The 288,358-nt window shown below is 43.6% G+C and overlaps 4 protein-coding genes and 2 pseudogenes across 4 annotated transcripts; 3 read left to right on the top strand and 3 right to left on the bottom strand.

Moving 5' to 3' along the window:
* The first annotated feature begins 15,413 nt into the window (after positions 1 to 15,413).
* LOC135543467 (xin actin-binding repeat-containing protein 2-like) lies at positions 15,414 to 78,046 on the top strand. The gene is given in 13 exon segments (XM_064970751.1): positions 15,414 to 15,644; positions 15,901 to 16,380; positions 17,455 to 17,646; positions 18,277 to 18,737; positions 47,305 to 47,425; positions 58,648 to 58,832; positions 60,195 to 60,335; positions 61,279 to 61,371; positions 62,363 to 62,432; positions 62,788 to 62,891; positions 63,222 to 73,104; positions 73,107 to 73,421; positions 77,913 to 78,046. Coding segments are annotated over 12 exon segments (11,727 nt in total). The 5' UTR covers positions 15,414 to 15,644; positions 15,901 to 16,313; the 3' UTR covers positions 78,008 to 78,046.
* Positions 78,047 to 83,775: 5,729 nt separating this feature from the next.
* On the top strand, positions 83,776 to 214,730 carry LOC135543466 (beta-1,3-galactosyltransferase 1-like). The gene is made up of 3 exons (XM_064970750.1): positions 83,776 to 83,853; positions 156,211 to 156,265; positions 212,244 to 214,730. The coding sequence occupies exon 3, from the start codon at positions 212,514 to 212,516 to the stop codon at positions 213,501 to 213,503; it is 990 nt and encodes a 329-aa protein (XP_064826822.1). The 5' UTR covers positions 83,776 to 83,853; positions 156,211 to 156,265; positions 212,244 to 212,513; the 3' UTR covers positions 213,504 to 214,730.
* Positions 214,731 to 227,228: 12,498 nt separating this feature from the next.
* LOC135543079 (cystein proteinase inhibitor protein salarin-like) lies at positions 227,229 to 249,417 on the bottom strand (annotated as a pseudogene).
* A 541-nt stretch (positions 249,418 to 249,958) lies between these two features.
* LOC135543078 (bile salt export pump-like) lies at positions 249,959 to 266,774 on the bottom strand (annotated as a pseudogene).
* A 3,075-nt stretch (positions 266,775 to 269,849) lies between these two features.
* On the top strand, positions 269,850 to 274,603 carry LOC135543465 (retinol dehydrogenase 7-like). The gene is made up of 5 exons (XM_064970749.1): positions 269,850 to 269,940; positions 272,343 to 272,657; positions 273,331 to 273,589; positions 273,799 to 273,962; positions 274,186 to 274,603. The coding sequence occupies exons 2-5, from the start codon at positions 272,345 to 272,347 to the stop codon at positions 274,407 to 274,409; spliced, it is 960 nt and encodes a 319-aa protein (XP_064826821.1). The 5' UTR covers positions 269,850 to 269,940; positions 272,343 to 272,344; the 3' UTR covers positions 274,410 to 274,603.
* Positions 274,604 to 277,071: 2,468 nt separating this feature from the next.
* On the bottom strand, positions 277,072 to 282,855 carry LOC135543464 (ATP synthase subunit beta, mitochondrial). The gene is made up of 9 exons (XM_064970748.1): positions 282,703 to 282,855; positions 280,491 to 280,664; positions 280,125 to 280,299; positions 279,819 to 279,940; positions 279,547 to 279,731; positions 278,714 to 278,995; positions 278,369 to 278,581; positions 277,807 to 278,008; positions 277,072 to 277,496 (listed from the first exon to the last, which is right to left on the bottom strand). Exons 1-9 carry the CDS (start codon positions 282,803 to 282,805, stop codon positions 277,399 to 277,401), a joined length of 1,554 nt encoding a protein of 517 aa, XP_064826820.1. The 5' UTR covers positions 282,806 to 282,855; the 3' UTR covers positions 277,072 to 277,398.
* Positions 282,856 to 288,358: the final 5,503 nt, after the last annotated feature.

Genomic DNA, 288,358 nt, shown 5'->3' with positions numbered 1-288,358 from the left:
AGAGCTGTATCTCCCTTATTCAGAGGGCTATATCTCCCTTATTCAGAGAGCTGTATCTCCCTTATCCAGAGCGCTGTATCTCCCTTATTCAGAGAGCTGTATCTCCCTTATTCAGAGAGCTGTATCTCCCTTATTCAGAGAGCTGTATCTCCCTTATTCAGAGAGCTGTATCTCCCTTATTCAGAGAGCTGTATCTCCCTTATTCAGAGGGCTGTATCTCCCTTATTCAGAGAGCTGTATCTCCCTTATTCAGAGAGCTGTATCTCCCTTATTCAGAGTGCTGTATCTCCCTTATTCAGAGAGCTGTATCTCCCTTATTCAGAGAGCTGTATCTCCCTTATTCAGAGGGCTATATCTCCCTTATTCAGAGAGCTGTATCTCCCTTATCCAGAGCGCTGTATCTCCCTTATTCAGAGAGCTGTATCTCCCTTATTCAGAGAGCTGTATCTCCCTTATTCAGAGAGCTGTATCTCCCTTATTCAGAGAGCTGTATCTCCCTTATTCAGAGAGCTGTATCTCCCTTATTCAGAGAGCTGTATCTCCCTTATTCAGAGAGCTGTATCTCCCTTATTCAGAGAGCTGTATCTCCCTTATTCAGAGAGCTGTATCTCCCTTATTCAGAGAGCTGTATCTCCCTTATTCAGAGAGCTGTATCTCCCTTATTCAGAGCACTGTATCTCCCTTATTCAGAGAGCTGTATCTCCCTTATTCAGAGGGCTGTATCTCTCTTATTCAGAGAGCTGTATCTCCCTTATTCAGAGAGCTGTATCTCCCTTATTCAGAGAGCTGTATCTCCCTTATTCAGAGAGCTGTATCTCCCTTATTCAGAGAGCTGTATCTCCCTTATTCAGAGCGCTGTATCTCCCTTATTCAGAGAGCTGTATCTCCCTTATTCAGAGCTCTTCAGAGTCACTATGGTCTTGTAATGTTGCCATGGGTGAAAATAACAAGAGAAACATCTGCTTTAAAATGGAAGGTGACAGAAAGGTGTTACAACATCAGTACCTCTAGGACTATTCTGTGTGTGTGTGTGTGTGTGTGTGTGTGTGTGTGTGTGTGTGTGTGTGTGTGTGTGTGTGTGTGTGTGTGTGTGTGTGTGTGTGTGTGTGTGTGTGTGTGTGTGTGTGTGTGTGTATATTAGAGGTCGACCAATTATGATTTTTCAACGCCGATACTGATACCGATTATTGGAGGACCTTACCGATTAAATCGGTCTATTTTTATTTATTTATTTGTAATAATGACAATTACAACAATACTGAATGAACACTTATTTTAATCTAATATAATACATCAATAAAATCAATTTAGCCTCAAGTAAATAATGAAACATGTTCAATTTGGTTTAAATAATGCAAAAACAAAGTGTTGGAGAAGAAAGTAAAAGTGCAATATGTGTCATGTAAGAAAGCTAACGTTTCAGTTCCTTGCTCAGAACATGAGAACATATGAAAGCTGCTGGTTCCTTTTAGCATGAGTCTTCAATATTCCCAGCTAAGAAGTTTTAGGTTGTAGTTATAGGACTATTTCCCTCTCTACCAGTTGTATTTCATTAACCTTTGACTATTGGATGTTCTTATAGGCACTTTAGTATTGCCAGTGTAACAGTATAGCTTCCGTCCCTCTCCTCGCTCCTCCCTGGGCTCGAACCAGCAACACAATGACAACAGCCACCATTGAAGCAGCGTTACCCATGCAGAGCAAGGGAAACAACCACTGCAAGGCTCAGAGCGAGTGACGTTTGAAACGCTATTAGCGAGCGCTAACTCGCTAGCCATTTCATTTCGGTTACACCAGCCTCATCTCGGGAGTTGATAGGCTTGAAGTCATAAACAGCGCAATGCTTGACGAACAACGAAGAGCTGCTGGCAAAACCCACGAAAGTGCTGTTTGAATGAATGTTTACGCGCCTGCTTCTGCCTACCACCACTCAGTCAGATACTTAGATACTTGTATGCTCAGTCAGATTATATGCAACGCAGGACACGCTAGATAATATCTAGTAAAATCGTCAACCACGTGTAGTTAACTAGTGATTACGATTGATTGTTTTTTATAAGATACGTTTAATGCTAGCTAGCAACTTACCTTGGCTTACTGCATTCGCGTAACAGGCAGTCTCCTTGTGGAGTGCAACGAGAGAGAGGCAGGTCGTAATTGCGTTGGACTAGTTAACTGTAAGGTCGCAAGATTGGATCCCCCGAGCTGACAAGGTGAAAATCTGTCGTTCTGCCCCTGAACAAGGCAGTTAACCTACCATTCCTAGGCTGTCATTGAAAATAAGAATGTGTTCTTAACTGACTTGCCTAGTTATTTATTTATTTATTTTTAATTTCACCTTTATTTAACCAGGTAGGCAAGTTGAGAACAAGTTCTCATTTACAATTGCGATCTGGCCAAGATAAAGCAAAGCAGTTCGACACATACAACGACACAGAGTTACACATGGAGTAAAACAAACATACAGTCAATAATACAGTATAAACAAGTCTATATACGATGTGAGCAAATGAGCTGAGATAAGGGAGGTAAAGGCAAAAAAAGGCCTTGGTGGCAAAGTAAATACAATATAGCAAGTAAAACACTGGAATGGTAGATTTGCAATGGAAGAATGTGCAAAGTAGAAATAAAAATAATGGGGTGCAAAGGAGGAAAATTAATTAATTAATTAAATACAGTAGGGAAAGAGGTAGTTGTTTGGGCTAAATTATAGGTGGGCTATGTACAGGTGCAGTAATCTGTGGGCTGCTCTGACAGTTGGTGCTTAAAGCTAGTGAGGGAGATAAGTGTTTCCAGTTTCAGATATTTTTGTAGTTCGTTCCAGTCATTGGCAGCAGAGAACTGGAAGGAGAGGCGGCCAAAGAAAGAATTGGTTTTGGGGGTGACTAGAGAGATATACCTGCTGGAACGTGTGCTACAGGTGGGAGATGCTATGGTGACCAGCGAGCTGAGATGAGGGGGGACTTTACCTAGCAGGGTCTTGTAGATGACATGGAGCCAGTGGGTTTGGCGACGAGTATGAAGCGAGGGCCAGCCAACGAGAGCGTACAGGTCGCAATGGTGGGTAGTATATGGGGCTTTGGTGACAAAACGGATTGCACTGTGATAGACTGCATCCAATTTGTTGAGTAGGGTATGGGAGGCTATTTTGTAAATGACATCGCCAAAGTCGAGGATTGGAAGGATGGTCAGTTTTAGAAGGGTATGTTTGGCAGCATGAGTGAAGGATGCTTTGTTGCGAAATAGGAAGCCAATTCTAGATTTAACTTTGGATTGGAGATGTTTGATATGGGTCTGGAAGGAGAGTTTACAGTCTAACCAGACACCTAAGTATTTGTAGTTGTCCACGTATTCTAAGTCAGAGCCATCCAGAGTAGTGATGTTGGACAGGTGGGTAGGTGCAGGTAGCGATCGGTTGAAGAGCATGCATTTAGTTTTACTTGTATTTAAGAGCAATTGGAGGCCACGGAAGGAGAGTTGTATGGCATTGAAGCTTGCCTGGAGGATTGTTAACACAGTGTCCAAAGAAGGGTCAGAAGTATACAGAATGGTGTCATCTGCGTAGAGGTGGATCAGAGACTCACCAGCAGCAAGAGCGACCTCATTGATATATACAGAGAAGAGAGTCAGTCCAAGAATTGAACCCTGTGGCACCCCCATAGAGACTGCCAGAGGCCCGGACAGCAGACCGTCCGATTTGACACACTGAACTCTATCAGAGAAGTAGTTGGTGAACCAGGCGAGGCAATCATTTGAGAAACCAAGGCTGTCGAGTCTGCCGATGAGGATGTGGTGATTGACAGAGTCAAAAGCCTTGGCCAGATCAATGAATACGGCTGCACAGTAATGTTTCTTATCGATGGCGGTTAAGATATCATTTAGGACCTTGAGCGTGGCTGAGGTGCACCCATAGCAGAGAAGGTATGGTGAGATTCGAAATGGTCGGTAAGCTGTTTGTTGACTTGGCTTTCGAAGACCTTAGAAAGGCATGGTAGGATAGATATAGGTCTGTAGCAGTTTGGGTCAAGAGTGTCCCCCCCTTTGAAGAGGGGGATGACCGCAGCTGCTTTCCAATCTTTGGGAATCTCAGACGACACGAAAGAGAGGTTGAACAGGCTAGTAATAGGGGTGGCAACAATTTCGGCAGATAATTTTAGAAAGAAAGGGTCCAGATTGTCTAGCCCGGCTGATTTGTAGGTATCCAGATTTTGCAGCTCTTTCAGAACATCAGCTGAACGGATTTGGGAGAAGGAGAAATGGGGAAGGCTTGGGTGAGTTGCTGTGGGGGTGCAGTGCTGTTGACCGGGGTAGGAGTAGCCAGGTGGAAAGCATGGCCAGCCGTAGAAAAATGCTTATTGAAATTCTCAATTATGGTGGATTTATCCATGGTGACAGTGTTTCCTATCTTCAGTGCAGTGGGCAGCTGGGAGGAGGTGTTCTTATTCTCCATGGACTTTACAGTGTCCCAGAACTTTTTTGAGTTAGTGTTGCAGGAAGCAAATTTCTGCTTTCTAGCTTCCCTGAACAGCTGCATATCACGGGGGCTGTTCGATGCTAATGCAGAATGCCATAGGATGTTTTTGTGTTGGTTAAGGGCAGTCAGGTCTGGGGAGAACCAAGGGCTATATCTGTTCCTGGTTCTAAATTTCTTGAATGGGGCATGTTTATTTAAGATGGTTAGGAAGGCATTTAAAAAAAATATCCAGGCATCCTCTATTGACGGGATGAGATCAATATCCTTCCAGGATACCCCAGCCAGGTCGATTAGAAAGGCCTGCTCGCTGAAGTGTTTCAGGGGGCGTTTTACAGTGATGAGTGGAGGTCATTTGACTGCTGACCCATTACGGATGCAGGCAATGAGGCAGTGATCGCTGAGATCTTGGTTGAAGACAGCAGAGGTGTATTTAGAGGGCAAGTTGGTTAGGATGATATCTATGAGGGTGCCCGTGTTTAAGGCTTTGGGGAGGTACCTGGTAGGTTCATTGATAATTTGTGTGAGATTGAGGGCATCAAGTTTAGATTGTAGGATAGCTGGGGTGTTAAGTATGTTCCAGTTTAGGTCGCCTAGCAGCACGAGCTCTGAAGATAGATGGGGGGCAATCAGTTCACATATGGTGTCCAGAGCACACCTGGGGGCAGAGGGTGGTCTATAGCAGGCGGCAACGGTGAGAGACTTGTTTTTAGAGAGGTGGATTTTTAAAAGTAGAATTTCAAATTGTTTGGGTACAGACCTGGATAGTAGGACAGAACTCTGCAGGCTATCTTTGCAGTAGATTGCAACACCGCCCCCTTTGGCAGTTCTATCTTGTCTGAAAATGTTGTAGTTTGGAATTAAAATTTCAGAATTTTTGGTGGTCTTCCTAAGCCAGGATTCAGACACAGCTAGAACATCCGGGTTGGCAGAGTGTGCTAAAGCAGTGAATAGAACAAACTTAGGGAGGAGGCTTCTAATGTTAACATGCATGAAACCAAGGCTATTACGGTTACAGAAGTCGTCAAAAGAGAGCACCTGGGGAATAGGAGTGGAGCTAGGCACTTTAGGGCCTGGATTCACCTCTACATCGCCAGAGGGACAGAGGAGGAGTAGAACAAGGGTGCGGCTAAAAGCAATAAGAATTGGTCGTCTAGAACGTCTGGAACAGAGAGTAAAAGGAGGTTTCTGGGGGCGATAAAATAGCATCAAGGTATAATGTACAGACAAAGGTATGGTAGGATGTGAATACAGTGGAGGTAAACCTAGGTATTAAGTGATGAAGAGAGAGATATTGTCTCTAGAAACATCATTGAAATCAGGAGATGTCATTGCATGTGTGGGTGGTGGAACTAATATGTTGGATAAGGTATAGTGAGCAGGACTAGAGGCTCTACAGTGAAATAAGCCAATAAACACTAACCAGAACAGCAATGGACAAGGCATATTGACATTAAGGAGAGGCATGCTTAGTCGAGTGATCAAAAGGGTCCGGTGAGTGGAGTGGTTGGTTGGGGGTCACGGTGATTTAGACAGCTAGCCAGGCCATCGGTAGCAAGCTAGCATAGGATAGAGGTATGTTATTAGCCACCTCTTGCGTTCCGTCAGTAGATTAGTGGGGTTCCGTGTGGTAGAGGGGATTAATCCAAATCACACAACAACAACAAAAATAAAAACAATAGATATAGCTATAGAGGCCCAAGAAGAAAAATAATAATAATAATAATAATAAAAATAAATAAATTGTCCGATTGTCTATTCAAATAGCAGCCGATAAGACAGCTAACGGTTAGCAGGCCGCAGATGGGCGTTCAGGTAACGTCGCGACGGAGGAACCAGCCGGATAACTCCTTCGGGTAGATAACGTCGGCAGTCCAGTTGTGAAGGCCCGGTGGGGCTCCGCGTAGGCAGTAAAACGGGTCCGGATAGGTGATTGTAGCCCAGGAATGATTGATGGAACTCTTCAGCTGGCTAGCTCCGGAATAATTGATGTTTGCTCCGGAATCGACGAAAGCCGATAGTCACACGGATAGCAGCTAGCTAGCTGTGAGATCCAGGTATGAATGTCCAGAGTTAGCGGTTGAAATCCCGGGACATGGAGAGGAAAATTGGTCCGTTAAATCAAGGTATTACAAAAATGTTTGTTTTTTTAACCTCTCTGAACCACCCATACCGGATCCAGGATAATTGTCATCAGCAACGCTGAATAGCATAGCGCCACAGTCAAATAATATTACTAGAAAATATTCATATTCATGAAATCACAAGTGCAATATTGCAAAACACAGCTTAGCCTTTTGTTAATCCACCTGTCGTCTCAGATTTTGAAATTATGCTTTACAGCGAAAGCAATACAAGCGTTTGTGTAAGTTTATAGATCACTCGACAAAACAATAAGTACACTTAGCATCAGGTAACTTGGTCACGAAAATCAAAAAGCAATCAAATGAATTGTTTACCTTTAATGATCTTCGGATATTTTCACTCACGAGACTCCCAGTTAGACAACAAATGTTCCTTTTGTTCCATAAAGATATTTTTTATATCCAAATACCTCCGTTAGTTTGGTGCGTTATGCCCAGGAATCCACCGGAAAGAGCGGTCACGACAACGCAGACAAAAATTCCAAATGATATCCATAAATGTCCACAGAAACATGTCAGACGTTTTTTATAATCAATCCTCAGGGTCTTTTTCAAATATCTATTTGATAATATAGTTAACCGGGACAGTTGGCTTTTCACTAGGACCGGGAGTAACAATGGCCGCCTTTCTCTTTTGAGCAAAACTCACTCTGAGAGCCCACACCTATCCACTTACGCAATGTGGTCGTTCACGCTCATTCATGAGCTATTTGCAAAGTTGATCTATGGACACTTGTCTCATGAGCTAACACGTCACTGGAAATCAATTCAGTCTCTATAAAACGTTAAGCAAATGCACTCTAATGAGAGGTATAACATGTATTTATTTCCCACTGACTGAATAAACAGTAGCCTTTACCACTGCACAAAATATTTTTTTATTAGGCAAGTCATTTAAGAACAACTTCTTATTTTCACTGACGGCCTAGGAACAGTGGGTTAACTGCCTGTCGGGGGCAGAACGACAGATTTGTATTTTGTCAGCTCAGGGATTTGAACTTGTAACCTTCTGTTTACTAGTCCAATGCTCTAACCACTAGGCTACCCTGCCGACCTTGCTGTTAGAAGCACGATAAGAGGAAATAGTGGAGAAGTCCAATTACTACTGTATGTGTCCTAGAGCGATTTAGTGAGCCCTTTTTCGTTGCTCTCCTCTCCCTCTCTTCTCCTAGTGACTGGTGAAACTAATTGTGCTGCATTTAAAATCGGCCACTAATTTCTCTCCCAGCCACTGCTCTCTCTTTCTCTCTCTCTCTCTCTCTCTCACCCACACTCCCGCTTTCTGTCTATTTCTCTCTCTCTTTCTCATTTCAACTTCTCTCTCCCTTTCCCTCTCTCTCTCTCTCTCTCTCTCTCTCTCTCTCTCTCTCTCTCTCTCTCTCTCTCTCTCTCTCTCTCTCTCTCTCTCTCTCTCTCTCTCTCTCTCTCTCTCTCTCTCTCTCTCTATATATATATATATATATATATATTTCTCTCTATCTGTTTCTCTGTCTCTGTTTCTACATCTGATTCTCTCTCTACATCTGATTCTCTCTATATATCTGTTTCTCTCTTTATATCTGTTTCTCTTTATATCTGTTTCTCTCTATATATCCGTTTCTCTCTCTATATCTGTTTCTCTCTATATATCTGTTTCTCTCTCTATATCTGTTTCTCTCTTTATATCTGTTTCTCTCTTTATATCTGATTCTCTATATATCTGTTTCTCTCTATATATCTGATTCTCTCTCTATATCTGTTTCTCTATATATCTGTTTCTCTCTCTATATCTGTTTCTCTCTATATATCTGTTTCTCTCTATATATCTGTTTCTCTCTATATATCTGTTTCTCTCTCTATATCTGTTTCTCTCTATATCTGTTTCTCTCTATATATCTGTTTCTCTCTATATATCTGATTCTCTATATATCTGTTTCTCTTTCTATCTGTTTCTCTCTCTATATCTGTTTCTCTCTATATATATGTTCTCTCTCTGTTTCTCTCTCAATCAACATCCACATCTCTCTGTCTGTTTCTCTCTCTGTCTGTTTCTCTCTCTATATATATATATATGTTCTCTCTCTCTTTCTCTCTATTTCTATCTCTGTCTGTTTCTCTCTCTCTCTGTCTGTTTCTCTCTCTATATCTGTTTCTCTCTATATATCTGTTTCTCTCTATATATCTGATTCTCTATATATCTGTTTCTCTATATATATATGTTCTCTCTCTGTTTCTCTCTCAATCAACATCCACATCTCTCTCTGTCTGTTTCTCTCTCTCTCTCTCTCTCTCTCTCTCTCTCTCTCTCTCTCTCTCTCTCTATATATATATATATTCTCTCTCTCTTTCTCTCTATTTCTATCTCTGTCTGTTTCTCTCTCTCTCTGTCTGTTTCTCTCTCTATATATCTGTTTCTCTTTCTATCTGTTTCTCTATATATATATGTTCTCTCTCTGTTTCTCTCTCAATCAACATCCACATCTCTCTCTGTTTCTCTCTCTCTGTCTGTTTCTCTCTCTCTCTCTATATATATACATATATATATATATATTCTCTCTCTCTTTCTCTCTATTTCTATCTCTGTCTGTTTCTCTCTCTCTCTGTCTGTTTCTCTCTCTGTCTGTTTCTCTCTCTATATATATATATATATGTTCTCTCTCTTTCTCTCTATTTCTATCTCTGTCTGTTTCTCTCTCTCTCTGTCTGTTTCTCTCTCTATATCTGTTTCTCTATATATCTGTTTCTCTCTATATATCTGTTTCTCTATATATCTGTTTCTCTTTCTATCTGTTTCTCTATATATATATATATATATATGTTCTCTCTCTGTTTCTCTCTCAATCAACATCCACATCTCTCTCTGTTTCTCTCTCTCTGTCTGTTTCTATCTCTCTCTATATATATATATGTTCTCTCTCTATTTCTATCTCTGTCTGTTTCTCTCTCTCTCTGTCTGTTTCTCTCTGTCTGTTTCTCTCTCTATATCTGTTTCTCTCTCTATATCTGTTTCTCTATATATCTGTTTCTCTCTATATATCTGTTTCTCTCTATATATCTGATTCTCTATATATCTGTTTCTCTTTCTATCTGTTTCTCTATATATATATGTTCTCTCTCTGTTTCTCTCTCAATCAACATCCACATCTCTCTCTGTTTCTCTCTCTCTGTCTGTTTCTATCTCTCTCTATATATATATATGTTCTCTCTCTATTTCTATCTCTGTCTGTTTCTCTCTCTCTCTGTCTGTTTCTCTCTGTCTGTTTCTCTCTCTATATCTGTTTCTCTCTATATATCTGTTTCTCTCTATATATCTGATTCTCTATATATCTGTTTCTCTTTCTATCTGTTTCTCTATATATATATGTTCTCTCTCTGTTTCTCTCTCAATCAACATCCACATCTCTCTCTGTTTCTCTCTCTCTGTCTGTTTCTCTCTCTCTCTATATATATATATATTCTCTCTCTCTTTCTCTCTATTTATATCTCTGTCTGTTTCTCTCTCTCTGTTTCTCTCTCTGTCTGTTTCTCTCTCTATATATATATATATATATATATGTTCTCTCTCTCTCTGTCTGTTTCTCTCTGTCTGTTTCTCTCTCTCTCTGTCTGTTTCTCTCTCTCTCTCTCTATATATATATATATATATATATATGTTCTCTCTTTCTCTCTGTTTCTCTCTCTCTCTGTCTGTTTCTCTCTCTCTGTCTGTTTCTCTCTATATATATATATATGTTCTCTATCTATCTCTGTCAACATTCCTCTCTCTCTTTCTGTGTTTCTCTCTCTCTTTCTCTCTCTCGACATCCCCCTCAAATACAACACTGATGAAAAAGAGTCCACTAAACCCAGGCAAATACAAAGAATACAATACATTTACAATGGTTTGCTAGGTCATAATATATATATTTTTTATAATACTAAATAATCCCAAATAATGACCATCTCTTACAAGTAATGAACATGTGAAATGAATGAATCACACTTTCAGCGGACGTCAGCCCCCTGGTTAATTCCCCAATGTTACCTTTTGTAAGCGGCTTGTCCTCTCCTAGGGGGTGAACAGCAATATGCTGCTGGAGACTGAGTGAACATTCCAATCAGCTGCCATGGCAACCAGCCATGAAGAGGAGGGGGAGTGAGGAGAGGGGGGCGGAGGCGAGGGGAGAGCACTATGCTGAAGCAGGAGTTGGACAGGGAAGTATACCACACCTCACAAAGAACTGTTACGTATGCTAGACAGGAAAGGAGAGGACTATAGATACAGTATACAGTGTGGCTGCACACAATTAAGGATGCACCGATATTACATTTTTGGCCGATACAGATATCCAATATTTTCCTTGCCAAAGAAACAGATACCGATACCGAGAACCGATATTTAACATTTTAGCAGACTTTTAAGCATTCTAGTACAGTTAAATAGTTTAAACAAAGTGTCATATGTTCATTTGTTCAGTTAGGAACAGATTGTTTAAGTGTGTGTGTGTGTGTGTGTGTGTGTGTGTGTGTGTGTGTGTGTGTGTGTGTGTGTGTGTGTGTGTGTGTGTGTGTGTGTGTGTGTGTGTGTGTGTGTAAATTAGAAAAATGACACATCTATGAATGCATTTTATCGACACAACAGATATTCATGACACAAATATTTTAGCTGCCCCGCATTACAAAGATGGTTAAGTTGCTGGTGGCTCTTCTTACTATCCCATCTTGACCGTATGAGGAAACTTAAATGCTTTGAAAGAAATATTGGTTCAAATTAAAATGCAGTTAATCATTTTAGGTTTAACTGCTTGAAAAAAATGACTGTCTCAAGGCGGTCATAAACTGCTATAAATGGCACAACTTAAACTTTTCAAATGTGCTGAACTGACTTGACTAGTAAAATGAGAGCAAATTTACAACACATCACCTCATCTTTAATTGAGGAAATACAAAAATGATCAAGAGGACATGTGCATTAGAGTGTCTTGTTTGAGAAACAGACGCCTCACAAGTCCTCAACTGGCAGCTTCAGTAAATAGTACCCGGAAAAACACCCGTCTCAACGTCAACAGTGAAGAGGCGACTACGGGATACAGGCCTTCTAGGTAGTGGTCGCTGAACGTCTGGGGGAGATGCACTTTCAAATGAGTCATTCGGTTTGTGGTATTGAACAATTTCACTTTCTCCCCTCCTCGGGAAATAACAGCAGCACAAACGTTGCAGATGGCCTTTCTGTTATCTTCCTTTGAAACTTGAAAATAGATCCACACAGCAGACATTGTGGGCCAGGTTAGGAATGCTGTGTTGCACATGCAGCGCTGTGTTGTTCGGGACGTCCTTACGTCACCTACCTACGTTATGTAGGTATGCACTTCAGCTTTGACATTGGTTTTCGACATTGCCGTTAAACTACAGATGTTGGCATTTTTGGCTCATATCGTCCGATTGCGATATTCTCGCCGATATATCGTGCATCCCTCCTACACACAATAGTTATGGAGCTGTATCAATGACAATACAGAATGATCCATTGAAATATAGAATAGTAGTACAATTCTACACGTAAACTACATTATAGACGATCATATTATTACTATGCATTATGAAGCATTCATTGGAAGTGTGACTCTCTCTCTCCCCCTCGCTATGAAATTGTAACAATTTATCCTTCACCTTAATAATATACAGTCAAAGCCTGATGAAAACATGGCATGTAATATAGTTTACGCATTGGCAATTGCTTAATGATGGATTTGATAGACAGATGTTGACAGCCGGAGAATCAGGGTGACCTTTACAGAGTGTGTGTGTGTGTGGGTGGGTGTGCGTGTACCAGACAAGCACTCCCTCAAAGCTGGCCAACACATGCAGTCTGGAGATGCATAAACAAATGCCTGTTTTTGTATTTGTGTGTATGTGTCTGTCTTGGCATTGTATTGTGTAATAACACCCCATACTTCTCCAGCTCTATTTTCTCTCCCCTGCTATCTCCTGTAGAGATAATAACCATGGGGTGGTGGACAAAGAGAGGCTCTACCCAGATATATCAAGCATCATTCAGCCTGCACGGACACTTAGCTGCCCCACTCACTACATGATGACTTCTCCCATCAGGAACCTTTAAAGAAACACCAGTCATCTAACAGGGCTGCTAGTTGGACAGACCTTATACGGAGTTTATGTTTAAAATCAGTCTATACAAACTGGAATAACAATGCTTGGACAAGTTAAAGCCAACCGACCTTAGATGCTGAGAGATCAAGTTAGGTTGTTGGCATGAGAAGTTGCTGGCCTGTAAGGAAATGCGCACAGGTGAGGACTGATGAGCTCATGTATTCTTATTTGACATTGGCCGAAATATAGCGAGACACAATTCACTGATAGCGTGGATTGGGTTCTCATAGAAACTACTCATGCAGTGAGACAAAGCTTATAGTGAGAGTTTGGCTCGGGGAAGTGGAAAGCAGGTGTTGCTGCCTCCCACCCCCTCCTCCCTCGCTTTCTCCCCCTTCTCTTCTGGTGATGAATAATTGGTTCCCAGGGGACTCAGGAGTGGGGCACTACACACACAGATGCCCTTTCTCAACAGACTGACTGGGGCTGTAGCCTCCTCTCTGCAGCACTGAAGTGTAAGTGTAAGTGTAAGTGTGTGTGTGTGTGTGTGTGTGTGTGTGTGTGTGTGTGTGTGTGTGTGTGTGTGTGTGTGTGTGTGTGTGTGTGTGTGTTTACAAAAGCATAGATTGTTTTATGACAAGACATGCAAATACAATTTTATCAATCTGTTACAACGAGAATAAGTTCAACAGAAAAGGTTAAACTATGACGTCATTAATTATACATGTTTTGGGGGTACTAGCATATGAACTACAGCTTATATAAAACCAATGTCAAATCGTTCTAATAATAAAACACAGTGGTGAAACCTATTGAGTGAAAACGTAATGTAGTTATGCCTGTGACAAAGCAAGAAAACCTGAAGGCTATAAGGCCTCTATCACAAACCACTTATCCTACAACAAAATGTACAATTCTATTCCATAACACTGTATATGTGCATAATATGTGCATTGTTAGTGTAACATCTCTCAAATCATGCACTCACTCAGCTTGTTTAATGTTCAGACAGTGAAAAAGCACAGTAATGCGCTCAGGGTATCGCGGTATACAGTGCAATATAGGATTTGAAAAGGCTAGCGGGAAGGACCAATACAGAGGTATCAAAAACAGTGACTTACCAATCATGTTGTCAAACCATCACGAAAAACGGGCAACTGTATAAGATGACGTCCCGTATTGGCTAAAATAAACAAATGAGAAGCCTAAATGACAACTGTTAAATGAAAGGCTAATTATCAATGCAGCTGAAACGATATTTGCGCACCATTCACACAAACGCATAACAGAGTGACATGGTGCTGTAATTGATTTATGTCGTAAATGAATTAGTAGGTTTTGCAGCACAACGAACGCGTGGAGGATTCTTCGGCTGCGCGCGCTGACAATGGTGGAGAGAAAGGAGTTGACACGAGCCCTACAGGCAACGTGACTAATGTTAGCCAATCATTCCCAGGTGAATTAAATTATACCGAGACGACCAAAGTGTCCGCTACTCCAGCAAAGAATTATACGTATTTTTGCAACATTGTAACCTTATCTTTGAAAACATAAAACAACATTTTTGCCAACTCCAACAAAAAATAATTGTGGTCATTGGTCTTCAGTTAAGAAGCTGTGTTTTTGTGTGTGTGTGTGTGTGTGTGTGTGTGTGTGTGTGTGTGTGTGTGTGTGTGTGTGTGTGTGTGTGTGTGTGTGTGTGTGTGTGTGTGGCTCAGCTATGGATTTGTTGCGGTGGAAATGTTTTGCTGCCATCCAGTGGAAAGCTTGGCTAGAGTGTTAAAATACTTAATGTATTGTTTTATGTATTGAGCTGTCAAGAACAAGTATTATATTTGAATGTCGTAGCTGAGGTACAGAAACACCCTGCCGGGATGTGTCCACAAGTTGTTATAGTTGTATAATAACTCATATATATAGTATATTCTGTATGATTATCATTTGATATTTAATTGAATCTGTTTAATTCAAGTGTTGGATTTGGGTATAGCACACCGTGTATTTGAATAGATTACTTAATAGCAACTACTTGGGGACATTTGCAGCATTGGCCTAAAAATCGTATTATCAATGGGTACAGGGTACTGGTGAGCGTGATGTTAGAGCCAGGAGACGGTAGAGGGCGCTCACAGCCCACATGCTGCACTAGGTCCGTTCTGTTCCATTTCCATTCTCTGTGGTTTTACAGATGTATTTGATCATTCTTCTGTTGCTGAGAATTTTCCTGCACGGCAGGAAATGCAAACTTGTTGTGTGATTTAGTTTTTAAAAAGCTTCTAAAGGATGTAATTTCCACTTTGAAATGTCAAACTTGATTTACCCTAATGAAAAAATGTATCAACCCCTACAAAAATATGAATTCATTGTAATTCACATAATAATAATAATTCAAATGTCCTGTCCTGCTGTAGCAAACCGGCTCAAATTAATATCCTACATCTGTATGAATGCAGTCTACATGCTCAAAAGTAACTAATGTTGATTGTCTTGCACATTCATCATCTTCAATATGTTTTTGTAACCGAAAGTCTTGCTTAGTACATGAGAAACATAGGATCTATGAGACCCTTATCCCCTGTTGACTCTCTAGCTGCATTGTAATGAGAGCTAAATGAGATGGAGTCACTTTTTCCAGCAGCAGCAGCAGTAGAGAGAGAGAGAGAGAGGTGGCTGAGAAATGTCCAGATACCATCTGGGTTTGTGTTTAAAGAACGGCCTGGTCTGGGCGGAGTACCAAGACAAACAAGCTAACTATGGCCTAAAGCGTAAGATAAGTTTAATAGCTCTTTGCTTGTAACCTAGTCGTTCCCCTCCAAAAACTTCAAGATGAAGCTTTCCCTCACTAAAATGTTGAACTCTCAACTGTCTATGTTGCAATCTGTCTCTTCAGTCTGGTTTCTGGGAAGTCCTTCGTTAAACTATTCCATCCGGCTGTCAAGAGAACATGACGAAAGATTGGGGTAAGCAGTGTAATGGTTGGGAAAAAATCTCCAATAACAGTTTATGCATTGCTCATTTGGTCAAGCATTGTTAGAAGTTAAATCAAATGGGTGTTTGTTTAAAGATGTATAGTCAATTTAAAAAAAAAATCAATACACTGTTTAACAATTATAAATGTCAACTATAAACAAACACAACTAAATAATATAAAAGGAAATGTTTGATGATGTCACATAATATCCAAAGCATTGAGTGCCATGTGCATCTCTGTTGCAGCTGTTGAACTACTTGAACACCCTACTATTCACTAGGTAGAGTGTCCCTTCTCACCTGCCGTATCGGCGACGTGTGAAAACCAAGCTCGGAAGTAAACCTCAGTAACTGGAGTATGTGAGACAGACATCTGATACTGAATGACTATGTGTGACTAGAAAGCCACGAATGGCTCATACCTACCCACATGTCTAGTACTGCATGCAACAATTCTCCATCTGCTGGGAAAAGCTCATCATAATCTAATGAACGCTTAGAAAGAAGAGCTTTTATTTGGATACAACATAAACAATACAGTATTTTATTTTTTATTTTTATGGAGAACTTCTCTGTAGAGAAACACACCCCCATCCTACTTTTTGCATTCCATGATAACAAATGATATTCCTACTTGTCATGACATGGCTGGTATGTAGATGTTGAGTTATGTCTTTGTATTTGAAGGGTTTTCCATGGGAATGAAGAGGACTTTCGGACTGGAGAGTATGAGGCCCATTTTTGAAAACTTCTGATCCGCTTTGAGTGGGAGAGGGCAGTGTGTGTGTGTGCGTACGTATGTGCACGTGTTTGTCGTGAGCGTTGTAACTCCTGTAAGAGGAGTGTGCCAGGCGGATACAGGATCCATCTGAAAGTGACACACGTTGGCCTCCACTAAATAATGTATGTGCCACAGGTTCAAATGTAGCTGCATACTACATGTATATCCCCACAGTGCTGTCAGATGCATCTGTCATGGCCTCACGCTCATGAAGTTGATCTGATCTCTAGCTCAATCTGTATCCCACTCTCTATCCCTTTGTATCCCTCTCTTTACTCCCTGAGCTGAACGACATTTTGGGATTTGACTATTTTCTAATAATGTTGGCCCGAATCAACTACTTCTATCGGAAGTCATTTGCTATAATAATTTGCTATGCTAAGAATAGCCTAATATTTTTTCAAATGCATGGGAGTGTGTTTGAGTCAGTGTATTTTAGTATTTTCCAATACTTTCTAAGTGTTTTTTAAAACACATTCCAATATTCAACTATTCAACTACTACCCGAGACTGTTGCCAAGGTACTCTTTGAAATCCTATTGTCTTAAAAAAGTCCTTTTGACATACCTGAGAGGACCACAGAGTTGACTTGGCAGATTTCAGAATCTATGCATAAGTAATTCATTTCATTTCACATGGTTGACGATTCAGTGCTTTAAACTCATTCAGAAAACCCAGCAAAACCTTACAGTACAGTGAGCATATCCTCACACTGCACAAAGTCCCCACACTGAAAGGCTCTTGACACAAAAAAAACAACATTCAACGCAAAGCAAAGATACCATTACTGTTACAGGGGGACAAAGTAAAACAGTAGAACAGTTGTGCTCAAATGGTGTAAGTAGAGGGAAAAAATGTGTTTAAACCGTCAAACAAACCTTTAGCCGTGCCCAGTGCAGTTACACCCTCCCAAGGAGAGGAAGGGCAAGAAGTGTTAAAGAAATGAACAATAAAACAACCATCACACTGGTGGCTGGGGTGGGAGGTTAATTGTGACCGAGCTTCCTTGATTTGTTCAGGAATAATAGGATTGGAGCCAGACAAGGATAGGGCTGGGGTTGGGCGGTGTGAGGTTGGTGACGTTGTCAACCCTGGGTCTCAACTGTTTCCTGTCAGCCTGGCCTGGGTGGTACTGACAGAGGGAGGGAGAAAGGAGTCGGTTCAGTCTAAACTGGGTTCTGGAGTTCCTTGCTTCAGGATTAAGCTGAAAGGTAGGCTATGATACTTCTATTAGTGTAATATTACATTTATAAAGTAGTCTGCCTGTCTGCCTGTCTGCCTGTCTGCCTGTCTGCCTGTCTGTCTGTCTGTCTGTCTGTCTGTCTGTCTGTCTGTCTGTCTGTCTGTCTGTCTGTCTGTCTGTCTGCCTGCCTGTCTGTCTGTCTGTCTGTCTGTCTGTCTGTCTGTCTGTCTGTCTGTCTGTCTGCCTGTCTGTCTGTCTGTCTGTCTGTCTGTCTGTCTGTCTGTCTGTCTGCCTGTCTGCCTGTCTGCCTGTCTGTCTGTCTGTCTGTCTGTCTGTCTGTCTGTCTGTCTGTCTGTCTGCCTGCCTGCCTGTCTGTCTGTCTGTCTGTCTGTCTGTCTGTCTGTCTGTCTGTCTGTCTGTCTGTCTGTCTGTCTGTCTTTCTCTCTCTTGCTCTCTCTCTCTCTCTCTCTATCTCTCTCTCTCTCTCTCTCTCTGTGTGTGTCTCCCTTTGTCTCCCTCTGTCTCTCTCTCTTTAAAGTGAATATTTATTTCTCATAGCTATGTTGCTGACGTTACTGTGAGCTGCGTCCAAGACCCAAAACGGTGTGTCACTGGGAAAATCTTTTCCTCTCTCCTCTTCCTCTCTCCTCCTCTGAAGGCCAGCCTCTCTGTGCCGTCTATCAGCTTGGTGTGTCTAGAGCAGTCACAGGGTCCGAACAGAGCAGTGGAAGGCACCGGAGCCCCATCTACTCCTCTTTCTCTCACTCACAATACTCCCTCTTTTTCTCTCTCTTCCTTTCTCCCCCCTTTACCTCCCAGTCTTACAGTAGACTTCCCCTGTACACTCCTGCCCAGAGGAAAGAACAGGGGGATACGGTTTCCACAACAATGGAAATTCAATCAGGAAATGGAGAGGAGTTGGAGGTGGTGAGTGGCGAGTCAATAGTGACCCCGGGGTCCGTTTCCTCCTCGCCATATCTCTCTGGGCCTCAGGCAGACGGCACGGACGACCAAGTACTCCGGGAGGACCTCCAGGCTGCCAAGACAATTGAGAGATTTGACATCCCTCTGAGTAGCTTGAAGAGGATGTTTGAGAAGCCCCCAGGAGCAACAAACACCGTAAGCAAACTTCTTTGTTTATTATGCAGTACAGCTTTATGTGAATTGAATGTTTTAGCCAAACAGTGCCCAAACTTATTGTGGCCCAAAGTGCTCTGTCCATGGACTGTTTGGGAGGGAACCAACTGATGGGCAATCATGTGCTACATTTACTGTGAGAAACGGAATAAAACTTTTGTGGAAGGTTCAAAAAGTAAGTTGAGTGAAGTAGGTTCATTGCAGATTTTGTCACAGTTGTAATGTATCCGTCTCTAGTGTCTGAACGACGGTGAGCAGAGTATCCGTGTAGATAGAGGGAGGTCCGGTGACCAATGTCATCACACTTTCAAAAAAAACATCAGCTCTGCTGCTCGTTTTTGTGTTCTTGTTGTGTCTCTCACTTAATTCCACAAATACGCCTATTCCAGTTTCAGGGTGGCTATGTGGGATCCTGTGAAAGACGTCCATGTGATCACTGACCAATAGAAAACCCCTGATGCAGCACCTGGTTTCAGTATTCTGGCCCCTTTTTTATTGCATCTGGTTTTTACACAGTTAGAAAATGCTCTGTTTAGGAAGATTGATGGTTTAAATGTCAAGATAGAACAAGATGACCAGGGATAGAAAGCATGTTTCAAAGAGCAGTGGATACTACGGTCTAGGGGTTAGGAGTATTGTTACAAAGAGCAGTGGATACTACGGTCTAGGGGTTAGGAGTATTGTTACAAAGAGCAGAGGATACTACGGTCTAGGGGTTAGGAGTATTGTTACAAAGAGCAGAGGATACTACGGTCTAGGGGTTAGGAGTGTTGTTACAAAGAGCAGAGGATACTACGGTCTAGGGGTTAGGAGTATTGTTACAAAGAGCAGAGGATACTACGGTCTAGGGGTTAGGAGTATTGTTACAAAGAGCAGAGGATACTACGGTCTAGGGGTTAGGAGTATTGTTACAAAGAGCAGTGGATACTACGGTCTAGGGGTTAGGAGTATTGTTACAAAGAGCAGAGGATACTACGGTCTAGGGGTTAGGAGTATTGTTACAAAGAGCAGAGGATACTACGGTCTAGGGGTTAGGAGTATTGTTACAAAGAGCAGAGGATACTACGGTCTAGGGGTTAGGAGTATTGTTACAAAGAGCAGTGGACACCAGTGCACAGTCTAGGGTTTAGGAGATTTGTTACAAAGAGCAGTGGACACCAGTGCACAGTCTAGGGTTTAGGAGATTTGTTACAAAGATCAGTGGACACCAGTGCACAGTCTAGGGTTTAGGAGATTTGTTACAAAGAGCAGTGGACACCAGTGCACAGTCTAGGGTTTAGGAGATTTGTTACAAAGAGCTGTGGATATCAGTGCACAGTCTAGGGTTTAGGAGATTTGTTGCAAAGAGCTGTGGATATCAGTGCACAGTCTAGGGTTTAGGATATTTGTTGCAAAGAGCTGTGGATACCAGTGCACAGTCTAGGGTTTAGGAGATTTGTTGCAAAGAGCTGTGGATATCAGTGCACAGTCTAGGGTTTAGGAGATTTGTTACAAAGAGCTGTGGATATCAGTGCACAGTCTAGGGTTTAGGAGATTTGTTGCAAAGAGCTGTGGATACCAGTGCACAGTCTAGGGTTTAGGAGTATTGTTATAAAGACATGAACAGGAATGACGATGCTCTGATACTTGGAGCGTCTTCTCTCTAGACAAATAGTTTTTTTTTTAAATATACCGAAAAGCCAGAGGCAAAGGGTTTACCCAAAGTTTTTTGACTCTGGTACAAGTGCTTACGTCAATTTTTTCTCTCTCGCTGAAGTCGAAGTGCGATTGTTTCAACGCCTGGTTTTCCATCACATTACAGCTGGCTGCTCTCAGAGGAAAATCTAAGACACTTGGAAGCAAAGTGGGTCATTTTTGGGGAAAGCATCCCACTGCCAAGTGTCTACCGTAGAGTAATGAATGGTTCATCTGACCTAGTTATTCTCTTAGTTGCTTTTAACACCGTTGTGATGTCCAACCATATTCTTCTCAAATCTGGCCATGATGTGCTCGTAATGCTAAAGATCCACCGCAGAGTCTATTGGTTTAATCAAAACTAGAATACAAATAGTATCATAATATCCTTAGTGAATCTATAAGGTGCCAGCCAGCGAAAGGGAAAGAAATGAGGGAACTCTCCCCATTAGCTGCACCAAGAAATCTGTATTGATCTCTAGTCCATCCTCCTGTCTATGGCGTTTGGCGTAAACACACAGCTGATGTTTCTCAGCCCCCGGCCATGTTATTACTGTCCTCTTGAGAGTTGTAAACGGAACATAATCATGCTGTAAACAAAGGGCATGGCCATGTCTCAGTGTCAACCACCTGAAGGCAGCTTTAGTTATTTATAAACTAGATCAATACACCGACGGAGTTTATTGGTTTATTCGGATCCCCTTTAGCTTTTGCCGAAGCAGCAGCTACTCTTCCTGAAGTCCACACAAAACAGAAAACATGACCAGTAACAAAGCACTGATAGACAAGAAGTGTCACACAGATGTAGAATACAACGACATACAAGCAATACAACTAAAGAATAATGTGTGTGTAGGTTGTGTGTGCTAGAGTGTGTCTGTGCGTGCACGTGTCCTTATTTTGCCATGGGACGTTGTTTTATCCACTTTTTTTAAGGTCATTTTTGCTGTTCGCTTGAGTAATTGAAGATGGAAGGGAGATCCGTGCGATCATGGCTCTGTATAATACTGTGTGTTGTCGTGAATTCGTTTTGGACTTGAGGGAATGTGAAGAGACCCCTGGTGGCATGTCTTGTGAGGTATGTATGGCTGTCTGTGAGGTATGTATGGCTGTCTGTGATGAATGTTATTGGATTATGAGAGACAATCTGGAATTTTCTTTACAGTAATACTTCTTGTGAAAACAAGACGAGAAGCAGTTCATCTCTCATCAACCCACAACCATGAAAGACTATGATGCATGTTGATGATGTTAGTTCTGTATGTGCAGTTAAGGGCAAGGTGTGCTGATCTGTTTTGAGCCAGCTTCAACTTTGCTATGTCTTTCTTTGCTGCACTTGACCATATTACCGGACAGTAATCAAGATGGGACGAGATCAGAGCCTGAACAACTTGTACAGTTGATTTTTGGGTCAAAAACGCATGACATATTTTCAGAACAGACATCTTCACAACACATTTTTCAATATGACTTGACCATGATAATTGACCATCCAATGTTATACCTTGGAGCTTAGCTTCCTCAACTTGCTCAATGGTCACACGCTTTATACACAACTCTAGTTGAGTTTTTTTATTTTTTTTATTTACCCAATACAATGCTTTTAGTTGCATATGTATTTAAGACCAGTGTGTTATCAATCTACTGACTAACTTCTTACTTACCAATTCAGTGAGCTCACTGGCTTTGATTGCTTAGTTGTGGGACTCATAGTAGCTCTGACTAGTCCATAACTAGGTTCTAGATTTGTTCCTGACCATATGGCCTGAACTGGGTCACAAAGTTGTTCATAATTAGCTCATGGTCAGGAAAAACTCTGAGCCCTACTCATAAGAAACATACAGTAGTCCCAGCTCTGTAGGTTTTAGAGGTCTTGAGGCGGCAGCACAGCTGCAGTATGGTGTCTCTCTAGTCTGCCGACTGTGGGCTGAAACCTGTTGGTGGCACATGCTCTCTGTGCAGTGCCATGCACAGACGACGGGGCTTATTCCACACTGTGTTATTTAAGGCCTATTCCTGGGGTTTTATGGTTAAGCTGTATTTTAAAAATAACCCTGTAATTGGTATGTCGGCTGTGGCTGACAGCGCGGGAGTGGAGGGCCTTTAGGTACTGCCAGCCTGCCTCAGATCGGATGGGAACACAGGCAGAGTGGAGACGTGGATCTATAGAGAGCTGGATCATGCCTGTCGTAGTCAGAGTTCTGGACTGGGTCCTGCTGTCTGTCTGTCTTCTTATGTGGATCTGTGGGTTCTGGTGTTGCTTCAGATCACAAAGAGGAAGGTGAAGTCAGCTAAACTGATTAAAGGCCAGCTGAGAAGCTTCATTCTTAGTAGTTTTAACCACAAGAGCAGAAGTGTAAAAAACGAAATAATTGTTGTTTTTCTGAGGGGGTTGTGGTTTTTCTGAGGAGGTTGTTTTTTTGTGAGGGTTTATATCTTTAATGTTCTTTAATTCACTGACAAGATTACATTATGAAAGAGAGCGCGAGAGAGAGAGAGGGAGAGAGAGAGACAGAGAGAGAGAGAGAGAGAGAGAGAGAGAGAGGAAATGAGAGGTGATGAGGTGGGAAGGAAGAGGAGGTTGTGTTTGGGGAGAGGAGAATGACTAAAGATGTGAAAGGAAATATGAGAAGTTTCTCAGATGACTGTAATGTAGTTTGCTGCGACCACAACACTGAACCACTGATGCCAAAGGTTCAAAAGATGCAATCTTTCACAGACATTCTTTGGCTCAGAATGACCGGCCATGTCTCAAATACACAGTAAAAACTTCATCTGGTACTGAGTGAAATGTAATATTTTAGGAAAAGTTAAGCCTTGTTAAGTATATTTAGACTAGTGTGGCGAGACAGAGTGGAATGAAGCCATAATAAACCAAACATATCCTGATAAGAACAGAGTTTGGCTATTCCCCAATGGACCTTGTCCTATTATACATTTAGGATACATTTGCTTCTAACACAGTTTGCTTCAAAGATGAATTATTTTATTCCCTTGACATGAGCTGACTGACATTCACGATGAGACTGAGAGGATGTAGGTTAGGCTAAGAGGCTAACTTTCATTTCCCATTTGTGTCATTTAGCAGATGCTCTTACCCAGAGCAACTTACAAGAGCAATTCGGGTTAAGTGCCTTGCTCAAGGGCACATTGACAGATTTTTCACTCAGTCAGCTCGAGGATTTGAAACAGCAACTTTTCGGTTACTGGCCCAATGCTCTTAACCGCATAGGCTACCTGCCGCCCCCAATCACCATACAATGGTGGTTCATCTACTGTACCGTTGTGATATACTAACGCTGAACTGCTTTCTATAGGGATCCAATATGATGACTCTCAATCCTTCTTCTATTTCATCATTCAAGTCAAGGAAAGAGGGGATAAAGCCTTACTTTTACTCTACGACGCCCATTTGTAATACATCCTTCATTTTGCGCGACCGAAATTTGTAAAGAGACCGATCTTTCTGTCATTATGTTGAATCTTAATTAGTGAGAACACGGATACTTGTCACTGTCTAATTCTTCCTTTGAATCATACATAACCTGACCCTTCTGTTTCACGTTTGATTCTTAGTGAATGTTAATCCGATTTGCCGTTTCCTTTCAATTTCCTCTGCTGAAGATTTCATTCTCGTTTGTCATTTTCGTTCTGTGTGCCCTTGGTGTTGAAGTGCTTTTTGTTCCCCCAAATCAGATTCATTCTGTCCCCTTTTGGGACAAGGTGACCTGAGAAATAATAAAGCAGAATGTTAATAATTGATTAATACCCCTTTAGAACACTTAACTAATAAAGGAGACCTTGAATGAAGCACAATAATCTGACTGTTCATTTGTCTCTGTTTCACTCTGGTTTCTAATAACATTCTCAGCCACACAGTATTCGCAACGGGAAGGTCACCTTCTTCTCTCTGATTTAGTCGTCTAACCAAAGCCTGTGTCAGTTCGACACAGAGCCAGTGTTCACAGATCACAGAAAGGAAAGGTTTGCAGCTCACTATAAAACATGACTCTGTCTCTAGCCTTATCTGTAGGGTTGCGATGCATATTTAATAAAACGTCAGCTTTGGTGGGATATTTTATTATTTATACAGTGGAATGCCTGGGATGTCATTGAGAGGTTAGACATAACAATGGAGGATGGATCATTGCCGGGTGGGTTTATAAGTAGTGCCATACCTCCACTGATTCCACTGTAGAGAAGGACAGGTTATGCTTCCATTATCCACAGATGTGGAGTGATGCAATAGTTTATGTTCAGAGCGAAGAGCTCCTTTTTTGCTCGAGTGGACTAGCTGACTAGCCGACCCCCTTCTGCTTATGTTTACGTGGTCTGTCTGACCCTGGTTGTGTAACACTCTTGCGCACGCCCGCACACACACATGCACACACTTACATACACACAGGTTCCCTGTACTGGTTGACAGTGGAATGAGATGTCGTTACCAGTCCCAACCAGAGGGGGGCAAACAAATGTCTGGGAGACACCAATTACTCATGCATCAGCTTAATCATCATGCTATCCTAATGAGATGACCTCAGGGATTGACGTGTGAATATATATATATATATATATATATATATATATATATATATATATATATATATATATATATATAAATAAATAATATATATATATATATACAGTGCCAGTCAAAAGTTTTGACACAAGGGTTTTTCTTTGTTTTTACTATTTTCTACATTGTAGAATAATAGTGAAGACATCAAAACTATTAAATAATACATATGGAATCATGTAGTAACCAAAAAAGTGTTAAACAAGTCAAAATATATATATTTATATTTGAGATTCTTCAAAGTAGCCACCCTTTGCCTTGATGACAGCTTTGCACACTCTTGGCATTCTCTGAACCAGCTTCATGAGGTAGTCACCTGGAATGCACTTCAACTAACAGGTCTGCCTTGTTAAAAGTGAATTTGTGTAATTTCTGTCCTTCTTAATGCATATGAGCCAATCAGTTGTGTTTTGACAAGATAGGGATGGTATACAAAATATAGCCCTATTTGGTAAAAGACCAAGTCCATATTATGGCAAGAACAGCTCAAATAAGTAAAGAGAAACGACAGTCCATCATTATTTTAAAACATGAAGGTCAGTCAATCCGGAACATTTAAGTAACTTTTAAAGTTGCTTCAAGTGCAGTCGCAAAAACCATCAAGCGCTATGATGAAACTGGCTCTTATGAGGATCGCCACAGGAAAGGACGACCCAGATTTACCTCTGCTGCAGAGGATCAGTTTATTAGATTTACCAGCCTCAGAAATTGCAGCCCAAATAAATGCTTCACAGAGGTCAAGTAACTGACACATCTCAACATCAACTGTTTAGAGGAGACTGGGTGAATCAGGCCATCATGGTCAAATTGCTGCAAAGAAAGCACTACTAAATGACACCAATAAGAAGAAGAGACTTGCTTGGGTCAAGAAACATGAGCAATGGACATTAGACCGGTGGAAATTGGTCCTTTGGTCTGATGAGTGCAAATTTGAGATTTTTGGTTCCAACCGCCGTGTCTGTGAGATGCAGAGTAGGTGAAGGGATGATCTCCAGCAGGGGCGGCAAGTAGCCTAGTGGTTAGCGCATTGGGCCAGTAACCGAAAGATTGCTGGATTGATTCCCCGAGCTGACAGGGTAAAAATCTGTCGTTCTGCCCCTGAACAAGGCAGTTAACCCACTGTTCCCCAGTAGGCCGTCATTGTAAATAAGAATTTGTTCTTAACTGACTGGTCTAGTTAAATAAAATACAAATCTCTGCATGTGGTTCCCACTGTGAATCCTGGTGGAGGAGGTGCGATGGGGTGCTTTGCTGGTGACACTGTCAGTGATTTATTTAGAATTCAAGGCACAGTTAACCAGCATGGCTACCACAACATTCTGCAGCGAAACGCCATCCCGTCTGGTTTGTGCTTAATGGGACTATCACTTGTTTTTCAACAGGACAATGACCCAACACACCTCCAGGCTGTGTAAGGACTATTTGTATTATTGACTGTACGCTTGTTTATTCCATGTGTAACTCTGTGTTGTTGTTTGTGTCACACTGCTTTGCTTTATCTTGGCCAGGTCGCAGTTGTAAATGAGAACTTGTTCTCAACTAGCCTACCTGGTTAAATAAAGGTGAAATAAAAATGTCAATAAAATAAAAATGGCTATTTGACCAAGAAGGAGAGTGATGGAGTGCTGCATCAGATGACCTGGCCTCCACAATCAGCCGACCTCAACCCAATTGAGATGGCTTGGGATGAGTTGGACCGCAGAGTGAAAGAAAAGCAGCCAACAAGTGCTCAGCATGTGTGGGAACTCCTTCAAGACTGTTGGACAAGCATTCCAGGTGAAGCTGGTTGAGAAAATACCAAGAGTGTGTAAAAGCTGGCATCACTGCGAAGGGTCGCTACTATTTTGGTTACTACATGATTCCTGATGTGTTTTTTCATAGTTTGATGTCTTCACTATTATTCTACAATGTAGAAAAAAGTACAAATAAATAAAAACCCTTGAATGAGTAGGTGTGCCCAAACTTTTGACTGGTACTGTATATGTGTATTCACAAGTCATATACACATTTAATGTGAATATAGAGACATCTCCATATTGCTTCTTCTTAATAATTAGTGCTGTTGTAATGTGTTGTTTTAATGCACATCATAGAGGAGCAATATCAACGTTTTCATTATCATCTGATATTTAGATTTTAATTAAACATGACATTTGTTATAGATGAGAAACAATAGCGCTAAACACTAAAGTCTTTATAAATGTCATAGCTGTCTAATCAAATCAAATTTATTGGTCACGTACTGTACATAGTTTAGCAAATGTTATAGCGGGTTCAGCAAAAGGCTTGTGTTACAAGCTCCTAACAGCGCAGCAAAAATGTCAAATAATAATCAAAAACCAGAAATCACGAATGTCAGAACGAATCCAGTTAACAACCCAGATAACACTGGAATCCAAATGCAATCTAAAGCCATCCTTAAAATGTGCATACCTAAACAGGTAGGTCTATAATGACCAAAGTCATACAGCATGTATCACTCCACAGAGATAGGATCCATGTCACCACAGCATGTATCACTCCACAGAGATAGGATCCATGTCACCACAGCATGTATCACTCCACAGAGATAGGATCCATGTCACCACACCATGGCACAGAGATAGGATACATGTCACCACAGAATGGCACAGAGATAGGATCCATGTCACCACAGCATGGCACAGAGATAGGATCCATGTCACCACAGAATGGCACAGAGATAGGATCTATGTCACCACAGCATGGCACAGAGATAGGATCCATGTCACCACACCATGGCACAGAGATAGGATACATGTCACCACAGAATGGCACAGAGATAGGATCCATGTCACCACAGCATGGCACAGAGATAGAATCCAAGTCACCACACCATGGCACAGAGATAGGATGCATGTCACCACAGAATGGCACAGAGATTGAATCTATGTCACCACAGCATGGCACAGAGATAGAATCTGTCACCACACCATAGCACAGAGATAGGATACATGTCACCACAGAATGGCACAGAGATTGAATCTATGTCACCACAGCATGGCACAGAGATAGGATCTATGTCACCACAGCATGCCACAGAGATATAATCTATGTCACCACAGCATGGCACTAAGATAGGATCTATGTCACCACACCATGGCACAGAGATAGAATCTATGTCACTACACCATGGCACAGAGATAGGATCTGTCACCACAGCATGCCACAGAGATATAATCTATGTCACCACAGCATGGCACAAAGATAGGACCTATGTCACCACACCATGGCACAAAGATAGAATCTATGTCACTACACCATGGCACGTTCTGTGTAATTGTCCTGTTATTTAATCAGGGAGTTCATCTCGGGTAGTTTGTTTTTGGAGGTTCTAGGGGGCTTCCGAGATAGATAGCCCACTCCCCATCCTCACTTCACCACTTCAAGGGACACCCAGTCTCTAAATATACAGCCCACTGTGACTTATGAAGCTTGATGTTACGGGTGGCTTTAAATGTGACATGTCCTGAAGGCCCGCTGGACACGTAAATGTGAGGCATCTGCACACATTCAGATGGTGGCACGTGCGGTTGGGAATGTACATGGGAGCTTGGGTTGATTTTCACAGCTTGAGTAGCTACCGTACCTCTGTACTGTTGGATGTATAAAAGCATTTATTTCATTTAACCAGGCAAGTCAGTTAAGAACAAATTCTTATATACAATGACGGCCTACCCCGGCCAAACCCGGACGACACTGGGCCAATTGTGCGCTGCCCAAGTGACTCCCAATCATGGTGATACAGCCTGGAATCGAACCAGGGTCTGTAGTAACGCCTCTAGCACTGAGATGCAGTGCCTTAGACCGCTGCGCCACTCGGGAGCATGATTGTCCTTTCATTTCTATGGAGGCTTTGGACATGATGTAATGTGTCCCATATGCAGGATCTTCAGCTAAGTAACTTGACACTTGACACAACATCATGTGTATGCTTGCGTGTTATATTTAGGGGTTAGTCAATTGTGATTACTGTCATTTCATTGGCTGCCCCGGTTGACAGGAAGTGGTATTTGGCAAACAGGTTTGAGAGCCTCTTTTAAAGCTCCAAATGGTTAATGTTATGTTGACATTGAGGCTACAGTTTACTAACACCCAAATCAAAACCCCTTCATTCTGACCCATTCTTCCAGCCCTCTCTTGTCCAGCCTGGCCCAAAGTGTCTCAACGGCTCACTCGTAAGATTCCATTAGCTCTATGAGACACTTCCACCTCATCTCAGTTTCACTGATTCAAATCATTTAATGGAGTCACGGCTGTATGAGTTCAACCACACGGCCCAATGACAAAGGAGTGTGTCTCTGAACGCTAGACATTCCAATTATTACCAGCACTTATCTGTTGTACAGTTAAACCAATGGCCAGGCCACGTCATCACCTGGCTTTTCATTTCAATTGACTTGACCTAAAACAGGTTCTATTCTAGATACTCTACAGGTAGGGAGTTTGATTGGGGGGGGGGTCCCTTTCTAAAGCATTCATCTTGAACTTATCTGTTATGTGCATGTAATGAGCATTCCTTTCCTATTGTTTACGAATCATCTTCCTTATCTTCATGACCCATCTTCACCACCAGCATGATTCTGTGTTTCAGGGCCCTTTTCTTTTTTCCAACGGTATTGTGATGACACCCAGAACGCCACCGGAGCGTGCACGCTAACGGATTACCACCCGACCCACAGGGCTTACAGTTTAATCATTTATGTAGATATTGCTCTGAGACAAAGACAGCACTGTAATTCATAACGTCCCCTCACACAGACCTGGCTGCTACTGTGATGGTTGCCATGGTGAAATAGATTAAATGTTTGTTTTTTTCAAACCTGTTAAAGCTTTATTTATAACTTACTGGATGACGAACGGTATTCGGAGTGACGGCTTAATCATTAACAGCAACACTGTTGGTCAAACTGAGCACACACTCGCAGCTAGTTTATTTTGCTTCCACCTGTCTATATCCATATAAACAAAGATAGACTAGGCCTATATCCCAGAACATTGTATCAGCATTGATGAACAAGGGGCCCCCTGATTATGTCCAAATTCACTGTCTGGACATGGAGAAGGTTCTGGATATACCGGTTTAGATCCGTCACTCGTACGTATAAATAGCGTCGGGTGGAGTTAGTGTTTGGCAGCGATCAGCAAACATTAAGAGGCAGAGGAGCCTGATAAAAGGGAGTGAAACATGATTTGCATTCATTAAGCATAGCTCCAGTGGGATGAGATAGAGAGAATGGCCTAGTCAGAGAGAGGGAGAGAGAGAGTGAACGAGAGAGAATGAGAGAGAGAGAGAGAGAGAGAGACACATTGGAAAGAATTAACAAAAAAACAGAGCAAACTAGAATGCTATTTGGTCCTTAACAGAGAGTACACAGTAGCAGAATGCCTGACCACTGTAACTGACCCAAACGTAAGGAAAGCGTTTGACTATGTACAGACTCAGTGAGCATAGTCTTGCTATTGAGAAAGGTCGCCGTAGGCAGACCTGGCTCTCAAGAGAAGACAGGCTATGTGCACACTGCCCACAAAATTAGGTGAGAACTGAGCTGCACTTCCTAAACTGCCCAATGTATGATATTAGAGACATATTTTCCTCAGATTACACAGATACAAAATGAATTAGAAAACAAACCCGAGTTTGTTAAACTCCCATATCTATTGGGTGAAATACCAGTGTGCCATCACAGCAGCAAACTTTGTGACCTGTTGCCATAAGAAAAGGGCAACCTGTCACGCCCTGACCTTAGATATCTCTGTTTTTCTATATAATTTGGTTAGGTCAGGGTGTGACTAGGGTGGGTACTCTAGTTTTTGTATGTCTAGGGATTTTTGTATGTCTATGTTGGCCTCATATGGTTCCAATCAGAGACAGCTGTTTATCATTGTCTCTGATTGGGGATCATATTTAGGTAGCCATTTTCCTCATTTGTGTTGTGGGATCTTGTCTATGTTTAGTTGCCTGTCTGCACTATTCATATAGCTTCACGTTTCATTCGTTGGTTTTGTTAAGTGGTTCATTCATTAAAAGAGAATGTACGCATACCACGCTGCGCCTTGGTCCGATCGTTATGACGAACATGACAGAAGATCCGACAACAAAATGGACGAAACAGCATGGACTTGGACTTGGAAAAGGACCCTGGACGCAGGCCGGGGAGTATCGCCATCCGAAGGAGGAGATAGAGGCAGCGAGAGAGGAACGGCGTCGATACGAGGAGTTAAGTCCATTTTTGGGGGGAGGCACATGGAGCAGTCGGCGGAGCTGAGGAGTGAACCAGAGCCAGTCTGGGAGAAGAAGGAGTACTCGGAGGAGAGAGAAATGGGGGAGTTGTTGAGTTGGTGGAGGACGCACGGATTTGGAATAAAGGAACGTGTTGTCAGTTTGGTGCCCCCTGAGTCAACTCCCCGTACTCATCCTGAAACGCGTGTTAAAGTTCCGGAGCAATTGATGCCGGCTATACACACCAGGTCTCCATTGTTCCTTCACAACCCAGTGCGTCCTGTGCCAACTCTCCCTCAAGTGCGCCTTCCCAGTCAGGTGTGTCCTGTTCCTGCTCCTCGCAATCTCCATCAAGTGCGTGTCCACAATCCAGTATGTCCTGTGCCTCCTCTCCGCACTCACCCTGAGGTGCGTGTCATCGGCCCGGTGCCCACTTGCCGGGCTGGAGTGAGCATCCAGTGAGGAAGGGTTGTGCCAGCTCTGCGCTCTAGACCTCCAGTGCGCCTCCATAGTCCAGTACGTCCTGTGCCTTTTCCCCGCACTTGCCTTAAGGTGCGTGTCATCAGCCCAGTACCACATGTAACGGTCCCACGCATCAGGTCTCCAGTGCACATCCACAGTCCAGTACGTCCTGTGCCTCCTCCCCGCACTCGCCCTGAGGTGCGTGTCACCAGCCTGGTACCACCATTGCCGGCACCACGCATCAGGCCTCCACTGTGCCTCCACAATCCAGAGCTTCCGGCAACAGTTCCCAGATCAGAGCTTCCGGCGACAGTTCCCAGTTCGGGGCCTCCAGCGACGAGCTGCAGTCTAGAGTCTTCAGTGGCGAGCTGCAGTCCAGAGTCTCCGGCGATGATCCACGGTCCGGTTCAACAGAAGCGGAGGGATCAGCATAAGGAGGGGGGGCTGCATCCAGAACCGGAGCCGCCACCGAGGGTGAATGCTCACCCGGACCCTCCCCTATAGGTTCAGGTTTGCAGCCGGGAGTCCGCACCTTTGGGGGGGTACTGTCATGCCCTGACCTTAGATATCTCTGTTTTTCTATATATTTTGGTTAGGTCAGGGTGTGACTAGGGTGGGTACTCTAGTTTGTGTATGTCTAGGGTTTTTGTATGTCTAGGGGGTTTTGTATGTCTATGTTGGCCTGATATGGTTCCAATCAGAGACAGCTGTTTATCGTTGTCTCTGATTGGGGATCATATTTAGGTAGCCATTTCCTCACTTGTGTTGTGGGATCTTGTCTATGTTTAGTTGCCTGTATACACTATTCGTATAGCTTCACGTTTCGTTCATTGGTTTTGGTTGTTTTTGTTAAGTGGTTCATTCATTAAAAGAGAATGTACGCATACCACGCTGCGCGTTGGTCCGATCCTTATGACGAATGTGACACAACTAGTGAAGAACAAAAACCATTGTAAATACAACTCATATTTATGTTTATTTATTTTTTCTTTTGTACTTTAACTATTTGCACATAATATTACATTTGTAATGTCTTTATTCTTTTGGAACTTTTGTGAGTGTAATGTTAACTGTTAAAACCTCTTTGGGATAAGGGGCAGCATTTTCACTTTTGGATGAAAAGCATGCCCAGAGTAAACTGCCCCCTACTCAGTCCCAGATGCTAATATACAGTATGCATATTATTATTAGTATTGGATAGAAAACACGCTGAAGTTTCTAAAACTGTTTGAATGATGTCTGTGAGCATAACAGAACTCATATGGCAGGCCAAAACCTGAGAAGAAATCTAAACAGGAAGTGGGAAATCTGAAGTTTGTAGTTTTTGAACTCAGCACCTATTGAATACACAGTGGGATATGGATCATTTTGCACTTCCTACGGCTTCCACTAGATTTCAACCGTCTTTAGAACATTGTTTCAGGCTTCTACTGTGAAGGAGGGCCGAATGACAGCTGATTGATTCAGAGGTCTGGCAGCAGCCTCGATCTCAGTCACGCGCATTTCACATGAGAGGTAGCTCTCGTTCCATTGCTTTTCTACAGACAATGGAATTCTCCGGTTGGAACATTATTGAACATTTATGATAAAAACATCCTAAAGATTGATTCTATACTTAGTTTGACAAGTTTGTACGACCTATAAAATAACTTTTTTAACTTTTCGTCCGACGTTCGGCTGGAACTGAACGCGCTTTTGGATTTGTTTACCAAACGCACTAACAAACGAAGCTATTTGGACATAAATTATGAACTTCATTGAACAAATCTAACATTTATTGTGGAACTGGGATTCCTGGGAGTGCATTCTGATGAAGATCATCAAAGGTAAGTTAATATTTATAATGCTATTTCTGACTAATGTTGACTGCGCAACATGGCGAATATTTCTTTGGGCTGTTCTGGACTCTGAGCGCCGTACTCAGATTATAATTTTTCCGTAAAGTTTTTTTGAAATCTGACACAGCTGTTGCATTAAGGAGAAGTTTATCTATGTTTCCATGTATAACACATGTATTGTCATCAACTGTATTTCTGTAAATTGATGTGGCTCTCTGCAAAAGCACTACATGTTTTGGAACTACTGAACATAACACACCAATGTAAAATGAGATTTTTGGACATAAATATGAACTTTATCGAACAAACATGCATTGTGTAACATGAAGTCCTATGAGTGTCATCTGATAAAGATCATCAAAGGTTAGTGATTCATTTTATCTCTATTTGTGCTTTGCTATTTGGCGCCCTGCAATTTCATTGGCTGTTGGCGAGGTTTTCTGCTAGCCGAATGGGGTTTTGTTCATTATCTAGATCCCTTGCTTTGGAAATGTTAACATATGTTTCCCAATTGAAATTGAGACAGTGAGAGAGAGAGAATTAGCGAGAGAGAGAGTGAGCGAGAGAGAGAGCGAGAGTGGGTGAGAGAGAAAGAGAGAAAGAAAGAGAGAGAGAGAGAGAGAGAGAGAGAGAGAGAGAGAGATGTTGGTTCTGGGGAGTTAACAAGCAGGCCACTGTACGTCAAAAACAAGTTCCATCTATGGTGAGGCATGATGAGCACATTTCAGAACCACACTCTTTTTTTCATGTTGACTCTCTGTAGTTTCCAACTCTCTGTCTCTCTCAGAAATGTTCAGTGGAAAAAATGATTATGCATGTTATATCAACATTGACATTTTTTTTCAGAGTACTTCCTACACCCTCCATAAATCCAGTGCAAAGTAGCCTACACTCAGAGGAGTGTTACATCATCACTAACCCCCCAACTGTAGCTGTGGCTTTTCTGGGTTTTATGTACTGTGTTGTGATGAGTGTGTTAGAGTGAGGGGTGTTTACAACAATAAAGCCTGGTGCCTAGAATGTCCTCTCCACCCATACAACATATGACACTTCTGCAGCCTGTCTGTCTGGCCGTCTGGCCATCTGGCACACAGTACTGTTTAGCTCCTCTGTGTGTGTCAGCTGGCCCAGCGAGACAGAGGCTCCTAATCATCTCAAACCTGCTTGGAAACGCTACAGCCAAGCTGGGCCCACTCCATCACAACACTTTCTCTCTACTCAGCATCTCTCTTTCTCTCCACTATGTGCCTGTCTGCATGTTTCCTCTCTCACTCTCTGTTTTCTCTCTCTTGCTCCCTTTCTGTCTCTCTCTGTATCCCTCTCTCTCCATCTCTCTCAGTTCAATTCAAATGGCTTTATTGGCTTGGGAAACATGCAGTGCCTTGCGAAAGTATTCGGCCCCCTTGAACTTTGCGACCTTTTGCCACATTTCAGGCTTCAAACATAAAGATATAAAACTGTATTTTTTTGTGAAGAATCAACAACAAGTGGGACACAATCATGAAGTGGAACGACATTTATTGGATATTTCAAACTTTTTTAACAAATCAAAAACTGAAAAATTGGGCGTGCAAAATTATTCAGCCCCTTTACTTTCAGTGCAGCAAACTCTCTCCAGAAGTTCAGTGAGGATCTCTGAATGATCCAATGTTGACCTAAATGACTAATGATGATAAATACAATCCACCTGTGTGTAATCAAGTCTCCGTATAAATGCACCTGCACTGTGATAGTCTCAGAGGTCCGTTAAATGCGCAGAGAGCATCATGAAGAACAAGGAACACACCAGGCAGGTCCGAGATACTGTTGTGAAGAAGTTTAAAGCCGGATTTGCATACAAAAAGATTTCCGAAGCTTTAAACATCCCAAGGAGCACTGTGCAAGCGATAATATTGAAATGGAAGGAGTATCTACCAAGACCTGGCCGTCCCTCTAAACTTTCAGCTCATACAAGGAGAAGACTGATCAGAGATGCAGCCAAGAGGCCCATGATCACTCTGGATGAACTGCAGAGATCTACAGCTGAGGTGGGAGACTCTGTCCATAGGACAACAATCAGTCGTATATTGCACAAATCTGGCCTTTATGGAAGTGGCAAGAAGAAAGCCATTTCTTAAAGATATCCATAAAAAGTGTCGTTTAAAGTTTGCCACAAGCCACCTGGGAGACACACCAAACATGTGGAAGAAGGTGCTCTGGTCAGATGAAACCAAAATTGAACTTTTTGGCAACAATGCAAAACGTTATGTTTGGCGTAAAAGCAACACAGCTCATCACAATGAACACACCATCCCCACTGTCAAACATGGTGGTGGCAGCATCATGGTTTGGGCCTGCTTTTCTTCAGCAGGGACAGGGAAGATGGTTAAAATTGATGGGAAGATGGATGGAGCCAAATACAGGACCATTCTGGAAGAAACCCTGTTGGAGTCTGCAAAAGACCTGAGACTGGGATGGAGATTTGTCTTCCAACAAGACAATGATCCAAAACATAAAGCAAAATCTACAATGGAATGGTTCAAAAATAAATATATCCAGGTGTTAGAATGGCCAAGTCAAAGTCCAGACCTGAATCCAATCGAGAATCTGTGGAAAGAACTGAAAACTGCTGTTCACAAATGCTCTCCATCCAACCTCACTGAGCTCAAGCTGTTTTGCAAGGAGGAATGAGAAAAAAGTCTCTCGATGTGCAAAACTGATAGAGACATACCCCAAGCGACTTACAGCTGTAATCGCAGCAAAAGGTGGCGCTACAAAGTATTAACTTAAGGGGGCTGAATAATTTTGCACGCCCAATATTTCAGTTTTTGATATGTTAAAAAAGTTTGAAATATCCAATAAATGTCGTTCCACTTCATGATTGTGTCCCACTTGTTGTTGATTCTTCACAAAAAAATACAGTTTTATATCTTTATGTTTGAAGCCTGAAATGTGGCAAAAGGTCGCAAAGTTCAAGGGGTGCGAATACTTTCGCAAGGCACTATATGTTAAATAGACAATGAACAAAAGTTGAATGCGATCAGAAATTAACAGTAAATATTACACTCACAAAGGTTTCAAAAGAATAGAGATCTCAAAAATCATATTATGCCTACGTACAGTGTTATAACGATGTGCCAATAGTTAAAGTACAAAAGGGAAAATAAATGAACAAACACCATTGTGAATACAACCCATATTTATGTTTTTCACTGGTCACCCTTTTCTTGTGGCAACAGGTCACAAATATTGCTGCTGTGACGGCACACTGTCGTATTTCACCCAATAGATGTGTGAGTTTATCAGAATTGGATTTCTTTTCAAATTCTTTGTGGATCTGTGTAATCTGAGAGAAAAGTGTGTCTCACACATTTGGCAGGAGGTTAGGAAATGCAGCTCAGTTTCCACCACATTTTGGGGCAGTCTGCACATAGCCCGTATTCTCTTGAGAGCCAGCTCTTCCTATGGGAGTTCCTGTCTCAATAGCAAGGGTGTGTTCACTGAGTCTATACATAGTCAAAATAGCATTCCAGTTTGCTTTGTTTGTTTTTTGTTAATTCTTTCAAATGTATCAAGTAATTATGTTTTTGTTTTCTTGTGATTTGGTAGGGTCTAATTGTGTTGCTGTTGATGTCCTGGGGCTCTGTTGGTCTGTTTATGTTTGTGAAGGAGCCCCAGGACCAGCTTGCTTAGGGAACTCTTCTCTATGTTAATCCTTTTGTAGGTGATGTCTTTGTTATGGAAGGTTTGGGAATCGCTTCCTTTTAGAAGGTTGCAGAAGTCTCTTTTCTGGATTTTGATAATTAGCTAGTTTTGGCCTAATTCTGCTGTGCAAGCGTTATTTTATGTTTTACATTGTACACAGATTATAATTGTATAGAATTCTGCATGCAGAGTCTTAATTTGGTGTTTGGGGACAGAAGCACTAGATCATCAGCAAACAGTAGACATTTGACTTCAGATTCTAGTAGGGTGAGGCGGGGTGCTCCAGTCTGTTCTAGTGCCCTTGCCAATTCGTTGATATATATATATATATATATATATATATATATGTGGACATCTATAAGTACCTAGGTGTCTGGCTAGACTGTAAACTCTCCTTCCAGACACATATCAAACATCTCCAATCTAAAATCAAATCTAGAGTTGGCTTTCTATTCCGCAACAAAGCCTCCTTCACTCACGCCGCCAAACTTACCCTAGTAAAACTGACTATCCCACCGATCCTCGACTTCGGCGATGTCATCTAGAAAATAGCTTCCAATACTCTACTCAGCAAACTGGATGCAGTTTATCACAGTGCCATCCGTTTTGTTACTAAAGCACCTTATACCACCCACCACTGCGACCTGTATGCTCTAGTCGGCTGGCCCTCGCTACATATTCGTTGCCAGACCCACTGGCTCCAGGTCATCTACAAGTCCATGCTAGGTAAAGCTCCAACGTATCTCAGTTCACTGGTCACGATGGCAACACCCACCCGTAGCACACGCTCCAGCAGGTGTATCTCACTGATCATCCCTAAAGCCAACACCTCATTTGGCCGCCTTTCATTCCAGTTCTCTGCTGCCTGTGACTGGAACGAATTGCAAAAATCGCTAAAGTTGGAGACTTTTATCTCCCTCACCAACTTTAAACATCTGCTATCTGAGCAGCTAACCGATCCCTGCAGCTGTACATGTTCTATCGGTAAATAGCCAACCCAATTTTACCTACCTCATCCCCATACTGTTTATATTTATTTACTTTTCTGCTCTTTTGCACACCAATATCTCTACCTGTACATGACCATCTGATCATTTATCACTCCAGTGTTAATCTGCAAAATTGTAATTATTCGCCTACCTCCTCATGCCTTTTGCACACAATGTATATACCTCTTACATCTATGGGGGCGCTATTTCATTATTGGATAAAAAAAAACGTTTTAAGAGCAATATTTTGTCACAAAAAGATGCTCGACTATGCATATAATTGACAGCTTTGGAAAGAAAACACTCTGACGTTTCCAAAACTGCAAAGATATTGTTTGTGAGTGCCCCAGAACTGATGCTACAGGCGAAACCAAGATGAAACTTCAAACAGGAAATTAGCAGGATTTTTGAGGCTCTGTTTTTCATTGTCTCCTTACAGCCATTGTGAATGCGCAAGGAATGAGCTGCCCGATCTATCGTTTCCCCAAGGTGTCTGCAGCATTGTGACGTATTTGTAGGCATATCATTGGAAGATTGACCATAAGAGACTACATTTGCCAGGTGTCCGCCCGGTGTCCTCCGTCGAAATTGGTGCGTCATCTTCAGCTGCATGTCTTTTTCCAAGGGATTCAGAGGAGAAAGTAGACATCCACAAACGATATATCAATGAAGAGATATGTGAAAAACACCTTGAGGATTGATTCTAAACAGCGTTTGCCGTGTTTCAGTCGATATTATGGAGTTAATTTGGAAAACAGTTCGCCATTTTGATGACTGAATTTTCGGGTTTTTTTGGTACCCAAACGTGATGTACAAAAATGGAGCGATTTCTCCTACACAAAGAATCTTTCAGGAAAAACTGAACATTTGCTATGTAACTGAGAGTCTCCTCATTGAAAACATCCGAAGTTCTTCAAAGGTAAATGATTTTATTTGAATCCTTTTCTGGTTTTTGTGCAAATGCTGCCCGCTAAATGCTACGCTAAATGCTACGCTAGCTATCAATACTCTTACACAAATGCTTGTTTTGCTATGGTTCAAAAGCATATTTTGAAAATCTGAGATGACAGTGTTGTTAAGAAAAGGCTAAGCTTGAGAGCTAGCACATTCATTTCATTTCATTTGCGATTTTCATAAATCGTTAATGTTGCGTTATGGTAATAAGCCTGAGGCTGTATTCACGATCCCGGATCCGGGATGGGTAAGTTCAAGAAGATATAGACTCTCTTTTTTTCTACTGTGTTATTGACTTGTTAATTGTTTACTTCATGTGTAACTTTGTGTTGTCTGTTCACACTGCTATGCTTTATCTTGGCCAGGTCGCAGTTGCAAATGAGAACTTGTTTTCAACTAGCCTACCTGGTTAAATAAAGGTGAAATAAAAAAATAAAAAAAATGAATGTGTGTGTGTGTGTGTGTGTGTTGAAGACGGAGGGGCTGAAGTTGCATCCCTGTCTCACCTCACGGCCCTTTGGAAAGAAATTGTAAGGGAGTGCGTAACAGGTGGCAGGGAAGTCAGGCGCAGGAGAGCAAAACTCGGTAATCAATGGAGCAGTTTAATAATAAAACCACCGGAAACCAGAACAACAAAAAAATGGGTACAAAACCCTTCACGCACCAGAGAAAATGTGCACATGCACTTACAATAAACAATTCCGCACAAAGACATTGGGGAAATAGAGGGTTAAATACACAACATGTAATGAGGGAAATGAGACCAGGTGTGTGGGAAGACAAGACAAAACAAAAGGAAAATGTAAAGTGGATCGATGATGGCTGGAAGACATGCGACGCCAACCGCCGAGCGACGCCCGAACAAGGAGAGGAACCGACTTCGGCAGAAGTCGTGATAGAAATGTGTGTTTTTTTGGACATTTGTTGTTTGTGTACACAGATTTTATGTTTTCCCCCCAACACTGTTATTATTATATATCAGATTTTTTGTAACTGTATAGCAGATCTTCATGCCAAATTGAGTCAAACAATTTTTGGACTTTGTCTTTGTTTTGTTTTGTTTGTTTGTCAATCAGGGTGCGCAGGGTGAATACATGGTCTGTCGTACGGTCATTTAGTAAAAAGCCCATTCGACATTTGCTCAGTACATTGTTTACACTGAGGAAATGTACGAGTCTGCTGTTAATGACAATGCATAGGATTTTCCCAAGGTTGCTGTTGACGCATTTCCCATGGTAGTTATTGGGGTTGAATTTGTCTCCACTTTTGTGGATTGAGGCGATCAGTCCTTGGTTCCAAATATATTGTGGAAAATGCCAGAGGTGAGGATGATGTTAACAAGTTGAAGTATTTGAATTTGTGGTCTGTATATTTTATCACTTAATTTAGGATAACATCAACACCTCAGGCCTTTTTGGATTGGAGGATTTGTATTTTGTCCTATAGATAATGTAATTGGAGAATCCAGTGGCTTCTAGTAGTCTTTAATAGCTGATTCAAATATTTTTAATTGATGTTTGTTCTTTGTTATGGCATCAAAAAGATTGGATAAGTGGTTTATCCATACATCTCCGTTTGCATAGATAACTATTTGTGATGTTGTTTGTTTAGTGTGTTCCAATTTTAACAGAAGTGGTTAGATTCTATTGATTCTTCAATTACATTGAGCTGAATTCTGATGTGCTGTTCCTTCTTTTTACATAGTGTATTTCTGCATTGTTTTGGTGATTCACCATAGTGAAAGTGTAGGCTCTGGTTTTCTGGATCTCTATGTTTTTGGTTGGACAGGTTTCCCAATTTCTTTCTTAGGTTTTTGCCTCAAACCATTTGTCATTGTTGTTAATTGTCTGCTTGAAATGTTTAGATTTGATAGGGAAACTGAAAGGTCAAATATACTATTTAGGCGTTTGTCGTGTCTTTGGCTATGCCGGATTAAGTGATAATTTCTCCGTAATTAATATTACTTGATTGAGCTAATCATGTAAATGTAATTAACTAGAGAGTCGGGGCAACACAAAATAATATTTATAGAGCTGTTATCTTCCGAATAAACTCTTAAAGACCGAGTAATATTTTACATCAATAGCAGTCAAAATTAATCGTCCTCTTAATTCAGTCTCATCTGAATGTTGAAAATGTTTGGTTATCTGCACGAACTCTGCCTAACAAGTTGAATCAGCAATGCAAAATTGGGTTTAATTATTTATTTACTAAATACCTAACTAATCACACACAATTACACATACACATAATTAAATCATAACTTGATTACAAATTACGTCATAAAGGAAAACGTTCCTAGCGGGCGGAACAGATAGGACAGCTTGTTACACAAAAAAAGGGCTGGGTTTGAGTGAAAGAGCGGGAAGACTGAAGAACAAAGAGTGAAGCTGTGCTATCGTAAATATAGTATCTTATGCATTCTAAATTACCGCACATTTGGAAAAGGTAAATGCAATAAATATTTACTCTGAGCTGCGCTTCGGTAGGTTCAAATCAAATCAAATTTCAAATCAAATTTTATTTGTCACATACACATGGTTAGCAGATGTTAATGCGAGTGTAGCGAAATGCTTGTGCTTCTAGTTCCGACAATGCAGTAATAACCAACAAGTAATCTAACTAACAATTCCTAAACTACTGTCTTATACACAGTGTAAGGGGATAAAGAATATATACATAAGGATATATGAATGAGTGATGGTACAGAGCAGCATAGGCAAGATACAGTAGATGGTATCGAGTACAGTATATACATATGAGATGAGTATGTAAACAAAGTGGCATAGTTAAAGTGGCTAGTGATACATGTATTACATAAGGATGCAGTCGATGATATAGAGTACAGTATATACGTATGCATATGAGGTGAATAATGTAGGGTAAGTAACATTATATAAGGTAGCATTGTTTAAAGTGGCATCAAGTCCCATCAATTCCCATTATTAAAGTGGCTGGAGTTGAGTCAGTGTGTTGGCAGCAGCCACTCAATGTTAGTGGTGGCTGTTTAACAGGTTGGTGGTAGATGGAAGGCCGTGTTGCCCAACCGAGTCCTTTGAAGAATGTCTCTCAATTGATACGTTGTAGTAACGTTGTTGTGTGATAGACGGGATACTCTGTCTGTTCCTTCCTAACCCTCGTTTGCAGCGGCTGTTGCTAACTCAACGGCTAGGAGGTATCACTTCTGTAGTGAATAAGAGTACAAAGTTCATACCATTCGCAACCAAAGCTCATGCTGATGTTGGCTTCGTTCTGTAGTTATTATCTGAACCATTCTGACATCGGACCGTTGTCCCCACATCCTCGGAACAGGAGGTTATATTGTCGTCAAGGCTTTATATAGGAAGGGAGAGGAGGGCGTGTCTGAAAGGTTTTATAGCCCATGTCCCTTCACAGGGGCGGGCCACTGATAGAGCAGAGCCCTACCTTATGAAAACCCAAATCACACATTTTAGAAGCTAAAATCACATTTCATCCCATCACGAATAATTTCCTATTCAAACATTTAAATTGAACAACAATTCCATGTGAATCCGATAACTCTGATGTGTAGACTTTCCACTGTAGAGTTTATGTCATCTTATCATTGATGAGAATATCTCAGATGACAACCGAACCTGACATCATATTCATTAACCTGTTGATGCTCTGGGGGCGCAATTTCATTTTTGGATGAAAAACGTTCCCGTTTTAAACAAGATATTTTGTCACAAAAAGATGCTCGACTATGCATATAATTGATAGCTTTCGAAAGAAAACACTCTGACGTGTCCAGAACTACCAAGATATTTTCTGTGCATGCCCTAGAACGTGAGCTTCAGGCAAAACCAAGATGAGACGGCATCCAGGAAATGAGCAGGATTTTTGAGGCTCTGTTTTCCATTGTCTCCTTATATGGCTGTGAATGCGAGAGAGGAATGAGCCTGCCCTTTCTGTCGTTTACCCAAGGTGTCTGCAGCATTGTGACGTATTTGTAGGCAGATCATTGGAAGATTGACCATAAGAGACCACATTTACCAGGTGTCCGCCCGGTGTCCTGCGCCGAAATTGGTGCGCAAAAGACAGCTGCCAGTATTTTTCCATGGGATACAGAGAGGAAAGCAAGCTTCCATGAACTGCATATCAATGAAGAGATATGTGAAAAAACACCTTGAGGATTGATTCCAAACAACGTTTGCCATGTTTCGGTCGATATTATGTAGTTAATCCGGAAAAAGTTCTACGTTGTAGGTGACTGAATTTTCGGTTCGTTTCGGTAGCCAGACGCAATGTAGAAAACGGAACGATTTCTCCTACACACAGACGCTTTCAGGAAAAACTGCGCATTTGGTATGTAACTGAGAGTCTCCTCATTGAAAACATCAGAAGCTCTTCAAAGGTAAATGATTTTATTTATTTGGTTATCTGGTTTTTGTGAAAATGTTGCGTGCTAAATGCTACTCAAAATGCTATGCTAGCTTTGCATACTCTTACACAAATTAGTCAATTTCTATGGTTCAAAAGCATATTTTGAAAATCTGAGATGACAGTGTTGTTAAGAAAAGGTTAAGCTTGAGAGCAGACGCATTATTTTCATTTTATTTGCGTTTTTCAGAAATCGTTAACGTTGCGTTATGCTAATGAGCCTGAGGCTTCAGTCACGATCCCGGATCCAGAATGGGGAGTTCCAAGAGGGTATTAAGTACCACCGCATATGTTCCATTTGTCAGATTACCAGAATATAGTTAATTTCCCCCCACCTTCTGATGTTCCCAGAATCTCTATGTTAACCAAGGGTTTTGCAAATGCAACATCAGTAGGGTAGAGAGAGGAAAAAGGGGGGAAGAGGTATTTATGACTGTCATTAACCTACCCCCAGCCCAACGTCATGACACTTTCTACTGCCAGCTATCTTCACTATCTCTTACAGTTGAATGCATTCAGTTGTAAAACTGGCTAAGTATCGCCCTTTATCTCTTCCTCTCATCTCTATCTTTCTATCCTCGCTGCAACTCTTTTGTGACTGTGTTGGATTGAGAGTGCTTGAAATATAAGTGGGTGGATCTCAGTGGCCTGTGTTTCCTAATAATGGGGAGTCAACAAAGAATTGTACTGTACAATATTTTTCACAGCAAACGTTTTGGACTGTGAGGAGAGCTAATGGCATTGGATGCAAACAACTCTGATGGAAAGAGAAGCTCTTGCCAAGGTTTGGATGAGACACTCTGGAGTCTGTTAAGTGCTTCTGGGTGACCTTCAAAGACAGAAAGTATCTGCTGTTTCAGCAAAAGCTTCCAAACCAGAAACTAAAGCTGTTATTTCACTAAAAAGGAGGAGAACGTGAAATCAAACTTGTTCAGGTACAGTGCATGCTCAGGTGAAGCAAGTTTTGTGACGCTGTAACTCAGAACATTGGATTGATTAACAAAGTATTGGATTGATTTAAGGCGAGTGAAGAAACATTAGATGTTCTCCACCAGCAGCAAGGCAGATGCCTCCTACAGCCTACTGGTATGTCTCTGTCCTGACTATCAACTGTGGATCCTGATGAGTCATCTTCATGTCACTTCATGTTGTGCCAGGAAAGCAATAAGGCAGCTTTCACAACATTAGACCTCCTAGCCAGGAGCAATCAGGCTTGGTGGTGTGTATATGTGTGTCTGTGTGTGCATCATTAGAAACAAAGCATCCATCCAAGTGGTGAGTCAGTCACATATAAGCTGCCATTTCCCTCAGCAAACCCTTTCTAGTCTGTCATCTCAGCCAGAACTCCCTTTTCTATGCGGACACAGAGCGCCGCGCGAGAGAGGAATCACCTATAGTTACTGTATGATGTACTTTACTAGGTTTTAATAGGCATGGTTGTGTATGAGTGCACCCCCAGGTGACAGAAAACAACAGGTCGCGATGTCACTTCCTAATCTGCAGCTCCATATAATAAACTAATGTCATCACCATGGTTTCCCCTGACACGTGTCCGACCGGCATTTTATTGTGCACGCTGTCACATCAGCATTAATGTCATGGACGGGTGGCATTGATTTCATTACTGAGACACCCTTAAAAGGGCAATTTATTTTCCCTGCGTATTGTCTCTGAGGCTGGTAGATTTCCTGAAGCACGTACCTTATTAATGATGTCAGTCTGTCAAGGGGAGCGTAAGGGGAAGTAATTCCCCAGGCTGGATGGGAAGGCTGACGGGGAAGCTGACGGGGAAGCTGTGGCAGGGCCAACGGGAACATATGGAGGATAGGATCTGGCTAACTAGTATCCCTGGGAAATGGCCTCCTGTCTGTGTCTTCTCTGACCCCATTCCTCTTCAGAAATGGAAATGCTGTGGCATGATAGCGGAGAAAAGCAGAAAACATTTGATCTATTTTAATGGGAATGGGTGAGGAAATACATGAATACTGCTGAATGAACTTATGTGTATATATGTATACACAGTAGAGATATGACATGTTTTGTATAGAAATGTGTCATATAATTGCTGCCTATATTATGTGATATAAATGCTCACTCCACTAGTAAAGATGTTCTACCTCCTGCTCTGTTTGTTGACATCTGACCTCAGAGCTGAATAGACATAGAGGGGATCGAGCCCAGTCTGCCCGGTAACATGACTGCGGGCCATATCCAATGAAATCAATTAGAATACACCACGTGCTTGCTGTGATACAATGTGCAACTGGATTCTTTTAAACAGTGAAATAAACTGTGCCAACATGTTTGCAGTGGAGCATTATTATTTGCAGGTGATTTAACTCTAAAATCCCCTTGTGGATTAGATTGAACGGAACCCTCGTCTCGAGATCAGCACACAGTCTTCTCTATACCGTCAATCCCTACTTCACAGACACAAATGCTGTTCAAACATCAGTTCTATTGCCGCTAACGACGCTTTTAAACATCTCCGGAGCAACTCACAAGCGCTGCCATAGACTTACTGTTATTAAAAGACGGGAGACGTCAACAGAAATGGCATCACGATCCAGTGGGAGGCTGGGAGCTCGTTCCTGAGGAGAGGAGTGGTTCGAGATTTACAGAATGGAGTGTTCAGCTACATGGTGTTTACTGCTGTACTGCTGTTGACAAAGCTTGAAGTGTGAGGGACCAAATCCCACATTCAGTCAATCGAAGAACCCAGACCACAGGTTAACTCTGTTTAGGGACCTGTGACCTCCACACACCGCACAAGCTGTTCCTCTCATGGGCATGCCCTTCAAATACATTGTGTCTTTGTGTGTGTGTGTCCTAGATTTGTCTCGGGCGTGTTTCTCTGATTGTGGCAGGTGTTTTGGGAGCATTGTCTGTTGTGTCCATGTGTTGTTGTTTCCTTGTTGTCACTCTTCCCCAGGTCCCGCTGGGAAGCTGTAGATTAAATACCACAGGAAACACATTTGATTTGCAAATAGTTCTTGGAAAACAGCACACAGGTGTGTTTGTTCCAGACAGTAATGATTTGTAAGGAAACGAGGCGTGCTTCGTCTACTAGTTTCTACATTTGACCAACAAAAAAAAACACTTCAGGAAACACAAGATCATATGCCTCGAGGATATGCCACTAACAACGTTTGGCATGATAACATTGCATTTTGTCTAACACAGTAGTTGTGTAACCTACAGTTCTATTGAAGGGTGGAGCCTTAAGCTGCTACACACACCAAGAGTTTGACAATTAAAATTCACTGGAGTGTTTAGTCTGCTGTAACTTTCCAGTCGATGCCTGTTTTGCACATTCCAGTCAAGGTCGTCAGTGTTTGCGCTGTAAGTTCAGAGGTTTGTTTGCCATCCAGTCAACAGACACAGACATCCTCGCTACCATCGATAATGTTCCACTGGTGTCCAGGGGTTCAATGACACCTAACACTCACTGGGTGGATAATTTTTCAGACTGGTACTATGTCTGTGTGTGTGTGTGTGTGTGTGTGTGTGTGTGTGTGTGTGTGTGTGTGTGTGTGTGTGTGTGTGTGTGTGTTGTGCGTGTGTGCTTGCGTGTGTGTGTATGGGCATGTGTGTGTGTGCCGATTGAGCTATGACCTGTACCTCAATCTCCACCCCCTTCTGGGAAAGTACAGGTGCTTCCTCTGATAATACACTCACCTCCCCCTCCTCTCTCTCCCTTCCTCCCTCCCTCTCTTTCCCTAACCAGGAAGTGAGAGCCGTACAGTCCAGCACATCTAGAAGAGCCCCAGCCAGTAGCTACCAGCTGGACCAGAAGAGTGACCCATCACCTGGTGAGAACATGGCCTCAACTCAAGAACCCAGCCTCTGTAAGTAGTCCATGACTGTAGTATTACGCACTGCCTTACCGCCTCCTCCAAGACTTTTATTCCATCAGAAATCAGGTTTCACAACTTTCAAAGAATTTCTTCAAATCCACGTAGTAGCTACAGAATGTGATATTGATTGTTACCAGTGTTTGAGAGAGAAATCTAAAGATGAGCTTGTGTGTTGAGAATGTACTGTATTGTCCTGTGTGGGATCAAATCAACTCTGGGAATTGAGTACAATCCTAGGTAGAAAATGAACAACCCTAGATACACAAACAGTGTTTCGATTACTGTGATAGGAGAAGTTGCTGAGTGGCTGCATTGTGGGGTTTCCCTTTTCCACTGAAACTGATAACACTGTCTGTACAGAGTAGTCGTGGGGAATGTGCAGTATTCTCCATCCAAAAAGGTGCCGTATTTAAAAAGGTTCTCAGATGTATGTTTCTGTAATGGTAAATCATCCACAAATGCACATTTCCCTGTTTCGCTCCATTTAAATTATTTACACGTGTGAAGGCAGAGGACATGACCTGAGTGAGATAATGCTTGAGTGTGTGACATTGGGGTCATGTTGAGGTTCTTCTGTGTGTGTGTGTGTGTGCATGTGAATGAGGGAGGGAGGGAGGGAGGGAGGGAGGGAGGGAGGGAGGGAGGGAGGGAGGGAGGGAGGGAGGGACAGAAAGTGAGAGAGAGACAGTGGGTGGGGAAAGGCTCAGTGGAATGATGATGTTGAAAGCTCACTGTGTGTCTCACTCACTCACTCACTCACCCACTCACTCACACACACACTCCCCCACACACACACGTCATTACTCCAAGTTGTTGTTGTGGTTTAAGTAACAACCTATATACAGCAGTTGAATTTCCAGATTATTTTATTTATTCTCAAATGTCACGTCGGTCATGTGAAATGGTTAACCTCTCTGGTACCAGTGGGACGCTAGCATCCCACCTCGACAACAGTCAGTGAAATTGCAGGGTGCCAAATTCAAAACAACAGAAATCCCATAAAATTCCTCAAACATAAAAGTATTATAAACCATTTCAAAGATAAACTTCTTGTAAATCCAACCACAGTGTCCAATATCAAAAAGGCTTTACTGCGAAAGCACACCATGCGATTATGTTAGGTCAGCACCTAGTCACAGAAAACCATACAGCCATTTTCCAGCCAAGGAGAGGGCTTGCAAGAGTCAGAAATAGCAATTAAATGAATCACTAACCGTTGATGATCTTCATCAGATGGCACTCATAGGACTTCACATGTATGTTTTGTTCGATAAAGTTCATATTTATATCCAAAAATCGCTGTTTACATTGGCGCGTTATGTTCAGAAATGCATTGTCTCAAACAAACATCTGGTGAAGTGTAGAGAGCCACATCAAATTACAGAAATACTCATCATAAACATTGATAAACGACACAAGTGTTAAACATACAAATAAAGATAAACTTCTCCTTAACATCTTGATGCTATGGGGGCGCTATTTCATTTTTGGATGAAAAACGTTCCCGTTTTAAACAAGATATTTTGTCACAAAAAGATGCTCGACTATGCATATAATTGACAGCTTTCGAAAGAAAACACTCTGACGTGTCCAGAACTACAAAGATATTTTCTGTGCGTGCCCTAGAACGTGAGCTTCAGGCAAAACCAAGATGAGACGGCATCCAGGAAATGAGCAGGAATTTTGAGGCTCTGTTTTCCATTGTCTCCTTATATGGCTGTGAATGCGAGAGGAGTAAGTCTGCCCTTTCTGTCGTTTCCCCAAGGTGTCTGCAGCATTGTGACGTATTTGTAGGCATATCATTGGAAGATTGACCATAAGAGACCACATTTACCAGGTGTCCGCCCGGTGTCCTGCACCGAAATTGGTGCGCAAAAGTCAGCTGCAAGTATTTTTCCATGGAATTTAGAGAAGAATGCAAGCTTCCACGAACGATATATCAATGAAGAGATATGTGAAAAAACACCTTGAGGATTGATTCCAAACAACGTTTGCCATGTTTCGGTCGATATTATGGAGTTAATTCGGAAAAGGTTTGACGTTGTAGGTGACTGAATTTTCGGTTCGTTTCGGTAGCCAAATGCGATGTACAAAACGGAACGATTTCTCCTACACACAGACGCTTTCAGGAAAAACTGCGCATTTGGATTTGTAACTGAGAGTCTCCTCATTGAAAACATCCGAAGCTCTTCAAAGGTAAATGATTTTATTTATTTGGTTATCTGGTTTTTGTGAAAATGTTGCGTGCTAAATGCTACTCAAAATGCTAAGCTAGCTTAGCATACTCTTACACAAATTAGTCAATGTCTATGGTTCAAAAGCATATTTTGAAAATCTGAGATGACAGTGTTGTTAAGAAAAGGCTAAGCTTGAGAGCAGGCGCATTATTTTCATTTTATTTGCGATTTTCAGAAATCGTTAACGTTGCGTTATGCTAATGAGCCTGAGGCTTTAGTCAAGATCCCGGATCCGGGATGGGGAGTTTCAACAGGTTAATGCAACCGCTGTGTCAGATTTCAAAGATGCTTTACAACGAAAGCACACTTTGCGATTATGTTAGGTCTGCACAGAAAAACATACAGCTATTTTCCTACCAAGGAGAGGTGTCACAAAAGTCAGAAATAGCATTCAAATTAATCACTTACCTTTGATGATCTTCATCTGGTGGCACTCCCAGGTCTCCATGTTAGACAATAAATGTTTGTTTTGTTTGATAATGTCCCTCTTTATGACCAAAAACCTCCTTTTTGTTCGAGTGTTTTGTCCAGTAATCCGAATGCTCAAGGTGCGTGCACTAAGTCCAGGCGAAATGTTTAAAAAAGTACAATAAAAGTTAGTAGAAACATGCCAAACGATGTTTAAAATCAATCCTCCGACATCCCGAGTGGAGCAGTGGTTTAGGGCACTGCATTGCAACGCTAGCTGTGCCACCAGAGACTCTGGGTTCGCAACCAGGCTCTGTCGCAGCCGGCCGCAACCAGGAGGTCCGTGGGGCGATGCACAATTGGCCTAGCGTCGTCCGGGTTAGGGAGGGTTTGGCCAGTAGGGATATCCTTGTCTCATTGTGCACCAGCGACTCCTGTGGTGGAACGGGCGCAGTGCATGCTAACCAAGGCAGCCAGGTGCACGGCGTTTCCTCAGACACATTGGTGTGGCTGGATGCGCACTTTCGGAGGACGCATGGTTTTTGACCTTCGTCTCTCCCGAGCCCATACGGGAGTTGTAGCGATGAGACAAATAGTAATTACTAACAATTGGATACCACGAAAATTGGGGAGAAAAGGGGGTCAAATTTAATTTTAAAAAATCAATAATATTTCAACCGGACAAAATCTTCGTCAATAGAAATGGGGAAACAAGAAACACGCATTACCGATCAGGCGCAGGACTCATGGCTGGAAATTTCCACTGGCCCCTGATTGAAAGTGCTGTATCTCCCTCATTTTCAGAGTAAAAGCCTGAAACAATGCCTAAAGACTGGCCACATGTAGAAGAAGCCATAGAGCTGGGTCCTAAGTCTTTGTATGTTGGATAGGCTTTCAATGGAAAAACAGCCTTTCAAAATAATAGTACTTCCTGGTTGGATTTTCACCGGCCATAACAGTTCTGTTATACTCACAATCATTATTTTAACAGTTTTGGAAACTTTGGAGTGTTTTCTAACCAAATGTACTAATTATATGCATATCCTATCTTCTGGGCCTGAGTAGCAGGCAGTTTAATTTGGGCACGCTTTTCATCCAAAATTCTGAATGCTGCCACCTACCCTAGTGAAGTTAACCAGCCCTAAATCACTGTGGTAGCTAAAGTTGGAAGACACTGTGGCCTTTGCGGACCGGTGTCGGTGTGAGTGATGGGGGTTTGTGAGAGCTGACCGATTGACAGTGTCATGTCTGTGACATCATCATGTGATTTCCAGCTCACAGTGAGTGACAGAGGAGGTAAAGGAGCTGTTTGTCTAAAGCCACCGTGTTAAATAAAGACCTGTGAACGACACACTGCACTTTGTGCTTTAAACAAGCACTCACCTCACCACCGAACCAGCATGCCTTTGTCTTTTAAATAGACAACCTTGGTTACAGTATCTCCCTTTTGTTATATCCCACTGGATTCTGGGTCTGGTTTATATAGTCCACACCTGTGGGTCCAAACAACACAATATTTTTTAAATGGGATGTCATTTTCACAGTTGTAGTGATATTATTTTATAATATCAGGGGATACGCTTCGTTGAGAGAAGCACCACTTAATTTTTGTTAAACGAGGCAATTTATTCGGGGGATTTTACCCATGAAGGTTATTGGAGGAGATTTTAGCCTCAGGAAAATCGAAGCTGCAGTCACTCAGATAGACACGTAACGATCCACAGTGTTTCTCTTAGGGCTTCTCTAAATGGCAAAAGTTAACTTCCTCCCATTAACTTCCATTAAGCACAATACTCAAACAGAACCAGAGGGCTAGGGTGCTTTGAGGGACAACAGTCTCTACCTAGACAGGCAGCACACACAATAAACTGTGATTATCTATTGTCTAAACAGTGACCTGAAAATAAGCCTTGCCAGAGAATTTGCATACACATCTACTATGATTTATCAAAAAAAGTTTCCAGAATTTATGAAATGCGTTCATTATTAACCCTTTGAAAGCCTGCAGGCCTTCGCTCGCTGATAAAGCGCCAGGGGATGTTGTCTATGACATCAGATATTCTGGGAGAATTTGTTTACACTCCAGGAACAGGAAATCCATGTGCAATTTCAGAGGGATTATCAGCACGGAACAGGTTCCTACAGCAGAGATAAGCAGGCTTTTCTTTAGTTGATGCACTGCTATGTCTGACTCTGGGGGTACATGTTGCACCAGAGGAGGCTGGTGGGAGGAGCTATAGGAGGAAGGGATCATTGTAATGACTGGAATGGAATTTATGGAATGGAGTCAAGCATGTGTTTTCCATGTGTTTGATACTGTTCCATTAATTCCATTCCAGCCATTACAATGAGCCCGCCCTCCTATAGCTCCTCCCAATAGCCCCCTATGGTACACACTGCAGGGCAGAAAACAACAATGACTGCTATCTATTTGAATTTAGTGAGCTATACAATACCTGGAGGTTTCCTGAACAGAACCAGGAGTACCCTGGGTAGAATGTCAAGATACGTCAGGGTCTGCACAGTGGTGCCTTGAGCGAGCTAATGCTAATCAGTCTTTGATAAATGGCCCGAATGAGAGAAGTTAGCGTGGTGAAGCTACTCTCACAAGGTCAATGGCTTAACCGGGGGGGCTAGCTCTTGTTGGGCAAAGTTTACTCTCCTCTTTCATGCCGTCTCCATTTCTCTTTCTGCAGGTTAGTGAGAACGTTACAGAGGGTTAAAGACCATATCCCCAAGACATGCTAACCTCTTCGCCATTACCAATAACAGCGAAGGTTAGCATGTCTTGGAGGTATGACCTTTGACACTCTGTAACTGTCTCACTCATCATTATTAATCATTCGTTCAGGATTATCTGAGATCATTGCAGCATCCACATTAATGCAGTCGTGTTTAGAAACATACTATATTCGTATTTACAATAAAAGGGACTTCAAAATGAAACAATACATTATTGACCATGCATTTCTATTAGACACAAAATAATCTGAAACGCAAACCAAAATGAAATGCAAATGCGTCCAACGGGCGTGTAGTCATTGCCTGCTAGGAACACGGGACCAAATACAACACCTTTGAATTTATCGATAAGAACCTTCAATGGTGTCAATCATTTTGACCTCAACCTCCATTTTTTTAGAGCACACCATATAGCTCAGTGTTTGAATGGTTTATTTTATACAGTCATTTTTGCTCATCTTTATCAAGGGTGTCAATCATTTTGGACCCCACTATATTTAAACACTGGTTTGGTGCTGGAGATGATGAATATGAGGTTGAAAAGTGGCGGAATTGCCTTTGAACTGCGACATGATGTCAGTTCAATGATGAATTATTGAATGACACTTCTTGTATGTCACGTAAAGGGCCAAGTTTCCAGTCACCAAATGTATGTGTGCTCTTAAGATAGTGTCCTTAATTGAAACAATAACAAAACACACTCCCCATCACTGTTTAGCTAAAAAGCTAAGTAATGGGTCTGGAGAAATTTAACCACTCAAATTCATGATATCAAATATTTAGATTTAACCATGTTTTGAATCTCTACAGTGTTTGTTCACATTTATGTTGTTTTCTAAACATTGGAGTAAAGCAAGCTATTTTGAGTTCTGATGGAGTGTGACAGTTGAAAATTAGCTCATGAGGCATTTATAAGATATTCTTCAAGAACCAATGGGAATCATTAAGTCCAAAAATGGATCTAGCAACAAAGGACTCAAGCTTCAAGGCATGCACTTATGTAACTGTTCCTGGAAATGTTTTCAATGATTCCCAGAACACAAGTGGCTTTAATAATAATAATAATAATAATAATAATATAATAGATGTATTTTATATAGCGCTTTTCATTACAAAGAGAATCTCAAACACGCTGTAAAAACAAACAAAACGTATGTAGAGATCTGGCAGGTCATGGGCAATGTTCTTCCATCTTCAGGTGATAAGGTGCTGGTCAGCCAGGCAGTTCAGAAAGGCTGGGCAGTAACTTAAGGGGAGGGAGCTTTGATGGCACAAAGAGGGAGCAGCGTCACTCAGTTACTTAGAGAGGCCCGGTACCACACACACACACACACACACACACACACACATACACACACACACACACACACACACACACACACACACACACACACACACACACACACACACACACACACACACACACACACACACACACACACACACACACACACAAAGATATGAGAGGGATTGTTGTAAATGCCATGATCAGGGCGAGCTATGACAGGCGGCTCTGTTGTGGTCTCATAGGGGACTCCTGCCCATCTGGTATCCCTGTTCCCCATCTGGGCCTGGGCAGCCAAGGGAGATCCCTGAACCTCAGGTATCTGCCCTTTACTCAGTCCCCTTCACTTTCTACCTTTCATTTCTGGCATGTAAAAAGTCCTGCTGTCTGTGGCTCTTAAAAGGGAGCCTTGGGTGGTTTCACACATTTCATCATCAGAGATATTAAAAGAATGGTGAATCATCATTGTCAATATGTCTGGATTTGGGGACCTGTATGAGGTTATTTGGGTTGGTCCTTTCATTGGGTTGATTAGCCCCCACCCCTTCGTCTTTTCCCCTCCTCTCGGAGAAATTAGGGATGCGGGTCTGGTTTCGAGGTCTCAGTGCAGGACGTCCGTTAGGTCCGTGTGACTTAAGGTAAAAGGCATGTAGGGTACCTCATCTAAAAAAAGCCCCCCTACCCCTCCTGAGCTCTGTCTTTTAGGAAGGGGGGCATCTAAAATAAAATCAGCTGTCACTGTCCACTAGGCCCCACAGAGCTGAGCTGATCGCAACACTGCTGGAGCCGGTCTCCAACCCTCACTGAATCACCTCCCAGGTTTTTTTTTTCGTTTCCTCTGGTAACGGCTGGGCAAAAGGACCCTGCTGCTGGCTCCCAGGGGATTTCAAGGCTCTTCAACATTATCTGTGGGATTGTATTGTCGAGGTACACGATCGTGCTCAAGGCATAGAGATCATTACAGTAAGTAAGCCTGTCTTTACAACCTTCATAGCCTTTCAGTGTGTTACAATACTCTGCATGTAAAGGTGAACTGACATTCATTGTCACGTGATTGATTTGAGTGAGAACACAAAGACACTTAGAGATACGTGGAGAGAGAGAGCTACTATATGTACTGGATGAATGAGAGGCTGAATGGTAAATTGACTGTGTTGACAGTAGATTGCCTTTTCAGCTTTATACAGCTTTTGGTTGCGTGTACTGTATGACTAGGTTGTTTTACCATGTAAAACAGGCTGAGATTAAGCTGATTGTGCTGGTGACCGAGGTGTCGATTGTTCAAATCCCCGAGGTATCTAGGTGAGGGATCTGTTGATGTGCCTTTAAGCAAGGCACTTGACCCTAGTTGACGCTCTGGATAAGAGCATCTGCTAAATTAATAAAATGTAAAACTGCGAAAGGAAGCATGATTCCACGAGGATGTGGGATTAGGTATGCATGAAGTCAGCTTGGTTTTTCCGATCTGATATGACTTAGTTATTTCGCCTGGAATGCTCTCCGACTGTGAGCGTACTCAGTAGAAACATTGTGACCAAGTGCTTGAGGCTGATCCAGTGGTCTCTTTGATCCATTTGCGGCCCTGGCTCAGCTCAATATAGCCACTGAGCCATGCATACCCACACATACTGTCTCCCACATAGACTTTTCCTGACACCCACCGGCCACCTTCAACCACCCACCCACCCGCCGCCTCAAACCCCCCCCACCACCCCATCCCTAGAGCCAGATGAAGGCACCGCTGCCCCACATATCAGAGATTAAGATTTAACACTCAAGGAAGAGAACAGGAGCCACCCATCTCTGCCATGTGGAGTTGGTGAAGACACACTGCTGACTAATCATACAGTAGGTGGCCTTCCGTGGAAGGGGAATGAATATAGGAAAATGAAATGAGTGAAAGCACCTCTGCTTTTAAGATAGCAATGTTGAAACGCAAATAGATGGTAATCTGCTGGAAGTTTATGGCATGTTACAGTAAGCCATTTGTAAACGTTATAATCATTGAAATCGGTTGATATCGCTAATTAAACAGAGGAACGCGCCAGTGATGTAGAGGAAAAAGCTTTTAGGCTTCTGGAGAAATGTTGCTCTTTTGAGATGTCCTTGTGTTTGACCTCTCTCTCTCTCCTTACCTTCATCCCTATTTCTCTAACTGGGATACAAAAAAAGGAGGATTTATTTTGCGACTCTCATGGAGCTTGGTTTAGTCCGCGTTTTTATGGCATCAGAACGCTTGTATGTCTTTCTGTCTTACTGACAGCCCAGGGCCCAGTTTCCCGATAGCATTGTAATTTAGGATTAGGATTGTTTAAAATATGCATCTTTCCTACAACGTCCGAAGATGTAACACGCGTTTCCCTACAACGGCTACATATGTAGCACACGTTTACCAAAACACCACGCAGAGAGAACGGTCACTAAGTGCGTCGTTAGCGCATGTGCCAATACTTATAGGATCAAAAGAAAGGGAGCGCTGCTCTCAGATCAGCTTTCTACATTAAAATCTTTCCTTAACCTTAGAATTAGTTCACAATACTGACGGCCGATCAGCTCCTAGAGAGATATTACCACCTACGGCTACAAATATTAAGGTGGCTTATTCTAATTACCGGAGATCTGCTCTGGGTGTGGTGATGTGGGAATGCAAAAAAGCCTCTAACAATGCACTTTGCTGTTCTACGAGTGGTCCGAGGCAGGCGTTAGATTACAAACATTTTCAAGTCCAACATTAATAATGGTTTTGGAAAACAGCTCTGAGATTTAACGATGCTCCTACGAAGGTTCTAACGATTAATTTAGCCTTACGCGTGGTACGCACCTATCCCCAGTGATAAATGAGGACATTATCCCACGTTCGCTGTGTTAAACGAGTGTCAGGTTTCAGGTGATCTCAGGTGTAGGGTATCTGACCTGTATTTATAGTCAAGAGCGGGTAAAACCCACATTTATTTTTGGACATTGCTGTGCTGGTGTGTCATCCTCTAGCTGTCTCTCTCGGCAGCGCAGGGTGATTGGTTAACACTAACACGCCCGCCATAGCAGGAGGATCTAAAAATGGTGGTTTAAGGGAACGTGCTTTCATCACATGGCAGCCAATTCAAGTGATTGGCTCCTGTGAGAAATCATGTGCGTTTATGAGACGAATATATACTTTGGCCCTGTTTCAATAGACTTGAAGTAGGGAGCATGTTTGACTTGTGTCATCCGGTCAGACAACCAGTCAATTCCAGGAATAGGAAATCAAACCGGCAGATAGTAACACATGTATTCATAGGACTTTTCTAAAAGTGGTCTGACAGCCATTAGGGCGACTAGCTCTTCTCCATAGGGGTATATGCGCACGGTATGTACCAGGCAAAGAATAGCTTTATATCGCTAATAGTACTAGCTGAGATACCATTGGAACAGTTCCTTAAAATATACCAGTGTTCTATCCATGTGCTTCTGTTTTGGCTACGATCCCGCCCCAGTATGTAGAACAGCAGAGTAAATCCACAACATAGGAATGTCAACGTGTACTACATAACACAATTACCATTTCCATCCGTGTCCTCTTTGATCTCAATGCATTATAACCCCGGCAGAATCAACATGCTAAAAGCCTTGAGGTCCAGTGTGGGTGTTAGAGAGATCCTCAGTGGAGTCATCTCACTGGCTTAATGATGCCATATAGCGTAGCGGAGTCAACCATAAATCAATACTTGACACTAATTGGACGTCTATAGGGATGTACCGTACTAACCGCTAATCCGTGTGTGCGTCCATTTGTGTGTGTGTGCGTGTGTGTGCGTGTGTGTGTGATGTTAGAGCAGTCCTGTTTGATTGATGAGTGTGACTCGCTTCAGTTTCATGACAACATCCTTTGTGAATCCCCATTGTCATGTCTATGGCTATATGTGTAGAGGGGTCATGTACGAAACATGTGAGGGGACGTGGTCCTGGAACAAGCCAGACGGAGGAGTGAAGTTAACTTGGATGGCAGAAGAGATGAGTGGAGATTGTTGAGGGGAGGAAGGCTCACAGTAATCACTGGATGGAATGGTATAACCTACATGGAAACCACGTTTGTGTTTGGTACCATTCCATTGACTTCGTTCCAGCCATTATTATGAGCCGTCCTCCCCACAGCAGCCTCCACTGGTAGAGGTTTTCACTGTTGTCTCTGTGTCGCAGTTACATCATGGCCCTGTCCTTAATAATAGGATATAGCTAGCACTATTCTTTTCCAATACGTCCTGTTAAAATGTCATCCATTGTCATTTCAACAAGTATCTCTTGAAAGTATCTATTCTGTTTGTACATGTTTTATTTTATTTGACCATAAGTCTATTGGCACCACAAAATGGTGGACATCAATGGGAAAAGTTGAAAAGTTGACTCATAACTGATCTGACTTTTACGTAAACCATGGATTCACCTTAAATCAATTGTAAGAGCGAATGCAGCAATTCGCGTGACAAACGGATTCGTCTCGTTCCGTGCATAAACTGCATTCTTATGTCCTGGAGAGTAAACTCAATGTCTGTTGCGTTTTGCAGCTGCGGGCAGCGCGGGTGGAACCAGGTCAGGACGTCCTGAGGAAAGGGAAGGGGTGGTGAGTCAGAGGAAAGGAGACGGAGGAGCGCCCACCAGCGAGGAGTCGGAGTCCGTGTCACTAAAGGAACGCATGGCCATGTATCAAGCTGCCGTGTCCAAGAAGGAGGCCAGCAGCTCATCCGCCACGGTAAGGGGACACTTCCACAAGGACGTAAAGAGAGATGGAGGGAAAGACACTCCAAGGATAATAACTAGACAGGCTGATAAGCAGGCAGGACAGGCAGACAGACACTATACCTTCAAACACACACATTGAAATGCGCGTGGTATAATTGCCAGTGCATCCCATTTTAATGGACATTATTAACAGAACATTTTCACATAGCTCCAAATATGACGCATTCTCAAAACGTTTCGACACAGACATCCATGACCACGCAAATCTGCTGTGTAAAAAAAGAAAAACACAACAAAAAAGAGCTTTACGTGCCTGGTTCATCAGAGTAAAGAAACACCTCTCCGAAAGCAGCTTAGACTTTGTCCAACCTGTAATTGAAAACGAGGGCATGTATTAAGCCGAGGCCATTAATTCAACTCAGTCTGTGGACTGAAGCCATCGGAGCCGCAACCTTTTAGCCCTTTACTATTCTCAGCGGTTCACTATTATTCACTATTATACGGCTTCTCTTCCCTGGTCTGTTGCATTCCATTCAGCTTCTCTATACCCAGGTCACTGTTATCTGATTGGAACTGAAAGGGACGTCAGGAAGACTTTTTTGTATTTCTAAGCCCTTTTATACTGAGAAGCCTCACGGATAGAAATAATTCCTCTTTTGTCATAAAGAAACCCAGTGTTGACTATTCCTGGACACTACAAAGATCTTCCAGCAACCACATATTCCAGGAACCTCAGTCCACACAGTAACGTGTACAAGTAGACAAGTAGTGGGATATCAACATTCATCATGTATCATTTACTTTTACATTCAGTACTGAATAATGATACCAATGTTGATTTGCATTGAGGCCATCAGTGTCATTTGTCGGTGCCACTGCGGTGACCTCCGTTGATCCCAGTGTCACGGCCCATGGGGATTCTGCTGACAGCTGGCGGTGGGAGGCTGGGCTGTAGTGTTACTGAACACTACGAGGGGTAACAGACAGAATCTGGACCAGAATTATCCATCCATACCTTTACATCTACTGTCTGCATGCGCCACTAAAACATAGCTTGATACTGTTATGCCGTGTTGTACTAGTTAGTTTGATTTGACTTGATGTCACAGATGTTTGGGATCTCCAATCGTGTGGGGAGACTGGGGACATCCTGCTCTTGCAAACGTCATGAGGTCCAAGTCATAACTCCCTACTGTATTTAGGGAAAGTAGTCCAGTCCTGTGGAATATGCTGCTCACTTATGCCCCCTTCAGGACGTCCCAGGAACTATCACTTCTGCATTAACTACCACTGTACCCCTGAAGATACTCTTTTGAGAGCCCTTTGGATGGAGAGGACTCGAACAAATGATGCCTATATCTTCTCTTCATAGGTTATGGAGGAGTCTGAAGCCTGTTCTCTGCCAGGGGGTCTGGCCAGCGTGAAGAAACAGTTTGAGAGCCAGGAGTACGCCTCATCCTCCCAGTCCCAGACCAGCGTTACTCAGGTCCACGTAGAAAAGAGATCTGTGCAGGTACTGGCAACTAAACAGGCAAGGCATAAGCCACACATAGAAATCCTTCATTCTTATTTATTTATATTGCACTGGGGCTGTGGGCAGATGTGGAGCAGTGGGTTTTGTTGTGTCGTTGTTACTGATGCGTCAAGAGCCTTTTTACGTGTCTCTGCGGCTCAGGTAATGGGTCCACATGCTGTTTTGTTTTGCTGTATGGCAAGTTGTAAAGCAACAACATATGTTATACCAGACCTGGTCTCAGGGAGCCAGTACTATTCTGACATGTATGCCTCTACGCTCTACATTTTTGAAAACATTTATTTGATTTAACCTTCATTTAACTAGGCAAGTCAGTTAAGAACAAATTCTTATTTACAATGACGGCCGAGGTACAATGCCAGGGAAAGAAAGTCCAATTACAAGTAATTCCATTTCTAAAAACCTATTTGAGGTGCATTTAGTGTATTTTCATTTTACTTCAGAGATGTTCCACCTCTATTTGTCACTCACTCTCTCCTTAAGTTTCTGTCTAATAGAATTCTGGCATTACTATTCTCACGGGGCTCTGCAATTGACAGGAAATAATGTATTATATACAACAGATGGATTTTCCAGTAAGCTTTGCTCTCTGAACATTCATATTTTTCCCCTCCTGCTGCTAAATATGATCTGCTGTCTTGGGGAACGCAATACTGCTGTGTGTTTGTGACTGCTAGCTACAATGTGTGTGTGTTAAAGTGTTTGTGTGCGAATGTGTTGCTTTGCAACCTGTCAGCGACAGGAACAGACGCCAGTCGAGCGGGTTTGTGACAAAATACTGTATGCCACCGTCATCTAAAGTACCCATGTAAAGCAGAACCGGCGTAAACCACACCCACCGGCATCTGGAGACATTTATGTTTGTGAATCATAAATATGTAGGCCTAGTGTGTGAACGGTCTGTGTGTGGTCTTTCTGACAGGAGGTGTCCAGCTCACAGGAGGTGACAGTGAGGAGCAGTGTCAGAGAGGTCATTCCCACCACTCAGCAAGTGGCCTACTTCCATGACCAGGAGGTATTATACTCATGCTTTATTACAATTTATTACAATTTTTTTTTTTTTTTTATATATACATATATATATTTTTTTTTAAATATATATATTTTATTTTTAAATATATATATATTTTTTAAATATATATATATATATTTATATATCTATCTATATATATATATTTTTTTTTTTAATTAGTCTTTATATTCAGTTGGACCCTTAACCCTGCAACTGTGCAGTCTCAAACTAAGCCTATTTCTCACAAACGCATATTGAGCCCATCCCGGGGCCTGCTAGGCCGCTTCCCATCATGTTAGTGCACATCTACTCAATATGTTAGCTGTCCCCGCACCTGCCCCAACATCTATAATTATGTGTACGTTAATAATTGTGTAACGGGTGTCGTCGGAAGGATGAGACCAAGGCGCAGTGTTCTTTGAGTTCCACATAATTGAATAATGAAGTGACACTTTTAGGAAAAACAAAACAAAGAATACAACGACCGAACAGCTTCGTTGTGCCAACTACCTGCACACAACCGAAAGAACAAGATCCCACACTGAAGGAGGGGAAAAAAAGCTATCTAAGTATGATTCCCAATCAGAGACAACGATAGACAGCTGTCCCTGATTGAGAACCATACCTGGCCAAACACAAAGAAATAGAAAACATAGAAACATGAACATAGAATGCCCACTCGAGTCACACCCCGGCCTAACCAAAATAGAGAATAAAAACCTCTCTATGGCCAGGGCGTGACAAATTGTAACACTTTTTGTTTCTCATGTCACTTTATTTGTTTTCCAAAGTTTTCCTACACAGAGTATAGTAAACAATAATAATAATAACAAATAAAAATGCAGGGCTAAATTAACCTTACGTGGTAAGACAAATACTGTTTTCATTGTGAATTTATTCCACTTACACACACCCTTTCTGTTGTCTGTGTGTGAAGGAAATCAATTTGAAGAATTGCCTATTGTGCTCACCACTTGCCTCCATCTCATTACAGGTGACTCATGATCAAAGAGTTCAACAAAGCAACGTGGCCTCCAGTTATGAAAACCATTATGATGAAACAGGTAGCTTATAATACTATTCATATTTGAATTTTGAGCTTTTTTGATCACAGCCTAGAGTGTATGCTGTATAGTAATGACTTTTGAAAAGGATTATTCTCCAAACCAAAATTACAGATGAGGTGCGGAATTTAATTGTGTTGCAGATGATTTTCTATCAGAAATTCAGTGCATGGCTGCAAATTAAATCAAGGCATAGGAAGGTAAAAAAATATTGCAACTGGGAATAGGGTAATCAATGCCACTTTCGGAATTGGAAATGGTAGGTTTTTAAGACACAATTTAGTTTCCTCCAAACCAACTGGGCTTCAAACTGAGACTCGATTAATGAGACAACTGCTTCCTGTTTCTATTTCAGTTAAGGTCATAGGAGGAGAGGACTTACCAAAGGTCTCCACTCAGGCTTTGAAGCAGCAGTATGAGAAGACGATCGAACAGGCCACGCCGGGCAAGCAAATTAAGGTAATGATGCAGTCTGTTTATCTACGTGGCCATTATAGTGTGTCTATAGACGATGCCATGATATCAACATCAAAGCAGGGGAATTCACTTTGAGGGTAGTGAGTAGTGAGTACATTGGATGACATGAGAATGGGATGAGCTTAAAAAGCACAAACTTATGATAGTTGTTATTATTTTGTGTAAAAACAAACATATTCAGAGATGTCATTATCTGCTTAAATCTACTCTATGGCTTATTCTGCTATACTGTCCTCTTTTCCATTTCTCTATCACTTCATATTCTGACTGCAACTACCACTGTCCTTCTTTCCATCAATCATAAAACCATAGATTGATCTGGATTATAACCAGTTTCAATGGGCACCGGTAAACCAGTCCTCCTCAGCAGCAGCTATCTATGAAAGTTTGTCCACTGTGAAACAGTCATCCAGGGCTTCAGCAGCAACGAGCTATGAAACCTCATCCACTATGAGGACAGGGGTTGTCTCTTCCTCTACCCCTGCCTTAGCCTCATCCAATATGAAGACAGGGGCTGTCTCTTCCTCTACCGCTGCCTCAGCCTCATCCAATATCAGGACAGGGGCTGTCTCCTCCTCTACCGCTGCCTCAGCCTCATCCATGGGTTATGAGACCATGGAGCACTTCCCTCCTCCACCCACTGAATTACTGCCCCAGGAGGTCCCCGAGTGCTGTGACTCTCTCCCGACTCAGGAGCAGGCTGGCCAACAGAGATACATCTTCAACAAAGAGCAGTACTCCAAGCAGAGGAACCTCAATGAGCTGAAGCGCCTGTACAAGCACATGCACCCAGAGGTTCGGAGGACCATGGAGAAGGATTACTTCACCGACGTCACGGAGATCGAGCAGTCACAGCTGGATAGTGAAGATGAGATGACCGGGGAAGTCCAGCAGGCTTGCTATGTGTTTGAGAACAGTGGTGGGGATGAATGTATGAGCCCTGAGGGAGATTACCTGGAGTGGGATGAGATCCTTAAAGGGGAGGTGCAGTCCATGCGCTGGATGTTTGAGAATAAGCCGCTGGATACCATTAAAGATGACACCCCAGATGAGGATGAAGAAGTGAAGAACATTGCTGAGCAGGAAATCATTGCAGGAAGTGATGTCAAATACACAGCATGGATGTTTGAGACCCAGCCCATGGATGCGCTGCGTGCAGACACCCCAGAATCCACTGTACAGACAGGGAAATTGACCGAGCTAGCGAGAGGAGATGTACGAACAGCCACCTATCTTTTCGAGACCCAGCCACTGGATTGTCTGAATAAATTCTACCAGGAGGATGAGCAAGCCTTGGAGGTTGTCTTCACTAAAGATATTACAGGAGGGGATGTGAAAACGGCCAGGTATCTGTTTGAAACTCAACACTTGGATTCCCTCAGCCACACAGAGACCATTGAGGAGAGCCACTTCTTGAACCTGAAGTCAGAGCTTGAGGAGATCAAAGGGGAAGTGAAGACAACCACACGGATGTTTGAGACCCAGCCCATGTGTGTCATCAGGGGTGACTCTGGAAATATACTGGAGATCACTGCCATCCGCAGGGAGGAGATGGAGAAAGGAGACGTAAAGACCTCCCGCTGGCTTTTTGAGACCCAGCCTCTGGACATGATCAACAAAGACCCTGCCAAGGTGAAGCTGATCTGTGGAGTCTCCATGGAGGACAACTCCCAGGGAGGCGTGAACCGGGGGAGGTGGCTGTTCGAGACAAAGACACTGGACTCCATTAAAGACGAGGAATGGCAAAACATCAGGCAAAAGGAGGAGATTATTGGAGCAGATGTGCGGAAGCACTGCTTGGTTTTCGAGACACAGCAGATGGATACTCTGAAAGACAATGCCAATGCCAGACCTTTACCCTCAGAGGAGATTGTAGGAGGTGATGTGCGATCAGCAAAACATCTGTTTGAGACAGTGCCAATGGAGAACCTGAAGGATCTGGCTGAAGTAGGGAAACTTCAGAAGATGGTTGCGTCCGAGGAGGAGAAGGGTGATGTTAGACATCAGAAGTGGGTTTTTGAAAGTCAACCACTTGAAAACATTAGGGAGGAGAAGAAGGAAATGACACGCACTATAAACCTTGAAGAACTTGATAAGGGCGACGTCACAAATCACAAGGAAAGATTTGAAACCTTGGATTTAAGCAGATGTGAGGGGGCACAGAGAATCCAAGTTGAAGGTGTTACCAGTGGGTCTGTGAAATCAAACAAAGTTATTTTTGAATCCACCCCGATGTATGCCATGCAAGACAGCGAGGGACACTACCACGAGGTGAAAACCGTGCGACGTGAGGAGATAGTAAAAGGAGATGTTCGCAGCTGCAGGTGGATGTTTGAAACACATCCTATCGATGAGTTTGAGGAAAGTATCAATAAATTCCAGATTATAAAAGGTATATCAAAGGAGGAGATTGAATCGGGCGATGTCAAGACTGCCAAGTGGTTATTTGAAACTCAACCCCTCGATGGTATTAAACATTTTAGCAACACTGAAGAAGATGAAACTAAGACAAAGGAGAGTGTTGAAATTGAGAAGGGTGATGTGAAAACCTGCAGGTGGCTGTTTGAGACTCAACCCATGGATAATCTGTATGAGAAAGCAGATAAGGTGAGGAATGAGACTGAGGTTGAGGAGGTCAACAAAGGGGACGTCAAAACATGCACATGGCTCTTTGAGACTCAGAACCTGGATAACATCTGTGACCATTCAGAGTCCGAATCGGAGACCGTTCTCAAAACCTGCACTGTCAAACAAGAGGACGTCCAAGGCAAAGATGTGCATCACGCTCGCTTCCTCTTTGAGACAGAGAACCTGGAGAACCTCACAGGGGAGGAGAGTGGTGCCTTCAGGAGAGTGACTAAGATTGATGTCCAGTCTGGAGATGTGTCTAGGATGAAGTTTCTCTTCCAGAATAGGTCTTCAGACATCATGACCTCAACCTCAGCTGAAACGATGCATAAGCTGAAGACCCTTACGGCGGAGGAAATTCAGAAAGGAAATGTAGTGAACAACATGTGGCTTTTTGAAAACCAACCTATAGACACTATCTGTGAGGATACAGAGGGAGCCAAGGACACTCGCACCGTAACCGATGTGCTGGGAGGAAACGTTGGTCAAGGACGCTTCGTTTTTGAGACTTACTCTCTCGATAAAATCCAAGAGGAGTCCACCGAGACTGAGATGTCAAAACTCCAGAGCATCATCAGGGATGATATAGAGAAAGGGGATGTGAAAAGCTACACCATGATGTTTGAAAATCAGCCACTGTATGCAATCTGTGACAAAGAGGGCCACTACCATGAAGTTACCACTATGACAAAGGAAGAAATCATGAGTGGAGACGTGGTGGGGGCACGGTGGTTATTTGAGACAAAACCTCTGGATTCAATAAGGGACACAGACGACGTCTATGTCATCAAATCTGTCACTGAGGAGGACGTCCAGAAAGGTGATGTCAGCACGGCCAGGTGGAGGTTCGAAACACAACCTCTTGATGAAATCGCTGAGGACATGAAAGTGTTGACTAAAACAGTTGAAGATATCCAGGGTGGTGATGTGAAGACAAACAAACACCTTTTTGAGACAGATGAACTGTCCCAGAAGTATGTTAGAACTGTTAGCGTGAGTGAGATCCAAAAAGGGGACGTCAGGACTGCCTCGTGGATGTTTGAAACACACAGCATCGATAAGATCCATGGCGAGGTCTCAGAATATGATGAAATGGAGACCGTGACAAAAGAAGAAGTGATGAAAGGAGATGTCAAACAGTCTGTGTGGCTCTTTGAAAAACAGCCGCTTGACAGCATTAAAGAGTCAGACGGAACAGAGATTGTTGTCACCCGGGAGGAGATCCCACAAGCAGATGTAAAGACAACAACATGGCTTTTTGAAACCACTCCTTTAACCAAATTTAATGAGAACAGTGTAGAAAGAACTGAAATAATGGGGAAGAGCATCAAAGAGACCCTTGAAGAGCTGTATTGTCAGAAAATGGTTGACTCACAAGGGATTCTCATTGAGACAGATGAGATAGGAGATGTCAGAATGGCAAAATATAGACTCTTGAACCAAGATGCTCCAGAAATCCAGAAGGAGGAGGTGATCAGAGGGGATCTGAACAACATCATGATGAACCTCCTAAACAGACGAGAAATGACAGAGACAGGGATAGTCATAGACCAGGACGAGAGAGGCAACATCAACACAACAGTAAAACAGCTATTCAACCAAGGAAAGGGATTCAATGTTGAGAAGGAGGAAATCCTCAGAGGCGACATTCAAGAGGCCATCAACAACCTACTGAAGGAGGAGGGCTCCTCAAAACGTGGAATTCTGATTCAAGAAGATGAAAAGGGAGATGTGCGAATGACTATATACTCCCTCCTCAATAAGGAAGATGGTGGTGGCATTGAGAAGGAGGATATCATCAAAGGCAATGTCAGTAGGACCCTTCACAGTCTCTTGTCCAACCCAGGGTCAGAGGAATCTAAAAGGATAAGGGTGGAAGACACGGAGAGGGGTAACGTTAGCTTTTACTCCACCTGTATTGAATCTGGGGCACTGGATTACCTCAAACAACTCCAGTTTGAACCTAATGAGGAACAAGAACAGGCGCAGAAGGAGCGTATCATTGGCGGCGACGTTATGGAAACCAAAATGACACTAAGGAAGAATCAACAGCAGATTGAACGCACAGTAGCTAAGGACGATATTGTCCCTGGTGATGTCAACAACACAGTGAAGGTGTTCATGATGGAACCTGCTCTCTTGCTGGACAACCTGCAGAAGGAGGAAATTGTCAAGGGAGATCTGAGGGCGGCCCTGGACTCACTGACCAAAACTATTAGCAAGAGAGTAGTGATAGAGAAAGAGGAAGTGGTGAAAGGGGACCTGCACACCACTCTGAGGTCTTTGGAGGAGGCTCAAAACCAAGCCAAGGAAATGGAAAAGCCAGAAATTGTCCGAGGTGATATCCGAGGAGCCCTCCAATCATTAGAGAAATCGGCGACCACCAAGACTGAGGTAATTGTTGAGGATTTAGTGCCCGGCGATATAAAAGGCACCTTGAAATCACTAGAAGAGGCTAAGCAGGCAGTGAAAGAGATGGAAAAGGAGGAGATTGTAAAGGGAGACATTCATACTGCGCTGAAGGGTTTGCATGAGGCCTCGAGTGAGAAAAAGCTATACCAGCACCAAGTGAGTGAACAGGGGGACGTGAGAGGCACAATACAGCTGTTACTAGAACCATCCACATCCCCCCGAATGCAACGCAGGGGAAGCACTGAGGGAGATGTGAAGACCTCCATAAAATGCCTCTACGAAGGGCAGGGGCAGGACCAGGATGAGGAGCAATCACAGATGGAGAAGGAGGAGGTGATAAAGGGAGATGTTAAAGGAGCCATAAAGAATCTGATGCAGCGAAAAGAATATTCAAATCGGAAAGTACGAAAGTATCCTCCCAGGAAAGCTCCTAGAGCTCATGTGAAAAATCCATTACCCACACAGCAAGTGATGGACCATGAATACTCAGATGTGGCTAAGAATGAGAACGTCACAATTAATCTAGCTCCTACTGTGAAAAACCTCTCTCAGAGTCAGAGCAGTAAATCACAGGATACCACACAAAAGCACACTGAGACGTACACCGAGGACAAATCAGTGAAGAGCAGCAAGACCCTCACCCAAGAGGAACACTCTATGACAACACAGGTCCAAACAGTAAATATTTTGGAGGACTCACAGCAGGAACATGTAAAAGAACAGACTGAAGTTCAAGAACAGACACAGAGTGTAAAACAGAAAATGCAACCCCCTCCTAAACACATGATCATAAAGAAGAAAAACCTGACCAATCAGATGAGCGATAATACATCAATTAATCAGATGACAGAGATTAAAGCAGCCAATCAGAGGACTGTGAATAAAGCAGCCAATCAGATGACTGAGAATAAAGCAGGCAATCAGATGATTGTGAATAAATCAGCCAATCACATGACTGAGAATAAAGCAGCCAATCAGATGATTGTAAATAAATCAGCCAATCACATGAGTGAGAATAAAGCATCCAATCAGATGATTGTGAATAAATCAGCCAATCATATGACTGAGAATAAAGCAGCCAATCATATGACTGAGAATAAAGCAGTCTCAGACATAAATGCGACGAAAGAAACACAGAGAGAAACACAAGTCTCAGACATGAACGTGACAACACAGGTCAAAACAGTCAATATGTCTGAGTCCTCACAGCAGACACATGTTAAAAAACAGGCTGTGAAACAGAGAATACCACCACCCCCTAAACCCATCTTCATAAAGAAGAAAAACATGACCAATCAGATGACTGACAATACATCAACGAATCAGATAACTGAGAATGAAGCAGCCTCAGACATACATGTGATGAAAGAAACACAAAGCACATCTCAAACTAATATTGTTTCAAAGCAAACACAGGAAACAAAAACAATGAAACGGTTGCAAACAACCGTGACAGAACATAAGACTGTTACACAAAAACACAACGTCAAAAATCTGAATACAAATTTCCGGAACCTGGACGTGAAGAGAAAAGGTATGATAAAGAAAGGGACGCCTGAGATGAATTTCCCTCCTCCTCCCACGTCCCCGCCTCCACCCTCTGAGTCTGAGATGTCTCTTCTTCCCCCGCCCTCACCAGTGGCAGGCAGCCCAATGTCCCTGTCAAGCCGTAGCCCAATGTTTCCCACATCCCGTCCCCTGATTATGAGACAGGACAGTGACCTTCCGCCTCCACCTCCTCCACCCCCAGCAGAATGCGGGGAGCCTGACTTTTTCCCTTCTCCCCCACCCCCACCCTCCGAGGCAGGGCAAGACTTTCTTCCTCCACCGCCCTCACAGCAAGAGCTAAACTCAATGCCACACCAAGTGCCTACACCACCACCTGGAAAGCCATTTAAAGCTAGGCCTTTAATCAAAATCCCAAAATCTGACCCACCCAAGAAACCAATACTGGTCAAACCAAAATGGCAGAAAAAGCAAGCAGTACCACCACCGCCTCCTCCACCTCCTCAGCCAATGACAGTTCAGACAGAACATAAAGAGGAAGCAGTAGTCAAGGAAGTCAAGAGTGAAATCAGTTGTAAACAGGTGGAAACTACAAATACTACCAAGACACAGGTTCAATCTGATTTTACAGTGTCCATGACTAAAATCACTTCACCAATCCCAGTGGCAAAACCACCACAGGAAGAGTTGCCACGACCACCTAAAAAGGTATTCATCCCTCCAATCAAAATACCCCCACCTGCAGAGCCTGCCCCAGTCGCAAAACCTAAACTGTATGCCAGTAAATTCAAAACCCCACTGATGCTTGCAGAGGAAAGGTATCGTGTGCAGAGAGAGGAGGCTGAGAGAAACAAGTCACAAGACACAACTCCCGCCACTTCACGAGTCACATCTCCCACCTCTCCTCCAACTAGTATGATGCAAATGATGGGCTCAACCAATGTTGCAAGTGAACAACACTCAGTTGCACACAAAACAGAGCAGTCAAAAGTGACCTCAGATGTAACACAGGCTGAGGAAACTCAGTTTAAAAGCAAAGTATGCATTTCATCACAAGAGCCGCCCATGAAGAAAGCTCCATCACATATCCCCCTGAGCAAACCTTTGCTCTCAGTGGGGGAAAAGAAATCAACCTCTGGATCTGGAAATATTTCCTCAGATAAGAAACATATTACCACTGATCAGTCCTCTATGGTCTCTTCTGGGAAAGAACTCGCCTCATCTGTTGTCTCCAGAAAACATCAGTCTGTTTCCTCTGGCGAGCATCAGTCTGTTTCCACTGGCGAGCATCAGTCTGTTTCAGTCCCTGCTGCTCACCCTCACCATGAGTCCCACATTAAAGTCCATTCTGGCGCTAATTTGATTTCATCCTCAGTAGCTGAGCAGCAGAGTGGTATGAATGCTAGCTCACGGTCTATCATCTCCACTCAGAGCATTGTCCAGGAAAATGTACATCTTCAATCCCAATCCGCCGTCACATACGAAGCAGAGGAGGAAAATAATACTGACGCCTCTCTCACACAGAAAGTTAAAAAGATTCCATCTCAGCCCACCAAAATCAAAATTCCAAAAGTGACCTCAAATTTCAAGGTGAGAACTGTAAAGTTGCCGACAGAGAAGAAGGAGGAGAAGAGCGAGGTGGTGGAAAAAGATCAACGAGCAGTGAAAAACGAATTACATGTACATCAAATGGGTATGGAAACTATTTCTAAGAGTGAGACCAGAGTAGTTCAGGAGAGCACGCAGATGGCCACCAGTAGCTCAGCAAAAAATCAAGTAAAGGTGGCGACGAATGTGATACAGGAGAAAGCTGAGGAGGTTGAAAAAACTGCAGCTGCCAAGGAAACAAAGCCGGAGATCCAAATGACGACAAAGGCAAAGCAGAAAGGCATTAAAGTCCCTTTTCCCAAAGAGCCAAAGCTAGTTCCCATGCCAGTAGCTCAAGCTCCAGGGCACTGCCACATATCTGTCTCCCATAGTCAACAGAGCATGCAGGAACAGCACATTCAGAAGCAGGAGCAAGTGATTGTTAATGAGAGAGTAGTTCAACAGAGCTTCCAGAAACAGGAACAGCAGGTTCGCACACAGAAGCAGCAGGTCAAGTCTTTCCAACAACAAGGAGAAGTAAGCAAAATGCAGCAGCATCAGGAGAGGTCGAAGGCAGAGTCTACAGCTGTCTCCATTAACATTGCAGGGAAGGCAGCAGCACAGACAGAAGCAGCTCAATCAATGGCGGAAAGCTCAGCTCAATCAGTGGAGAGCACAGATTCAGAGAAATGTGTAATGGTACAGAAGCTGCTATTTAACATTAAGCAGCTTCATCCAGGGAAAATGGATTCAAACTCAGTGAGGACAATACTTAGTGAGGTCCCTGTCTGGTTGATGAGGGCGGAGGAAAAGTGTGATTTAACACAGGTTGCTGTTCAGCAGAATAAGAAGAAGCTCACAGAGATCATTTTCCATGTGAGAAACCTAGCACAAGCAAAACTTGTGAACTTAGAAGGACAAATGGCAGCCATGGCAAAACAGGATAGAGAACCGGCACCTGCATCATCACCTGCACAACCACCTGCACCACAACCTGCACCACCACCTGCATCATCACCTGCACCACCACCTGCACCAGCATCTGAGAATAAAGGATTTGGAGGAGCAACAGCCAAGATATCTAAAACAAGCATTGGCTCATCAAGAGTCGAAACCCATAAGAAAGTGGTTGAGGAGAAGAAGATCTCTCGTGAGAGCAAAAAGCCGGAGCTGACTGAAGTAAAAGGTCCTGATCCCAGAGTTCCCTCTCCTATGCTTGCAACGCGAACACCTTCACCTACCTTCATCAGCATTGAATCAGTGAGGAGAACAGACTCACCCCTCATGGTGACCCCCTCACCTCCTCCATCATACAGGTCTGGTGCCACCCCAACCCCACCACCTCCCCCTCCACGCACCCCTACCTCTCGGTTCTGTAGGGCCACACCCTCTCCCACCTTGAGCAGCTCAGAGAAGCTAGCCAAGTTGAAGGACACCACTGCGAAGCTCTCTAGGGGCATGTCCCCTCCCCCACCCATGCCTGAGTTTCTGACCACAGAGCAAGCCTCTGACAGAGAGGATTCCCCAGCGCTGATTGAACCTGAGATCCACATGCAGACACAGGAGATGGAGACTGGGACGACAACTCCGGATGTGGCTGATATGGTTGACTCCATGATGACTGTCAGAGACAAGAAGTTCTTCTTTGAGGAAGCTCAGAAGGCAGAGGTTAGCAGGACATACATGCGGAAGGACCCCATTGAAATCCCGGAGCGCCTGGGTCCAGAGGATCTAGAGGAAGTTCCTGAGGGTGTGAATATAGACATAATGAAAGAGGATCTCCCTAGGCTTGACCTGTCAAAGCTGGTCAATCAATTTGAATCACCACAACCAAAGCTGTTCATCAGAAAAGATCCCATGATCATCACAGATAGACTGGGAAGTGACACTGAAGATCCAGAGGCAGACCCCAAAATGCCAAAAACTGATGAAACACCTGCCTTCAACATCAAGGCCATCAAGAATGCCTTTGACTTGGGTGATCATAATGCTCTCAAAGAAGTGAGAGAGAAACAAGAGGAGAGAGAGAGGAGAGAATCAGAGTCTGCCGAACCGACGGGGCATTCGAAACAAAGTCCGTCACTGAGGAGTTCTCTGGCATGGATGAATTTGGCAACATAACAAGCGGGGTGAGGAGCGAGACCAGCATGCACTCTGAGAGCCACATGTCCCGCCCCCTCCCTCCCTCCTATGCCGACGTGGTGAAAGGGACGGTTGAAGAGATGGCAGTTCCTGTGAAGGCCGCCACAGAGGACGTACTGAAGAGCTTCAACCACTCCTGGGCTGAAACAGAGAGTGTGTTCCAGAATCTGGGATTCAGTGTCTCAGAACAGAGGACATCACAGATTGTAACACACCAGCAGGAGACTGTCGTGACGGGTAAACCAACACATGGAGCATGAGGGGAGACTAATAGAGAGTGATGGTGTGTTTAACATATTTTTTGTGTGAAAGTAAAAAATATTAACAGTGCCTTCAAATTCAGCATTAACGTTTTGCATTGGCACTGTTTTTAATTATGCATTTCCCCTTTGTTGTTCTTCGTCTTTATTCTTATCTGACAGACACTAACACTTCTAAAGCATAATGAATCTAATGGGTACTGGCAGCCTGTTTAGAATGCATTAAAACACAGCAAGAGCGTGCCTCATGATATGCTTGTCTACGGGGGGGGGGGGTGGTTTTGTTGATGCCTAAGATACTGTATAGAGCTATTTTTGCAAAAAGGAGCGATGGGAAGTTATGGATTAATGTTTTCATGCTTGTGTGAGGATGTGGTTGCATATTTCTAATTATAAACTGGGTGGTTCGAGCCCTGAATGCTGATTGGTTAATACCTATGGTATATCAGACAGTATACCACGGGTATGACAAAACATTTATTTTAACTGCTCTAATGAAGTTGGTAATCAGTTTATAATAGCAATAAGGCACCTCGGGGTTTGTAATATATGGCCAATATACCACGGGTAAGGGCTGTGTCCAGGCACTCCATGTTGTGTCATGCTTAAGAACAGCCCTTAGCCGTGGTATATTGGCCATATACCACACCTCCTCAGGCCTTATTTGCTTAAGTATACACTACTGTTCAAAAGTTTGGGGTCAATTAGAAATGTCCTTGTTTTTGAAAGAAAAGCAAATTTTTTGTCCATTCAAATAACATCTTTTTAAAAATGTTACTCGGCAAGTCAGTTAATAACAAATTCTTATTTTCAAAGACGGCCTAAGAACAGTAGGTTAACTGGGCAGAACAACAGATTTTTAACTTGTCAGCTCGGGATTTGAGTCCAACACTCTAACCACTAGGCTACCTGCCGCCCCGAAATTGATCAGAAATACAGTGCAGACATTGTTAATGTTGTAAATGACTATAGTAGCTGGAAACGGCAGATTGTTTTTATGGAATATCTACATAGGCACGTTGTGTTAGCTAATCCAAGTTTATAATTTTAAAGGGCTAATTGATCATTAGAAACCTCTTTTGCAATCATGTTAGCACAGCTGAAAACTGTTGGTCTGATTAAAGAAGCAATACAACTGGCCTTCTTTAGACTAGTTGAGTATTTTGAGCATCAGTGTTTGTGGGTTAGATTACAGGCTCAAAACAAAGAACTTTCTTTTGAAACTCGTCAGTCTATTCTTGTTCTGAGAAATGAAGGCTATTCCATGTGAGAAATTGCCAAGAAACTGAAGATCTCGTACAACGCTGTGTACTACTCCCTTCAGAGAACAGCGCAAACTGTCTCTAACCAGAATAGAAAGACGAGTGGGAGGCCCCGGTGCACAACTGAGCAAGAGGACAAGTACATTAGAGTGTCTAGTTTGAGAAACAGATGCCTCACAAGTCCTGAACTGGCAGCTTCATTAAATAGTACCTAAGCTACAGGACTGTTGCTAAGCTACATGACTGTTTTGCTAAGCACAGGACTGTTTTGCTAGCACAGACTGGATTATGTTCCGGGATTCCTCTGATGGCATTGAGGAGTACACCACATCAGTCATTGGCTTCATCAATAAGTGCATCGATGACGTCGTCCCCACAGTGACCGTACGTACATACCCCAAACAGAAGCCATGGATTACAGGCAGCATCCGCACTGAGCTAAAGGCTAGGCCTGCTGCTTTCAAGAAGCGGGACTCTAACCCGGAAGCTTATAAGTAATCCAGCTATGTCCTCTGACAAACCATCAAACAGGCAAAGCGTTAATACAGGACTAAGATTGATTCGTACTACACCGGCTCTGACACTTGTTGGATGTGGCAGGGCTTGCAAACCATTACAGACTACAAAGGGAAACACAGCTGAGAGCTTGCCAGTGACACAAGCCTACCAGACGAGCTAAACTACTTCTATGCTCGCTTCGAGGCAAATAACACTGACACATGCAAGAGAGCACCAGCTGTTCTTAAAGACTGTGTAATCACGCTCTCCACAGTCGATTTGAGTAAGACCTTTAAAAAGGTCAACATTCAAAAGGCCGCAAGGCCAAACGGATTACCAGGACGTGTATTCGAGCATGCGCTGACCAACTGGCAAGTGTCAACCTCTCCCTGTCTGAGTCTGTGTCTGTAATACATGTTTCAAGCAGAACACAATAGTGCCTGTGCCCAAGAACACTAAGGTAACCTGCCAAAATGACTACCGACCCATAGCACTCACGTCTGTAGCCATGAAGTTCTTTGAAAGGCTGGTCATGGCTCACATCAACACTATCATCCCAGAAACCCTAGACCCACTCCAATTTGCACTCCACAGATGATGCAATCTCTATTGCAATGTGAGAACGCCTATGTGAGAACGCTATACATTCACTACAGCTCAGCGTTCCACCCCATAGTGCCCTCAAAGCTCATCAATAAGCTAAGGACCCGGGGACTCAACACCTCCTTCTGCATCTGGATCCTGGACTTCCTGACAGGCCGCCCCCAGGTGGCAAGGGTAGGTAACAACACATCCACCACGCTGATCCTCAACACAGGGGCCTCTCAAGGGTGCATGGTCAGTCCACTGCTGTACTTCCTGTTCACTCATAACTGCACAGCCAGGCACGACTCTAAAACCATCATTAAATTTGCTGATGACACAACAGTGGTAGGCCTGATCACCGACCACGACGAGACAGCCTATAGGGAGGAGGTCAGAGACCTGGCTGTGTGGTGCCAGGACCACAAACTGTCCCTCAACATGATCAAGACAAAGGAGATGATTGTGGACTACAGGAAAAAGAGGACAGAGCACACCCCAATTCTCATAGATGGGGCTGCAGTAGAGCAGGTTGAGAGCTTCAAGTTCCTTGGTGTCCACATCACCAACAAACTAACATGGTCCAAGCACACCAAGACAGTCGTGAAGAGGGCATGACAAAACCTATTCCCCCTCAGGAGACTGAAAAGATTTGGCATGGGTCCTCAGATCCTCAAAAGCTTCTACAGCTGCACCATCGAGAGCATCCTGACTAGTTGCATCACTGCCTGGTATGGCAACTGCTCGGCCTCCGACCACAAGGCACTACAGGGTAGTGCGAACCGCCCAGTACATCACTGGGTCCAAGTATCCTGCAATCCAAGAACTCGATACCAGGTGGTGTCAGAGAAAGGCCCCAAAAATTGTCAAAGACTCCAGCCACCCTAGTCATAGACTGTTCTCTATGCTGCCGCACGGCAAGCGGTACCGGAGCGCCAAGTCTAGGTCCAAGAGGCTTCTAAACAGCTTCTACCCCAAAGCTATAAGACTCCTGAACATCTAGTCAAATGGCTACCCAGACTATTTGCATTGACCCCCATCCCCCTCTTTACACCACTGCTACTCTCTGTTCTTATCTATGATTAGTCACTTTAATAACTCTACCTACATGTACATACTACCTCAACTAACATGTGCCCCAGCACATTGACTCTGAATCGGTACCCCCCTGTATATAGTCTCGCTATTGTTATTTTACTGCTGCTCTTAAATTACTTGTTACTTTTATCTCTTATTCTTATCCATATTTTTTGAAACTGCATTATTGGTTACGGGCTCGTTGGTAAGCATTTCAATATAAGGGTCACTCCTGTTGTATTCGGCCCATGTGACTAATACAATTTGATTTGATTTGATTTTAATTAACATCAGCACAAACGCCATCTTTATGAGGTCTGCTTAGCTTAGCTTGGTAACATCTGTATGTCGGTGTGTGTTATGTCTGTCTTGGTTAAGTCACATTTGGCAATGCAGCCTACTATACAGTACATAGGGAGATGCTCCCGAGTGGCGCAGTGGTCTAAGGCACGGCATCTCAGTGCTCGAGGCGTCACTGCAGACCTGGGTTAGGGGAGGGTTTAGCCGGGGTAGGCCGTCATTGTAAAATAATACTTTTTTCTTAACTGATTTGCCTCGTTAAACATTTTTTAAATGGTAGACTATGTCTATGTATGTCACCTTTTCTAAACCCTTTATAGATTATGGAATGAACTACACAGATTTGTGAAGCATCTGTGTAGTGCTTAGCAAGATGTTACTGTATACAGTGAGGGAAATCAGTATTTGATCCCCTGCTGATTTTGTATGTTTGCCCACTGACAAAGAAATGATCAGTCTATAATTTCTTTGTCAGTGGGCAAACAAACAAAATCAGCAGGGGATCAAATACTCTTTACCCTCACTGTATATGCTACATAAAGCCTTCATAATTTGTAGTTTGTTTAAAGTGAGAACCATTTTTTCATGTATTTCATACTTTATTTACTGTCCAGTATGTTTACTGATAATAACTCATTATTAACTAACAGTGTTGATATGCTAGTGTTAACTAATTGTGCTTTGATTCACTTTTGTTTTTACTGAAAAGGTAAATAAAAGAATGACCTAACACTATCATTCTCTTGCAGAAAATTCGAGTTCCAGAGTCGGAACTGTGCACGGTGTGTCGGAAGAGGGTGTATCCCATGGAGTGTCTGGTCGCAGACAAACACAATTTCCATAAAAGCTGCTTCCGCTGTGAGCACTGCAGTGGCAAACTAAGGTAAACCACAAACTTCGACTTATAACCAGTACAAATAATAACAACTATCTTATTTCAAATGTTGTCTGAATACTGTAGCAACAACATTTTGTCTTTCGCAGCCTTGGCAACTACGCCTCTCTCCATGGACGAATGTACTGCAAGCCACACTTCAAACAACTGTTCAAGTCCAAAGGAAATTATGACGAAGGATTCGGACAGAAGCCTCACAAAGACCTTTGGAGTGCTAAAAATCAAGAGTATTCCATTGAAAATGAAAAGACTAAGCTAAAATCACCGTCCCCTGAAAAACTAGATTCCAGAAATTCCACAGCCAGGAGCAGTGTCAGTTCGACAAAGATAGAGGTACCACCTCCACAGGAAAAGGAAGTGAGCAAATCACAGGATGAAAACAAAAAGCCCACAAGTAAGATTGCGGTTGTATGGCCCCCTCAAAATGATTCTCCCAAGAAAGTGTTTATGGTGGAGGACGAGGTGAAGCTGGTTAAACCCTCATGGCCCCCCCAGGATAGCTCTCCACAGACTGAGACCGATGCCCATAAAAGCCAGATCAATGAACCTTCATTAAACGACAGCCCTGCTATAAAAACACAAAATTGTCCTCAAGAAACTGCATGGGAATGTGCCATTGTAACTGTAGAAACTCCAGCAGAGAAGAAGACTTTGACCACCCCTGTAGACCTAGTAGAGGTACCAGAGAGTACTCCCACCCATGAACCCCCAACAGACGGTGGCATAGAGGTAGCTGGGAAAGTGGAACCCGATGTGGAAGTGACACGCGAGGTGAATGAGGAAGGAGCTGTGGAAAGTGGGAATGTGACAGAGAAAGATGAAAAGGAAAGCGGAGAGAAGGTAGAAGATGTGAGAGTAAATGGGCATAGCGGGGAGGCTGAGGCAGAGAACCCTTATAAAGAGGAGAAGGAGAAAATGGAGATAGTAAATGGCAGTGAGGAGGACAAGGTCAAGGTCACAATGATAGATGGTGAGGCATCAGGTGAGCCAGCAGTAAATGCGAACTCCAACAACAACAATAATGGACAATTATTATTTGACCATGAACCAAAGTTCAAAGTGCTTGATGACTACAAAATGGAAGAAAGAGATGTAATACTTCAGTCCACAGAACCAGCTGCTGCCGAAAGTGATTTTAAGGAGGGCATATTCGGGGATGAAGAACTAAGATGGATGCCAACCGACGTCCTAGACATGGCGCAGAGGGAGGACGATTTTGTGCCAATGGGTGCCAAATGTATGGAGGCCACAGACGACAGTCTAGGTAAACATGTCTTCACAGAGGCGACTCAAAGTACATTTTCTTTTGAAGCGGAAACAAAGATTAGCACCTCTAGCTTCCTGGAGGACATTTTTGCTGGTCTGGATAACAGTTCCATCCTCCTGTCTGATTTCAAGTCTGACCTCTTCAGTGAGTCTGTCAGTGAGAGGCCCTTGGTGTCATCTCTGGACGACCTTTTGGATTTTGGAATGGAGTCAAGAGGAAACACAGATAAACCCAAAGACGGGCGGAACGGGGATGAACCGCTTGACAGCTTTGCCATGAAGGATGTCTGTGCAGAGGGGATAAGCAACATGCTGTGGAAAGATGATTATGACTCGCTGTCAGTGGAGGAACAAATCAAGAGGAACAGATATTATGACGAGGACGACAGTGACAACTCCTAAATCTGATAACATTTAATCCATGATTCTAATCACTTAATTAGTCAATTCTGTCCTCATACAATCCCTCATTTCATTTCTGTCTGTGGAGACATGAATCAAGCTAATATCACAACTTCCCTATAACTATTTTGTACTGTGTTTTAGCAATGATATCGATGCTCTTTATTACAATATATAGATTTGATCTTGCTGTTTAAAAGCACCTGGTGTGCAGTTAAAAAAAGATTATAAAGGGATTTTCTGTTCCATGTTTTTCTGTATACGTTGATTCTGATATTTTAAAACCATCAAAACAGAACATATTCATCTTTTTCAAGACATTCATTATACTTTCTTGCTACAGTATAAGGGTTTTCGATTTGCTTGGTTTGTTGGAAAGAATGCCTGTGAGGTTTAATCTTCCGAGTCTGATTATTTACTTTTCCTATTCTATTGTTTCTACATTAGTAATGTAGTTATTAATAAAGACTTGACATGTTTCTGGTACATGACTTTTTAATCAGTGGGGGGAAGAGATACTAAGGTAAACATTGTGTGTAGAGGTGTAGTTTGGTCTACAGTCTGTAAGGTTGGCCAGCTGTGATCTCTTAAATTAGAGCCATATTTATTTCCATTGAGGGAGCCAGAGGGTTGTAGGAGGAATACAGATTTTAAAATGTACAGTGCCTTCAGAAAGAATTCATACCCCTTGATTTATTCCACATTTTGTTGTATTACAGCCTGAATTCAATATATATATATTTTCTCACTCATCTACACGCACTACCCCATAATGACAAAGTGAAAACATGTTTTTTAGACATTTTTGCTAATTTATTGAACATGAAATACAGAAATATCTCATTTACATAAGTATTCATACCCCTGAGTCAATAAATGTTAGAATCACCTTTGGCAGCGATTACAACTGTGAGTATTTTTGGGTAAGTCTCTAAGAGCTTGGTACACCTGGATTGTACAATATTTTCCCATTATTCTTTTATAATTCTTCAAGCTCTATCAAGTTGATTGCTGATCATTGCTAGACCAGCCATTTTCAAGTCTCGTCATAGAATTTCAAGACGATTTAAGTCAAAACTGTAACTTGGCCATTCAGGAACATTCAATGACATCTTGGTAAGCAACTCAAGTGTAGATTTGGACTTGGGTTTTTAGGTTATTGTCCTGCTGAAAGGTGAATTTGTCTCCCAGTGTCTGTTGGAAAGCAGATTGAAACAGTTTTTTCTCTAAGATTTTGCATGAGCTTATTCTGTTTCTTTTTTATCCTAAAAAGCTATTTAGTCCTTGCATATGACAAGCATACCCATTACATGATGCAGCCACCAGCATGCTAGAAAATATGAAGAGTGGTACTCAGTGATGTGTTGTGTTGGATTTGCCCCAAACATAGCACTTTGTATTCAGGACAAAAACATTTCTTTGCCACATTTTTTCAGTATTACTTATGTGCCTTGTTGCAAACATGATGCATGTTTTGGAATATTTTATTCTATACAGGCTTCCTTCTTTTCACTCTGTCATTTAGGTTAGTATTGTGGAGTAAATACAATGTTGTTGATCCATCCTCAGTTTTCTCACACCACAACCCTTAAACTCTGTCACTGTTTTAAAATCACCATTGGTCTCGTGGTGAAATCCCTGAGCAGTTTCCTTCCTCTCTGGCAACTGAGTGAGGAAGGATGCCTGTATCTTTGTAATGACTGGGTGTAATGACTTGATACTAGAGGTCGACCAATTAATCGGCATGGTTTTCATAACAATCGGTAATCAGCATTTTTGGACGCCGATTAGGGCCGATTACATTGCACTCGATGAGGAGACTGCATGGCAGGCTGACCACCTGTTATGCGAGTGCAGCAAGGAGCCATGGTAAGTTGCTAGCTAGCATTAAACATATCTTTTAAAAAACAATGAATCTTAACATAATCACTAGTTAACTACACATGGTTGATGATATTACTAGTTTATCTAGCTTGTATTGCGTTGCATATAATCAATGAGGTGCCTGTTAATTTATCATCGAATCACAGCCTACTTCGCCAAACGGGTGATGATTTAACAAGCGCATTCGCGAAAAAAGCACTGTAGTTGCACCAATGTACCTAACCATAAACATCAATGCCTTTCTTAAAATCAATACACAAGTATATATTTTTAAACCTGCATATTTAGTTAAAAGAAATTCATGTTAGCAGGCAATATTAACTAGGGAAATTGTGTCACTTATGTTCTGTGCAAGCAGAATCAGGGTAAATGCAGCAGTTTGGGCAGTTTGGGCCGCCTGGCTTGTTGCGAACTGTGTGAAGATCATTTCTTCCTAACAAAGACCGTAATTAATTTGCCTGAATTTCACATAATTATGACATTACATTGAAGGTTGTGCAATGTAACAGCAATATTTAGACTTAGGGATGCCACCCGTTTGATAAAATACGGAACAGTTCCATATTTCACTGAAAGAATAAACGTTTTGTTTTCGAAATTATAGTTTCCGGATTTGACCATATTAATGACCTAAGGCTCGAAATTCTGTGTGTTTATTATATTATAATTAAGTCTATGATTTGATATTTGAAAGAGCCGTCTGACTGAGCGGTGGTAGGCAGCAGCAGGCTCGTAAGCATTCATTCAAACAGCACTTTCCTGCATTAGGCTGGCAATACTATAGTGCCTATTAGAACATCCAATAGTCAAAGGTCTGTGAAATACAAATGGTATAGAGATAAATAGTCCTATAATTCCTATAATAACTACAACCTAAAACTTATTAACTGGGAATATTGAAGACTCATGTTAAGAGGATCCGCCAGCTTTCATATGTTCTCATGTTCTGAGCAAGAAACTTAAACGTTAGCTTTCTTACATGGCACATATTGCACTTTTACTTTCTTCTCCAACACTGTGTTTTTGCATTATTTAAACCAAATTGAACATGTTTTATTATTAATTTGAGACTAAATTGATTTAATTTATGTATTATGTTAAGTTAAAATAAAAGTGTTAATTCAGTATTGTTGTAATTGTCATAATTACAAATATATATAAAAATCAGCCAATTAATCGGTATCTGCGTTTTTTTGGTCCTCCAATAATCGGTATCGGCGTTGAAAAATCATAATCGGTCGACCTCTACTTGATACACCACCCAAAGCCTGATTAATAACTTCATCATACAGAAAGGGATATTCAGCGTCTGTTTACACATCTACCAAATCTGTGCCCTTCTTTGCGAAGCATTTAAAAACCTCCCTGCACTTTGTGGTTGAATCTGTGCTTGAAATTCACTACTTGATTGAGGGACCTTCAATATAATTGTATGTGTGGGGGTACAGAGATGAGTTAGTCATTCATAAATCATGTTACCCACTACTATTGAACACGGAATGAGTTCATCCAACCTATTATGCAATTTGTTAAGCACATTTTAAATTCTGAAAGGCTTTTCATAACAAAGCTATTGAATACTTGACTAACATTTCAGGTTTACATGTTTTATTAATTTCAAAACATTTCTACAAACAATTCCACTTTGACATGATGGGTATCAATTTTAAATTAAGGCTGTAACACAACAAAATGTGGAAAAAAGTTAAGGGGTGTGAATACTTTTCCGAAGGCACTGCAGGGCTCTGTCACCCTTACTAGCAGTTTTTTTCTATCCCAATTTTGGATGACTTTTATATTTAGCAAAGCAAAATGGCCACACTGTAAAATCGAGGCATTAGTTAATTTAGCCTAAAACGGTCTAATTCCAATTGTCTGTTATGAGGAGCATCATATACATGGAAACTCTACAAAAAATATACATTAGCCTACCTCAAACTTCTCAGCTTTTGCAGTGTAATTCCTTGAAACCATCAGTCATGCATTGCAAATGTGTTTAGCAGCAATGTCAGTCAACCTTGCTAAAGAATGTGGAATCCTCACTTCCAGACGGATTGATTGGCTACTATTCATTTCGCAAATTATCCTGATTGGACAGCTCTCTTGTCAGCTGCAGTACCGCATACAGTCACTATCATGTCTCCCCCACTGCTTTCTCGCGGTGAGATCAGATGCGGAGCCCAGCGCACGACGGACACAGTTTCAGCACCACTTGTCTTGGTGGGATGTAGACAACGAGACTGGTAGGTACAAATGCTTTGTAAACTGAATCCTATTGCTGCTATTTGTGTTTATTTAGTGGCGACAGCCCACAACAGCTGACTGAACACTTTGTACAAGCTTTCGTCGTCATTCAGCCTTTTTATTTCGTGCATGCGACTACTTTGTGGTTAGAATATAATCGTTTTGTAGTGACAGTGCAAACCATTCGGTCGCTGCTTCTTTGTGTTTAGAAATGCATCGTCTGTTGTTTGCTGTTGTCCTATTGGCTTTGCCCTCTGATGGACCGTCCGGGACTCCAAAGGAATGTTCTGTATTGAAGAGTGCGTCTCACATTAGCAGTGATGCTGCGATGTTTTGTGGTCCAGGATTGTCGGCAGATTTGATGTAACCTACGGCTTTTGATGCAACGCGAACCAAATAGCTATGAGTTGAAACCATTTTATTGCTCCTGCTTGGAGTGAATTGCGCAAGGCTAGCCTACATGTTTATCTCACTTTGAACTTAATATCATATTGTTGTTTGTTGATAGAGGCTATCATACTGAGCACATGCCTCAAGAACAAGTCCACTAGCACTTACTGTATGTCATCCACATACGACAGGGCGTTCAGCATAGGGACATACATTACAATACAACTACTGTTTTAAATACCACACATAGGCTACGCTAACAGTATATTTTACTCAGAATCTCCCTCATCAAGTGAGAACCTATAAGCCCTGGGAGGCAAGGATTCATCATATTCAAAGCATAAACACATGAATTATGAATGGTTTCTTAATATCAACATTGCCTATGCAAAGTATATTCACTTTTTACTTATTGGTTTTCATTTTACGTTTTGGTGATAGCATCAATGTTTCGACAAAATGTAATTGCTATACTTGAAAAATACGTATTTAATTATATCAGAGGGAAGGAGAGGACAAGCAGTGTTGATCTAGTGGCATCTGTTTGCAGTAGCTAGGTTCAACGCACTTGTTCTACCACAATGACCTTGCACATACAAAGCCAATAACTGCATGTGGACAACAAATGTTACATAGCCAAAAGTAGGTCGTTGGTCTGTTTACTGTGCAGGACTAGAGAATCACCACTGTTTACCATTTAGGTGTAGTATACACAAGCATGACAAAGTAAATCGGAGCAAAAAAAAACGCCTCCGTTTTTAGAACTGTTGATTGTAGCCAATAGGGCATAGTGACCATTTAAGCTGCAGCGTCTTGTCATTCTGTGAACAGTGTGTCTAAACCTCGGGAAATCTATTGACAGAGACGTATTCTAACAGAGCCTTTGTGGGGCGAAACGCAATAGGTCTCAAAGACTTTTTCACTGTGCGGCTGATCCTTTTTTGGAATTACACGACTGTTTGAAGTTGCTACATCAATACTTTTCACACTTGCTTGTCAGAGAGAAATGCTGTAGCAGGAAGCATAGTCCATATTGTGTAAGCGCAGCGTCTCTCTCTCTCTCGACCTTACAGTGCCTGGTCGTTAATTCCCCCGGTCCTGCCAGAATTCCCTCATTTAAGCCTGCGTTCTGGCATCCTACCAGTAACTGATATTTTACGGGTGAAAAAAAATGTCCCATTTAATTTCAAACATCCTCAGTGCCCCATTTATCTAATTTGACAAGAAAGGCAGCAGTTGAATCTCAATTAAACAATGACATATCAAAATAGGTATCTTAGACAGATGGAAGAACAATGAAGGTTGTGGGAGAGAAGAGAGAGAGGAGGGGTCTTTATATGTACAAGGGATTGAGATGCTGAATTGGTTTGATCCATCTAAACACTGCCATATTGACTGATCTCAATAATATCATACTTATCATAATTGCCTATTCTACTCTACTGCATTGAAAGATTACGGTTCCTTCAAGAGCGATCATGGGCTATGATCAAAGCGAAATCGCCATATTTCACCTGGCTGTACCCTACAGCGTCTATGTTCACGTTTGCATTACCTTAGATATAGATCAGTGGTAAGTCAATACAGTAAGTAGCCGTGTGCTGTCAGCAGGCCGTGCATCGGTCAAGTGTAATAGTAACCCCGTAATAGCCTTGGATGCAGATTCCCTGACGTTAACAGTGGTGGTCGACTGGGAAGCAACGATTTGCCTCTGGAAACATCCTGTGCATTTGTTTTAGAAGCACTGACTCACATCAAATGTATTGCAATATTGAACGTGTACCGTCCCAGGTCATATCACAACCCCTCTTATCTATAAATAGCGACTTATCTTTTACCGTAAGCCATGTCCCATTGACACTGGTGAGGAGAAGCTACACTGTACCCTATGCCTTAACTCTCCGAGGGGCATTTGATTGCGTGTTTATGGTCCTTCTCTCCACTTGCTACTTGCTTAAGATTCATTGTATGCGTTGTTCCATTCGTGTAGGGAACATGTAGGTCTACATCTAGGATGTATTTGACTTGAGAAATTGATCCTTTGAAATAAACACTTCAGAACAATGCAACAGTGTACTGCCACAGTTCTAATGGAATGGAACATTGAATGCTCTTCTACCCACAGGGATAATATAATAGCCAACAGCTACATATTCTTAATTACATGTGTGTGCTGTGGTGGAATGTTATTTATAAGAATCTACAAGGTTAATAGTTCATTCAAGAGATCAACACTATGTGACAGTGGTGGATGGCATCGATAAGAGAACAATAGAAATGTGGATCACCAAATATCATTTTACACTGTTCCCAGGTCATGTGCACTTCAGCGTTTGTTGTTTTTCTTATCAAAGCAATTTAAAAGGAAAATCTGTGTTGTTGCATGTTATTACGGTAAACGTATTATTTTTTTCCCTCAGGGGAATATTCATCTCTTTCAAGTCTAGCCGGCCTGAGCTTGTCAAATGCCAATGTTGTTTTGTCCAAACAGAAGCAGCTTGAAACAGTTGCCATTTTATTAACACCTTGTGGATGTCTGCATATTGGGTCAGTATTTGGGGTTGTTTTAGATAAAGGCCTTTTAAAAGCCTGCTGGCAGGTTGATTTAGTAATGGGCCTAGCAGGAGCATAAACTCTCCCTGTTATGTGTCCTTGGCTGTTTACAATAAATACAGTTTACCCCTTACATTTGAATTAATATGACTTAGAGTGTCATTTATTTGACTATTCTTAGAAAAAGGGTTCCACTAGGATTCTTTACTGTCCCCATAGCATAACCCTTTTTTGGTTCCAGGTTGAACCCTATTGGGTTCCATGTAGAACCCTTTCCCAATAGGGTTCTACATGGAACACAAAAGAGTTATACCTGGAACCTAAAAGGGTGGTGGATGGCATCAATAAGAGAGCAATAGAAATGTGTATTGCAAAATATCATTTTACACTGTTCCCATGTCATGTGCACTTCAGCGTTTGTTGTTTTTCTTATCAAAGCAATTAAGGAAAATCTGTGTCGCTGCATGTTATCAAGGTAACCAAAGGGTTCTTCAAAGTGTTCTCCTATGAGTACAGCTGGAAAGCCCTTTTAGGTTCTGGAGGGCCCTTTTAGGTTCTTGGTAGCACCTTTTTTTCTAAGACTGTACCTGTAGTCTGTTGGCTATATATTATTTTTGTGACAACGTTTATGTGGGACTATATTCTGCCTAAAGCAATGGTTCACTTGTTTTGCCATAGTACTCTATGTGTTGCTGCTGGTAATGTCATTTGTGTTTGTTATACCATGCATAAAAGGCACTAGTCTTGTGTAGTCTAGTCTTAATATGAACCACAGTACAGCTATAATACAATTCCTCACATTTCCTTTAGGGATTTTCATTCTCCAAGCGTCTCCAATGTTTTCATGCTGATGTGATTTGACCTGCGCTGTCCTCCTCTATACAGAGTCACTAACAAATGCAACTGTACATTTCATCCGTCTGACTCAATGCTCGGCCGTGATCATCTTTGTCATTGCCGTCCAGAGTTTATTGGATCACTAGATAATCCCTTTAGCTATGACAGTCACACATGGCTCCCGTCCTGCTTGTGCTTTCCAAGGCCCAAGTGTGACAGCAGCACACAATCAGTCAACCACAGTGACAGTGTTACCATTTTTGTGTTTTATTTAATTTGACACTTTCATAAAATGTGCTGGCTAGACACATTTGACATTTAGCAGGCGCTCTTATCCAGAGTACTGAGGGCATATATTTTCGTACTGGTCCCCCGCGGGAACCAAACCCACAACTACCAACTGAGGCATACAGGACCACAACGCCATGTTGTATACCAGAGTGCTTTCGATGCTAGTGATTAGGAAGGTACAGAGTCAAGTTGATTGTGTTGTACTGTATCTGAATGGTCGTTGTATCAGTGATTATGCTAAGCCAGGCTATAGACACAAGCATTGTTTACCATATTTGTTTACAAGAATGAATGGCAAACATAGCGTTGTTATCCTCCGTAAGCATTGTAATGGCAGACGTCCACATTCATTCTCTGTGAAACAATTGAACAGCGTGTGATGTGATGCGAACGTGTCGGAGCGGAGCCAAGCGGCTGTCACGCCAACACCACACACACATCCGAGGTTGACGAGGTGAGCTACCGCCATCGGAAGAATTGGTAGCAATGCGATGTCTAATGAACGCAGCGACATAAACTCAGTCCATTAGCTTTCCCAATATAATCCAACGGCTGATTATGTGTGGATCTGAACTGTAAACTTGCAGTTGCAGTCTTCCTTTGAGTGCTTTAGACAGTATGCGAGGACCTTTAGGACAAAGGTTCCCTTTTAGCATGTCCTTGGAGCTCGTAGAGCTGGTATCACAGTGTTCAGCAGCCAATCTGGGACAACAGATAAAGAGGAGGCGCACCACGATTCCACCCCATCAGCAGCCACAGCCCACTTTGTTTTCTGCAGCCCTGCCTCCACCACAGCTGGGACTGAACGCCGACTCTGGTCCGCGCTCTGCGGTGTCGGTGTGTAGATCAGTACAGTACATGAGCAGCCTACTGAGCATAGGCCACCGCACCATTGTTAGCTGTGAGAAGGGAAGAGCTCCAAGCTCTGAGTGTCTCATGGGTCTCGGGTATAATTGGGTTCTGCTGAAAGGCATTTGCTGGTTTGCCAACTTGGCCACTGGAGGCGGACGGCTCCCAGCTCCCCTGGTCAAGTGCATGATTGGATTTGCGCTGCAGTAGTCATACAAGAGAGGGGCCTTCAGGGGAACGAGCGGTCCCCTCTCTGCCTCCATGTGTTAAACTTTGGCAAGTGCCCCTTTTCCAACAATAGCAGCTGTTGAATCTGCTCCTATATTTCCAGTATGTGGAAGTTGATATGTCTCACCCACACCACATACATTATGTCTCTGGTCCTGTGCCATTTAGAAAGAGAGGGTCAGGCTCAGCGCGCCATTAGAACCATTTAAGCTCTCAATTGTTTTTTTTTAATCCTCCTAGAGCACAGCACGGCTCCAAACTCATGATGGGCCTGGGTTGGAGGTCGAGAGACTGAGAGAAAGGGAGGATGAGGAAGAGGAGGTATGGTCCATACATGTTACTTTACATATCTGAAGCCATGTACAGACCACTATAGCCCCCAGATGCCACATTGAAGGATTATGGCTTGTTGGAAGGACGTGCTACATTTAGATGTGATTGGGTAGCCTTGTTCACGTTGTCAATTCTAGTCTGTTTCCACGCTGTGAGTCGGTGAACAAAACAATATTACAGCTCAGTGGACTACAATGTTCCATTTGAATACTCATTTGTTCACTCCAATAGGCTATGCACTACACAGGAGGTTCGTGGCACCTTAATTGGGGAGGATGGGCAAGTGCTAATGGCTGGAGCGGAATAGTTGGAAAGGTATCAACAAAATCAAATACATGGTTTCTATGTGTTTGATGCCATTCCATTCGCTTCGTTCCAGCCATTATTATGAGCCGTCCTCCCCTCAGCAGCCTCCACTGATGCACTATTCTGATTGTTTATACAGTATATAGGATGGAGTAGACCTAACAGTATTTTGTTATTGCAAACAGTAGTTTGCTAGTTTGCTACAGCAGCCCACGCATGTTTCAGCTTCCGTTATCCTCTGAGATCTGCATGTCAATTTGACATTTGCCTTCCTCTCAGAATTATGCCTCTCAAATTGATTTTGAACAGAGGCAGGTTTAATATGTCTGTTCCCTGTCTTATCCCCGATGGCCACATGACCTACTAGTACTAGGGGATTTAAACACTCTATGAATCAGAGGTGCTCTATAAAGGCTTTGACTGACTTTGAAATGAACCAAACGATTGAAGATCACTTTTGAAAAAACACACATTGAACACACATAGACAGGTGTTTTCTATGAAAAAGAAAATTAGAGTTCTTTGTAAATATTAGGGATCCCCATTAGTTCCTGCCAAGGCAGCAGCTACTCTTCCTGGAGTTTATTATGGATCCCCATTAGTTCCAGCAGCTACTCCTCCTGGGGTCCAAACACATTAAGGCAGGTAAATCACACATAAAACAAAAGATTAAACAGTACATCATATAACATTATTACATCATTACATATCTACAAAAATGTATAATACCACCATACAATGTTATTTCAAGGTACGTTTGTGTAGAGTGCTAGCATTTGTGTGCGTATGCATGTGTCTGTACCTGTGTGTGTGTCTCCTCACAGTCCAGCTGTTCCATAAGGTGTGTTTTTAAAATCTGATTCTACTGCTTGCATCAGTTACCTGATGTGGAATTGAGTTCCATGTAGTCTGTTCCGGACTTGGGGATTGTGAAGGGTCCTCTGGTGGCATGTCTTGTGGAGTATGCAAGAATGTCTGAGCTGTGCACTAGTAGTTTAAACAGGCAGCTCGGTGCATTCAGCTTGTGAACACTTCTTACAAAACAAGTAGTGATGAAGCCAATCTCTCCTCCACTTTGAGCCATGAGAGATTGACATGCATATCATTAATGTTCGCTCCCTGTGTACATTTAAGGGCCAGCTGTGCTGCCCTGTTCTGAGACAATTGTAATTTTCCCTCTTTGTGGCACCTGACCACACGACTGAACAGAACTTCAGGTGCAACGAAACTAGGACCTGTAGGACCTGCCTTGTTGATAGTGTTGTTAAGAAGGCAGAGAAGCACTTTATTATGGGCAGACTTCTCCCCATCTTAGCTACTGTTGTGTAATGGGTAATGGGGAGGGGTATCACCCCCCCCTCTTTGTTCTCTGTTTACCGTAGTTAGCTAGGTGAGATGAAATGACTGGAAGAAAGCCAATAAGCAAAGTAATGCACTGCTTTTCCCGGAGCATATTAAGGGATGGAGTCAGACTCCCCAGCTACAATTTTGACCCAAAAATGTCTTCTTTTGGTACCACTCTGTCCTGTAGATATAATTACAGCATGGTACTCATTTTGCCTGTTTTCCAAGTAGTTCATTTTACCAAGGATTTAAATGCCCCAACTTATTTTTTTGGGACAGTGAAGCTAAAATGTGTACAGTGGATCCTCCTTTAAAAGTTTTGTCATACTGCAGCACACCTTGTGGGCTGCTGCAGCATTCTGTTGCACGTTATTTATTTTGTCAGACATTTTTTCTGTTTGACCACATGAGGGCATCTTTGAGAAGCATTTGATAGTCTTCCATATTGGTATTACCAGAGAATTTAAAACCTTTTTTGTAATAACATAGTATATGGGATTGATTTTAAGAAATTTGGCTTAATTAATTTGATTCATATTATGGTGTTTTAATTCCGAGAAAAACGAAAAATGAAACCCTCAGGTTTTTTTTTACTTTGGGTGTGTTCTTAAATTCAATCTGGAGTGCCTGCGCTCATAAATTCAGAGTATTTTCAGGTTGTCAGTTTGTAAATTCAGACAGTTTCACTCTCGGAGCGAACACTGGACATTTGGGCCGAGGAGTAGGGTAGATTTGAGCGTTCTGGCCTTACAACGGCAGTCAAGCACACAAGCTAACGTTGGCTAGCTTGCTAGCTACTTCCAGACACAAATGACACCACTCTGACCATTTTACTCACCCTAGCAGAGTTGGCTAGGCAGTTTTCGTGTTAACCAGAGCGTTGGTGACTGTAACTGTGCTGCTGGACACAATAATGATGCTTTGTTGCCGACGTTTACGGCCATATTCAACGGCTATTGAGCACTCGTAAATTCATTATTCTGCGCTCTGTTACACTCAGACGAGAGCGCTCTGAAATCGGAGTAGATAGCCAGAGTGAATTTACAAAAGCTGAGTTAAGAATGACAGGAATAATCAAGTCAATAAACATTGGGTAATTAGATAGCCTGCAGTTCATATACTGGCATGTTTGACGTTAGGTAGATAGCTGACATACCAGTATATACTGCTGTAATGATATGCTATGTGGTTCGTAAGGACAGCATAGCAAACAAATTGTCAGCCAACATAACGTGTAAGGTAACTTAATTGAAAAGTCATTACTTTATTACAATGAGTAGCAAGCCACCGCGAGGACGCACTTTATCGACTTCGGGCATGAAGGTTGAGGGTTCGAAACCTGCTCCCTGCTTGTTTCATTTGAAGTTGTGCACAATTATCAGTTTATTATTTGGTTTGTATTGCCCATTCATTGTCAGCTAGAGACACAGTAGTGCATTGGGACCCAAAAGCATAATCAGTGCTCTAACTCCCCCTTGGTCATTAGGGCAAATCTGGTCTGTGATAGGAGGGGGGGTTTCACACCTAGCTCGGCTATTAGACTATTCTTTAGTAAAGGTTGAATCGTCTATTGTCCCCCCCCCCCCACCCTCCAACTTGCAACAAATTGTTGTTACTCCCATCTCGTTCCTCGACCTCTTCCGCGCGTCATTCTCCACCAGAGTGGCTCGCTTGTGAGCGTGCTTGTGGGCGTGCTGGCAGGATATGACGGTTGTGCATCAAGAATTCTGCATAGCAAGTTTGTATGAAGGTCTGGTTATTCAAGGGCAAATTGTTGTATGCTATGGAGGTACATTTGTGGCTTTTTGTCGAGAGCAAAACTTTTTTATTTTCTATCAAAAATAATTGTTTTGAAAGCAAAAACGAGGCTTCAAGGTAAAACAACTTTTTTGCAATCAAATATTTTGTAATATAGCGCAAAACTTTATGCATTTTATTCAGATAAAATATTTTGAGAATGTTTTTTAAATTTGAAAACAAAACTTTCGCTATCAACACCGTCCATTTTGGCCATTTTTTGAGTGTCAGTTTGGCTACAACCAATACTGTTCAGCCTTTCTTTCCGACACAAAGGAAGTCAGTGGACACCTACGAAGGACTGTGTGATGATGGCATCTCAGGTAAGCAGCACTGGGCATTTTCCGTCCAACTTCTACATAGCTAGTAGTTAGCTCCTACGATTCAGTGTCGGTTCATAACATTCTTCTATATTACATACATACATACATACCGTAGAATGACAAATCATACAATTATTATTCTCAAGCTAACCAAAACATTTAGCTACGAACGCCTGTTCTCCCCATTTTCAGTTGAATTCATCTAACTTTCTTTCATGGCAACTCATAAGCAGGCCATGTCCTATTTGTTTCATAGTCAATAAATATTCATATTTCATGACAGTGTAACGGTTAGCTTTTTACAGAAGGATGAAAGAACATAATATGTCTGTCAGGGAATGCTATTCTGATATGTCAGATGATGAGTTTGACCAGAAAGTCAGGACCATTAAGGCAAGGATGTCCCATGCGGGCTTTACAATGGTCAAAGAAGTCTCCAAGCAATGGGTCATCGTGTACAATGGCGAAGAGTTAGGGAGTCTCTGCAGCATGTAGATGGTGGAGGTATCATTGCCAGAATAATCCAGCTTTGTTGCATTGCTCGGCAATAATACTCTGTTCCTGCTCTCCTGTCTCTCGTCCACATTGATACAAATCATAAATTGATAAGGTACTAAGATGTATAATGTCTCCATCAAATCTAATAAGTTATTTGAACTTTTTTTGTTCTTACTTATTCGTAGACACATTTTCAATGATGAAATTGAAGTTGTTCTTCATTAACTGGTAATACATAAGTAATGAAGCAGGTTAATGGGGCGGCAGGGTAGCCTAGTGGTTAGAGCATTGGGATAGTAACCGGAAGGTTGCGAGTTCAAATCCCTGAGCCGACAAGGTACAAATCTGTCTTTCTGCCCCTGAACAGGCAGTTAACCCACTGTTCCCAGGCTGTCATTGAAAATAAGAACTTGTTCTTAACTGACTTGCCTGGTTAAATAAAGGTAAAATTAAAAAAGTTAAATATTTCACTTTTAATTCCAATGCCTTTTTTTCAAGGTACAACATCGTCACCTTTGGCGGAATATATAGATTTTCAAGGAACTATTATTTTGTATGCGTAGTGCATATTTCCCTTCACCCAATGAACAACCACAATACCAGTCTGGTGTTCAGCATTCTGTGCTGTATTGACGTATCCTGAAAATGACATCTGCTGCTTTAGATTGAACAGTCATATCTCAGTTATTGTTTACAAAACAAATAAGCAATTTTCTTTACTTTCAGAGTGCGAGCCGATCAAGGCTCATAAATGTAGATATTGCCGAATGTATGTTCACTGTCCGAGGAACAGGCCGTGGAAGCTTTATTGCTGGGTAAAGTGTCCATAACCAGAGGTAATTAAACGGTTCTGTGTCCTTTTTCTCTCTTCCTCGCTGCCTGTCTTGTACATGGAACCTGTCTCACATGCTTTAATTTAAAAAACCTTAATATGTCAGCTGCTAATTTTCAGATTTACACCACATAAACTCTAAGCCATTTTCACTGGACTATCAAGCCCTTGTTGCTGCCAAGTCATGATTTCCCTGGGGGTTAGTCTGTCAATAACCAAGTGGTGAGACACACAGCCTTCTATATTTAAATGTTTCAGGTACACTCAGATAGGTGTCTGCATCACATACAGTCAGCAACCACTCAGAGGCACACACACAACTTGTATTTCTATAACCTCGGCCCCACCTCAGTGTTCACTATTTATGGAGGAAGACCACGGGACCACAGAGACCCCCCCCCCCCACAAAACCTTTTCTTTCTTTCTGTTATAGTGGAACACTTATGGAGAGACGTTTGGAGTGCTGTGGCATGTCAGTACTACAACTTGCTGCACAGTGTCGAGCAAGAAGGATACCTGTCAAATTACATTTACATTACATTACATTTAAGTCATTTAGCAGACGCTCTTATCTATCCACCTCTTTTGTGTGAGATATGTGTTCCTGCCTCGTCTGCGGGCAGATCTGCAGCATTTCACAGAGAGTTGGAATAATCACACTTTAAGTACAGCGGCGAACCTGACACCTCACCAGCTGTTGCCTTAGCACTACACAAATGATCAAGTCATCATCAAGCTTCAAGTGGTATTTATGTATTCATTTGTGATCTGGTAATGTACAAGTCTAATAATGACATTCTTTTCTTTTGTTTGTACTCATGTGCATGTTTTACAGCATAAAGTACGTAAGTCCACACACTTCTGTAGCCACGTAGTGTGGATACCAGGTGAGTCTACACACACACACATTCCTGTTGAACACAGTCTCTTTAACTACCTTCTTTTCTCAATGACAGTCTCTCTCCTTCACTTCATCCCTCTCCCCCTTCTCCCTAAATCCTCTAGGTTATATCAGCTGCGTTGGTGAACCTCTCCCGCATCTGAACTGGCTGACACAGAGGGCACAGCATGATCATAGGTGAGAGGTCACTTGGTCCGGTCAACAGGAAGTATTATTAAAGAGATGATTTCCATTGAAATACAGATAGAGATGTAGTAGTCCCAGAGTTAATGATTCAAGGTCAGTTTTGCAGTTCACCTCCTGATGATTATCAAATCAAATCAAATCGTATTTCTCACATACACATGGTTAGCAGATGTTAATGCGAGTGTAGCGAAATGCTTGTGCTTTTAGTTCCGACAATGCAAGTAAGAACAAAATACTGCATCGTTTCCTAGGAACGCGAAGTGAGGCAGCCATCTCTGTCGGCCCCTGGAAGTAGATTATGATGACTGACCGTGTTAGAATTTTAAAAAACAAAGCTTAATCATGCTCTCTCTCTAACCATCTGTCTGTCGTCTGCAGGTATGTTTTGATGTGAGAGAGGAAGCCAGTCGCGTCATCGCCACCTCACAAGATAACCTTCGACCCGACTGGGAGCCCAAGGCTGGTTAGGAGACACCGCTAGAGACACTATGTAATTGTGATGAACTGAGAGAATATTAGGGTAGCACTGTAAATCATTAATCATATGCTGTCTTCCCTGCTCCCCTGTTTCACCCCTTTCCTTTCCTGTCTTCTACATCTCCTATTTCTTCTTATTTCTTTTATAATGCACACCGTATGTGCATTGAAGAACAGATTGAACTTGTATTTATGATATAGTATTACAATTATAATATTTATAATGCATGTATTATGTATTTATAACACCCGGATAATGAACTTTCAATAAAGCGTTTCATATTCTCCACTGGTTGAAATGAAGTATCTCATTGAAATACTACACCTATCCTGTGTCCTCAGATTAATGCAAATGAAGGGAGTTAGATATGCATAGGAAGTGTAGTGTACTGTTTTTTTCTATATATATATATATATATATATATATATGAATTACAAATCAGCCTTACTTAAATCATGTTTCTAGTCTATTGCATAGTTACAATGTGTAATCATTGATATCCCAGGAGCAGGAGTGGTAAACACTGTTGAAGTGTATATAGTTGTAATACATACATGCAGACACAGCATCATTCAAAGAATTTGAGTTTGATACACCTGGTATTGGATATGACTGAAAAAGAATATCTCACAGAGATTCATACCTGAACCATACATTTATTTGCCAAGGAAGAGTACATGATCAGTGAATATATTCAATATACAGGCTACAATGTGGGGATTTCATGTGTGGTAATAACTACAGTATATGTGTATATAGGACTTGCATCCTTGGCACAATAAAGTTATTATATTCTACTCAATCCATAGGCTTCATTAATGCCATTCAGACTTGAAGTCGATACAACAACTATGATAGCTGAGGTTCATAGGTTCTGAACTAATATTCATATCATACGTTTTATAGCTAGCTACACATCCATAGGAATACAGTTATTTTCATCCTCCACTACACAATAAGCAAATAAATAGTTAGCTGGCTATGTTACTTTAGCTGCATTGCATGGCAAATATAAGCAAGGCAAGCTTACACAATCGTACATTCAATTTCCAGTAATTGCTTTAGCTAGCTAGATTCTTTACATCCACTGTTTCACAAGGCGACAGCCTGGTTTGCTGGTTTTCTCGGGAGTCCCTAAAACAATAAACAACACGAATTACAATTTCAAACTCATGTAATAACACTAACTTGCTAAATAGGGATTTTCGTAAATGAACTTTATGACAAAAAAATATGCACAATCGTTTGTCTGTATATTAATATATTCCTCTCAATTGAATTTCCATTTGCTTCCACCGTAATGTTTTGTCAGCCATCTTTGCTGAACAAAGTCACCATCGACGGGTGGCTCGCATCAATTTTGTCATTGGAACCACTCGATATGATTGGTCATATAAAAGCCTTGGGACCCAAATGCATACTGAGTGCTCTAACTCCCCCTTGTGGTGGTCTGGAGCAATGAAGCCGTGATGCTGGGTACCTCGAGGTGTAAGCTCGCAACTTTTAAAGTAGGAGCCACTGTACATTTAGCTCTATACCCAAGCATTTTGGATTTGAGATCATACCCAGGCCTGGATTACCGAACGGGGATGCAGGGCACGTGACCTGTGACCCCCGACCTCCAGGGGGCCCCTAACCAAGTAATGGTATAGTTTTTTAGTTTCGGGGGGTTGAGTGACCCCTGGAGGTCAGATTGTATGTGTTAGGAAAATGTGTAGAATTGCAGAAAATGTGCTGGAGGCTGGTGCCCCGTAGCCCCAAATGCAGTAGCCCGGCCCTGATCCAACCTCCCAGGGGAAGTTAGTATTTTTTGGGGGGGGAGGGGTGTGATCTTTGTTCTTTTGTAACTTTCTCACTCATCATTATTATACATATTCATGGTAGCATCCACATTAATGTAGAAGTGTTCAGAAACATCTTCTATTCTTATTTACAATAAAAATGACTTCAACATGACATTATGCACCATTCAGTTCCTATTGGGCAAAGCATAATCTGAAACACAACCTCCCAAGAAAACTGCAAATGCATCCAACAAGTTTGTAGAATCACAAGCATGACATAGTCATTGTGTGCTAGGAATATGGTACCAAATATTAACATTTTGAATACTTGAATACACTTACATGTAAGTGAATTTGTCAATTTTCTTTCATCAAGTGAAAATACTCTGACATAAAAGGTGACATTCTGTACTGTCACCTCATATGAAATATTTGATCTCAAATCCAAAATGCTGGAGTATAGAGCCAAATGTTTAAAAAAATTATAATAATTGCTTCACAGTCCAAATAAATACGGAGGGGAGTGTATTTACTGTACCCTGGGAATTGTGGGAAAGAAAAGCTATGACTTAAGGATGAAGGACTGCTCTGTCATCCCCCCTGAAGGGAATTTGTAATCAATTGTGTACACTACTTATATTATTGTCCTTTTAATTTGTAGTTGTTTGTTTTTGTTTAATCATGTGGGGCTACTGTACATATAGAGGTCACAGTTTTCACAGTTTATTCTTGACAAGACCCCCAGTACTGTAGGCATTTGAACAGGGATGTTGAATGTATTGCATTTTGTAGTTTAACGAGGTTTTAAAGAACATCATCTTGCGGTCAAAAATAGTAAATACGACCTGGCTTGCACTTCAACTGTAATCCAGATATTTGGATTTAGCCATTTCTAAGCAAAACATCTGTCTCCTTCAGTCCTTATTTTCCGTTCGCAGGCTACACAAAATGGCATTGCTTCATGATACGGGCACCGTGATGTGTTGCACACAATATCATCTCCGTTTTGTTGCGTCCATGCTTTTTTCAAGATGCAGTTGATTACAGTTTCTGGATGATGTATTCGTATTTAATAAGCACAGGGCCTTGGATGGGATGAACTCACACAAGGGAAGAGACTGGATTATGTCTTGAGTATACCTATTATACATTATGATTACCACGAGTCGGTAATGCTCCAGCTATTTTCTCAGATGTATATCAGACGCTATCAATTACCTTACGAAAGCAGGAATTCAATTGAATCTGTTCAATGCAACAAGGATTGCTTCTGAGACACAAATATTATGCTCCCTTGGCCCTTTTCGGGCACCGAAGACATGAATGTCGATTAAGGCAGCCCTCTCTGATTCAGAAGGGTTGGGCTAAATGTGGAAGACACATTTCAGTTGAATGCATTCAATTGTACAACTGACTAGGTATCACCCTTTCCCTTTCCTTTCCCACTTTGTCCTGTGCACCTTTCACCTTGCTGTCAACTGACCCAGCACCAGTTTATACATCAGCAGTGGTGTAAAGTACTTAAGTAAAAATACTTGAAATTACTACAGGAGTATTTTTTTTGTTGGTTTCTGTACTTTACTATTTATATTTTTGACAACTTTTACTTTTACTCCACAACATTCCTAAGGAAAATCATGTTTTGTTTTACGCCATACATTTTCCGTGACACCCAAAAGTACTCGTTAAATTATGAACAGTTAACAGGACAGGAAATGGTCCAATTCGCACACTTATCAAGAGAACATGCCTGGTCATCCCTACTGGTTCTGATCTGGAGGATTCACTAAATACACATGCTTCATTTGTAAATGTCTGAGATGTCTGAGTGTTTTAGTGTGCCCTTGACTATCTGTAAAAAAAACACACAAAAACAATTGGAATGCCTAATAGAAGTACTTTTATACTTTTACTTTAATGTTTGATACTTAAGTATAATTTTGCAATTACATCTACTTTTACTCAAGTATGACAATTGGGTACTTTTTCCACCACTGTAAGTAATGCCATTGAGTCTTTCGGAAACTGAAATATGTGATGAACCTCCTTTTGATTAAATCTTTGACAGCAAACTCTTTTATCTTCATATAATACTGATTTAATCTCATTGTGCTAAGGAGCATCTGCCAGCGACCCAGAAAATTGGGAAGGGATGGAGTGATTATGATGAGTGATCTGATAACTCCACATGATGGAGAATAAACCAAATTAGGCTTCAGAATCACATCGATCTCTTTATATTGGCTAATAGGAAAATAGACTTCTGTTTACTGTGCTTATCACATTGCCTTAGCAAAGAATACATTTTAAAAAATCGATATAAATTGTGCCATCTGAATAATTTTATCCTGACATATTCCCAATCATCTACTGATGTGTGTCCAAATAATCAATCTCTTATTAATGTCATTGATTGTTATCATCAATCAATCAATTTCTTATGTCTCCTGGCCCTTCTAGCTAAATTAAGATGAGCTCATGATTAGGGCTGTGACGGTTATGACATTTCGTCAGCCGGTAATTGTCAAGCAAATATCTGTCGGCCTCACGATAATTAACCGTTAATTACCATAAACTCATTTAGTATCTCCTGGCTTCCACACACAGCCTACAAGCCACGGATGCAGACCTTTGGAACGTCCACATGTTTAGAACTCAAATAAATCCATGTAATATAGTCTGCACCTTCACAATAAATCCATGTAATATAGTCTACACCTTCACAATAAATCCATGTAATAAAGTCTACACCTTCACAATAAATCCATTATTTACTTTAAACAGGTCTAAAGAAGGATGATATGAAGAAAATGTAGTCTATTTCAGAAGAACAAAATGGCATACTCTGAATTGTCCTTATGTTAGGTCCTGATGTGGCTATGACATATGGCTGGGGGCTACACTAGTTCATTAAGCAGACAAGATTTGCTTACAATTCCGTGGCATTATTTTATATTATTTTATAGTATGAAGAATATAATTGAACAAAGCAGAATAAAATATAAATATTTTCTCCAAATGATTTGAGTGAGTGCGCACATGCGGCTATTCTGTGTTGAAAAAAATAGGTGCTCCTATACTGTATGCTTAATTTAGAGTTATTAATGTAACTTTAGTTGTTCTACTAGCGTTGAGCATTATGTTTTGATGTTTAATACATTGTAAGGCTGCATGATGAGACTCTCATGATGATTAAAAATATGTCGACAAGGAGGCGATAAGCTTTGGAAAACCGGTCCACAACGACGAGAACGGTGGTGTTCCCCTGGGAGGGGGGAAGGTCAGTGACAAAGTTCACCGAGAGGTGAGACCAGGGTCGTTATGGAACCGGCAGGAGAAGGAGCTTTCCATAAGAGAGGTGTCTGGGTGTCTTTGACTGGGCACAGATGGAGCAGGAAGAGACGTAACCCCGGGCGTCCCTACCCGAGGTGGGACACCAGTACTTCTCAGTCAGGCAGGTGATGGTACGGCTTATCCCAGGATGACCCGACAAAGGCGCCATATGCGCCCAGGTAAGGAGGCGGTCCCACACGCCCGTGGGCATGTAGGCACGGTTCTCCGGGCACTGTGCAGGTGTGGGTTCCGTTCGCAGGGCTTGCTGTATGTCGGCGCCCACGTCCCACACCACTGGCGCGATGATACCTCAACACGCACTGGAGGGAGGATGGGGTCTCCTCTCCCTGCCTTTCCTCGTCATCGAGGTGAGTCAGGGCGTTCGCCTACACATTCTTCGAGCCTGGCCTATAGGAAAGCGTGAATTGGAACCTGGCAAAGAATAGAGCCCACCTAGCCAGTCTCGGGTTTAGCCTAGTCAGTGTAGTCAGCTCAGCTATTACCATTGAGACCGTGTCTGTGCCTCGACCTAGGTTGCGCAAAACTAAACATGGCGGTGTTGCTTGCAATCTCACTAGGATAAAGACCACCTCCATTCCTGTCATTATTGAAAGAGATCATGATACCTCATCTATAAAATGGCTTACTCTCATAGTCAATGAACTAATCTGATCAAAATACTTAATGTTAGATCCAGGTTGATGAACTAATCACTGTGGTCCGTCCACACCAGGAAAGGGTGGGTCCTGGCCACTAGTGTGCTAACATTGGATGAAATCCCCTAGCCAGTCATGCTTTCAATTCTAATCTTTGGTGACTTTAATATTCACATGGAAAAGTCCACAGACCCACTCCAAAAGGCTTTCCTTCAAACTCACTGTCACAGTCATACGCTGGACCTAGTTTTGTCCCATGGAATAAATGTTGTGGATCTTAATGTTTTTCCTCATAATCCAGGACTATGGACCACCATTTTATTACGTTTGCAATTGCAACAAATAATCTGCTCAGACCCCAACCAAGGAACATCAAAAGTTGATTCCCTCTGTCTACCCAATGACACCAGAGGACAAAAATCAGTTAACCACCTAACGAACTCAATTTAACCTTGCGCAATACCCTAGATGCAGTTGCACCCCTAAAAACTAAAAACATTTCTCATAAGAAACTAGCTCCCTGGTACACAGAAAATACCCGAGCTCTGAAGAGCTTCCTGGGCATGTGCGCCACACCAAACTGGAAGTCTTCCGTCAGGTACCGTGCAGGTGAAGAGCCCTTACGGCTCGTCCCTAACTTAATTGAGGACAATAAGAACAATCCAAAACCCGACAAAGGCAGCATTCCCCAAGAGAGGATGACTTTCACTTTAGCAGTGATAAATTCATGAACTTCTTTGAGGAAAAAATTATGATTATTAGAAAGCAAATTACAGACTCCTCTTTAAATCTGCGTATTCCTTCAAAGCTCAGTTGTCCTGAGTCTGGCGTGGACCTAGGATCAAGAGAGACGCTCAAGTGTTTTAGTACTATATCTCTTGACACAATGATGAAAATAATCATGGCCTCTAAACCTTCAAGCTGCTTACTGGACCCTATTCCAACTAAACTACTGAAAGAGCTGCTTCCTGTGTGGTCCCTCCTATGTTGAACATAATAAACGGCTCTCCACCGGATGTGTACCAAACTCACTAAAAGTGGCAGTAATAAAGCCTCTCTTGAAAAAGCCAAACCTTGACCCAGAAAATATAAAAAACTATCGGCCTATATCGAATCTTCCATTCCTCTCAAAAATCTTAGAAAAGGCTGTTGCTCAGCAACTCACTGCCTTCCTGAAGACAAACAATGTATATGAAATGCTTCAGTCTGGTTTTAGACCCCATCATAGCACTGAGACGGCACTTGTGAAGGTGGTAAATGACATTTTAATGGCATCGGGGCTCTGCATCTGTCCTCGTGCTCCTAGACCTTAGTGCTGCTTTTGATACCATCGATCACCACATTCTTTTGGAGAGATTGGAAACCCAAATTGGTCTACACGGACAAGTTCTGGCCTGGTTTAGATCATCTGTCGGAAAGATATCAGTTTGTCTCTGTGGATGGTTTGCCTCTTGACAAATCAACTGTAAATTTCGGTGTTCCTCAAGGTTCCGTTTTAGGACCGCTGTTGTTTTCACTATATATTTTACCTCTTGGGGATGTTATTCGAAAACATAATGTTAACTTTCACTGCTATGCGGATGATACACAGCTGTACATTTCAATGAAACATGGTGAAAATTGCCCTCGCTAGAAGCAGTTTCAGACATAAGGAAGTGGATGGCAGCAAACTTTCTACCTCGGATAAAACAGAGATGCTTGTTCTAGGTGATCCCTGACAATTAATCTTAATGGTTGTACAGTCATCTCAAATAAAACTGAAGGACCTCGGCGTTACTCTGGACCCTGATCTCTCTTTTGAAGAACATATCAAGACCATTTCAAGGACAGCTTTTTTTTCCATCTACGTAACATTGCAAAAATCAGAAACTTTCTGTCCAAAAATGATGCAGAAAAATTAATCCATGCTTTTGTCACTTCCTACTGCAATGCTCTACTTTCCGGCTACCCGGATAAAGCACTAAATAAACCAGTTAGTGCTAAATACGGCTGCTAGAATCCTGTGAACCAAAAATTTGATCATAACTCCAGTGCTAGCCTCCCTACACTGGCTTCCTGTCAAAGCAAGGGCTGATTTCAAGGTTTTACTGCTAACCTACAAAGCATTGCATGGGCTTGCTCCTACCTATCTCTCTGATTTGGTCCTGCCGTCTACCTCTACGGTCACAAGACGAGGCCTCCTAATTGTCCCTAGAATGCAAACAGCTGGAGGCAGGGCTTTCTCCTATGGCTCCATTTTTATGGAACGGTCTGCCTACCCATGTCAGAGACGCAAACTCGGTCTCAACCTTTAAGTCTTTACTGAAGACTCATCTCTTCAGTGGGTCATATGATTGAGTGTAGTCTGGCCCAGGAGTGGGAAGGTGAACAGGCTCTGGAGCAACGAACCACCCTTGCTGTCTCTGCCTGGCCGGTTCCCCTCTTTCCACTGGGATTCTCTGCCTCTAACCCTATTACAGGGGCTGAGTCACTGGCTTGCTGGGGCTCTCTCATGCCGTGTCACCTGAGTGGGTTGATTCACTGATGTGGTCATCCTGTCTGGGTTGGCGCCCCCCTTGGGTTGTGCGTGGCGGAGATCTTTGCGGGCTATACTCAGCTTTGTCTCAGGATGGTAAGTTGGTGGTTGAAGATATCCCTCCAGTGGTGTGGGGGCTGTGCTTTGGCTATCCTTCCTGTTTGGCCCTGTCCGGGGGTGTCCTCGGGTGGGGCCACAGTGTCTCCTGACCCCTCCTGTCTCAGCCTCCAGTATTTATGCTGCAGTAGTTTATGTGTCGGGGGCTGGGGTCAGTTTGTTATATCTGGAGTACTTCTCCTGTCCAATTCGGTGTCCTGTGTGAATCTAAGTGTGCGTTCTCTAATTCTCTCCTTCTCTCTCTCGGAGGACCTGAGCCCTAGGACCATGCCCCAGGACTACCTGACATGATGACTCCTTGCTGTCCCCAGTCCACCTGGCCGTGCTGCTGCTCCAGTTTCAACTGACCTGAGCCCTAGGACCATGCCCCAGGACTACTTGACATGATGACTCCTTGCTGTCCCCAGTCCACCTGGCCGTGCTGCTGCTCCAGTTTCAACTGTTCTGCCTTATTATAATTCGACCATGCTGGTCATTTATGAACATTTGAACATCTTGGCCATGTTCTGTTATAATCTCTACCCGGCACAGAGAAAGGACTGGCCACCCCACATAGCCTGGTTCCCCTCTAGGTTTCTTCCTAGGTTTTGGCTTTTCTAGGGAGTTTTCCTAGCCACCGTGCTTCTCATTGCTTGCTGTTTGGGGTTTTAGGCTGCACTTTGAGATATCAGCTGATGTACGAAGGGCTATATAAATAAATTTGATTTGATTAATTTGATTCTTGACTGCCAAGATTTCCTGGTCCCCTACATCGTACATCAGTGCGCTGGGACAGCACTGCCCTGACTCCTACTTCGGAGGCATCCACCTTGACGATGAAGTGAAGGAGACTGAGGGGTCGGGATGTGCCAGCACATCAGTGCAGAGCAGTGGTGAATCGTGCCTTCAGTGTCTCGAACGCCCTCTCCGCCTCCGCCGTCCAACGACGCCACTGGAGACCTCCTCCCCTCTCAGCGGGGAGGTAAGAGGCGTGGCCACAGTGCTGAAGGCCCGGATGAACCTCCGGAAATAGTTGGCGAACCCCAGGAATCGCTAGACTGCTCTCACGAAGTTGGGGATGGGCCATGGCCTGACTGCGCTGACGCATTGCTCCTCCATCTCCACTCCCTCCGTGGATATGAGGTAGCCCAAAAAGGACATGGACCGCTGGAAAAACAAAAATTCCTCTTGTTTAACATATAGATCATGCTCCAACAGTCTTCTCAGCACAGACCTGACTAACGAGACATGCTGGGCGCAGTCAGCAGAATAGACCAAAATGCTGTCTATATAAACCACTACGCCCCGTCCCAGCATGTGCTGAAACACTTTGTTAATAAAGGCCTGGAAGACCGAAGGAGCATTAAACAGGCCAAAGGGCATAACGAGATTCTCGTAATGGCCCGTGGTTGTGGAAAAGGCCGTTTTCCATTTGTCACCTGCACGAATGCAGACCAGATTGTAGGCGCTCCTCAAGTTTAGTTTCGTGATGTACTGCATCCTGTGCATTTGTTCGATGACGGTTGGGATGAGGGGTAAAGAAAAGAGGCTCTTAACGGTGGCTTTATTAAGTGTTCAATAATCAATGCAGGGGCGCAGTCCCCCATCTTTCTTCCTAACAAAAAATAAGCTTGAGGAGGCTGGTGAAGTAAAACCCTGCTGGAGGCTCTTCTGTACGTAGGTCTCCATGGCCTCGGTCTCCGCATAGGAGAGAGCTGTGTCAGACAGCAGGTTAATGGCACAGTCCCAGGGGCGATGGGGAGGCAGGCGTGTCGACTGGGTCTTAGAGAAAACCCGGTGCAGATCCTGGTATTCCTCCGGTAAATCCACTTGAGGGGGCGTAGTCCGGACTTTCCAACATAGTGGTGTTGACAGACAAAGTGAGACACCTCCCCGACACTTTTGCGACCAGCCCAGCAGTCTCCTCTCGGACCAGTAAATAAAAGGGTTATGCCAACTCAACCAGGGGAGAACTAAAATAATGGGGTGTGTGGGGGTGTCTATAATCAAAAAGGTGATCTGTTCTAAACGAGTGTCATGGGTCAGCAGAGAAACAGGAACTGTGATGTGAATATGCATATAATTGACAGCTTAGGATAGAAAACACTCTAAAGTTTCCCAAACTGTAAAAATATTGTCTGTGAGTATAACAGAACTGATATTGCAGAACTGAATGCCTGAGAAAAATCCAATCAGGAAGTGACTCATGTTTTGAAAGCTCTGAGTTCCGATGCGTCCCTATTGAGCAGTGAATGGGCTATCAACCAGATTCCCCTTTCTACGTATTCCCCAAGGTGTCTACAGCATTTTGACGTAGTTTCACACCTTTATGTTGAAGAGTGAGCGTAAACGACTACATTGTGTAAGTGTCTGGCTGAGGGCTCTCAGAGTAATTCTTGCGTAATAGACAGAGGTAGCTATTTTTCCTCCCGGTCTTACTGAAAATACAACTGTCCCGGTTGATATATTATTGAATAGATATTTGAAAAACACCTTGAGGATTGATTATAAACAATGTTTGCCATGTTTCTGTCGATATTATGGAGCTAATTTGGAATATTTTTCAGGGTTGTCGTGACTGCAAATTCCGGTCGAATTCTCAGCCAAACGTGAAGAACTAACGTAGTTATTTCGGCTACAAAAATAATATTTTTGGGAAAAAGGAGCATTTGCTATCTAACTGGGAGTCTCGTGAGTGAAAACATCTGAAGCTCATCAAAGGTAAACGATTTTATTTGATTGCTTTTCTGATTTTCGTGACCAGGTTGCCTGCTGCTAGCTAGGCATAATGCTATGCTAGGCTATCGATAAACTTACACAAATGCTTGTCTTGCTTTGACTGTAAAGCATAATTTGAAAATCTGAGATGACAGGGTGATTAACAAAAGGCTAAGCTGTGTTTCAATATATTTCACTTGTGATTTCATGAATATGAATATTTTGTAGTAATATTTTTTGTCCGTTACATTATGCTAATTAGTGTCAGTTGATGACAATTCTCCCGGATCCGGGAGAGGGAGTTCCAAGAGGTTGTTCTTAACGGACTTGAATCAAAGGAATGCGTAATGCAGTGGCCAGTGCGCTTTTTAAAAGATTCCCGGCAGTTCCGGAATCAATCAGAGCTAACGGGAGTGAGGGGCTAGGGTATTCAGGGAATTTAGTTGGAAAACACACTGGTTGAGTTGACAGGAGGTGAGATCTTGCATCCTGCCTGGGATGGAGCAGGCGAATTCACTGGAATTCCTCGCCTATTTCTGGATAGCGCAGGTCGGGGAGAAATTACCCCTTTCTCCACAATAGGAGCATAGGCCCAGATTCCTCCTTCTCCTATGCTCTGCCTCGGGCAAACGTGCAGAGCCCAACTCCATCGGCTCTGGCCACGGAGCAGGTGTAGCCATGGGCTCCGGATTCGTCGGGACCGCAGGAGTTTGTCCAACTGGATCGCCATGCTGATGAGCTGGTCGAGTGACAGGTTGTCATCACAGCAGGCTAACTCAATCTGTGCGTCCTCCCGCAGTCCTCTGCGGAACACGGTGACCAAAGCCAACTCGTTTCATCAGGTGGAGGCCACGATGGTCTGGAACTCCAGAGCAAACTCCTAGGTGGTCCTAGATCCCCGGCGTAGTCGGAGTAGGTGCTCACTCCCCTCTTGGCCCTCCACAGGATGATCAAGAGGAGTGGAAAAGGAGAGTGAAGCGCTCGTAGGACTCAACCTCGGTTCCGCCCGTTTCCCAGACCGCAGCATCCCAGTCCAGGGCCCGTCCGGTCAGTGCTGAGTTGACGGTGGCAACTGGCGTAGCGAGTGAGGTACGCATCGCATTGCAGAAGGAATCCCTTGCGTCTTGCTGGCTTGTTCTGGTATTGATTTGCACTTTTCTCCTCAAAGTACGTTCATCTCTAGGAAACAGAACGCGTATCCTTCCTGAGCGGTATGACTGCTGCCTGGTCCCATGGTGTTTATACTTGCGTACTGTTTTTTGTACAGATGAACGTGGTACCATCACACGGAACCCAAACCGTCTGCGCGCCTGCGCTATCGTGCATACATTTATTTTGTCCCCCTACACCAAACGAGATCACGACACGCAGGTTAAAATATCAAAACAAACTCTGAACCAATGACATTAATTTGGGGACAGGTCAAAAAACATTAAACATGTATGGCAATTTAGCTAGTTAGCTTGTACTTGCTAGCTAATTTGTTCTATTTAGCTAGCTTGCTGTTGCTAGCTAATTTGTCCTGGGATATAAACAATGAGTTATTATTTTACCTGATATGCACAAGGTCTTCCACTCAGACAATTAATCCACACATAAAATGGCCAACCAAATCGTTTCTAGTCATCTCTCCTCCTTTTGGGCTTTTTCATATTTGAACTTATATGGTGATTGGCATCTACACTTTTACCACGACAACCGGCAAAACATTTCGTCGTTCAATCACCCACGTGGGTATAACCAATGAGGAGATAGCATGTGGGTACCTGCTTCTACAAAGCAATGAAAAGATGGGAGAGGCAGGACTTTCAGTGCGATCTGCATCAGAAATAGAAAGGAGTTCTATTTTAGCCCTTGGTAAAGCAGACGCTCGTTGGCGCGCGCGACCAGTGTGGGTGCAATAATTGAATAACTTGGATTTCTAAATTTATTTTGCGACCCTCGCGCACACGACGTGTCCAGTCTGGTCAGCATGTTAGGCGTTTGGAAATTGCTCCCAAGGATGAACCAGACTTGTGGTCTACATTTTTTTTCTGAGGTCTTGGCTGATTTCTTTTGATTTTCCTATGATGTTAAGCAAAGAGGCACTGAGTTTGAATGTAGGCCTTGAAATACATCCACAGGTACACCTCAAATGATGTCATTTAGCCTATCAGAAGCTTCTAAAGCCATGTCATCATTTTCTGCAGTATTCCAAGCTGTTTAAAGGCACAGTCAACTTAGTGTATGTAAACGTCTGACCCACTGGAATTGTGATACCGTGAATTATAAGTGAAATAATCTGTCTGTAAACAATTGTTGGAATAATTAATTGTGTCATGCACAAAGTAGATGTCCTACCCGACTTGCCAAACCTATCGTTTGTTAACAAGAAATTTGTGGAGTGGTTGAAAAACTAGTTTTAATGACTCCAACCTAAGTGTATGTAAACTTCCGACTTCAACTGTAAATAGCAGATGGAGGACGCTTTTCCAGTGGTTAATTTTCATGCCTATAGAAATGTTGTGCAACAGAAGCTCATGGGCTCTCATTATGTGTTTGATTAGTTTTTCGATTACATTTGCATTGATGTCAGATTGATTAGAGGGACAATAGAGTGCTGAGTACCAGCTAGCAAGTTTGATAGGCTACTAATGACAATCAGCGGCATCAGAGCTTGGAGAAGCCTAGTTACCGTGACTAAACGGTGTTGCGGTAATACGGTCACCGCAACAGCCCTACTCGTGGTCATTCATTGTTTCTGTCAATTCTTAATTCTCTCTTTTCTTACTGTACTTAGACTCCTGCTTAAATGACCAGTTCTGAGAGTAGCAGTACATTCGTATCCCAAACCTGTAACTTTTGACATCGTTCCATCCACCATCATGCAACTTATCTCAACTTTAATTCGCCATCTGTTCCTCTTGGACATCTTACCACAAGCCATTTACCATTGTGCTACTCTTCACCATTGTTCAACGATAATGAATGATCCATTATTGACCCCGTACTCTGCCAACAGAGTAGTGTTATTCGTTTATTGGCCATTTCAGTTTGGGGCATTGAAGACTGGCAGGGGTTGGAGATCGAAAGGACGGAGGCTACATGCCATCATTTTGTCTGGTAAAAAAAAGACCCCGTCAAGGATCCATTCATGCATCACTCTTCTCAGCGAAACATCAACCGAGAGCCATTAAGCACACCGCCAGTGCTTTCCAGCCCATGTCTGCCCTGCAGTGTTGATCACAGCTCTGAATCAAAGAAATGGTGTGCACACTGTGGTTCTTATAACTGAACCAATGGGTTCTGCTGATCAAAAGCCAAACTTACAGCCATTAGGCCAAGCAGAATCTGTTTTATGACAGCTATCTGCTTTCTTATCCGACATTTAGTTTTTGGCTTTGTGCTCAACGCTTAGATGTTTGATTGTATCTTTCTCTATGAACTTTCTCCTAGAATTATTCTCTCTTTTGGGGCATCTTCTTTTCATTATACTGCATCATTACTGTTGATGAGGTTTAGTGAGACAAAGTAACTAATTGGCTAGCAATATAGAAAGGAATTGAGGGTAACACTTCACTCGACACCTAGCGCCATAACACGGTCATAACCATGTCATAATATGTCATAACCTGTCATAACATGGTCATAACACTGCCATGACACACATATTTAGACTTGTTGTGACATATATTGTGTTATTTTATTGTTGGTTATTATGACACTTACATAAGAGTGTCTGTCCCCAATGCTCGGTTTCTGTTGACTGGGATGAATGCAGAAGCAGATTTCAGGAGCAGGACAAGACACCCTATTTTTGACTGATGACTGACATAAGGGCATGTAGGTGACAGGCCTATCTGACTTATATGATTATGATGTTATAATGCTTCTTGACATTGTCATAAAGTGTATTGTCTTAGTCCAAGTAAAGTGACACAGGATGGTCGTGATGCTTTACGGCAGTGTCATAAAGTGTATTTTCTACAAGTTATTTAAAGTATGATGGAAGAAAACATGATTACATATAATTCATTACAACAACAACACGGGATTTAAGAAACAAACTTTAAAACAACAAAAGGAAACTTCTTGGCAGGGATAAAACCCATTTGAATAAAATTGGGTTTCGAGACTTATGTAGGTGTCATAACCAGCCATATAAACAATGCAATATATGTCACAACAGATGTACATATATGTGTCATGGCAGCGTTATGACCATATTATGACAGGTTATGACAAGTTACGTCAGCTGTTATGACATATTATGACGTGATTATGACCGTGTGTCAAGTAAAGTGTTACCGAATTGAGAAATACCAAGGGCATCATCCTTAGTGGTTTCTAATGAATATTGGAGGTGGAAATGTCATGGATCTCCAAGAGTCAGTCATTTGTAGGTGCATTGTAAGAGAATCATTTTCACTGCGAGAATGAATCGCTTTGAGTCACAGTTGGAGGTTTTTACAGAGCAGCCTCGGTACAGTAAAGTCAAAACAAATTTGAGAAATACATTTTTCTCCGCTGGTAGCTAGGCTACAGTATATTCATCACCAGTGATCAAGCACTCAATGTTCCAGGAGATTGGCATAGTAGTCTGTGAAACACAGAGATGGTTGGCAGGCCAGGTTCCTCCACCATCTTCCCCGCTACAATATCAAGTGCTGTGATTTATTGGGGGGTGAAAGCCGGAGCAGTCTTCAAATGAAAGCAATAACTCTGTGCTTCCGGAAGGCTCCGGGCCTAGCTGACAAGCAACCGACAACCAAACGACTGTCTTTGTTACTTTTTTCTTCACAAACCCAGACGTGTCTGGGCCGCTGTTCTAATCTCACGCCTTGCCGTGCTCAAAGTTTATCATTGCGGCCCCTGTAGATGGCTTATTTCCGTTTCCTCCAGTGTTCGCCTGTCTGAAAGGCCTCCCAGGAACAGATTAGCGACCCAATAACGGTGGAGCATCCACCTCAGCGGCAGCAGGTGCTCCCCTGAGTGAATGCTGATGAGGCTGCTACCATACAGAGCGGGTAGGCCCTGGAGCGAGACGGACGATGAGACGTAGGAAAGGAAGTGTGACAGCAGGTGGCCAGCCCTGCCGGTTCTGTTTACCTGTGTCTCAGCTAGTGCAAGCTATCGAACAGGGATGGTCAACTGGGCCCCTCTTTTGTAGGCCCGTGGACCAATACATTGTTTAAATAACTGGAACTCAGTCAGGGTTTCAACTTACTGTTGAGAGTTAGAATAATAGAATACACAAGTTGCAATTTCGAAATTTGGTTGTGTGTCAGCAGTCACTCAATTAGCCCATGTCAGCTAAAAAAATGTGATTGGTAAATGAGTCTAGCGGCCAGCTATCTAAACTTGTACTAAGCATGGTCCAATTACCGCCCGGGGTGGGGCCCATTGATCATCAGTTATCATATTAAAAAACTGTAAACATGATGAGTTCCGTTTTTTTCGTGGCCCCCACCCCCATTAAAGTTGCCCATCCCTACGATAGAAGATAGGGAAACCATTCGCTTACGTGAAGAGGAATAGCACATCTCCCACACCGATAACATATTGCATGTATGGCAACTCTGGCCACAGTTATCAAGTTACAGTTATCACTTATCAAGTCAACTCTAATGTAGCGTTGCCAGCCTCGTAAAAGGCCAGCAGAAGCAAAGTCTACTGTATCTTCTGTAAGACAATAATATTCAGTCTACAATATGAAGCAGGAACAAAGAGAAACCATTGGAGCTCATTTTCCTTTATATTTGTATGTATTTTCTGATAGTAAAAGAAAGCTTGATTAATGTATGAATATACGCATCCAGTATGTTTATCACACAGTAAATAAGTAATAGCTACACTTCGTACACACAGCAATAAAATGTGCTCCTCAACCTTCAAAATCTTGACTTGGAGGCATCTGGATAAGACAGTTGGCAAATGGAGTCAAATCACTTTCTATAGCAGAGGAAGTTCATCATCTCCTCACAGTCCCTAACTCCCCAGTACTCTTCTTCTTTGGCCAGGGTCCCACAGTGGTAACTGCCTGGGCCCTGGGGCAGCATTCCCCCGGTCTCACCCACAGCCAGTAGCCGGCATGGAAGCGCAGGCCCGTCCACAAGTGGTCCGTCTGGGCCCCCTTCATCTTGCTCTGGGCCTGGAGCTGCTCTGTCACAGAGAGTAGGCTGGGGAGGTCTGCGTGGTGATTCCTGCAGTGCTTCAGAGCCTCCAACCACATCTTATTCTCCTGAACCAGGATCTGCTCACCCTCCCCTCCATAGCAGATGAAAGTGTGTTCATTATCGCATGATGTGTCAATCCATACATTATCAAGCACATTGGCGCAGGTCTCAGATTTACCTTTGTTTGGTTCTTTTTTTCCCCAAAGCCTGAACTCTTGAGTCCTCCACTTCTGACCACTTCCACCCAATTGGGTCATTGTCATCTCTGGACAGACCAATCCATGTCACTTGCTCCATTTCTTTAATGTTAAAGACCAGCTCTGCCTCTTCCTGGTTGCTGATGAATGGCAGGTCAGTATAGTGCACTCGGCAGTACTATTGAGCGTCGTGCCAGGTCAATATTTTATCCACATGGTAGTACGTTTTGCTGGTCAGCCCAGAGGCCACTGCACACAAAGCAGTGACGAGGAGCCCAGTGAAGCTGCTCTTCCTCTGCATGATGACCTAGTGCTCAGTCAATGTGGTGTGGAACTGAGCGGACCCTGCTGCTGCTCTTCCACCTGCTCCATCTACCTGGCCCCACCCAGCTGGAAACCCAGCCCACCAATCATATGGCTTCCTTTCCTCATCTGAACATACCATTGCTCCTTGTGTCCCCCACCCTATCTCTTTCTCTTTCAGGCAAATAGTAGCCATGTAAAACTCCGCACTTCTTCACAGCAAAACAGAAGGCAGGATAGGGCTGTATTCCAACATGAATTGGCTGACCCACATGTTTTCACCAAGGTCCTTGTGTCTTGTACTGTACAGGGTACTTCACCCTGCCTCCAGACCTGCTGTTGCATTATTGTAACGGTTTTCTGTAGGCGAAGGAGAGTTGGACCAAAATGCAGCGTGTAGATTGCGATCCATGTTTAATCAAAAAACGTAAACACAAATCAATACAAAATACTACAAAAACAAGAACGTAATGAACGTAGCGAAAACCGAAACTGCATATACTTATGTAAACTAACACAGCGACAGGAACAAGGACACTAAGGACAATCACCCACGAAACACACAAAGAATATGGCTACCTAAATATGGTTCCCAATCAGAGACAACGATAATCACCTGACTCTGATTGAGAACCGCCTCAGGCAGCCATAGACTAATCTATACACCCCAAACAACCCCAAGACAAAACACACCACAAATAAACCCATGTCACACCCTGGCCTGACCCAATAAATGAAGATAAACATAATAAATATAGACCAGGGCGTGACAACACCCCCCCCCCCTAAGGTGCGGACTCCCGGACGCACATCAAAACAATAGGGAGGGTCCGGGTGGGCGTCTGTCCATGGTGGCGGCTCCGGCTCCGGCACGGGACGTGGAACCCACTCTATAAATGTCTTAGTCCCCCCTCCTCGCATCCTAGGATAGTCCACCTTCTCCGCCGACCATGGCCTAGTAGTCCTCACCCAGAATCCCACTGGACTGAGGGGCAGCTCGGGACTGAGGGGCAGCTCGGGACAGAGGGGCAGCTCGGGACAGAGGGGCAGCTCGGGACAGAGGGGCAGCTCGGGACAGAGGGGCAGCTCGGGACTGAGGGGAAGCTCAGCACTGAGAGGAAGCTCGGGACTGAGAGGAAGCCCGGCACTGAGAGGAAGCCCAGCACTGAGAGGAAGCTCAGCCAGGTATTTGGATCTGGCAGATCCTGGCTGACTGGCAGATCTGGAAGAGTCTGGTTGACTGGCAGATCTGGAAGAATCTGGTTGACTGGCAGATCTGGAAGAGTCTGGCTGACTGGCAGATCTGGAAGAGTCTGGCTGACTGGCAGATCCGGAAGAGTCTGGCTGACTGGCAGATCTGGAAGAATCTGGTTGACTGGCAGATCTGGAAGAGTCTGGCTGACTGGCAGATCTGGAGTGTCTGGCTGACTGGCAGATCCGGAAGAGTCTGGCTGACTGGCAGATCTGAAAGAGTCTGGCTGACTGGCAGATCTGGAAGAGTCTGGCTGACTGGCAGATCTGGAAGAGTCTGGCTGACTGACGGATCTGGCTGCTCCATGCTGACTGGCGGCTCTGGCTGCTCCATGTAGACTGACAGCTCTGGCGGCTACTTGCAGACTGACAGCTCTGGCTGCTCCATGCAGACTGGCAGCTCCATGCAGACTGACAGCTCCTTGCAGACTGACAGCTCCTTGTAGACTGGCAGTTCCTTGCAGACTGACAGCTTCATGCAGACTGGCAGCTCTGGCTGCTCCATGCAGACTGACAGCTCCATGCAGACTTGCAGCCCCGGCTGTTCCATGAAGACTGACAGCTCTGGCTGCTCCATGTAGACTGACAGCTCTGGCTGCTCCATGTAGACTGACAGCTCTGGCTGCTCCATGTAGACTGACAGCTCTGGCTGCTCCATGTAGACTGACAGCTCTGGCTGCTCCATGTAGACTGACAGCTCTGGCTGCTCCATGCAGACTGACAGCTCTGGCTGCTCCATGCAGACTGACAGCTCTGGCTGCTCCATGCAGACTGACAGCTCGGGCTGCGCTAAACAGGCAGGAGACTCCAGCAGCGCTGTAGAGGAGGAAGGCTCTGGCTGCGCTAAACAGGCGGGAGACTCCAGTAGCGCAGGAGAGGAGAAAAGCTCCGACAGCGCTGAACAGGCGGGAGGCTCCGGCAGCGCAGGAGAGGAGAAAAGCTCCGACAGCGCTGAACAGGCGGGAGGCTCCGGCAGCGCAGGAGAGGAGGAAGGCTCTGGCTGCACTAAACAGACGGGAGACTCCGGCAGCGCAGGAGAGGAGAAAGGCTCCGGTAGCGCTGGAGAGGCGAGGCGCACTGTAGGCCTGATGCGTGGTGCTGGCACTGGTGGTACTGGGCCGAGGACACGCACAGGAAGCCTGGTGCGGGGAGCTGCCACCGGATGGCTGGTGTGTGGAGGTGGCACAGGATGGGCTAGACCGTGAAGGCGTACTGGAGATCTTGAGAGCAGTGTTGGCACAGGACGTGCAAGGCTAGGGATGTGCACAGGAGGCCTGGTGCGTGAGGCTGGCACCAACTTCACCAGCCGACTAACATGCACCTCAGGACGAGTACGCACCTCAGACATCACTTTCCTGATTTCAACCAAACTTGGGTGTATGATGCGTCTTGCCATAGACATCTGTAATTTACAAAATGACACTGATTGGCCCAAGAGGGGCGCTGCATGATTCGTGGAGGGCGACATATTTACTGTTGCCTTGTTATATGGTTGCCTTATGTTGGTACAAGGTGCCAGAGGGTGTGTCATTAGAGGACAGTGTGAGCAATGGGATGGTGGGGTGAAAAACAGATGGGAAATATTGTTGTTGAATGTACAGCAGCCTGGCGTTGAGGTTATTGTTTCATACAGCCACAGTTGTGAGAGGATGGTTTCATTCCAGGGACTGGAAGTAGGTGTGTCCAAACATTACCAATCAAACGTTTGGACACACCTACTTATCCAGGGTTTTTCTTTATTTTGACTATTTTCTACATTGTAGAATAATAATGAAGATATCAAAACTATGAAACAACTCATACTATGAAACAACTAAAAAGTGTTTGGCAGAGTCTATCTAGAAGATAGCGAAGGAGTCAGGCGCAGGACACAGGTAAGAGTAACAAACACTTATTTACTCAATCCAAAATCCTGTTCCAAACAAGGACAAAACAGGACTCAAATTCCAACACACCGGAATACACGAAAGACAACCACGCACAAAACGAAAGGGAAACCAGAGGGTTAAATAAGGAACATAATTATGAGATGGGAACCAGGTGTGCAAACAGACAAAACAAAAGGAAAAATTAAACATGGATCGGTGGCGTCTAGAAAGCCGGTGACGTCGACCGCCGAATGAACAAGGAGAGGGAACAACTTCGGTGGAAGTTGTGACTGTGTTAAACAAATCAAAATATATTTGACATTCTTCAAAGTAGCCACCCTTTGCCTTGATGACAGTTTTGCACACTCTTGTCATTCTCTCAACCAGCTTCATGAGGAATGCTTTTCCAACAGTCTTGAAGGAGTTCCCACATATGCTGAGCACTTGTTGGCTGCTTTTCCTTCACTCTGCAGTCCAATTCATCCCAAACCATCTCAATTGGGTTGAGGTCGGGTGAATGTGGAAGCCAGGTCATCTGATGCAGCACTCCATCGCTCCCCTTTGTCAAATAGCCCTTACACAGACTGGAGGTGTGTTTTGGGTCATTATCCTGTTGAAAAATAAGTGATAGTCCCACTAAGTGCAAACCAGATGAGATGGCGTATCGCTGCAGAATACTATGGTAGCCATGCTGGTTAAGTGTCTTGAATTCTAAATAAATCACAGACAGTGTCAGCAGCAAAGCACCCCCACACCATCACACCTTCTACTCCATGCTTCACGGTGGGAACCACACCTGCAGAGATCATCTGTTCACCTACTCTGCGTCTCACAAAGACACGGTGGTTGGAACCGAAAATCAAAAAATTTGGACTCATCAGGCCAAAGGACACATTGCTTGTGTTTCTTGGCCCAAGCAAGTCTCTTCTTCTTAATGGTGTCCTGTAGTAGTGGTTTCTTTGCTAAATTTGACCATTGAAGGCCTGATTCATGCAGTCTCCTCTGAACAGTTGATGTTGAGATGTGTCTGTTACTTGAACTCTGTGAAGCATTTATTTGGGCTGCAATTTATGAGGCTGGTAACTAATGAACTTATCCTCTGCAGCAGAGGTAACTCTGGGTCTTCCTTTCCTGTGGTGGTCCTGATGAAAGCCAATTGCATCATAACGCTCGATAGTTTGCGACTGCACTTGCAGAAACTTTCAAAGTTCTTGAAATGTTCCATATTGACTGACCTTCATGTCTCAAAGTAATGATTGACGGTCATTCCTCTTTGCTTATTTGAGCTTTTCTTGACAAAATATGGACTTGGTGTTTTATCAAATAGGGCTATCTTCTGTTTACCACCCCTACCTTGTAACAACACAACTGATTGGCTCAAACACATTACAAAGGAAAGAAATTCCACACCTGTTAATTGAAATGCATTCCAGGTGACTACCTCATGAAGCTTGTTGAGAGAATGCCAGGAGTGTGCAAAGCTGTCATCCAGGCAAAGAGTGACTACTTTGAAGAATCTCAAATATGTAATATATTTAGATATTTTTACACTTTTTTGGTTACTACATGAATCCTTAAGTGTCATTTCATAGTTATGATTCCTTCACTAATATTCTATAATGTACAAAATAGTAAAAATAAAGAAAAACCCTTGAATGAGTACCCTTGAATGCACAGACACAGCAGGCAAATCATAGCCCTGCTTTCCAAGCAAATCAGCCCTTCCCCAGAGAGTGAAAATCAGATCTTAGGCAAAAACCCACATCTGAATATTTCCAATACTTCCTGTTTCCATCAGTGACATTTTCTGAAGCATGGAATACATTACCGTACAAGTCCTTTCCTGTCTTTCACGGTGACCCTGGCAGACAGAGATGTGGAGGAGCACTGTTCCCTAACAGGCACAACGTGTAAACACACACACACGGGACTCTAAAAAGACAGTCTTGGAGTGTCTGTCCATTTTATGAGAAAACACAGAGGCCTGGGTCTGTGAAATTGAAAACCACACAAAACACAGACAGTTGTCATTTAAAGCGGCTTGATATCTCGCCGTGAAAGCTGTTGTGGTTTTATATGGAGGATGGCGACGATTGAGGAATGGGGTGTTATAATCCCATTGTATTCCACAGAAGAAAGGCCTTCATGTTTTTGTTTTGTTTACTTCTCTGTTTTTGTCTATGCCTCTTTTATATTGGGAGCTTTTGTTAAGGCTGTGATGTCATAGATGGAACAATAGCCTGAGAGAAAGACTGGATTTACTGCTGCTGTGCAGCACCAGATAGCAATGTTAATGTTGTGTTGTGGTTTTTGTCCTTAAGGGACTTTTCAGAACAGTCACTCACAGGTCACCCAACCATAGCCTGAGACCTTCTCCTTGCATGGGTGGGGGTTACTTCAATAGAAAACCTGTCTTTCTTCTTGTTTCTATTCCTGTCAAGCACTGGCCATAGAGAGGCATTTATTCTCTATTTTGGTTAGGCCAGGGTGTGACTAGGGTGGGCATTCTAGTTTCTTTATTTCTATGTTTTCTATTTCTGTGTTTTTGACCGAGTGTGGTTCCCAATCAGAGGCAGCTGTCTATCGTTGTCTCTGATTTTGAATCATACTTAGGTAGCCTTTTCCCCACCTGGGTTTTGTGGGTAGTTGCTTTCTGTATAGTTTATTTGCCTTACAGAACTGTTCGTTTTTCACTTTGTTATTTTGTTCGAGTGTTTTGATCAATAAATATCATGAACACTTACCACGCTGCGTTTTGGTACACTCATTCCGACAAGAGCTGTGACAGAACTACCCACCACCAAAGGAACAAGCAGCGTGGGAAAAGGGACGAGTGGACATGGGAGGAGATCCTGGACGGAAAAGGACCGTGGACGCAGGTCGGGGAGTATCGCCGTCCGAAGGAGAAGATTGAAGCAGCAAAGGCGGAATGGCGACTTTACGAGGAGTTGGAGCAGCAAGGCAGGAATGAGAGGCATCCCCAAAAACATTTTTTGGGGGGGAACACGAGGAGATTGGCAGAGTCAGGATACAGACCTGAGCCAACTCCTCGTGTTTACCGTGTTGAGCGAGTGACCGGACAAGCACCATGCTATCCGGTTCTGAGCACCATGCCTTCAGTGTGCATCCACAGCCCAGTGCGCTCTGTGCAAGCTTCCCGCAGTGACCGTGCTAGAGTGGGCATTCAGCCAGGATGGATTGTGCCAGCTCTACGCTCTACGCACGGTGTCCCCGGTTCGCCAGCACAGCCCAGTGCGGCCTGTTCCAGTTCCCCGCACTTGCCAGGTTACAGGAGGTATCCAGCCAGGACGAGTTATGCCAGCTCTCCACTCTCACCGAGCTAGAGTGGGTATCCAGCCAGGACGAGTTATGCCAGCTCTCCACTCTCACCGAGCTAGAGTGGGTATCCAGCCAGGACGAGTTATGCCAGCTCTCCACTCTCACCGAGCTAGAGTGGGTATCCAGCCAGGACGAGTTATGCTCTGTGCTCCAGACCTCCGGTGCACCTCCACGGTCCAGTGTGTCCTGTGTCCAGTGTGCTCTACGCACTATGCCTCCAGTGCGCCTTCATAGCCCAGTGTGTCCTGTGTCCAGTGTGCTCTACGCACTATGCCTCCAGTGCGCCTTCATAGCCCATTGTGTCCTGTGTCCATTGTGCTCTACGCACTATGCCTCCAGTGCGCCTTCATAGCCCAGTGTGTCCTGTGTCCATTGTGCTCTACGCACTATGCCTCCAGTGCGCCTTCATAGCCCAGTATGTCCTGTGTCCAGTGTGTCCTGTGTCCAGTGTGTCCTGTGTCCAGTGTGCTCTACGCACTATGCCTCCAGTGCGCCTTCATAGCCCAGTGTGTCCTGTGTCCAGTGTGCTCTACGCACTATGCCTCCAGTGCGCCTTCATAGCCCAGTGTGTCCTGTGTCCATTGTGCTCTACGCACTATGCCTCCAGTGCGCCTTCATAGCCCAGTGCGTCCTGTGCCAGCTCTCCACTCTCACCGAGCTAGAGTGGGTATCCAGCCAGGACGTGTTGTGGCAGCTCCACTCACTAGGTTGCCAGTACGTCTCCTCAGTCCGTTGAGACCTGTTCTGGCTCCACGTTCGGAGTCTCCAGTGATGATCCATGGCCACGAAGCCTCCAGTGAACATTCATCTTTTGTGTCTCGTTTGCGTCTCAGAAATGCATTAATTTCACATTATGACAGAGGCTGCCTTCGCATGGAAATGTTCAATACTGTAATTACATGGATGGAAGTTCGTGGCAATTTGCAGGCATTATTTTTCCATGTGATTCTCTCTATCGGAGAGTGAAACACACGGCTGTCCAATCAGCAGTACTCAAATACATAAGATCCGACAGGCTTGTATTAAGACAGCTCCTTCACTACGTTGTGAGATAGATTAGTGTTGTAATCTTCTTAATACTCCTTTATCCAAAATGCTTAGTCTTTTTCACAAGCAAAAGCTACAGTAATAACCATCCTTGACAGTTGAATGTAGATTGTATTATTCACATGGGTAATTAATAACATTATGACTTTGTTTTGTAGCCACTGGGTCATACCCGACTCCCTTATGATGTTATCTTTGAAGATTCCTTCGATTAAATTCCAATGCTGTATTGACTTTGCGTTCACAAATGATCAAACGCAGTTGATAGAAAGATTAGCTATGGGATGCTTCTTTGCCCTACAGCGACTGTCAGATGTGGGGTATGGGAGTGATAGGAAGCACATCAAGCTCGAACAAAGATGAGATAGAGAGAGAGGTGCAAACATCATCACTCCTACCTCACAAAGACGCTCCCTATAGCCAGAACATCAGGCTATACCTTCACTCACCACCATCTGTTACATGTATCTCGCCAATAACAATGAATTCATTTACATTCCCCATTTCCAGTTGTTTTTTAGATAGGACATACAGTTGAAGATGGAAGTTTACATAGCCCTTAGCCAAATACATTTAAACTCATTTTTTCACAATTCCTGACATTTATTCCTCGTAAAAATTCCCTGTCTTAAGTCAGTTAGGATCACCACTTTATTTTAAGAATGTGAAATGTCAGAATAATAGTGGAGAGAAATATTTATTTCAGCTTTTATTTCTTTCATCACATTCCCAGAGAGTCAGAAGTTTACATACACTCAATTACTATTTGGTACCATTGCCTTTAAATGGTTTAACTTGGGTCAAATGTTTCGGGTAGCCTTTCACAAGCTTCCCACAATAAGTTGGGTGAATTTTGGCCCATTCCTCCTGACAGAGCTGGTGTAACTGAGTCAGGTTTGTAGGCCTCCTTGTTCGCACAAGGTTTTTCAGTTCTCCCACAAAACTTGAGGTCAGGGCTTTTTTTGATGGCCATTCCAATACCTTGACTTTGTTGTCCTTAAGCCATTTTGCCAGAACTTTGTGTAACGGGTTTCTTCCAACTCCTCCTCTGACGAAGAGGTGGAACAAGGATCGGACCAAAATGCAGCGTGGTTCGTTAGATACATCTTTAATGATGAAGAAAACACGAACAATACAAAACAACAAACGTCGAAAACTGAAACAGCCCTGACTGGTGCAACAAACACAGAGACAGGAACAATCACCCACAAACACACAGTGAAACCCAGGCTACCTAAATATGGTTCCCAATCAGAGACAACGATAATCACCTGACTCTGATTGAGAACCGCCTCAGGCAGCCATAGACTAATCTATACACCCCACACAACCCCAAGACGAAACACACTACAAATAAACCCATGTCACACCCTGGCCTGACCCAATAAATGAAGATAACATAATAAATATAGACCAGGGCGTGACAGAACCCCCCCCTGAGGTGCGGACTCCCGGACGCACATCAAAACAATAGGGAGGGTCCGGGTGGGCGTTTGTCCATGGTGGCGGCTCCGGCTCGGGACGTGGAACCCACTCTATGAATGTCTTAGTCCCCCCTCCTCGCATCCTAGGATTGTCCACCCTCGCCGCCGACCATGGCCTAGTAGTCCTCACCTAGAACCCCACTGGACTGAGGGGCAGCTCGGGACAGAGGGGCAGCTTGGGACAGAGGGTCAGCTCGGGAAAGAGGGGCAGCTCGGGACAGAGGGGCAGCTCGGGACAGAGGAAGCCCAGCACTGAGAGGAAGCCCAGCACTGAGAGGAAGCCCAGCCAGGTAGTTGAATCCAGCAGATCCTGGCTGGCTGGCAGTTCTGGCAGATCCTGGCTGACTGGCGGATCTGGAAGAGTCTGGTTGACTAGCAGATCTGGAAGAGTCTGGTTGACTGGCAGATCTGGAAGAGTCTGGCTGACTGACGGATCTGGCTGCTCCATGCTGACTGGCGGCTCTGGCTGCTCTATGTAGATTGACAGCTCTAGCTGCTCCATGCAGACTGGCAGCTCCTTGCAGACTGACAGCTCCTTGCAGACTGACAGCACCTTGCAGACTGACAGCACCTTGCAGACTGACAGCTCCATGCAGACTGGCAGCTCTGGCTGCGCTAAACAGGCGGGAGACTCCAGTAGCGCTGGAGAGGAGAAAGGCTCCGACAGCGCTGAACAGGCGGGAGGCTCCGGCAGCGCAGGAGAGGAGGAAGGCTCGGGCTGCGCTAAACAGGCGGGAGACTCCAGCAGCGCAGGAGAGGAGGAAGGCTCCGGCAGCGCTGGAGAGGCGAGGCGCACTGTAGGCCTGATGCGTGGTGCTGGCACTGGTGGTACTGGGCCGAGGACACACACAGGAAGCCTGGTGCGGGGAGCTGCCACCGGAGGGCTGGGGTGTGGAGGTGGTACTGGGTAGATCGGACCATGCAGGCGCACTGGAGCTCTTGAGCACCGAGCCTGCCCAACCTTACCTGTTTGAATACTCCCGGTCGCTCTGCCAGTGCGGCAAGGTGGAATAGCCCGCACTGTGCGATGCAGGCGAACCAGGGACACCGAGCGTAAGGCTGGTGCCATGTAAGCTGGCCCAAGGAGACGCACTGGGGACCAGATGCGTAGAGCCGGCTTCATGGCATTTGGCTCGACGCTCAATCTAGCCCGGCCGATACGCAGAGCTGGAATAGAACGCACCGGGCTATGCACCCGCACTGGAGACACCGTGTGCACAATAACATAACACGGTGCCTGCCCGGTCTCTCTAGCCCCCCGGTAAGCACAGGGAGTTTGCGCAGGTCTCCTACCTGGCGTAGCCATACTCCCTGTTAGCCCCCCCCAATACATTTTTGGGGCTGACTCTCGGGCTTCCAACCGCGCCGCCGTGCTGCCTCTTCAAACCAGTGCCTCTCCGCTTTTCCGCCTCCAGTTCTTCCTTGGGACGGCGATATTCTCCAGGCTGTGCCCAGGGTCCTTTTCCGTCCAATATCTCCTCCCAAGTCCAGAAGTCCTGTGATCGCTGCTTCTGTGGCTCCTGCCTGTTGACACGCTGCTTGGTCCGTTTGTGGTGGGTGATTCTGTAACGGGTTTCTTCCAACTCCTCCTCTGACGAAGAGGTGGAACAAGGATCGGACCAAAATGCAGCGTGGTTCGTTAGATACATCTTTAATGATGAAGAAAACACGAACAATACAAAACAACAAACGTCGAAAACCGAAACAGCCCTGACTGGTGCAACAAACACAGAGACAGGAACAATCACCCACAAACACACAGTGAAACCCAGGCTACCTAAATATGGTTCCCAATCAGAGACAACGATAATCACCTGACTCTGATTGAGAACCGCCTCAGGCAGCCATAGACTAATCTATACACCCCACACAAACCCAAGACGAAACACACTACAAATAAACCCATGTCACACCCTGGCCTGACCCAATAAATGAAGATAACATAATAAATATAGACCAGGGCGTGACACTTTGGAAGTATGCTTGGGGTCATTGTTCATTTAGAAGACCCATTTGTGTGACCAAGCTTTAACTTTCTGACTTAGATGTTGCTTCAATTTATCCACAAAATGTATCCAAATTTTCCTTCCTCATGAGCCATCTATTTCGTGTGCACAAGTGCACCAGTCCCTCCCGCAGCAAAGCATGGTTGGGATGGTGTTCTTCGGTTAGCAAGCCTCCCACTTTTTCTTCCAAACATAACAATGGTCATTATGGCCAAACAGTTCTATATTTGTTTCATCAGACCAGAGGACATTTCTCCAAAAAGTAAGATTTTTGTCCCCATGTGCAGTTGCAAACCGTTTTGGAGCAGTGGCTTCTTCCTTGCTTAGCAGCTTTACAGGTTATGACGATATAGGACTCGTTTTACTGTGGCTATGCATACTTTTGTACCTGCTTTCCTCCAGCATCTTTACAAGATCCTTTGCTGTTGTTCTGGGATTGATTTGCACTTTTCGCACCAAAGTATATTGATCTCTAGGAGACAGAACGTGTACTTCCTGAGCGATATGACGGCTCCGTGGTCCCATGGTGTTTATACTTGCGTACTATTGTTTGTACAGATGAACGTGGTACCTTCAGACATTTGGAAATTGCTCCCAAGGATGAACCAGACTTGTGGGGGTCTACAATTCTTCTTCTGAGGTCTTGGCTGACTTCTTTTGATTTTCCCATGATGTCAAGCAAAGAGGCACTGAGTTTGAAGGTTGGCCTTGAAATACATCCACAGGTATACCTCCAATTGAATCAAATTATGTCAATTAGCCCATCAGAAGCTTCTAAAGCCCTGACATAATTTTCTGGAATTTTTCAAGCTGTTTAAAGGCACAGTCAATTTAGTGTATGTAAACTTCTGACCCACTGGAATTGTGATACAGTGAATTATACGTGAAATAATCGGTCCGTAAACAATTGTTGGAAAAAATGACTTGTGTCATGCATGAAGTAGATGTCATAACCGACTTGCCAAGACTATAGTTTGTTTACAAGACATTTGTGGAGTGGTTGAAAAACTAGTTTTAATGACTCCAATCTAAGTGTATGTAAACTTCCGACTTCAACTGTATTTACAGTCGTGGCCAAGTGTTTTGAGAATGACACAAATATTAATTTCCACAAAGGTTGCTGCTTCAGTGTCTTCAGATATTTTTGTCAGATGTTACTATGGAATACTGAAGTATAATTACAAGCATTTCATAAGTGTCAAAGGCTTTTATTGACAATTACATGAAGATGATGCAAAGAGTCAATATTTGCAGTGTTGACCCTTCTTTTTCAAGACCTCTGCAATCCGCCCTGGCATGCTATCAATGAACTTCTGGGCCACATCCTGACTGATGGCAGCCCATTCTTGCATAATCAATGCTTGGAGTTTGTCAGAATTTGTGGGTTTTTGTTTGTCCACCCGCCTCTTAAGGATTGACCACAAGTTCTCAATGGAATTAAGGTCTGGGGAGTTTCCTGGCCATGGACCCAAAATATTGATGTTTTGTTCCCCGAGCCACTTAGTTATCACTTTTGCCTTATGGCAAGGTGCTCCATCATGCTGGAAAAGGCATTGTTTGTCACCAAACTGTTCCTGGATGGTTGGGAGAAGTTGCTCTTGGTGGATGTGTTGGTACCATTCTTTATTCATGGCTGTGTTCTTAGGCATAATTGTGAGTGAGCCCACTACCTTGGCTGAGAAGCAACCCCATACATGAATGGTCTCAGGATGCTTTACTGTTGGCAAGACACAGGACTGATGATAGCGCTCACCTTGTCTTCTCCGGACAAGCTTTTTTCCGGATGCCCCAAACAATCGGAAAGGGGATTCATCAGAGAAAATTACTTTACCCCAGTCCTCAGCAGTCCAATCCCTGTACCTTTTGCAGAATATAAGTCTGTCCCTGATGTTTGTCCTGGAGAGAAGTGGCTTCTTTACTACCCTTCTTGACACCAGGCCATCCTCCAAAAGTCTTTGCTTCATTGTGCGTGCAGATGCACTCACACCTGCCTGCTACCATTCCTGAGCAAGCTCTGTACTGGTGATGCCCCGATCCCGCACCTTAATAAACTTTAGGAGACGGTCCTGGCGCTTGCTGGACTTTCTAGAGCGCCCTGAAGCCTTCTTCACAACAATTGAACCGCTCTCCTTGAAGTTCTTGATGATCCGATAAATGATTGATTTAGGTGCAATCTTACTGACAGCAATATCCTTGCCTGTGATGCGCTTTTTGTGCAAAGCAATGATGATGGCACATATTTCTTTGCAGGTAACCATGGTTGACAGAGGAAAAACAATGATTCCAAGCACCACCCTCCTTTTGAAGCTTCCAGTCTGTTATTCGAACTCAATCAGCATAACAAGAGTGATCTCCAGCCTTGTCCTCGTTAACACAGGTGTGAGTGTTGACGAGAGAATCACTGTCATGATGGCAGCTGGTCCTTTTGTGGCAGGGCTGAAATGCAGTGGAAATGTTTTGGGGAGATTCAATTCATTTGCATGGCAAAGAGGGACTTTGCGATTAATTGCTCTTTTATGTAAATACACTCTACACTCTGTTTTTCAGCAATGAGGATGGAGGACTGCGTCCTAGGGTATTCTGACAGGAGACTCCAGAGTGACATTTTCTGTCAACTTAACGGCACTGGAATGGGCAGAAATTACTCTATTATTCCCAATACTTGCTGCAGGACTTACTGTATCTCAAAACATTGTAACATGAGGCGATAATTGATATGCTAATAATATAGAAATAGTACAATGGTTTTACCTGTATATTTTGATCAAACCTTCATCCAACCAGGAATGTTCTTGCGGTATGAAAATGCCAGTCTTTCAACTGATCTCTCTCTCTCTCTCTCTCTCTCTCTCTCTCTCCTCCCCCCCCACAGGTTGTCACAAACATAATTTCCTCATACTATAATGTTACAGCCCACTACATCATAAACCATTATTATTCAGTGCAGTAAGGTGCTAAACATCCACTCGCTACTTGGAATGTTAAAGATATGGCTTTTTACTACAAAACATATTTTGCTCTATTGGCATAGATTTCTAATTTCAAGGTGATAGGTGTGCTAAGGGAAGATGTTTGAGCATTCAGCTGTATCATTCTTGCTCTAGGTTTCATTTGCTGTGGGTTGCAGCGAGGCACTCTTGAGGTTAACCAGCCAACACAGGCCAGCCCACAGGGGAGATAGCATGCTTGTTTTTCGCTTATCTCCCTGGAATAGATAAGCACCCACCTGGAGGCACAGACAACACAGCCTGCATGCTGCTGGAACCACTCCTCTGTCCACTCCTGTCTTCTTCTTTTCTGTCCATCTCCCTCCTGAGATTGTTTCTGCTTTGTGTGTGTGTGTGTGGTGTCTGTATGGTTTGCTTCATAAAAGGGCATTCGGAAGAGGAGGTCTCATCCTGTCTGTACGAAAAGTGTGTTGTCCGGAAGTGTCTGTATGCAGCTCGTTGACTGTTCATCATTGAGTTTAGACTGATTGTGGTGTAGTGATGTAACGGTGATGTGTCAGTGGACCCTGGCACGATGATGTTTGAAATGGTGTGAATGTGAATTTATGCCTCAGTGACGCTATCAGATGATCGCATATTAATTATACGATGTCCACACACGCACACACACTCACAAGTTCAGACAGCTTTGATACAGCTTTGGCCAAGTGGTTAAGGCGATGGACAAGAAATCCATTGGGATCTTCCCGCACAGGTTCGAATCCTGCCAACAACGGTATATTTTTAGTGGTTAGAGCTTTGAGCCAGTAACCAAAAGGTTGCTCGATAAAAATCCCCAAGCTGACAAAGTAACTACCCCTGAACAAGACAGTTAACCCACTGTTTCTGGGCTGTTATCGCAAGTAAGAATTGGTTCTTATCTGACTTGCCTAGTTAAATAAACTAAAATACTCTCCTGTAACCCTTGATGTAACTGGGGGGGCTGTGATTTGAATTACATAGATTGGCAAAACTCCGAACACAAGGGTAAGACATTATCAAAGGTTGAGCTGCATTATAGTGGAATTACACGAGGACCCTCAAAGTGAATGGCAAATGGACTTTGGCTAAACGGTTAACATGGACATTAGAATTCCAGTTGCAAGCTCTCTCATTTATTCTCAAAATGGTCTAACCACTTATGGCCCTGTTCCATATTCAAGGGGAAGGAGGGCTGGTGGTGAGATTTCCATTCCTGAATGTCATTGGAACGTTACTGTACTGCATCCTCCCTGGCTGGCTGCTTTTGGCCTAGGCCTTGGACATTGACTTGATTCATTGGTAGATAAACACCCATTGGCTTAGTGGCTTTGTCTTTGCATACAATGCACAGAAACATACCAATGTTTCTATTGTGAAAGATGACCGAAAGACAATGGCATCCTATTTGCATGTATTCCAGTCCTTGAAAATAGGGATTTAATTCCTGCGCCTACAGTGTTCTACTCAGTCTTCGTTTTATGTCTTCTTGGGTAAAACATTTGAAGAACAACAACACTTGTCAGCGACTAATACGTTTCTCAGCCTCGCGACGTGGTGTCATGCTGCACAAAGAATACGGGCACAGTGCCTAGTCTCTGGCTGTGTCCCAAATGTCACCCTATTCCTTATGTAGCGCACTACTTTTGACCACGACCCATAAGGCAGTGCACTATATTGGGAATAGGGTGCAATTTGGGACACAGACTGAGAAGAGGTTTTTCTGGATAACGATTCAGAGGTGCACTGGAGAAGAGTGATGGGTTGGCACAGCCTTGCTTGGTTTGTACTGTAATACTGTAGACGGTCTCATTAGGTTTAAGTGTGCCTTGGGCTGCCGTTATAAAGTGGGTAACCCTAAAGGATATGTGACTCGTTTCAGGAAACTAGGCGTATGTCACGTATCACTACTTCACAGGAGCGCCAGTTGAACGTAAACATGTTTTTAAAAATCTAAATGCATTTTTTTTTTTGCAGAAATGCCTTCTAGAACATGTGAACTTTCATGTGCCTTAATAACAAACTTGTATGCCATCTGTAAGTATGAATACTATTGTTAAATTACGAGCCTTGTTGGTTTAGCCAACAAAAAGTCAGCAACCTTCCCGCTAGCCATGATTGGCTGAGATGATGAGTGTGCTGGACATGCCGAGAGAGGAGTTCAGGTTGATCTGGCGTTTGATTGAAAATATGCAGACAGGGTCGAAAAGAGAACACACAGAAGGCTGGTGTATAAAAAACCTGTCTCTGGATTACATCCATCTATTTATTTTACCTTTATTTTACTAGGCAAGTCAGTTAAGAACAAATTCTTATTTTCAATGATGGCCTAGGAACAGTGGGTTAACTGCCTGTTCAGGGGCAGAATGACAGATTTTGTACCTTGTCAGCTCGGGGATTTGAACTTGCAACCTTTCGGTTACAAGTCCAATGCTCTAACCACTAGGCTACATCTATGTATCCGGGTGAGAGAGTCTAGCTAGCTACATTTTCACATATTACACGTTTCTAATTTTGTCAGAAAGTTATTTTCATTTCAAGTTAAAGTGTACTGTTAGCTAGCTAGCTCATGTTAGCTGGCTGGCTACTTGCTATGGTTGCATGTATGTCTGTATAAACAAAAGTCTCCAATATGAAAGTAACTATTTCAATGGAATGTTTAGGATGTCACTGCAACCACTGTTGGTAGACATAGCTGGTAAATTCACTCTGGCTCTCTACTCCGATATCAGAGCACTCTCATCTGAGTGGGCCAGCGAGCAGAATAACTGATGAATTTACGAACACTCAACACCTGTTAAATATGGCTGGTGTCAGTAAACTTTGGCAAAAAAAGCATAATTATATTGTTGCCTGCAGCACAGTTGCAGTCACCAATGCTATTGATAACATAAAAACAGAGATGGGTTGGGCTAAAGCTTAAGAGGGTGTGAATGATGCTGAATGTGTGTAGACAAAGAAGAGCTCTCCAGTAGGTACCAAAACATTCAAGGTCCATTTCTCAAAAGTGAGGTTACAAGTTTATCAACTTTCAAAGCAGAATTACTTTCACATTGTTCCTCAACTGTAGTGTATGATATACAATTTTCTATCTCTGAGTCTCTACTTTTATCCAACGTCAGTCACATATCATTATTGCTGTATACTGAGCAGATGCAATATAACTGTTTTACCGAATTTAGTCCAATACTTGATACACCGCTGATACAACAGTAAAACACGCATACAGTGGGCTGCAAAAAATGTGTGCGCTGACTGTGCAGCCATTATAGTTGTGTTGTCGAAGATGAACTGCTCTGACGTCCCCATGCTGTTCGTGATTTGGGACTTTTGCAAAGCCAACTTGGAAAATGAGACCCGTAATTGAGCAGGCAGGAACAGCCTCGGCACGGGGAGAACTCCCATAATGCACATCAATTTGTGAGTCTAGAGTAAATGAGGACTCTGCCAGAGTGGTCCCTATCCCTCCCTACCTCTGGGATTTTAGTGCCCTCGTTTTAGACTAATGTAGGCTATTTAGCTTTGCTCCAGGCTGCGGCTGCTGGAGGTAGTTTGGCTATTGTTTCTCACAACATTGTACTGAAACAGTAACATGCACAGGGATTTCAGAGAACAGAGAGAGATGGAGAGAGAGAGAGCATTTGAAAGAAAAATAGTATTAAGATATTGTTCTTCACAACATTGTACAGAAACAGCTATATATTCAAGGACTGCGGAGAACTTGAGAGAGATTTAGAGAAACTAAGAGAGTATTTAAGCAATAAGGCATTAGAACCCGGGGCCGAATCTGAAGCTGAGGGCTGGGAAAACAGCCCTTACGAGGGTGTTATTCACGATAATCCCCGGGTTCGAATGCCTTATTGCTTTTATAAAATGGTTGCCAACATATTAAAAAAAGATTTAAAGACAGGTTTACATAAAAAAAAAAAAATATTTCAAAGTTGCTTGCCAGGCAGGCTGGTCATCCATTCTATTGGCATGGTGTCCCACCAAGCGGACTGGTCGTCCATTTTAGGCTAAAAAATTTGCTATGCAAGCTGGCTACTTCTCCTTTGCTAGCTAGCCAACTAAAGTTTGTTTTACCTTGATTTCGATTGTAATTTCTTTGGATATATCCATTATAATGAGTCTCCTCTGGACACGATCATTCTCTATGGCACGGTGGAGATCGTAAAAACACCCCAGTAACATTGTTGCACAGGTCGGAGAGGCAGGCAGCAAGGTTGAGACCAGAGGATTTCAAAGTGTATGGTGCGCCTCCCAAGGGGGGGGTGAGGTTTCAGGGGAGACGTGAAAGGAAAGCCAAGTCAAACTGTATTCAGTTCTATATAATGAATAAATGTTATGGCATATTTCTAGCTACAATCGCGGGGAAAATGGATATTTTAGCTTTCCAGTGCTACCACGTTTATTTTTCAGCTTCTAAAATTGCGAGCATGGCATTGTTTTAAAAATGCAAATACAACTGGAGTTTGTAGCATGGGGTTGTGGTCAGTTTGATTAAATGTTTGCTAGGTTGCGTGACGGTTTGTTCTGAACGACACATTTCCCCAAAACGTTCTTTAACGATCTTGAACAGACTTCGAGGTATGTTTGCTCCCCTTTGGTGGGTGTGACCATTTGAAGTAGCAAAACTCATGCAGCACACACCATACATAACCCCTCTAGGCCACCATAATCACACTGATCTTCAACTGGTCATTCAGCACAGCACTGTCGTTCAGGACTGAATCTCGGATTCAACCGTACAGATGGCAGCGTAAATGGCGTTGTGTGGGCGAGCGGTTTGCCGATGTCGACTTGTGAAAAGAGTGCCCCATATTTATATATAAGTCAGTTGCAAGTTAATTAAATTGTGTCGAGCATGATTAAGGCTAAGCCCACACGTGGGAGCTGAAGATTAATGCTTTAAATCAGAACAGTGTCCAAAATTCATAATTTCACGCTCATTAAGCTGGGGGGGGGGGTGGTTGAGGGTCTCTGAAGGGAGGCCCACTGTCTCTAACTTTCAAAATGTCTGGTTTAGAAGAAAAAAACGAATCAAATGCTAAAAGCATGGGGAAATGTCTAGATGCTTTTTTCCAGGGGTAATGAAGTTCATGAATTGCTTGGCTGGGTTGTAGGACAGTGGATGTACATTGTTAATTCAAACTGTTTAATTATTTAACCAGGCAAGTCAGTTAAGAACAATGACGGCCTAACCCTAACGACACTGGGCCAATTGTGCGCCGCCCTATGGGACTCCCAATCGTGGCCGGTTGTGATACAGCCTGGAATCAAACCAGGGTCCGTAGTGACAACTCTAGCACTGAGATGCAGTGCCTTCAACCGCTGCGCCACTCAGGAGCCCTGTTAACAGGCATTACCCAGGGACTGTCATTAATAACTCCCTGCTATCAACCAATCAGCATCCAGGATACAAACAACATGTTTTATAACAATATATTGTTCTTCACAAATGTGTACTTGTAACGGGTTTCTTCCAACTCCTCCTCTGACAAAGAGGTGGAACAAGGATCGGACCAAAATGCAACGTGGTTCGTTCGATACATCTTTAATGATGAAGAACACGAACAATACAAAACAACAAACGTCAAAAACCGAAACAGCCCTGACTGGTGCAACAAACACAGAGACAGGAACAATCACCCACAAACACACAGTGAAACCCAGGCTACCTAAATATGGTTCCCAATCAGAGACAACGATAATCACCTGACTCTGATTGAGAACCGCCTCAGGCAGCCATAGACTAATCTATACACCCCACACAACCCCAAGACGAAACACACTACAAATAAACCCATGTCACACCCTGGCCTGACCCAATAAATGAAGATAACATAATAAATATAGACCAGGGCGTGACAGTACTGAAACAGCAAATATGTATTGAGAGAGAGGAAAGAGTTTGAAATTGGGAGAAAGACTATAAAAACAATATTCTATATACTAGACTGGTTATTTTCCACAGGCGCTGCATTCCTGCATAAATGAATACCAATTGGGTTGTGAAGCCTCCTCTGCTTAGAAGCATCTAGACACGTGGCTGATGCTCCTAATCAGTGTCCCTATACTCCAGAATAAATAAATCCATACCAGTTTCATTTAACCAAACACACTTTCATCCTTTCCCTTTCCTTTGTACATGCAATATGAATGAAACACCCTTCCCTCTGTTAGGCCGGGCTAGAAATATTTGGTGTGCACTATATAGGGAATAGGTTGCAATTTGGATGCAGCCATGTTTGTTGCCCAGTAATCCTTGTTGATTTCTCTTCACCATTTGTTGACATATTGTATACATTCTCCTTATAATGTATTATATAATACCCTTCTGTACACACCGCATGTATTAAAGGGGGAGTTGAGTGTATGCACAGTCTGCAGATGGCTTGTGATCATTAAACACAGCTCATTGCAGTCCAGAGCTGGGGAAGCAGCAGCTGCTGGGAGCAGGGCTAGATCCTGATAACCCACATCCAGGAGAGATGCCTGGAGAGGGGGAGAGAATGGTGGACTGAGAGGACCCCCATCACCCCTTTCCACACTCACTGTATGCTAGGTGAATCAGAATGACGTATGGGTATGGATTGCTGGGTGGGTGGATGGACGGAAGTGTTTGTGCGCGTGTGCACATGCGAGTCCAAGTGCTCTCTTGAGTGTTTGCACGTTTACGGATGTGTGCATCTTTGCACTGTTTGTGTGTTGGTCCATTGGTGTGCTTATGTTCCATCTGTGCACTACTCATCCTCTATCCCCTCCTCGCCAATCAGCTTCATGAACACATGTAAATGTTTCTCTCTGGCTCTGGCAGCTACCAGAGGAAAAGTGCTCCGAGCCGGATGACATTTTGACATGTTTATTTACTCATCTCTCCACGATTCCGATGAGATGGACAGATCATTCAACACCTATCAGGCCAGTTTACCTGGGCTTAATTAGCGGTTGGGACCATAGATATTTTTACGAGGGTGGATTGGAATAACGTCTTTGTTTTGCCAGCTCCGTGGCTTGACAGCTGTTGTTTTCTCAGCGTCTTTTTTTTAAGCCCTACCTCTGTTTTGCTCCTGTCCATCTGGTGCGTCTGTGTCAGAGCTGATGTGTGTGCCCGGGCTCAGTGAGTCAGACCCACGGAGCCGATGTCTCTCTCATTCTCTCACTCCTCCTATCTGCATTCTCACGCACGCGGTCAGTTTTTTTTCTGACCAGCACCTGCCAACCGCCACTGTGCAATTTCCTGAAGAAATATGATTCAGCCAATTGTGCCGTGAAGAAAGGGAATCATGGGGAAACAAATAAGTGACCGTTGCCATTCTGCCGCGCTAACAAGGAGGCTGAGAATAATAACAGCTAGTCAGTGATGATAATATAAATGAACGGGTGTCAGGCTCCTCGTGAAAAGATGAGCAATTAGGGTGACTTGTCGACTCGTGAAACAATAACCAACAGTTGTTCCTTGTGTGTGTAAACACCATTGTGAGTTTGACAGCTATGCCATTGCTTTATTCATGTGCAGAAATATCTTATTTTTCTTGCTTAGCTAGAGACAGATAGAGAAAGACAGATTGTCTCATTTGGCTACGTGGGTGCATGCGTGTGTAATGGTGCCCCGTGTGAGGATGATTATTTACATCTGTGTGGGAGGGCAGATACATTGTATTCATCCAGTTCACGTGTCATAATTGACATTTTATAAAGCATCAACCTCAGTGGGTTAAATGGTCCAAAAGGTAGGAGAATACGACTACACTAGTTATTGACTGGTTTGTTTTGAAAAGAAGCATAATTACCATATCAGTCTGGAGGGCATAGCTTCCATTCACACTCTCGTTCAAAGACTGGTCTTTTATAGTGTGTGTGCTGTTTGTATCTAGAAAGGGAAGAAAAGAAAGAGTGTGTCTAATTAGAATGAGTAATACTCCATCTTGTATGTCGAAGCGCAAGTGCATTCATTTTTTGTTCTCACATAATGCCTGCTGTTCGTATCGAGCTCGGGGCGTTTTCGCTTTTGTCTGGTGGTTTCAGAGAGCTTCTAAGCAACAACAGAGCTTTCACTGAAGACCTCTTCTCTCTGTGTCTCGTTTGTTTTGGTCTGTGACGACCGAAGGGAAGGCAAAATGCCTCGCTGTAGTCCCTAGGAGCCTAGTTGCTTCTATTGTATCCTTGAGCTCTCACTCAAAAACGGTTAAAAGCTCAAATAATTCTATCGACCCACGACATTGAACCTCTTCCATCCCCTTTTTATGATCACATTGTGAGAGAATCAACAAGAAAGTGTTGGGGTTCTGCCTGTATTTCAATGTGTGTCTGATTACCATCTGAGCGGGCACATTTCAAAGAGGACAGAGGGGAAACGAAACTACCTCAATGGGCTTTTTAAAATCTCATCTACAGGATATTTCCATAACAGGCGTGGCGGGGAAGCGGTAGTCATGAATTACAGACAGAGTCACATTAGTAGAGAGGTGCTCAAGAAGCAACAGGTCCGGTGATGAGTCCGTCTACTCTCTCTTGCTCTATCTATCTCTCTCTCCTTGGCACGGCTGTGATTCTGTCATGGTGACAGTTCATGGCAGCATCCGGACGCGAGTAGGTGACCAAGAGTGGACACGTAATTCACCTAGAGAGCTGCTTCCTGCCTACCACATTCTGTCTCATCATTTGGATAGTGACTCAGTAGGCTACCAGTAATTCGGCGCTCACACCTTGCAGTGTAACCTTCACTCCCTTGTGTCCGTAGCTGTTGCTACCATGGGAAACACTTCCTGTATGTAAGCTGGTAAAAGACCTGGGATCTTGTCTAGGTAGGAGGCACAAGGCAGGTTGTTATGACTGTCCCTTTAAGACAGATTATGCCTTTCCTTTTCCTCTGGCCTTTCCTTTCTTCTGTTCACCTTTAAGTGCTAGCGTGCTGTGCCAGAGAAACCGGAGGTGTGAATTCAACTGTTTTCTTGAGAAAGTAACCCAGCAACCCACGCACATTCCATTATACGAGGTCTCTCTTTCTCCCTCACTGTCCCCGTCTCTCCCTCTCTCCTTCCTTTCTCTCTATATATGTCTCTCTCATTCTTCTCTCCTTATGTTGTCTCATTGTGCTGATAATGTTCACAGTATTGACAAATTTCACCTCAGATGACCTACCCGTTTTACCATAGAGCCAAGATATATTCAACACGTGATTTAACTTTTCAATTTTCGTCTCAGATTGTTTGGCAAAGTGTTTTAGGGAAAGAAAGTATTTATTTGCCTAGGGTTTAGTGTGCGCTGTGTAAACACTTAGCTTTGGTTTGAAAATGAAACCCAAAGTCTTTCCTGATTAGTAGGTCATTGCTTTTAGTTAAAATGCTCAGTCAGAGGGGAAACAATTGTAAGTTACTGTGCCAGCTGTAATGCTCTGTTGAGAGGAAGGCCCTGTGCAGGTCTCTAATGGCTCTGGGGAAGTGAAGAGAGATGACTTTGGCTTACTCTGACCTCCTCTCCATTCTGAGGTTCCCTCTATAACTATTATTCCTGCCTGAGGGGACAGTTTCTGTCATCCAACCATTTTGGCGTCTTAAAAAAGGATTTGGGATTTCGGGAATTATAGGTAAAGATAATGGTAGACAGTCAGGGTAAATGTTACGCCATGGTGGAAGAAATACACCCTATTTCTAAACTTACGTGGAATAATTCCTAACATAATGAATAAAAAGTATGTTTATATTAATTTTGTTTACACTTTGTTGCTGCATAATATTTCCCTTAATAAGAAACCATGATTCATTCAAATGTGTGTTTTTGCCTTGTCACAATATTGTTACCACAAGGGCATTGTTCCACACAGACAATTCATCATACAAAATATGGTTATAATTTAGGTTATTAAAACCAATTTATGCATTTAATTCTCAAAAAGTGCATTCATTTACATATTTAACCAGGTTAAGGTGACTCCTGCCACCGCATAATATAATTGATTGATCAAGGTCTGAAAGCATGTTTTCATAGCAAGACTCCATTACTGCAACACGTAATTTTCTCATCAGCCCACTACTGTTCCGCTGGCTTTGACAAGGGGAGAACTTAACATTCAATGTTGTTTACCCTCTCCCTCCATTAACATCTATAGCAGCCTGCAGTGATGAGGTCTGTGCACTCCAATCAACTCTCACTGTTCAGCTCACACTCTGCTGTTACTCATATAATTCATGTTTATCATAATTATGTCATGTCCAATCACAGGGATGCAGAGGGTTGCTTATAAGAAATCCCGCTATGCCCTCCGACGAACCAACAAACAAGCAAAGCGTCAATACATAACTAAGATCGAATCGTACTACACCGACTCCAACGCCCGTCGGATGTGGCAGGGTTTGCAAACTATTACAGTGTCATGACGTTGCCCTATTGGGTGAGGTTTATGACCCCCCCCCCATAAATACCTTTCCCCCTTTTCTCTCCTTTCTACAGAATGGACTCTTGGAAAGCCCTGTGTTACCACAGAGAGAGTATGGTTTGGGGAATCAAACAATATTTCCCTTTCTCAACCAGTTGAAAGTGTCCGTTGGTACTCAAAGAATATGATGTCAGATCAGTTGTTGTCTGGGACATTATATCTGATGATAGGATGACATAAATTGTATTTTGGAAAGTACACACATTCTAGTTCAGATTCACATGGAATTGTTGTGCAATTTAAATGTTTAAATATGAAGCTATTTTTGAGAAGATTTTAGCTTCTAAATGAGAGAATTGTTTTCATAAGTAAACTTATGCTCACTCAGTGGCCATGCCCAAGTGAACAGACATTGGTTGGAGAGGGATGAAACACTCCCTTCTCTTCCCCAGTACAAAAGCCCCCGTGACCCAATTCACGTTAAACTAAGCAAACCCCAGCGTGAGCTGTGGTTGCGAATGGTTGAACGACTACTCTATCTAACGAAATTTACATGAGACCAGATCACGTGGAGGTGACGATCACCACGCTGGAAAGGTGAATTTTGACTAGACCATCCAGAATACAGCACGAGCTGATTAGGGCAACTTGGTATGAACTTTGAACTATTATTCACTATAGAAGAAGTGATACATCGAATTATCAGCTGCAGCTGTAAACGTACGTGGCCTAGAAAAGGACAGACAATCTCCTAAGAACGACAGCGTACTTCAACGTATCCGCTCTACAACACTACGACCAGAAAGATTATACAAAGGACAATTTAATCTCTGGGCAAACCAATCTTCGACCCATCTATCGAAGTGCAGCTCAGAGTAAATATAAATCTTGCATTTTCCTTTTCCGAATGGGCGGTTATTAGAATGCATAAGATTCTGTATTTACGGTAGCATAGCTTCTCAAGGTCTAATAGAGACCCAATCCTTTTGTCCCTCAGTCTTCCTGCTCTTTCATTCAAACCCAACCCCCTTCCTTTGTGTAACCGGCCATAATATCGGGTTAGCCCTCTAGGGGCTTTTCATGACATGATTAGCAATCGATGTGTGAATTATCCTGTGTATATATATATATATAATTCTGTGTGATTATTTAGGTTTTTAGTAAATAAATAATTAAGCCAGTTTATGTATTGCTCATTCAACCTGTTAGCTAGGGTTTGTGCAGATAACCAAGTACTTACGACAATCATAATGAGACTGATCGAGTTGACAATTAATAATTGACTGCTATTGATATAAAAGATCTTCAGATCTTTAAGAGAGTGGAATCGCGAGATAACCACTCTGTATAAGTGAATGCTTCTGTGGTGCCACAGGTTAATGGTTGAATTGTTGCATGTTTTTTAATTCAATCACGTAATCAATTAAACGTTATGTAATCAATTTGATAAGTAGCATGTCATATAATTTAATCATAGTCAGAGACACGACAACAGTCTACAAAGGGAAGCTCAGCCGCGAGCTGCCCACAAGCCTACCAGATGAGCTAAATTACTTCTATGCTCGCTTCGAGGCAAGTGACACTGAAACATGCATGATAGCATCAGCTGTTCAGGACGACTGTGTGATTAGGCTCTCCATAGCGAGTAAGACCTGTAAACAGGTTAACATTCACAAGACAGCAGGACCAGACGGATAACCAGGATGTGTAGTGCGAGCATGCGCTGACCAAATGATAAGTGTCTTCCCTGACATTTTCAAACTCTCCCTGAGTCTGTTATACCAGCATGTTTCAAGCAGACCACCATAGTCCCTGTGCTCAAGAGCACTAAGGTAACCTGCCGAAATGACTACCGACCCGTAGCACTCCCGTTTTTGAAGCCATGAAGTGCTTTGAAAGGCTGGTCATGGCCCACATCAACACCATTGGCCCAGAAACCCTAGACCCACTCCAATTTGCATACCACCCCAACAGATCCACAGATGATGCAATCTCTACTGCACTCCACACTGCCCTTTCCCACCTGGACAAAAGGAACACCTATGTGAGAATGCTATTAATTGACTACAGCTCAGTGTTTAACACCGTAGTGCCCTCAAAGCTCATCACTCATCTAAGGACCCTGGGACTAAACACCTCCCTCTGCAACTGGATCCTGAACTTCCTGATGGGCTGGCCCCAGGTGGTAAGGGTAGGTAACAATATATCTGCAACGCTGATACTCAACACGGGGGCCCCTCAGGGGGGCGTGCTCAGTCCCCTCCTTTACTCCCTGTTCACTCATGACTGCATGGTCAGGCATGACTCCAACACCATCATTAAGTTTGCTGGTGACACAACAGTAGTAGACCTGATTACAGACAATGATGAGACAGCATATAGGGAGGAGGTCAGAGAACTGGCTGTGTGGTGCCAGGACAGCATCCTCTCCCTCAACATGATCAAGACAAAGGTGATGAATGTGGACTACAGGAAAAGGAGGACAGAGCACGCCTCCATTCTCATCGACCGGGTTGTAGTAGAGCAGGTTGAGAGCTTCAAGTTCGATGGTGTCCACATCAACAACAAACTATCATGGTCCAAGCACACCAAGACCATCGTGAAGAGGGCACGACAAAACCTATTCTCCCTCAGGAGACTGAAAAGATTTGGTATGGGTCCTCAGATCCTCAAACGTTTCTACAACTGCACCATCGAGAGCATCCTGACTGGTTGCATCACTGCCTGGTACTGCAAGTGCTCAGCCTCCAACCGCAAGACACTACAGAGGGTTGTGCTTCCTGCAATCCAGGACTTCTATACCAGGCGGTGTCAGAGGAAGGCCTAAAAATGGTCAAAGACTCCAGCCACCCTAGTCATAGACTGTTCTCTATGCTACTGCATGGCAAGGGGTACCGGAGCACCAAGTCTAGGTCCAACTGGCTTGTCAACAGCTTCTACCCCCAAGCCATAACAGCTAATCTAATGGCTACCCAGACTATTTGCATTGCCCTCTTTTACGCTGCTGCTATTCCCTGTTTATTATCTGTGCATAGTCGCTTTAACTATACCTACATGTAAATATTACCTCAATTACCTCGACTAATCAGTGCCCCCGCACATTGACTCTGTACCAGTACACCCTGTATATTGCCTCGCTATTGTTATTTTACTGCTGCTCTTTAATTATTTGTTACTTTTATTTCTTATGTTTTTACTTATCTATTTTTTACATAAAACTGCATTTTTTGTTAAGGGCTTGTAAGTTAGCATTTCACTGTAAGTTTGTATTCGGTGCATGTGACAAATACAATTTGATTTGATTTGTTTCTCCAATAGAGAAGCAGGAGACTGATATGTTTGTCCAAATGAGAAGCAGGAGACTGGGATGTGGGTCCAATAGAGAAGCAGGAGACTGGGATGCGAGTCCAATAGAGAAGCAGGAGACTGGGATGTGGGTCCAATAGAGAAGCAGGAGACTGGGATGCGAGTCCAATAGAGAAGCAGGAGACTGGGATGTGAGTCCAATAGAGAAGCAGGAGACTGGGATGCGAGTCCAATAGAGAAGCAGGAGACTGGGATGCGAGTCCAATAGAGAAGCAGGAGACTGGGATGTGGGTCCAATAGAGAAGCAGGAGACTGGGATGCGAGTCCAATAGAGAAGCAGGAGACTGGGATGTGGGTCCAATAGAGAAGCAGGAGACTGGGATGCGAGTCCAATAGAGAAGCAGGAGACTGGGATGTGAGTCCAATAGAGAAGCAGGAGACTGGGATGCGAGTCCAATAGAGAAGCAGGAGACTGGGATGTGGGTCCAATAGAGAAGCAGGAGACTGGGATGCGAGTCAATAGAGAAGCAGGAGACTGGGATGCAGGAGAGTCCAATAGAGAAGCAGGAGACTGGGATGCGAGTCCAATAGAGAAGCAGGAGACTGGGATGCGAGTCCAATAGAGAAGCAGGAGACTGGGATGTGAGTCCAATAGAGAAGCAGGAGACTGGGATGTGGGTCCAATAGAGAAGCAGGAGACTGGGATGCGAGTCCAATAGAGAAGCAGGAGACTGGGATGCGAGTCCAATAGAGAAGCAGGAGACTGGGATGTGAGTCCAATAGAGAAGCAGGAGACTGGGATGTGGGTCCAATAGAGAAGCAGGAGACTGGGATGTGAGTCCAATAGAGAAGCAGGAGACTGGGATGTGAGTCCAATAGAGAAGCAGGAGACTGGGATGTGGGTCCAATAGAGAAGTGAAGAGAATGAAAAGGGCTTTGACTAACAGCAGTGAGAGGTTTGTCATGAGGAGCAGGAGAACACCGAGGTAATGAGAAATGTCAGTCTCATCAGACATATAAACAGTAAATGAGCCAGTCTAGCCAGAGAAAAGAAAAGACGTTGATTGAAATGGCCTGCTGTGAGGAGGCATTGATCTCACATCAAAACACATCAGTCAAAACACGACAGAGAGGAATGATTCTCCATCCTTCATTGTACTTCCCAATCTGAACCTAACAGATGCCACCATTTTGGGTGTCTTGTACACAATGTATGAAGAACCCCATACAAACACTATGGGGTTCCACAATGTCCCTTTAGCTAAGCAAGCCATTCCCATACTTCATACCAGTCTCTCACACACTCGCGCAATTGCAGCACCGTACCGTAATTGAGACAATTGGCTGTACTGAGGAAGGAAGGTCCCCTCACCATCAACTAATGGCTCCACTTTGACGGAGGGAATAGCCAGCTCCGATTAGTGAGAAGAGCACTCTCGGTGGACTGGCCACATGACTTGCAAGGCGTTAGGTCTGGGAGAGGATGAAGGGAGCCCGGGTATACGGACAGTCAGCAATGGTGTCCATGGCAGGATGAGGTGCAAGTGGTGAGGAGAGAAGCAGACAGACATGCCACGCATCAGAGTCCTGACAGAGAGAGATTGACTTGCTTTGGCAATGTAAACATATGTTTCCCATGCCAATAAAGCCCTTTGAATTTATTTGATAGGAGAGGGGGAGAGGCAGAGAGAGAGAGACAGAGATAGAGAGAGAGGGTAAGAAAAGGAGAGGCAGAAAGAACAAGTAAGAGGGGAGAAGGGGAGAGAGGAGGTGTAAGAGACTTAGAAAGAGGGAGGGGTGTTGGGATGCTTCGGGAAGATCAAAGGAAATCACATCAATGGAAGGTTGTCTCTTCTTCGGCTGCGATGCACTGCAATGCCAATAGAGAGTGAGGGGTGAATTTCTGTAGACATCAAGATAGACGAAGTCTTCTCATTTAGCTAGCTAAAACCGTTTCTCTTCATTTTTCTCTTTAGTCCTTAGCATAATCATATGATTTATCATTATCATTATTAGTGGGGTGGCAGGTAGCCTGTGGTTAGAGTGGTTAGAGTGTTGGGCCAGTAACCCGAAAGGTTGCTGGATTGAATCCCCGAGCTGACAAGGTAAAAATCTGTCGTTCTGCCCCTGAACAAGGCAGTTAACCCACTGTTCATCGGTAGGCCATCATTGCAAATATGAATTTGTTCTTAACTGACTTGCCTAGTTAAATAAAAATTAATCACTGCTTATCATACAGTTGACTGAGCAGAGTCATTCCTCAAGACCGATTGACCATTATTCTGCTTTTCAACCAGCCTACACACCCTCTGGCTATTTGCTGCGGATTGTAACCCGCTGGTGGGGAAAAGAAGTGGCCCTGGTGCACACACTTCCATGTTAAACGATGCCTCGATAGCGACTTCCCTCATTACACATGATGACAATGAACCAGAAGGTTACTGAGGGAATCTAGACCAGCCTGACCTATTTTACTGTGGAGCGCAGATGCTCTTTTGTCATACTGGGAAGAAGGAGAGGAGAGTGGAGGGGAGGAAATGAGGGGGGATGGGAGAAGAGGAGAGGAACGTTGACTTCCAGTGTAGTCCTTCAAATCGTTTGGAGAAAATATGTATATTTTCTCTTTATCTTTGTTCAATTGTATTCTTCATACAATAAAATAATGCCACGGAATTCTATGCAAATCTTGTCTGCTTAATGAACTAGTGTAGCCCACAGCCATATGGCATAGCCACATCAGGACCTAACATAAGGACAATTCAGAGTATGCCATTTTGTTCTTCTGAAATAGACTACATTTTCTTCATATCATCCTTCTATAGACCTGTTTAAAGTACATAATGGATTTATTGTGAAGCTGTAGGCTATATTATATTGATTTATTACACTTTTTAAAATGGCTTGTAGGCTGTGTGTGGAAGCCAGGAGATGCTAAATGTTAATTAACGGTCAATTACCATGAGACCGATAGTTATTTGCTTGACAATCACCGGCTGACAAGATTTCGTGACCACCACAGCCCTAGGTACAGTGACTTGCGAAAGTATTCACCCCCTTGGCATTATTCCAATTTTGTTGCCTTACAAACTGGAATTAAAATTGTTTTTTTTGGGGGGAGGTTTGTATCATTTCATTTACACAACATGCCTACCACTTTGAAGATTATTGGGAAACAAACAAGAAAGAAGACAAAAAAACTGAAAGCTTGAGCGTGAATAACGATTCACCCCTCCCCAAAGTCAATACTTTGTAATACCAACTTATGCAGCAATTACAGCTGCAAGTCTCTTGGGGTATATCTCCATAAGCTTGGCACATCTAGCCACTGGGAGTTTTGTCCATTCTTCAAGGCAAAACTGCTCCAGCTCCTTCAAGTTGGATGGGTTCTGCTGCTGTACAGCAATCTTTACGTAATACCACAGATTCTCAATTGGATTGAGGTCTGGGCTTTGACTAGGCCATTCCAAGATATTTAAATGTTTCGCCTTAAACCACTTGAGCGTTGCTTTAGCAGTATGCTTAGGGTCATTGTTCTGCTGGAAGGTGAACCTCCGTCCCAGCTTAAAATCTCTGGAAGTCAAACAGGTTTCCCTCAAGAATTTTCCTGTTTTTAGCAGCATCCATCATTCCTTCAATTCTGACCAGTTTCCCAGTTCCTGCCTATGAAAAACATCCCCGCAGTATGATGCTGCCACCACCATGCTTCACTGGGACGGGAATGAGGTTCTCTGTGTGACGAGAGGTGTTGGGTTTGTGCCAGACATAGCATTTTCCTTGATGGCCAAAAAGCGCCATTATAGTCTCATCTGACCAGAGTACATTCTTCCATATGTTTGGGGAGTCTCCCAAATGCTTTTTGCGAACACCAAACAAGTTCTTATTTTTTTCTTTAATAAGCAATGGCTTTTTTTGGCCACTCTTCCATAAAGCCCAGCTCTGTGGAGTGTATGGCTTAACATGGTCCTATGGACAGATACTCCAATCTCCGCTGTGGAGCTTTGCAGCTCCTTCAGGGTTATCTTTGGTCTCTTTGTTGCCTCTCTGATTAATGCCCTCCTTGCCTGGTCTGTGAGTTTTGGTGGGCGGCCATCTCTTGGCAGGTTTGTTGTAGTGCCATATTCTTTCCATTTTTTAATAATGGATATAATGGTGCTCCGTGGGATGTTCAAAGTTTCGGATATTTTTTTATAACCCAATCTTGATCTGTACTTCTCCACAACTTGGTCCCTGACCTGTTTGGAGAGCTCATTGGTCTTCATGTTGCCCCTTGCTTAGTGGTGTTGCAGACTCTGGGGCCTTTCAGATCATGTGACAGATCATGTGACACTGAGATTGCACACAGGTGGACTTTATTGAACTAATTATGTGACTTCTGAAGGTAATTGGTTGCACCAGATCTTATTTAGGGGCTTCATAGCAAAGGGAGTGAATACATATGCACACACCACTTTTTTTGTCTTAAAAAAATAATATTGAAACAAGGAATTCTTTTAATTTCACTTCAACAATTTGGACAATTTTGTGTATGTCCGTTACATGAAATCCAAATACAAAATATATTTAAAAGACAGGTTGTAATGCCACAAAATAGAAAAACGCCAAAGGGGATGAATACTTTTGCAAAGCACTGTATGTCCACAACATGCTCTGTAGTATTTTCCGATAGAACAAACCACTATATCCAGTGTCTCAAGTGTGAATGGATGGTAGATCACTGTTCAGAGGGAGCGAGAGAGAAAGAAAGGGAGAGATGTGCTTCCAATTCAATCAGTTGTGTGTTTTCCACTGCTGTGCACATCTCTGTTGGCATCTGAGCTTGAAGGGCATCTGACATATAACGCTGAGCAGAGCTTAAAGAGTGACAAGTGCGAAGATCAACCTTGATTGGAACACTTCCTTTCGGTAAACATCGAACATCAGGATGTGAGCCTATCAGGGCAGACTGAAGATCATTCCTCCAGGTTTACGGGTAGTGTTTCACTAGGAATCTCAATACTGCTAGAGATGGAGTTGTGTATGGAGGCTTTTTCTGCTCAGTGTATTGAGAGCTTTGTTGAGTAGACAAAGATCAAAAAACATGATTTCACCTGGTCGTGGGGCCGACTGTCACTCTCTGACCATAGAGAGCCCTTGGGGTTCTCTATGGTGCAATCGGTCAGAGTGTGACTAGGGGGTGTTCTAGTCTTGAATTTCTATGTTGCTGTGAGTATGGTTCCCAATTGGAGGCAGCTGATGATCGTTGCCTCTAATTGGGGATCATACTTAGTGTGATCCTTTTCCCACCTGCGATTGTGGGATATTGTTTAGTTTTAGTGCTATGTGTGCCACGAACTGCACGTTTGTTTATTCTGTTTTGTTTTTTGAAGGTTATGTGGAACTCTACTCATGCTGCGCCTTGGTCCGCTCATTATGTATACGACGAACGTGACACAGACATTGTTTTGAATAGGAAGGTTCATGTTGGCTCGAGTTTGTGGTACAGTACCTACAGTACAGAGCCCATCATTGTTATCCTTGAATTATATCCACTTTGAAAACACATTGACTTCAGAGTTGCTATCTCCCTATCTTCCCAGATGTATTTCAACCCTACAACTTTGAGGACATTAATCTCATGGAACCGCTTAGAGAACGTTTCAGCACCTACACTTCCATGATGCTCACACAGTTGTTTCGGGCACTTCCCCGTCGCTAATGACATCTGACAGGTCCCCCTTAAGAAACTTTTTTCTGAAGGTTAATCATCCCATTTCCCACCTGTGGTCCTCTTTGGATCAGACGCTCGCTATCCGTTTCCTAGCAGCCGAGCCGCTGACACTTTGAATTCGGAACGCGCCCTTCAGCCACACACTTCTCCACGGTAATTAGGATCGGAGAGAGCAGGAGTGTCAATGGAAAAGTTTAAAGTGAAGACGGCGGGTTTGACTGATGCTTCTGATGCCCTTCGGTCACCAAGGCCGTGTTCTTACAATGGCGTTTGAGGGGGGAATGATGAGGGCTGGTTGAAGGGGAGGATGGAGGGGGGTATCATTCATCGACAGGTGACGCCACACAATCTGACACAACGTCGTTCTTTTTCCATCAACATGAAGTCATAACTCATCTATACCAGAGCCGTCCATGACTTTTGGTGGTTCATCTTTGACGGACAAGGATATATAAAGTCGTTAATCGCTGTCACAACTATCTCGCTGTTACCATAGTCATTAAGATAGATGTGATTGGCAGTACTTGATTTGATATGGTTCATAATAATGCAGTAAGATTGATGTGTGGATTGAACCTAATGTTTTGTTCACATAATAGGCTACGATTGATGTAATGTGCAATGACAACGGAAGAAGATGGTTACACCGCGGATGCTTTAACAGTATTTAAAGGAATTGATTGATTCAGGAATGGTAACTTTATTTTGTTAAGTGGAAAAGCGGGAAGCATATTTCAGCTAATTAACACCGGAATGTCTAATTGATCCATGATCTGCCCTGTATGCTCTCAGGTCTTACACAGATAGTCAGGTCTTTTAGATATTTGTAATAACCATAGCTGCTGTTGGAAAAGTGCTGATATATTTTACAGTGATTTTACATTGTCAAAAGTATAATGTTCTCTGGTAGCTAAGATGTTGTTACAGAGGTGGAACAACAGGTCCCAGTGGGGCATTTTTCTTTCAGACTCGATAGCTATGACAGTGATTAAATCAGTTGTGGGGTATAATGGGACAACAAAAAAATTGTCATCAGGTCAAAAAAAGAATCCTGGAAAAACATCCTTGTCTTGACAAACGTCTTGTCAAACTGCAGCAACTTTGTACTTGTTCATAAGAATTATATTAGTCTAAAACGAGTCTAAAAGGGGCTTCCTCTACATACACAGAGACAACAACTGTGATTGGACAATAGAACTCAATAGTGTAGGCCTATGCAACCATGCAGGGCTTTGCACCTATGCAGGGCTCCTGAGTGGTGCAGCGGTCTAAGGCACTGCATCTCAGTGCACGAGGAGTCAATACAGTGCCTTGTTCGATTCCAGGCTGTATCACATCCGGCTATGATTGGGAGTCCCTTACGGCAGCGCACAATTGGCCCAGTGTTGTCCGGGTTTGACCGGGGTAAGCCATCATTGTAAATAAGAATTTGTTCTTAACTGACTTGCCTAGTTAAATAAAGTTTCAATTTAAACAATAAAAATACATTTAAAAACTGTATGTCTAATAAAAAAAATGACTAACATTCTACAGAATGTCACCACCAAGTTTGAATATAAACCACATTTGATCACATACTGTACATATTTTCTCCTAACACAAATAAATGGATTATATATACATAACCTGACCACTTTATTTAACCTGGCCAGATGGACAGGGTGCATAGGCTGTATGCAGCTTCTGTTATTAGTAGCCCAGTCATGTAACATTTATGGAAAGAGTTTTTTGCATGTGTCTGTCAGGGCGATGTGTTATCATGGTGGCTAAATAAATACCGGAGTAAAGTGGAAAGCGCACTTGAGTGTGCGTTGTGCCCGGCCCACGCGGCCCTTGATTTCCGTGAATATGATTGGTCAAGCACGCACCGAACCTGCAGCACTCGGATGTGAAGGATAGATAAATTGCGAGTTGACAAATCATGAAGCAAATCAGTCAAAAAAAAACAGCACTTTGTCCCTCTTTTAATGCCTTTGTTTCAATATTTTGTACTAAACTAAATAAGAAGTGGTACTCCACCTGATTGAAAAGGGAAAATGTTTGCTCACCACACGTTTTTTTCGACGGCTCTGTGTTGTTGGTAGCTGTTTAGAGGATTATCAAAGCTCAGTGCGCCTTTAATGTAATGGCAACGCTCAACATCTTGCCACATAATAATGAACTTAACAGTCAAAAGAGTCTGGCATCACAACTTATTTTACAACTGATCACAAGTAAGGGTTACACTGTTAGTGCTGTCTTATTTTCCTGAAGGAGAAATCCAGTAAGGGTTATACTGTTAGTGCTGTCTTATTTTCCCGAAGGAGAGAGATACAGTAAGGGTTATACTGTTAGTGCTGTCTTATTTTCCTGAAGGAGAGAGATCCAGTAAGAGTTATACTGTTAGTGCTGTCTTATTTTCCTGAAGGAGAGATCCAGTAAGGGTTATAATGTTAGTGCTGTCTTATTTTCCTGAAGGAGAGATCCAGTAAGGGTTATACTGTTAGTGCTGTCTTATTTTCCTGAAGGAGAAATCCAGTAAGGGTTATACTGTTAGTGCTGTCTTATTTTCCTGAAGGACTGATCCAGTAAGGGAGAGTGCTGTCTTATCCAGTAAGAGTTATACTGTTAGTGCTGTCTTATTTTCCAGTAAGGGTTATACTGTTAGTGCTGTCTTATTTTCCTGAAGGAGAGAGATCCAGTAAGGGTTATAATGTTAGTGCTGTCTTATTTTCCTGAAGGAGCGAGAATCCAGTAAGAGTTATACTGTTAGTGCTGTCTTATTTTCCTGAAGGAGAGAGATCCAGTAAGGGTTATACTGTTAGTGCTGTCTTATTTTCCTGAAGGAGAGAGATCCAGTAAGGGTTATAATGTTAGTGCTGTCTTATTTTAAGGGTTATAATGTTAGTGCTGTCTTATTTTCCTGAAGGAGAGAGATCCAGTGTTATACTGTTAGTGCTGTCTTATTTTCCTGAAGGAGAGATCCAGTAAGAGTTATACTGTTAGTGCTGTCTTATTTTCCCTGTTAGTGCTGTCTTATTTTCCTGTTATACTGTTAGTGCTGGAAGGAGAGAGATCCAGTAAGGGTTATAATGTTAGTGCTGTCTTATTTTCCCTGAAGTAAGGGTTATACTGTTAGTGTTGTCTTATTTTCCTGAAGGAGAGAGATCCAGTAAGGGTTATAATGTTAGTGCTGTCTTATTTTCCTGACTTTTAGTGATGAACTTGAGTGAGACCCAAAATCAGTAAGGAATGTTATACTGTTAGTGCTGTCTTATTTTCCTAGCAGGAAAGGAGAAATAGAGACCTAATCCAGTAAGAGTGTTATAGAGGAGATGTTAGTGCTGTCTTATTTTCCTGAACGGAGGAGAGATCCAGCACGTAAGGGTTATACTGTACTTAGTGCTGTCTTATTTTCCTGAAGGAGGGAGAGATCAGGAGACACCGGGTAAGAAGTTATACTGTTAGTGCTGTCTTATTTTCTGAGTGGAAGGAGAGGATCCAGTAAGGGTTATACTGTTAGTGCTGTCTTATTTTCCTGAAGGAGAGAAATCCAGTAAGGGTTATACTGTTAGTGCTGTCTTATTTTCCTGAAGGTAAACGTCGCCCACCAGGGCTAGCGGATGGCGAGCTGGGATTACCAACATCATGGTTCGTTCTATGCGATGAGAGAAAAACGCGCAAGGATGGACCTTTTCGTCAGAAGCGAGCGCTGAAAGAAGCCCCTCCACAGTAAGGGTTATACTGTTAGTGCTGTCTTATTTTCCTGAAGGAGAGAATCCAGTAAGGGTTATACTGTTAGTGCTGTCTTATTTTCCTGAAGGAGAGATCCAGTAAGCCTCTCAATTCCCCAGTTATACTGTTAGTCAGAAGAACTGAAGAGACGAGATGTCTTATTTTGAGCCCCTGAAGGAGAGAAAAACAGACGAGCCAGTAAGGGTTTTATACTCAAGGTTTATGGTGCTGTCTTATTTTCCTGAAGGAGAGCAGATCATCAGTAAGGGTTATACTGTTAGTGCTGTCTTATTTTCCTGAAGGAGCACGTCTTAACAGAAGTAAGTTGCCATCCTACGGTGAAACGACGGTAGTAGCGAAGCCCAGAAAGCGGCTCTTACTTAGGAACGGGCCAATTGACAGCCTGGACCTTAGCGGGATCCATCTTAATGCCCTCAGCGGAAATAACGGAACCGAGAAAAGGGACAGAGGTGGCATGAAAAGTGCACTTCTCAGCCTTCACATAAAGACAGTTCTCCAAAAGGCGCTATACTGCTGAACATGAATCGAGAGAGACGGTGCTGTCTTATTTTCCTGAAGCCTGAAAGACAGCTGGATAACGAGGCCGAAAGGAAGAACCCGGTATTCAGTGTAAGGTGTTACGCCGTCTTACTGTGATGCGCACGAGATGGTGCGTTACGAAGGTCTTATTTTCCTGAAGCGGGATTCTTAACTGTTAGTCATTCAGCCCTCGATAATCCACGTGGGCGCAGGGACCCGTCCTTCTTCTGGTTATACTGACAAATAATTAGTGCTGTCTTAGTTTTCCTGACCGGTGTGGAGGAGAAAGTCCAGTAAGGGTTATAGGCTCCTCCTGTTAGACATTGCTGTCTTATTTTCCTGAAGAGAGGGAGATCCAGTAAGGGTTATACTGTTAGTGCTGTCTTATTTTGGAGAATAATCCGTTATGGATCGATTCCCCTGACATAGGGAAGACAGGGCCCTGGAAGCCTCCTGTCAAAAACAACGGTCAAAAACCATTGTATCCTCCTTAAACGAAGGGAGAAATCCAGTAAGGGTTATACTGTTAGTGCTGTCTTATTTTCCTGAAGGACAGTGAGGTTAAAGATCCAGTAAGGGTTATACATGTTAGTGCTGTCTTATCAAGGCACTTTCCTGAAGGAGGCCTGAGAGTTGCGCTCACCAGAGCCCTCCTCTTACTGATGAGCTCTGGCTTTTACTGGACATGAGGTGACAAAATTATACTGTTCCCTCTCCTTAGTGCTGTCTTATTTTCCTGAAGGAGAGAGATCCAGAAGATCAAAAGAGTTATACTGTTAGTGCTGTCTTATTTTCCTGAAGGAGAGATGACATAGGGAAGACAGGGCCCTGGTCGCCAAAAACAGAACGGTCAAAAACCCGTATCATCTCCTCCTTAAAGTCCTGATACTGGTTAATACACTAGCCCTCGCCTCCCAGACTGTCTTATTTTCCTGAGTGTTGGGCTGGAGAGAGAACACCACATCACACTGAGTGAGGAATGAGCGGCACTCAGTGGGCTCCCCAGAGTAACACGGCGGGTTGTTGATCCTGGGCTCCGGAGACTCGGAAACCCTGGAAGTGGGCGGTGGATCGAGGTAGTGAACCTGTCTGTATTTTCGGCATGTTGAGCAGCAGACAATTCCTCCTCGTGTCTGCCTAGCATCGCTCCCTGGATCTCGGCGGAGTGAAAAGGGTCCGGGCCGCTGGGTATATTCTTCTGTTTGAAGTGCGGTTTTGTTCTTTAATCTTATTTTCCGTTAGTATAGTGAGGTTGCACCTGCCAGGCAGACTCCGACAGGACAGGACAGTAACGACAGCTTGCTTTATACTGTTAGTGCTGTCTTATTTTCCTGAAGAATGAAGGAGAGAGATGAAGAGAAAGGACAGGAACAGACATAACAAGACATGACAGTTAGTGCTGTCTTATTTTCCTGAAGGAGTTATAAATCCAGTAAGGGTTATACTGTTAGTGCTGTCTTATTTTTGAAGGGAGAGATCCTGTTATACTGTTAGTGCTGTCTTATTTTCCGGAAGGAGAGATCCAGTAAGGGTTATAATGTTAGTGCTGTCTTATTTTCCTGAAGGAGAGATCCAGTAAGGGTTATACTGTTAGTGCTGTCTTATTTTCCTGAAGGAGAGAGATCCAGTAAGGAGAGATTATATACTGTTAGTGCTGTCTTATTTTCCTGAAGGAGAGAGATCCAGTAAGGGTTATACTGTTAGTGCTGTCTTATTTTCCTGAAGGAGAGAGATCCAGTAAGGGTTATACTGTTAGTGCTGTCTTATTTTCCTGAAGGAGCGAGAATCCAGTAAGAGTTATACTGTTAGTGCTGTCTTATTTTCCTGAAGGAGAGAGATCCAGTAAGAGTTATACTGTTAGTGCTGTCTTATTTTCCTGAAGGAGAGAGATCCAGTAAGGGTTATACTGTTAGTGCTGTCTTATTTTCCTGAAGGAGAGAGATCCAGTAAGGGTTATACTGTTAGTGCTGTCTTATTTTCCTGAAGGAGAAATCCAGTAAGGGTTATACTGTTAGTGCTGTCTTATTTTCCTGAAGGAGAGAGATCCAGTAAGGGTTATACTGTTAGTGCTGTCTTATTTTCCTGAAGAGTTATAATGTTAGTGCTGTCTTATTTTCCAGATAAGGGTTATAATGTTAGTGCTGTCTTATTTTCCTGAAGGGAGAGATCAGTAAGAGTTATACTGTTAGTGCTGTCTTATTTTCCGGAAGGAGAGATCCAGTAAGGATTAGTGCTGTTATAATGTTAGTGCTGTCTTATTTTCCTGAAGGAGAGATCCAGTAAGGATTATAATGTTAGTGCTGTCTTATTTTCCGGAAGGAGAGATCCAGTAAGGGTTATAATGTTAGTGCTGTCTTATTTTCCTGAAGGAGAGAGATCCAGTAAGAGTTATACTGTTAGTGCTGTCTTATTTTCCTGAAGGAGAGATCCAGTAAGGGTTATACTGTTAGTGCTGTCTTATTTTCCTGAGAGAGATCCAGTAAAGTTAAGAGTCTTATTTTCCTAGAGTGCTGTCTTAGTGAAGGAGAGAGATCCAATAAGAGTTATACTGTTAGTGCTGTCTTATTTTCCTGAAGGAGAGATCCAATAAGAGTTATACTGTTAGTGCTGTCTTATTTTCCTGAATGAGAGAAATCTAGAAAGTGACTAATCTTTTTGTCAGCTAAAATAAAAGTGCCATAATTTACCTTCATTCTTTCATTTGGTGAATAATTAAGCGATACTGTGTTTCTGCTTTGCCCTTCGTAATGATGGCAATAATTAATGTTATGCTGATGAGCCCACAGAAAAGTTGCATAATGCATTTCAAATGGCGAAATGATTACAGATTCAGATGAATGGAGTGAACTATGAACAACGGTATGTTTTCTAACTGCGATAAATGCATTCGAGTAAATGTGAGAAAGACCTCACCTAATGTGGAATCACCCACAGAATCCAGACTAAATTGCCTGTGCCTGGTGGATGGGATGTGAAATAGATTTCAAACAGTTTAATTTATCACTATGATAAAGGGTTTTTCATAAAGTGGTGAAAGATCATCGGCAGGCCACCTGTTTAAGGAGTTCCTGTTTGTGTGCATGTATGTGTGTGTGTGTGTGCTTATTACATTTACATTACATTTAAGTCATTTAGCAGACGCTCTTATGTATGTTTGCGGTAACATGCGTCTTTGTGCATGCTTGTGTCCCTCTTACAGTGAGTCAGCCCTGTGGATTTCTGTATTGTGTGTACTCTGACTGTAATGGCCCCTGGGTGACAGGCATGGGTGTATAAGTCATAATCAGCTGTGATTCTCAGGGGTCAGAGCCTGAGGTGACAGTGCACATGCTGGGGTTGAGACAGACAGACTCCCTCCTGCCAGTGAAGAGAGGAGTTCCTCTCTATTACCCAGAATGCATTGTTGTCTGCCAGTTGTCAGTCAGGGTTGGTGACAGGGCTGCAGTAAGTTGGGGAAACTGTCTCTCTCTCCTTGTCTGTCTGTCTGTCTCTCTTTATTCAATCTCTCCCCCCCTCTCTCACTCACTCCCTCTCTCTCTCCCTTTCTATTTTTAATTGTCTCTATTCTTTACTTACCTATTCAGTATGGTTCTATGATTGACAGAGGCTGACATGTAGATGGCAGGTTCTTGGCTTGCACTTGAAATGGCTTCAGCTTGGAAGTGGTTCAGAATGGATTACAAGACATGTTGTGGAAAAACAACATTTATTTTTTATGTTTCCAGAACCCCTATGTGCACTTTGGATTCTAAAATTACTGTACTCTCAATTACTTTCCAATTTAGACACCCTACACAGGGTTTTAACCTTTATGAGCAAAATAGTCTAGCAGTAATTGCAGTAACTTTTCTCTGCTTTTATATATAGGTTGATCTGAAAACCTTTATCAAACTATTGTGTGCACATCCAGATGCTGTCATACAGGCAAGTGTTTGATTCCATTTACTCACTGTTTTTTTCCTCATTTAAAAAAAGGAATCCAGTGCATTATGCTAATCAAATAATTAGACTATTCTATGGTTCTTTAAATACATTCATCTTCCTTCAATTTAATATCATTCACAACAGAAATGAGAACATGGTGGTAATATATGTTTTTTAGTCTGTCATTTTGCATCAGCACTGTCAGCCATAGCAACACATTCATCAACAGAGAAAGGGGAAACTCAATTTGATATGGGAGAATTTCATTTGACCTTTTATGCAGTAAGTGGGTCTGAATGAGAACTGCTCGTACATCAATAGATTCTCAACCTTCCAGAAGTGTTTATGGTTAGTACAGCAACAGTTCTGCAGAATACTGATCAGATGTTGGCTCTCTGCTTCTACCACATCAACATGAATTTGGCTTGAATTGTATGCAGTTTGGATGAATGAGGCCACATCTGTTCTTTCTTTGGCCACCTTGTTCATTGTTATGATTGCACAATGGAGGTAGAAAGGCTGTTCACAATATCAGGTTTTACTTGTAAAAAAAAAGCTTTTTAATTTACTTCTGTTATCTTCCAGGAGTTGCTGAATCGACTCTCTACTTCAGTTTGGTCCACAATTCATACACCTTGCTTGGCAAGGTAGCGGCTGTGATCCCTTACCTTTGCACAGTATCACTGTAGTCGTAAAATATAAATACTATTGTTATAATAGATCAGGCAACGTGCAACTTCGGAGTGCATTTATTCTGCGGAGTATAAAAATCTCACATCTTCCCTGTGTTTCTTTCACTCTCTGTCCTATGACTCGTTATACTCTCTCTCTCTCTCATTCTCTCTCTCTTATTATAACAACTCCCTTTCTTTCTCCTCCTTTCTTATCACCACTCACCTTGCTGTCTTGTCTTCTGTTTGCAGAGATGGAGTGAAGAGGAAAGAGCCTAATGTTAAGGGCAGGAGCCAGCAGTGTGAGGTAAGGAATGACTCAGTGTTTTCTATTATCAAATCCTTTCTGCTGGTTTGGCCCCTTTGTCTCTCTGTCTAATCACATCATTCATAACTGATATAAAGAACCATCATTGTATTTGACTCCCTATGCTGCCTGTACTGTACTAAAACATCTCAGTATTTGGCAGCATACAGTATAATATTGCAACAGAAGCCACCAGAATATATATGAAAACACACAGTACAGCACTGTTATCAATCTACCTGTAATAACCTAGCTGGCTACCACCTTGACTGTTACAATGTTTCAAGGCTGTTTTTCAATCTACCTGTAGCAGCCTAGCTACTGTAGCTAATACCATGTCAATCAAACTGTAGCAGCCTAGCCAGCTAACACCTTGTCAATCTAATTGTAGCAGTTTAGCTAGCTAACACCTTGTCAATCTACCTGTAGCAGTCTAGCTAGCTAACACCTTGTCAATCTACCTGTAGCAGTCTAGCTAGCTAACACCTTGTCAATCTACCTGTAGCAGCCTACAGTAGCTAGCTGACACCTTGCCAATCTACCTGTAGAAGCTTAGCTAGCTAACACCTTGTCAATCTACCTGTAGCAGCCTACAGTAGCTAGCTAACACCTTGCCAATCTACCTGTAGCAGCCTAGCTAGCTAACACATTGCCCTATAGTGTTACAGTATGGTTGATGTGTAATGTGATTGGGAGGAAAAGCTCTATATAATCCTATGCTAAGCTACGAGACCTTCAGCTTTTGTTTTAGTGAATCAGTGCTTGTATCCCAAATGGCACCCTATTCCCTATATAGTGCACTACATTTGACGAGGCTCCATGGGGCTGTGGTCAAAAGTAGTGCACTATATAGGAAATAGGGTGCCAGTTGGAACAAAGATAGTGTGTTGCAGGTAGAAAGGTCATCCATGTTCCATGCTGTAGAGTAAAGCTGAGAGGTATGTTGCAGGCTCCATCATTAACCCTGGCTAACAACAGGGCAAGAGGCGCCTGCCTACCTACCTACTGCTCCAGGCCACCCACATAATTACAGCTGAACACCTTGGCGATACAGGGAGTGAATAATTCTGTCAATCTGCATACGATTGACATTTCTACCTCGAAGTAGACTATTGTATGTCAATGAGGTCAGGGATAATTCCACCACCTCCACTGCTACCACTGCTACACGCTACTGCTGTACAGCAAACTGCTATACTACTTCAGCACTAATATGACTAACACTACTTATTATGATAATAATATGGGTAGAAATGATCAGAATTAGTGGTAGTCATTCTACTTACACTGAACTATAGTGTTTTATTGAGACACCGAGTAAATCAGAAATATACACAGTTTCAGCAATCGTTACTAGAGATCAATTTCTAATAGAGGAAGATGTATAAAGGCCTACGTCTTTTTGTGAGACTGTGTTCAACTCGTCGCTTCATCCTGTGTTCTGTGATAAGTGGGAGGCTGGGTTAGTCAAACCTGTCTCTGCTTTCGTAGATTCCCATGTTGTCTTAGCACAGTCTCCCTCACTAGCTTTAAGCACCTGCTGTCAGAGCAGCTCACAGATTACTGCACCTGTACATAGCCCATCTATAATTTAGCCCAAACAACTACCTCTTCCCCTACTGTATTTATTTATTTAGCTCCTTTCCACCCCATTATTTTTATTTCTACTTTGCACATTCATTCACTGCAAATCTACCATTCCAGTGTTTTACTTGCTATATTGTATTTACTTCGCCACCATGGCCTTTTTTGGCCTTTACCTCCCTTATCTCACCTCACCTTATTTTTCTACTGTATTATTGACTGTATGTATGTTTTACTCCATGTGAAACTCTGTGTTGTTGTATGTGTCGAATTGCTTTGCTTTATCTTGGCCAGTTCAATTGTAAATTAGAACTTGTTCTCAACTTGCCTACCTGGTTAAATAAAGGTGAAATAAAAAAATAAAAATAATAATTACCAAAGGCAAACAGCACAGAGAACTTTCAAGAGCTGCCTGCTGCGTTACGTGAATGCAGATATGATTGTGAAGCAACAGCAGAAGAGTTCCTAGATACAGTGTGGTGAAGGCCGGTCATGAGTGACAGCCAGGAGGGCAGTGATCCCAGAATGGGACATAAAAAGGTCTGTAATCCAGTCAGTGAGGCATAGCCTACGTCTGGGAGAGAGAAGCCACCACGGCTAGTCCTAGCGGAAGTCATATCGAGTTCAACATGAAGATGTTAGACATTTCAAATAAGTCCATTTGACTCAATGTATCCAAGGCTTTTATTTATGATGTCGCTTAGAGCAAGACCCTTGTAAATATTCACACCCCTGTGCTAGGCTAATTGTCTGAAAACCCAGAGGATCGGTGCGGGTTTTTCCGCGAGGAAGGGAAACTGTACAAAGACAGTGTTAGGCTACCTTTGAATAATGCACACATCATTAGAGCAGGTTTTAGTAAAGTATCTGGTCTGACACAGATTCTAACACAGTCTATATTGTGAATAATGGGTGTGTGCGAGCTAAGAAAATGTGCCAGATAAACCCAATCTGTTATGATTTGTTTGTGCGGTATAAATTAGATTCTCATTGGGTAGAACTAGAATGCAAAAACAAGCATTTCACTAATCTAGTCAGTGCCTTGAAGTTGCAGATTTTTCGTTGACTTGCAACCTGACTAGAGTCTGATGATAACATCACAGAACAGTGTGCTTCAGGACTCAGAGTGTAGCAATGCACTTAGCATAATTAAATCAAACATAAACTAATATTGACGTAAGCGTCCTCTGAAATATCCAAATAGGATATTTCCTTGTCATTTTCCATGCATCCAAATCATCCCAAATATGTTGAGTTTACACTACTGTATATATCTCAATTCAACTGAAGCAGTAAAGCACAGTATAGTGCTCTGCTAATTGAATGGTCTGTGGTGGGGACCTGACTCAATTCCTATAGATTCCATAATAATTTATCAATGACACCTCAGCAGGTGCTTCATCATGTCTCCAGACCAATTTTTCCATCGTCCTCCCTATGAATACAGTATGCTTCCAGCCCATACATCTTCCTGGCCCGTCCTTGTGCGTGAACTGACTAGAGTAGAGTATTACTTTATTAATCGCAACTTGGGAAATTGTTTTATCACAGCATTCATCATCCATAACATATAAGGACAGGACACAATGACAGATACACAACCAAACAGAAAACATATCAAGACTCATGAAGGCACCTGCACTTTAGCATCCGCAGAAGAGCAGTTGGATTCAAGTGCTGTTTTCCATCTGGAGGAAAAACCTGCAAGAATGCTGTTCACAATCAGCTCGTTAAAAAGCCTCATGTCTTTGGGTAAAAATGACCGTCTTGACCTCTCTGTGGAGCTTCTGGACAGGATGAACCTGCTACTGAAGCTGCTGCTGTGTTGCATGATCCATGATCGTGTGTGTTTTTGCTTGCAGCTTTTTTATGAACATGTCCTGCATTGATTCCAGGCTGCAGCCAATTGTAGCACTGGATTTCCTGATTATTTTGTCAAACTTGTTTATGTCCTCCTTGGATAAATGATCTTTCCAGCACACAATGGCATAGCTTACTACATTCACCACGACACTGCTGTGGAACATACAAAGCATTTTGTCACGGACATTAAGAGATCTAAGCTTCCTTTAAAAGTACAGTCTGGATTGGGCATTTTTATAGATGCTGTGGAAGTTCTCCTTCCATTTCAGTTTGTTGTCCACTATTACACCCAGGTGCTTGTAAAAGTCAACAATACCAATCTCTTCACCATTAATAAAAATAGGATTAAAAACATACATTTATTTTTCCTAAAATCTACTACTAGCTCCTTCGCCTTCAGTACATTCATTGGCTTCACACCATTTCACAAAGGACATAGTTGTATCCATGTGATGAGCATCGGGGTGTGTCCAAAATGGAGCCCTTTTCTTTATATGGTGCACTAATTTTAACATAGTCAAAGGTAGTGCACTAAATAGGGAATATAGTGCCATTTTAGATGCACACCATGCTACTCCACAAGGTGCATTATATCTGGAATAGTTTTGGCAATCACTGTTTCCGATTGTATTTTTGTTAAATTATTATCATTTTTTCCTTAATTTAAGCAAGGAGTAACCATTGAGACCAGGGTCTCTTTCACAAGGGAGCCCTGCATATACACTATATATACAAAAGTACGTGGACACCCCTTCAAATTAGTGGATTCGACTATTTCAGCCACACCCGTTGCTGACAGGTGTATTAAATTGATTACACCACCATGCAATCTCCATAGACAAACATTTGCATTAGAATGGCCTTACTGAAGAGCTCCGTGACTTTCAATGTGGCACAGTCATAGGACGCCACCTTTCCAACAAGTCAGTTCATCAAATGTTGTGCCCTGCTAGAGCTGCCCTTGTCAAATGTAAGTGCTGTTATTGTGAAGTGGAAACGTCTAAAAGCAACAACGGCTCAGCCGCCAAGTGGTAGAGGCCACACAAGCTCACAGAACAGGTCCTCGTTTGCAACCCTCACTGCCAAGTTCCAGAGGCAGCTCAAGAAAACTTTGTTGGGAGCTTCATCAAATGGGTTCCAATGGCCGAGCAGCCGCGCACACAAGCCTAAGATCACCACTCCAGGTGTCGGCTGCAGTGGTGTAAATCTCTCCGCCATTGGACTCTGGAGCAGTGGAAGCGTGTTCTCTGGAGTGATGAATCACGCTTCACCATCTAGCAGTCCGACAGACAAATCTGGGTTATGGCGGATGCCAGGAGAACACTACCTGCCCCAATGTAGAGTGCCAAGTGTTTAGTGGAGGAGGAATAATGGTCTGGGGCTGTTTTTCATGGTTCGGGTTAGGCCCCTTAGTTCCGGTGAAGGGAAATCTTAACGCTACAGCATACAATGACATTCTGAACAATTCTGTGCTTCCAACTTTGTGGTAACAGTTTGAGGAAGGCCCTTTCCTGTTTCAGCATGACAATATCCCCATGCACAAAACAAGCTCCATACAGAAACAACAGCACATCTAATTGTAATGTTTTGTGTAGTTGGTTCCAGCAATGAGGTGCTTTGAAGCTAAAAGCAGACTTATCAAGTTTGCTCGACACCCGAGTAACCTCAAGAGTTAAGCAACCTTGTGAATGGGTTTGGTTTCTCATGTTGTTATATTTTAACAGTGAAGTTAGGTAAGTTGGAAGCTAGTGTAGTAGCTTCCTGGGTGGTAAAGTAGCCAACTGCAGCCAATCTCCTGTGATTATTGGTGAGTGGATGCTGAGCTAATGGAGTTGTTGGACCCTACTCTGAAATGAACAGCCACTCTCCCACAGGGACCTATGCGTTTTTTAATTAATTAGTCGATAGTCTCTAATCAATCAGACCTGAATTACAGAGGGAAATTAGAAGGATACACCCTGAATGCCAACCTCATTCTGGCGTGTATAGGGGTGTGGGGGAGGGAGGGAAAGGGATGCTGTTTCACCTACAGATGTATAGGAAAGCTGTTTCCCTAACATGTTAAGGATGCATCAGAGGAATGGCATTGAGAGTCAATAGGAAATGCTAAAATGACCGAAGCAAGTCTGACTCAACATATAGTGTTTGTATGTGACAATAAACATACTTTTATGTTTTTCTTCTCTGTCAAATTAAGTCATGGAATGATCTTAGTAAGAGGTGTCGTGAGGAAAGTGGGTGATGCCATCCACCCATTTCTTGGATGGAAAAGTGCCACTGAGTGGATTTCTCTAGTATCACATTCCTGGTAAAGGTGCCCTTATAGTAGTGTCAGCACACAAGCAACCATCTGCAGCCTGCCACTCTATTGAAGTGCCAAAATGAACACACACACACACCAACTAAAATGACCAGTAAAACTATTGAGTGGTACTGGGTGACATGATTCTATTTTCCAGTCTATTTGTAGTTACTGTGGAGAGTACCAACAGCTAAGGACACTTTTAATCTCCTCAGATCAATGGAGCATGGCTGTAATTGGGATAACATAACATACCAGGGTGGGAAACAGGCATTTGAGAAGATTACGCTGGTGTCAGATTAAATGACACAGTGCACAGGTTTCATTAGCCGTGCATCAAGCTCCTCTCTTCAGTTCCAGGGGGTATTAACACACAAACCCACTGCTCCTGAGATAGAGGGGCAGGAATGTGGGGATGTGATATTCAGTCAAATCCGTTCTCGGGGTTATAGTGGAAACAAAGCAAAAAACAAATGATAATTGATTTGATATTGGATTAGATTCCTATAACCCTGTTGAAGGGGACTCAAAGTGCTGTGTACTGTAGATTACGCAATGGGAGAAATTCCAACTACTACTTAAGATGTGAAGGCTAGATTATGGAATCATAGCTCATAGGGTTAAAAACCTGTCTCCGCTGTAGCTTCAACCCTTAAGTGATTTTAAAGTTGAGTTGAGCTTCAGAGCCCTAAGGTCTAAAACTAGGGTCAGCCGTAAAGAAAGGCATGAAATCTTCAGCCTCGTCTAATTACACAGATCGAGGAAAATACACGTTTTTAGACACATAATAACATTTGACAAAAAACAGTGTAGCATTAAAAAAACAGTATAAATGATCTTCACCAGGCTTCGCTAAGCTGAGAACATTGTGTGGAGATTGTTTTGTAGTGTAAAGTGCCTGTACTTGATAGTTCAAGCACATCCATCGGGTCGCTTCATACTGTATTGCCAAAGTGCTGCATCTTTGGCAATACGGTATGCTGGACCTATTAAAGGGAACTCAATAAGCAAATAAAAACAGGATCATTTTAAGATCCCCATTTATAGGTTAACTTTGGTCCATGCTTATTATTATTTAGTTTTTTTCTTCTTTTCACTTTTCTGTCCACTTCCCTGTTTTATGTTCACATAGTCATTATAATCACAAACTCCTAGTATCCTTTGCATACTAAACAAGTGAGCACCCATTTCACTAGACCGACCTTTGGTGAGGTGAACTTCAGTAGATGAACAGACAAACGCTGCCTCAGTTATAGTACAGCACATAAAATACTATTCTGTAGTTCAATACATTTGTTTCAAGTCCAGGTCAGGAGCAAGAACACAATAGACCATTATTGTGATGCCCAGTGAAATGAACACAGGTTTCAAGATGGATTTTCGAAACCTCATTTATCATGTCCTTCCTTCCTGTTTGTTTGGTCCTCCCTATATGAGAGGGCAAACGTGGGCTATACCTCTATTCCCGACTTCCACTCCGAACCAATTTTTGTCTGTATATCAAGAACTGCTGCTTTGTCTCGGGACAAAGACGACATTCATTTTATAATTAGATTTTTTTACTTGACAGTATTACGCCCAGTAATCAGAGAATAGTATATATTCTTAACAGTTTGACCAGTGGGAGTCTGCTGTTTAGAGTGCTTTTCAATGGTCTTCAAGAGTTGGTATGATCCGCAGTTAGTTTTATCAGCACAGATTTTGAGTGGGAGTATAGTTGGGGTGCTGTATGGTGGCAGATCACTGTGTTTGGTGTGGGTTTATATTGAGGACTGTGTGTTCGTGTGTACAGAACAGTATCTGTTGTAACAGTTAGGGTTGCAAAGTGTCGTAAACTTTCCGGTAAACTTCCAGAATTTTCCCGGAAATTTTCCATGGGAAGTTAATCCTGGAATTTTGGGAATTTTGCTTAAATTCATCAAAAAAAGTTAGCTTATAGCAGTGAACCTTTTATGTGGGATACACATAAGGCAATTCTAGGTATTGTGGCATATTTTCGTTAAACTATCCCCAAGTCAATGGAATTGCAACCCTCTGCATTCACAGTGCATTCTTCCATCACATGTGCAGTGGGTGGGTGGGTGGGTGGGTGGGTGGGTGGGTGGGTGGGTGGGTGGGTGGGTGGGTGGGTTTCTGTCTGGTGCAGACACACGAGGACAGAAGACAACCACCCACAAAACCCAACACAAAACAGGCTACCTAAATATGGTTCCCAATCAGAGACAATGACTAACACCTGCCTCTGATTGAGAACCATATCAGGCCAAACATAGAAACGGGAAAACTAGACACACAACATAGAATGCCCACTCAGCTCACGTCCTGACCAACACTAAAACAAAGAAAACACAAAAGAACTATGGTCAGAACGTGACAGTTTTAAACAATTTCTAACTTGTTCACAATTTCTGCTAGTTAGCTTTTGCTACCATGTGGGTTTTAGCTACCATGTGGGTTTTTAGCTTGCTTGAGCCTGCTAACTGAGGAGTGTTAATTCACCGGTTTCCATACATTTTTCATTTTAAAACATTCATCTTACAAAAGAGTTGTTTAATCTAACTGCTTAACTATTTATCTGTACATGGAATTGTATTTGTTTAAAAAAAAAACTTTTTGTCCCTTATCATGGAATTGTATTTTTTTTTAAATATATATACTTTTTCCCCCTAATCTTTACAGGAAAATGCCACGGGCACTATCTGATGTGTGGAGACATTTCACTGCAGCTAGGTAGAAGGAAAAGCTGTGTAAATATTATGGCAAATCATATGTGAAAATGCAGCATAGATGCAAAATCATCTGACCAAGTGCATAAAGTTCCCTCAGCGCTCACAACAAGCAACCTCTGACAAAAGTCCCTCTGCTTCTATTTGAGGTGAAAATGATGAATCAGGCACCTTATCGATAGCAAAAGCTCATGGTCCTCCTGGAATCAGAAATTTTTTGACTCAATCGAGGAACATAATCAGAAGAAATGCTGATGAATGTCTTGCTCGAGCTATGTATGCAACCGGTTCACCTCTGATGCTCACAGGCAATGTTTATTGGAAGAGATTTCTGAATGGTCTTCACCCAGCATACACCCCTCCAACCAGACATGCTTTATCTACTCATTTGCTGGATGCAGAGTTCAACAGAGTTCAAGTGAAGGCTCAAGCAAATCATATAGAAAGCAAACTGTATTGCAATCATCTCTGATGGGTGGTCGAATGTTTGTGGGCAAGGAATAATTAACTACATAATTTCCACCCCTCAACCAGTATTCTACAAGAGCACAGACACAAGGGACAACAGACACACCGGTCTCTACATTGCAGATGAGCTGAAGGCAGTCATCAATGACCTTGGACCACAGAAGGTATTTGCACTGGTGACAGACAATGCTGTGAACATGAAGGCTATTTGGTCTAAAGTGGAGGAGTCCTACCCTCACATCACACCCATTGGCTGTGCTGCTCATGCATTGACTCTGCTCCTCAAGGACATCATGGCACTGAAAACAATGGATACACTCTACACGAGAAACAAGGAAATGGTTAGGTATGTGAAGGGTCATCAAGTTATAGCAGCAATCTACCTCACCAAGCAAATTGAGAAGAATAAGAGCACCACATTGAAGCTGCCCAGCAACACACGTTGGGTTGGTGTTGTCATCATGTTTGTCTCCTGAAAGGGAAGGAGTCTCTCCAAGAAATGGCCTTATCACGGTCTGCCGATATGGACAGCCCCATCAAGAGGATCCTCCTGGATGATATATTTTGGGAGAGAGTGGTAAGCAGCCAGAAACTCTTGAAACCTGTAACAGTAACCATTGCACGGATTGAGGGAGACAATGCCATCCTGTCTGATGTTCAGACTCTGCTTTGCCCTGTATTGCCCTGCCCACTTCACTGTTGCTCCAAGCAGAGGAAACTGCAGTTCTGAAATACATCAAAAAGCATGAAGACTTCTGCCTGAAGCGCATACAGGCCGCTGCGTACATGTTCGGCCCAAAGTATGCTGGCAAGGGCATCCTGTCAGGTGCAGAGATCAACAAGGCCTATGGTGTCATCACTAACGTGTCTTGCCACCGTGGCCTGGATGAGGGCAAGGTTCTTGGCAGTCTGGCAAAGTACGCTTCCAAGCAAGGGCTTTGGGATGGAGATGTAATATGGCAGTCGTGCCAACATATCTCATCAGCCACCTGGTGGAAGGGACATTGTGGATCTGGGGCTCTTTCCCCTGTTGCCTCCATCCTCCAAATCCCACCAACATCAGCCACCTCAGAGCGCAACTGCTCCTTATTTTGGAACAAACACACAAAAACACGCCACAGGCTGACCAATACAAGGGTTGAACAATTGGTGGCCATCCGGGCAAATTTGATGCTTTTTGAGCCTGAAAACGAGCCATCCTCAACAAGGTTGGAAAGTGATAGTGAAAATGAGGCCTCAGAGTCTGATGTTCATGAGGTGGACATTGAGGAGGTCCAGGGAGAAGACATGGAAGTCTGAGAGGAAGACAACCAAAGCTTTAGTTTCTAGACTATCATTTTACAGATGTATGTTGAAAACATTTTTGGGATATGCGATGGATCATTGGGGATCATTCAGTATTCCCTTTCTTTTGTTGTTCAGTGAAATGTGTGAAGAGTCAACTCATTTAATTAAAGTTCAATTACCTAAATTAACTAAATTGTTTTTTTAAATTTCTATTGGAAGGATTTAATCATTTGCAATTATGTCTACACATGATAAGGTAAAATGTTTCTGTTTCTGTCTCCATATGACATGGTAAATATATCCAATGCAAAAAACATCTACATTTAAATGGTATTAATATGAATTTGCATATATTTCCATTAATACCCATATATTCCCGTTAATTCCCATGGAAAGTTTCCACCCCTGAATTTTCCCCAAAATGTGCAATCCTAGTAACAGTATTGATAACTACAAAGAAACCTTGGTTTGATACAATAATGTGATACAAGTGTGGGCTGTGCCATTGTGTGCATTTGTATATGCTTGTTTGCGAGTGTGAGTTTTTGCGTGTGTCAAGCAGAGAGAGGAGTTCAAAGTCCCAGCAAGGTCTAAGTTCCCCAGGGGCCCCTGGAGACAGAGGTGAACAGTGAGTCCTAGTCCACCCACCATAGCAGAATACCTATAGCAGAATGCCAACCTCAAGGCTCTTGTTTCCCATGAGTCATCCTTTGCTCTCACCTATCATCACAGGGGCCAGATTCAACATGACCTCCAGACATTCACAAGACAAGAGGGCTATTGTTTTCGCTTCCTAGCTCTGCACTGACTTAGCTAACCTAGGATCACAACACCGCCTGGCCCCACTCCAACCCCCCAGGCATCATGTGTGTCTGTGACAGGGACACTGGAGGATGGTGCAACAGCTTTTACATGCCCACAGCTGACCTTTCACCCCCTTCTGTCATCACTTGCGTGACACTCTGGCATGACCGTCTGGACACTTGACCCCACGATCGCTTGACCATCTGGTAATATGGCTGTATTTCACAGACTTTTACATGATGAATTCACACGTGACACTCTGGCACGACTGCCTTAATACCGTTTGACCACTTCACCATTCTGAACGTCTTTCAGGATATGCTACATTATGTTTTCAAGGCTGCTGTGCTGGTCATTAGTCCTGCTGACCTCCCAGCATGTTCATTTATGACACCATGTCCTGGCCAGTGGTGAAGGGCATTATGAGAGGGATTACACCCAACACCCTGGCACTCTTCCTTTTCTGTTTCACATTAAAAATAAAGTAGAGTGTGTGGGGGGGTGGGCTTAGGTGTGTGTGTATGAGATGATCAGTGTGTGTGTGCTGCGAGAGAGTGAGGATCGTCTTTTAGAGACACCTAAAAATGCGCAGTGCGGAGGGACTCCTGCCTTGAAGGCAGTGGTAATTGAAGGTGAAGTGGAAGAGGACTCCAGAGGCAACTCTGCCAAGAGAGGAGAAGATGAGATGAGAGGAGGGATGAGGAAATGCGAGGAGGGATGAGGACATGAGAGGAGAGAAGAGGAGAGGGGTCCAAGGGAGTCCGAATCTGTAGGGGAAAATCAAAGGTGTCCCACACAGTTGAAGTCGGAAGTCTATATACACTTAGGTTGGAGACATTAAAACTAGTTTTTCAAGCACTCCACAAATTTCTTGTTAACAAACAATAGTTTTGGCAAGTCGGTTAGGACATCTACTTTGTGCATGACACAAGTTATTTTTCCAACAATTGTTTACAGATTATTTCACTTATAATTCACTGTATCACAATTCCAGTGGGTCAGAAGTTTACATACACTAAGTTGAGTGTGTATTTAAACAGCTTGGCGAATTCCAGAAAATTATGTCAAGGTTTTAGAAGCTTCTGATCGGCTAATTGACATCATTTGAGTCAATTGGAGGTATACCTGTGGATGTATTTCAAGGAATCCCTTCAAACTCAGTGCTTCTTTGCTTGACATCATGGGAATATCAAAAGAAATCAGCAAAGACCTCAGAAAAAAATTGTGAACCTCCACAAGTCTGGTTCATCCTTGGGAGCAATTTCCAAATGCCTGAAGGTACCACGTTCATCTGTACAAACAATAGTACACAAGTATAAACACCATGGGACCACGCAGCCGTCATACCGCTCAGGAAGGAGACGTGTTCTGTCTCCTATCCACAGTAAAATGAGTCCTATATCGACATAACCTGAAAGGCCGCTCAGCAAGGAAGAAGCCACTGCTCCAAAAACGACATAAAAAATCCAGCCTACGGTTTGCAATTGCACATGGGGACAAAGATTGTACTTTTTGGAGAAATGTCCTCTGGTCTGATGAAACAAATATAGAACTATTTGGACAGGATGACCATCGTTACGTTTGGAGGAAAAAGGGGGAGGCTTGCAAGCCGAAGAATACCATCCCAACTGTGAAGCACGGGGTGGCAGCATCATGTTGTGAGGGTGCTTTGAGACAGGAGGGACTGGTGCATTTCACAAAATAGATGGCATAATGAGGATAGAAAATTATGTGGATATATTGAACATCTCAAGACATCAGTCAGGAAGTTAAAGCTTGGTCGCAAATGGGTCTTCCACATGGTCAATTACCCCAAGCATACTTCCAACGTTGTGGCAAAATGACTTAAGGACAACAAAGTCAATGTATTGGAATGCCCATCACAAAGCCCTTACCTCAATCCTATAGAACATTTGTGTGCGAGCAAGGTGGTCTACAAACCTGACTTAGTTACACCAGCTCTGTCAGGAGGAATGGGCCAAAATTCACCCAATTTATTGTGGGAAGCTTTTGGAAGGCTACCCGAAACGTTTGACCGAAGTCAAACAATTTAAAGGCAATGCTACCAAATAATAATTGAGAGCTACTAAACTTCTGACCCACTGGTAATGTGATGAAAGAAAGAAATTCTGAAATAAATCTTTCTCTCTACTATTATTTTGACATTTCACATTCTTAAAATAAAGTGATGATCCTAACTGACCTAAAACAGCGGATTTGTACTTGGATTAAATGTCAGTAATTGTGAAAAACTGAGATTAAATGTGTTTGGCTAAGGTATATGTAAACTTCAGACTTCAACTGTAGGTGCTAAGAAGTGATTTCTCTGGGGGATCATTTAGTTTCGCTCACCAACTCACCTTGAGTTATTGAAACATGGATTACCCACAGAATGCAAGGCTGAGAGACTTAATGCTTCTAGCCTTTTTAATCTGGGTTTACAAGTAATGTGTGTTTGTAATACAATGCATGACTACATTACCGTACTTCCATACACTATATATACAAAGTATGTGGGTAATCAAATAGTGCATTTGGCTATTTCAGCCACACCCGGAGCTTACAGGTGTATAAAATCGAGCACACAGCCATGCAATCTCCATAGGGAAACATTGGCAGTAGAATGGCTTTACTGAAGAGCTCTGTGACTCAACATGGCCCCGTCATCGGATGACACCTTTCCAACAAGTCAGTTTGTCAAATTTCTGCCCTGCTAGAGCTGCCCCGGTCAACTGTAAGTGCTGTTATTGTAAAGTGGAAACATCCAGGAGCAACAACGGCTCCGCCGCAAAGTGGTAGGCCACACAAGCTCACAGAATGGGACCGACAAGTGCTGAAGAATGTTGCGCATAAAAATCGTCTGTCCAATCTGCCTCTGGAAGCAACGTCAGCACAATAACTGTTTGTCACCCACGCGCATGCCTAAGATCACCATGCGCAGACGATTCTGTGCTTCCAACTTTGTGGCAGCAGTTTGGGGATGGCCCTTTCCTGTTTCAGCATGACAGTGCCCCTGTGCACAAAGCGAGGTCCATACAGAAATGGTTGGTTGAGATCGGTGTGGAAGAACTTGACTGGCCTGCATAGAGCCTTGTCCTCAACCCCATCGAACACCTTTGGGATAAATTGGAACGCGGACTGCGAGTCTGGCCTAATCGCCCAACATCAGTGCCAAGCAAGTCCCCGCAGCGATCTTCCAACATTTAGTGGAAAGCTTTCCCAGAAGAGTGGAGGTTGTTATCGCAGCAAATGGGCGGACCACCTTCATATTAATGCCCATGATTTTGGAATGAGATGTTTGACGTGCAGGTGTCCACATACTTTTGGACATGTAGGACACAGTGAAATATGTTATTTTACAGGGTCAGTCATATTAGTACAGAGTCCCTGAAGAAAATTAGAGTTAAGTGCTTTGCTCAAGGATTTTTCACCTTATCGGTTCAGGTATTTCAGAGCTAGAGGCTGTCAGCCCGGGCAGGTCTTGACAATATTAATACCCCAAGTCATTATGCAGTTTTATTCTCCCTACTGTAACTGTCTCAGAGCCGGCCCAATGCCTCAGTAAGCAGCCCTGCCTTATCCTGCTACTGTACTGTACAGTACCACCACAGATAGAACAATGAGACAGATATTTCACTAGATGTATAAATGTGAAGCTTCTGCTTGGCGTTTCCACTCACTACCAAATATGGTAGTGAAAGGAAGCTAACTGGCCGGCAGTGGGAGAAGATAGAACAAGATGGATTTTGGCTGACATTCTGCTAAATTTGTCATCAATAAAATATTTAATCTCAATACAGTTTTCTGTTCCCAACAGTAGAATCTGTTTTGAGTTGTGTAGACTTTACACTTTGCCAATTTCTTTAAAATTGCGTTGTTTAGAAGGATTGCAAAGGCGAATTGAGTTATTGCACAGGTACACGTCACAGACCAGAACATGCCAATAGGATCTCGCTAGATCATGCTTGGCCTATGGACTTGGTCTATTACCAATAGGACTATTTTATGTATACCCGCCCTACGTCATCACAACACAACTGATTGGCTCAAACCCATTAAGAAGGAAAGAAATTACACAAATGAACTTTTAACAAGGCACACCTGTTAATTGAAATGCATTCCATGAAGCTGGAAGAGAGAATCCCAAAAGTGTGCAAAGCTGTCATTAAGTTAAAGAGTGGCTAGTTTGAAGAATCTAAAATATAAAACCTATTTTGATTTCTTTAACACTTTTTTGGTTACTACAGTCGTGGCCAAAAGTTTTGGGAATGACACAAATATTAATTTTCACAAAGTCTGCTACCTCAGTTTGTATGATGGCAATTTGCATATGCTCCAAAATGTTATGAAGAGTGATCAAATGAATTGCAATGAATTGCAAAGTCCATCTTTGCCATGCAAATGAACTGAATCCCCAAAAAACATTTCCACTGCATTTCAGCCTTGTCACAAAAGGACCAGCTGACTTCATGTCAGTGATTCACTCATTAACACAGGTGTGAGTGTTGACGAGGACAAGGCTGGTGATCACTCTGTCATGCTGATTGAGTTTGAATAACAGACTGGAAGCTTCAAAAGGAGGGTGGTGCTTGGAATCATTGTTCTTCCACTGTCAACCATGGTTACCTGCAAGGAAACGTGCTGTCATCATTGATTTGAAGAAAAAGGGCTTCACAGACAAGGATATTGCTGCCAGTAAGATTGCACCTAAATCAACCATTTATCGGATCATCAAGAACTTCAAGGAGAATGGTTCAATTGTTGTGAAGATGGCTTCAGGGCGCCCAAGAAAGTCCAGCAAGTGCCAGGACCGTCTCCTAAAGTTGATTCAGCTGTGGGATCGGGGCACCACCAGTAAAAAGCTTGCTCAGGAATAGCAGCAGGCAGGTGTGAGTGCATCTGCACGCACAGTGAGGCAAAGACTTTTGGAGGATGACCTGGTGTCAAGAAGGGCAGCAAAGAAGCCACTTCTCTCCAAGAAAAACATCAGGGACAGACTGATATTCTGCAAAAGGTACAGGGATTGGACTGCTGAGGACTGGGGTAAAGTCCTTTTCTCTGATGAATCCCCTTTCTGATTGTTTGGGGCATCCGGAAAAAAGCTTGTCCGGAGAAGACAAGGTGAGGTCTACCATCGGTCCTGTGTCATGCCAACAGTAAAGCGTCCTGAGACCATTCATGTGTGGGTTGCTTCTCGGCCAAGGGAGTGGGCTCATTCACAATTTTGCCTAAGAACACAGCCATGAATACAGAATGGTACCAACACATCCTCCGAGAGCAACTTCTCCCAACCATCCAGGAACAGTTTGGTGACAAACAATGCCTTTTCCAGCATGATGGAGCACCTTGCCATAAGGCAAAAGTGATAACTAAGTGGCTCAGTGAACAAAACATCGATATTTTGGGTCCAAGGCCAGGAAACTCCCCACACCTTAATCCCATTGAGAACTTGTGGTCAATCCTCGAAGCGGGTGGACAAACAAAAACCCACAAATTCTGACAAACTACAAGCATTCATTATGCAAGCATGGGCTGCCATCAGTCAGGATGTGGCCCAGAAGTTAATTGACAGCAGGCCAGGGTGGATTGCAGAGGTCTTGAAAAAGAAGGGTCAACACTACAAATATTGACTCTTTGCATCAACTTCATGTAATTGTCAATAAAATCCTTTGACACTTATGAAATGCTTGTAATTATACTTCAGTATTCCATAGTAACATCTGACAAAAATATCACTGAAGACACTGAAGCAGCGAACTTTGTGGAAATTAATATTTGTGTCATTCTCAAAACATTTGGCCACGACTGTACATGATTCCATGTGTTATTTCATAGTTTTGATGTCTTCACTATTAGTCTACAATGTAGAAAATAGTAAAAAATAAAGAAAAACCGTTGAATGAGTAGGCGTGTCCAACCTTTTGACTGGTACTATATCTACTACTTGACATCTAGACAAATTAATTGCATGCAGAGAAGGGAAATAGCATACTGCCTTGAGTTATAAAAACAATTAGCTAAATACATTGATGTTATTGGCGGGTAACAGGTTGGCTCTCGGGAACAATTCTATGTTCGTTGGGTTGGGTTGCGGAGAAAGATTTGTCCTGATGTTAGGTATCGGGTGTGTCTCGGAATTGATATGGCCGGCGTGTGGCGAGTGCAGCTCTGACCCGTGCAGGACTCTACTACCATGGGACCTGCACTGAGAGCCTTATCCTGCTCCTGTACTGCACTACAGTACCACCACGGGACCTACACTGACAGGGATGGACCTAGGTATCAATTGCTCACTGAATGGGAACCACACCAGCTTGGCTGCCTTTACTCAGCTATCACCTGTTTGCATAGGATTCTCTCTGCTCTCACCATGTTTTCCTAGTGAAACCTTGGCCCACGCCTGATGTATGCACAGTGTGTGTGTTTATGTTGCCATCGGGGCCATGAGTCAATTGTGAGTCAGTCCTTGGCCCGTACCATAAGTCTCACAGCACAGCGGCATGTCAGCTCAGCATGCTCTGGCCTCCACACACACACTTAATTTGATAAACCGATTGTCAAAGTCCAATTTGTCATGGGCCAAAGTCGTGCTCTGAACACCATCCGTTTGCTCCAGGCTGCACATATCATCACACCCTATGATCATTAGGTACAACGACAACAAGGTAGTCTATGGTACGGTCTATGGAAGATTTAAACAGATTGGACTTGCGCTCTACTGTAGGTCTATAGTGAACATAAAGATAAAGCTACAAAGTTAGCATATGTAAGATAACCTGTCTTCCTGTATTACGACTGTCTGTCATTAGAATGAATGGATGTATTACTGAACAGACCTTGAAGATAGTGTGTACTAGATATATCAGAGCATCTGTACCTCTTCAGGCTGTACAATAGACTGAGAGGAAAGAACAGCCAAAAAAAACATGTATCTTCAGTAATTATATATCAAACATGTGCATCTGAAACTAGCCTGATAAAGAAATAAGTACTTTGGAATCCTCTTCTCTGATAATGTTAGATAAAATACCCCCAAGGCCCTTTTGGTGTCTGGATCAAATTATGGATAATATGTTATTTTTTTGGGAGCGTTTATTTGACTCGTAGTAAGAGCAAGCGCACATTCTGAAGGCAAATCTGCGTTGAGTGCTTTTAGAGGCTACTTCTTGAAGGCTCCAATGTCCATTTAACCTTTGTCCATGTTGCAGAATAATGTACAACTTAAAAGCAGGATAGTGTTAGTCTTTTTTGGCTGAACACAACAAACATGTTTTCCAATTCCAAAATGTACAAACTCTACTTTTATGATGAGTAAAATAAAATAACTAGATGGTTGTGGGGCTTGCTTTAGCTCTTTAAAATATATATTTGTGGTAATGGAAGAAGTAACAAAAAAATTGAAGAAGTTAAAGCAATGTCGTTACAGTGCCTTCAGAAGGTATTCAGAAGGTATTCACACCCATTGACTTTTTCCACATTTTGTTGTGTTACAGCCTGAATTTAAACTGTATTAAATGTAGATTTTGTGTCACTGGCCTACACACAATACCCTATAATGTCAAAGTGGAATTATGTGTTTAGAAATGTTTACCAACTAATTCAAAAAGAAGTGCTGAAATGTCTTGAGTCAATAAGTATTCAACCCCTTTGTTATGGCCGAAATAAATGTAGAAGTTAAGCTTTGCTTAACAAGTCACTTATTAAATTGCATGGACTCACTCTGTGTACAATAATAGTGTTTGAATTTAAAAAATGTAATAACTACCTAATTTCTATAACCACATACAATTTTCTGTAAGGTCCCTCCGGTCCCTGCACCCCTCACTGCAACTTGCCCAAGTCTCCTCCATTTCTCCTTCACCCAAGTCCAGATAGCTGACTTTCTGAAAGAGCTGTAAAATCTGGACCCCTACAAATCAGCAGGGCTAGACTATCTGGACCCTCTCTTCCTAAAATGATCCATCGAAATTGTTGCAACCCCTATTACTAGCTTGTTCAACCTCTCTTTCGAATCGTCTGAGATCCCCAAAGATTGGAATGCTTCCGCGGTCATCACCCTCTTCAAAGGGGGAGACACTCTAGAGCCAAACTGCTACAGACCTATATCTATCCTACCCTGCCTTTCTAAGGTCTTCGAAAGCCAAGTTAACCTGTTGATGCTCTGGGGGCGCTATTTCATTTTTGGATGAAAAACGTTCCCGTTTTAAACAAGATATTTTCTCACAAAAAGATGCTCGACTATGCATATAATTGGTAGCTTTCGAAAGAAAACACTCTGACGTGTCCAGAACTACCAAGATATTTTCTGTGCGTGCCCTAGAACGTGAGCTTCAGGCAAAACCAAGATGAGACGGCATCCAGGAAATGAGCAGGATTTTTGAGGCTCTGTTTTCCATTGTCTCCTTATATGGCTGTGAATGCGAGAGGAATGAGCCTGCCCTTTCTGTCGTTTCCCCAAGGTGTCTGCAGCATTGTGACGTATTTGTAGGCAGATCATTGGAAGATTGACCATAAGAGACCACATTTACCAGGTGTCCGCCCGGTGTCCTGCGCCGAAATTGGTGCGCTAAAGTCAGCTGCCAGTATTTTTCCATGGGATTCAGAGAGGAAAGCAAGCTTCCACGAACTGCATATCAATGAAGAGATATGTGAAAAAACACATTGAGGATTGATTCCAAACAACGTTTGCCATGTTTCGGTCGATATTATGTAGTTAATTCGGAAAAGGTTTTACGTTGTAGGTGACTGAATTTTCGGTTCGTTTCGGTAGCCAGACGCGATGTAGAAAACGGAACGATTTCTCCTACACACAGACGCTTTCAGGAAAAACTGCGCATTTGGTATGTAACTGAGAGTCTCCTCATTGAAAACATCAGAAGCTCTTCAAAGGTAAATGATTTTATTTATTTGGTTATCTGGTTTTTGTGAAAATGTTGCGTGCTAAATGCTACTCAAAATGCTATGCTAGCTTTGCATACTCTTACACAAATTAGTCAATTTCTATGGTTCAAAAGCATATTTTGAAAATCTGAGATGACAGTGTTGTTAAGAAAAGGCTAAGCTTGAGAGCAGACGCATTATTTTCATTTTATTTGCGATTTTCAGAAATCGTTAACGTTGCGTTATGCTAATGAGCCTGAGGCTTTAGTCACGATCCCGGATCCGGGATGGGGAGTTCCAAGTAACAAACAGATCACCGACCATTTCGATTCCCACTGTACCGCTGTGCAATTTGGTTTCTGAGCTGGTCATGGGTGCACCTCAGCCACGCTCAAGGTCCCAAACGACATCATAACCGATAAGAGACAATACTGTGCAGCTCTATTCATCGACCTGGCCAAGGCTTTCGACTCTGTCAATCACCACATTCTTATCGGCAGACTCAACAGCCTTGGTTTCTCAAATGACTACTTCTCTGACAGAGTTCGGTGTGTCAAATCGGAGGGTCTGTTGTCCGCACCTCTGGCAGTCTCTATGGTGGTGCCACAGGGTTCAATCCTCGGGCCGACTCTTTTCACTGTATATATCAATGATGTTGCTCTTGCTGCTGGTGATTCTCTGATCCACCTCTACGCAGACGACACCATTCTGTATACTTCTGGCCCTTCTTTGGACACTGTGTTAACTAACCTCCAGACGAGTTTCAATGCCATACAACTCTCCTTCTGTCGCCCCTAACTGCACTTAAATGCAAGCAAAACTAAATACATGCTCTTCAACTGATCGCTGCCCACACCTACCCACCGAAACAGCATCACTACTCTGGACGGTTCTGACTTAGAATATGTGGACAACTACAAATACCTAGGTGTCTGGTTAGACTGTAAACTCTCCTTCCAGACTTACATTAAGCATCTCCAATCCAAAATTAAACCTAGAATCGTCTTCCTATTTCGCAACAAAGGATCCTTCACTCATGCTGCCAAACATACCATTGTAAAACTGACTATCCTATCGATCCTTGACTTCGGTGATGTCATTTACAAAATAGCCTCCAACACTCTACTCAGCAAATTGGATGCAGTCTATCACGGTGCCATCCGTTTTGTCACCAAAGCCCCATATACTACCTACCCACTGCGACCTGTATACTGTCGTTGGCTGTCCCTGGCTTCATATTGTTGCCAAACCCATACACATGAATATAGTTAATGACGAGACATGAGAGAGCTGTTAGCTGATGTTAGCTTTCCGTCACTCTAAACTCCGACAAACACCTGTAACTGTTGATTGGTAGAAGATAATTACGTTCTGATTCCAGCTTTAAATAGAGCAGAAGTAAACCAAGATATCCTCTAAGTTTTTGAATATCCATAGCAATGGCTCCGTTTGGGCTGCTCAACTACGTGACTGAGAGAGCTGTTAGCTGGCTATCGCTAGATACTTTTCGTCACTCTAAACTCCGACAAACAGCTGTAACTTTTGATTGGAAGTAGATAATTCTGTTCTGATTTCAGATGATTTGAATACCAGAAAAGTAGACTAAGGTGTCATTTTTTAGTTGTTTGCAAAAAGTTTTGTGGAAAATTGTTAATGCGGTTACTAAAACAGCTGTATCGGTAGATTGTTAGCAGCTAATTTTGTTCCGATTTGAATAGCAGAGAAGCAGAGGAAGATTTCACATGCTCTCACGTTTTGACTAACTGGTTGCGAAAGGGGTCAAATTAGCTGATTTTTGTCAAAAGTTGCTTTGTGCCCAGTGAATGGAATGTTGGAAATCTGGGAGTTGAATGTTTAGAATGTTGAAATCCCATGAAAGTGAATGAAGAGGGCCAAAAAAGTATAAAATATATTTTAAAAAGTTGCACGCAAGCACACTGGTCCTGACCACTCTGCACATTTTAAAGTTGGAATTATGTTACTAGCTTAAACAGTATAAGAGGAGTACCGTTCAAAAATAATAATAATAGGAGGTATGACAAAGATTTAAAGTGGTGACTCTTGCTTCACAAGCCCCATTAATTACATTCTATAGAATGTTTACCTTATTGCATCAGCCTACTCAATATTCAGTTTTGTCAAGTTTACTATGTTGCGCTTGCCTTAGCACTACTAACAAAGGAGTGTACACTGAGCAGAGGTATGGCAAGACTAACCAAATGAAAAATATCCAAGAAAATGACCGGGCTACATCACTCTTATCCCCATGGCGACAGGGTGTCTACCTAAACGGCAGTATATCCATGCAGCTGTGCTCTGAGGATTTACACTGACAGACACCACACTAGCAGAGCATAGTACTCAGTACTCTGTCAATCACCACATGTGTAAGCTTTTAATGCTATGCAGACAGTGGGACTGTAGGATAATGGAAGTATAAGTAGTCCCTGTCCCATGGTGACGTCGTCCTCCTCTCCTTCCCCCTCTGTCAACGCATCACTGCTCGACTTTATAGACGGGTTAGCTGACAACATCACCGAAGCGATGCACATGATTCAATGGGGAAGAAGTCCATGTGTTGTTGTAATTAAATCTGGATGGCCAGATTGCTAGCAATGACAAGAAGCTTCCATGTAGAGAATTGCAGGTTGCTCAATTTATCTAGTTTTATGTTGTTCTTGATACCATCTTATTATTAGATGTTTTGGCTAATGTCATGTCTACGCTAATATGGCAAAAATGCGCTAGCTAGCTAGCTAACCAACAACTGTGACAATGGATTTGAGCTCCAACAAGTGCTCATTGTCAAATTCATTTATGTTTTCGTTAAACATTGAACACTAAATATAGTTTACATGTTGTCAACAATCTACAGTAAGTCTGTTTTGTCCCATAGCTCTGCACGTGTCGGTTTTATTGCTAAACAACCAACCCATCTATGGGGTGAGAGGAGGGGGAACCGGGGAGTGTTTGAACCATCATGAAGCTGCATACAGTTATTGTACACTAACCCAATCATGTATAGGATGCAGAAAGTTGAATGCAGAAACTGGGCCAAGAAGTAGATTTGTCAGTATTATCTGGGACATTTCATAAGAGAAAGAGAAATATGTATAGTGTGGTAGATATGTATGTATGGTGTATTCAATGGATGGTATGGAAGGTATTGTTACAGTATGCCATGGTACTTGCGAGAAATAGCAAATCAACACCAGGTTGAGAAATGTGGCTTCTGAAAAGAAATACGTCTGGGAAACCTATAGTATCTATCTAGTCATTTGGATTTGTTGTCAAGGTGTGTTTACTGTATGTATTATCAATTTGTCTTCATTATCACCATGGTGACAGGCTTATGGACAGGTTGATGGAGAGAGAGAGAAAGACAGAGTTCCTCCTACAGTGTGTCTGGTTGAAGGATGCATGTTTGAGAGTGAGGTACCATTACCATCTTGATGTTCTGTTTGTAGTTTATACTTGTTCCCTTGCTCGATACTCATCAATCTCTATGACTTAAGGTAATTTAAAAAGTAGAAGGATATATAATTGAAAATGCTTTACCTCAGTGAGATGTTCTGACCTCTAACGAAGAGCACTGTGACAGTAATGGTATTCTTCTATTTTCTTTGAAAATAATCCTAATTTAGATTCTAAAACCAAAGAACTGGCACCATGCAACCACACACTCTCCCTTCCCCGCCCACATGCTTTTTCTCTTCCCACTCGCGGACCTGTGAACACTGCGAAGTCTCATTTAAACACACTAAGTCGTGCACGCAAGCACACTTACACACACACACACACACACACACACACACGCGCGCGCACACACGCACACACGCACACGCGCACACAAACACACAGTATCCTACATCTGCCCACACACATATAGTACAAAGAGATGCATGGAGAAATCGTCTTCTGATGTGCCAACTACCATAAATCCTCATCGCTTACGAAACACACAGTTCAACAGTTCACTCAGAGTTCTAACCTGCTCTGTATCCCTACATGTCTGTATCCCTACATGTCTGTATCCCTACATGTCTGTATCCCTACATGTCTGTATCCCTACATGTCTGTACTCTACAACATGCCATGGTGACGTTTGAATTCACATCGTAATTGGGATGTACTCTAGTTGTTGTCAAATGGGAGCTTGGGAGGTACGACAAAGAGTTTATTTTGTAGACTTCAGGTCATTTATGGTATAAAGTTCTTCATGTACTGTCTAGTGTCTACAGGTTCTGCCATCTCACTAATTTACCCACAACCACCTGGTGACACAGCAATGGAGACTACAAGAAGAAAAACTGTCCTTTCTCCTCTTTCTATTGTGCACCATTTACTAATTGCACCGATTAAAATCCTTGGACGGTGTATTCATTCATCGCTCGTGTTTTTCATCTTTTCCTCAGAGCAGCCTACTGTGCCTCTGTCAGAATAGGAGTGTTGTAATTATCTATTGTGATCGTAAGCTATTCATTGAATTGAAGAGTAATTGCAGGGTAATAGTAATTGCCAATCAGAGACGGAGGTTCACAGATCTGAAAGGATTTGATTGGTAAGAGATAATGGTGGAGGAACTCCACTTTAGCCTATTGAAGAGGTGGAGTCATCATCTTTCTTGCTTACTCCTATCCATTCCTTTCAGATCTGTGAACACCAAAGGGTTAGAAGACGGGGCTAGGGACTGAAGGAAACAAGCCAGAAGTCTGAAAGATTGAGGTCAAGGCTGTCCATTGTTTTGCTTGCAGGACCAGTGAGAGATTACATTTTGATGACGAGCTCTATACCTCAGTCTTTCTGAAAAGGCGTCATACCAGATAACTTTTCTGAGGAAAAAAACAGTTGGAAATAAAGTACCTCCCACCTTTTATCTTCAAGGATTTTGCACTATAGCAAATGAGAAGCTCTCCTTTTGTTCATTTTCTTTTCATGGCCTAAAGACTACAATTATAAAAAACATTATTCAGCCTTTTCTTAAGAAGTATCCTTGATGCAGCTTTGAATTACACTGACTGCCACACGTCAGCTTTGTCATTTTCTAGTACTTCGGTATTTGCAGTGTAATTAATTGTTTTGATTGGTTGAAGTTCAATAGATTTGATGTGTGCTTAAATCTCGCCCCCTCTCTCTCTCTCCCTCTCTCTCTCAGGCAGAGGAAGCTAAGGTTTGCGTGCATGCACGGCACAATCCTTTCTCTCTCTCTTTATCTCGCTCTCAATCTCTCTTTTTCTCTCTCCCACACTAACGCCCTTTGATAAGGTTTACGTGTCATGGGTTCTGTCATGCAAATGCTTTATTCTCTTAATTCTGTCTCTTAAATATTCTCTTTGATGATGCTAATGTGTGGAAGCGAGTCAGACACCGGCTCAATCGCGTGTTGAAAGACGTGTCGGGCGTCCTGTATCGCCACCTCAGCCTCGGCTAATGAGCACTCCGGCATCGCTCCGCTCCAAATACCTCGCTCTACACCCGCTGTTTCTCCCACTCTCTCACTGTCTGCTTTCTCTTTAATTCATACTAACTTGATGCCCGAATTCCCTTTACTTAAGTAGAACCTAGTGTTTACGTCGAATAAGAGATGTATTAATATACGATTATCTTGGATATTCCTTGTTCTATTGTTTAGGAAGCCATGTTGGGGATTTACCTATTTATTTATTTTTATTTCACCTTTATTTAACCAGCTAGGCTAGTTGGCAACTGCGGCCTGGCCAAGATAAAGCAGAGCAGTTTGACACATACAACAACACAGAGTTACACATGGAGTAAACAAAACATAGAGTCAATAATACAGTAAAAAAAATCTAGATACAGTGAATGCAAATGAGATAAGATAAGGGAGTTAAGGCAATAAAAAAAAAAAAAAAACAGCAATGAACAAGGCATATTGACGTTAGCGGGAGGCATACGTAGCCGAGTGAATCAAACGAGTCCAATGAGTGGCTTCAGGCAGCTAGCAAGTTAGCAGAAAGGCCTTGGAGGGACTTCGTGACGAAAGGCCATGGAGTGACTATTGTCTGTTGTGGCCCCCTCGTGCTATTACGTCGGCAGACGGATCAGCAGGGCTCCGTGTGGTAAACCAGGCCAATTGGCAAAATAGGCCATGGTGGCGAAGTAATTACAATATAGCAATTAAACACGGGAATGGTAGATGTGCAGAAGATTAATGTGCAAGTAGAGATACTGGGGTGCGAAGGAGCAAGATAAATAAATAAATACAGTATGGGGATGAGGTAGTTGGATGGGCTGTTTACAGATGGGCGATGTATAGGTGCAATGATCTGTGAGCTGCTCAGACAGCTGGTGCTTAAAGCTAGTGAGGGAGATATGAGTCTCCAGCTTCAGTGATTTTTGCAGTTCGTTACAGTCATTGGCAGTAGAGAACTGGAAGTAAAGGCGGCCAAAGTAGGAATTGGCTTTGGGGGTGACCAGAGAGATATACCTGCTGAAGCGCGTGCTAAGAGTGGGTGCTGCTATGGTGACCAGTGAGCTGAGATAAGGCGGGGCCAGCCAACAAGAGTGTACAGGTCGCAGTGGTGGGTAGTATATGAGGCTTTGGTGACAAAACGGATGGCACTGTGATAGACTGCATCCAATTTGTTGAGTAGAGTGTTGGAGGCTATTTTGTAAATGACATCGCCGAAGTCGAGGATCGGTAGGATGGTCAGTTTTACGAGGGTATGTTTGGCAGCATAAGTGAATGACTCTTTGTTGTGAAATAGGAAGCCGTTTCTAGATGTAATTTTTGATTGGAGATGCTTAGTGTGAGTCTGGAAGGAGAGTTTACAGACTAACCAGACACGGAGGTATTTGTAGTTATCCACATATTCTAAGTCGGAGCCATCCAGAGTAGTGATGCTGGACGGGCGGACGTGTGCGGGCAGTGATCGGTTGAAGAGCATGCATTTAGTTGTACTTGCACTTAAGAGCAGTTGGAGGCCACAGAAGGAGAGTTATATGGCATTGAAGCTCGTCTGGAGGTTCGTTAACACAGTGTTCAAAAAAGGGCCAGAAGTATACAGATTGGTGTAGTCTGCGTAGAGATGGATCAGAGAATCACCAGCAGCAAGAGCAACTCCATTGATGAGAGGGTCAGATTGTCTAGCCCGGCAGATTTGTAGGGGTCCAGATTTTGCAGCTCTTTTAGAACATCAGCTATCTGGATTTGGGTGAAGGAGAAATGGGGAGGCTTGGGCGAGTTGCTGTGGGGAGTGCAGGGCTGTTGATCGGGGTAGGGGTAGCCAGGTGGAATGCATGGCCAGCCGTAGAAAAATGCTTCTTGAAATTCTCAATTATATATCACGGGGGCTATTCGATGCTAATGCAGAACGCCACAGGATGTTTTGGCGCTGGTCAAGGGCAGTCAGGTCTGGAGAGAACCATGGGCCTCCTGGGTCTACATTTTTTGAACCGGGCATGCTTATTTAAGATGGTGAGGAAGGCACTTTTAAAGAATGACCAGGCATCCTCTACTGATGGGATGAGGTCAATATCCTTCAAGGATACCCGGGCCAGGTCGATTAGATAGGCCTGCTCGCTGAAGTGTTTTAGGGAGCATTTGACAGTGATGAGGGGTGGTCGTTTGACCGCGACCCATTACGGATGCAGGCAATGAGGCAGTGATCAATGAGATCTTGGTTGAAAACAGCAGAGGTGTATTTGGAGGACAAGTAGGTTAGGATGATATCTATGAGGGTGCCCGTGTTTACAGATCTGGGGTTGTACCTGGTGGGTTCATTGATAATTTGTGTGAGATTGAGGGCATCAAGCTAAGATTGTAGGATGGCCGGGGTGTTAAGCATGTCCCAGTTTAGGTCACCTAGCAGCACGAGCTCTAAAGATAGATGGGGGGCAATCAGTTCACATATGGTTTCAGGGACACAGTTGGGGGCAGAGGGTGGTCTATAGCAAGCGGCAACGGTGAGAGACTTGTTTGTGGAAAGGTGGATGTTGAAAAGTAGAAGCTCGAATTGTTTGGATAGTAAGACAGAACGCTGCAGGCTATCTCTGCAGTAGATTGCAACACCGCCACCTTTGGCAGTTCTATCTTGTCGGAAAATGTTATAGTTAGGGATGGAAATTTCAGGGGTTTTGGTAGTCTTCCTGAGCCAGGATTCAGACACGGCTAGGACATCCGGGTTGGCAGAGTGTGCTAGGGCAGTGAATTAAACAAATTTAGGGAGGAGGCTTCTAATGTTAAAATGCATGAAATCAAGGCTTTTATGGTTACAGAAGTCAACAAATGATAGCGCCTGGGGAATTGGAGTAGAGCTAGGCACTGCAGGGCCTGGATTAACCGCCACATCACCAGAGGAGCAGAGGAAGAGTGGGATAAAGGCTAAAAGAACTGGTCGCCTAGTACGTTCGGAAAAGGAGCAGATTTCTGGGCACGGTAGAGTAGATTCAAGGCATAATGTACAGACAAAGGTATGGTAGGATGTGAATACAGTGACGGTAAACCTGTGCATAGAGTGATGATGAAAGAGATATTGTCTCTAGAAATGTCATTTAAACCAGGTGATGTCATCGCATGTGTGCTAGGTGGAACTTAAGTGTTAAATAAGGCGTATTGAGCAGGGCTAGAGGCTCTACAGTGAAATAAGGCAATAAATACTAACCAAAACAGCAATGAACAAGGCATATTGACGTTAGCGGGAGGTATACGTAGCCGAGTGAATCAAACGAGTCCAATGAGTGGCTTCAGGCAGCTAGCAAGTTAGCAGAAAGGCCTTGGAGGGACTTCGTGACGAAAGGCCATGGAGTGACTATTGTCTGTTGTGGCCCCCTCGTGCTATTACGTCGGCAGACGGATCAGCAGGGCTCCGTGTGGTAAACCAGGCCAATTGGCAAAATAGGTATGGTGGCCAAAGAATTTGTCCGATGGGCCTCTTAAACTAACAGACCAATGTTCTCTGGACAGCTAGCAGGCCGCGGCTAGCAGCCTAGCAGGCTAGCAGGCTAACGGATGCGCATTCAGGGGACAACGCAGGGCTAGCTCCAGGCTAATTGGTTCTTGCTTCATGACAGGGACGTTAGCCAGGAGTGGCCACTCGGATAGCAGCTAGCTAGCTGCTGTGATCCATGTGAAGAAAAAAAGGTCCAGAGCTTGCGGTAGGAATCCGGAGATATGGAGAAAAATAAGTCCGATTTGCTCTGGTTTGAGTCGCGCTGTGCAGACTGGCGAAGGTTGTCCATGCTAGAGGTAGCTAATGACCGCTGACTACTAGCTAGTAGCTAGTTAGCTGGCTCACTTCTGTTGGGATTCTGTTTCAGAAGACGGATCCGCAGGGCTCCGTGTGGAAAAAAAGGTGAATTGGCAAACTAGGTATAGTGGCCAAAGAATTTGTCCGATGGGCCTCTTAAGCTAACAGTTCGATGTGCTCTAGACAGCTAGCGGGTCGCGGTTAGCTAGTAGCCAGTTTGATGGTAGCCAGTTAGCTGGCTAGCTTTTGATGGGAGTTCTTGTTCGTAAGTATTAAAATATCAGATCCGTACCACATTGGGTGAGGCGGGTTGCAGGAGAGTTAATTCAGTCCGTAGATGGAAAGTGATAGTAAAATATATACGGGAAAAAACTAGAAGAAACAATGTTTACTCGGGACAGGAATGGACAAGACGAAAACACACATCAGACTGCTACGCCATCTTGGGAAAAAGAAAAGTTTTAACACTGTTCAGCCTAGAGCCTGTAACAATGGTTGATTTTGCAATAACACTTGTTTACGTATTTTACAATATTTCTAATAAATGGTTGCTTAGTCATTTTAAAACGTTTGATTTATTTGTGGAATTTAATTTAAGGCGTGCAAATATGATTTCTTTATACTCAGCCCAAATCGAGTGGGAGCACTGGAGGCCTCCATTATTTGGTCATTATAGGCTGATGTGTGGGTAGTGATTTAAGGAGATTTGTTTCTCCTGCAGTTTCCCAGGAAATTGCCCTCATTATAATGGTTCAATTCAGTTTGGATCCACATCGATCCACACTCTTTCCACAGTGTAGCAGGGGTCTTAGTAACGCATGTAGGTGTCAGTGTGTGAGTGACACTGGTGCGGTGATTACTGCCAGGAGGCTGAGGGTGTCAATCAAGGGTTAACTACGGGTTTATATACAGTTGAGGCCTATAAAGTATGTAAGCACAACAGTACACTGATTACTGTTCAGTGGCTGAGAGTATCATAAAAGGGTTAAGTTGGGGTGTAGGCAGTAGAGACCTATCGAGCCCTGGTAACAACCCTCACTGACGGGCCATATAGTTAACAAAGTCCTGTCTGAAGGTAATCTTATGCTTTTATGACTCAGACTGACACTGAGACTGTTCATGCTTTGATTGGGAGCAACTGTCAGTGTGTGTGCGTGTGTGTATCTGTGTCTATATGCGTGCTGGGCAGGGGGTGTCAGTCTTCAAATAACCACTTTTAGGCTCTTTAATGCTCAAATTACCCAACTATCGCAATCAATATTGCTCGGTGTGCCATTGAGTGGTGAAATGAGGGCTTCGAAAGAGGGCTGCTCGGAAAGGCCAATAGAAGCAACAGAGAACCAATCAGAATTACCCACCCTGCGATGTTGAACTGGAGTTATTACAGTTCTATTATCAAGGAATGATGCTCTTTAAAACTTGTTATGACTGCAATCCCGTTAACAGAATAATTGTCATCAACAACCGCTGAATTGCATAGCGCCACATTCAGACAATATTACAAAAAATATTTATATTCATGAAATCTGCAATATAGGAAAACACAGTTTAGCCTTTTGTTAATCCACCTGTCGTGTCAGATTTTGAAAATATGCTTTACAGCGAAAGCAATCCAAGCGTTTGTGTAAGTTTATCGGTCGCTCGACAAAACATTATGTACACTTAGTATCAAGTAGCTTGGTCACGAAAATCAGAAAAGCAATCGAATGAATCGTTTACCTTTGGTGATCTTCGGATGTTTTCACTCACGAGACTCCCAGTTACACAATAAATGTTCCTTTTGTTCCATAAAGATTATTTTTATATCCAAAATACCTCCGTTTGTTTGGCGCGTTATGTTCAGAAATCCACAGGAAAGAGCGGTCACGACAATGCAGACAAATTCCAAATAGTTTCCGTAATGTCCACAGAAACATGTCAAACCTTTTTATAATTTCAAAATAGAAGCCACTTCCTGGTTTGATTTTCTTCAGGGTTTCGCCTGCAATATCAGTTCTGTTATACTCACAGTCAATATTTTGACAGTTTTGGAAACTTTAGAGTGTTTTCTATCCAATACTAATAATAATATGCATATATTAGCAACTGAGACTGAGGAGCTGGCCGTTTACTCTGGGCACCTTTTCATCCAAGCTACTCAATACACCCCCTGCAGCCATAAGAAGTTAACAGTATGGTATTTACTCTTCTAACAGTATGCCGTTGTCATGGTTTTGAACATCTTGAAAGAGTGGCTACTGTCCTCTACTGTCATTGTGGATGGAAAACATGACTTTGAGTCACTAGGGTTAAAACCAGTTCTACACATTGGCATCTGGAGAAAAAAAGTGTTTTGTTAATTAAAAGATGTGTTTGATGAGAACTTTGATTAAACTAGGATATTATCTTTGCTTGCATTATTGATTTGGTTATTTTCCTCATCAACTGTCTCCACTGATTTATTCAATGGCAATGAAAATGTTTGTAATTTGTTCCCCTCTGTTCTCTCTCTCTCTCTCTCTCTCTCTCTCTCTCTCTCTCTCTCTCTCTCTCTCTCTCTCTCTCTCTCTCTCTCCTCCCTCCCTCCCCCCCTCTCTCTTATCTCTCACACACACACAGTAATATAATCTAGTTTTGAAAAGCGACTGTTTTGAGCTGTACATTTTCAGAGTTCTTAGAGAACAGTAGTGAATCCTTCCCTGCCTGGGCCTTGAGCTCCAGAGACACAATCTCTCCAACACCATGCAGCCTCTGGATGAGACACAAACTGGGAGGTGTCTTTCACATTACAGCCTAGGAGGAGAGGACATACTGGGGGGAGGAAGGGGAGACAACTTTATTTGTGTAGTGCTTTAAAATACAAGTGACAAAGTAAAATAATCACATCATTAAGTAATACAATAAAAGTACTAACAAACAAAAACTTTGTTAGTAGAGTTTTTGAAAATATCATAGTGTCTGGTAACAAGTGGGTATCTTGTAGCTTGATTTTCAGGGGGAGCTTGTTGGGGACCTTCCTATACCGGTCTTTGAGGCATTCAAGCTATATCACAAATGTACCTAAAAGTGTGTTCTCTTCCTGATTTGAGTCAAACAGGATAGACACAACAGTATCAAACATCATATTTGTGATGATATTTGATCATAGTGCTACGTTTAGGGGCGGTCTAAGGCACTGTATCTCAGTGCAAGAGGTGTCACTACAGTCCCTGGTTCGATTCCAGGCTGTATCACGTCCGGCTGTGATTGGGAGTCCCATAGGTAGGCACACAATAGGCCCAGCGTTGTCTGGATTTGGCTGGGGTAGGCCGTCATTGTGAATAAGAATTTGCTCTTAACTGACTTGCCTCGTTATATAAAGGTTAAATTAAATAAAATTAAAAAAAAAAAAATACTATTCATCATAGAACAATAGAAATAGGCGCGGTTACACTAGGACTTGACCGACATCACATTATTCCAGCTCTACCACAGTAACAGCAGCCCTCACAGTACAGGAAAAACCACATGCCACTGTAGAGAGAGGAATGAAACAAAGCATTACTGAGTAAAGCTTGAAGAGTCATCCTAATTGGCCCCTATTAGAGCCCATAATTACCACTCCCATCTCTGGATAATGTGTTGTGTGGCCTGATTATACACAGATCCTTTCAAAATAGCCAAAACGCTAATAGCCCTAGAAATAAGACAAGTACTCTACTAGTCACGATTGTTCCTTTTTGTTTTGATCGATCACGATATCACAACTATATTTATTGCTAAATAGGAACGGGGGGGGTGTATACAAATATTCAAATGAGAAGAGGAGTTCTAACTAACCTGGTGCCTTTTCTCTCTACTTGGTTTAATATGTTTAATTTATCTGACAAAGAATGTTTTTAATTGTATTTGCATCGTATAATGGTAAACCTTCCCATCTGCATTTAGAAGCAGAGCAGACTTGTTAAGTAGCACTCTGAGAAGGGAGTCTGAGGAATATAATTAACATAAAGTAAACCTCAAAAGAACTCACTGTTCCAATATAGCAGACACTGCTGTACCAATCACAACTGCAGACTGTTTTGTAATTGATTTCGAAGTAGAGCAACAAACGCAAGAGCAGGAGAAGGAGAGATTAGAAGAACCTCTTGGATTGGAAGGTGAAAAAACCCTGAGAGTGAACGAGTAGGAAAGAGAGAGAGATGAGGAGGAACAGGAAGAGAAAGGAGAGAGACAGGAGGGATTCAGGTAAGGGTTGAGAGAGAGAGAGATGAGGAGAAACAGGAAGAGAAAGGAGAGACGGGAGGGATTCAGGTAAGGGTCGAGAGAGAGAGAGATGAGGAGAAACAGGAAGAGAAAGGAGAGACGGGAGGGATTCAGGTAAGGGTCGAGAGAGAGAGAGATGAGGAGAAACAGGAAGAGAAAGGTGAGAGACAGGAGGGATTCAGGTAAGGGTCGAGAGAGAGAGATGAGGAGAAACAGGAAGAGAAAGGAGAGACGGGAGGGATTCAGAGAGAGAGAGATGAGGAGAAACAGGAAGAGAAAGGAGAGATGGGAGGGATTCAGGTAAGGGAGAGAGAGAGATGAGGAGAAACAGGAAGAGAAAGGTGAGAGACAGGAGGGATTCAGGTAAGGGTCGAGAGAGAGAGAGAGAGAGATGAGGAGAAACAGGAAGAGAAAGGAGAGACGGGAGGGATTCAGGTAAGGGTCGAGAGAGAGAGAGAGAGAGAGGAGGAGAAATAGGAAGAGAAAGGAGAGATTCCGGTAAGGATCGAGAGAGAGAGAGAGAGAGAGATGAGGAGAAACAGGAAGAGAGGAGAGACGGGAGGGATTCAGGAAGGGTCGAGAGAGGAGAGAAACAGGAAGGAGGGGACGGGAGGGATTCAGGTAAGGGTCGAGAGAGAGAGAGAGAGAGATGAGGAGAAACAGGAAGAGAAAGGAGAGAGACAGGAGGGATTCAGGTAAGAGGAGAGAGATGAGGAGAAACAGGAAGAGAAAGGAGAGATGGGAGGGATTCAGGTAAGGGGCGAGAGAGAGAGAGAGAGAGAGAGGAGGAGAAACAGGAAGAGAAAGGAGAGAGACGGGAGGGATTCCGGTAAGGGGCGATCGAGAGAGAGAGAGAGATGAGGAGAAACAGGAAGAGAAAGGAGAGAGACGGGAGGGATTCCGGTAAGGATCGAGAGAGAGAGAGAGATGAGGAGAAACAGGAAGAGAAAGGAGAGACGGGAGGGATTCCGGTAAGGATCGAGAGAGAGAGAGATGAGGAGAAACAGGAAGAGAAAGGAGAGAGACGGGAGGGATTCAGGTAAGGGGCGATCGAGAGAGAGATGAGGAGAAACAGGAAGAGAAAGGAGAGACGGGAGGGATTCAGGTAAGGGGCGATCGAGAGAGAGAGATGAGGAGAAACAGGAAGAGAAAGAAGAGAGACGGGAGGGATTCCGGTAAGGGGCGATCGAGAGAGAGAGAGAGAGATGAGGAGAAACAGGAAGAGAAAGGAGAGAGACGGGAGGGATTCCGGTAAGGGGCGATCGAGAGAGAGAGATGAGGAGAAACAGGAAGAGAAAGGAGAGAGACGGGAGGGATTCCGGTAAGGGGCGATCGAGAGAGAGAGAGAGAGAGAGACTGAAAGAAAAGATAGAAAGATGGGGCAAGAAGAGACGCAAGAAAGGGATGAGAGGGACGCCACACCACCTCTCGCTTTAATGACTTCCTACTTGCTACTTCCTACTTCTGGCTAAGGCATTTTTTGACAGCTTCCTGTCTCTAGTGACATCAGACATACCCCAAGCGACTTACAGCTGTAATCGCAGCAAAAGGTGGCGCTACAAAGTATTAACTTAAGGGGGCTGAATAATTTTGCACGCCCAATTTTTCAGTTTTTGATTTGTTAAAAAAGTTTGAAATATCCAATAAATGTCGTTCCACTTCATGATTGTGTCCCACTTGTTGTTGATTCTTCACAAAAAAATACAGTTTTATATCTTTATGTTTGAAGCCTGAAATGTTGCAAAAGGTCGCACAGTTCCAAGGGGGCCGAATACTTTCGCAAGGCACTGTATAATGTGCAGATGGATCAGTATTAGAAAGGTTAAAACAATCTGATTAACAGTGTCACTCCAGATACAGCTGATACATGTACAGTGCCAGTCAAAGTTCTAGAACACCTACTTATTCAAGGGTTTTTCTTTATTTTTACTATTTTCTACATTGTAGTATAATAGTGAAGAAAACAAAACTATAAAATAACACATATGGAATCTTGTTGTAACCAAAAAAAGTGTAAAACAAATCATAATGTGTTTTATATTTGAGATTCTTCAATGTAGCCACCCTTTGCCTTGATGACAACTTTGCACACTCTTGGCATTCTCTTAGTCAGCTTCACCTGGAATGCTTTTCCAACAGTCTTGAAGGAGTTCCCACATATGCTGAGCACTTGTTGACTGCTTTTCCTTCACTCGGTCCAACTCATCTCAAACCATCTCAATTTGGTTGAGGTCGGGTGATTGTGGAGGCCAGGTAATCTGATGCAGCACTCCATCACTCTACCTCTTGGTCAAATAGTCCTTACACAGCCTGGAGGTGTGTTGGGTCATTGGCCTGTTGAAAAACAAATGATAGTCCCACAAACCAGATGGGATGGTGAATCGCTGCAGAATGCTGTGGTAGCCATGCTGGTGAAGTGTGCGTTGAATTCTAAATCAATCACAGACAGTGTCACCAGCAAAGCACCCCACAACATCACAACACCTCCTCTATGCTTCACAGTGGGAACCACACGTGCAGAGATCATCCGTTCACCTACTCTGCATCTCACATAGAAACAGTTGTTGGAAGCAAAAATCGCAAATTTTCACTCATCAGACCAAAGGACTGATTTCCACCGGTCTAATATCCATTGCTCGTGTTTCTTGGCCCAAGCATGTCTCTTCTTATTATTTGTGTCCTTTAGTAGTGGTTTCTTTGCAGCAATTCGGCCATGAAGGTCTGATTCACGCAGTTTCCTCTGAACAGTTGATGTTGAGATGTGTCTGTTACTTCAACTCTGTGAAGCATTTATTTGGGCTGCAATTTATGAGGCTGGTAACTCTAATGAACTTATTTTCTGCAGCACAGGTAACTCTGGGTCTTCGTTTCCTGTGGTGGTCCTCATGAGAGACAGTTTTATTGTAGCGCTTGATGGTTTTTGCAACTGCAGTTGAAGAAACTTTCAAAGTTCTTGACATTTTCTGTATTGACTGACCTTCATGTCTTAAAGTAATGATGGACTGTCATTTCTCTTTGCATATTTGAGCTGTTCTTGTCATAATATGGACTTGGTCTTTAACCAAGTAGGGCTGTCTTCTTTATACCACCCTTACCTTGTCACAACACAACTGATTGGCTCAAACGCATTAAGAATAAAAGAAATTCTACAAATGAACTTTTAACAAGATACACCTGTTAATTCAAATTAATTCCAGGTGATTTCCTCTTGAAGCTTGTTGAGAGAATGCCAAGAGTGTGCAAGCTGTCATCAAGGCAAAGGGTGAATACTTTGAAGAATCTCAAATATGTCATATATTTTGATCTGTTTAACGCTTGTTTGGTTACTACATGATTCCATATGTGTTATTTCATGGTTTTGATGTCTTCACTATTGTTCTACAATAAAGAAAACCCATGGAATGAGTAGGTGTGTCCAATCTTTTGACTGGTACTGTATATGGATGATAAACTCGGAAGCAGCAACAAGACAAGAGCTGAACCCAAGCCGCGAATGCAAACCTCCTATCTCTCCATGGTGGCTCCATCTTAGGACAGATTGCATGGCCCTTCACTCCAGGCAGTAAAAGCTAACGGGGGCCTCATAAAGTAGAACAGCCTCCCTCTCCGATCTCAACATGAATCACGCCAGCCAGCAAGATACAGTATGATGGCTCTTCTCAGTCCTCCTCCCTCCTTCCTCCTCACTCTTCCTCCCTCCTCCTCAAAGTCAGACAACTCCCACCAGTCAGTCTCTTTAAGATTCCACTGAGTGCTCTTTGAAGAGTTCCCACAGTATCTGCCTGCTGGCTGCTGTATTGGTGTCTTTCAAAGGGTGTCTCTCCCAAACACCTCCTTCTATCGATCCGTCACGGCGGAAAGCCAGTCCCCCTCCATCAGTCTCCGATGAATGAATGTCCCCTTCCACCGTGACAGCCAGTCACACTCGGTGAAGCTGGTGCTGTATCAATGGCTGTCAACAGTGTTAAGGGAGCCCACGAACACACACACACACACACACATTCACAAGAAGACATATGGAGTGCACTCATTAAAAACAATGGTCAGGGATTTGAGACTGAGCTCTCAGTAGAAGTGTGTTGCGGATCCCCCTCGTTCAGCAGAGGGAACCAGTCCAGAAGATAGTAAAATATTCATTCAGAGCTGTGCCAATTATTCTACCCAATGTGCTGTGCCAATCTTTGCTTGTTGACGTGTTTGTATCAGCATATATTTAAGTCCTCTTTATATTCAAGGCTGCTTAAGCTGGTGCATATGGCTTTATCATGTGATACCCATAGAGGATGAACAATAATGATATTATTGAGCAGATTATTATTATTTTTTTTAAATGTATTCAACCTGCTAATGCAGTAGATTATACATCATTTCCTATCAATTAAACCTGAAATGTGTACATCCTGATTTGTCCCTGTCAGTCATTGATATAACCAGTTCTGACGCTCTCCTAATCACCGATGGACATCACTTTCATGATACTATTTAGATCCCACACTGTGGTTCCAGTGTTGCCTAATATTCCCGAGTCTCTCTGTCTATTGGGCTAAATCAGAGGACCGGTCTGCCCAAACCCAAGAGGAAGTTGGCTTTTCTTTTGAACAGACATCGTTCTGAGTCCGACTGATCATGCGGGAGCATTCAGATCACGTCACAGTGTCAGAACTCTCCTATTGAGAACATTCCCTCGCCTCGCCCAGCCTGTTGCCATAGTAACATGGCCATTCAGAGTCAAAAAGGGTGTTTCGATGCACACCCTTCCATTACCAAACACACATACCGCACACACACACTTATTACTCGCTCACAACCTATATCTTTTTCATCACACACGCTCACTCATTCCCCATAACTCTGTTTTGCCTAGAAGCATGTTGTAGTCAAACAGAGACCATGTTAAAGGTTAAGGCCTGTTCTTTGAACAGTGTTCAAGGACACATATAGATCTGTTTGCCTGTGGGCAGAGGGGGCAGCGATCTTAATGTCTAATGTTTTCTCTGGGGTGTGTATCTGTCTGTGTGTGTGCCTCCTCTCACCTGCAGCTACTCCCTAGGTTGTTGTTTTAAAAGAGAATACGTTCCCATTCAGCCTGGTAAAATAAGGGTTAAATCAAATTCACTCTATCAGTCACAAAGACAGATAACATTTGTAACACCCTTCCCCACCTCCAACCCACACCCTCCATCTCATCCTCCCACCTCTAACCTGTTTACATCCTCCGGTGTCCTCCGCCACCACCTCCTCCCAAGCCACTTCCTGAAGGATCAGGCTTGAGTGGATCTGACAAGTTTAATCATTTATTTATGGTCTTCTGCTCTGCAGAGATTGGAAATAAGCAGCGACAGCTCCTTACCAGTAGCGCATCGTGCTGGGTAGTCAGATGTAACAGCGACAGCTCCTTACCAGTAGCGCATCGTGCTGGGTAGTCAGATGTAACAGCGACAGCTCCTTACCAGTAGCGCACCGTGCTGGGTAGTTAGATGTAGCAGCGACAGCTCCTTCCCAGCGGAGCACTGTGCTGGGTAGTTAGATGTCGCAGCGACAGCTCCTTACCAGTGGAGCACCGTGTTGGGTAGTCAGATGTAACAGCGACAGCTCCTTACCAGTGGAGCACCGTGTTGGGTAGTCAGATGTAACAGCGACAGCTCCTTACCAGTGGAGCACCGTGTTGGGTAGTCAGATGTAACAGCGACAGCTCCTTACCAGTGGAGCACCGTGTTGGGTAGTCAGATGTAACAGCGACAGCTCCTTACCAGTGGAGCACCATGCTGGGTAGTTAGATGTAACAGTGACAGCTCCTTACCAGTGGAGCACCATGCTGGGTAGTTAGATGTAACAGCGACAGCTCCTTACCAGTGGAGCACCGTGTTGGGTAGTCAGATGTAACAGCGACAGCTCCTTACCAGTGGAGCACCGTGTTGGGTAGTCAGATGTAACAGCGACAGCTCCTTACCAGTGGAGCACCGTGTTGGGTAGTCAGATGTAACAGCGACAGCTCCTTACCAGTGGAGCACCATTCTGGGTAGTCAGATGTAACAGTGACAGCTCCTTACCAGTGGAGCACCATGCTGGGTAGTCAGATGTAACAGCGACAGCTCCTTACCAGTGGAGCACCTGGGTGTTGGGTAGTCAGATGTAACAGTGACAGCTCCTTACCAGCGGAGCACCATGCTGGGTAGTCAGATGTAACAGCGACAGCTCCTTACCAGCGGAGCACCATGCTGGGTAGTCAGATGTAACAGCGACAGCTCCTTAACAGTGGCGCATCATGCTGGGTAGTCAGATGTAACAGCGACAGCTCCTTACCAGTGGAGCACCATGCTGGGTAGTCAGATGTAACAGTGACAGCTCCTTACCAGTGGAGCACCATGCTGGGTAGTCAGATGTAACAGTGACAGCTCCTTACCAGCGGAGCACCATGCTGGGTAGTCAGATGTAACAGCGACAGCTCCTTACCAGTGGAGCACCATGCTGGGTAGTCAGATGTAACAGCGACAGCTCCTTACCAGTGGAGCACCATGCTGGGTAGTCAGATGTAACAGTGACAGCTCCTAACAGTACTGGGTAGTCAGCAGGAGCACCATGCTGGGTAGTCAGATGTAACAGTGACAGCTCCTTACCAGCGGAGCACCATGCTGGGTAGTCAGATGTAACAGCGACAGCTCCTTACCAGCGGAGCACCATGCTGGGTAGTCAGATGCAACAGCGACAGCTCCTTACCAGCAGAGCACCATGCTGGGTAGTCAGATGTAACAGCGACAGCTCCTTAACAGTGGCGCATCATGCTGGGTAGTCAGATGTAACAGCGACAGCTTCTTAACAGTGGAGCATCGTGCTGGGTAGTCAGATGTAGCGGCGACAGCTCCTTAACAGTGGCGCATTGTGCTGGGTAGTCAGATGTAGCAGTGACAGCTCCTTAACAGTGGAGCATCGTGCTGGGTAGTCAGATGTAACAGCGACAGCTCCTTAACAGTGGCGCATCATGCTGGGTAGTCAGATGTAGCAGTGACAGCTCCTTAACAGTAGCGCATCATGCTGGGTAGTCAGATGTAACAGCGACAGCTCCTTAACAGTGGAGCACCATGCTGGGTAGTCAGATGTAACAGCGACAGCTCCTACCAGTGGAGCACCAACAGTGGAGCACCGTGCTGGGTAGTTAGATGTCGCAGCGACAGCTCCTTCCCAGCGGAGCACTGTGCTGGGTAGTTAGATATAACAGCGACATCTCCTTAACAGTGGCGCATCGTGCTGGGTAGTCAGATGTAACAGCGACAGCTCCTTAACAGTGGAGCACTGTGCTGGGTAGTCAGATGTAACAGCAACAGCAGTGGAGCACCTTAGTCAGATGTAACAGTGACAGCACCAGTGCATGGGTAGTCAGATGTAACAGCGACAGCTCCTTACCAGTGGAGCACCATGCTGGGTAGTCAGATGTAACAGTGACAGCTCCTTACCAGTGGAGCACCATGCTGGGTAGTCAGATGTAACAGCGACAGCTCCTTACCAGTGGAGCACCATGCTGGGTAGTCAGATGTAACAGTCCTTACCAGCGGAGCACCATGCTGGGTAGTCAGATGTAACAGCGACAGCTCCTTAACAGTGGAGCACCATGCTGGGTAGTCAGATGTAACAGCGACAGCTCCTTAACAGTGGAGCACCATGCTGGGTAGTCAGATGTAACAGCGACAGCTCCTTACCAGTGGAGCACCATGCTGGGTAGTCAGATGTAACAGTGACAGCTCCTTACCAGTGGAGCACCATGCTGGGTAGTCAGATGTAACAGTGACAGCTCCTTACCAGTGGAGCACCATGCTGGGTAGTCAGATGTAACAGCGACAGCTCCTTACCAGTGGAGCACCATGCTGGGTAGTCAGATGTAACAGCGACAGCTCCTTAACAGTGGCGCATCATGCTGGGTAGTCAGATGTAACAGCGACAGCTCCTTACTGGGTAGTCAGATGTGGAGCAGTGGCCATGCTGGGTAGTCAGACGTAACAGTGACAGCTCCTTACCAGTGGAGCACCATGCTGGGTAGTCAGATGTAACAGCGACAGCTCCTTACCAGTGGAGCACCATGCTGGGTAGTCAGATGTAACAGTGACAGCTCCTTACCAGCGGAGCACCATGCTGGGTAGTCAGATGTAACAGTGACAGCTCCTTACCAGCGGAGCACCATGCTGGGTAGTCAGATGTAACAGCGACAGCTCCTTACCAGCGGAGCACCATGCTGGGTAGTCAGATGTAACACCGACAGCTCCTTACCAGCAGAGCACCATGCTGGGTAGTCAGATGTAACAGCGACAGCTCCTTAACAGTGGCGCATCATGCTGGGTAGTCAGATGTAACAGCGACAGCTTCTTAACAGTGGAGCATCGTGCTGGGTAGTCAGATGTAGCGGCGACAGCTCCTTAACAGTGGCGCATTGTGCTGGGTAGTCAGATGTAGCAGTGACAGCTCCTTAACAGTGGAGCATCGTGCTGGGTAGTCAGATGTAACAGCGACAGCTCCTTAACAGTGGCGCATCATGCTGGGTAGTCAGATGTAGCAGTGACAGCTCCTTAACAGTAGCGCATCATGCTGGGTAGTCAGATGTAACAGCGACAGCTCCTTAACAGTGGAGCATCGTGCTGGGTAGTCAGATGTAACAGCGACATCTCCTTAACAGTGGCGCATCGTGCTGGGTAGTCAGATGTAACAGCGACAGCTCCTTAACAGTGGAGCACTGTGCTGGGTAGTCAGATGTAACAACAACAGCTCCTTACCAGCGGGGCACCCTGCTGGGTAGTTAGATGTAACAGCGACAGCTCCTTACCAGTGGAGCACCGTGCTGTGTAGTCAGATGTCGCAGCGACAGCTCCTTACCAGCGGAGCACCGTGCTGGGTAGTTAGATGTCGCAGCGACAGCTCCTTCCCAGCGGAGCACTGTGCTGGGTAGTTAGATATAACAGCGACATCTCCTTAACAGTGGCGCATCGTGCTGGGTAGTCAGATGTAACAGCGACAGCTCCTTAACAGTGGAGCACTGTGCTGGGTAGTCAGATGTAACAGCAACAGCTCCTTACCAGCGGAGCACCGTGCTGGGTAGTTAGATGTAGCAGCGACAGCTCCTTCCCAGCGGAGCACTGTGCTGGGTAGTTAGATGTAGCAGCGACAGCTCCTTACCAGCGGAGCACCGTGCTGGGTAGTTAGATGTCGCAGCGACAGCTCCTTCCCAGCGGAGCACTGTGCTGGGTAGTTAGATGTCGCAGCGACAGCTCCTTCCCAGCGGAGCACTGTGCTGGGTAGTTAGATGTAGCAGCGACAGCTCCTTACCAGCGGAGCACCGTGATGGGTAGTTAGATGTCGCAGCGACAGCTCCTTCCCAGTGGAGCACCGTGCTGGGTAGTTAGATGTCGCAGCGACAGCTCCTTCCCAGCAGAGCACTGTGCTGGGTAGTTAGATGTAGCAGTGACAGCTCCTTACCAGCGGAGCACTGTGCTGGGTAATTAGATGTAGCAGCGACAGCTCCTTACCAGCGGAGCACTGTGCTGTGTGTGTGTGTGTGTGTGTGTGTGTGTGTGTGTGTGTGTGTGTGTGTGTGTGTGTGTGTGTGTGTGTGTGTGTGTGTGTGTGTGTGTGTGTGTGTGTGTGTGTGTGTGTGTGTGTGTGTGTGTGTGTGTGTGCATTTATTACATGCACAAAGACAGTATATAAGTATCTTCACACACCTCACCTCGGGTTATGTAGCTTTTCAGCACCCTCTCAGGGAGTAGTGCAGTGAGAAAAGAGATGCTGGCGCAGCTTGTCCTGTCCCTTTGCCTGGCTGTCCCTGTGCCTGGCTGTGTCAGCAGCAGCAGGGTCTGGCACGGAGAGGAGGACACGACAGGGTAATTGCCGTAAGCCTCCTCAGCCATTGCTCAGCACCTCAACACCGCCCAAACACAGCTACAGCTCCCCTCCTAGGTTCATCAGAGCGACTAACAGGACCCCTGTCAGCCTCCAGCACCGACATGGAGCAAGGGAGAGAGAGTGTGTGTGCGTGCTTGTGCATGTGGGTGTGAAGTGAAAAAGACTGAGGATGGAGCAGTGGAGAGAAAAAGAGAGAGCGTGTGTGTGTGCGTGTGTGTGTGTGTGTGTGTGTGTGTGTGTGTGTGTGTGTGTGTGTGTGTGTGTGTGTGTGTGTGTGTGTGTGTGTGTGTGTGTGTGTGTGTGTGTGTGTGTGTGTGTGTGTGGGTGCGTGTCCGTGTGTGTAAGAGGGTGTGAGACGGAGCAAGCCTATTGTACAGAGCTGGGCTGTTATCAGGACAGGTGTGGTGTTTCAGCTGTGCTGTATAATGGGATGTGTTCAGTGTGCTTGCAGCGTGCCTGCCTCTACCCATGAGCACTGAGATGGTGCCTGTGATAATTCCTAGTACACTCTCACTGTGAAAGGACGATTTGACATGAAAATAAAATGTCATTCATTCATTTATTGGTGAAGCTCTATCTGTTGCTGTGTCTGGGCTGCACAGCACAGGGGGTTGGTAATGGCACCGGAGCGGGTTATTATCTGAACGCATAAACTCAGCAAAAAAATAAATGTCCTCTCACTGTCAACTGTGTTAATTTTCAGCAAACTTAACACATGTAAATATGTGTATGAACAAAACAAGATTCAATAACGGAGATATAAACTGAACAAGTTCCACAGACATGTGACTAACAGAAATGGAATAATGTGTCAGTCAGTAATCGTCAGTATCTGGTGTGGCCACCAGCTGCATTAAGTACTGCAGTGCATCTCCTCCTCATGGACTTAACCAGGTTTGCAATTTCTTGCTGTGTGATTACCCCATTCTTCCACCAAGGCACCTGCAAGTTCCCAGACATTTCTGGGGGAATGGCCCTAGTCTTCACCCTCCGATCCAACACGCTTTGATCCGGGCTCTTCGGTATGACTGGTGGCAGTATGGCTGATGGCATTGTCATGCTGGAGGGTCATGTCAGGATGAGCCTGCAGGAAGGTTACCACATGAGAGAGGAGGATGTCTTCCATGTAACACACAGCCTGCAATGACAACAAGCTCAGTCCGATGATGCTGTGACACACCGCCCCAGACCATGACGGACCCTCCAACTCCAAATCGATCCCGCTCCAGAGTACAGGCCTCGGTCTAACGCTCATTCCTTCGATGATAACCGCGAATCCGACCATCACCCCTAGTGAGACTCGTCAGTGAAGAGCACTTTTTGCCAGTCCTGTCTGGTCCAGCAACGGAGGGTTTGTGTCCATAGACGACGTTGTTCCCGGTGATGTCTGGTGAGGACCTGCCATACAACAAGCCTACAAGCCCTCAGTCCAGCCTCTCTCAGCCTATTGCGTACAGTTTGAGCACTGATGGAGGGATTGTGCGTTCCTGGTGTAACTCGGGCAGTTGTTGTTGCTATCCTGTACCTGTCCCGCAGGTGTGATGTTCGGATGTACCAATCCTGAGCAGTTATTGTTACATGTGGTCTGCCCCTGCGAGGACAATCAGCTATCCATCCTGTCTCCCTGTAGCGCTGTCTTAGGCGTCTCACAGCACGGACATTGCTATTTATTGCCCTGGCCACATCTGCAGTTCTCATGCCTCCTTGCAGCATGCCTAAGGCACATTCACGCAGATGAACAGGGACCCTGGGCATCATTCTTTTGGTGTTTTTCAGAGTCAGTTGAAAGGCCTCTTTAGTGTCCCAAGTTTTCATAACTGTGACCTTAATTGCCTACCGTCTGTAAGTTGTTAGTGTCTTAACGACCGTTCCACAGGTGCATGTTCATTATTTGTTTATGGTTCATTGATCAAGTATGTGTGTGTGTGTGTGTGTGTGTGTGTGTGTGTGTGTGTGTGTGTGTGTGTGTGTGTGTGTGTGTGTGTGTGTGTGTGTGTGTGTGTGTGTGTGTGTGTGTGTGTGTGTGTGTGTGTGTGTGTGTGTGTGTGTGTGTGTGTAAAAAAACATTATATTTATACATTGGAATATATTTAGCTTAAGTGCAATTATTTCCTGAAATGTTTCGCCTGTATTTTTCATTTTGTCAGGAGGGGCTCTTGAGAACAAATGGTCTGTTTTGAATTATAAGCACAGATTTTCACTTTCTTTTAAAGGGTAAAATAATGTATCCAAATTAGCAGTTCTTGTTTGTCCTGTTCTATTGTTCATAGAAATGAATAAAATAACAATCGGCACACTGAGTTTGACTCTGTCTCTCCCTAACTAACTCCAACTTTTATAGGTCAATGCCAGAAACGTGATTGTCGTCTTGAAGTCTGAATGTTTCAGTCACAGGCGGCCGGTTGCACCTTAATTGGGGAGGACAGGCTCATAGTAATGACTGGAACTGAATGAATGGAACGGTATCAAACACATCAAACACGTTGTTTCCATGTGTTCGATACCATTCCATTCACTCCATTCCAGCCATTATTATGAGCCGTCCTCCCCTCACCAGCCTCTTGTGGTTTCAGTTCACCGTTCTCATTTGCCGATGGCTTATTTCACCTCAACTAGCTTACATCCAACATACCATACCGGATAATGAGAGTTCAAACTTCCAGAATATACAGTATAGCTAAGCTGAGAGAGAAGGTTTTGAAGGTCTCTGTCACCTACATGTTTAGCTGGAGGCTTTTACTCTATTGATAAAATAAAACATCCTGTACTTCCTTCTCAGTGTATCGACAGGTTTTAAAGATACCCTTCCATTTTCTCGGCCTGCTTTTCGCTCCTTTTCATTAGTCTACCAAAGACAGACGAAAATCCTCCGTGTCCTTTTTGGACCCAGCATTAACGTCCCGTCGCGTCTCTGGAACGCTACAGCAAGTCTGGATATTAGATGACAAGAATGTCACCCGGTCGGACGGTAAAATATATCACTGGCATGAATCAAGTTGTCATTTCCAATTTATGCCAGAGCACAGGTCCTGGTGCTGTGGACAGACTACTGATGCTGTCCGCTCTCTCCCTCTCTCTCTCTCTCTCTCTCTCTCTCTCTCTCTCTCCCTCCATCCTCAAACAGTAACATTGTCTCTCTGATTCCAACTTACAAAACCCTCTTCAGAATTTCTCATTTATTTGTAATTTAGGGCACGACTCACAGTTAAAACAGTGTACTGAATGATGAGTCTGTGCCAATAATGCCAGCATCTGTTTGTCTTTAACAGATTTGATAAGGAGACCAGAGATATTTGAGGTGGCCCCTACATAAACAGTGCCTGCGCAGAAAATACAGACCAGGAAGTGGAGTGTGCGGCCTTAAGTTAATTATTTCTTACCAACAATCATTCAGTTATATCTGTTATCAGGAGAATACACAAAGGCTAGAACCATACTGGGAATCTTTATCAATGCCATTTTAATTTAACACTAATCAAAGCGAGAGAGCGCTTATTAATTCAGCCTCCATCAGGACCTTCACGCACCATTTAACAGCAGGAAAGCAGAATGACATCTTCACAGTATTCACAGCAACATCCAATTGGTGGAGGAGAGAAGCTTGGAAGAATGTCAAAAATAATGGGTTGTTTTCTGATTTACTCTACACCTACACACAGTACCATGTGGAGGGAGCGATGAGGGCCCTGATTTGTAGTTCACTATGCAACCATTTGACCTACTCCTTAACCACAGAGCACATACTTTGGGGCCCTGATTTGTTTGCATGTCCCAAATACTGTCATGCTATGCTTCTGTGGTGATGCACTATGCAGAAATCGCTCCGCCATTTCCTGGTTGAAAAAAGTCTCATAATTTCAGTTTATGTGACAAAACAAGCAAGTATACTGTAGAGAATCATTGTACCATCTAAACCTGTATGAAATATATTTTCCATTACCAAAAATATTGTATTTTAAGTTGTTTGATGCTGGTGAACAAAACTGAAAGTAAAAGACGCAAAAACGAATCTTAAGAACGGGAAGCATAGAAATAGCGCACATAGAACTGCTTCTTAGACTTGCTTTCAATGAGAATGACAGATCTATAACTGAAACCTGCAGCACACTAATTTAATTTCAAGACACTGAGCACCCCAATTACCTCCGCCTTACTCCAGCTGCTCACTATGTGTAGATGCCCATCACAGGAGGTTGGTGGCACCTTAATTGGGGAGGACAATCTCATGGTAATGGGTGAAGCGGAATCAGTGGAATGGTATTAAACACATGGTTTCTATGTGTCTGATGCCATTCCATTCGCTCCGTTCTAAACATTATTATGATCCGTCCTCCCCTCAGCAGCCTCCACTGCTACCCATGTAATTACTATAGGGTCAGTTCCAGTCTTAGATATAAGGTGGCTGTTGATAGGCTGCCTTGCATTAATCCATGTCACTGTATCACTGCCTATGGAGGCCTACAGTGCTGCATTCCCAAGAAGCTGCCATCTGACTGACTCCACAGTTTGCATTTCAAAGAGAAAGAAAAGTGGGTCTCTTGAGATTTGCCATAGTTGGAGCAGTAGCTTTCCCGAGACACACCTCATTGACAGCAAGACTTCATGTCTGGCTAACAATATATCTGAAACGGCTATATCCTATTCGTAAGTAAGGGGATTTACATTTAAGTCTTAAATCTGCCTTTCGTACTCCTTTATTTGATTGATATTTGACTGATATTACAGTTCTATATTACAGTTCTATATTACAGTTCTATGTTACAGTTCTTGACCTGGTTTCCGATACAGATAATCACAGGGAGAAGGGAGCTTCTTTCATGAAGACATACAGTGCCTTGCGAAAGTATTCGGCCCCCTTGAACTTTGCGACCTTTTGCCACATTTCAGGCTTCAAACATAAAGATATAAAACTGTATTTTTTTGTGAAGAATCAACAACAAGTGGGACACAATCATGAAGTGGAACGACATTTATTGGATATTTCAAACTTTGTTAACAAATCAAAAACTAAAAAATTGGGCGTGCAAAATTATTCAGCCCCTTTACTTTCAGTGCAGCAAACTCTCTCCAGAAGTTCAGTGAGGATCTCTGAATGATCCAATGTTGACCTAAATGACTATTGATGATAAATACAATCCACCTGTGTGTAATCAAGTCTCCGTATAAATGCACCTGCACTGTGATAGTCTCAGAGGTCCGTTAAAAGCGCAGAGAGCATCATGAAGAACAAGGAACACACCAGGCAGGTCCGATATACTGTTGTGAAGAAGTTTAAAGCCAGATTTGGATACAAAAAGATTTCACAAGCTTTAAACATCCCAAGGAGCACTGTGCAAGCGATAATATTGAAATGGAAGGAGTATCAGACCACTGCAAATCTACCAAGACCTGGCCGTCCCTCTAAACTTTCAGCTCATACAAGGAGAAGACTGATCAGAGGTGCAGCCAAGAGGCCCATGATCACTCTGGATGAACTGCAGACATCTACAGCTGAGGTGGGAGACTCTGTCCATAGGACAACAATCAGTCGTATATTGCACAAATCTGGCCTTTATGGAAGAGTGGCAAGAAGAAAGCCATTTCTTAAAGATATCCATAAAAAGTGTTGTTTAAAGTTTGCCACAAGCCACCTGGGAGACACACCAAACATGTGGAAGAAGGTGCTCTGGTCAGATGAAACCAAAATTGAACTTTTTGGCAACAATGCAAAACATTATGTTTGGCGTAAAAGCAACACAGCTCATCACCCTGAACACACCATACCCACTGTCAAACATGGTGGTGGCAGCATCATGGTTTGGGCCTGCTTTTCTTCAGCAGGGACAGGGAAGATGGTTAAAATTAATGGGAAGATGGATGGAGCCAAATACAGGACCATTCTGGAAGAAAACCTGATGGAGTCTGCAAAAGACCTGAGACTGGGACAGAGATTTGTCTTCCAACAAGACAATGATCCAAAACATAAAGCAACATCTACAATGGAATGGTTCAAAAATAAACATATCCAGGTGTTAGAATGGCCAAGTCAAAGTCCAGACCTGAATCCAATCGAGAATCTGTGGAAAGAACTGAAAACTGCTGTTCACAAATGCTCTCCATCCAACCTCACTGAGCTCGAGCTGTTTTGCAAGAAGGAAATGGAAAAAATTTCAGTCTCTCGATGTGCAAAACTGATAGAGACATACCCCAGCTGTAATCGCAGCAAAAGGTGGCGCTACAAAGTATTAACTTAAGGGGGCTGAATAATTTTGCACGCCCAATTTTTCAGTTTTTGATTTGTTAAAAAAGTTTGAAATATCCAATAAATGTCGTTCTACTTCATGATTGTGTCCCACTTGTTGTTGATTCTTCAAAAAAAATACAGTTTTATGTCTTTATGTTTGAAGCCTGAAATGTGGCAAAAGGTCGCAAAGTTCAAGGGGGCCGAATACTTTCGCAAGGCACTGTATGTTGACAGCTCTGCTCATAAGAGTAGGCATCAGATCTGTAGGGGTAGTTATGTATTTTTCTCCTTTTCCTCCTTTTATCTCAAGGTAGATCAGTAAATTGGACAGGGCAGTGTGAGACGTCTACCTTTGGTTTGGCATTTGATGGATGTGCCCATAGATGTGATGTATGATTTATTATAAAGCAGCATGTTCCTCTCATCTTATGAGCTGAAGCCCATCTCTGAAACACTCCGTCTTCTCAGTCTACTCGACAATAGCCTCTACCTGAACTCTTGTTTTGAATTGTCCGCCCCTAATCGCACCCTTCTAACGAAGGTCACTATCCGCTTAAATAACAACTTCAGTTAATTAGGTGTGAGGACGAAAGGAGAGGCCCTCAGCAGTGAGTAACCACCAGACTGGTCTAATGTTGTTGTGCATCAGAGTCAGTATATTACACTCTCTCTGGGGGGAGAAGACCTTTAACTGACTCCAGCCTTTATCATCACAGGGTGGTTGTCTGTTATCTCACACACACACACACACACACAAATGAACAACACAAAAACGTACACACTGAGGAGAGGAGTGTTAGGCGTCAGGCCAAAGCAGTAGATCAACGAGAGGGTGAGCCATGATTTCTAAGGCTGCTAAATTGAGTTCCTCAAGGAAGGGGGATGTGTGTGGTGATTTAGAGTTGAATGGTTTAATCCAGCCAGATGCATTGAATTTTCTCCCCCATCTCTTCAGCCCCCACCCTGTCTAGTGTGAAGACGGGACTTCCTTTCAATTACCCAGAGTGCATTGTTGTCTGCCAGTTGTCAGTCAGGGGCGGTGACAGGGCTGCAGCGTGGTGGGACGACAGTTTCTCTCTTTCTTCTTTCTTTCTTCATTCCCTTCTCTTTCTCTCTCTCACATTCTCTCTACACAAGCCTTTACTGTCTGCTTCCTGCTGTCATGACAACCAATACAATATCTGTGTACATGTAGGTAGGGTTCCTCTAACAGTGTGCACTGACCAGGTCGCCAGGTGCACGGTGTTTCCTCTGACAGTGTGCAATGACCAGGTCGCCAGGTGCGCGGTGTTTCCTCTGACAGTGTGCACTGACCAGGTCGCAGTGTGCACTGACCAGGTCGCGCGGTGTTTCCTCTGACAGTGTGCACTGACCAGGTCGCCAGGTGCGCGGTGTTTCCTCTGACAGTGTGCACTGACCAGGTTGCTAGGTGCGCGGTGTTTCCTCTGACAGTGTGCACTGACCAGGTCGCTAGGTGCGCGGTGTTTCCTCTGACAGTGTGCACTGACCAGGTCGCCAGGTGCGCGGTGTTTCCTCTGACAGTGTGCACTGACCAGGTCGCTAGGTGCGCGGTGTTTCCTCTGGCAGTGTGCACTGACCAGGTCGCTAGGTGCGCGGTGTTTCCTCTGACAGTGGTGTTTCCTCTGACAGTGTGCACTGACCAGGTCGCCAGGTGCGCGGTGTTTCCTCTGACAGTGTGCACTGACCAGGTCGCTAGGTGCGCGGTGTTTCCTCTGACAGTGTGCACTGACCAGGTCGCCAGGTGCGCAGTGTTTCATTTAACATTACATTTAAGTCATTTAGCAGACGCTCTTATCCAGAGCGACATTCCTCTGACAGTGTGCACTGACCAGGTCGCTAGGTGCGCGGTGTTTCCTCTGACAGTGTGCACAGACCAGGTCGCTAGGTGCGCGGTGTTTCCTCTGACAGTGTGCACTGACCAGGTCGCTAGGTGCACGGTGTTTCCTCTGACACATTGGTGCTTCCGGGTTGGATGCGCGCGGTGTTTCCTCTGACAGTGTGCACTGACCAGGTCGCTAGGTGCGCGGTGTTTCCTCTGACAGTGTGCACTGACCAGGTCGCTAGGTGCGCGGTGTTTCCTCTGACAGTGTGCACTGACCAGGTCGCTAGGTGCGCGGTGTTTCCTCTGACAGTGTGCACTGACCAGGTCGCCAGGTGCGCGGTGTTTCCTCTGACAGTGTGCACTGACCAGGTCGCTAGGTGCGCGGTGTTTCCTCTGACAGTGTGCACTGACCAGGTCGCCAGGTGCGCTGTGTTTCCTCTGACAGTGTGCACTGACCAGGTCGCTAGGTGCGCGGTGTTTCCTCTGACAGTGTGCACTGACCAGGTCGCTAGGTGCGCTGTGTTTCCTCTGACAGTGTGCACTGACCAGGTCGCTAGGTGCGCGGTGTTTCCTCTGACACATTGGTGCTTCCGGGTTGGATGCGCGCGGTGTTTCCTCTGACAGTGTGCACTGACCAGGTCGTAGGTGCGGTGTTTCCTCTGACACACTTCCGGGTTGGAGGATAATGTGCACTGACCGCTAGGTGCGCGGTGTTTCCTCTGACAGTGTGCACTGACCAGGTCGCTAGGTGCGCGGTGTTTCCTATGACAGTGTGCACTGACCAGGTCGCTAGGTGCGCGGTGTTTCCTCTGACAGTGTGCACTGACCAGGTCGCCAGGTGCGCGGTGTTTCCTCTGACAGTGTGCACTGACCAGGTCGCCAGGTGCGCGGTGTTTCCTCTGACAGTGTGCACTGACCAGCCAGGTGTCGGTGCTGACAGTGTGTGACCAGGTCGCTAGTGTGCGGTGTGTTTCCTCTGACAGTGTGCACTGACCAGGTCGCTAGGTGCGCGGTGTTTCCTCTGACAGTGTGCACTGACCAGGTCCAGGTGCGCGGTGTTTCCTCTTGGTGCGCGGTGTTTCCTCTGACAGTGTGCACTGACCAGGTCGCTAGGTGCGCGGTGTTTCCTGACAGTGTGCACTGACCATTGGTGCTTCCGGGTTGGATGCTTGGTGCGCGGTGTTTCCTCTGACAGTGTGCACTGACCAGGTCGCTAGGTGCGCGGTGTTTCCTCTGACAGTGTGCACTGACCAGGTCGCCAGGTGCGCGGTGTTTCCTCTGACAGTGTGCACTGACCAGGTCGCCAGGTGCGCAGTGTTTCCTCTGACAGTGTGCACTGACCAGGTCGCTAGGTGCGCGGTGTTTCCTCTGACACATTGGTGCTTCCGGGTTGGATGCGCGCGGTGTTTCCTCTGACAGTGTGCACTGACCAGGTCGCTAGGTGCGCGGTGTTTCCTCTGACAGTGTGCACTGACCAGGTCGCTAGGTGGGTTGGATGTGCGCTGTGTTAAAAAGCGGCTTGGTTGGGTTGTGTATTGGAGGACGCATAGCTTCCAACCTTCATCTCTCCTGAGCCCGTACGGGAGTTGTAGCAATGAGACAAGATAGTAACAACTAAACAATTGGATATCACGAAATTGGGGAGAAAAAGGGGGTGAAAGTGAAAAAAAATAAAAAATTATTTTTATTATTATTCTTTAATTGAATGTTGGGGAAAGGTTAAACAAAGCTCAATTGAAAGCCTGTCTTTTCCGTTTCCGTAATGGCAATCCAAGAATCAGGGAGAAACATGAATATGATACTGCAATGATATCCTGTTCATATCCTGTTCATTCAAATAGCATCTGCAGGTCAAGATGTTCTCTCTAAAAGATAACCTACTTCAACATGAGGGGTGGAATGAAAACATGTAACAAGTCCGTCTGTCGTGAGAAGAGCAAGTTTCTAGTACTACTTTCCCTGTACCATTCATCAGAATCGGCTGACACTGTGATCTCAAGCACAAAGAATCAATCCAAGAGAGAATAATTAAAGGAATTGTACAGTACAATCCCAAGGAAATGACTGAAGGAAAGCAAGCAAAACATCTCTCTCTCTCGCTCTCTCTCTCTCTCTCTCTCGCGCGCTCTCTATTGCTCTCTCGCTCAGAGACAGAAATAATAGAGTGAACGGGACGAAGCAGGTCAGGGAGGGCAGATGATTTAGTGGTGGAGTTAGACTAAAAGAGAGAGGGGAATAGAGAGATGGATGAGAGGAAGCAGCCCGAGGTGTCCATAGAGATTGAAGGGTTTATAGTGGGTGGCGAAAACAAAGCTGTGTGTTTGCAGTGGGTGAGGCCCAGAGGAGCATGGGGAGAGGGATCAACAGTGTCACTGGGAAAAAGGAGGGCGAGTGATAGAAAGAGAAGAATGACAGAGAACGAGGGGGGGAGAGGAAGGGGGAGGAGAAATGATGGCGAACAATGGGGAGAGAGAGAGGGAGAGAGTGCTAAACAGAGATGGTGGAGGAATGATTGAGAAGAGGGGAGAGAGGTAGGGAAACATGATGAGATGGATTAAACTCCCAGTGAAAAGTGATGGGAGGACAGGAAATATGAGGACATAGAATAGATCATTCTGCCACTGAAAGAGATGGGATAAAGAATATGAATATATGTCATCGTCGCCACTCTCAAAATGTGACAGATAAGGCAGGACCCCAACTCAGAACTGCGAAGTCAGGCTAATCTAAAGAAATCATGAGACCATCTCACCATTTTGAGCGTCTCACTCAAAATGACATTTGTGGGATATCCACAGGACTTTCCTTTAATCACGCAACACAGCATTCAACTACGTCAAAACGATGTTCATTTCCAAAAGACATGGACTTCAGCCCTCTGAACCTCTGAACATTATATTTGTCCGAAAGAGAATCCTTTGGATACAGGAATATAACTGTTCACCTATGTTGATGCACAGATGCCATATTGCGTTATCCAAAGGATTCTCTTTGTGACAAATAAAAGGGCCTCATACTGTGGGATTCATCTTTGGTTTTGACATACAGGTAACTGCCAAAATAATGGAAACACTTGTGTAAATGAGGGATACAAAGTATAATGAAAGCAGGTGCTTTCACAGAGGTGTGGTTCCTGAGTTATTAAGGAATTAACATCCCATCATGCTCATGTATAAAAATGCTGGACAGGCCATTATTTTGGCCAATATTTTGGTTACCATGGCTATGCCCCCATCCACAGGGCATGAGTGGTCACTGAATGGTTTGATAAGCATGAAAACTATGTAAACCATGTGCCATGGCCATTTTAGTCTTCAAATCGCAACACAATTGAACACTTATGGAAGTTTCTGGAGTGGTACCTGAGACAGCGTTTTCAACAAAACCCCAAATGATGGAATTTCCCGTGGAGGAATGATATCGCATCCCTCTAATAGAGTTCCAGACATTTGTAGAATCTATGCCAAGATGCATTGAAGCTGTTCTGTCTCGTGGTGGCCCAACGCCCTATAAAGACACTTTATGGTGGTGTTTCCTTTATTTTGGCAGTTACCTGTATATCTCTGTATGGTGGAAAACTGTTATTTTCGTCTGTTATTCTTTACACTCTCTTTCATTCCTAATACCAGTTTTTCATCAACACACACATAAAGACACACTTTTATTTTTATTCCACACCACAATCAGTAGTCTCACTGTCGGTAGCAACAGGTGCCTGTTCCCTGAGTAAAACCCAGTAGAGTGCCTCTCACTTCTTGTTACTGTAATGATGGAAAAATGCACTCTTCGCTTTGATCCAGAACCAATGCTGTTGTTGTCTGTGATGGAAACACTCACTGAGCATGGTGGGCTTTTATCAAAGCTGACTTTCTTTAATCATGTCTTTCATCATCGAAGCGAAACAATGGTTATTTTGTGATTCATTTTTCCCCGTCACAAAGCCACTATTATGATAAACCATTCTAAAAAGCAGCGTGTGAGCATACTTATATTGCCCATGAAAGTTCCATACAATTCCTAATAATGGCACCAGAGCATTGGTGCATTATTTCTCTGGATGCTACAGTACCTATTCCACCAAGCGAGGAAGAGCTCATTACTGAACAATATTTCCCGTCATGCCAAGATCACTGTGTCATTGAGAGAGAAAGAGAGAGAGAGAGAGAGAGAGAGAGATAGAGGCAGGGGAAGAGAGAGATATAAAGAGAGAATGGAAGAGGGAAGAAGAGCGAGAGAGACAGAGACAGAGAGAGCGAAAGAGAGGATGCAGAGCATTTCCCTCGGGAGTGTTTCTTCTTGAGGAGACTTTTCAGAGAGTAAGAGTGATCTTGCTGATTTGACACGGCATATGCAGCGAGGGAAGGACAAGCAGAGATAAACAGTGTTTGTAAACACAAAGTAGCCAGAACAAAAGAAGAAGAAAAAGCAGGCCATAAACATACCACCAGAGGACGGCTTGGAGAAGTATACACGCACCTAAAGCTATAGAGATTGTCTCACATGTTGAGTTATCTGTTATCTGTGATTATAGGAAACAAACAAAGAGGATCTTTCTGTATGTTTTTCTAAGCTCATACTAACTCTCCTCATAACTCCACGCATGTAAATACTCAAATTTTGCCAATGGGTTCTGAAGCATTCTTGTTAAGACTAATTTGTTTTTTATCTGTTTCTGTCCAGAATCAAGTGCTGGCGAGAAGAATGCAAGGGAACAACCCTAATGGAATGGAATAGTACAATGGCTCCATTGAGGAAAAACGACAACCCTCCTTTTCAACCAGAATCCCACCACTAGGCTGTATTAAAGCAGTCAAGGGTACTGAATTAATGTCAAGCATCTCGTGGAATGCAGCATCATGCTGCACCACTGGAAGTAGCTGGAGGACCACCCATGGAGATTCCACCTTCTTGACATTCTCAATGCTCCTAACACGCGCCAAGTAAACAGAAATGCCTTCAAAGGTCAGCTGCTTATACTTGTTGACGGTCGTTTGCTGGGCTAGCGCTCTCTGGTACCTGAGTCTGTCCCGTCCCTCCACCTCCTACGTGGGCCAGCTGTCCATCCCCATCCGCCAGAAGACCAAGCTCACCAAGAACGTGACCTTCAGCAATATACGGACTCGGCCGCTCAACCCGCACTCCTTCGACTTTGTCATCAACGAGCCCAAGAAGTGTGAGACGGAGGCACCTTTCTTAGTCATCCTGATCAGCACCACCCACAAGGAGTTTGATGCACGTCAAGCAATTCGAGAGACGTGGGGCGACGAGAGCACGTTCGGCGATGGCGTTCACGTCCTCACACTCTTCCTGCTTGGGAGGAACACGGATCCGGTGCTCAACCAGATGGTGGAACAGGAGAGCCAGATCTTCCACGATGTTGTGGTGGAGGACTTCATAGACTCCTACCACAACCTCACCCTCAAGACCCTGATGGGCATGCGCTGGGTGGCCACCTTCTGCCCCAAGGCACAGTACGTCCTCAAGACGGACTCGGACATCTACGTTAACATGGAGAACCTGGTCTACAACCTCCTCAAGCCCGCCAGCAAGCCGCGGAGACGCTACTTCACGGGCTACGTCATCAACGGAGGTCCGATCAGAGACATGCGCAGTAAGTGGTACATGCCCAGAGACCTTTACCCTGAGACTAAGTACCCGCCTTTCTGTTCGGGCACGGGGTACGTGTTCTCGGCGGATGTGGCCGAGCTCATCTACAAGACGTCCCTGCACACCAGACTGCTCCACCTGGAGGATGTGTACGTGGGGCTGTGCCTTCGTAAACTGGGCATCCACCCCTTCCAGAACAGTGGCTTCAACCACTGGAAGATGGCCTACAGTCTGTGCCGCTACCGACGGGTCGTAACGGTCCACCAGATCTCCCCGGAGGAGATGCACCGCATCTGGAATGACATGACCAGCAAGAAACACCTCAAGTGTTAATCAGCTACCTACATTTAGTGCCAATGTGAAGAGGTCCTGAATTCTTCATCTTCTTCTCCTTCTTCTTCTTCTCCTTCTTCTTCTTCTTCTCCTTCTTCTTCTCCTTCTTCTGCTTTATTGCTTCTTCTCTTCCTCCTCCTCTGCCCCTTCCACCTCTTCCTATCTCTGCTTTTCTTTGTCACTGTACAGCACATGACCCTGAGGGAGCAGTACTGTAACAATAACCGTCTGGCCATTTGCATAGTCCAAGAGACGCTTCGCTAAAAGCCTCTTTATCAGACCAAGGTTTCTCTCTGCTGTAGTAACTCCTGCATTCTCCCCCTATGGATGAGTTTAAAGGCCACAGTTTAGAAAATCAAATAATTCTGTATATTTTCTGAAATATGTTTGATTTAAAAAATCCACTCTATGAAAATCAAATAATGTCCCACAATGCAACAGTATGCCATTTGCACCATATGTTGTTTATGAGATGAAATCACTAAAACACAAAGGTAGAAGCTTAGCAGTGGGACAGAATGGCTCAGATGCTATTAGGCTAATCTATGTAGGCAATGCTGCTAATTTCCAGAAAAACTGGCCCTATTACTGAAGTAGTAGGGATGATAAGAAATACCAAGATATACAACCTATGTAAACGTTCTGCTGTTAGGTTGATAATGAATGTTCACTCTCAATTTCCAGTCTTTGTATATTTAATAAAGATGTATTTGTGGGATGTACTGTTTTGGTACTGCAACAGATGTTGTCATAGTGAAAAGACCATGATAAGTTCACAATGTAACAACGTGCTGTCGACATAGATTGAGTGTTCATTGGAATGATCTAAGATTGTTAGAACATGAGACTAACAGTTCAATGGACCTACTGTGTGACGCGACGGACATACTTGCCTCTGCAATTGGGTTGTAATATACTGTTTTAAAGATCAAACCTATTTTCTTACTATGGATTTGGAGTCCTTTGTATTGTACTAGGTAGAGAATGACTTCATTTCTTGGACACCCGTATTTCTTATGGGACGGTACAGATGGCGATGTAACGGCATTAACTACATGCATTCCCCGGTGAATGTTATTCCACCTGTATGTGAGGCGCAATTATTTTCCCGCTCTTTAAGCCGCGCGGTGACGAGACAGACGGCAGAGTGTTATATTTTATATTACTTGAAACCAGAGGGACGACACAACCAATGACTGCATTACATTAAAGACGTGTTTCATTTGAGAGTGTATTCCCTTTTTTCCTACGTATTTGGGATTTTTTTTCAAGGGCTGTCATTTATTATGTTTGATCCTAATAAGAGGACAGTTTATAATATTGTTTAATTATTCAATGGGTTTTTATTATTATACCTGAATTAAGGACTTCAGCTTTACCCAAGTCCCTCTCTGTAGTTGCAGTGTGTCAGGTAATGAATTGGAAACATGTTCGGCGCTCATTAAGATTGCCTATCAACACAACTCTCTGTGTAAAGCTGTCGACACGCCATGAACAACTCCTCAGAGAAATGTCTTCATGCTATGACTCTGAACTACTCAGTTGAATGCTCAAGATTTACATTTGCACATCTGTAGAGGCTTGTGTGTGTTTTGATTTTTCAATTAGGGTTCCCATAAGCTAACGCCAATGGCGACAGCTAGTCGTACATGGGTCCAACACATACATTACAGACATTTAAAAACATGAACATGTAGTGTGTGTGTGTGCATTTATCAGTAACATATACACACCAGTACATATAGTACACACAAAAAGTAGGTCACATGGGGAGCTGTGTGTGTGTGTGTGTGTGTGTGTGTGTGTGTGTGTGTGTGTGTGTGTGTGTGTGTGTGTGTGTGTGTGTGTGTGTGTGTGTGTGTGTGTGTGTGTGTGTGTGTGTGTGCGTGCGTGTGATGTATGAATAGAGCTCCAGTAATTGGTTCTTCCTATCGGTGAGAGCAGGTTTGTCAGATGCAGACAGGTGTGTGTGTGTGGCAGAGGTGAGAACACTTTGAAACACAAGTTTACCAACATGGCTCCTGGGAGCTGCTAGGAGCCTCTGGGGAGTTAGATGGATTCTATATAGAACAAACAGGGATTCTCAACAGTATATATGTTGAACACACAACGACACACTGTGGTAAAACATTTACAGTGTTCTCACAAACAATTAGGACTTAAAATCTTTGGGGACAGACACATCTCTATGACCTAACTGTTTTCCTCACAATAGGAGTATTCCCAGATGCTGTTCTGGTTCAAAATCTATTCGGTTAACTTGTGATCAACTTGAAACCCCTTGAAATGTAATTGGACTTTCAGTACTGTAGATTCTAAATGGTGTTTTGATGGCTTTTCTCCGTCCTAAATGCATCCACTTTACAACCTGTTACCTTCATTCCCAGAGCTTGTTCAGTAGTATGACCATTTAGCTGACGGTTTTCTATTAAATGACTCACAGGTGACACATTCACTATATGACTCATTTTGTGTTCCTTAGATTGCAGTTATATTTTCAGTGTTGTGCAACAAACGGAACAATTGGGAATAACATACTGTAGTAATGGAAGACATGGGAGACATGGAGGCATCAGCCAGACAGACGGAGAAGGCAAACTGCTGAGTTGACAGATAACGGTAGTTCTGGTGAGTCTATGAAGTGAATTAATTTGTGTGTTTATCGCAATGGGACCTAGGCCAAAAATATATATATTTCGGAAAATAAAGAGATACAAGTTTCTTAGTAAACTTGTATCACATTCAAAGTGCATTTCAGTAAAAAACTGAACCAGATAAAAATGAGCAGCCCAAGTTTTAAAAAATCTGGTAGCAATCTGATGGCAGCATGAACCATCTGCTGTGGTAGCAAAGGGCTCTTTCAGATGAGGGCTCATTGAAAGCAGCTGGCCACACAATCGTTTTTATTTTCAGTGATGCTATTGTGTCACAGGATTCTCTCTGAATATACAATGGGATTATGGAGTGTTGCTTTTGGTTGGTGCTGTTCAGTGGGAGGAATATGCATAGAGATGTTCTGCATCTGTTTCACAGAGGGTGTGGATCTAATAGGGAGAAGTTATCTAGGTTATTCATTGTGAACTGTTTTGTGTTGAGCCTGTGGTCTGTGTGTATGGGAACATACACACGGGGGAGGGGGGGGGGGCATTTTTAATCTAGCACCAATCTCCTAGGAGACAAGCTCCCCCACCCACACTGTGATGAAGCAGAAAAAATGAGCTGATTATGCAAAATTTAAAATCCAAAGTTTTTTCCACATCTGCCAATCAACAGCTACCTCCTCTGGAACTGTCTTGCACAGTGCTGTATGTGAGCAGGCCTGTCGGTGCGTGCCGTGCTGTATGTGAGCAGGCCTGTCGGTGCGTGCCGTGCTGTATGTGAGCAGGCCTGTCGGTGCGTGCCGTGCTGTATGTGAGCAGGCCTGTCGGTGCGTGCCGTGTTGTATGTGAGCAGGCCTGTCGGTGCGTGCCGTGCTGTATGTGAGCAGGCCTGTCGGTGCGTGCCGTGCTGTATGTGAGCAGGCCTGTCGGTGCGTGCCGTGCTGTATGTGAGCAGGCCTGTCGGTGCGTGCCGTGCTGTATGTGAGCAGGCCTGTCGGTGCGTGCCTGTAGGCCTACACATGCCAAAGCAATACTCCACCACATGGGTAAATACCACAACTCAATCCTCAGTGCCGAGTCATTCCAAACATATATTGACACGGTCTTCTACTCTGGAGAAGGCACAGTGTATTTGGCTGTTGGTGACATTTTCTTATTACTTAGAACTGACTTAACGGTCAGAATTTGGTGCAGTGCCGCAATGATCCTCTCACATGTTATTAATCTATGTCACAGTTGCTGGATTTTAAAAGTGTGATAAATATGCATGAAACAAAAGGCGATTTGTTTGGATCGGAAGATTTTGGTATTTTATTTGCATGGCCCCCCCCTGCAAATCCGATCAATCGGAATACTTACAAGAGAGGCGAGCAGAGAGACAAGCTGGGTTTGTGTTCTTGTGTCAGCTATCTTTTACTCCATTGAACCACAACGATAATATCATGCCTGTCACTGTAGTTTTTAGGGAAGGGATTTTGTCTGCCTCGTTTTTCAAGCAACACTTTATATTTGCCCAAGACGATTTGTGAAGGCAGTACTGGCTTGTGAAGGCAGGCTTTGAATATATGACATCAAATCACGTGCAGACATTTCCTCAGACATATCTTATATTTGTAAGACATCCTGTTGACATGTAATCCCTAAAGCTAATGCAATACGTCGTTCATGGAGACCCTGACTGCTTTGAACATTCAGTATAGTCCAATAGTTAGAGGATAAAAACGTAATATTCCTGGCTCACTAAAGACGTGTCGTCAAAGCACACAATCAACTCTGACTCATACTGTTCATACCGCTCAGTTGACATTCATTCCCTCTCTTTCTGTTCTCTACGCCGCAAGTCTGTCTGCATCGCTATCTCTATCTGTATCTATCTCGGTCTCTCTCGCTCTCTGTCCTTCTATCTATTTAGTTGAACAACCCCACATTCACTTTCCTAAAAGTGATTCGATTACAATCTTAAAGACGGCTCTGTATGCATCACATCCTTTTTTGCCACTTCAACAGCTTCAACTATTTGCGTAATAGTATTCACCCCATTTCATTTAGTCCAAGACCGAGACGCCATTTGCAAACCACCAACCAGCAAAATAAAAAAAACATGACATTAATATTGAATTCTTCCTTAAGAGACTGGCCTTGCCCTGGTGGATAGACAGGATTCAGCCCTATGTGAATTATGCTCTGTCATACACAACAGATGGATGGGATTTAAATGGACCGCATACATCAGCCAGAGACTAGGAGGAGCGCTGTGACACCCAAGGAAACAGAGGAATGCTCCTGTGATAAATGAACTCTTTAAAGTGCAGAATGAACCCATTCTGTTAGACGTGATGGAGATGGGCTGTGAGCTCGGCCTACTCCACCTTCCTCCTTCTCTGACTCCGTTCGTTGCAATGCATTGGAAAGAAGCTGACTCGTATTTATGGTTAGCGCCTCCCACCGCCTCAGACGAGGCAGCCCTGCTTTATTTGATTGTGCGTGCCCGTGGAGGTGACGACCATAAATACCTGATGGGATTCCTAAAGAGGGTGATTCAGACCACCGCTGATGCTAAATAGACCAGGTACCACACTGAAGTACACCGTGTCAAGGTAAGTCCATTACAGAAACCATCCTAAAGCCAGCAGCACTCCATTGCTTAACATTACAGTCGCATGCCGTTATACCCCAGAACATTGCCTGTGACAGAAACAGTAATAGGTTACATATGTCACATGGAAGGTATTATGTTTCGGATGCCTCCCATGTCTCTTCTGTCTCCTTCCCCCAAACCACAAAGAAGATATAGAGAAATACCCGACCTGAAGTCCCCTTGTGATAATAGACATTCTATAAGGTAAGCCTGCTGCTTACAACATCCTGTTTTGAGGCCATGTCAAGTATTGTACCATGGTGAATCACAGTGTTTATGTGGTGTTGTCTCAGTGGGACTGATAGGGGTCAAGGCTGTGTTCCTCTGTTCTCCCGACCATGACAGACTCTGCAGTGTTCACAGCAGCATGCCTAACCCATCCGGACAGCTAGGAGGGTTCCTCTAGTCTACACTAGCCCAGCCAAGAGACTCAGGCCTGGGATAGCTCTGGGCAGTCCTCGCTTTATGAATCATACAGTATACAACATCTGGGTATTAAACTGCAGTCACGTGTCGGATCACGATCGTATCCCACCGGTTGTCTGGGCTAGTTGGGAGGTATTGCATTCCAAAGGATTCATCATTCATCACAATTATTTTTAACGTCCATTGATGTTGTTATTGTTGTCAGAAGGAGATTGTAATTGATAAGCTTTTAACAAACTTCGTAGTTGCTGTTGATACATTTCTGGTAACACTTTGATGATCTCAGTAGTAATTCACAATATTTGACCAGGAAGCGAATAAATGGATTAATCACTCAACGTTTTGACAGGTGATTTGATTTAGGATGTTGATATAAGACTGACAGGATCGGTTCAGAATACAGTAGTGCTTTAGAGTAAGAGGTCAGCAGAACTTGTAGGATGTTGACGTCTCACTATCGCCTCAGGCTAGTCTCAATATGCAAGACACATGACAAGAAGAGCTTAAAAATACTTATCATCAGGATCAATCGCTGCATTGAAATCATTCCTCTCAAACTGCTCTTTCCATAAGCCCCATTGATACAAGCCTGATCTGTCAGATGTTCTTCAAGATTGGTGTCTTTCAAGTTTTTAACTTTTATCTACAGAGTTCTTAAATACCATTAATAATAATTAAAACCCAGTTAAGTGGTCGGGTGCTGCGGTAAAAGAAAGATAAAAGTGGAAATTGAATTTCTCAGACGATCATTAACAGAGGCCTGTGTTGAGCAGATGAGATGCAGGGAGCTGAGGAGGAGAATTAGGTGGCTCATTTGGGAGGCAATTAATCTCTATTGAAATCTCTTCCATCTCCGTCCTGCTCTTCACTTCGCTCTCTTATTCACCTGACCTACATCCCAGGATGCAATGCTGGCAATCCAGCAGCAAACACGCCTTAGTACTGAGCAGGGCAATGGAGCACTGTAGGAAAGAGGGAGAAGACGGAGGAAGGGATGGAGGGAGGATTATATCAAACCCTCCTTTCTATCTCACTTTTGTCATGTAAGGAGTGCATCTCAGAGAGTCAGCGTGTTTTAGCTTTAAGACTGAGGTGACAGGCTAGATGGATCTCTCTCTCTCCCTCTCTCTCTCCCTCTCCCTTTGTCTCTCTCACTCACGTTTTGGTGACGCTGTGGTTGTCACTTTCTCAGATTCCCAGTCACAATCACCCTCCAGTCACCCTCCTGTGACCTTCCCAGTCACAGGAGGGTAATCTGATAACCCAGGGCTTGAACTCAGTGTGACAATCTGTTTTTTCTCTCTCTCTCTTCGTTTTCCTCATCCCCATCTCTCTCCAGTTTCCTATAAGGCTCCCTCAATTGTCCACACACAGAGAGAAATCCCCAGCAGATGCCTGTGAAGCTGTTGACAGATTGCATCACAGAGGACGGGACAATACTTTGTGTGTGTCGGCTTCAGACAGCCAGAACAGCTTGGAAAACACAACAGGGCTATTTCTGGGAAAGCTATGCGCGGGAGATCAGGCATTTCTGTCAGCAGAGATTTCCATTGAGTTTCAATGAAGAATGATGAATTCATAGTTTTTTTTATTCAACGGCCCTCCTAACCCAATTCAACGGCCCTCCTAACCCAATTCAACGGCCCTCCTAACCCAATTCAACGGCCCTCCTAACCCAATTCAACGGCCCTCCTAACCCAATTCAACGGCCCTCCTAACCCAATTCAACGGCCCTCCTAACCCAATTCAACGGCCCTCCTAACCCAATTCAACGGCCCTCCTAACCCAATTCAACGGCCCTCCTAACCCAATTCAACGGCCCTCCTAACCCAATTCAACGGCCCTCCTAACCCAATTCAACGGCCCTCCTAACCCAATTCAACGGCCCTCCTAACCCAATTCAACGGCCCTCCTAACCCAATTCAACGGCCCTCCTAACCCAATTCAACGGCCCTCCTAACCCAATTCAACGGCCCTCCTAACCCAATCTCTGGCTTTAAGGAAGAGCTGGTCTGAAACGTCTTCACACATTTGGCCCTTATCAAATCATCACAGCAGGGCTGCTTATAGTCCTAATAATATTATAAGCCTCTGCACAGCATCCTTATAGTCAAAAGCATGTCAATGATGCTTCCTACTCCCTACACAAGAGTTCCTATTTCCTATTCCCTACCACCTTGTCTTTGTTCCTATACTTCCTCTAGGCCACCATCATTGTTTTCTCATCCTACTGGGAAAGATGCCCTCAGAGACAACAGTTTCATCTCATCTGCAAATAGAAACTAATAAAGCGAATCCAATCAATATCTATTAGATGTGGCACTTACTTCGCCTGCGATACTTTGTAGCTTTGTGGGGATGAAAAGATAACGCCGATTCCAAGGTAATTTAATCAGCCTGAATAGTGCCGTCAATTTCAATTGGATTAAATGTGACCCCTTTGAGACGAATGCATTTGTTTCTTTCCTTCCCTATCAAACGATAATGACGGCACTTGATTAATTGAAAAAGAAACCAAATCTTCATGTGACGCAGTCTAAAAAGAGGATTTATTTACCTCACCTGTTTGATTCCATGTGTTTGGAAGGGCTGGTGATTCAGCTGTGTATTTACCTGTGTAGGAAAGGGAGGTACGCAGCAACAGCGAGTGGACGAGGGATGCAATTGACTGACAAAGAAATATTCCCCTCTCACTTTCTAAACTTTATCATCCCTATTTATGTCTCTTTACTATATCTCCCTTATATAGATACGTGTAAGCCCTGATCTGTGAACACTATTTGTCTTGATCTGATCACTGTCATTATCAGTTCCAAGCTCAACTGACTGCAATCTAACATCTGAAGATCAGCTCTCAGATCAGCATGCTCATATTGTCACAGTGTTTTTCCACCTGTATGGGATGTTTCAGCTAGACGCATACAACTGTCCAAAAGATTAATAGCTGGCTGTGTCATTTTTCATTTCAAGGGGATTTGGCTCAAGGTTATGATGTTTTTTGAACTTAAGAGGAAATAAAATATGTGTGTGTGTGTGAGAGAGAGAGAGAGAGAGAGAGAGAGAGAGAGAGAGAGAGAGAGAGAGAGAGAGAGAGAGAGAGAGAGGGCAGGTGTTTTATATGCAGACAGGGATGTGGCTGTGAGGACAGAAAGAAACATGAGAGAAAGAAAAATAGCTGCCACCATCTGTTCATCAGTCTCCTGTCCAAACCCCTAAAGCAACAAGGGTATTTCAGAGAGAGAGCGAGAGGGGGGGGGGGTACAATGAATGGAAGGTTTTGGAGTGTCACACTGACAGTGATGGATCTTTGGTCTAGAGCTTCATGTTCCTCGGTGTCCACATCCACAAGGACTTAACATGGTCCTCTCACACCCCTCCCCCTCGGGAGGATGAAAATATTTGGCATGGCCCCTCAGATCCTCGTAATGTTCTACAGCTTCACATTTGAGAGCATATTGACTAGCTGCATCACCGCTCGGTATGGTAACTGCACCGCAGTCGATCGCAAGGCGCTACAGACGGTGGTGTTGATGGCCCAGTACATCAATTGTGCGCCGCCCTAAGGGACTCCCAATCATGGGCGGTTGTGATACAGCTTGGATTCGAACCAGGGTGTCTGTAGTGATGCCTCTAGCACTGAGTTGCAGTGCCTTAGACCGCTGCACCCCTCGGGAGGCCATAAGACGATTGAACAGTTTATCAAATGGCTACCCGGACTATTGAATGTACCCTTTTTTGCACTGACACTTACATTGATTCTATGCACGCTCACTGGACTCTACCCACACACTCCCACATGCTTACACAGACACTCACTACATACGCTCACAAAAAAACACACACTTTCCACATACACTGCTGCTGCTACTCTGTTTAATATCTATCCTGATTGCCCCTACCTACATGTGTCACGGCTCAGGAGAAGACCCAGATGCAGGCAGTTCGAAGTAACAAAAGTTCATTACAAAAACAGGGGGAAGGCAAACAACAGGTCAAGGGCAGGCAGAGGTCAGAAATACAGGGCAGTGTCACAAGGTTTAGAATGGCAGGCAGGCTCAGGGCAGGCAGAATGGTCAAAACCGGGAAAAGTACCAAATAAAATAAATAAATAAGGACTAGGGGGGACAGGAGACCAGTAAATCCACTGGTAGGCATGACATGACGAACTTGCAACAGACAAACAGAGAACACAGGTATAAATACCCTGCGGATAATGGGGAAGATGGGCGACACCTGGAGGGGGGTGGACTAGCTTTAAACACCAACTGTCAGAGCAGCTCACAGATTACTGCACCTGTACATAGCCCACCTATATTTTAGCCCAAACAACTACCTCTTTCCCTACTGTATTTAATTTATTTATTTATTTTGCTCCTTTGCACCCCATTATTTTTATTTCTACTTTGCACATTCTTCCATTGCAAATCTACCATTCCAGTGTTTTACTTGCTATATTGTATTTACTTTGCCACCATGGCCTTTTTTTGCCTTTACCTCCCTTATCTCACCTCATTTGCTCACATCGTATATAGACTTGTTAATACTGTATTATTGACTGTATGTTTGTTTTACTCCATGTGTAACTCTGTGTCATTGTATGTGTCGAACTGCTTTGCTTTATCTTGGCCAGGTCGCAATTGTAAATGAAAACTTGTTCTCAACTTGCCTACCTGGTTAAATAAAGGTGAAATAAAATAAAAGCACAAAGACAGGTAAAACAGATCAGGGTGTGACAACATGTACTTATTACTCGGTACCCCTTGTAGATATCCACGCTATTGTTGTTTATTGTGTTAGTATTTCATATTAGCAGGTTTTGTTACTCTTTTTAACTCTGCATTGTTGGGAAAGGTCTCGTAAGTAAGCAGTAAAGTCTACACCTGTTGTATTCGGCTCTTGTGACAAATAAAATTAGATTTGTTTAGATTTGATTTAGGTTAGAAGAGCTAAAGTAAAAGTGCAATATCCAAAATACCAGTTTGGACAAACACAAGGTCAGTGATTACATAACTTTGGGTGTTAGTCATCTAACCTTTCCTTTCCAATCCATTTAATTTACCCGTCCCGGCTTCTCTGCTGGGGAAGATAATGGGAAAATGTAATTAAGGCGATTGGCAGTGGGCTCTTGTCACAGGGGGATTGTGGGGGATATGGCTTCTGTGGGCTGATGGGGAGATAATCTGGGATAGGATAATGGCCAACGGGAGAATAGCACTGAGGCTCTTTATGGCAGTAATAATCAGTACCTCGACTGGCACTGCAAGGTGAGACACACACACAAGCATGCACACGCACACACACAAACACACGCAGGGGCGGACACACACACACACACACCTGCATGCTGACACACACACACAGGGCTGAATGATATCAGTGTCAGCTGAAAGGCTCCCTCCTGGAGTTGTATTGACTCAAAACACTTAGAGGGGCTCTACACTTACCCAATCATGACAAATCACTGTTCCCAATGTCTGGCTGTCACACCTGAGGGGACTGTAATGACAGCTCAGAGCAAGGAAAGGAACAGCCCTTCTGCAACTCATAATGGACCAATCATGTGTTCTGCTTTATCGTGTTACTTTGTGTTACTTTGTTGCTGTAATACTTTATTTCAGTGCACTGTATGTCTCAAGTGCTGCGATTGGCGGATGCTTGTGTCGTGCGTTTTTTTCAGCCTGCTCATCTGAATGCTTGTATTGTTGCTCTGGGTGATGAGTGTCTGCTTAGTGACTAAGATGTCATGTGCATGTCGATGTAATGTACTTCAGTAGGCTTCGTCTTGTTGCTTCTAAATCAAATCAAATCAAATCAAATTTTATTTGTCACATACACATGGTTAGCAGATGTTAATGCGAGTGTAGCGAAATGCTTGTGCTTCTAGTTCCGACAATGCAGTAATAACCAACAAGTAATCTAACTAACAATTCCTAAACTACTGTCTTATACACAGTGTAAGGGGATAAAGAATATGTACATAAGGATATATGAATGAGTGATGGTACAGAGCAGCATAGGCAAGATACAGTAGATGGTATCGAGTACAGTATATACATATGAGATGAGTATGTAAACAAAGTGGCATTGTTAAAGTGGCTAGTGATACATGTATTACATAAGGATGCAGTCGATGATATAGAGTACAGTATATACGTATGCATATGAGATGAATAATGTAGGGTAAGTAACATTATATAAGGTAGCATTGTTTAAAGTGGCTAGTGATATATTTACATAATTTCCCATCAATTCCCATTATTAAAGTGGCTGGAGTTGAGTCAGTGTCAGTGTGTTGGCAGCAGCCACTCAATGTTAGTGGTGGCTGTTTAACAGTCTGATGGCCTTGAGATAGAAGCTGTTTTTCAGTCTCTCGGTCCCAGCTTTGATGCACCTGTACTGACCTCGCCTTCTGGATGATAGCGGGGTGAACAGGCAGTGGCTCGGGTGGTTGATGTCCTTGATGATCTTTATGGCCTTCCTGTAACATCGGGTGGTGTAGGTGTCCTGGAGGGCAGGTAGTTTGCCCCCGATAGTTTGCCCCCGTTGTGCAGACCTCACTACCCTCTGGAGAGCCTTACGGTTGAGGGCGGAGCAGTTGCCGTACCAGGCGGTGATACAGCCCGCCAGGATGCTCTCGATTGTGCATCTGTAGAAGTTTATGAGTGCTTTTGGTGACAAGCCAAATTTTTTCAGCCTCCTGAGGTTGAAGAGGCGCTGCTGCGCCTTCTTCACGATGCTGTCTGTGTGAGTGGACCAATTCAGTTTGTCTGTGATGTGTATGCCGAGGAACTTAAAACTTGCTACTCTCTCCACTACTGTTCCATCGATGTGGATAGGGGGTGTTCCCTCTGCTGTTTCCTGAAGTCCACAATCATCTCCTTAGTTTTGTTGACGTTGAGTGTGAGGTTATTTTCCTGACACCACACTCCGAGGGCCCTCACCTCCTCCCTGTAGGCCGTCTCGTCGTTGTTGGTAATCAAGCCTACCACTGTTGTGTCGTCCGCAACCTTGATGATTGAGTTGGAGGCGTGCGTGGCCACGCAGTCGTGGGTGAACAGGGAGTACAGGAGAGGGCTCAGAACGCACCCTTGTGGGGCCCCAGTGTTGAGGATCAGCGGGGAGGAGATGTTGTTACCTACCCTCACCACCTGGGGGGCGGCCCGTCAGGAAGTCCAGTATCCAGTTGCACAGGGCGGGGTCGAGACCCAGGGTCTCGAGCTTGATGACGAGCTTGGAGGGTACTATGGTGTTGAATTGGAATGTATCAGGATAAAGGTAAGACCCAGACGGCGTCGAAGTAACAATGTGTGTTACAGCAACAGGGGCAAAGGTACAGGACGGCAGGCAGGCAGAGTGGTCAGGCATGCAGGCTCAGGGTCAGCACAGGCAAGGGTCTTTTCAGTTTCATCATAGCCCTTAATGGTTTTTGCGACTGCACTTGAAGAAACTTTCAAAGTTCTTGAAATATTCCAAATTGACTGACCTTCATGTCTTAAAGTAATGATGGACTGTTGTTTATCTTTGCTTATTTGAGCTGTTTTTGCCATAATATGGACTTGGTCTTTTGCCAAATTTCTGTATACCATCCCTATCTTGTCACAACACAACTGATTGGCTCAAATGCATTAGGAAGGAAAGAAATTACACAAATTAACTTTTAACAAGGCATTACGTTGTGAATTTAAATTAATTCCAGGTGACTACCTCATGAAGCTGGTTGAGAGAATGTCAAGCGTGTGGAAAGCTGTTTTCAAGGCAAATGGTGGCTACTTTGAAGAATCTCAAATATAAAATACATATTGATTTGTTTAACACTTTTTTGGTTACTACATGATTCCATGTGTTATTTCATAGTTTTGATGTCTCCACTATTATTCTACAATGTAGAAAATAGTCAAAATAATGAACAACCCTGGAATGAGTTGGTGTCCAAAGGTTTTATTATTTAAATTCATAGGATTCATACAATACATTTACAGATATTTTTTTCCAACCCCAATTTACATAGTAAATCCGCTGAGCAATACATCATTCATGGATGTAAAGGCCCGTTGCTTGAGTTCAGAAATGTCCGCTGCTGCTTTTATCCATGTGTCCAGAGTGGACACCTTGGCCATGTGGATCCTGGCCGTGGAGAGTGGACACCTTGGCCGTGTGGATCCTAGCCTTGGATAGTGGACACCTTGGCCGTGTGGATCCTGGCCGTGGAGAGTGGACACCTTGGCCGTGTGGATCCTGGCCGTGGAGAGTGGACACCTTGGCCGTGTGGATCCTGGCCGTGGAGAGTGGACACCTTGGCCGTGTGGATCCTGGCCGTGGGGAGTGGACACCTTGGCCGTGTGGATCCTGGCCGTGGAGAGTGGACACCTTGGCCGTGTGGATCCTGGCTGTGGAGAGTGGACACCTTGGCCGTGTGGATCCTGGCCGTGGAGAGTGGACACCTTGGCCGTGTGGATCCTGGCCGTGGAGAGTGGACACCTTGGCCGTGTGGATCCTGGCTGTGGAGAGTGGACACCTTGGCCGTGTGGATCCTGGCTGTGGAGAGCTCCATAAGTACAATGTCCTTAAATGTAAGTAGCCATTGTTGCAATGGTAACTGATGAGGTGGAATCCACCTTTGTACAATCATTTTCTTAGCCACTGTGGTTCCTGCCAATGACACTCTCCGTAAGCATTCTGACAAGTGCAAATCAGAGTCAACACAAAGCAACTTCACTATTGGATCTAATGGTAGTATTTTATCTATAAGTACAGAGATGACATGGTTGACTTTCCCCCAGAATTCAACCCCCCCGGGCATTTCCACAGCACATGATGAAAAGTACTAAGGTCCCTTGTGGTGCAGAACTCACATAATGGAGATGAACTAATACCCATGTGATGTCTTTTTTTAGTTGTTAGATTGGTTCTATGGCAAAAATATTAATGAATGGGTGATTGGGGTTTCTCGATGATCCAAATATATTTTTCCATACTGTCTCCCAATTTATTTGTCTGTCAGCAAGTATAAAATCATTTTCCAATACAGTGGATAGACATAATGGTTTTTGTGCTGCAAGAATTAATTGACTATAGATTTCAGAAACAACTCCTTATGAGGGGCGCCTGTCCGTTGGAAGTTTGACCAATGGGTGTACTGCTAGTTCTGCTCCCCAGGGGACCCCATAGGCTTGCGTGGATAGGCGTCGTTGAAGGTAAAGACAAAATGATGAACCTGGGACATTAAAACACTTGTGGATATCCTGGAAACTGAGGAGTCCATTCACATTGAATATGTATTTGAAAGTATAAACACCTTTCTTAGACCAAGAATCTGATGTAAATGGTTTCTTACATGCTAAGAATTCTTTATTACGCCATATTGGAGAGTATGAATGCCATTTAAGATTAGATCTAATATGTTTCTCTGTAGCTTTCCACACATTTACTGAGTATGCTATAATGCCTTCCACCTGGCTACCCCTACCCCAACATCTCAGCACCCACTTCAGCAACTCCCCCCCCACAAAAAAAATCCAGACAGCTGATGTTCTGAAAGAGCTGCAAAATATGGATCCCTACAAATCAGCTGGACCCTCTCTTTCTAAAATTATCAGCCGAAATTGTTGCATCCCCTATTACTAGCCTATTCAACCTCTCTTTCGTATTGTCAGAGATCCTCAAAGATTGGCAAGCTGCAGCGGTTATCCCCCTCTTCAAGGAGGAGACACTCTAGACCCAAACTGTTATAGACCTATATCCATCCTTCCCTGCCTTTCTAAAATCTTCGAAAGCCAAGTTAATAAACAGATCACCGACCATTTTGAATCCCACCGTACCTACTCCACTATACAATCTGGTTTCCGAGTTGGTCATGGGTGCATCTCAGCAACGCTCAAGGTCCTAAACGATATCATAACCACTATCGATAAAAGACAGTACTGTGCAGCCATCTTCATCAACCTGGCCAAGGCTTTCGACTCTGTCAATCACGGTATTCTTATCGGCAGACTCAATAGCCTTGGCTTCTCAAATGACTGCCTCGCCTGGTTCACCAACTACTTCAGTGTGTCAAATCGGAGGGCCTGTTGTCCGTACCTCTGGCAGTCTCTATGGGGTTACCACAGGCTTCAATTCTCAGGCTGCCTCTTTTCTCTGTATATATCAATGATGTTGCTCTTGCTGCTGGTGATTCTCTGATCCACCCCTACGCAGACAACACCATTCTGTATACATCTGGCCCTTCTTTGGACACTGGGCTAACAAACCTCCAAACAAGCTTCAACACCACACAACCACTCCTTCCGTGGCCTCCAACTGGTTTTAAATGCTAGTAAAACTAAGTGCATGCTCTTCAACCGATTTCTGCCCGCACCCGCCCGCCCGAATGGCATCACCACTCTGGACGGTTCTGACCTAGAATATGTGGACAACTACAGATACCTAGGTGTCTGGTTAAACTGTAAACTCTCCTTCCATTAAGCATCTCCAATCCAAAATTAAATCTAGAATCAGCTTCCTTTTTCACAACAAAGCCTCCTTCACTCATGCTGCCATACATACCCTCGTAAAACTGACTATCCCACCGATCCTTGACTTCGGCGATGTCATTTACATAATAGCCCCCAACACACTACTCAGCAAACTGGATGTAGTTTATTACAGTGCCATCTGTTTAGTCACCAAAGCCCCATATACTACCCACCACTGCGACCTGTATGCTCTCGTTGGCTGGCTCTCACTACATATCCGTCGCCAAACCCACTGGCTCCCGGTCATCTATAAGTCTTTGCTAGGTAAAGCCCCTCCCTTATCTCATCTCACTGGTCACCATAGCAGCACCCACCTGTAGCATGCGCTCCAGCAGGTCTATTGCATGGGTCATCCCCAAAGCTAACTTCCTTTGGCCTCCTTTCCTTCCAGTTCTCTGCTGCCAATGACTGGAACGAATTGCAAAAATCTCTGAAGCTGGAGTCTTATATCTCCCTCTCTAACTTTAAGCATCAGCTGTGTGAGCAGCTTACCGATCAGTGTACCTGTACATAGTCAATCTGTAAATAGCCCACCCAACTACCTCATCCCCATATCTCTACTTGCACATCATCTTCACATCTATCACTCCAGTATTAATGAAAAATTGTAATTATTTCACCTCTATGGCCTATTTATTGCCTACCTCCCAACATTTCTACACAAGACAGATGTTATTTCCGTTGTGTATTGACTATACGTTTGTTTATTTGTAACTGTTGTTTGTCGCACTGCTTTGCTTTATCTTGGCCAGGTCGCAGTTGTAAACAAGGACTTGTTCTCAACTGGCCTACCTGGTCAAACAGTACAATATAGGCCAAAGAAAGAATTGCTTTTGGGGGTGACCAGAGAGATATACCTGCTGGAGCGCGTGCTACAGGTGGGTGCTGCTATGGTGACCAGCAAGCTGAGATAAGGGGGGACTTTACCTAGCAGGGTCTTGTAGATGACATGGAGCCAGTGGGTTTGGCGACGAGTATGAAGCGAGGGCCAGCCAACGAGAGCGTACAGGTCGCAATGGTGGGAAGTATCTGGGGCTTTGGTGACAAAACGGATGGCACTGTGATAGACTGCATCCAATTTGTTGAGTAGGGTATTGGAGGGTATTTTGTAAATGACATCGCCGAAGTCGAGGATTAGTAGGATGGTCAGTTTTACAAGGGTATGTTTGGCAGCATGAGTGAAGGATGCTTTTTTGCGAAATAGGAAGCCAATTCTAGATTTAACTTTGGATTGGAGATGTTTGATGTGGGTCTGGAAGGAGAGTTGAGTCTAACCAGACACCTAGGTATTTGTAGTTGTCCACTGTTGGATCCTATATTTTACATTATAGCCATTAGATATATATGATTAAATATCATCTGATGTTGGTTGTGTGAGGTGTCTGCATTTGTGCACGGGAGCATCATTATGAGATTAAACAACTGTTTGCTACTTGCCTGTTTGTGTGTGACAAGAACTGAGTAACATGGTGTGACATGCATGTTGCAAAACTGTAGATAACAGCCCAGCAGATGCTTTGTCCTTGTGTTTATATGTAACAATATTGAGCACATGGTGTGACTTGCTGTATCTTACAAAGTTGTGATAGGGAGGGGTGGTCATCCCGAGGTTTAACTGAGATGGAAAAATACAGAAGACGCGATGAGTTGGGGGGGCACATTCAAAGCGGGGTGTTACATTTACATTTAAGTCATTTAGCAGACGCTCTTATCCAGAGCGACTTATGCGAGAACAAGCGGTCTTTTGTTAGATAACAGGAGCCAGGTGCGAGATAACGGTATGGAGCATGAGAGCCTGGATGTTCTTCACAAGCAACAGTTACATCTATCAACAGAAGCGCCAAGAGGCAGGGACCCGCCTGAGCGCCTGCAATAGGCTGAGCAAGTTTAAACCACACCCAGTCTCTACTGTGATAGACAGTTCCAACCCGTCTGTTGGCCTATCAAAATATAAAGAATACTGTTTTACATACGTCTTGTCAGTTCTCTGTTCTGCCCTGCGCGGTATTACAGAGAGCCCGTATATACGAAAGTTGCATTTGCCATTTATTACTTAGCTAATAAAAAATACATAGTATAAAATCGGTGACTCATTGTTATATTTATCCTGATACCAGATTCGAATTTACGCAACCCTAACAATTTGGTGACCACCGACGTGATCTGGTAGAAGGACGACGCTGGAAATTGTCCGGCCGATTGGCCAGTACTGTCGTCTGACGGTGTGTCTCACAAATCCTGACTGGTCAACTAAAAGAGGTAAGCAGACACCTGTTGTGAAAAACTAAAGTTCTGCACATTGGACTTATCCAAATTTAGTTTTGTGAGACACCTGTTTGATGGAAGTTACTAAATTTAAACAAATTTAAAATTGTTGAGAAAGTAATATCTCCATTGGCAACTGCAATTGTATTATTGATCAACAATACTTAATGGTGCATTGTGTATGGGATGTACTAGTATGCCTGGCTGGTAGGGGGTAACAGAGAACACTTACTACATGTATGAATGGTGGGTATTGGGTGACCACCAAAGTGTGAATGGATAGTCTGGGACTACATGTTTGATTCATTCTAGTTGATTATAAAAGTGTGACTGGATAGTCTGGGACTACATGTATGAGTGGTGGGTAACGAGTGACCACCATAGTGTGACTGGATAGTCTGGGACTACATGTATGAGTGGTGGGTAACGAGTGACCACCATAGTGTGACTGGATAGTCTGGGACTACATGTATGAGTGGTGGGTAACGAGTGACCACCAAAGTGTGACTGGATAGTCTGGGACTACATGTATGAGTGGTGGGTAACGAGTGACCACCATAGTGTGACTGGATAGTCTGGGACTACATGTATGAGTGGTGGGTAACGAGTGACCACCAAAGTGTGACTGGATAGTCTGGGACTACATGTATGAGTGGTGGGTAACGAGTGACCACCATAGTGTGACTGGATAGTCTGGGACTACATGTATGAGTGGTGGGTAACGAGTGACCACCATAGTGTGAATGGATAGTCTGGGACTACATGTATGAGTGGTGGGTAACGAGTGACCACCATAGTGTGAATGGATAGTCTGGGACTACATGTATGAGTGGTGGGTAACGAGTGACCACCATAGTGTGACTGGATAGTCTGGGACTACATGTATGAGTGGTGGGTAACGAGTGACCACCATAGTGTGACTGGATAGTCTGGGACTACATGTATGAGTGGTGGGTAACGAGTGACCACCATAGTGTGACTGGATAGTCTGGGACTACATGTATGAGTGGTGGGTAACGAGTGACCACCATAGTGTGACTGGATAGTCTGGGACTACATGTATGAGTGGTGGGTAACGAGTGACCACCATAGTGTGAATGGATAGTCTGGGACTACATGTATGAGTGGTGGGTAATGACATGTATGAGTGGTGGGTAACGAGTGACCACCATAGTGTGACTGGATAGTCTGGGACTACATGTATGAGTGGTGGGTGACCACCATAGTGTGACTGGATAGTCTGGGACTACATGTATGAGTGGTGGGTAACCAGTGACCACCATAGTGTGACTGGATAGTCTGGGACTACATGTATGAGTGGTGGGTAACCAGTGACCACCATAGTGTGACTGGATAGTCTGGGACTACATGTATGAGTGGTGGGTAACGAGTGACCACCATAGTGTGACTGGATAGTCTGGGACTACATGTATGAGTGGTGGGTAACGAGTGACCACCATAGTGTGAATGGATAGTCTGGGACTACATGTATGAGTGGTGGGTAACGAGTGACCACCATAGTGTGACTGGATAGTCTGGGACTACATGTATGAGTGGTGGGTAACGAGTGACCACCATAGTGTGACTGGATAGTCTGGGACTACATGTATGAGTGGTGGGTAACGAGTGACCACCATAGTGTGACTGGATAGTCTGGGACTACATGTATGAGTGGTGGGTAACGAGTGACCACCAAAGTGTGACTGGATAGTCTGGGACTACATGTATGAGTGGTGGGTAACGAGTGACCACCATAGTGTGAATGGATAGTCTGGGACTACATGTATGAGTGGTGGGTAACAGTGACCACCATAGTGTGAATGGATAGTCTGGGACTACATGTATGAGTGGTGGGTAACGAGTGACCACCATAGTGTGAATGGATAGTCTGGGACTACATGTATGAGTGGTGGGTAACGAGTGACCACCATAGTGTGACTGGATAGTCTGGGACTACATGTATGAGTGGTGGGTAACGAGTGACCACCATAGTGTGACTGGATAGTCTGGGACTACATGTATGAGTGGTGGGTAACGAGTGACCACCATAGTGTGACTGGATAGTCTGGGACTACATGTATGAGTGGTGGGTAACGAGTGACCACCATAGTGTGACTGGATAGTCTGGGACTACATGTATGAGTGGTGGGTAACGAGTGACCACCATAGTGTGACTGGATAGTCTGGGACTACATGTATGAGTGGTGGGTAACGAGTGACCACCATAGTGTGACTGGATAGTCTGGGACTACATGTATGAGTGGTGGGTAACGAGTGACCACCATAGTGTGAATGGATAGTCTGGGACTACATGTATGAGTGGTGGGTAACGAGTGACCACCATAGTGTGAATGGATAGTCTGGGACTACATGTATGAGTGGTGGGTAGTGAGTGATAGTCTGGGACTACATGTATGACGAGTGACCACCAAAGTGTGAATGGATAGTCTGGGACTACATGTATGAGTGGTGGGTAACGAGTGACCACCATAGTGTGAATGGATAGTCTGGGACTACATGTATGAGTGGTGGGTAACGAGTGACCACCATAGTGTGACTGGATAGTCTGGGACTACATGTATGAGTGGTGGGTAACGAGTGTCCAGTGTGACTGGATAGTCTGGGACTGGATAGTCTGGGACTACCATAGTGTGACTGGATAGTCTGGGACTACATGTATGAGTGGTGGGTAACGAGTGACCACCATAGTGTGACTGGATAGTCTGGGACTACATGTATGAGTGGTGGGTAACGAGTGACCACCATAGTGTGAATGGATAGTCTGGGACTACATGTATGAGTGGTGGGTAACGAGTGACCACCATAGTGTGACTGGATAGTCTGGGACTACATGTATGAGTGGTGGGTAACGAGTGACCACCATAGTGTGACTGGATAGTCTGGGACTACATGTATGAGTGGTGGGTAACGAGTGACCACCATAGTGTGACTGGATAGTCTGGGACTACATGTATGAGTGGTGGGTAACGAGTGACCACCAAAGTGCCAATGGAAAGCCATATGATGCGAATGTGATGTACTAGGCAGGGCCAAGTGTGAATGACGGATATTTAAATTGATTACTTGGACTTTAGACCGATTTAGCCTTAAGGAGAGGGTCTCTCTAAGGTCCTGACAAAGCATAGGTGTGTGTGAAGTACATCGGGTAGTAAAGTCGGCGCACTGACTACCAAGTTGAATGAGACATTAAGTTGTTCTATAGACGTGATCCGGTCGACACGTTAGTCATATGGGGTGATTGTATTTTTTATTTTGTACATTTGGTATTGAAGTAAAGGGGGACACTAGACTACTTAATACCCCAGGGGACCCACAGTGCACAATTGAGTTCTTACTTTAGACCTAATTGGGGGCCGATTTAGCCGTAAGGAAATGTACCACTTGGGTTTTAGTAAAGGCATAGGTTGTTGACAGTATTGTAGTGTACATAAGATGTCGTTGGAAATAGAAAAGGTGTTGAAAACGCTGAAGTCACTCTAGAAGTGAATGAAGGCAGAGAGGGTAAGGAGTGGAAGAGATGGGGGGGAGAAGCTGTACAGAGAATGGATAGAAGGCGGGGCCATTGCGTCTCCCACTGGTCTGAATATCGGTATGAATGAGGTCGGGGATCAAGCGAGTGCGGTATATTAGGTATTTCAGTTGGAGCTGGTACCGGTGAGAATGTTGAAAAAGTCGCAGGATGTTTGCACAGAGTTATATCATAGAATATTGAGGGGGTGTGCATGACTGTTGGAAAAAGTGTTAAACTCTATTAACGTAAAATTCTGTGTGTAGATTTATATTATGAGGTTTGAACTATACTAATATTGTAGAATTACATAATCAACATCTGAACATACTTACGTTAAACATTAATTGAGACACTGAGTAATAGATAAGATATACACTAGGTATGGGACGGTGCGACGGGTGTGGTCGATGTAAGACGGGAGTGGTGTTCTAACCAAGTGCTGAGAAATAAGGTAGATTTATTTTGTTCTTTTAATTAATTTACACAAGTACTTCCCGGTTATTGATTTTGGTTTGATTGTTCAGATAACACCATTGAAATGAACCTCCTGTTTAAGGTATACTATCATTAGAATCTGTTTTCATTATGGGGAACAATGAAAGGCCCGCAGAGACAGTATACGTTTATCACAGTTGTGTGTGTGTCTAATGGCTGGGTATTTAAGAAGTATTTTGGGGAGACAATTTGGAGAAACACGAATAAAACATGAAACATCGAGACAAATTATTTGTGTTTGAGGGGATTATTATAATTATTAGGTTTTGTTTTTGTAGTAAACGTTTGGGTTAAGGGGATTTCCATGTTCCCAGAGACAAGATATCTTAAAGGGGTACACTCATATATGGATTATTTAGGAGTTTTAATTAGACAAGGGAATAACGTATTGGGAATAGAGTTGTAATTAAAATGCTAAGTCAAAGACAAGACAGTTATTTAAATCAAAATTAATTCTAAAACATAACGAAAAAACAATTACGTTTTAGCCCATCAAAATGTTTTATGAGCTTTTCCCCTGATATATAGACATCTGTAACAGGGGAAAGTTTGTTTTCTTTCGTTTTCTTCTTGAGGAACTAGCAGATGTAAACGTGATGGTCAATTTTGGGGTCTGATTTAATTTAGGTAAACATTGAATTCTGGCGTGTTTAAGTAGGATTCTTCATTCCGGGAAGGATGGAAGTTATCTAAAATAAGTAAATTAAAGGAGCCATGGGAGAATGCGACTGCATTTTTATTAAATATCTGGGATTAAAATTACGGATTTCTTACACTGAGAAATGTACGACATTTGCGGAAGAGGGAAAAAGTAATACAATAACGTTATCGGGACAATTGGATTGTCATTTTTGTCATTGGATAATAATGTTATCGGGTTAATTGTATCTAAGGATAGCATGTTCATTTAAGTAAACATATACGTAGACAATGTTTAAAACTTATGATTAATGATTTGAGTCAAAGGGGACTTATCATTAGGTTTAGTTATAGTTCACTTTTGAGTTTCTGAATCGAAGTAGCATAGTGAATGTTAGTTAGGCGTGTTGTGTCTCACTTTCAGAAGTTACCTGGGATTATAATCTTGGGGAGAGAGTGGCCATAAACGACCAAATTGAAAAAGATCTGGAAGTCTTGATTATCCATTAAGGTTTGCAAATATATACACATAAAACAATTGTTAGAACTATTTGTTTTAGTGTAAAGGTATTTAAAAGAAGCACGCTCACATATGGAACCTTATGAGTTTTTATTTTATGGGTTTTAATTACAAAGGTGATTAGTTTTATTTTAAGGATAAAGGGTTCTTTAATATGTCTAATATGGTATGGAACACGAATGTAAGGAGATGGTGTAACCTTTGACCTGCTTTCATGACTCTCCCGGGTGGTCTGATCAGCCACAAGGGGGTGCCATTTGAATAATTAATTTGTGGTCATGGGTAATACTGTTTCAAAAAATAAATTTAAAAATAAATTTAAAAAAATAAAAAAATGTTTAAGGTAAATTAATTATAGTGGAGTTTAATTAACCTATATAAGGACTTTAGAAAGTGCCACCATAGACATGTTTTTCTAAAAAAATCCATGAGTTTAGACATTTAGTTCAAATTTGGAAACATGAGAAAAAGAGCTACAGACAGATAGGGGGAAAAGGCAGACAGAAGATACAGCATGTCCTACTTGAGTATGCGGAGAGTGTTAATTTGACCCATGGTTTAGACAATGAGGATTTTGTTCCAAAATAAGCATAAGAGATCCCTAGATCTGGGTAGACAGGAAGTTAGAGTAGAGGTTGGGAAGGATCTCTCAATGGAGTTTTATGTAGACCAAAATGGAGTCTCTAACTACATGGAAGAATAGAATTGCATTAGATATGTTATTGGCTGAAAAGGGAGAAGTATGCGTGATTATCGGGACCATGTTTGTGCTTACATCCCAAATAACACAGCTCCGGACGAATCAGTGCCCGCCCTGGCTCACGGTTTGGCAGAAAACTCTGGGGTGGATACTTCTCTGACTAATTGTTTTGATAAGTATGTTCGGAAAATGGGAAAAAATATTATGGTCACTGTATTATGGGCTACATTCACCTCTGTGACTGTTTTAGTTTTAGGGGGCTGATGTCTAATTCCCTGTGTATGAGGCCTTATTTCCAGGACTCTGGAGAAATCTATGACAATAGATGGTGCGGTATGGGCCGATTCCAGGTTCTGACCCGTAGAGTGCTGAATGCATGTCTACAGAACAAGTGGACGAAAATTATAAATTAAATTAAATTAAATTAAATTGGGAGGGTGTCCGTATGGGGATTACATGATAACCAACTTGGGACAGTTCTGGGATTGGAGAAGAGGGTATCCTTATAGCATAGGGGATCCCACAAAGGTGGATAGGTTTTCCATGATATGGGGAAAACCTGGGAGCACTGTTGAACTCTGTAAAGGTGATGAAATCCTACTAACCATCAAAACTATTAAAAAAGCTCTCTGATGCAGGGACTTACACCCTCGGACTACAAAGGACCGGGACAGACACGATGGGTGTGTTTTCTATTAAGGTGCTGCCAAAACCAGAAGTCCCAGACGAACCAGAGCCAGACACACTCCTCTACCACCCCTGGACTGAACCTGCCACCACTGTGTTAAAAATCCCATTCAGGTAATTCATGTTAGAGACTATTCAGCTATTGATCAATTAGGCACTGAGACTGGTTTTGATGGTAGGGACAATTTGTGGCTGTCTTATATGAGGTATACAGCTAAGACCCTGAAAAGAAAGGACTGCATGAGTTACATGAAGCATTGGTCATGCTAGACCTGTTCTGGCTACACACCCATTTGCTATAGGAGAAGGAGAGGGGTGGTTGTGTATTCTGAGAGGTTTTTACCAGGTTCAGCCCAATTCAACTCTCTGTTCCTCGTGTTTCCTACAGTTCCACTGACCATTGTTGATGTTACTGCTGAGCAGCTGTTGGGTTCTGTATCCAGGGGACCTGAAAACATTCCATCCCATGGGAGACATAGACGTAGTGCTCCATGGACAGAGGATGTAGTTGACATACACACTAACCTGTTGGGAGTGCCAGTGGGGGTTCCTCATGAGTTTCAGGCCTTGGGTAGGAATGATGGACTCTGGCACTTACTACCTATTATGGGTCCAGCCATAGTGGATGCTAGACAGACTGCATGGATTAATTATATCTACTATAATCAACAGCGTTTTGTGAATTACTCCCGTGATGCACTCACTGGTATGTCTGAACAGCTTGAGGCCACATCTAGGGTTGCCAGACAGAATAGACTTGCTTTGGATATGCTTCTTGCCAGTCAGGGGGGCGTCTGCAAGATGTTCGGTGAACAATGTTGCACGTATATTCCTAATAACACCAGTCCAGATGGTAGTATATCTAAGGCCCTTAGTGGGCTTGATGCACTATCTGCTGAGATGAGGACCATGGCGGGGGTGGAGGAGTCTGGATGTTCTCCTGGTTGGGAGCCTGGTTTGGTAAGTACACTGGTATGGTGGTTACTGGATTTCTGACCCGAATTCTTGTATTTTTGTTATTGCTTATGTGTTGTGCTGCTTGCATCATACTGTGTTTTAAGAAGTCTGTTACAGATGTGGTGAAGGCTTCAGGCATGATGCCTTTGCTTGATGCTCCAGTTGGAGATGCTGATACTGAAGCATGCTTTCAGGGGAGGATGAGACTGACTGAGGATGACCCATGGTATGCTGTGGGTGAGGTAGTAGAATAAATATTACACCACCACAGTTCCTTGTTTTACATTTTTGATGATAGGTTTTCTTTCCTGTATGTTTGTTCTCCCTGTTGTGAAGGTTTGGAAGTCCCTGGGCGACATGGTGCCCACCTGGTGCAGGATAGGAGTAGCTGGGAGGACCAGATGGTTTATAATAATGCTTTGCTCTGCTTTACTCTGTTTTCCATGACCAAAGTTTTATCCTACATCTTACATGTCAATAAACAATAAAGTCTTATCCTGGTTTTGTCAAAAGGGGGAGACAAAAGCATATATCACTTGATTTATGTTTGGCAGCATGAGTGAAGGATGCTTTGTTGCGAAATAGGAAGCCAATTCTAGATTTAACTTTGGATTGGAGATGTTTGATGTGGGTCTGGATGGAGAGAGTAGAGTCTAACCAGACACCTAGGTATTTGTAGTTGTCCGCATATTCTAAGTCAGAGCCGTCCAGAGTAGTGATGTTGGACAGGCGGGCAGGAGCAGGCAGCGATCGGTTGAAGAGCATGCATTTAGTTTTACTTGTATTACTTGTATTTAAGAGCAATTGGAGGCCACGGAAGGAGAGTTGTATGGCATTGAAGCTTGCTTGGAGGGTTGTTAACACAGTGTCCAAAGAAGGTCCAGAAGTATACAGAATGGTGTCGTCTGCGTAGAGGTGGATCAGAGACTCACCAGCAGCAAGAGCGACATCATTGATGTACACAGTTAAACTACATTGTAGCATTAAACACGTTTTGATATTCTGGAATTCTGGAGAAAGTCCTCTACGAACCTTCTCTATAGTCTGGAAACAAAGAGGCAACAAACAACGTTAGACTTGTTTGAGAAATGTTCTATCAACATAGTAATATACTGTATCACAAACCGGATTTCTTTAAGACTAATCTGAATGAATAATACCATACTAAGTCAGCAAGGTGACTGGCTGCCGTGATGCAGGTCTCCAGGCCATTCTCTGCTCTCTTGTTGCGTTCCCTCACCATCTTCCTAGTAGCCAGATCTCCTTGCGCTTAGCTTCCTCCGTGGACGGATAGGTCTTTCCTGCAAGCATGAAAAAAACGTCAACTTGTTTTACGGAATTTGACTTATTTAATACTGGGAATATCTATTTCAGTTAGTGTTGAACCAGTTTTACCATATTAACTTGCCATGTTTCAAACTCCTTGTGCACCTCTGCTTCAAATCAAAATCTAATTTGATTTGTCACATACACATGGTTAGCAGATGTTAATGAGAGTGTAGCGAAATGCTTCTGCTTCTAGTTCCGACAATGCAGTAATAACCAACAAGTAATCTAACCTAACAATTCCAAAACTACTACCTTATACACACAAGTGTAAAGGGATAAAGAATATGTACATAAAGATATGAGTGATGGTACAGAACGGCATAGGCAAGATGCAGTAGATGGTATCAAGTACAGTGTATACATATGAGATGAGCAATGTAGGGTATGTAAACAAAATGGCATAGTTTAAAGTGGGGCGGCAGGGTAGCCTAGTGGTTAGAGCGTTGGACTAGTAACCGGAGCTGCAAGTTCAAACCCCCAAGCTGACAAGGTACAAATCTGTCGTTCTGCCCCTGAACAGGCAGTTAACCCACTGTTCCTAGGCCATCATTGAAAATAAGAATTTGTTCTTAACTGACTTGCCTAGTTAAATAAAGGTAAAATAAATAAAAATAAAAAAGTGGCTAGTGATACATGTATTACATAAAGACGCAGTAGATGATATAGAGTACAGTATATACATATACATATGAGATTAATAATGTAGGGTATGTAAACATTACATTAAGTAGCATTGTTTAAAGTGGCAAGTTGAGTCAGTGTGTTGGCAGCAGCCACTCAATGTTAGTAGTGGCTGTTTAACAGTCTGATGGCCTTGAGATAGAAGCTGTTTTTCAGTCTCTCGATCCCTCCTTTGATGCACCTGTACTGACCTCGCCTTCTGGATGATAGCGGGGTGAACAGGCAGTGGCTCGGGTGGTTGTTGTCCTTGGTGATCTTTATGGCCTTCCTGTGACATCTGGTGGTGTAGGTGTCCTGGAGGGCAGGTAGTTTGCCCCCGGTGATACGTTGTGCAGACCTCACTACCCTCTGGAGAGCCTTACGGTTAAGGGCGGAGCAGTTGCCGTACCAGGCGGTGATACAGCCCGACAGGATGCTCTCGATTGTGCATCTGTAGAAGTTTGTGAGTGCTTTTGGTGACAAGCCGAATTTCTTCAGCCTTCTGAGGTTGAAGAGGCGCTGCTGCGCCTTTTTCACGATGCTGTCTGTGTGGGTGGACCAATTCAGTTTGTCTGTGATGTGTATGCCGAGGAACTTAAAACTTACAACCCTCTCCACTACTGTTCCATCGATGTGGATAGGGGGGTGCTCCCTCTGCTGTTTCCTGAAGTCCACAATCATCTCCTTAGTTTTGTTGACGCTGAGTGTGAGGTTATTTTCCTGACACCACACTCCGAGGGCCCTCACCTCCTCCCTGTAGGCCATCTCGTCGTTGTTGGTTATCAAGCCTACCACTGTCGTGTCGTCCGCAAACTTGATGATTGAGTTGGAGGCGTGCATGGTCACGCAGTCGTGGGTGAACAGGGAGTACAGGAGAGGGCTCAGAACGCACCCTTGTGGGGCCCCAGTGTTGAGGATCAGCGGGGTGGAGATGTTGTTACCTACCCTCACCACCTGGGGGGCGGCCCGTCAGGAAGTCCAGTATCCAGTTGCACAGGGCGGAGTCGAGACCCAGGGTCTCGAGCTTGATGACGAGTTTGGAGGGTACTACGGTGTTAATTGCTGAGCTGTAGTCCATGAACAGCATTCTCACATAGGTATTCCTCTTGTCCAGATGGGTTAGGGCAGTGTGCAGTGTGATTGAGATTGCATCGTCTGTGGATCTATTTGGGCGGTAAGCAAATTGGAGTGGGTCTAGGGTGTCAGGTAGGGTGGAGGTGATATGGTCCCTGACTAGTCTCTCAAAGCACTTCATGACGGAAGTGAGAGCTACGGGGCGGTAGTCGTTTAGCTCAGTTACCTTAGCTTTCTTGGGAACAGGAACAATGGTGGCCCTCTTGAAGCATGTGGGAACAGCAGACTGGAATAAGGATTGATTGAATATGTCTGTAAACACACCAGCCAGCTGGTCTGCACATGCTCTGAGGACGCTGCTGGGGATGCCGTCTGGGCCTGCAGCCTTGCGCGGGTTAAAGTTCATTCAGAGCCATCGATGTGTCTGCTTGGGGGGGGGGGGGATATATACGGCTGTGATTATAATCAAAGGGAATTCCCTTGGTAGATAATGCGGTCGACATTTGATTGTGAGGAATTCTAAATCAGGTGAACAGAAGGAGGCTATCTTGAGGCTAAGGAATAAGAGAGGTCTCGAGCATAAAATTACCATTACAAATGAATGATTCATATATTCATTAACCTTATAAGTGCAGTGAATTGCAATAATGCTTCACCCTACCCTTCGTCTTGTAACCTTCCCAGTAGTCTGTGAAAGGAAGCAACATGCATAGTATCAAGTAAGCCTATAAGAGAAGTATAATTATTAACCAAATAAGCAACCTCCGAGTTAAACGTTTTTCTATAGTAGGCCTCTTCCTGACAGTGATCATACCCTGTCAGAACGATGATTCATCCCCAAGGTGAAGCTCTCCGAGCCATTCTCTGCCCGCTTGTTGTGTTCCATCACTCTCGTCCTATTAGCTAACTAGACCTCCTTATGTTTGGCTTCCTCAGTGGAACCATGGCTCTTCCCTGCAAATGATTAGATAACATCTATCATTCAAACTGTTGTAGTCAACTATCACTGGTTACTATTTCTGTTTCAGTGAGTATTGAACCAGTTTTACAGTGTTGAACCTTCCACATTTCAAACTCTATCCACCTCCGCTTCCTCCACTCCCCCCCCCAGTCAGAAACAACCATAAGGCGTCCTTTAGCAGCCTCAAAAGTCTCAAATCAGACAATTAAATGTTAGACAAGCTGTTGTAAGAATATTCAAAAGACTTATACATTTGATATTTACTTGACAGTAAATAAATGGTGCCACCTTATCATGTCAGAAGTAATTCATCCCCATGGTGAAGCTGAGCCATTCTCTGCTCTCTTGTGTTCCAGCACTCTTGCCCTAGTAGCTAACCAGATATCCTTACGCTTCGCTTCCCCCTCTGTGGAGTTATAGGTCTTAACTAAAAATACAATCCATTTAGTAAATAAACTCAGCAAAAAATTAAACGTCTTTCAAAGATAATTCGTTAAAAAAAAATAACTTCACTGTAAAGCGTTAATTAACACTATTTCCCATGCTTGGTCAATGAGCCATAAACAATGAATGAACATGCACCTGTGGAACAGTCGTTAAGACACTAACAGCGTAGACAGATGGCAATTAAGGTCACCGTTAAGAAAACCTAGACACTCAAGAGGCCTTTCTACTGACTCTGAAAAACACCAAAAGAAAGATGCCCGTGATCCCTGTTCATCTGCGTGAACGTGCCATAGGCATGCTGCAAGGAGGCATGAGGACTGCAGATGTGGCCAGGGCAATAAATTGCAATGTCTGTACTGTGAGATGCCTAAGACAGCGCTACAGGGAGACAGGACAAACAGCTGATCGTCCTCGCAGTGGCAGACCACGTGTAACAACTGCACAGGATCGGTACACCCAAACATCACACCTGAGGGACAGGTACAGGATGGCAACAACTGGCCGAGTTACACCAGGTACGCACAATCCCTCCATCAGTGCTCAGACTGTCCGTGATAGGCTGAGAGAGGCTGGACTGAGGGCTTGTAGGCCTGTTGTAAGGCAGTTCCTCACCAGACATCACCGGCAACAATGTCGCCTATGGGCAACAAAAAAAAACACTGTCGCTGGACCAGACAGGACTGGCAAAAAGTGCTCTTCACTGACGAGTCAGGCTTTTGTCTCACCAGGGGTGATGGTCGGATTTGAATTTATCGTTGAAGGAATGAGCGTTACACCGAGGCCTATACTCTGGAGCGGGATCGATTGGAGGTGGAGGGTCCGTCATGGTCTGGGGTAGTGTGTCACAGCATCATCGGACTGAGCTTGTCGTCATTGCAGGCAATCTTAATGCTGTGCATTACATGGAAGGAATTAATTGAATATGTCCGTAAACACACCAGCCAGCTGGCCTGCGCATGCTCTGAGGACCCAGCTAGGGATGCAGTCTGGGCCGGCAGCCTTGCGAGGGTTAACACGTTTAAATGTTTTACTCATATTGGCTGTGGTGAAGGAGAGCCCACAGACACAGCAGTACTTGAGACTGTGTTTTAATAAAGTAAAACGGAAAGTTCAGCCAAAAATATAAATCCACAACGTCAAAAGTCATTCCAAGAGAAAAAGGTAATCCTCCAAGTCAAAAGGTAAATCCACAAGGTGGTAGGTACAGCAGGAAAAAGCCTCAGAAGATAATCAAAAATAAATAAACGAAAACAAAAACAGAGTACCACAAGAGAGTCCAACTGAAGCAACAATTTTTCACAGCATCGCTGGGGCTGGGTGCTAACATTCAAACACAGAGCAAAGAACTGAGGAAAACTAAGGGTTTAAATACATTCCAAGGAAACTAGGCACAGGTGCAAATAATAACTGGAAACAAGGGAAAACAAAAAGGTCAAAAAGCACAATGGGGGCATCTAGTGGCCAAAACCGGAACAATCCTGGCCAAATCCTGACAAAATGCATCTTATTCAATCCCAAAGCAACTTTGCATTCAATTCAATTCAATCCGAAATCATCTAATTCAATCCCAAAGCAACAATCTCTGACAGGGCCATTTGGGAGCAGGCCTACCTATCGTCTTTGAATTAGTTGCACCCTCATTCTCAGAGTCCCTCTGCTCTTTCCTATGTGGCATTTCACATTGAGGCCCCTTGTGTCACCGGTGGATGATGGAGCATTAGAAATACAGAGGACAGAGACAGTATAGGACTAGTAGGACAGAGACAGTAAAGGACTAATAGGACAGAGACAGTAAAGGACTAATAGGACAGAGACAGTAAAGGACTAGAATGAGACAGACAGTATAGGACTAGTAGGACAGAGACAGTAAAGGACTAATAGGAGAGACACAGTACAGGACTAGTAGGACAGAGACAGTAAAGGACTAATCGGAGAGACACAGTAACGGACTAGTAGGAGACAATATAGAACCAGTAGGACAGTATAGGACTAGAATGAGACAGACAGTATTGGACTAGTAGGACAGAGACAGTATAGGACTAGAATGAGACAGACAGTATTGGACTAGTAGGACAGAGACAGTATAGGACTAGTAGGACAGAGACAGTATAGGACTAGTAGGACAGAGACAGTATAGGACTAGTAAGACAGAGACAGTATAGGACTAGAAGGAGAGACAGTATAGGACTAGTAGAGACAGTGTAGGACTAGAAGGAGACAGTAAATGACTAGTAGGAGAGACACAGTATAAAACTAGTAGGATACAGTAAAGGACTAGAATAAGAGAGGCATTACAGGACTAGTAGGAGACAGTATTGGACTAGTAGGAGACAGTATAGGCTTAGTTTGACAGAGACAATATAGGACAGAGATAGTATAGGACTAGTAGGAGAGACAGTATTGGACTAGTAGGACAGACACAGTACAGGACTAGTAGGACAGAGACAGTATAGGACTAGTAGGAGAGACAATACAGGACTAGTGGGACAGCGACAATATAGGAATAGTAGGACAGAGACAGTATAGGAGTAGTAGGAGAGACAGTATAGGACTAGAAGGAGAGACAGTATAGGAGTAGAAGGAGAGACAGTATAGGACTAGTAGGACAGACAGTATAGGACTAGTATGAGAGACAGTATATGACTAGTAGGACAGACAGTATAGGACTAGAAGGAGAGACAGTATAGGAGTAGAAGGAGAGACAGTATAGGACTAGTAGGACAGACAGTAAAGGACTAGTATGAGAGACAGTATATGACTAGTAGGACAGACAGTATAGGACTAGTTGGACAGAGACAATATAGGACTAGTTGGACAGAGAAAATATAGGACTAGTTGGACAGAGACAATATAGGACTAGTTGGACAGAGACAATATAGGACTAGTTGGACAGAGACGGTATAGGACTAGTTGGACAGAGACAGTATAAGACTAGTTTGACAGAGACAATATAGGACTGGTAGGACAGAGACAATATAGGACTAGTAGGACAGAGACAATATAGGACTGGTAGGACAGAGACAATATAGGACTGGTAGGACAGAGACAATATAGGACTAGTAGGACAGAGACAATATAGGACTAGTAGGACAGACAGTATAGGACGAGTAGGACAGAGACAGTATAGGACTAGAAGGAGAGACAGTATAGGACTAGAAGGAGACAGTATAGGACTAGTAGGACAGACAGTATAGGACTAGTAGGACAGAGACAGTATAGGACTAGTAGGACAGAGACAGTATAGGACATGTAGGACAGACAGTATAGGACGAGTAGGACAGAGACAGTATAGGACTAGAAGGAGACAGTATAGGACTAGTAGGACAGAGACAGTATAGGACTAGTAGGACAGAGACAGTATAGGACTAGAAGGAGAGACAGTATAGGACTAGAAGGAGACAGTATAGGACTAGTAGGACAGAGACAGTATAGGACTAGTAAGACAGAGACAGTATACGACTAGTAGGACAGAGACAGTATAGGACGAGTAGGACAGACAGTATAGGACGAGTAGGACAGAGACAGTATAGGACTAGTAGGACAGAGACAGTATAGGACTAGTAGGACAGAGACAGAATAGGACGAGTAGGACAGAGACAGTATAGGACTAGAAGGAGAGAGACAGTATAGGACTAGTAGGACAGACAGTATAGGACTAGTAGGACAGAGACAGTATAGGACTAGAAGGAGACAGTATAGGACTAGTAGGACAGAGACAGTATAGGACTAGAAGGAGAGACAGTATAGGACTAGTAGGACAGAGACAGTATAGGACTAGTAGGACAGAGACAGTATAGGACTAGTAGGACAGAGACAGTATAGGACGAGTAGGACAGAGACAGTATAGGACGAGTAGGACAGAGACAGTATAGGACGAGTAGGACAGACAGTATAGGACGAGTAGGACAGAGACAGTATAGGACTAGTAGGACAGAGACAGAATAGGACGAGTAGGCCAGAGACAGTATAGGACTAGTAGGACAGAGACAGTATAGGACAAGTAGGACAGACAGTATAGGACGAGTAGGACAGAGACAGTATAGGACTAGTAGGACAGAGACAGTATAGGACTAGTAGGACAGAGACAGAATAGGACTAGTAGGACAGAGACAGTATAGGACTAGTAGGACAGAGACAGTATAGGACGAGTAGGACAGAGACAGTATAGGACTAGTAGGACAGAGAGAGTATAGGACTAGTAGGACAGAGACAGTATAGGACTAGTAGGACAGAGACAGTATAGGACTAGTAGGACAGAGACAGAATAGGACGAGTAGAACAGAGACCGTATATAGGAGTCCATTAGAGAAATATACATTTGGGTGAATTTGTCAGCTATGCTTATTCTAAACCTAGCGCAACTCTCTGGTCGTCCTCACAATGTCAGTGTCCTTTTGGCATCCGAGTCTGTTCCCTCGCCCTTGCTCTGGAAGGGCTCTTCTGAGGACAGACAGCTCTGTAGCTCAGCATAGGAATGAAACAGTGTAGATACCACGATTCGATGGGGAGTAGAGACTAGATGGTTTGACTTGAATTCACCCGCTTAGACACAGCTACTCATCCGTGGCTTGGGTAGAAAAAGATTTTTGTCTTCAAACTTATTTTGGGTTCGTTGACTTTTTTGACCTCGGCTGCAGCTAGGGTTACTTAGTCTTATCTGTAAATTCTTCACTCACAGGTTTTATACCCTCAGGTCAGAAGTGGGCGTTACCGCCTTTAGGGCAATTCTCTAGGCGTACCAAGTTATGGGCAAGGCCTAGATTTGACTCATATCCAATTTTAGACAACTAACTTCACATTTCATCTTTACCAAAACATCCTCTTTGATTTGGACATTTTCCATACAACGTACAAACGTACAAACATATAAAACGTACAAACGTATAAACATCAAACATATACTTGGGAAACTGTTGACGTTACAATGTTTTCGGAATAACGTTATCTATTAACCTTTAATAACAAAACAAAAATGACATACATGTTCATAGTCCCTCCATCATCATGACCACCATTGTGGCTGACGGAAACCATTGTGCCAAAGTCCCTTTATTTCATGTTTAATATTCTGAGGCTAGTTCTCCATAGTAACAGGACAAAGGAATTTGTCTGTGGCCTGAGATTTACCAGGGGCGTGAGGGGTCATAAAACCCCCCACATCGTCAGACCCCTAGATCTCTCCTCCGTTGGGGTTGATCAGGACAGTCATGACAAGGTTGAGGAGTCATCTTTAGGAGTGGATGACATCGTGGAGGTGGATGACTCATCTTTAGGAGTGGATGACATCGTGGAGGTTGACGACTTGAGATTGAAAACACACAAGTGGCTCAAATTCAGCACTTCCGCACTGGGCAATACTGGGCAATACTGGGCAAAACTTATTAGAGCACGTTAGCCCCACTTCTCACCCACTAAGTCAACAGAGACCCAGACACTCACCACAACACTTGGTTCCAGGATACCGGCTCGCCATTATCAATCAATGTTGTATTGACGCTACATGGCACAAAGTCAAACAGTGTCCTCTAAGCGGTAGGATTGTGAGCAGAAAGCCAAGAGAGATTATATTGCTTCACCCGCATACTAATTCACCCCTTGTCTGGTTGCTGGGAATCTGGGATGCACTGATGAAGACTCCATTCCATAAAGGTCAGAGTGTGATCACACATTACCGCTGATGGATGGACGCAGCAAATCTCATCCTGGTGTCAGGTCAGGGTGTCACGGTGTCAGTCATGGAAGTATCAACAAGACCTGGTGTAGGGAATACTGTAGTACTAGCTGTAGTACTAGTCTGTCCCAGGCTCTTCAATGAGTCTGTTATCTTAACCTTTGACTTAGGAAAATCAACTATTGTAGAATGTATTATTATCTGCAGGCAATTTAAATGCACCATATTTGATTTAAGAATAAAAGGTTCCATTTAAAATCCAAAACATTTTAAATCGTAAATGTATAATGGTAAACACAGTACAAACAGTCGACAATCGTAAACAGTTACTTTATACCCTCAATGTAGATATTTGGATTCATTTTATTCTTATGCAATACAGTTAATTCCAAAAAAAAGTAAAGACACAAAGATTAAAGGTAGCCACTCAGACCTACAATATTCTCAGACATACTGTTTACATGTAAGACAACAAATAAATACACATGACCAATTAACACTGAAGAATGTGTGACGGTTGACAGGATCCCTTCTGCAGAATAAATACTATTTGACCCGGCATGATGACCTGAACAGACATTTCCTGGTTTGGCTCCTTTAACCCTGAGGAGTTAGCTGATTGGTGCACCGGTGGTGACAAGTTTGTAATAGGCCCCTTTGAGGGCTATGAGATAGTCATGTGGACCCTGTTCGATGACGAAGCCCCTGGACATAAAGCCGATGATGTCAGAATTCTGGATGGTGGAAAGACGGTGGGCGAACACGATGCAGGTTCGGGCTTCCCTCGCGTTATCCAGCGCCTCTTGCACCGTCTGTAGCGCACGCACACACACACGGTTTTGACTTGAGGTTATTATTTATAGGGGTGCCAGGTAGGTTGTGCCTACCAGAGAAAACATTGGTTTCTCCTTTTGGTTTGGGAGGGAATGAGTCCCATCTGGTCCTTAAAACATTGGAAAGAACTTCAAAAACAACTGTATTCTTTTTTGCGTGGGTTATATTAGCAACATCAATGATTCCACACACATATAATATCACAAAGAGTTCTGGTTCCTCCAGAAATGTCCTGTACCTCGGGCCTAAAAAAAAAGAGTCCAGCCCGGTAAAGGAGTTCAGGGATCTCAAGTGACCTTTGTCACGCAATGTTTGTCCGTTCATTCAGTGTAGCGTAAACCCAGTATTAATTAATCATACAATCAATATAACAATTATTTTACCACAGAAATTTAAAGCGTATCAACTCTTACTAAGTCCTCCACTACAACTAACTACATAAATCATCACCGTAAACATCACATCAAAACAAATGAAATACCGTATACAAAAAGGTTGTAGTCAGTAGGTGTCAAGCAATCCAATCCGCCAATAGATCTCCAGCGGAGAAAGGCCACGAAGAACGGAGTCCACGGACGCAAAGACTGGATCCGATCCTGGGTAAACTCTATTAGGCTACAAAACAAACGGAATAGAGACGGATTGAACACATCTCCATCACAACCCCACTTTTGCGCAGCTGATGCTGGCTATTTAATTGGGAATTAAAGGGAAAGCACCCTATTGGAAGGAGAAGCACTGAGACGGTTCAGGGCCGTCACAACACACACACACACACACACACAAAGCTTTGAGCTGATTTCCCAATCACCCATGACTCACCATGATTACTTGATTACTGCCTCTGCCTCATACAATGGACCGAAGGCACAGGCAAATTGCATGCTTGCCTTGCCTCGTACCAATTCTAAAACCATTTGAAATAGCTATCTGTAATAAAGCTATCTGTATAAATTTCAGTCTATCCTCATCAGGTTCAGGACTTCTTCTACTGCTCGTGATGATGACAGGCGGTTGTCATGGAGACATTACTTTCTCGCTCTCCGTGTCCAGGGCTGAAGTGGCTTCGTCCAGTAGCAGGATCTTAGGGTTGCGGATAATCCCCCTGGCGATTACTATGCGCTGCTTCTGTCTCCGAGAGAGCTGGGAGCCCTGGGAACCCACATTGGTGTCATATTTCTAAAGGGGGAAATTAAAACTTTAAAAGACTACTGTGTCAAACAAAGGGCTATAGATGCCGGATATACCCTGACAGAGTTCTTGTGACTAGAAGTTTGGCACAGAAACTGGACATTTGTATTTGGATCTTAGTGTGCGGGTATCTTTGATAGAAACAAAGATGTTAGAGTGACTTGATTTAAATGACACATTTAAATCGTTGGTGTTTCCTTCCTAATAGTGCTACAAACTTCAGTTGCAATGACAGTATTGTTTTAAGTTTGTACAATGTCAGTGTTGTTTTAAGTCAGTACACTGACAGCAGCATTACCTCAGGTAACGTCATGACAAAGTCGTGGAGTTGGGCTTTCTTGGATGCGGAGATGATGTCATTTAGGCTGACTTCACACAGGTTGTCTCCGATGCTGCAGTCAAACAGAATGGGCTCCTGGGATACGATGCCGATCTTGGAGTGCAGGTACGTGGCCATCTGCAAATGCAACATGGAAAATCCAGTCAACTATCCTGTGAACTAATCCAGCTCCCAGGATACCCCCACCCTCTTACAGTCCTTATACCTCTAGAGACATATATGGGGATATTGCGTGCTGTTGAGAGAAACTGAGGACTCACCACTTTGCCCTGTTCGGGGTCATAGAATCTCTCCAGTAGCAGGACGCTGGTGCTGCTGCCCACGAAGGCCAGTGTTTGGCCCGGGCTTTACCGATACGTTGACGCAGTTCAGCACCTGGATGTCTGGCCGGGTTGTGTACGTGAACTTACAGTCAATGAACTCTAAGTTCCCGCTGAAATCAGGCTGGACGAGAGAGAGAGAGGGGGGCGTGAGCGAGAGAGAGAGAGAGGGGGCGTGAGCATGAGAGAGAGAGGCGGCGTGAGCAAGAGAGAGAGAATGAGCGTGTGTTTGTGTGCGCTTGAGCAACATGTACCCATTTGTCCCCCTCGTTGCTGTAGATGCTGATCTTTGACAGGTGGTCGAGGAGCTGGAAGAAGCAGGCAGCTGAGATCTTGGCCTCAGCGTAGTCTGGGGGTGTAGGAAGAGGCTCGGCCCAGCGCTGTGCCACTTGTCACTATGGCTGAGATCACTCTGAACCAATCACAGAGAGACAATGTGGTTTAGTCAAGTTAATATATAGGAATTAACACAGGTGGTGTAGGTAGTGGAATACATCTTGGACAATGTGATTTCATGGTCTGTTTATGAAGTAGACAGACAGGCAGACAGGCAGACAGTTTCTCTCACCTGAAGACCAGGCTGTAGTGGAGGCCCTCCTGGCGCACCAGGTACCCTCCAAACCTGTAGGAGGCGCTGTTGGACATGAAGACAACACAATGGGCGAAGCCGTAGCAGGCGCCGTACACGTTGGCCTTCTGATTGGCGGCCTGGTACGGAGCCTCCAGGTGATCCTTGTACATCTCCACAAAGCTCTGTTCCTTCCCCAGTTAACAAAGGTGATGGTACGGCTGTTGTTCAGGGCCTCGCTCAGAGATCTACAAAAGATACCACAGAGATGACGCAACCACCCACCACTACCACCGTGTAAGTCTAGAATAGGAAGTAGGAACAGTATACAGTACAGGAACTCTGCGCATGATCTCTAACACACTGTAAGGTAAGCCCTCCAGTGGGTCTACTGTGACTGTTTCAGCAAGCGCGCACCTGATGTCTATAACAGACATTACAATAGTTACAGGCTGAAATATCTTACAACATGACACAACGGAAGTTCTGTGGGAGTGACTTTGCTTGAACGACTCTAACAGAAGCTTTTGAGAAACATGTGAGAAGTTAGTGACAATTCACTTCCAGTCACAGTAGCACTATGTGACTCCAGCCTGTTACAAACAGCCCTGGTCAGTGAGTCGGTGGTGTACGGTGGAGTACGGTGGAGTACTGTAGCCTCCCCGTCCTGCATCCTCCACGGCCTGTTTGTCCTGCTTGGCGAGGCCAGTGAGCATCTTAGCCTGGAAGCCTCCGGAAAGAGCCAGGGAGGGCAGGAAGTACATGATGACCAGGCTGAGCTTCCAGCTGAAATAGAAGGAAATGATGACAGCCACGCCAATGTTGGTCAGAGAGTTAACGATCATGCCGATCTGAGAGCCCGTGGCCTAGGAGAGGACAAGGGAGCGGTGTCAATCACTTTGGGTCGGATTAGGTTATTTACCCAGAATGCCAGATGGGTGAGGTTTTCTTTTGAGTCATCTGCATTAGTTCCAAAGCACTCCATTAAATCAAGTATTTGAAAGACACTAATACTATTTGGTCTGGGGTCTGGTAACTGCCCTCTATGAGGACTATATGAGGACTATATGAGGTCCATACTGACCCCTTGGACCTGTGTGCTCAGAGCCCCAGGGCTGTTCCTGTGGTCATCAAACCAGCCCACCTCCTGACCCAACATGGGTTGTCAGCAGCTCCCCAGACTTAGAGAAGGCATAGCCCTGGGGCAGACACCGACACCATCTGATCAGGTTAAGGGAAATGACAAATGACAAAAAGATAGATGAAATAGGCTTCTCTTTTCACGGAGTATAGAGAAGCGGGAGAAAGGATCCGGTTGATGTGAAGATTAAATATGTATTTTAGAACAAGTAACAAAAGAAAGGTGAGCATGGAGGGAGGGAGGGAGGGAGGGAGGGAGGGAGGGAGGGAGGGAGGGAGGAGGGAGGGAGGGAGGGGGAGGGAGGGAGGGAGGGAGGGAGGGAGGGAGGGAGGGAGGGAGGGAGGGAGGGAGGGAGGGACATGTACTTGGAGCATATGGGTGATGAAGGAAGTCACTCCGACCAGCACAAAGAACATGCAGATACCATTGATCTCCCTCCTCTGAGCCTCTGGGTCTGGTATGGAGAATATCTACAGGAACCAACCATTCCACCTCAGGCGCCGACAGAGATGGTCGCCTCGCTTCGCGTTCCTAGGAAACTATGCAGTATTTTTTTTTTTACGTGTCATTTATTACATTGGTACCCCAGGTAATCTTAGGTTTTATTACATACAGTCAGGTGGAACTACTGGATATAAGAGCAACATCAACTCACCATCATTACGACCAGGAATACGACTTTCCCGAAGCGAATCCTGTGTCTTTCCCACCATCCGGGAGAATGGAAATCAACGTAATCAACACTGCTAGCTAGCCAGCTAGCCCCCGAATAGCAGCACTGTAGAAACTATTACACTCGACGGAACGACTTGATTAGTGTAGTGTCAACAACGCAGCCACTGCCTGCTAGCCTACAAAGTCAACAACGCAGCCACTGCCAGCTAGCCTACTCCAGCAGTACTGTATCATTTCAATCATTTTAGTCAATAAGATTCTTGCTACGTAAGCTTAACTTTCTGAACATTCGAGACGTGTAGTCCACTTGTCATTCCAATCTCCTTTGCATTAGCGTAGCCTCTTCTGTAGCCTGTCAACTATGTGTCTATCTATCCCTGTTCTCTCCTCTCTGCACAGACCATACAAACGCTCCACACAGCGTGGCCGCGGCCACCCTAATCTGGTGGTCCCTGCGCGCACGACCCACGTGGAGTTCCAGGTCTCCGGTAGCCTCTGGAACTGCCGATCTGCGGCCAACAAGGCAGAGTTCATCTCAGCCTATGCCTCCCTCCAGTCCCTCGACTTCTTGGCACTGACGGAAACATGGATCACCACAGATAATACTGCTACTCCTACTGCTCTCTCTTCGTCCGCCCACGTGTTCTCGCACACCCCGAGAGCTTCTGGTCAGCGGGGTGGTGGCACCGGGATCCTCATCTCTCCCAAGTGGTCATTCTCTCTTTCTCCCCTTACCCATCTGTCTATCGCCTCCTTTGAATTCCATGCTGTCACAGTTACCAGCCCTTTCAAGCTTAACATCCTTATCATTTATCGCCCTCCAGGTTCCCTCGGAGAGTTCATCAATGAGCTTGATGCCTTGATAAGCTCCTTTCCTGAGGACGGCTCACCTCTCACAGTCCTGGGCGACTTTAACCTCCCCACGTCTACCTTTGACTCATTCCTCTCTGCCTCCTTCTTTCCACTACTCTCCTCTTTTGACCTCACCCTCTCACCTTCCCCCCTACTCACAAGGCAGGCAATACGCTCGACCTCATCTTTACTAGATGCTGTTCTTCCACTAACCTCATTGCAACTCCCCTCCAAGTCTCCGACCACTACCTTGTATCCTTTTCCCTCTCGCTCTCATCCAACACTTCCCACACTGCCCCTACTCGGATGGTATCGCGCCGTCCCAACCTTCGCTCTCTCTCCCCGCTACTCTCTCCTCTTCCATCCTATCATCTCTTCCCTCTGCTCATACCTTCTCCAACCTATCTCCTGATTCTGCCTCCTCAACCCTCCTCTCTTCCCTTTCTGCATCCTTTGACTCTCTATGTCCCCTATCCTCCAGGCCGGCTCAGTCCTCCCCTCCCGCACCGTGGCTCGACGACTCATTGCGAGCTCACAGAACAGTGCTCCGGGCAGCCGAGCGGAAATGGAGGAAAACTCGCCTCCCTGCGGACCTGGCATCCTTTCACTCCCTCCTCTCTACATTTTCCTCCTCTGTCTCTGCTGCTAAAGCCACTTTCTACCACTCTAAATTCCAAGCATCTGCCTCTAACCCTAGGAAGCTCTTTGCCACCTTCTCCTCCCTCCTGAATCCTCCTCCCCCGCCCCCTCCTCCCTCTCTGCAGATGACTTCGTCAACCATTTTGAAAAGAAGGTCGACGACATCCGATCCTCGTTTGCTAAGTCAAACGACACCGCTGGTTCTGCTCACACTGCCCTACCCTGTGCTCTGACCTCTTTCTCCCCTCTCCCCTCTCCAGATGAAATCTCGCTTCTTGTGACGGCCGGCCGCCCAACAACCTGCCCGCTTGACCCTATCCCCTCCTCTCTTCTCCAGACCATTTCCGGAGACCTTCTCCCTTACCTCACCTCGCTCATCAACTCATCCCTGACCGCTGGCTACGTCCCTTCCGTCTTCAAGAGAGCGAGAGTTGCACCCCTTCTGAAAAAACCTACACTCGATCCCTCCGATGTCAACAACTACAGACCAGTATCCCTTCTTTCTTTTCTCTCCAAAACTCTTGAACGTGCCGTCCTTGGCCAGCTCTCCCGCTATCTCTCTCAGAATGACCTTGTTGATCCAAATCAGTCAGGTTTCAAGACTAGTCATTCAACTGAGACTGCTCTTCTCTGTATCACGGAGGCACTCCGCACTGCTAAAGCTAACTCTCTCTCCTCTGCTCTCATCCTTCTAGACCTATCGGCTGCCTTCGATACTGTGAACCATCAGATCCTCCTCTCCACCCTCTCCGAGTTGGGCATCTCCGGCGCGGCCCACGCTTGGATTGCGTCCTACCTGACAGGTCGCTCCTACCAGGTGGCGTGGCGAGAATCTGTCTCCTCGCCACGCGCTCTCACCACTGGTGTCCCCCAGGGCTCTGTTCTAGGCCCTCTCCTATTCTCGCTATACACCAAGTCACTTGGCTCTGTCATAACCTCACATGGTCTCTCCTATCATTGCTATGCAGACGACACACAATTAATCTTCTCCTTTCCCCCTTCTGATGACCAGGTGGCGAATCGCATCTCTGCATGTCTGGCAGACATATCAGTGTGGATGACGGATCACCACCTCAAGCTGAACCTCGGCAAGACGGAGCTGCTCTTCCTCCCGGGGAAGGACTGCCCATTCCATGATCTCGCCATCACGGTTGACAACTCCATTGTGTCCTCCTCCCAGAGCGCTAAGAACCTTGGCGTGATCCTGGACAACACCCTGTCGTTCTCAACTAACATCAAGGCGGTGGCCCGTTCCTGTAGGTTCATGCTCTACCACATCCGCAAAGTACGACCCTGCCTCACACAGGAAGCGGCGCAGGTCCTAATCCAGGCACTTGTCATCTCCCGTCTGGATTACTGCAACTCGCTGTTGGCTGGGCTCCCTGCCTGTGCCATTAAACCCCTACAACTCATCCAGAACGCCGCAGCCCGTCTGGTGTTCAACCTTCCCAAGTTCTCTCACGTCACCCCGCTCCTCCGCTCTCTCCACTGGCTTCCAGTTGAAGCTCGCATCCGCTACAAGACCATGGTGCTTGCCTACGGAGCTGTGAGGGGAACGGCACCGCAGTACCTCCAGGCTCTGATCAGGCCCTACACCCAAACAAGGGCACTGCGTTCATCCACCTCTGGCCTGCTCGCCTCCCTACCACTGAGGAAGTACAGTTCCCGCTCAGCCCAGTCAAAACTGTTCGCTGCTCTGGCCCCCCAATGGTGGAACAAACTCCCTCACGACGCCAGGACAGCGGAGTCAATCACCACCTTCCGGAGACACCTGAAACCCCACCTCTTCAAGGAATACCTAGGATAGGATAAAGTAATCCTTCTCACCCCCCTTAAATGATTTAGATGCACTATTGTAAAGTGGCTGTTCCACTGGATGTCAGAAGGTGAATTCACCAATTTGTAAGTCGCTCTGGATAAGAGCGTCTGCTAAATGACTTAAATGTAAATGTAAATGTGGATCGGATCCCAGCCGGAGAACCAATACAACGACGCCGTAAAAGGGGAAGACGAAGCGGTCTTCTGGTCAGGCTCCGGAGACGGGCACATTGCGCACCACTCCCTAGCATACTACTCGCCAATGTCCAGTCTCTTGACAACAAGGTTGATGAAATCCGAGCAAGGGTAGCATTCCGGAGAGACATAAGAGACTGTAACATTCTTTGCTTCACCGAAACATGGCTCACTCGAGACACGCTATTGGAGTCGGTACTGCCAGCTGGTTTCTTCACGCATCCCGCCGACAGAAACAAGCATCTTTCTGGTAATAAGAGGGGCGGGGGCTATGCCTTATGACTAATGAGACGTGATGTGATCATAACAACACACATGAACTCAAGTCCTTCTGTTCACCTGACTTAGAATTCCTCACAATCAAATGTCGACAACATTATCTACCAAGAGAATTCTCTTCGATCATAATCACAGCCGCATATATTCCCCCCCAAGCAGACACATCGAAGGCCCTGAACAAACTTTATTTGACTCTATGTAAACTGGAAACCACATATCCTGAGGCTGCATTCATTGTAGCTGGGGATTTTAACAAGGCTAATCTGAAAACAAGACTCCCTAAATTCTATCAGCATATCGATTCAGCTACCAGGGCTGGTAAAACCCTGGATCATTGTTATTCTAACTTCCGTGGCGCATATAAGGCCCTCTCCCGCCCTCCTTTCGGAAAAGCTGACCACGACTCCATTTTGTTGCTTCCAGCCTATAGACAGAAACTAAAACAGGAAGCTCCCGCTCTCAGGCCTGTTCAGCGCTGGTCCGACCAATCTGATTCCACGCTTCAAGATTGCTTCGATCACGTGGATTGGGATATGTTCCGCATTGTGTCAAACAACAACATTGATGAATACGCTGATTCGGTGAGCGAGTTCATTAGCAAGTGCATTGGCGATATCGTACCCACAGCAACTATTAAAACATTCTCCAACCAGAAACCGTGGATTGATGGCAGCATTCGCGTGAAACTGAAAGAGCGAACCACTGCTTTTAACCAGGGCAAGGTGACCGGAAACATGACCGAATACAAACAGTGTAGCTATTCCCTCCGCGAAGCAATCAAACAAGCTAAGCGTCAGTATAGAGACAAAGTAGAGTCGCAATTCAATGGCTTAGACACAAGAGGTATGTGGCAGGGTCTACAGTCAATCACGGATTACAAAAAGAAACCAGCCCCTTCGCGGACCAGGATGTCTTTCTCTCAAACAGACTAAACAACTTCTTTGCTCGCTTTGAGGACAATACAGTGCCACTGACACGGGCCGCTACCAAAACCTGCAGACTCTCCTTCACTGCAGCCGACGTGAGTAAAACATTTAAACGCGTTAACCCTTGCAAGGCTGCAGGCCCAGATGGCATCCCCAGCCGTGTCCTCAGAGCATGCACAGACCAGCTGGCTAGTGTGTTTACGGACATATTCAATCAATCCTTATCCCAGTCTGCTGTTCCCACATGCTTCAAGATGGCCACCATTGTTCCTGTTCCCAAGAAAGCTAAGGTAACTGAGCTAAAAGACTACCGCCCCGTAGCACTCACTTCCGTCATCATGAAGTGCTTTGAGAGACTAGTCAAGGACCATATCACCTCCACCCTACCTGACACCCTAGACCCACTCCAATTTGCTTACCGCCCCAATAGGTCCACAGATGACACAATCGCAAGCACACTGCACACTGCCCTAACCCATCTGGACAAGAGGAATACCTATGTGAGAATGCTGTTCATCGACTACAGCTCAGCATTTAACACCATAGTATCCTCCAAACTCGTCATCAAGCTCGAGACCCTGGGTCTCGACCACGCCCTGTGCAACTGGGTACTGGACTTTCTGACGGGCCGCCCCCAGGTGGTGAGGGTAGGTAACAACATCTCCACCCCGCTGATCCTCAACACTGGGGCACCACAAGGGTGCATTCTGAGCACTCTCCTGTTCCCCCATGACTGCGTGGCCATGCACGCCTCCAACTCAATCATCAAGTTTGCAGACAACATTACAGTGGTAGGCTTGATTACCAACAAAGACGAGACGGCCTACAGGGAGAGGAAGTGAGGGCCCCCGGAGTGTTGTGTCATGACAATAACCTCACACTCAACGTCAACAAAACAAAGGAGATGATCGTAGACTTCAGGAAACAGCAGAGGGAGTACCCCCCTATCCACATCAACGGGACAGTGGTGGAGAGGGTAGTAAGTTTTAAGTTCCTTGGCGTACACATCACAGACAAACTGAAATGGTCCACCCACACAGACAGCGTGGTGAAGAATACGCAACAGCGCCTCTTCAACCTCAGGAGGCTGAAGAAATTTGGCTTTTCACCAGAAGCACTCACAAAATTTTACAGATGCACAATTGAGAGCATCCTGTCGGGCTGTATCACTGCCTGGTACGGCAACTGCTCCGCCCACAACCGTAAGGCTCTCCAGAGGGTAATGAGGTCTGCACAACGCATCACCGGGGGCAAACTACCTGCCCTCCAGGACACCTACACCATCAGATGTCACAGGACGGCCATAAAGATCACCAAGGACAACAACCACCCGAGCCACTGCCTGGTCACCCCGCTATCATCCAGAATGCGAGGTCAGTACAGGTGATTCAAAGCAGGGACAGAGAGACTGAAAAACAGCTTCTATCTCAAGGCCATCAGACTGTTAAACAGCCACCACTAACATTGAGTGGCTGCTGCCATACATGTAAAAAATGTATCACTAGCCACTTTAAACAATGCCACTTAATGTAATGTTTACATACCCTACATTACTCATCTCATATGTATATACTGTACTCGATACCATCTACTGCATCTTGCCTATGCCGTTCTGTACCATCACTCATTCATATATCTTTATGTACATATTCTTCATCCCTTTACACTTGTGTGTATAAGGTAGCTGTTGTGAAATTGTTCGATTAGATTACTCGTTGGTTATTACTGCACTGTCGGAACTAGAAGCACATGCATTTCGCTACACTCACATCAACATCTGCTCACCATGTGTATGTGACAAATCAAATTTGATTTTGATTTGAGGAATACACACACATACACACATTATTAAGTTAATGAACCGATATTCAATGAAGACGGTCTTGGTTAATACTCCACCCCTCCACCTTACCGCCAGAATCTGACTGAAGAGCAGGGAGTACACTGGGTTGACTCCCCCGTTGACAGCAGCTCCGGTGGTTCCAAACAGCATGTAGGGCCATTCAGGAGCATTGTACTTCAGGATCCTGGTCACTGGAGCAGGCTCAACATGCTCCTCCACCTCCTCTACAAAGGCACTCTGGACACAAACACACGTGTATGGACTGTGGATACAAGTCTAACAAATGCACACGTGTAAACTGTAGATTACCTGGAAAGGGTAAGGAGTAAGTAACCTCTGTTTAACCCTGTTGATGACTTCCATACCAACCTCCTTCACACACACAGACACACACACACACACACACACACACACACACACACACACAGACCTTGCCCGCGTCTGCCTGAGATACAAAGGATTCTGCTTCTGGAATGAGGTTGGACAGCTGTGAGCGGGTCCTCTTCCTGATAGAGGCTCTGCACATGTCAATGCACTACCAAGATACAAAATGGCATCATCAGTCAGTATTCTGGCACAAAATGTCTGCCGTGCTTCACCCAGATGTGTGTCGGATTACAAGGAAACCAGATGTGAGTGAGGCCTTGTGAAAAGGATGTGAAGTGCATCATGAGAGATGTAGTTCTACAGTACCTGAGACTGGCACTGTATCTTCTATAAGGTACGCACCAACATCTCCATCTCCCTGGATAGATTATTCTGCTCTGGCTCATCGTTGCCCGCACTGACACAGGCAAAAGGCAGGAGGTTATTACACAAAATGTTATAAGAAATGTTTTGTTAACAATGTTCCTGCACATTAATTTCTCTCTTAATACTTTTTATGTTGACAAAAGTGCATTCAAGTCAACTTTAGAATTTTGGGGTGGGGATGCATTGATCTCATAGGGACCTACTCTGTCTGGCCTTCCAGTTGAGAGCCTTGTCTCCTTGGCTTTGTAGGGTGACCAGAGTGAAGTAAACACCCTTCCTCATCATGCTTGCCCCTCTCCACCGCCCGCTCGTAGCCCACGATCACGTCCGCGTTCTTAATGGTGGACAGAGGATGGGCTATGGAGATGGTGGTGTGGCCATTGTGTACCTTATAGAAGATAAACACCAGACCGTTATCCTAGCTGGCTACTGTAAATATGGTTATTTTCATGGTTGTTTTGCTACCATTTGTCACGTACTTAGGTCTGATCCTGTTGCATGAAAGATGATACGAAAACACAATCTATCATCAGAGTTATCCTAACTATTATTACTGTAATTAATTGATCCTAGCAGAGACACTTCCTGGTCACTTCCTGCTTTATTTAGGGGAGAGGGTGCTATTTAGGACGCAACCACCCACTTTGTCCAGAGCCTCCTGTACCACAGCCTCACTCTCATTGTCCAGAGCGGAGGTGGCCATGTCCAGCAGTAGGATCCGGGGGTTCCTGACCAGGGCCCGGGCGATGGCGATACGCTGCTTCTGACCGCCGCTCATCTGACCTCTGCCCTCTCCCACCAGCGTGTCAAATTTAGCTAGCCATTTCACACCAGTTACACTAGCCCTCAATGTATAGCATGCTAAATTATGTCAACCTCACCTGTGGTAGGATGGGAGGGAGCCTCTTTGGGGCATGGAAAAAAATGGGATATTTCAAATGTCTCTACACTATTTCCTCTAAAGACTCTCAAGGAGAAAGAGAGGATGGGAGGGAGGGAGGGGAAAAAATGGGATATTTCAAATGTCTACACTATTTCCTCTAAAGACTCTCTCAATGATACACTTTAGTGGAGGTGCACTTTTGTATTGATAAAGGTAGCATTCTTTTACTAATGTGTTACATCATGTTAAATATAAACTCGGCAAAAAAGAAACGTTCTCATTGTCACCTGAGTTTATTTTCAGCAAACTTAACATGTGTAAATATTTGTATGAACATAACAAGATTTAACAACTGAGACATAAACTGAACAAGTTCCACACACATGTGACTAACATAAATGGAGTAATGTGTCCCTGAACAAAGGGTGGGTCAAAATCAAAAGTAACAGTCAGTATCTGGTGTGGCATACAGCTGCATGAAGTACTGCAGTGCATCTCCTCCACATGGACTGCACCAGATTTGCCAGTTCTTGCTGTGAGATGTTGCCAGGCTCCGGGCTCTTCGCTGGCCATGGCAGAACTGACATTCCTGTCTTGCAGGAAATCACGCACAGAACGAGCAGTATGGCTGGTGGCATTGTCATGCTAGAGGGTCATGTCAAGATGAGCCTGCAGGAAGGGTACCACATGAGGAAGGAGGATGTCTGCCCTGTAACGCACAGCACTGAGATTGCCTGCAATGACAACAAGCTGATGTCCGATGATGCTGTGACACACCGTCCCAGACCATGACGGACCCTCCACCTCGATCCCGCTCCAGAGCACAGGCCTCGGTGTAACGCTCATTCCTTTGACGATAAATGCGAATCCAACCATCACCCCTGGTGAGACAAAACCCTGACTCGTCAGTGAAGAGCACTTTGTGCCAGTCCTGTCTGGTCCAGCGACGGTTGGTTTCTGCCTATAGGCAACATATTTGCCGGTGATGTCTGGTGAGGACCTGCCTACAACAGGCCTACAAGCCCTCAGGCCAGCCTTTCTCAGCCTATTGCGGACATAGACATAGTTTCAGGCTCTTATTTTGAAAAATGACCGAGAAAGTTCACATCGCATCATTGTATGGCTGGGTGCCAGCAGTGTTTTGTATGCGCAACAGCCTGGTGCAGCCATTTTCTCTCTCTACTATTGAAGAAGCTACAGTCCCGGTTGATATATTATCGATTATATATTGTAAAAACAACCTGAGTATTGATTATAAAATACATTTGAAATGTTTCCTCGATCATTACGGATACTATTTGGAATTTTCGTCTGCGATGTCGTGACCGCTCAAACCTGTGGATTTCTGAACATAACGCGCCAGGTATTTTGGATATAAAAATAATCTTTATGAAACAAAAGGAACATTTATTGTGTAACTGGGAGTCTCGTGAATGCAAACATCCAAAGATCATCAAAGGTAAGCGATTTAATCTATTGCTTTTTTTTCGTGACCAATCTACTTGGCGGCTAGCTGTTTGTAATATTTTGTCTACTGAGAGAGATGTGCTTACATAAACGCTTGGTATGTTTCGCTGAAAAGCTTTATTGAAATCTGACACGCAAGGTGGATTAACAACAAGCTAAGCTATGTTTTTCTATATTGCACTTGTGATTTCATGAAAATTAAATATTTTTAGTAGTTAAATTTGAATTTGGCGCTCTGCAATATAGTGGTGGTTGACGAAAATGATCCCGCTAATGGGATGGGTACATCAAGAAGTTAATTAATGGACATTTTTGTAGGGGTTGATACAGGTTTTGTTAGGGCAAATAAAGTCTGAAATTTCAACTCCCAACCAAAATGATTGGATCTGAATACCTTTATACTTTATAGAACTGCAGAATTTCCCTAACAGTTTGTTTTAAAACTCAAATACACTACACTACCTGCTGTGCAGGACAATTCTCAGCAACAAAAGAGTGATCAAATTAAGATCCTACATCTGTACTGGTCCAAAGCATGACAAGAAATGCAAACCTTTCCCAGAACTTTTTCTATTAAAACCTAAAAGGGGAATTTTGGTCTGTGTTTTTCTCTTACTCTGACATGTGTGTGTTTAACTCTCCAGTCGAGGGGCAGTCGAACCAGCCAATCTCCATCCTCATCACTTCCTGAAGTACATCTTTCTGATGATCTGGATCTGTCGCGCTGCAGACGTCACCCACAACGAGATCTAAAAGAGAAATAAGGCATTCAAAGCAATCATCAAACTGCTTGAACACAGTATGTTGATGCCAACTATATACTTACTTGAAGGTATCCTAGCAAGAAAACTGCGCATCCGATGGCAACATAATAGTAGGCAAAATTGGTCATCTCATACTCAATGTCCAGAAGCCTGAGAATGAATGTCATACAGATGTAGGTTAAAATATAAAATATATCTTTCTATCCTCAATCCTTGATATAGAAATTCCATGTGTAGCAACGTTCTACTCTTCTGTACAGCGACGAATAGGACTTACCCGCATGTTAAATTCTTCATCTTATCAGACTTGGTGCTGTCCAGCCAGTCTGTCCATACTGACTGGTTCTTCCACTGTATGGTGTTGTTGATACGTTCCTTCCTGGGGTCCAGGAGCTCCTGTAACTCGATGTCGTACTCGATGAAGGTGTCAGTGAGCATCCCGAACACCAGCAGCATGAGAGGCTTGGCGGAACCGTGGAGGAAGGCACACACACTACCCCCCAGCATCATCAGGGTCACAACCAACCAATGGGTCAGTCATCACAACAGGTGTTCTGATAATCTGACCTACCTTCTCAGTATGTACTACCTGGACAAAATATGCATGCTTTAACCACTGTAATCATGTAGATGGTAATATAGTCATTGCTAAAATAAAGGCACCCCATTGGAACCTGCCTGTGTGTGATGAGTCTGTCCCATGATGCTCCATTCTCATATTGTACCTTACCATTCTTGTACATGTTTCTGATGATTTCCAGTCCAGTTGTGGTTTAAAGCTCTTATGTACAAGAGTTATGAGCCAGCTCTCTCACACAAATGAGATGAAATAAAAACATCTTCATGTGACCTTCACACAACACTACACAACCGCACAGGGAATTCACTGAAGGAACCATAGAGTTAGGTACGGTTTTGTTTTATCTCTATGAAAAGAAAATACAAATAAAATACTTTACCAGCTGAAAGAAGCCAATCCTAATAGCAGCTTCATTCTTTTTGTTTGGAGACCTGAGACAATCACAGAGAAATTAGTCAAAGCCTAAAGGACATGAGTGGGAATAATGTAGGGGGTGAAGATGGACTTACTTTGTGTTCTGTTCCAGGTTCCCCATCGTCCTGCAGCGGGGAAAACAAGAACATGCTATTAAATGTGACCTTGTTTTGATAAGAAATGGGCTCCCGACTGCATCTCAGTGCTAGAGGTGTCACTACAGACCCTGGTTCAATTCCAGGCTGTATCACAACCGGCTGTGATTAGGAATCCCATAGGGTGGTGTACAATTGGCACAGCATCGTCCGGGTTTGGCCGGAGTAGGCCTTCATTGTAAATAAGAATTTGTTCTTAACTGACTTGCCTAGTTAAATAAATAAATAGTTTAATTTATCAATTTTACCAGCAAGAACCCAAATCACACAGAATATAAGTCATGACAAGTGTTGTTGTTTTTATCTGAGGAAGATGCACTTACATGAATGCGTTGTTAGGTTCTGTAATAAAAGATGATAAATAAATATTATACTTTTTGAAAGCACTGTTTATGTCAGGGAAATGACATCAAAATGATGCATTGAACATAATCATATTTATGCAGGTGTACCTTCATCAAAACAATTGTTTTCTTCTCCCAGCTTTTTGATGCTCTGTAATTTCACTGATTCAGCAGGCATCCTGGACTGTCTACAATACATTTATAAGAGGAAAAATATATAATAAAAATGAATTACAAAGCCAAAATACATCCCATTTGAAATGTATTGTATTATCACTGAGATACCTACCAACTTGTTGTTTCCCAAATCCAATAAAAAACGACTTATCTCCTCTTTGCACTAAAACCCTTGTTGGATTCTGCTTCTTTACATTATAGTCGATCCAATTGTACACTAAGGATCTCCAGTCCGTACTAAGACATGTGCAGCCGAGTCCACCTGACAGCCTGGTGCCACCACTGTGTGTCTGTAGAGATGGCAGGTGGTCACTGACAGTGGGTAAAGAGTAGACTGATAGTGTGGCTGTGGGCTGGAAGACGCTGAGGCCCTCTGCACCACGTGCAAGCCAGGTCCAGGCTGGAACTTGGGGTCATATGATCGTGTTTAGAGGTAAGTGTCCTGTCAGTTTGTACTTCCCAAGGGGCCGATGATCCAGCTATGCAAAGAGTAGGAGAGAGCATGGTACAAAAACCAATCCAGACCCTTTACTACAAAGCTCTCCTTGCAATGAAAAGGAATCAGGGTTTTACACTTGCAATTGCACTCATGGTATATGTGTTTTTCTTAAATTAGGGCTAAATGGATGTTATGAGAACGTCAGCTAATCATTTTTCAAGAATACATAACAAGTAATGATATTAAGTCACAATCACCATCACAATCCTGAGGTATGCCTACTTTTGTTAAAGAACTGTTCTAGCATTTTTATTTTTAAGTGATCAAAAACCATGGCAAAAATCTGTAAGGCATCCATCGATGATTGGGCTCAGTGTTACACATTCATCATATCACATTGATGACCTGTATAGATATTACAGTTTATCGACCCTTCTACATGTGAACACAAACAGTGTGTGAAGACAGAATACTTTCCGAGAGTTGAAGCTAAGTCAAACAACTTCCAGGTCATCTCCCTCCGGGCTGCTGTCCTCTTCAGTCCTAAACAAGCCGATATGATCTGTCTGAAACTATTATATTTCTGTTGCATTTGCATTTTAGCAGTCTTGTCATAACAGGTTCTCTCCTAACTGGGATGTTTTGTTGCTTTTACTTGCTTTCATGGGGTTGGGAAGCCATTACTAACAAGCAACAGCACTTCCAATTTGAGCCCACAACCTTATTCCATGAGTAGTACTAACTCAAACCAATTTTCCTTTTTGTTTGTGAATTGTAACTGTAAATGGTATGTTTTCCCTCCCCATTGGGAAGCAGGTGAATAGGCCTGTGTGCCCCTGGGGCTGTGACACGCTTGTGAAGGCTACTGACACGTGAAGAAAAGGTTCTGGAAACATGCTCGTTGAAACATGCCCAAATAAGCCAACAGTTTGTTTACGTAATGATTAACTCCCAAAGTAGGTAGCGTTGCCCATTATAGCAACATTATGACAATTCACTTTGCAGATCATTATAGGCCACTGCAAGCAATGTTCTTGCTCTACTGTAGCTAAACTATGACTATTAAAATTGATTGGCAGATAGTCGTGTTTACTGACTACTAATACAGCTTGCCTAGATCAGAACTATGTCTATAGTAGTTCATCAATTAATGTAGCATAATCTGTCAATTAAAAACCTATTTTATGAAATTAACTTAGAGTGGTAGATAGGGTGATAGATAATTATTTTGGTTGGGGTCAATGAATGTATCGATGTAGGATCTAAATTTGATCACCCTGTTGCAGGAGAACTGTAAAACTTGTAGTGTATTTGAGGTGTAAAAAGGCTTCTGAAGCTTGTAATTTCCACTATGAAATGTGAGACTTGATTTTCCCATACGAAAAATGTATCAACCCCCCCAAAAATGTCCATTAATTATAATCCACATAATAATGAACATTTCCTGTTGCTGAAGGATCCTTTTCCTGCTGTAGCAAACTGGCTCAAATTAGGATGAGCAGAAAGTATGTATGTTGTTGATAACGCCCGTTTTCAATAGCCTACAAATATTTGCCGCCATCTAGTGATCATTGAAATACAAGGCATGACCTTGAGTTAGTATTGAGTTGAACTATACTGAACCAAAATATAAACGCAACATGCAAGAGATTTTACTGAGTTACAGTTCATATAAGGAAATCAGTCATTTGAAATGAATTCATTTGGCCCTAATCTATGGATTTCACATGACTGGGCAGGGGCGCAGCCATGGGTGGGCCTGGGAGCGTCAAGGCACTTGGGAGCCAGGCCCAGCCAATCAGAATGAGTTTTTCCCCACAAAAGGGCTTTATTATAGACAGAAATATACCGCAGGTGAAGAAGCCAGATGTGGAGGTCCTGGGCTGGTGGGTTCAACATGTTCTGCGGTTGTGAGGCTGGTTGGACGTACTGGCAAATTCTCTAAAATGAGGTTGGAGGCAGCTTATGGTAGAGAAATGAACATTTAATTATCTGGCAACAACTCTGGTGGACATTCCTGCCGTCAGCATGCCATTTGCACGCTCCCTCAAAACTTGTGTTGTGTGACAAAACTGCACATTTTAGTGGCCTTTTATTGTCCCCAGCACAAGGTGTAATCCACCCACCTGTGTAATGATCATGCTGTTTAATCAGTTTCTTGACATGCCACACCTTTCAGTTGGGATGAAAACAAATGTGTGCACAAAATTTGAGATAAATAAGCTTTTTGTAAATATGGAACATTTCTGTTATCTTTTATTTCAACTCAGGAAACATGGGATGAACACTTTATATGTTTCGTTAATATTTTTGTTCAGTATATTTGAAATGATAATCCATGACAACCATATTTTAAAATGTAAAACACATTTTCTGTAAAAATCATATTTGTATTAATTATATCGGGATTTAATATGCAATGTAATAGGTAGGCCTAATTTAAAAAAAGGTTGTCATCTATTAGACATTGATGAAATATGGATAAAGGAATACTTTCATATTGCTTCCATATTGAAGTCAAGATAATGTTAAATGGTTTCAAGTTCCTGTCAAAGGAGGTGGAATCAAATCATTTTTTACCTAATTAATTCTAATGACATAACTTGGCTCCGATTGGTCAGAACTAGACATGTGACGTCCTTGTGCAGAGTCCTTGTGCAGAGTTTGGTCTTGAGGAGTTTATGAAAACTGTTACTTTTGTTGCGCTGGCGTGGAACATTTCCGACTGGTAAGACTTCAATATTCCACCAGAGTGTAGTCTTCTTGAACATGCAGAAGTTGAGGATAGGCAATCTATTATAATTGATCGAACAAATAGTTATTATTATGTGATGGGCAGTGCGCATTCATGTTATTGAAATTGAGAGTTTGACAGCACTCACGAATAATATTTTCAATAAAAAGGCATTAATGACAATAGTTGGACATTCTTTAGGCCAACTCGTCACTATATAATCCTACTTGCAGTGTTTTTTTTCTTCAATAGTAAAAAAGTAATTTGATATATTTTCATTGGATTTTCACTTCTGTCAACGCCCTGACTGCACATATTGTGATAGTTGAAACACCGAGAACTTGCATATAACATGAGATTACACTCAAATAGAAATGCAGGAGTGTTGCAAAGATTCCTTCCAGTTTATTTGAACCACATTTTCAATAGTATTTGTTAGTTGTGGTTTTAAGGACATTTTGGCAAGAGATTGGCTCATTTTGTAGTGGATCATTTACAAAGAGCAACTGCACAAGAGTACACGTTGAAACAGGCACATAATAACTGTTGATCCTTGTTCTGTTCCAGCTACGGACTGTATAGCTACAATAACGTTATTGCTATAAGCTACTGTTACAAGACGCATCTTAGTGATGAACTGTAAAAGGCAGATCCTATCATTCCACTTGATGTATGTCTAACTGCATGTTGTGTAATGTGCATATTTCTGTAACTTGCTGTGATGGCCCAAGCACTTTGTTTGGTACACTGAGGAATGGTGGGTGGGGTTTAATAGAAAATTACTCAAGAAAAAAAGTCACCCAGTACAATCCTACTTCAGTAAAGTAAAATAGTATTTGTGTTTTAAATATACTTAAGTATCAAAAGTAAATGTATTTGCTAAAATATATTTAAGTATCAAAAGTAAAACTATAAATAATTTCAAATTCCTTATATTTAAGCAAACCAGAGCACGATTTTCTTGTTTTTTAAATTTACAGATAGCCAGGGACACACTCCAACACTCGGAAATAATATAGAAACCAAGCATTTGTGTTTAGTGAGTCTGTCAGATCAGAAGCAGTAGGGATGACCATGTATTTTCTCTTAAGTGCGTGAATTATACCATTTTCCTGTCCTGCTAAGCATTCAAAATGTAACGAGTACTTTTGGGTGTCAGGGAAAATGTATGGAGTAAAAAGTACATGATTTTCTTCAGGAATGTAGTAAAGTAAAAGTTATCAAAAATAGGAAAGTACAGATACCCCAAAAAACTTAAGTAGTACTTTAATGTATTTTTACTTAAGTACTTTACACCACTGAATGTAGCCTAGACTTTCACAATAAATCAATAATTTACTTTAAACAGGTCTAAAAAAGCATGATATGAAGAAAATTATAGTATATTTCAGAAGAAAAGAATAGCATACTCTGAGTTGTCTTGATGTGGCTATGCCAAATGGCTGTGGGCTACACTAGTTCATTTAGCAGATAAGATTAGTTTATAATTCCATGGCATTGTTTTATATAATGAAGAATAAAATTGAACAAAGCTGAATAAAATTGAACAAAGCTGAATAAAATATGAATATTTTTTCCAAACGATTTGAGGGAGTGTGCACATGCGGCGGGGCGGCTATTCTGTGTTGAGCGGTTAACAAAGAAATAGGTACTCCTATATGCTTAATTTAAAGTTATTAATGTAACTTTAGTAGTTCTATAAATGTTGGGGTATTTGTTTTGAAATTTCATTTATTGGAAGGCTGCATGACGAGACTCTAATGAAAAAGGTCGCTTGAAAGGCATGAGCTCTGCTTTGTTTTTTTTTTGCATCTGTACAAACTCCAATAGTGGCTCATTTACAATTTGACAAGCACTTGATAATGCCTCGGCAGCATCCCCTTTGTGGCCGTAATGCACCCTAAAAAAATCATTCATTTTGCAGCCCAGAGTGCTGTGTTGTGCCCTTCTCCCTGAGTGCTGCGCAATCCACAAGGCTCTCATCACGTGATCGGGTCTTTCTCACAGGCTACAAGTTAAGACAGACCCATCGGGGACGCAACTCTGTGCATCCTTATCCAATTCCGTGTTGCATATTGAAGATATTGGAAGAACTGTTCACATTTACTTTTCATCAGCCAACAAGATGAGTAGGCCTAACGAACAGCAAAATCACTAGCCTATGTCAGTCTACTATCCCCCATAGAACAAAAGTTGACTATTCAATTCTGTGTGAGAAATAAATATTCCAAACATAGTCTGGGACAGTTGTGGGATGCGATAGATCCCAAATGAATACAACCAGTAGCATCTAAAAAACTGTTTTATACAATGTGGCTGACACAACAGATCAGAACCTTTAGTTTAAAATGTTGATAAACTAGAGACGACTTGCTGTCTGTCTCATCCTGTCCCAGACATGTTTCTGTACCTGCTTGGACTGGTGGTGTTTTACTATCTGTATCGCTGGTTCCGGGAGATCCCCAGAGTCCCAGGCAAGGGAGACAAATATGTCTACATCACGGGGTGTGACTCTGGTTTCGGCAACCTACTGGCCAGACATCTGGACGAGCTGGGTTTCTGTGTGATCGCATCCTGCTTCACAGAGAAGGGAGAGGAAGATCTGAGGAAGGCCTGTTCAGGCAGATTCACCACCCTCCACCTGGATGTCAAAAAGAACGAGAGCGTCGACAAAGCAGCTGCTTTGATTAAAGACAAAGTTGGGGCGAGGGGTGAGTGTCTGTGTTTATATTGAAAATTAAACAGTCCTATCATCATTTGTTTCCAGTCAAATGATGCAATATTACCAGTTCAGTTACATGTGTTGACATTCATGTTGAGTGCCGGTATCTTCATTTGTTGTTTTTTTTGTTTTTTTTATACCCCTTTTCTCCCCAATTTCGTGGTACCCAATTGTTAGTAACTACTATCTTGTCTCATCGCTATAACTCCCGTATGGGCTCAGGAGAGACGACGGTCGAAGGCCATGCGTCATCCGAAACACAACCGAACCAAGCCGCAGTGCTTCTTAACACAGCGCGCATCCAACCCGGAAGCCAGCCGCACCAATGTGTTGGAGGAAACACCGTGCATCTCGCGACCTGGTTAGCGCGCACTGCGCCCTGCCCGCCACAGAAGTTGCTAGTGTGCGATGAGACAAGGATATCCCTACCGGCCTAACCCGGACGACGCTAGGCCAATTGTGTGTCGCCCCATGGACCTCCCGGTTGCGGCTGGCTGCGACAGAGCCTGGGCTCGAACCCAGAGTCTCTGGTGGCACAACTAGCACTGCGATGCAGTGCCTTAGACCACTGCGCTACCCGGGAGGCCCGAGTGCCGGTATCTTTGTCCTTATGTGAAATAATGCATGTTCATAGAGCTACCTAATGACCTGTCACCTTCTAGGCCTGTGGGCTGTGGTGAACAACGCAGGCGTGGCCATGCCCTCGGCCCCATGTGATTGGCTGACCATTGATGACTACAAGTCCATGCTGGACGTGAACCTGAACGGGGTCATCGCAGTCACCCTGAGTGTGCTGCCCCTCATCAAGAAGGCCAGGGGTCGCGTAGTCAACGTGGCCAGTGTGTTCGGCAGGATCAGTCCAGGTGGAGGACCTTACACTGTGTCTAAGTTTGGAGTGGAGGCCTTCAATGACAGTCTCAGGTGAAACAAGAACATTATCCTATCCATGCCATGTTTTTCATCCGTGTTTTATTTTTTATATATTTTTTTACATACATTCAGTAATCTAGCAATGGTGAACCATAAGCAATACAACTTTGACTGTTTGACTTCAGCGAATGAAACTATAAAAATCTGTAACATATCAGAGGAAATTTTGTAAACAGAAGCTTTGTTACCTTGTTTTTCAGGAGAAACATGGTACCTTTCGGAGTCAAAGTCCTCTGCATTGAGCCAGGCTTTTTCAAGACCACCATGACCGACTGGATAGTCCTGGGGAAAAGCTTCAAGCAGCTGTGGGAGAAGATGCCACAAGAAGTCAGAGATGATTATGGACATGATTATTTGGACAAGGGTAAATATAAAAGTTTTATTTCCCTACATTCTGGAATGTATTAATTTGCACAAATGTTTTCTATAGCCTATGCAAAATTTGGCTGTTTTTTTATTCTGTCTGCCCTCTGTGACATCAGTCTTGCAAAGGATTTGATCTATTCAGAAAGCATTATTCACCCCAATGTTCTAGTGTAAGTGGCCATATTGAATAGCTAAAGACAAACATTGCCTGTCCCTTCTAGTGGAGGTGAGGATGAGGGAGAAGCTTGACAAGATGTCCGACGCCGACCTGATGAAGGTGGTGAGCTGTATGGAGCATGCTGTCGCTGCAGTCCGTCCTCGCACCCGTTACTCGCCAGGCTGGGACGCCAAGTTCTTCTGGATCCCTATGTCCTACATGCCAACCAGGTTCGTTGACTGGCTACTGCTCAAGAAAGCCATCATTCCAGCCAAGGCTGTCTACTAAGGCTGACGTAAGATTACCAGTGTTTATATACTGTCAGAACAAATACTTTAATGTGCTGTGCTACTGCTTGTCTTTAATGTATAAAACACTTTTTTGTATCCTACGGTGTGCAGGCCGAAATACAGTATGATGTAAGCTTTGCTATAGACATGGTTTAACCTCTGACAAAAAAAATAAATTGCTATTTGGTACCACTTGTTTGCCCTTTATTATTCAGTGCATTCTCTATGCCAGTACCAAAGATAGTGGTGAAACTAAAGACAGTTCACTCAGGCCGTTCATCATTGGAGAAAAGAAATCAGTTACAATTTACTTAAGGGAGTGGCTCTACCATGGACATCAATTCAATCGCAGCTGTGTCTGGTCTACTTAATTCATTGATTATCATTGAAACAGAATATTTGTGGGATTTCTCACTTCCTCTTCCATCTCTGGCCAGTATGACATGGGCAGTGTTGGGTTGGTCTTTGAGAACTTCACAAGATAAATGAGGATTAAGGTCAAGGTTTGACAGTCTTTGTCCTTGGTGTGCTGATATTGGTATGTTGAAGGTTAAACTGTAATAATTGACCAAAAAGGAAGTTTACAAGCTTTGAATCATTCAGAATCTTTCAACTTCACTGATATTAGCCGCTATGATTCAAATACCTCTACGTTCAGGAATGAAATATTAAATTCTATAAAAAAATGTAAATATTGGTAGAAGATGTACACACTTATTTCGATCTTGCAGCCCATGTCAGATTTCTACCTTAAATACATACGGTACCAGTCAAAAGTTTGGACACACCTACTCATTCAAGGTTTTTTCTTTATTTTGATGATTTTCTACATTCTAGAATAGAGAATACATCAAAACTATGAAATTGAATAATGTAGTAAGCAAAAGTGTTAAATCAAAATATATTTTAGAATCTTCAAAGTAGCCACCCTTTGACTCTGACAGCTTTGCATACTCCTGGCATTCTCTCAACCAGAATCACCTGGAATGCTTTTCCAACAGTCGTTATCGAGTTCCCACATACGCTGAGCACTTGTCTGCTTTTCCTTCACTTTGCAGTTCAACTCATCCCAAACTATCTCAATTGGGTTGAGGTTGGGTTATTGTGAAGGCCAGGTCATCTGATCATCAGGTCATCTGCCCTCCAACACACTCTTTGGTCAAAAAGCCCTTACAGTCTGGAAGTATGTTTTGGGTCATTGTCCTATTGAAAAACAAATGATAGTCCCACTAAGCGCAAACCAGATACTGTGGTAGCCATGCTGGTTAAGTGTGCCTTGAATTTTAAATATCACCGACTATCACATGCAAAGCAGCCTCACACCACCTCCATGCTTCAGTGGAACCACACATGCTGAGATCATCCGTTCACCTACTTTGCATCTCAAAGGCACTGCAGTTGAACCAAAAATCTCAAATGTGGACTCATCAGCCCAAGGACAGATTTCAATTTCAAAGACTTCAGATTTCCCTTGCTCATGTTTCTTGGTCCAAACAAGTCATCTTATTGGTGTCCTTTTGCAGTGGTTTCTTTGCAGTAATTCAACCATGAAAGCCTGATTCACGCAGTCGCCTTTGAACAGTTGATGTTGAGATGTCTGTTAATCTGTTAAGCATTTACTTGGGCTGCAATTTGAGTCTGATAACTAATGAAATGATACTGTAGCAAAGGTAACTCTGGGTCTTCCTTTCCTGTGGCAGTCCTCACGAGAGCCAATTTCCTAGTGCTTGGTTTTTGCTACTGCACTTAACTTCAATGTATTTGAAATTTTCTAGATTGACCATGTCTTAAATGGACTCGTTTATTTGCGCAGTTCTTTAATAGACCTAGTCCTATTTGGTAAAAGACCATCTACCACCCCAACGCAACAGATTGGCTCAAACGCATTAAAGACATTGCACAAATTAACAAGGCACCCCTGTTAATTTAAATGCATTCCAGGTGACCTCATGAAGTTGGTTGAGAGCATGCCAAGACTGCAAAGCAGTCAAAGCAAAGGCTGTCTACTTTGAAGAATCTCAAATACATGATTCCATAGTTGTCATTATTCTACAATGTAGAAAAGTCAAAATAACCATTCAGTAGGGGTCCAAACTTAACTGGTACTGTACATTAAACATGTCCACGACCATTTCTCTGCTCAGCAGGGCTAGCCAGTTCAAAATTGTCCTCCACTCGTCAAAATGTAGCTGCAAAGAAAAGTTGCCTAGTATCAGAACGAATGCCAGATGGCCTTTACAATTGCAGCTGTGGTAGGAATCTGGATTGCATGTTTGTGCGGTCTAGTTTGTTTTTGAACACATCTTCATAGCTGTATTTAACTTGAGCAACCCAATCAAGTTACATGGATCCATTACTCATTGAAAGCCTAAAAAGCAGTATCTTTCCCATTTGAGTCTTGTACACCAGCAGCAAACAATACTTGGTTGAACGAGGTTTCAGTTTAAGGGTACAATGATTCTCCATGGCTTTTCACAAATTAGGCAAACTATTAGCAACCAGCTAATGGCAATATTTCTGCATATTGCACCTTTGTCAACATGGCTTATGTCTCAGCAGTAAGCCAACAAAGACAGCCAGCATTTTATAGTTACTGTAGGTCTTAAAATGCATCTTACAAACAGATCACTGCACATTGTGCAAGGAATGACAAACTCCCCTCAACTTTAACAACCATTTTATTCACTCAAGCATTGTACAAAGCCTTTGAACGCCATCTAGTGGAACAGTGCTGTAGGATGACATTTTACAACCAGTCTGACAGCACCCAGACCAGAATAACATTGCAACATTTAAAAATGCTACAAAATACAGTCGAGACCAAACCAAATTGTCAAGACAGATCTTTATTCCATCTTTCATTGGAAACATTAAATAACTTTTTTGGATGACAATACAGATATTTGTTACATTCTTACAAATTAAGTGCGCCTTCTACACAACCCTGTGTTTATGCTTTTCTCCCTCCTCCCCTCAGTTAGATGAACTTATGCGAGATCCTTAGCCATCTGTGCAGCCTTCTCAACCACCTCCTCAATGGGCCCGACCATGTAGAAAGCCTGCTCGGGCAGGGCATCGTACTCACCTGGAGGGAAAGAATGACACTTAGCTCAAGACAATCAGAATTTCACAGACAACATCAAGGAAATTCATAAGTTAAGGTAGACTGACCGAAATGTTGCCAATAGCAGCACTGCAGATATTGCGATAAGCGAGTTGCAAGACTATGCATGATTTGACGCGGTTACATGGGATCCACGGCACCAAAATAGCAAAGTTCAACCTCATGTCTCCAACACTTAGTAGTTGCAGAAATTGACCTACTAAGCTTTTTACTTTGCGTATCTACGTCATATCACAGAGTATCTTTAAAGCTAATCACAAGTACTACGTACCATTTAGAATGCTCTGGAAGCCACTGATGGTCTCTTTGAGTGGCACCAGCTTGCCAGCGTGACCAGTGAAGACCTCTGCCACCTGGAAAGGCTGGGACAGGAAACGCTGGATCTTGCGGGCACGAGACACAATCAGCTTGTCCTCCTCAGACAACTCATCCATACCCAGGATGGCAATGATATCCTGCAGGGACTTGTAGTCCTGAGAGGCGAGAGTTGTAGGCATAATGTTAGGGGCAAGGTCGGCCATTCATTATTAGAAGCTGTATACTGCCGCTTTCCACATCTGTAGCTTGTGATGTGTGTAAACGCTGTTGCTTTTAAGCATTTTACGCCATCGTTATTGCTCTGTCTGCATGCTACGTGTTGCTTGTCCTACATTGCTCTGCATGTGCTCATTGTCATGGGAATGGTTTAATAACCTGCCAGTGTGTGCAGTTAACTTGCCAGGTGGCTAAATCCAGCACTTCTACTGAAACAAATTAATGTGCACTGTCCCTGTTTAAAAAATAAACTCAATGGTTGGGGTGACCGATACGCTGGGGGGCTATAAGACACTAACCTGGAGGATCTTCTGCACACCACGAGCAACGTCATAGTGCTCGGCGCCGACAATGTTGGGGTCCATGATACGGGAGGTGGAATCCAGGGGATCCACAGCGGGGTAGATACCCAGCTCAGCGATGGCACGGGACAACACAGTGGTGGCATCCAAGTGAGCGAAGGTGGTGGCAGGGGCAGGATCAGTCAAATCATCAGCTGGCACATAGATTGCCTTAGAGAAGACAGGTTGTTACAGTGACAAGTAGCATTTCAGTCTTGAAGCAATGTCAGACTTTTGGGTACTACAGACTGCCATGTTAGCATGGCCCTCCAACAGGCCTATGCTGCTTGAACTCCAGCTTACCTGCACAGAGGTGATGGAACCCTTCTTGGTGGTGGTGATTCTCTCCTGCATGGTACCCATGTCAGTGGCAAGGGTGGGCTGGTAACCCACAGCGGAGGGGATTCGACCCAGCAGAGCAGACACCTCAGAGCCAGCCTGGGTGAAGCGGAAGATGTTGTCGATGAAGAGCAGCACATCCTGACCCTCCTGGTCACGGAAATACTCAGCCACGGTCAGACCAGTCAGAGCCACACGGGCACGGGCGCCTGGGGGCTCGTTCATTTGTCCATACACCAGTGCTACCTAGGGGTTTGGAGGAGAGGGCACAGTTAGAGAATACATCTAGGTCAACCCATAATAGAAACTGACGCGTCGCACACACCGACAGTTATTACACAGCATCATCTGGATATGTATACAAAATTCACCTTTGCACCCCTTTCTGTCAAGCAGTCTACGCACACATTCTATAAATCCAACGCATGTACCACACCGAACACAACTACTTCTGCAAGGAAACATAGCATTTCAATGGAAATGAATGCAATTCTGGTGTACCAAAATGCAATGACGCTGTCGGTGTGTAAAGCTTATGTGAACGTCAAGTGGGTAATGAGGTTAACTTTCCAGACTGGTGATATGCTACTGAAAAAGCTAGAATGTAACTTCTTGGGAAACCTGACTTTGGATGTATGCAACCAGGAAATGTCAGAGCAATTCCTGTATATTGCACCTTATATTTTGACATTCAACTGGGGATATTTTTCCCCTGTGACAGCTTTAAATACCATCATTCTGTATAAGACTCCTTAGAGGCACCTGCTTATGACTGTCAAATGTAACCAGTTGGTCACCTTGGAGGTGTCGTCCTTCAGGTTGATGACACCCGACTCAATCATCTCATGGTACAAGTCATTTCCCTCGCGGGTACGCTCTCCCACGCCGGCAAACACAGAGTAACCACCATGGGCCTTGGCCACGTTGTTAATCAGCTCCATGATCAACACAGTCTTGCCCACACCAGCACCACCAAACAGACCTATAGAAAGGAAAGCAAATTACTGTCATTAAACTTTAATTAGCTAATTGCAAAAAAATGAATGAGGACGTTGGTTGTCCCACGTACCAATTTTGCCTCCCTTGGCATAGGGAGCCAGCAGATCTACCACCTTGATGCCAGTTACCAGGATCTCCTGCTCCACACTCATGTCAGTGAACTCCGGGGCCTCAGCATGGATGGCTGCTGTCCTAATCAACAAAAAAGGTATAATCAGAGCCAACACTTCACTTTGAACAAGCAATGTCCAATTGTGTATCATTCAGTGTCTCAAGACAATTCTAGTAGTCAAACATTAAAATAATTGAATATGGATGTAAATATTGTGACTGCCATATTTAAAACTATAAATTGGCTGATAGACAAAGTGCTTACTGCTTAGTGGAGATGGGTCCCCTCTCGTCAATGGGCTCCCCAATGACGTTCATGATTCTGCCCAGGGTCTCAGGACCAACTGGGATTCTGATGGGATCGCCAGTGTCCACAACCTTCTGTCCACGGACAAGACCTTCTGTACCATCCATGGCAATGGTACGCACAGTGTTCTCACCTGAAAGTCAACATAGCAAATTTAATCCCAATAAGCTGTTATTGATTATGCAATGTTGGTACAATGCCTTTGCAAACAATGGCTGTGTTTACACAAGTGACAAATCCTGATCTCTGCCCAATTATTGGCAAAAAAAAAAAGACAATTTTACACAAATTAGGCTGCCTCTAAATGCAGGTCAAATGATTTACCAAGATGTTGTGCCACCTCCAGCACTAGCCTGGACTCACGACCAGCAACTTCCAGTGCATTGAGGATGGGTGGGAGGCCCTCATCAAACTGGACGTCGACGACGGCACCGATGACCGCTACGATCCTTCCATGGGCGAAGGCGGCAGCAGCAGCAGGTGCAACGTAGTCTCTACCTGTAAAAGTGCATTGACCAAAAACCGTATGACCTTGTTGTGAGTGAAATATCAATAATATGCCATGTCTGCTGACCCTTGCCAACCTAGCCTACACAATGCAAGGAGTTGGAAATTTAACATCACCTGTGTAGTTAGCCATGTGCACAAGAGAAAACACCAGACCTGCCAACCCTGTCCACTTTTTAGAGTACCAGACACAGGTAGCCAATTGGAGATTAGCATGCCCCGAATTGGGGTTCTTTCCTTTCCTGAGTACTACAATTATAGAATTGTACCAAATGATGCCTAAAGATGTTGGAATATTTGACAGCATTCCATTTACACATGGTAAAAGGCACTTACAAGATCTACCTAGAAACACAAAAGGCCTTCATTCGAGTTTGTTAAATTAAACAAATTAGGTACAAAAGTATTATCCACGATAAAAACCCATTAAACTGATATGATAACATCAAATGTCTGAAGCTGAGCATCAGTATCAAATATACACATTATCCATAAAAATTCAGACCGCAAACGCCTAAATAGGCTAGCACAAAGGGAATCTGAACGCTGTTCGCTAGAAGAGGCAAGTGTTTCAGCCTATTTCTTTGCAGCACATACACAATTTCAGATTTTCGAAATTGAGAACCTCAAATCTAGTGCAAAGGCATTTTAGAAGCATTGCCTCTATAGCTGATAACGGGCACTCATTCTTAGTCCCGCAGTTTTCTAAACTCCCGACTCCATTTAATGCTTATATTTATTTTTGATTATACTTTTTTTTTTTTATTGTGGAGTGGATCATAATTACAGGTCGTCTATATTATTACGTGGAAATACAACTAATGGGACGCATAATTAAATGTATCACTCGCACAAATGAGACCAGTTATTTTTCGTATTTGCATTTAAATTTTTCACTAACAAATGCGAGTGAACTGCTGGCACTTCAGTGCCCAATGAATGTCCATCTTATGTTCGCTAACGTTAGCTTGAAACAATGTGTTTACGTTTCCACAACAGGGAGTCGAAAAGGGATTTGTCCATGTGTTTACGTACAGCTGACAGTTGGCAAACTCAGGATCACAACAAACAGGAGGGGCTACGTCGAATAATGATGTATTAATCGCCATGTCCGTAGACACAAACTCCGTTACATGTCTGTGTTGCAGCTCGAGAATCTGGACGTTATAGTTACTCAGCGGGTTAATTTGATGAAAACTGAAAGACGATAATTCAGGCCCTATTCATTTCGGGGTACTTTTAACTCGGATGTCGTACCTGACAGAATTGCGTAGTTGGTACGCAAAATGGGTGCATGTTGGGAGGTCTGAAACACCGAAGCAAACTCAATGTCAAGTATTTTCGGCCATGTTGCGCAGGAGAAATGCTACAGCTCAGCAGTTAAAGTAATCAGCAAGCTAGTTAACAAATTATTAGAAAACGAATACCTTCGAAGACCGACACATGTCAAGCCAACAGAGTTACTAAGGTGACATTGGTATTTTTGGAACTTGGCATAATACGTTAACCCTAGCTAGTTGTCAAGTGGCTAGCAAACTACTGGAACGGTACATTAACCAGACAACGTGTGAATAAGTCGAACTGTTAGTTAAAGCAAAATATTTTGAAATTCATTTCTACTCGTTATAAACTAATTGACTACGAAATAACACCGACAGTGATTCATTTACTAATTGAATGACACTTGACGTTGGCTATCTAGCCAAAGTATAGACTCGCAAGCCTCCAAACCTCATGTCATACAAAGGTCATTTCAATTTACACAAAAATTTAGTCACTCAGCTATATGTACTTAAGTCACGTATTAATATAACTACTAAATCGAATGCATGACGTAAGTTCCACGTTCAACATTAAACTAGTAGACGAAATTAAGCATGGTAAAAAAAAATGTGAGGCCTGCTACACTGAAGAAAGCCAGCGTTTTGCGTTGGGCTAAAGTTGACTAGCAGTTAGCCTAATACCAGTTCTGTTCCAAACGGGTTTTACAATTCATTAGCTACCTCTGTAATATGCTTGCAAAACTTACGTCCAAGGACAGATGGAGAGCCAACGAGGGCCTTCAGGGGCTGGACCCCAGGCTTAAGTGCCTGGAGAGCCCCGGTGCAGCAGCGTCCAACAGCTCCTAACATTGTCAAAATGGCTGAAGGTGGAAAGAGACGAAACGACTTGTGCCTTTATAACGAATGACCGCGGAGCAGAACTGAGCGTGCGCGCAACTCCAGTGCCAAACTGAGCAGGCGCACTTCGTGATTTATTTTGCATTGATTGCTACTTCCCCATATTACTGTCATACTACAACACTTGTAATTGTCTTCGCAACATTACAAATCACGTATCATGTCAATTCAGCAAGACTAATCATGTACAATGTTCTAACAACCTAGATAACATTCAAACTCAAGGTCACTATAGTGTGTGTGTGTGTGTGTGTGTGTGTGTGTGTGTGTGTGTGTGTGTGTGTGTGTGTGTGTGTGTGTGCGTGTGTGCGTGTGTGCGTGTGTGTGTGTGTGTATAATGCAGTTAGTAATGCAGTAAGTGATTATCCATCTCCCCAAAACACAGCAACACACAAACATACATTGCCTTTGGAAACTATTCTTTTGACTTTTTCCACATTTTGTTACGTTATAGCCGTATTCTAAAATGGATTTAAAAAATAATAATCTTCAGCAATCTATGCACAATAACCCATAAAGACAAAGCAAAAACAGGTTTTTAGACATTTTTGCAAATTTATTACAAATGAAAAACTGAAATATTTTATTTCCATAAGTATTCAAACCCTTTGCTATGAGACTCAAAAATTGAGCTCATGTGTATCCTGTTTCCATCGATCATCCTTTAAATGTTTCTACAACTTGATTGGAGTCCACCTGTGGAAAATTCAATTGATTTGATATTAAAACGCACACACCTGTCTATATAAGGTCCCACAGTTGACCAAGCCATAAGGTTGAAGAAATCATCTGTAGTGCGCCGAGACGTGATTGTGTCGCGGCACATTTCTGGGGAAGGGTACCAAAAGATTCTGCAGCATTGAAGGTCCTCAAGAACACAGTAGCCTCCATCATTCTTAAATGGTAGAAGTTTGGAACCACCAACACTTTTCCTAGAGCTGGCCGCCCGGCCAAACTGAGCAATCGGTGGGGAGAAGGGCCTTGGTCAGGGAGGTGACCAAAAACCTGATGGTCACTCTGACCGAGCTCTAGAGTTCCTCTGTGGAGATGGGAGAACCTTCCAGAAGGACAACCATCCCTACAGCACTCCAACAATAAGGGCTTTATGGTAGAGTAACCGGACAGAAGCCACCCCAAAGTAAAAGGCATATGACAGCCCACTTGGAGTTTCCCAATAGGCATCTAAGGACTCTCAGACCATGAGAAACAAGATTCTCTGGTCTGATGAAACCAAGATTAAACTCATTAGCCTGAATTCCAAGTGTCACGTGTTGTGGAATAATCAGAATTGGTTGGTAACATAGGTAAGATGTGTTATATTCATCATATGTTTGTAAGTTACTTCTCATCAAGAATGGTATTTTTGTATAATACTGTGGCGAGGTTGCAGTTATCTGTTCTATGTCAAGACTAAGTTGCATGGGCCGCAGAGAGGGGAGAGGTCAAAGTGTCATCATGTGTAAACATATCTTTTGCTCCACAATGTCTGTGTGCCAGTCAGTGTGTCTCTGTGATTTTGTCAAGATAGGGTGGATTTGATATATGCCTGTTGATATGGAGGATTGGTTTATGGTTCTGAGTTTGAGAAAGGAGACAACTGAACGATAATTTATAGCCAAATCTGTCTGGCTAGGGGATACTCCTCTCTGAAGTAAAGTCTTTCTTTGTGTAAGTTCCTGGGACCTGTGGATTGTCATGTCGTCTAGGGGGGGGTGGATCTTCGCTATAAAGGATCCCATTTGCCATTGTGTGGGGACTCTCAACTTTTCAGTAGAGATACTGAACTGTTGAGAGTCACAGAAAATGCTATAGAGCTCATCTTCAGGAGTTGGTTCCTGTACAGGAACCAAATCAGCGGAAATTCCAGAGCGCCAACTAATTGTACTCGTTAAAACTCAAACTTTCATTAAAATTCACATGCAGGGTACTCAATTCAAGCCACACTCGTTGTGAATATAGCCAACATGTCAGATTTGTAAAATGCTTTTCGGCGAAAGCATGAGAAGCTATTATCCGATAGCATGCAGCCCCCAGAAACACACAAAGGGGACGTAAACAAAGAAATTAGCGTAGCCGGCGCTACCCAAAACGCAGAAATAAAATATAAAACATTCATTACCTTTGACGAGATTCTTTGTTGGCACTCCTATATGTCCCATAAACATCACAATTGGGTCTTTTTTTCAATTAAATCGGTCCATATATACCCAAAATGTCCATTTATGAACACCGTGAAATCCATGTAAAAAGGCACCTTTCCCAACGCAACGTAATTTTTAAAAATTCATAAAGTTGCCTATAAACTTTGACAAAACACTTCAACCTACTTCTGTAATCCAAGTTTAGGTATTAGTAAACGTTAATAAACTATCAAATTGATCACGGAGAGATCTGTATTCAATAGCTAGAAGTTTACAAAACGAATTCCAGTTCCTCACGGACATTTTTTTCTGTGGCGCACCTGAAGACCGGATGTGTTATTGACCAATCTAACCAAGGATAAAGTGCCCTGGTAATCACAACACTGGCGACATCGTGTGGAATCTGTAGGAATTGCAAACACAGTTCCATCATTTATGACAAGCCTTAGACAATACAAACACTGGCGGATGGATTTTTTCTTTGTAGATTTTGTGATGAGGTTTTCTTGCGATTTTGACAACGGAACTCGTTCTGTTATAGTCACAGACACCATTGAACCAGTTCTAGAAACTTCAGAGTGTTTTCTATGCACACATACTAATCATATGCATATACTATATTCCTGGCATGAGTAGCAGGACGTTGAAATGTGCGCGATTTTTAACAGAATTTTGAAAAAAATAGCACGATCTCTAACAGGTTTTAAAGATGGACTTTGATAACTAACTCTGACTTGTGTGTGTGGTTTGCTCCCATGATTTGGTAAATAGAGGAAATTTCCACGACACACGTCTGGACGAAACCTGGCACCATCTCTACAGTGGAGTGTGGTGGCAGCATCATGCTGTGGGGGTGTTCTTCGGGGACTGGGAGACTAATCAGGATCGAGGCAAAGATGACTGGAACAAAGTACAGAAATCCTTGTCCAGAGCGGTCAGGACCTCAGACTGGGGTGACGGTTCTCCTTCCAACAGGAAAATACAGGAGTCCCTTTGGGACAAGTCTCTGCATGTCCTTGAGTGTCCCAGCCAGAGCTCAGACTTTAAACCAATCAAACTTCTCTGGCCCAGGAGTGTGAATGTGAACGGAAAGGCTCTGGAGCATGCCTCAGGACTACCTGGCATGATGACTCCTTGCTGTCCCCAGTCCACCTGGCCGTGCTGCTGCTCCAGTTTCAACTGTTCTGCCTGTGATGATTATTATTATTTGACCATGCTGGTCATTTTTTAACATTTGAACATCTTGGCCATGTTCTGTTATAATCTCCACCTGGCACAGCCAGATGAGGACTGGCCACCCCTCATAGCCTGGTTTCTTCCTAGGTTTTGTCCTTTCTAGGGAGTTTTTCCTAGCCACTGTGCTTCTACACCTGCATTGTTTGCTGTTTAGGGTTTTAGGCTGGGTTTCTGTAGAGCACTTTGAGATATCAGCTGACGTACGAAGGGCTATATAAATACATTTGATTCTCTGGAGAGACCTGAAAATAACTGTGTAGCAAAACTCTCCAACCAACCTGACAGAGCTTGAGAGCATCTGCAGGGAAGAATGGGAGAACCTCCCTGAATACAGGTGTGCCAAGCTTGTGGCGTCATACCCAAGAAGACTCGAGGCTGTAATTGCTGCCAAAAGTGCTTCAACAAAGTACTGAGTAAAGGGTCTGAATACTTATGTAAATGTGATATTTCAGTTTAATTTTTTATAAATGAGCAAAAATTACTACATTTGTTTTTGCTTTGTCATTATAGGGTATTGTGTGTGTGTGTGTGGATTGAGGAGGGAAACAATTTAATCAATGTTAGAATAAGGCTGTAACCTAAAATCTGGATAAAGTCATGGGGTCTGAATACTTTCCGAAGGCATTGTACAGAGCTCCACACCCAGAGTGTTTAGAACACTGTGTGCACAAGCTCGATTTCAGCACATACACTATCTTTCCACTAGAGTGTGGGGCTGCACTATACATTTTGGTGCTTCCTCTATCTTCATCTCTTTTGTTGAAACATGGAATTAAGTGTGGTAATGAATGCTACCAACCAGTGTTAGAATCCCAGTAATGTAATAGATGGAATATCCTGTAATGGGAAGTGAAGTAGGCTACATGCCAACTGTGAAGGAGAGCCTTAAGTGTGGTAATGAATGCTACCAACCAGTGTTAGAATCCCAGTAATGTAATAGATGGAATATCCTGTAATGGGAAGTGAAGTAGGCTACATGCCAACTGTGAAGGAGAGCCTTCACTATGGACAATTTATTTTAATATATGGATTAAAGGTATTGTGTTGCAGTGTTTGTTTTGATTCATAATTAATTTCATCCATAACCTGCACTTTCTATAATCTCAATTTTTCCTATTGTATTACCTAATTTGTGGGAGTAGCTAATCGGCACAGGATCCTGCAATGTTTAATCGGGTGGTTTAAGCCTGTGTTTTCTTGAAAAGGTGTGTTTCCTGACTGTGTGGAAGAACCATTGATTTTAGCCACCAGCCATGTGCGTTTACTTTAAGTCTGCAGTTTTTAAAATAAGTACTTTTAAAACTGTTTATTTCTCAGTTCTTTTAAGCCTTTTAGATAAGGTATCAGCCCGCTTGTCACACCAACTTCCAAATAAAGATTCTCCTGTCCTTAACTATGAAAATGCATGAATGTTACTGAAGTACTGTGGTAATGATTTCCATGCCCCTGTCTCCTCAGGTTTTGTCTACACATGAGTCAGGGCTTTTCAACATTCTTAAGATGGTTTTGTCTGGTTAAGAAAGACACTCTATACCTCAGTTCATCGGGGCGTGGGCTCTGTAAGAAATCATAAGCATTCCACAGGGATGCTGGCTCATGTTGACACCAATGCTTCCCACAGTTGTGCCAAATTGGCTGGGTATCCTTTGGGTGGTGGACCATTCTTGATACGCACGGGAAACTGTTGGGGGTGAAAAGCCCAGCAGAGTGGCAGTTCTTGACACAAACCAGTGCACCTGGCACCTACTACCATACCCCGTTCAAAGGCACTTAATTGTTTGCCTTGTCCTTTCATGGCATACATACAAGTCCATGTCTCAATTGTCTCAAGGCTTAAAAATATTTCTTTAACCAGTCTCCTCCACTTCATTTACACTGATTGAAGTGGATTTAACAAGTGACATCAATAAGGGATCATAGCTTTCACCTGGATTCACCTGGTCAGTCTATTTAATTGCAAGAGCAGGTGTTCCTAATGTTTTGTACACTCAGCGTAAATTATTTTCAGGGACCTTGTGTTTTCTATGGAACTTTCTATCTGGTATTTGGCATATTATCTGGTATCTATAAATGCATAACTAACCGTTTGTAACCCTTTATAAATTGTTTTCTGTATACCTGAAAGTGT

This window comes from Oncorhynchus masou, chromosome 7 (assembly GCF_036934945.1).
Source record: "Oncorhynchus masou masou isolate Uvic2021 chromosome 7, UVic_Omas_1.1, whole genome shotgun sequence".
Classification (NCBI taxonomy): domain Eukaryota; kingdom Metazoa; phylum Chordata; class Actinopteri; order Salmoniformes; family Salmonidae; genus Oncorhynchus; species Oncorhynchus masou.
The sequence above is the reverse complement of the archived record's forward strand: the minus strand, read 5'-3'. Positions and strand labels throughout refer to the sequence as shown.

Coding starts and splice junctions, on each gene's coding strand:
- LOC135543466 (XM_064970750.1), top strand. CDS start 212,514: ATGCCTTCAAAGGTCAGCTGCTTATACTTGTTGACGGTCGTTTGCTGG.
- LOC135543464 (XM_064970748.1), bottom strand. CDS start 282,805: ATGTTAGGAGCTGTTGGACGCTGCTGCACCGGGGCTCTCCAGGCACTT. Junction 280,665..282,702: donor CTCTCCATCTGTCCTTGGAC/GTAAGTTTTGCA, acceptor GCACTTTTACAG/GTAGAGACTACGTTGCACCT. Junction 277,497..277,806: donor CTTCCAGAGCATTCTAAATG/GTACGTAGTACT, acceptor CTTTCCCTCCAG/GTGAGTACGATGCCCTGCCC.
- LOC135543465 (XM_064970749.1), top strand. CDS start 272,345: ATGTTTCTGTACCTGCTTGGACTGGTGGTGTTTTACTATCTGTATCGC. Junction 273,590..273,798: donor GCCTTCAATGACAGTCTCAG/GTGAAACAAGAA, acceptor CTTGTTTTTCAG/GAGAAACATGGTACCTTTCG. Junction 273,963..274,185: donor ACATGATTATTTGGACAAGG/GTAAATATAAAA, acceptor TGTCCCTTCTAG/TGGAGGTGAGGATGAGGGAG.